Source organism: Eupeodes corollae, chromosome 1 (genome assembly GCF_945859685.1).
Source record: "Eupeodes corollae chromosome 1, idEupCoro1.1, whole genome shotgun sequence".
Lineage (NCBI taxonomy): Eukaryota > Metazoa > Arthropoda > Insecta > Diptera > Syrphidae > Eupeodes > Eupeodes corollae.
Genome location: NC_079147.1, coordinates 219,203,108 through 219,491,465, shown reverse-complemented (window position 1 = coordinate 219,491,465; position 288,358 = coordinate 219,203,108). Strand labels below are relative to the sequence as shown.

The 288,358-nt window shown below is 34.4% G+C and overlaps 2 protein-coding genes and 1 long non-coding RNA gene across 7 annotated transcripts; 2 read left to right on the top strand and 1 right to left on the bottom strand.

Moving 5' to 3' along the window:
* The first annotated feature begins 98,637 nt into the window (after positions 1-98,637).
* Positions 98,638-263,310, top strand: LOC129943401 (optomotor-blind protein-like). Of its 5 annotated transcripts, XM_056052820.1 has the most exons (8): positions 98,638-101,169; positions 173,476-173,589; positions 176,676-176,829; positions 220,476-220,541; positions 249,166-249,312; positions 249,405-249,481; positions 258,737-258,957; positions 259,215-263,310. In XM_056052820.1, exons 1-8 carry the CDS (start codon positions 100,274-100,276, stop codon positions 260,123-260,125), a joined length of 2,586 nt encoding a protein of 861 aa, XP_055908795.1. In that variant the 5' UTR covers positions 98,638-100,273; the 3' UTR covers positions 260,126-263,310. The 5 variants fall into 5 exon arrangements, with proteins under 5 accessions (XP_055908795.1, XP_055908799.1, XP_055908800.1 ...); XM_056052824.1 differs by lacking the exon at positions 220,476-220,541 and having other exon boundaries at positions 98,643-101,169; positions 258,728-258,957; XM_056052825.1 differs by lacking the exon at positions 220,476-220,541 and having other exon boundaries at positions 98,644-101,169; positions 258,731-258,957.
* Positions 263,311-274,143: 10,833 nt separating this feature from the next.
* LOC129948769 (uncharacterized) lies at positions 274,144-285,080 on the top strand. The gene is made up of 3 exons (XM_056059781.1): positions 274,144-274,203; positions 279,690-280,522; positions 280,841-285,080. The coding sequence occupies exons 1-3, from the start codon at positions 274,144-274,146 to the stop codon at positions 285,078-285,080; spliced, it is 5,133 nt and encodes a 1,710-aa protein (XP_055915756.1).
* Positions 285,081-286,219: 1,139 nt separating this feature from the next.
* On the bottom strand, positions 286,220-287,070 carry LOC129942379 (uncharacterized). The gene is made up of 3 exons (XR_008781025.1): positions 286,569-287,070; positions 286,414-286,483; positions 286,220-286,355 (listed from the first exon to the last, which is right to left on the bottom strand). It is a non-coding gene; the product is annotated as an uncharacterized LOC129942379 (long non-coding RNA).
* Between the last annotated feature and the right edge of the window lie 1,288 nt (positions 287,071-288,358).

Here is a 288,358-nt window from a genome sequence, read left to right as displayed (position 1 = left end):
AAATGATAGTTAGTGAAGCAGTTAATACGGAGTCGCCACAATATCAGCAAGGCTTTTCTTCAAAAAGCCCGGTAGATCGTATTGAAAACGAAACCTTATCTTTGACGTCTTTGCTTTGAGCATAATTCAATCTTTCCATTATTTTTCCAATCTTTATATATTTACGTCAGCTGTTTCCAAAAATTTGACAATTGTTTGCAATAAAGAAATTTTGAAGGAATTCCAACTAATTATTGAAAAACAACTTTCCATTAAAAGTCAAATGAAAAGCTTTCGAGAATAAGAAAACACAAATTCACAATCGTGAATTTTTGTGCAGCCCCGTTTTGTATGCCTATTGTTTCGATGCGTGCGCTTGCCGACAGTCGTCGTCGAACCAGGAGTTTCGCTGTGGTGGCCGTGTGAAACCTAGCACTTCAGAGGCATCTTCTCTAATGGCTGCAAACCAATGTTGCCACTGGTTTCAATGCTTAATGCAGGCAGCATTAAGAGGTTACTAGAGACTCGATCGGAAAAGGACATGGCAGTCTCTTGCCGTCTAACGCCGAAACTTCTAATAGTACTTCCTTGTTTTTGCTTAGACCGCGGGATATCCGTAGTAGTACCTTCGCTACAATGAGGCAGTGGTCCAAATCAATGTTAGCCCCTCGGAATGTTTGGACGTCCTGTATGCTGGAGAAGTGTCGTGCGTCGATCGCAATGTGGTCAATCTGGTTGATAGTTGTTTGATCAGGGGATTTCCATGTCCCCTTGTCGATATTAAGATGTGTGAACTGCGTACTAGCTACCAGAACGTCTCGCCCCGCAGCGAAATCGATCAGCCTGAATCCGTTGGCGGAGGTGGTGTCGTGCAGGCTGTATCTCCCGATTGTGCCACCAAAGATGCTTTCTCTTCCCAGCTTGGCGTTTAAATCTCCTAAGTCTCTTCAAGAGCTTGAAGAATATTCCTTTGGTGTCTGCCTCTTTCTCCACTGTTGGGGTGTGAGGTCATATTAGGCTTATGTTAGCGAATTTAGCCTTGATGCAGATTGTAGTGGTGCGCTTGTTCACACTGTTAAAACTCAAGACTTTTTGCCTGAGTCTAGTTCCAACAACAAATCCACACCCAAATAGACGGTAGCAGTCACCGTAGTATACATCGCAGTCTTTTAGTTTGCGTTTGCCCGGTCCATCCCAACGCACTTCTTAGATGGCGGTAATATCTGTCTTGCAGCAGTTTAGGGCATCCGCTAATTGTTTAGCTGCACGTGATCTGTTAAGGTACCTAACATTCAAAGTACAGATCCGAAGTTCGTTGTCTTTATTTCGTTTGCTTGGGTTGTAAACAGTAAATGCGTCCATATCCGAGGCTTGTTGGTGCTTCGCAACTAAAAAATAAAATAAATTGGGTGGCGCAACAGTCCGTTGTGAACCAGGGCCTAGTGACTTACAACTCACAACCATTCCTGTGTGCGAGTACTGTTGTCAGGAATGGAAGGGACCTAAAATTTTAAGCCGAATCCGAACGGCTAATTTGAGAAAGCACTTTTTCATGACAAGAATTACTCTTGAAGGAATTGTCAATTATCTCGCAAGATTCAGTACCCCCGTTGGCACAGGCAGGGATTGAACCCAAGACCCCTTGCATGACAGTCCAACGCACTAACCATCATGCCACGGGTAGTGCTTCGCAACTAAGGTATTTTTTACGTGGTCAGGAAGTCACCCCGACGGCACAACCCCCAACCTGGAGGGCCAGATCCTTAGTATAACTCCAAAGATGGTTAGCTGGATAAACCGCTCTTGATAGGCCTTTGCTGCGAATATGTCTTCGCACTATAAGGTGTTCACTAAGTAGTTCTAACTTACTTGAATTGTGGATGCCACCGTTGATTCCATCTCGGGAATTCCTCCGCTACCGTCCGGATAAGGATAGGTGCCATAGTGGAAACACCTCTCCCCCTCTCTCATTTGCTGCCTCCAACAACTTTCCACTGGGGTTTGAACCCAATCTCCAGGTGAGATACTAGGCACCCGATGTTCACCACGGGGAGGTGAGAGTAAGAGTTGATAGACAGAGGTGGGTTTTGAGAAAAACCTGAGGACGCTTGTGTCCTCTTGAATGCACATTTTTACCATTTGAACATCATTACATTTTAAATTAATGTAAAATTTACTGCGTTGAATAATGTACGTATGCAACTGACGGAAGGAAGCAAAAGTTAGCAGATATAGGACAACCTAACCAGTTCCAAAAACTTTAATATGAGCATTAACTACAAAATTATGGTAGTCAAATTTAGTAAAGAAATCACGTACTTATTACGGAGCAAGCAACGAACCAGAGTTGTAAGCCAAAATCAGTTCTTTACTTTTAAACAAGTTCTTCATCATCCCAATTGAACTCCTACTTACCATAAATTGTCACAATAACTTCTTAATAAAAGTGAACACATATTGACAATTTAAGTTCGGAAAGGAGCTTCTGGCATGTCTTTTGCCAAGACAAAAGAACGATCTTTCTTCTAATGTAGTATACCTAGATAATACTCCAAGGCCTTAGGCCTGCTCGTATAGAAAAGTTCCTCATAGGGTAATAAAATAACTAAGTTCTCAAGACACAGGTGACCATTAATTAGACATCCGCAACATTCGACAGACACGATAATACGTTGTGCGCGCGCTCAACACACGAACTTATAGACAATGTATACAGGGAACATAGATATAGGCTGTGGTTTTCCTATATTGGCATCCAGCAACACAAGAGAATCGTGAGATCGTGTGTGGCTTGAGCCACCTCTCTTTCGATTCATATTCGTTGTTGCATGTGTGCCATGGTGCCATCTATTGGCGCTGCAGGAAACACAAGGATAAATTGCCAAAGACATACAACTTGGCATGTTTACTAAATGTCAATTAATTTTTGAGTAGTTACCTGAGAGTTTGGTCACTATTATAGCGAACCGCCTTGCTCTGCCTGACGCTTGTCGTCCTAGGTTCTTCGTAGCTTCGTCGTCGTCGGTCGCTTCTCGCATCGTATCCAACGAACGCCATTTCATTCTCATTCTCATATATGGGATGAGGAGTGAAAGTGTATCACTCTGCAAAATAAATTGACAAGGATAGTAAGATACAAAAGGCCGGAGGGAAATATGTCATTTATTTTGATAATGACAGCTGGGATGGGAGTTAGGCAATAAGACCCCCGTTTGCTTGAAAGAAAAAAGAGGCGCACTAAAAAAGGAACTTGAAAATTATTCCTAACCAAAATGGTCAAAGAAAATCAAATGGACAGAAACAAATCATATGATTTATTTATTTCCAGGTGAGAAGATGAAACTTGTAGTTGATGAATACTTAGCGTACAGAAGTGTGTTCGTTATGTCAATTTCATATAATAGTAAAAGCTTAATTTTTTGCATTGCTTTTTACATAATAGAGAACAGAATGTTTTGAAAATAGTTTTTGCCAGCAGTTTGATTCAAAAATTATTTTCAAAGAATAAAAAGAATGATTTGATGATATAACATTAGTGACATCTGTCAATTATAACTCTTAAACTTTGTAGATTTATTTCTACTAAAATTAAATAGGTGCTTTATCTGGCCCAGAACTTTTCTTTAAGTTCATTTTTAAGGTTCATTAAATAACGTATTTTCAATGAACTGCTGATTGTTCATTTGACACTAATTCGTTCTACTAAAACGTTCCATTCTCTTTGTATTCCCACCTGTCAGTTTTACTTTCAATGATCAACTTTAACATTAAATGCTTGATTCTTAAAGAAGCGCTTGATTAAGTACGGAAATTCGTGTCCAATGACACTAAAACAAACTTTAAAAAAAAAATCCAATAATTGGTTTTAATGATGAAAACCAATGATACGAGCTTTAACTGGAACCTTACTTTCAGAGTATTGTCTGACAGTGACTCCTTTTTTCTGCCTCAAATATCATAAATGTTCATATTATGTGATCTAGACTACCCTTCCGTTTCTTCGAAAAGGAAACAGCTTTTCGAGATAACACCTGTTATATAAAACAAGTCACGCTGGATGTTAAGTTTAGCACTTCCACTTATTGTTTTTGCAGCCCTAAGATCTCCGCCTTCAAAACAGCGATTTGTTTCATTGAAAAGAACGTTTACTTTTGTATAAAATTATTATAACAAAATATATTGTTTCTCTCCCTTCCGTCTGTCACTTACTTACTTACTTAAGGTGGCGCTACAGTCCTGTGTGAACTAGGGCCTCAACCAACAAACTTCTCCATCCAGCTCGGTCCCTAGCTAGATGTCTCCAGTTTCGCGCTCCAAGTTGTGAGGTAACTGTGCGCGCCACCTGATTCGCGATCTTCCTCTACTGCATTGTGGGTGTGTATTCGAGGCCTTTCCGTGCCGGAGCATTGGTTTCCATGCGCTCTACGTGACTCAGCCATTTTAGTCGTTGGACTTTTACCCTTCTGGCTAAGTCTTCGTCGTTGTACAGCTCGTCGTTCCATCTTCTCCTCCACTCCCCTTCGATGCATACGGGACCGTAGATCACACGAAGAACTTTTCTCTCGAAGCGACCCAAGGTGCTTTCATCCGCTTTTGTCATAGTCCATGCTTCTGCACCGTATAGTAGGACGGGGATGATAAGGGTCTTATATAGCAACACTTTGGTCCCTCGATAGAGGACTTTACCACTCAATTGCTTTCTTAGTCCAAAGAAACAGCGGTTAGCAAGAGTTATTCTTCGTTTGATCTCAACGCTGGTGTTGTTTTCTGCGTTTACAGCGGAGCCTAGGTAGACGAAGTTCTTCACTACCTCAAAGTTACAGCTGTCGATTATGACGTTTTGACCAAGACGTCGGTGTTGTATGTCCTTTCTTGACGACAGCATGTACTTTGTTTTACCCTCATTAACCGTTAAACCCATAATTGCCACCACTGCCTCAATACTCACAAGAGCCCCATTGACATCACGCTGAATTCTTCCGATTATGTCAATGTCATCAGCATATGCCAGTAATTGGACAGACTTTTGAAAGAAATTGCCTCTAGTGTTGACGTGTGAGCTCTGCACTATTCTTTCAAGTACGATGTTAAAAAAATCACATGACAGCGCATCACCTTGTCTAAAACCTTTTTTGACATCGAAAGGTTCTGTTAAGTTGTTTCCAACCTTTATGGAGCAGCGTGAATTCTCCATGGTCATCCTGCACAAACGGACTAGTTTGGCAAGGATGCCAAAACTAGACATGGTTCTATACAGCTCGTCCCTAGAAGCTGTCATATGCGGTCTTGAAAGCGATGAAGAGATGGTAAGCGTCGATTTAGTGTTCTTTGGTTTTTACCAGGATCTGTCGTAATGTGAATATATGATCGACTGTGGACTTTCCTGGTCTAAAACCACACTGATAAGGATCTATCAGGTTGTAGACGATGGGCTTTAGACGTTCATATATTACGGCAGAGAAGATTTTATAGGGATGTTAAGTAGACCGATTACTCTATAGTTGGTGCAGTTTAGAGGGTCTCCTTTTTTCAGGATAGGGCAAACAATACTGAAGTTCCATTCATCGGGCATTCTTTCTTCCGACCATATCTTACAGATAAGTTGGTGCATGCTCCTAGCCAACTTATCTCCAGCTGCTTTAAAGAGCTCGGCATTCAAGCCATCCGCTCCAGCGGCTTTATTACACTTCAGCTTAGATATGGCAATCTTTACTTCGTCTAAGTCGGGAGGACGGGATTGTTGGCTTTCGTCGTCTATGTTGAATGGATCATCCTGCCTGACAGCGGAATTCAGTTCGTCGTCGCCGTTATACAGTTTTGCCTTCTGAGAAGTCGGTGTTCCTTCGCCTCTTCTGTTCATAGAGCTCATGAGCTGCTCTCGTCCTTTTATGCAGCGCCACTTTGCGTGCCTGTTGTTTGGCTGAATTTGCCTGCCGACATTCCTCATAAAACCAGGGGTTTCTTGTTGGTGGCTGTTCGAAACCCAGCACATCAGAGGCGGCTTCTCTGATTGCATCTTGGCAATGTTGCCACTGGTTTTTGAAACATTGAGTTGGCGCAGAAAACTTCGAGAAAGGTTACTTGTAACTCGTTCGGAAAAGTAATTGGCGATCTCTAGCGATTGTAGCCTCCCTGTTTTGTCTTGGGTCTGGAAATCCGAAGTGATACCTTGGCTTGGTTCGTACATCCATAATGCTGGAAGCGTGTCTGGCGTCGATCGCAATATGGTCAATCTGGTTGACGGTAGATTGATCCGCAGAAGTCCAAGTTCCTTTGTGGATGTTGAGGTGTGGAAAACGCGTACTGGCTACCATGACGTTTCGCCCGCAGCAAAATCTATGAGACTGAATCCATTGTCGGAAGTGTTGTCGTGCAGGCTGTTATTCCCGATTATTCCACCAAAGATGTCTTCCCTTACTAGCTTGGCATTAAAGTCGCCCAGGACTATTTTAATATCGTAGCTAGGGCACTGCTCATATGTTTCGTCTAGCTCGAAGAATATATTTTTGGTGTTGCCGTTATTCTCTTCTGTGGGGGCGTGCGCGCATATCAGGCTAACGTTTGCCAAATTTAGCCTTGATGCGTATGGTCATGAGGCGCTCATTGATGCACCTACCTGGAGGTCCAGATCCTAAGTATAACTCCAAAGATGGGGAGCCGGATAAAACCGCTCCCTATAGGCTTGGGCTCCGAATAAGTCGAGGAAGCCCTATGGTTGAGAGTTGTAAGTCTCTAGGCCCTAATTCTCAACGCACTATTGCACCACCCAATTTATTTACTTTTATGGGAATTGTATTTTTATTGAATATAAATTCAAAACTTGCTGAAAACTTTCTATTATAAAAAAATATGAAAAACTGTGTAAACAATATCTCAAACATATGGTTTGTGTATTTGAACGAAATAATCGAATGCACAAACCATTCTTTTGATAATCTAGTTTCCCACGTTTTTACATTTTTTTGGGACGAGTTACTTCCTACGTTATGAGCGGTCTTACGAAGAGCGATGATCCGTGCGGAATGTGTTTGTTGGTGGTGTAAACTTAACGCATCTCAGCTCTTACCTCATTCTCAACTCATACCGAAAACAAAACCTGATCCTAAGAAAAACATAACACTGGTAATCGGATCTTAATGGTTTTTATCTTTCCTATCTAATTTGGTATTGCTATTAATTTAAATGTTTTGGCAACGTAGAAAAAGATGTGGCTGATTTTATTTGGGATGTGTTAACTCAATTTAATGATTTAGGATCATTTTTAGGAATATGATAGGTACTTAGGCTTTTTAAACGACAATAAAAACTTAGACTAGCTACACAAAGTTTTTAATTTAATTAATTTTGTGCTTTGAATCAAAATTGAATCGCCTGTATTGCTTTCAAGGCAAAATAATGTTAAAAACAATTAAAGATATGTAGATTGATAGACAGACGGATTTTCTAGACCAACTACCTAATATTTTCGGCTTATCTTTCATCATAATGTCACATTTAATTAAAGTCTCGAACTCAAGTATACACACGAATAAAAATATATTGCAAGTACGCAAACCCAGAGCACAAAAGTCCTCAATCTTCTGATGTAGTGGAGCTATTTTTCAAACAATTTATTCAATCAGCTCTGTGTGTATAAAGACCTGGGTGTATAATTATGTCTATAAGTATATTTTTTTATATCTCAGCTTGTTCGCATGTGATTCCGTTTATAGTGTAGCTTCCATAAGAAAAGATGTCTACGAAGAACTACGATGTTGCTGCTGAAGCGATGATGAAGATAATAAGTAGTCTCCTTAGACCGTTTATCTGATATTTATAGGTGACCGGTAGGCGTATACAAACAAAATAGCAAATAAATAAACGTCTTTAGATCTCTAGAAGATTTCCTCATTTTTTTTTTGTTAACGTTGGCAAATATAACGTTGTTATTGCAATGTGTGAATCTCAACATGTGAATGCGTGCAATCTCAAAGGATGACGACTACGACGACGATGATGATGAGCGAAACGACCCGACGCCAGAAAGTATTGGGTGTGAGCCTTAAGAGTACTTTGGGCTTTGGGCCTTTGACGCGCGATTGGAAATTATGTCTATAAAAGTGAATGTGGGTTTTTCATTAAGTCTTAAGGAAACTGAAGAAATTATTAGATGTTTAATCAACTTTTGATTAAAATTGCCATCATATCCGTCTGATGATTATAGTGATAGCTGTGATAGGTATGGCTATAAACAAGGATGTAGGTACATAGAGATGCATTTGTATTTGGATGGATACACCTATTTATGTAAAGGGTGTTTTTTTAGAGGTAAACAATTAAAAAAAACAATTAAAATTAGTCTTTCTACGATTTGGAAGTCGTCTATGTCTATTATTGACTAAATGCCAAAACAAATTAAAAGTAAATCACTTGATAGCTGACAAAATATCCACTAATTAAAATACTATTTTCATTATACAACTTTAAGTTCTATACCAATAAAAAAAGCACCCATTTTTAGATAAGGAGGTATTTACATAATAAAGTTGTACACAAAGTAATAATTGAAACAATAACATGCTTTAAGCGTTTCATATATGTACATATCTTAGCTTCTAGAAATTACTTGATGAGTTAGCAATATCAAAGGTCCTTAATCATATTTAACATCCGGATTCCTCCAAGACTAATTTTATTGCCATGAAAAGTGTTTTCTTAAATCAGCCATTCGGATTCGACACATAATCTGTGGGACCCCTCTATGACATTACTCGCACATATAAATTCCAAGCTGTCAAATAACAATATTTCATATGCAAAATTTGTAAACAATTCTATCCCGTTGACTCAGGTTCTTACGGACTAAGAATTGAGTTAAAAAATTGAGATAAAGTATTTAGTTTGTAAGAACTTAGAGCAGATCAGTTCGAAATTAATGCAGTCGTATCCTTACTTCAAAACTGAATCCTATCGTATTGTAAATCTGAAAAAAGATTACACCGACTCGATAAGGTAGTAATGATGTGTGTTGGTTTAAGCTTGTATGAAAGGCTTAAATTTATTCCTATTGATTATTTCATCGACGCCTGTCTTCCTCATGATTCTATTTCAAATTTTAATTTAATCTTTCGATCTTAAAACATTTTAACATAAAATATTTAATTAATATTTAAAAAAACTGATGAGTTTGTTTGTTTGTTTATTTGTTTGAACGCGCTTATCTCAGGAACTGGTAGTCCAATTTGAAAAACTCTTTCAGTATTAAATAACATAAGGCCAATACGAAAAGAAAGACTGCTTATATGTCCATCACTATAACCTTTTATGCTAACAAAATTGGTTTTAAAATAAGGCACGCCGTGAGGTACAGCAAGTAAAATAAAAACGCGAATCTAAATTAAATATTAATTCAAAATTTTTAATAAACAAAAAAAAGTAATTCTATTTTAAACAAGACCTCTAAATTCATGGAATAATAATTCCTTACCTGCGTTACGAAATTGACTTTTCTAAAACAAATTTGAATACGACCCTTTTCCTAATGTTTTAAATAATTCAGCTTTCAAAAATAGTTGAAATATTACATATTGTTCTTTTTTATAATTGTTAATTTTTTTTTTAGAATTGATGGATCTTGTTCGTAATTCCTATGGCTTTATTGTTCTGTTTTTATCGTCCACATCGAAATATTATTAGTAAAAAAAGGCAGTGAAAATTGTCGGGCCTTCAGTTTCCAACTTCTAGTAGCACTAGAGATACATTGAAAAATTCGTAAAAGAAAGTCCTTTAAGGTGTGTCCAGAACAAAGAAACATTTCAGGAAACTTTATTTAAAAAGTTTCTGAAATTTTAGAAACATTTCAGAAAACTGCAGAAACATTTCAAAAATGTCTCTAATATGTTATTGAGAATTTAACGCTTTGAGAAAATTGTCCAAAATTATTTTTTTTTTCAGTTTTTTTGCGTGAAAATGGACTGTAGATGTAGCACTGATAGTGTCGTGTTTTAACATCATGAATTTTGTTTCTACCTTATCTTTTTCAAAATGTATGTTTTCAGGAATTTTAGAAAAATTGTTGGCTTTTTTGGTTACTAAAATATTTATATTTACGGCCACTCATCCACGTTCTACCTACGTATGTTAATGGTTGGGAAACAAATAAAGTTTCCCCTTTAGAGTGGAAGGAATGATACATTTCAGAAATGGTTCGTAAGCGCCCAGACAAAAAAAAAAAGAGTTTCAGAAACATTTATGAAATGTTTCTCTGTTTCTTAAATGTTTTGGAACTGTTTATTTAATGTTTAATGTTTCTTTGGTCTGGACGCACCTTTGGAAGTGTTTATCTGCTTAAAGTTCTGATCGTTAGGTAGACGAAAAACCTTAAATGTTTTTCAACAGCTGCTAACATAAAACCAAGTCAATAGGTTATAGAGGTAATTTTATTTATGCATTACTCAGTTCATAATTTGAGATCTTTTAAATTATTCTGTATTTAGCGTTTATTTATATATGTATATGTTGAATACACTGTGCGTAGTAGAATTTCGGTACTAGGTACTTCTTTGGTATCCAGAATACCTCTTCGGCACATTTTGAATTCAGATCTATAGAATACAATTGTTTTATGATTCCATTCTTTGTTCCAATCTGGTAAAGCTCGTTATCTGTTTTATTTAAAATTACAATTATAATATTTCGGGCTTTTCCACGTCCTCGGTTGACTTCTGTGACGGAAACCCTTACCGAAGTTCCAATAGACTGGACGTAGAAGAAAAGTTCTTGTCACTTTTTTTTAACATTTTTTCTGTCTTTGTTGCCGATTTTGCTAACAGAATGACATTTTTTTGCAGTACTAAATTTTTTGAACACAATAGACAGAGCAGTTTGGACCCTTGTCCTTTCGTTTTTTTGATTCTAAGATTTTTTAAGGACCTGTGGCATTGGCCATTGCTGTTGCATATATCTGCTGGAAGTTTATTATATATAAATGGATCTTTGTATAGTCACAGTAGACGCTGATGATCTCAACGAGCAATTTATGGCATTTCTTCTTACTGTATTGCGACCACCCCGCAGAAAGAACAGTCTCAATACCTTATAAACATAAAGATGCCGAAATGGTAATATATTGAGCGATTTAAGCAACGGAAATTATGGTTCCCATCTAGGTTTGTGAAGCATTATTCTAATGATCTTCTTTGGGGCTGTAATTAAAGGCTGTAGATTGCTGACAAACGCACTATCCCAGCAGGAAATACCATATTCTAAGCGAGAGTTAGCTAATGCATTAATAGATAGATGTTAGTAGGTTTAGTGGTACTATTTCTCGCAAGAGAAAGATTTTGTTCAAAACAATATACATATTTTTTTAACACCCATAATGTGTGACTTCCAGTTCAGTTTTAAGTCTAGTATTTAGATATTTAAATTCTGTTACACATTCAAGTGGAATGCAAGAAATGGTACTAATAGAATGATCACAGCTTGCATCATGAAGACAAACAATTTATTAGAAACCTCATTTCACAAGGAAAAGTACATAATCTTTGATTTGCGCCTCAGCACCTTTATTATTATTATACTCAACAATCATATACATAATTACGAAATTCAATACATATTTATCAGAGCATTAGTTACCAGGGCCTTCAGCTACTCAGCACCTTCTAATGATACTTAAACCAGTTTGCCAAAATAGATAGCTTTTTAAAGGCAGCTAAAAATTTTAATTTATATAAACAATAAAAAGTAAAGGCCTGAGCACTAACCCTTGGGAGACGCCTACACATGCACTAGTGATCGAATCACGATTCGCAGATGCTGGGACCTGTACTGAATTCATCTGTAAAGTTTATTAAAAAGAAGTTTGTGGTCTACTAAGTAAAATGCGTTCGTCAGATCAAGAAACGGAGCACCAGATTTATTTGATTTATCGAGTTCATTATTGATTCTTTCTAAAAGAGTTACTACTGCATCTTCGGTAGACTTACCCTTCATGAATCAAAATTGCGAAGAGCTGAAAATTCTATATTTACCAAGAATTACTTAAGCATTCTTTTAGTTATAAATTTTTCAAAAATGTTTGAGAAAACAGATAGGAACGAAATTGGTCTGTGTTATTAGGGTCTGTTTTGTTACCTTTTTTATGTATCGGGACAATAATTGCAGTTTTAAGTCATTCTGGGAATAGCCCACTTTTAAAGCATAAGTTGACAATATATGAAAAGGGCCTTGTTATAAAACCATGTATTTTTTTTATTACTATGGTGCTTAAGTCATCTATTCCAAAGGAAGTTTTTGATTTAAAGTTAGCAATCCCATACATAAATACTTCATTTTTGGTAACAGAACTAAAAAAAAAAGAAGACACATTTTTTCTTTGATGTTCTCTAAACCTTCTTTAGTGTCGATGTTTTTCGCGAAATCATTTGGTAGCTGTAGACCCACCTTGATTTTACATCCAAAAGGTCTTTATAAGGAGTTTGCTTGATGCCAACGTGTAAAGCACTGTTTTTCTTCTGTTGAGCTAACCTTATAACCTCGCTCGAATGTGAATTATTATTGTCTTAAATCCAAGTGGTAAGCACATTTTCGATATCCTGATTCGCCATTTCCTGATAGGTCCTTATCAGTGTGACTTCAAAAGTCCACTATCGACCAAATATTCACTCCTCGGCAGATCTTGTAAAAAACCAGGAGCTTCAAATCGATACCCACCATGTCTTTATCGATTTTAAAGCAGCGTATGACAGCATCCATAGGGAAGAGCTCTACAGAGCAATATCTAGTTTTGGCATCCCTGTCAAACTTATCCGTTTCGAGAATACACGCTGCTCTATCAAGGTCGGAAAAGATCTCACCGATGCATTTGATGTCAAAAAAGGTTGGTTTAGTAGTCAATGAGGACAAGACCAAGTATATGCTGTCATCTAAAAAGTGCATTGAATAACGACGTCTAAATGGCCAGCTATAACTTTGAGGAAGTTGAGGCTTTGTCTACCTAGGCATCGCTATAAACTCAGATAACGACATCAGCGCTGAAATCAAACGAAGAATAAACTTGCAAATCGCTGCTTCTTTAGACTTAGAGCATCTACAATCACCATTTATAAGACACTCATCATCCCGGTTCTTATTTATGGCGCTGAGGCCTAGACCCTGTCAAAGAAAGATGAGAGCGTCTTAGAATGCTTCGAGAAAAAAATTCTTCGGGTGATTTTCGGTCCCGTATGCATACATGCTGTACAGCGACACCGACCTACTTAACAGAATTAAAGTCCAACGGCTTAGATGGCTAGGTCATGTAGAGTGAATGGACATCAACGCGACTCAGGTGGCGCACGCAGTTGGGTGAACACCTCAACCAAAAGCTAGCTAGGGACCGAGCTGGCTGGAGACGCATGTTGGTTGAGGCCCAGGTCCGCCCTGGACTGCAGCGCCACCTTAAGTAAGTAAGTAAATTCACCTTTAATTCGGTTTACCATTGATAATTTGTACGGTAGTCCAATATGTTTTTAAATTTTCGATTACTTTGTTGGAAAACTCTCTGTCATTTTCGTACTGTAAAATGGCTGGAGCAACCAATAGAGTAAATATGTCTAATATTATATATACGCCACTTCTTTAGCTTGTTTAGATTTAAGTGGTCTTAGTATTACAAATTTTTTAACGTGATCTTAGTAAACTAGTATAAATTTGTACTCACCATCGGGTTTCGATTTTATTATAATTATAATCAAATCTACTTGGCATCTAGAGTTCAACTCAGATGTTATGATAGGCTTTACTACGATACCCTTTTCAATCCCTTCCTGCTTTTGTTGACATGGCTCACAAATATCAATATAGGTTGCAATATCCACGCCATGTTTTTGAAGTGACTCCAGATTTCTTTCATCTTGCGACCTCTCCCAACTGCTGCTTAGGGGATGTATAGAATTCCTAGGCAATGTGTATAGAAAAAATTAATTGACACATTTCCTGGCGATTTTTGGCATTGAATATATTTCCCAGGAATTATATATAACTTAAACTTATAAGAACTAAAACGATCCCGAATTTATTTTGTTCCCACGTCTGTATCTGTAGTATACTCTTAAATAACTTAATAAAATCAGATACCATAAGCGCTTTCACATATTTTCTTGTCCGTCTGCCTCCTACAAAAAACTAGGTATGCAGCCAATTTGCAAGATGTCAAACCTACTGCGCCACCATATATCTCACACTCAATAAAATCCAATGAGACAATTTATTCCAAACCAAACTCATGACTAATCATTACTTTTAATTACCCCCAATTAAGTGATGAGATCTAAAGATTAATTGCCATTAAAATAAAAACAAAAGAAGACCCATAACTAACATCAACCATATCAGGACTGGGAACTGGGGCTAGGGGCTGTGCACCAGCGGACAACGACAAAGTATGACGAATGTGCGCCTTGCTGAGCCCGTAAGTCCGCTTCCCGGCCAAACATTTACATTTGTACATTCGATTGGAGTGAGCGAGCAAGCGGTTCGACCACAAATACGTGCTGACAGATTAAATCGACTCCGGCGGGCGACTTATTTTATTGATTGAATTCACTTTAAATGATTTTCAAAGGAAACCCGTGAATTAGGACAAATTCGAGATAAATATTCAAAACATTGCGCCACGGGGGATATATGGTTGCTTCTTCTTGGCTAGGTCGACCGACCGACTCGTCTGGTAGACGGAAGATGACGGTACGGTACTGGCGGGCGTCGTACATATAAATAAATACATTCTGAAGAATCGAAATAAATATAGTTCGCTATATGAGAGTGTGCGTTATGTTTCCAGGAAGGAAGGAAGTTTCGATGCGAAATTTGATCACGTGCCGGATGACATCAAGCTCCAAACTTGTGTCATTCTTGGTGCACCCTCTTTCTATCTTTTGGGAATTTCTCCGATGGGAATTATTCGGTGGGTGACAATTATAAAAATGACATCAATTGTCCCGTTGGTTATGGTTTATTTAGCGGCCAGATAGAGGAGAGATAGTCATCACATATAAAACCAATAGACACAACCCCTGATTTCTCAATTGTTGTCTGATGACTCTAACCATCATCCAGACCTAGCACAGTCAGCACCCAGCACTCAGAGCATCCCTTTTGTGAAGTGACATAACAAAATTGCACTATGCTATCTCGACCAAGTATCTGTACTCAACTTATATATATTTAGACTTTGTAGATGGTTTTTGTTAGGTTTGAAAAATTGTTCAATTGAGAATTTTTAGGGGGTAAAAGTTGGCTTCGAACCAAGAACCATAACAATTTTTTCTTTCTATTCACACTATAACATTTGTGCATTCAAGTAGATGTGCCCATTTGGCGTTGTCGATTTGTTTTTATTCCAGAAGAAGGGTGCTTTTGAGTAGCCAAAGCAACAAATCACTATGAATAGTTTTGGACTGTGACTGGGACTGGGACAAGATGTGTCCGATGTGTTTTTCTGCTTTGTAGGAATAGTGTCTTGTTTCTATTCCTACCGATGGCGATGATACTATGATACTCTATCCATTAAAGTATGTGTTTTGACTTTTGCCGTATCTGATTCTGACGAGAGGCAATAAATGAGAGGCATGGAAGAGCAGGACATGTCAATGGACTATAAATTTAGAAAGTGCAATTAACTGACATCAGACACTTGGCATCCTTGAGGCGTCTTTGTCGGTGTTATATGAAAGTAAAAAAAAGTGAATTGTCTTCCTTAGAATAGCAACTCAAAAGTATTTTCTGAAAAAAAATGTTGTTTAACAGTGTTTTTTAATATCTAGTTTATTAAGAAAATCAAAACCTATGAGAGTTAATTGGAGTATAGCAGAAAAGAAAGGTTTTAAAGCAGTTTGTTTCAAAGTTCTGCTAACAGATTCTAAACTTCTTTTCATTGACAAATCTTTACTTTTAGAATGTAAGTAAGAAATATCTGCCAGCTGAAAAAAAGATCGAAAAACAGAATCAGTGAATTTAAAAATGATTCGCCAAGTAGATTTCTGAAAATTCCGACGACATGCTTCTACCGCAAAATTTCGAAAAAGCCCCCAAACAGTAAAATCTGAAGGTTGCAAAATCCTTATTCGGAAATCTTAAACAAAAAGATGTGTCCTATTTCACCAAACACTTTTCACTTTACATCTCTTCAAAAAAATAATATCCTGCAAAGAATAGTGCAAAGTGTTTCAAAAATTTAGCAAAGTCAAAAGACTTCTCAAAAGTAAAAGTTTTTTAGCAATTTTCAAAACAAATTTGCAGTTAACTCGTGTTTTGAAAAATTTTAAAGTAAATCTTAGATTTTGTTTATTAAGATCAAATATAATACATCCACAGAGAGTGACACATTTGAGTTGTGACTTCACTGAAACATTTGTCCTTTAAAATGAGAATGGAAACAACTTCAATTGTCAACGTTACAGAGTCAAGGTTACCGGAGCTGCTATTTGACTTCTTTGGTATTTTTTTGGGTGATACCGTAAACGATCGATGTTATGCCAAGGATCCGGAAACAATTCAAGCACTGTTAGTTAGTTAGAAAGAACAACTTTATTTGAAAATGAAGTGGTGTACATTTTCTCGCTCATTAAGATTTTAAAGGTCGCATAGGATCAGCAGATCTGGTAGATGCGGAATGTAATTTAAATTTAAATATAACATTTATCATACTTATGGGGAAACGGTTATGGAGGTATGTTCGTTCTTGAAGATCTAAATTTAGTTAATTGTAAATCATTCTATGTTGCGGAGATGAGCTTCCTCTTTAAAACTTCTATACACGACACTTGTTTTTTATTGTTTAAAATTGTCTTTTATACTGAAAGGCTTATACCGGGTAAAAATTCGATACTTTCACCAAAGCTAAGAGCCAACTCCTCCCACTCTTTGACTAGATTACCCCTGGATAACAAAATCTTTTTAAGTACTTGTCTCGGCAATCTTTCATTATCCATTTCCATCACCTTAATAATGTAGTTAAAATGCAGCTTTAAGGTCCTCAAGAACAATGGAGGTTCAGTTGTTTCCTAATGAAGCATATAAATTGATGTGCATATTGTAAGCCGATAAATGCGCTTTAAAAAATACCCCAAACTTGAGCGCCATAAAGCATTATAAAAGCTGCTGTCGCATGAAAAATGTTTAGCTTTGAACTGTGCTCAACACCTTTATTATCGATGCAACGTTTCCACACGAAAGAAACTGCTCTTAGATGCTATTAAAACCCCTAAGTATTTGCACTCTCGAACAATTGCAATATATTCACCTTTGTACATCCACTTTTCATTATTTACATATCTTTTTCCTCCGTCCCGAAATATTATAATTTTAGGCTTCTGTAAATTAACTGACAGATTCCAATTTTCACAGTATATCTCCAGTCTGTTCACCATACGCTGCATTCCTTCCCCCGATTCAGATAAAAAAAAAACAATATCATCCGCAAATATCAGTTCTGGTAGCCGAGTACTTCCGAACTGGATTTCTCGTCCGACCTCCTCCAAGATATCATTAATAAGCAAAACGAAAAGTAGTGTGCTCAACACACAGCCTTGTTTAACTCCCATTTCTGTTGGAAACTCTTCAGGTATATACTTTCCATCCCATACGTATTATTACTTACTTATCCGGCTCACGATCCAAGAAGTGTTTCAGCCGTCCATTCGCTCGATGTGGCCGAGCCAATGTAGTCGTCTTTTCTTTGCCTTCTGGACTACATCCACATCTTGGCACAGCTCATACAGTTCTTCTTTTGCATTCGCCACGTCGCATACGGGACCAAAAATCCGTCGAAGAATTTTTCTTTCGAAAGTGCCCAGTATCAATTCCCCTTTTTTACTTATTGGCCAAACCGAAGCAGAAGCGGTTCGCTAGGCTAATTCTTCTTCGGATCTCCACTAAGGTCTCCTTCGTGGGATTGATGTTTGTTCCAAGGTAGGTGAACTTCTTAACTACCTCGAAATTTCTGCTACCAACAGTGAAGTTTTGTCCTAGGCGGTGGACAGATGTTGCTATGTTTGTTAATAACATGTATTTTGTTTTGTCCTCATTCACTTCAAGACCAACTAGTTTCGCCTGTTCTTCAAACTCTGTGAAGGCCTCTGGCACAGCTCTCTTGGCTCGACCGATTATGTCTATGTCGTCCGCATAGCCTAGGAGCTGGGTGGATTAGTTGAAGATAGTACCCTCCGTGCTCTCACTTGCCTTGCGCACTATCTGCTCCATGACTATGTTGAAGAAGTCACATGACAACGCATCTCCTTGTCTAAACCCTGCGCAAGTTTGGAATAACTCGGATGAGCTGTTCAATATTTTCACACTGCAATGCGTATTGTTTAGCGTCATGCGGCACAGCTGGATCAGTTTGTTCGGGATCCCGAATTCAGACATCGCCATCATGAGCTCTTGGCGGTGGATGGTATCATAAGCAGCTTTAAAGTCGATGAAAAGATGGTGGATTTCGACTTGAAATTCGTTGGTCTTCGCCAGGATCTGCCTAAAGCCACACTGGTACGTGTAGATATTTGTGTTGCAGAAAGGTTTAAGACGCTCAAACAGTACGTTGGATAGGATTTTGTATGCAACATTAAGCAGGGATATGTCACGGTCGTTTTTGCATAACATCGGGTCGCTTTTTTCGTAGATGGGGCATAAGGAGCTTATAGACCAGTCAGTGGGTATGCATCCCATACGTATCTCTCTGACAAGGGTAACGACTTTACTTGATACTCCAAGCTTATAAAGCTTATAAAAAAGCGCTTCAAGGGCGATTGAATCAAACGAAGCTCGAAAATCAACAAAAGAGCCGTAAAGTTTTTGTTTCCTTCTTTTGAATTCCTTTATTCGTCCACGTGTTTCTCAGTGATACGTTTTTAAACAAAAATACAAGATTGAACACTTTTTGATGTCTTAAGTTTATAAAATTAGACCTAGCTGTTTGTAGCGTTTTAAATATTATTATTTTGAGACATTTTCGAAAACTGGCAAAGTGATAGAACTTCAACCGATTTTCCTTAAAACACATGGAAAACTTACTTGAGTCAAATAATTTTGTTCGTATTAACCCGGAGGCTACACGAGAAAGTATATTTTATAAACAGCTTATTGTCAAATTACCAATTTAAGCCTGAAATGTCTTGAAAACTTCAATAACAAATACCTACTCTATATGCAACATGGACCTTAACACAAAACCTTCTCACCGTATAATTCTATTATTTCCAATTATTACGCATGCTACCCACAAAAATACGATTCCAAAAAATAATAGGTAAAAGTAAGTTAGGTATAAATCCACCCTAGAAAGGATAAAATAAGAAAAGAGACCCAATTGAAAAGTTGCTTTGGTGACACAAAATAAGAACAGTGGAAACTTAAGCTGAGAAACCAAAATATAGGAGGGTTAACCCAGCTAGATAATTGCCCACCATTTTTCTATACCTATCGTCCTATCGTTATCTTCGTCCTTGCAGGTCCTCGCTCCTATCCCACCGACCGACCGTATACAAATATCCTTTGATAAGTCAGCGGAAAAGATATAAAACGAGAAAGAGAAATTCACTTCTTTTTTTCTTCTTAAATTCAGTTTTCCACGAGAATAAGTGCCGAGCGCGTAGGGAGGCACATTAAATCCCCAAACCCAAACCCGTGCTTGGTGGATCCTTTGATCCAAGTGAGCGCGTTGAATCTTTTAATTTTTGTTTTTCCTCGCTTATTTTACCCAAGTGGATATTTACCGGGCTATGGGGGAATTCGCTGAGCAAAGTGATGGGTGCTAAAGAAAAAATGGTGCATGTTTTATTAATTAAGACGTTTAACAAGAGGGCTCACGGTCCTCTTGTAGACATGCGCTTGTCTTTCAGGTTTTCAGCCATCATATCGTCACCAGTTGATTATAAATTCACATATCTTAGCAGTTTTCGTTTTATTTTGTTGGTTAACTCTTCTAGGTATATAAACAGGGAAATATCCTTTGTCAGGTGAATAAATGAGGTAAGCACAAAATGCCGCCACAAAAGTGAAAAGATTTGCTTTTCGTTTTGTCTTTGCAAAAATAGAAGCATACTTTAGCGGGTTATAAAGGTTTTTGAGGAATAGAAAGAATTGACTGTGAAGAGTTTGGTTTTCTTTCATCTTGATGGCAATGGCAATTTTTGCGTGTGTAACGAATCCATTGAGTGAGCTAATCAATTATTATTATTTTCAAGGAGTAAAAGCGATTTATGTATAAGACATTTTGCAGCTTAAGTTGAAGGGGATTACATTTTGGATATTCGATTTTATTTTTATAAGACAAATTTTGTAAAGGCAGCTCATTTGGAAGATTGGGTATAACTTTACCTTTTACATACTCTTGCTGTATTTTCCACGCGTCTGGATCGACCTTTTTATCCCAAGTTGTGATTAAAAATATCACTCGGTAAAACAGTAAAAAAGAGTGTAAAAAAAAAATATCAAAACTATGGAGGGTTTATTATTTTTATACAATCCTAGACAGCTAAATACACTTAATAAGAATTATATAGAAACCTGATACCATTAAACTGTCGATTTGAGACATCGGGCATACATTTTAATTGCCCTTTGTAAATTCCTATTCGATAGCAATATATGAATCTAAGATCACACAGCAAACTTTGCAAATAGATAACCCGATTGCTTTAGACAAAAGACGTTTTCATTGTTGCCACAAACAAAATTATTTACGAATCCCTTCATTTGAACAAAAAGAAATTAACCTTGGACACCACTAAATGATATTTGTTAAGTGAAGTGACTCATCGCTCACGATTAATCTTTCAAAAACCTGAAATGACTGATCTTCTAAGAAAAGCATATTGTTTTACATTCAGAATCAACCGCAGCACTGTCACAATTGATAACACAAAATTGAAACTTCAATTCGGATCAATTCAATCCGATAAAAATCTTTCAAATACACACTCTCAGAATCCGTACGGAGTAGCGTGGGACTCTTACGGTAATAAGACCGCCGTCTGTTAATCAGGACCAATCTATGAAAGATCACCAAGTGGTTTTTCTTTCCTTATTTAAAATTCACTTAAGGAGAAGTTTAAAGTAGCTTTTAAACCATCAGCTCGTGAGACTTGGTTCTTCTCAATCTTCAACCATTATTTAAGGCATCGATCTCGATTGCTATTTCTTATATACCAAAGAGCACGATATTTGTTTGATATGTCCAGAATACGTTTTCTTCGTAGTAGTTTATATGGTTGAGGCCATAAGTCCAAGTTTCATTAATTGCTTATATGGCTTTTCGACAACTACATCTTGATTTTAAACGCAGCTGCAAAATGAAAATGCGCCCAAATCCTTATAAAATCAAGCTGCCTTAAGTCTCAAGCTAGGAAAAGAGACATCGAAGTGATGGTCTTCAATTCATTTATTGGGCTTCGAAAGCTAATAATCTCAGGTTTTCGTGTGGAATTCTTCCCAGTGAAATGTTGAGCTTTTAAGATCAATGGCTAGTTGATGTTCGTGAATTGAGTATCATATTCTCGTCTGATTCGCACCGTTTGTTACACAAACAATCAAAAACTTTTCCAAAAATTCACTGTATACCTATAGCATTCACTTTGGAATTAAATTTTCAATATTAACCAAAGTTGTTTAGGTAATTGTAAAGTGTCTCAATTCATATCACAAGCCTATGATACTGATATTCTGTCAAAATTTTAAGATTGAAACATGAGCCAATTGTTAGTTTCAAAAATACTTGATTTAAAAAATAATTTGAAGACTCTAATTCAACTACTGTTTGTCACACACCTTTCCATGATTTTGCCATTAATTAAAATTTCTGTTATGAAAATTTTCCGAATTTCTTTGTAACGGCTTTCAGTATCCACATTTTACATTCAAAACTGCAGTTTTGTGCAAATCTCTATGATGCCTTCATTTTGATCAAATGCTCAATTTCAAATCTTATACACACCGCCCGCCATCTACAAAACAAAAGACCTCATTCTAAATGAAACTCTTCTAGGAAAACCCCATTACAGCTACATGTGCTGTATCAGGTTTTTTTTCCTCGCTCGAAGGCGTGCAATATTTTTTCGCAGAAATCTGTCATCGGCTGAAAGCGTCCGTGAAAAACAAAAAAAGAAAAATTCCTTGTTTTGTTTTTTTTTGAAAGATCACCGTGTTGTCTATAATACTACACAAACAAGGCAAAACAGCCAAGTTTATTATACCGAATATTTTGTCGCCACCACCGCCGCCCCTGCCGCTGAAACCGCTGCGCTGTACCACCGACGCCACTGCCATGCCATCAACAGAATCGTCATATCAAATTTGAAAATCAACGTTTGTCGGTTATCATCTAAGTAAAATTTTTACGCTGCTCAAAACCTCAAACACGAAAAAAAATAAACCCAATGAATAAAGGGAAGCGCCATCCAGCCCCATTACCCATCATAACGAGAGCAACGCAGTCACACACAGTACCGCGCAGCCGATCCCTTTTAGCGACAACGCATCATTTAGGAACTTGAAGAGTTGGAGTTGTTTCTTTTCTTCGTTTTTCTGCTGGTCATAACGATGAAGATTCTGTATTTCTGTGTGATGGAGAACTTAAGTGTGTGAGATGCGCGCAGGAATCATCTGAAAGATTTATATTCATAATTTGTGAAGCCTGGCGCTTTTCGGGCCCTGCCGCGGCCGGTTTATTTCACATGCGTTTAGTGTGCGTTTTTTATGCCACTTTTTGAAATAAAAACAAAACAATCGGTATCAAAACCCATTTCAGAAAAAAAATGTGGACCTCAAGACTAAAGGAGGAAAACACTCGAGTCGAGTCGAATCAAAATTAAGAAGTTTTATGTAGTTGGGCTGACCGAAAAGCTAAGAACGAAAACTGAAAACCTGAGATCTTTTAGATTGTTTAATGTTTATATATATGACGGGCAGATGATTGTGCGTCGTCGTTTATTGTGTTATAGGTACCTTAAGATATTATTGATCGGTTAAGTATGTTGGTGGTCTAAAAAGGGTATTCAAGTTCTTAAAACCACCTAAATTGGATCATAAATATTTTAGAGTCAAAATAAAATCACTTTTTGTCATGATGACGACTTCAGTGATGCAACAACAATATATTTTGTGTCATTGTTTTATGTATGTTTATATTTTGAACTGCTGATTATTTTACATTTTGGGAGCGGATGCAGAACTACCTATGTTGCTATTAGTGAGGGAACATCGAGAGGCGCAAGTAAACTGAGAATCCTAAATTTTAGAATGTCTAGAAGTCTTATTTCAACATTATGTTGGTCAGTGGACATTCAAAAATGGAGAACTTTGTTTATAAGGGATTTTTCATTGAAGGCGGGTCGATTTTAAAATTGAATTAAACAAGTTTTAAATTAGTTATCAAAAAGGTTTTTCCTTATTATCTTATTCTACAAATGACATTATGTGGCTCATATTCGAAACGATGGCATAGACTACGTTTTCTCTAAAGGCCGCTGTGGTTTGCGGCTTATTCACATGGACATCCGACTGAAAAAAGACCCACAAGAAAAGTCTAAAGGTTGCAGTGGCACCACGTGAATCTAGCGTGTATTGGTGTTGTCCTAAATCCGGCAATTTTGCTTATTAACGTACCCATTTTTCCAAAACTGGGCATCATCACTATACAGATGATTTTTCGGCCAAGACTGGGACCAACTTTCAACTGGTCCAAAATCCATTGCACGAGTCTACATAATGTTATCGTTAAGGTTCGGCTCCTGGGCCAGTTGGATTTCGTATGATTAAAGGCCCAAATCATGACACAAAATTTGCCATCTTGTGGTCTGCCACAGCCCAAGTTTTTTTGAGCGACACGGAATTGATTGCCTCGAATTCTGCTACAGACTTTTACGAACAGCGGCGATGTTTTCGGCAGATTGTACCGATAAACTTTGTTCAGATTGCATCGGTATGTCATTTTTGAGACGTCTTCAATAATAAAAGGCACCATCAGGTTCTTCATTTTCCAGCATCAACTGTTTTGAATTAATTGACTGAGTATAATTTCTCAAATTATCGAAAATGATACCATTGATTAAACCAGCTCTTTTCCAGAAAGAACGGCTTGTATTTTACTTCCTAAAGTTTTTTGGATCAAATAAATAGATCAATTTTTTTCAAATTCTTTTAAAATCCTTGTTTGTGTCCTGTTAATGTTTTTTTGAAAGGTTTCAGAAAACCTAAAGATTTATTCCTTGCTGGTTTACAATCGCTGTTCAACAAAGGTTCTTTGAATATCGGGTATCTTAACGACTGAGATGGTTGATGTGGCTAAAATATTCAGGCAATCATTAGGATACCCGTGTTGAAGTTCCAGTTTTATTGATTGCTTGAAACTGAATTCAATATATCGTCTAAACCTGCCTTTTTGCAATTACTTCTCTTTAAAGATTTACATCTCATTGTAAGGGGGAAGGCAAATCATTAGATCTGAAAACGGGAACAAAAATCGATGGCGTTGATTTTTTTCGTTACAATCATACCGTCACCAATCTAAAAACTTCACGGTTTTGCGTTAAGGATGGAAAGATTTTTCAATAATCATTAAAGGTTTTTGCATGCTCTTAGTGCAACAATGCTGTTTCTTAGCTTAAGAGGTGAAAATGGATTCATCACTAAACATTTTGATGCATTTCAAGAACCCAATAAGCCGAGAAGAAATCGTGTAGGTAACGTTCCAGTTGTTGTAATGGCGTAGTTTTTCCTTTTCAAGTGTCAAAACATGAAAAGCGAAGCTGTGAAGTCGATGAACATTTGAATTTATAGGCTCATTCGACTTAAAGCTTCATTTTTCCCATAGTTAGTTCTACAGATATCAATACGTATAAAATCAAAAAGGTGATGAGCTTCGCATCGCTTATACAAGATAATAAATAAGGTGCATTAATTTCACCATTAAAGAATTTATGAAAAAATATTAAATCATCATTAACACACCTTTACCTAGCGTTTTAGAAAACCAAGCCTAGAACTTGCTTTAATTACTACTTAAAGTGGCGCTACAGCCCGGGGCGGATCTGGGCCTCAACCAACATGCGTCTCCAGCCAACTCGGTACCTAGCTATAGCTGCCTCCATACGCTCCGTTGGACTTTAATTCTGTTAACTAGTTTAGTGTCGCTGTACAGCCTGTACAGTTCGTCGTTATATCTTCTCCTGCATTTACCATTTATGCATACGGGACCAAAAAAGATCCGAAGAATTTATTCTGGAACACAACCTAAGACGCTCGAAGCATCCTAAGACGTTCTCATCTTTCTTTGACAGGATCCAGGCCTCAGCGCCATAAATGAGAACCGGGATAATGAGTGTTTTACATATGGTGATTTTAGATGTTCAAGAGGAGACTTTACTGCTCAATTGCATTCTAAGTCCAAAGAAGCAGCAATTTGCATGTGTTTTTCTTCATTTAATTTAAAAGTACTCAACTACCTCAAAGTTATAGCTCTCGAAGGTGACGTTTCGCCCAAGACGTCGTTGTTCAATGTCCTTTTTGATAATAGCATATACTTGGTCTTGTCCTCATTGACTACTAAACCCATCTTCTTCGCTTTCGTCGCACTGCTCAAAAACTCCACTGACATCACGCTTTGATCTTCCTATTATGTCAATATCATCGGAGTATCCGAGTAATTGGATGGACTTTTGGAAGATTGTGCCTTTAGTGTTGACGGTTGTGTTTTGCACAATGCTTTCCAGAACGATTTTGAAGAAGTCGCATGACAGTGCATCGCCTTGTCTTAAACCTTTTTTGACATCAAATGCATCATTGAGATCTTTTGACCTTGATAGAGCAGCAGCATTCTTCATCGTAGTTCTGCACAAACGGATAAGTTTGACATGGATGCCAAAACTAGACATTGCTCCATATGGATGCTGTCATATAGGTATAGCTATGTTCACTTCTTCGAGGTCGGATAGGCGGAATTGTTGATCTTCGTCTATCTATCGTGGTTCTATCACCCTTACGGCGGAATTCGGATCGTCATCGCCGTTATATAATTTGGAGAAGTGGTCTTTCCATACCCTCAACATAGACTGTGGTTCTACTACGATGTTGCCCTGATCGTCCTTACAGGCTTCGGTTCGTGGCTTGTACCCTTGGTAGGTTTTTTTACCTTTTGGTATGCTTGTTGTTTCGCTGCAATTCGCTTGCCGGCATTCGTCGTCAAACTAGGGGTATCGCTGTAGTAGCCGTGTGAAACCTAGCACTTCTGAGGCGGCATCTCTGATGGCTGCAAGGCAATGTTGTTACTGGTTTTCTATGCTTAATGCATGCTGCATAGGACTGCATACTCTAAAGTATTTGAACTCTTTGACAATCTCTATATTTTCACCATTGTTATTCCATTTTTTATTAAGGCAGTACCTTCTCCGTTCTTGAAAATGATGATGTTGGACTTTTCCATGTTTACTATTAAGTTCCATATTTTACAGTACTCAAAAATCCAGTTATGATAGCTGTAGCGATTCTGGAGATGACGCGATAAACACAATATCATCCGCAAACAAAAGTGCTTTAATTAATACTCCCGCAGGTTTGATACCAGTAGGTAAGAAATCGACTAGGTCTTCGATAAATAGAGCGAATTGACTCATCGTACAAACTTGTCCAACGCCTGATTCAGTTCTGAGCCAATCCGACCTTTTTTGTACCTTTCCGAACTGCTGCATTAGTATCCAAATACAAGTTTTGCAGGACTCTTCCAAATTTTAACGACATTCCCATACCAAAGAGCTTATAGAAAAGAGCTTGCCTATTCAAAGTGTCAAATGCAGACTTAAAATCCACGAAAAACGCGTATAACTTCTTCCTTCTTCTTAAAAATGAATCCGCAATGCTTTTCAGAACAAAGATACCTATGATCGATTGTTCAGTAACCGGATCTAAAGGCTGCCTGAAATTCTTTTAACTGCATATTTTCTTCGATCCATTTATTGAGCCGTGTTTGCAGAACTGCTGTAAATATTTTATAACTCGAATTTAAAAAAGATAATCCTCGATAGTTGGACACATCATACCAGCTTCCTTTTTTGTGGATCGGCAAAATGATTGATTCCCTAAATTCTTGAGTAATCATACCTGTTCTCAACACCTCGTTGTGAACTGCAGTAAACTTGCTTAATAACTCAGCGGTTCCATACTTAAAAAATTCAGCTGGTATCCCATTGGAGCCTGCCGCTTTTCCATCCTTCATTTTCTTCATTGCTGCATCCACTTCTTCGTTGGTTATATCTGTGTTCAAAACTTCATGAATGTACAAAATAAAAGTTGTTTCCTTCATGAATTTGGTTTGGCAAATTTTTAAAATGGTCTGCCGAAAGCAAGGGTCTCAACTTGGGATGGTTTTACCATTCAAGTTGTTCACCAACTTCCAAAAGTCCTTGGAGTCCATACAATTGGAAAACCGTCTAGCTTCTGTCTCAAAGTATTTTATTTTTTTTTTGGAAACACAAGTTATTGTAATAGGTCTTTGCTTGAAGATATTGTCTTTTAAAGTGCTCATCGCTTGAGCGCCGATAAGTTCTTTAGCATCCAAATGATAATTTTCTGGCCTTTTTACACTCTAGATCAAGCCAGGGCGCTATAAAGCTATCTTGTGCTTTCCTAATACTGCGCAACGTTCTCGGATATGATGCTCTCATGAAACTGTGTATTTTATCAATAATATGTTGCCTCGTCAGTCCCCTTATAAATACACCCGAATTTTTAGAAGTTCGATTTAATAAATATCGGAAACAAAATATCCTTAAAAGTTACCCAACTTTTGTGTAATCACATAAGTATATAATATAATATTTTCGTATGTTAATTTTTCATCACTAAACATTTTTTAGTTAAGGATGTAAACTATGTGTATGTTTATATACATAAGTAAAAAATATCTATTTAATTTTGATTAAATGTGTAAATGTCATAATTTTAACACCATCAGAGATCAGAGTAAACACTTCACAGCCATAAACATATCTATTTATTATTTATATAAATTTAAAATTTAACTGAAAATGTCAAAATATTATCACAGTCACAATTATATTGCGCACCCCAATTTGAGGCAATTGTTGTAGAGTTATTACTCATTCCAATTTTGCAAAATTTATTGATACAATACTCTACGAACACATCACATTATATCGAGAACAAAGTTTCAAGTGGCAATCGCCACGTTATTGCGAGGGTGACTAAACAGCACTTACAAACACTCACATACCCTCCTCGCCCCTTGTATATCATGATATGTCCTTTTTGTATACATTTAGAGAATTCAGTTGCATTTGTGGCATGGCATTGTATACGAGTACGTCCCCATTCCCGTCGCGTCATCTCATTCATGCATTTTGTCCTATTTTAAGTGATTGATCAATACAACATCCTTCTGCAATAAAATTTATGGTCTAAAAATAATTTCCCTTGTATGTACTTACGTACGTATAATATACCAGCTACCACACACATTCAATACAAAAAGAAAATGCAATAAATTACTGTCCCGTTTGTATACGATAAGGATTGGATTAAACATTAATTGTTCTGGTTCGATTTTAGAGGAGGGTGCACACTGCTCTCCGCACTGCATCACATGCACAAGGCGTAGGAATTATTGAGGAACTTCAACTATGTTTATCAGACAAAATCTAGGACAGAAGTATTCTACTGACAGGAACCAGACAATTAAAAATCTTCATTTCCAATAAGTCCCTGTTAGGCTGTAAGGATATCACATGAATTTAATCCTTGTATCCATGAAGTTATCTTTTCTAGCCTGCAATGTTTGATTTGAGTTTCTCTCCAGGTGCTGTATTTTCCTGCAAAAGTATCACTATCACTTTAAGGATGTTTGTTTGTTATTCAAAGAACACTTACTCGTATATGTAGGTATAAAAATACTTCTAAGATGGCTATAATCTTTTTCTAGGGAATTGAAGGTTGCGGCGCCATATTCTACGATTGTTAACCTTAATCCGGTGTTTTGAATTGAGTTCAATATTGCAATTGGCATGTAATCGATATTCAAGTATTTTTCTTCTTATTTTTAAGAAAATAAAGGAACATTTTTCATCCGTAAGAATAAAAAGTAGGCATGAGAAAATCGGAGGAAATGATTCGTTTTTTCATTAAGGTACTTGTTTTCGTTAGAAGAAATTGTTGGTGGATTGGAACAGGTATAGAAAAAGCAACAGAATTGGGATGTCCGTCTTAAGTTTCTTTTTTTCAATATCTTTGTTTAAATTTTGAATATTTATAAAAGGGATATGATGAGGCTGGACAAGCCTGAACCTTAAAAAATGCTTACATAGGTATTATTCAAAGTATTGCACATCGGTGGCCAATACTTTTTCTTTCATTCCTACGAAACGTTCGAATACCGCATCAAAAATTATTGATCTTTGGAGATGGTCCACTTTTTGATTTCTTCATATAAGATCGGAAGTGTTGTTCAGCCAGGTCATGGGCTATTGATCGAAACAAGTGATATCCGCCGAGGGGGTGGGGGGGACTATACTGCGGTTGGTTTAGGATTCTTTGTTTTAACAGCTTATAGTACACGACGCCGAGCTAGTCCTACCAAATGCAGCCTATGAACTTGAACCCATGAATATTTGGTTTAACAGTCGAATTGAAAGCATGGCCGGTATATTCGCATGTTTTTTTGCTTTAAGGGTTATTGTAATAAACCCTTTTTTCGTCCCCTGACACAATGCGATCCAAAAATCTTTTCCTTTTTTGCCTCTGAAGCAACGGACACTTAAACTCCGTTCAATGAACTTTTCAATTCTTCTTGAGTGTGACGCAAGTCTTCAAGTAATGTCTCGAATTCTGCATCTTTTATAACTTTCTCTGCTGCTTTCCGTTTATCCACCTATCGCAAAAAGGCAGGAGCATAGTTGTTTCCCTTGCACAACACTGAGTTCTAGTGTTGAAACTTTGTAAATGTGAAGAGTTTTCCGAATGGCGAACTTCATGCCGGATGATAGATTTTTTCTTAAAGTATCTCTCGGAGAATTACTTCTTAGGGCATTTTGCTGATATTATTGAGAATCATCTTGTTGAGAATGGACTTTCTTAGGAGTTGAGACTTTTTTTAGCATAGACTTGTAATATCGCTGTATTCGTTTTATCGCTGAAAATAATTGTATCCATACTTGTCTGCAGAACAGATGAGTTAAATGGTAAGTAAATACGAGTAGGTTTCAATAAATTTTAAATATTTTCCAATGATTGTGTAACGTCTTCACTCTGAAAATGCATACTAGTTGCTATTCGTTGTGTTTAGCTTGGTTTGATTGATAATTTGGAATCTTCTATTAGTGCTGTATTGTTAAAGCTCTTCATCTCTGAAAATTTAAAAATTGTCAATAGTATTTTTTTACAATTTACAGACACTCAGGGGGTTATTAATAACTTTTAGATGTTTACGTTTAAACACACTGCGTGCGGAAGGCCCATAGGGAAGGATTTAAAATTGTGAATATCTGAATTGGAGTACCTATGAAAAAAAGTTGGATAAGGCATTTCACATTCTCGATGTGTGGTTAAAAAAAATTCGTACTTGATAGTAGGTCTGAAATTAAGCTTAAATATAAATTGATGAACATTTTTGAGGGGGGAATGCAAGTGGCAAGTTTAGCAGAAGATTGTTTGTAAAAATATCAGTTACGCTTTTACCACAGAAGACAGCATTGAATTGTTAAACCCTTAAATTAAACACTGTTAAAAAACCTCCCATTGAACAATGCGGTCGAATTCGGACTTAATGAGCTTATCATACGAACCGGGTGAAGATCTACATCCAAAGGACAAGGATGTGAACCTCGAAAGAAATATGTAAGCTGAGGGTTTTGTTATCAGCGAAATTGTTTAATAGATTAGAATTGGCAGACAAGAGGTCGTTTATGAATATAGACAAGAAAGTCGGAGACAAAACGAAGCTCTCAGGGACACCAGAATTTATTTTATGGATTTAAGCTTTGAAATTAAATTCAATTTAACTTGTATTGAACGGTTAGAAAAGTAGTTACCAATCCGACGAAGAAGAGATTGCAATTGGATGATAGTAAGAAGATTAGTAGGATTCGCCTCTTTTAGGGACAGGCTGGACTATTTCTGTTTTCCATCCGCTCGAAAAAAGACAAGTAGAATAGAAAAAATGGAAAAGTAAACGCAGTAATTTTGTCAGCTTTGAAGGATACCTCTCCAGAAAAATAAGTAGAATACTATCCCGTGCAGCAGATTTGTGTCTGCCAAGGTTTTTCAGTAAACAATTGCGAAAGAACGTTTGTCTCAAAAAATCTGTTACACTTTCAAGCACAGTAGAACTTATGACTCTCGCTGGCAGCAACGAATTAATAACGAAGTGTCATTTTGGACAAGCTTTGGAAACAAGGATGTTAAGTAAGTTTTACTACCTTTGGGACACCCTAGTAATTTTTGACGTGATTTTGTTTATGTAATGATTTGGTTCGTCGAATATGATCGTTCCAGGGCTTTGTAACTTGTTTAAACTTGTTCCTGTACAATTACATTCTTTTCCTTTAAGGATTCTTAGCAGATTTAGATTAGATTAGATTTTGTGTTTCAATGTTAAATCATCTCGGAAGTAATTCTTTTGATTAATATTGTAGTCCAGCTTGCTGCAAGACATTCTATAGATGGATTCTTTTGCTTCGGATGTGTACCTCAGTTTATATCGATCGTCTATTGCAGCAATTAATTGGTACATAAGGGGTTTCCACCTAACATAGTCTTCTGGTTTCAGATGTATAACTCCTACTTCACCTAGATCTAGCCCCTCTCTGAACCAACCTGATTTGGTCTGTATCACCTGAAGTGCTGCTAATTTCGGGAGACGCTCATCTGACATCAGGAAGCCACTCTCTGAACCAACCTGATTTGCTCTGTAATATTTATATTCTTTAACCACCTCTATTCTTCAATTATTGTAAGTCCACCGTTCATGACTGCTTACTCTTCCTCCACCTTTCGAAAAACCATTATCTTTGACTTCCCAAGACTAACCACTAATCTCCAGGTTTTACAGTGGATACCTAGTTTATTAATCATGAGTTGTAGCGGTTCTGGGGAGTACGAAAACAGCACTAAGCCATCCGCAAAAGGGCCTTGATGAGAATACCAGTATATTTTACTTCTCCTGGAAGACAATCCGTTATATCATCAATAAGGAGTTTAAATAAGCTTGGACTCAGCATACAAACTTGCCTTACCCTGAATTCGTTTCAATCCATGTCGTTTCCAAATAAAGATTCTGAAGTAACCGTCCGAACTTGTATGACATTCCTAATCCAAACTTTTTGTACATCAATGCATTGCGTCAATAGTATCGAAAGCTGCCTTAAATCGACGAAGAAAACATACAGCTTTTTGTTTCTTTCCAAATAGAAGTCAGCGATACTTTGTATTAAATAAATAAATAAATAAATAAATTGGGTGGCGCGACAGTCCGTTGAGAACCAAGGCCTAGTGACTTACAACTCTCAACCATTCCTGTGTGCGAGTAATGTTGTCAGGAATGGAGGGGACATACAGTTTATATGCCGACTCCGAACGGCTAATTTTGAGAAAGCACTTTTTCATGACAATAGTTACTCTTGGAGAATTTGTCAATTCCTCGCAAGAGGCAGTACCCGTGAAAAGACTTTAGATGGCATAGGCAGGGATCGAACCCAAGACCTCTAGCATGACAGTCCAACGCACTAACCATCATGCCACGGGTACCACCGACCATTGATACTTTGTATTACAAAGATGTTATCAATGGTCGAATATACTTGTCTGAAGTCAGCTTAAAATTCCTTCAAAAGCTTGTGCTCCACATTTTCAGTCTACTACGCAAAATTAATGTAAATATTTTGTAGGATGTATTTAAGAAAGAAATTCCTCTATAGTTTGCAGGGTACATTGTATTACCTTTTTTGTGGATTGGAAAAATAAACGCTTCTTTAAATTCTTGCGGTATAAGGCCTGTATCCATGATGTTATTGTAGATTACCATTATTTTGTTTCTCATACTCTCTGTTCCATATTTATAGAATTCTGAAGGTATTCTATCTGATCCAGCGGCCTTCCCATCCTTGAGTCCATTGAGAGCTGCATATTTTTCCTCCTTCTGTATTATACCTTCTAAGAGCTCATCACCAAAAGCTGGCTGCGCAAATTGCATAATATCCGGTAAATGATTTAGAAGTTCGGTAAAGTGTATTCTTAACGCCTCACAATGTAGATTATTCTTAAAAAGATATACATTACCATTGAAAATTTAGAATGAAACAACAACAACTTGTTGTGCTACCACCAATTTCATAGGCTAGAGTTATAGCTATTTCACGGGGACCAACCCGACCATCAGACTCCTTTAGTGTTGCTTAATCGCTTTTTATGTTCAATTTAACTTTTGAAGAACTTTTTTGCCCGAGCTGGGCTTGAACAAGCGATCTAGCGTATGAGGAGCTAGTGCACTACACACTACGCCACCGCACCCACATGAAAGTTGTAAGCCAATTACAGGTTTTTTTCCGTTCTATCGAACTATACTGAACCTTATTTTATGTATTTTTTAGTACTTTCCATTTTCTGTTTATTTGGAGTCTAGAAGACTCATTGTTGTCTCTTCTACAGCTATAAAGCCAAGTATAAGCTAATTACTTGCCGACATGTCAAGATTGTTTAAAAATACTCCTTCAATCGTAATTCTTTGGTATTGGAGCCGCTTTATTAATACAATCTTCAGTTTTTCTCTAATTACAATTTTCGTCAGTCATCTGATTTATATCTAAGCGATTCATAGTACTTAGAAAATAAAAATTCAAATCGAATTGAAACAAGCGTAATTCACAAGTTTTTGAATATCATCAATTGGAAAAGTGGCGTCAAAATAACCGCAGGCCAAAGAAAGTAAATTGATCTTGTGGCCGTAAAGTAGCTATCGGATTTTTTAATAAGAAGTTGACAACATTAATTTTAATTTGGGATCGCACATTTTTACCAATCATCGAACAGTTTTTTTTATTAGTAAATTTAAAATTTCATTGTGGCAAAAAACACGAACTAGTGTTGAATTTCGGAGTGGGTGACTTTAAGAGCGTTATCTCCCATAATAACAACAAATAATTATTGTAGTATTAAATTAAGCTTCTATTTTATTTTCATTTGTTTTTAACTTTTGGAAAACTGCATTCTTTAAACTCTTGTCATCTATTCTTTTCCAAATGATTTGAAAACGTGAAATAAATACGAATTTTATAGCTGAAATCACTGTTTCTGCCAACGCATGGATACAGAGCTTAATAAATGAACGCATCAATATTTATATTTAAAAAAAAACCTTATCTATCTACTCTATATACATCTCTATAAGTAGGTTTAAAAGTATCTAAAAGAAATTTTGAAAATAAAAGATGCGCACTCAACAAAATCAAAATTGGATTATCCTCCTTTTGCAAATCCTTTCCATTTCCAAAAAAGAAAAAAAAACATTGAGGCATATAAAATATAATTCCCACCATCCAACTCCGACCAACTGACCTAGCTAATTGGTTAAGTAGACAAGAGAAGACTTTACTAGGTATAGGTATCTATGAAGTATAGAGCAAAACACAACAACAAAATATTTCTTTTTTCGCATCAAACATTCCTCCTTTGTCGGTCGGTCGGTCTTCTATACATATATCTATATATAGCTTATAGATAAAAGATATAAATTCAGGTAAATCAGGTACCTTGCCATACAAACAATCTCAAATCTTAATTGATCCTTTTTTGTTTAGCTTGTTTAGGTTGTCTATAGTGTTCCTTGTTCCTTCTGCTGCTGCTGCTGCTGCTACTTCGTCGTCTTATTCTTCCATCTTCATCTTCCTTAAAACCACAAACATATGTTTTAAGAATGCTGAACGGTGTGGTGCTGGTGCCCCTTCTCCTCTTCTGGCTTCTGTGTTTTGTGTCATCTTGAATGCGTAATTGCCCGTATCACGCATAGATCGCTAGAAAGATGTCGATGTGACAATCGAGCGGCCGGGCACAGCATCACGCATGGATTAATGACAATTATCCTTTTGTTGTTGTGCTAGTTATAGCTCTCTCCTCAGCTCAAGAACGGATACCTACCTATTTAAGAGTGAGTTGTCGTTCGTCGTCGTCATCGTTGTCATTGCCGGCGGCAGAGGTAAATTTAATTGAATGGAAACAAGAACTGACAATAGACTTCATGAACCCTGCCTGCCTGCCTCTGCCTCTACCTCATCAGTGGAAAGGAAAGGAGTACCCTAAGTTTCTCATATCTATGAAAAAACATACATACATATACATATCTAAAGTGTGTCACAGAGAGCACAATAAAGGCAATTTAAGATACAAATCGTACATGTGTGCCAAAGAAAAGATAAACACTTTATCCTGCAATCAAAACTAAGATAATGAAACCACCCCATCCCCAACACAACCAACAAACGATGCGGAGATAGTTCGAAATCATTTTTGTATCTGAAGCTGAACTGAACGTTCTTCAACTCGGAAGGAAAAGTGTTTCTGGTTCCTTTGTTCTTGTTCCATTTTTTGTTTTCAGCTCAAAAATATCTGTCAACTTTTTATTTTGCGGGCTTGGGTTTGGGTCTGGGCCTTGGCATGGGCATGCGAATATAAGAATGATCTCATGCTGAGCGAGAGGCAGTATCATTTTCATTTTGTTTCACCGACAAACATTGCATCCATCTCGTCAGCATCATCAGGAAAAGCTTTATTTTCCCAGGCTCCAAAGAAAAGTGCAATTATTTTCTCAGTTGTATCTCTCCGGGTGTGGATAGTGATTTTTGTTGTTGTAGATTTTCTTCATAGTCCTGTCAACTCGACAAGCTTAAGATACAACCATTTCATTAAAACAAAAAGTAAAAACATCCAATCAAATTGTTTTGTATTATTTTGTTGTTCGTATCTTCGTGCCAACAACGGGTGGTTTTCTTATTAAACTTTGTGACAATGCTTCAAAATTCAGAGCACTTAAACTAGGGCAGTTACAGTTATATAGCTACTTATAGGAAAAGATAAGATAAGAATGAAAAAGTTATTTAGGCCCGCTTTAAACATGCCAAACATATAAACTTTAAAAAATTAGTTTTGAACACTAACTGACCAAAAATAATTCTAAGCGACCGACGCGACGACGAGGAGACGATTAAATTAGGGTATTAATCGATTAAACGTATGTGTTGAAAAAAACAACAACTAGAGTTCTACTCCACAATAAAACTGATCAAGTTTTCACTTTGCCTCTATCGAATTTTTAGACAATTTGCAAAACTGCAAACTAAAAATGGTTAAAATCAATAAGTGTAATTTGCAAAGTCTTCAATCTTGAGTCTTTCTTCAAAGTTTAATGAAACCAATCGTAGTTCCTCATGAAATGTGAAATACCAATTATATAAGAATGTTTGATGTCGTTTAAATCGTTATAGAAGATTTCTGACCTAAAGCACGGTATGTTCAGAGGAAGAACTTTTTCTTCTTCGTCCCATACAGCTTTTTCAAACGAAATTTGAGAAAAACTCTAGTCGCGTGACCTGACTTTCTACTAAGCATTGTTCGGTTATGAAACTGATTATTATTGAGCTTATTTGGAAGTATCCAGCGGCAAAGTTTTGTCCCGCCGAGGAGATAAATGTCCCGGAAATCCCACGAAAATACAATTAATTTTTTCTTGTTCAATACTTTTCCTTTTCATTTTAAATGCGTGCAATATGACCTTTAATTTTTCATAATAGTTTTTTAACACCAAGTCCAAAAACGGTTTTCGCGAAATTATCGGTTTTGGCCGAAAACCTATGTACATCGAAAACTCAAGTTTTCCCATTTTTTTTTGGTAAACCACAAGTTTTACATAAAATATCTTGAAAACTAGTAGCAATTCAAAGTTGAAACTAAACAAACAAATGCTTAAATTAATGTTAACAAAACAGCTGATGGATGCTGTCAAAACAAATATTTCATTTTCAAGCGGACTAGAAAAATTTCAAAGGAAGAAACCAAAGAGATAGTCATGGAGAAATTGCACCCCATCATAACAGCTTCAGTGATAGTTATGGATGAGTGTGATTTTGGTACGAATCTGGAACTAGGAATTGACCCTTTCTGCTCCGGTCATAAGGACCTACACGAAATCATTCAGAATCTTCTAAACTCCACTCTATAAGTTGCTCGGACGGCCACAATATATGGCGATTCTGAAGTGACATTTGGCCACAAGGAGCAATAGTTATAAGCTCAGTATTTTGGATTGAATTTGTTGTGAAAGAAGAAAATGTTTTAAAAAAATTAATTTGTATTATAACAGCTTTGTTTGTTGTTGATTCTAGCTGCAGCCAAGCGAGGTTGTAGTTTTTGTTGGTTCATGTCGTGAGCCCATTCCACCTATCTCCCTAGAACTTCAGTTGAAACTCTTCTTCGAGACGAGCTTGTGTTACGTTAAAATCAATTTGGTTTGGTTAGAATGCATTATATTTTATTTTCATAAATAATTTGAAAAGAACAAATCTTTTTACTCATACATTTTTTCATCAATGCAAAATTTGACAGCCATTGACCATTTTCGATTGGCACTGATGCGTCCATTGAAGGACACATTAAAACATTTCCGTTAATTGTAAAATATTTAAAAAATAATTATGATGTCTGCACCAAGTTATTAAACTTTTATAATTTGGATTCTGAAAACCAAAAGATATCGCAGAATCTCTCAAAAGAGCAATTATATCATCCAGTTTATGTGTTCAAAATATAACAGCATATTCAGCTGATAACGCAAATGTAAATATTGGTAAAATTCAACCCGTTTTCACGGAAATCAATAAAGAAAATAGTTTTATTATTCCAATGGGATGTAATTGTCATATTTTGACTAACACTTTGAAGAAAGCTCAGACCATGTTAAGATTCGATGCCGAATCTAATATTATAATGGTTTTAATTCAAGCACTAAAAACGTTTTGTAGTACCCGTGGCATGATGGTTAGTGCGTTGGACTGTCATGCAAGGGGTCTTGGGTTCAATCCCTGCCTGTGCCAGCTTAATTTAAAAAATTAATTTTCGCGGGTACTGCCTCTTGCGAGGCAACAAAACTCGCACACAGGAATAGTTGAGAGTTGTAAGTCACTAGGCCCTGGTTCACAACGGACTGTTGCGCCACCCCATTTGATTTGATTTGACTAAAAACGTTTCCGAACTCAAAGAGTTTATTGAAGGTTGCAATGAGGAATGGTCCGAGCTTTTGAGATATGTACCTACTCGTTGGTTGTCGTTAGTTCCTGCCGTCAACAGGCATCTTAAACAGTTTAATTAAATGTTATTTTCTTTCACACAAAAAAGTTCGACCATATTTAAAGAAGTTTTTAAATTCGAAATAGCTTATTTAGCTTTTATATCCCATGTCGGTGGAATTTTTAATAATGAAATTATAGTTCATGAGAGCGTTCTATTGTTAATTTGTATGCGATTATGAATGATCTAAGAAATTAACTAAAAAAAAATTGATGCATTTGTCAAAGAAATTGATGCATTTTATGAGAACGCTATCGAATATTTAGAGAATAAATTTGATTTTAGTTATAATATAAAATGTTTTTCAAGGTTAGGTTTAAAGACAAACCCGATTTTGATAATTCTTAAAAATTGTTGACTGCTTTAAACTGAAAAATATAGACGTTGATTTACTTTTTCAGGAACTCGTAAGTCTCGTAAATTTGTATGAAAAAGAATGTTATAATAATGATAATAGTATTGAAAAATCCGTCCATACTTGGGTAAACTTTTTTAGGAATAACAAGGCCAACAATTTTTAATTTTTTTTTTTATTTTTTTCTTTGCCTATTTCTAACGTAAGATCTGAAAGAATTTTCAGAATTCTTGGCGAAAAGGAAGAAATAAAATATCAATGTCTGTATTAGAAGCAGATCGTATGATAAAGTTAAATTTCAATATGTCTTGTAAGGAATTTAAAGAACTCTGTTAAAGGAAATACATCTTAAAGGAAATAATTTCTAAAATTACATCAACACATCAAACACATCAATCATGTTCAAATTGTTTACTTGTTATATTTTATAGTTTTACGTTACTGTTTTTTTTTTCTGAAGAATTCTATTTATTTTTTTAATTCCACTAAGGAAGTAAATCAATATATGTTCAAAAAAATTAATGTTTTTAAACTAAAGAATAATTTTGTTCTTCATTCACATAAATATTTTTTTGTCCCGAGCAGAAATTTTTCAAATCTGGCACTCCTACGGCCGACACTCAGCAAAAATGAATTTCAAACCGGCCATCTTCGTTATAGATGATCGACAGTTAAAGTTTGGACAAAAGTCCAAAGATCTTATAGCAGCCTGACTGTCCAAGAACTTTGAAATCTATTTTTACAAAGCGAATTTTGATAAGTTTATCAAAGGTTTTCAGAAAAAATGCATATTGTTTATATATTACTATCGAAGCTTTCAATAAATTAAGACGTAAGTTTTTGTTTGAAAATGACCGTATTCATTTCTCGGGTCTACAAAACTATATATTTTCAAGAGTGCTTTCGTTTAAATCGTATTCAGGGTGATTTCCTCTTAAATAACATTGAATCGTATGTGGAGAGTGAATCGAGTTTTACAATTCGTTGGTAACTCATATGGGAATAGTCCTTTAGAGTTAATCATAAAAAACAAAGAAAATGGAACGTATTTTTAATGATGAAAACTTAAGTTTTAACTTGCGAACTTGTGTTTTTTTTTTAATTCAAAAATTAATTTTGTAATTCGTCTTCAATGAGGTAATATTTCTCTATTAAATCGCTTAAGGATTGTCTTTCTTTTAAGAATAATTCTCTTAGCCGTTTAAAAGGGCTACGCCCGTCTATGAAAGAATGCAATCGTTTGGGAATGCATCTTTACGTTACTATTAAGATTACATTAATTGAATACACCTAAAGATTGAGACTTACATTTTTGTAATTATCAGTCATTTGACCTTAAAAATACTGCAATCGTTTTATCTCTAATCATTTGTCAGCAATCAATTGATTGCAATTATTTGAGACTTCATGCATTCTTTGCATTCACTGGATTTCTTTGCATTTTTTAAAATCTCAAATCTTAGATTTTTCGGCTTCCAGTTTCTATCGCTGCAGTTTCTTCTTCTTTGTTTCCGACTGATGGTAGCAGCACTTTAACTGCTCCTGGAGCATAGGGTGGCAACCAGTTCCTTCCACCTGTTTCTATTCCTAGCACGATATCTCAGCTGGGACCACGTCTCCAAGTTTTGGGACCTTTTTTTTTTTAATGGCAGATTATTTCCATGTTTCTCTTGGCCTTCCAGACCGCCTTCTGCCTGCTTTGCTATGTTGTCGTCTGGCTTCCTCAATGTATGGCTAATCTAGCTAATCCTGGAGTTCCACAATTTAGAAAACATTGCGAATGCACTACGGGCTTTATTTATTCTATTGGTAACATCCCAGTCCGTTCAACCATCGAGTACCAAATAGCTTCACATATATAGTTGAACTGGGTGATCTCTTCTACTGCCACTTGTCTCACAATAATCTGTTGTTGTTGGTTTCGGTTGGTGTGCATTAACTTAGTCTTACTGGCATTAATCCTTAAGCCAGCCACTTTCCCATTTTGTTGAAAAGAGTGGCACATTTTTACCAAGTCTCTCGTGTTCACCCACCGTAGCAGTCTTAACTTCATCAATAGCAAGCAATTACAGAATCGGTGACAATACATCACCCTGTCTCACTCCCTGTCGCACTTCATATGCGTCAGAAAGCTGGCCATTGTGCAAAACCTAACACCTTGCGTTGTTGTAAGACTCTTTTATTATAGCAACAATTTTATCAGGAATACCTTTAGCACCAAGCGATCTCCAGATAACATTACGACTAACGCGATCGAAGGCCTTTTCAAAATCGAGGTAAAGCGGCGTTTGGTACTCCGACGATCGCTGCAGTTTTCTAAGGATTGAATTTCGAAAACTGAAATTTCCGGTAACAAAGATCAACGGCAAGAAACTACAGGGGTATTCCTTTGCTCTATCCAAAGTTTCACTTCAATACTCTGCCACTTGGGTTTAAAGATCTTTGTCATCGATATTTCTGAAGTCGACAAATACTGAGGTCATATTCAGCTTTGGCTTTCTGTTTGAAGATTTTTAAGTTGTTCGGAAAACTTTATTAAACCAGCTCTAACTATCAGTGAGTCCAAAAGAAAGGAAACGAAAACAAAATAACCTCTAAAGATTTTCAACCTTACCTGTACCTGTAACCTATACTTTTCTTCATGCTTTTAATAAGTTAGTATTTTTTTAATTAAGGATGATTCGCTGGCATTTTTATTGAAATAATTTTGCGCGGAGTTCCAGCCATAACTTAAGTTTTAATTCGAAGTTCGTTGATTTATTATCGTAAACACGGTTTTTTGCTAGCCTTCAGAAAAGAATTAAGCGGTGTCAAATCTCATTTTTCTGGGTCCAAATTAATGTCTTAATAATGTGAAGAAAAACTGCTTACGCAATAAAGCCTTGATTGGTCGTATTGGCGTGTTGTGTTGCTAAGTATAGCTTTGTCTTGTTTAAACCACATGTTGTTCGCTCCGAATTGATTCTAACTATCTCTTATACAGGCATCTTCGAATAAAAATGGAACAATATTGTTAATGACAGCTGAATTTAACAGGTGTCAAATGACAGAACATTGACGTTATTGAACTAACAAAAAAAAACAACTTGAGAAGAACGATCAATTAATTCATTTTAAACTATTAAAAAAACAGAATTCGAAATTTTAATAATAATAGGTATGTATATGGTTATTATTAGTTTTAAATATGAACTTTTTAATAATTTTATCACCAACTATCTGCTCTTCTATTTCTGCTGAAATCTATTCGTAAAATCTTTCGTCTTACCTCATTATATAAACACCTCGATAAAAGTGTTGCAATTATTCAAACATATCGCCTGATCATGTTCCAATGCACAACTGTCAAGCAGTAGTTGCAAAAGGTGATAAGTTGTCAATTTCTTAGCTACTATCGCTGCACACAAGTTCCGGTTACTTATGTATATGCTTAGCTTATGCCTACTTTTTCCGCCACGCACAGCAGCTTCGAGAGGATCGCGTGATTATTGAATCTTGTTCGTCTCGTCCGTCACCATCACCTCAATGCTCCATCATAATCGACAATTAGTCAAATGGAATCTAAAAATCTGGCAAAAGATACAAAGTTGGGGTAGCTATAGAGGTACTCGTACACACTCAAGTCTTACCGCACTTGGTATGGCAGAGTTGCATTAATTGCATACGAGCAGAGCAAGAAGTATTATTGAAACGCGGATCGTACGAGTTCTGCATGAGCTGGTTTCTAATTACTCGTCGCTCCAAATGATGAATTTTTTGTTTGCTTCTCTGAGGGCTCGGGCTCGAGCTATCGACAGTTGTTGTATTTGTCTTGACAGAAGATCAGTGCTTTGTTTGGTTGCATCACTGTGTGTTGAATGTTTTGTCGCGCATCATTGTTTTTGTGTCGCAGACGCGCATCATCATCATCATCATCTCAAGCTTCTGCTACTGCTTCTATAGCTGCTCCGGGCAGAGGCCACACGAGATAACATCAACGCTATTAAAATCACTGAATGTGACATTTTGTACGCTAACATGCGGCGCACGGTGCTTCGCATCGCGGCCGTATCTTTTGCTTCATAATTTCCGCAACTTTATTTTGTTGTTGTTTTTGTTTTTGTTTATACATTTTCAAACTTATAAATATCACATTTTTGAAATTATTCAGTCGGGGTATAAAGAAGCTGGCTGAGGGCTGACTGCTGGCTAAGGCTGCCGTGTGTGCGATCCATGCAATCATCCTTATTGAATGTATTCATAGACATTGACGTTTTCCAAAAAAAAAAGTACAGAAAGATTCAATCACGACCTATACGAAGAGAAGACGAAGTCTACGACGACGACAATGATGATGGTCAGGCGATGGAGCCTTAATTCAGGCAAATCCCCGAGCTCATCCAAGCAAGGAGCAATGCCAATTGTTGCGCAGTGACAGGATACCTATCTACCGCTGCCTTCTTCACGAATTAAGAATAAAAATGGCTTAATATAAATCTTTCAGATTCAGATACTTTTAGCGCGATTTTTTTCTGTTACTGTTTCTGTTGCTATTGCTGATGTTTGCTGTTGCACTGTGGTACCTACCTTGGTTGATTTAGCACGAAAAACGAGGCGCATATTTTTCCAGAAATAGCTTGCCTTTCTCGCTTCGTCTTCCGTCGTCCGTCGCTACGTCCGTCCGTCGTTGACTTCGTCTTTAAGTCGATTTTGTATTTATTTTGGGCCCTTATAACCGTTTGCTTGAATCATATACAAACATATATACGCATATGATGATAAGACAGGGTAGGGTAACGTACCGTACATGCACAAAGCACCAGTAAAGAAATGTATTTTTGCAGTCCAAGCGCCGGCGCCAGACGCCACTTCTTCTTTTCAATCGATTGGTTGGCGAATTCCTTTGGTTTGCGCGCACAAATTTCTTTTCTTTTACTGATTTGCTGCTGTTGGGAGAGCGCACTTTATTATATTGCTGGCGGCATTCGCCCCAATTATGTTTTTGGGACTTGGGAGTCTTTGGGGGATTTTTCTTCAAAGAACCTAAAAAAACTTAAATATTTTGTATTCTTTTTTTCTTTCACATATTTTATGTGTACCCTACCCAATCCCCGGCGGCGGAAGTTGTTAATAGAAGGAAGGCAAGGTACCTTATTGAAATTCGAAGGAGGCCTATAGTAGGTAGTGTAAAGCTTGAAAGACTTATTAATTGAACACTATATTTTAGGTTGGTAACAGAAGCTAGTATGACTTAACTTACGTTTATAAAATCCACATACCTTTGACAAAAACTTCTGTTTTCATCATTGTTATGTCATGTTTTAAGAATTTATTTAACGAAACTGAAGACATACGTCTTGGAACAGAATATTCCCCACGATATTACTTACACACGGCAATATCGTTGTTGCAAACTTTTTTCGTAAATTACGCCTCTGACCTAGAACTTCCTCGAAATCGTTTTTAAAACATTATGGCAAAAATGCATTCTTGTTCATATCCTTGGCCTATCGTAGGAAGGTTTAAAGTTAAAGAACTACAAGTTAAAGCTTTATTCTAATTTAAAAAAAAAGTCCTTAAAAAACATCCATTTGGATTACATGTTTAGTATTGAGAGTTGCTGTTTTAAAGTGAGTTAATTGTCTTCATTGTAATACCCGTCGCATGAATGTTAATGCGTTGGACTATCGTGCCAAAGGCCTTGGGTTTGACCCCTGCCTATGCCATTTAAAGTGTTTTTCACGGGTACTGCCTCTTGCGAGGAATTGACAAATTTTCCGAGGGTAATTCTTGTCATGAAAAGTACTTTCTCAAATAAGCCGTTCGGATTCGGCTTAAAACAGTACGTCCCCTCCATTCCTGACAACAGTACTCCGGAATTGATAAAAGTTGTAAGTCACTAGGCCCTAGTTTCAACGGACTGTTGCGCCACCCAATTTATTTATTTTTAATTGTCGTCCCTATATTCCATTGCGTTAAAAATAAATTTTCTTTGAAGTTAAAGCCGGGATTTTATTCGAAGTACAGTAAAGTTCGTCGTTATATCTTCTCCTCCATTCTCCATCTATGCAGACGGGACCAAAAATCACCCAAGAATTTTTCTCTCGAAGAATCTTAAGACGCTCTCATCTTTCTTTGACAATGTCCAGGCCTCAACGCCATAAAAGAGAACCGCGATGATGAGTGTCTTGCTGATGGTGATTTTAGATGCTCGAGAGAGGACTTTACTGCTCAATTGCCTTCTAAGTCCAAAGAAGCAGCAATTTGCAAGAATTATTCTTCGTTTGATTTTAATACTGGTGTCGTTGTCTGAGTTTATAGCGGTGCCTATAGGTAGACAAAATCTTCAACTACCTCAAAGTTATAGCTGTCTATGGTGACGTTTTGTTCAAGACGTTGTTATTCAATGTTCTTTTTTGATTACAGTATATACTTGGTCTTGTCCCCATTGACCACTAAACCCATCATGACATCATGTTTTGATCTTCAAATTATGTCAATATCATCTGCGTATCCGAATAATTTAATAGACGGTTAAGTTTTGCAAAGTTCTTTACAGAACGATGTTGAAGTAGTGGCATGACAGTGGATCGGCTTGTCTAAAATCTTTTGTTGACATCGAATGCATCGGTGGGATCTTTTCCAACCTTGATAGAGCAGCATGCATTCTCCATCGTCGTTCTTCACTAACGGATAAGTTTGACAGGTATGCCAAAACTAGAAATTGCTCTGTAGAGTTCTTCCCTATAGATTCTGTCATACGCAGCTTTAAAATCGATAAAGAGATTGTGGGTTCCGATTTGAAGCTCCTGGGATTTTTCCAAGATCTGCCATAGTGTAAATATTTGGTCTCTATTGGACTAAAGCCCCACTGATAAGGACCTATCAGGTTGTTGACGAACGGCCTCAGACGCTCACATAATACGTTAGAGAGGATCTTATATGCAATGTTGCCTTTGAAGTTGGCAAAATTTAGAGGGTATCCTCTTTATGTATCGGGCAAACTATGCTGAGATTCCACCCTACCAAGTCATCGCCTGCTGCTTTAAATAGTTCGGCAGCGATGCCGTCAGCTCCAGCAGCTTTGTTTGACTTTAGACTAGACATAGCTATCTTCACTGCGTCGAGGAATTGTTGATCTGCGTTGCGTCACCTAGGTTGTTCGTCATCGCCGTTATATAATTTGGAGAAATGGTCTCTCTTTTTCCAAGCCCTCCAGGTTGGGGGTTGTGCCGTCGTCGTCGAGTTGACTTGCTAACCACTTAAAAAATACCTCAGATGCGAAGCACCAACAAGCCTTGGATACGAACGGATTTACTGTTGACAACCAACGCAAACGTAATAAGGTTTGGAAAATTTACCACATGAAAAAAAATGGTTAAGGGATGCAAGGATTTTTAAATCTGTAGCTGTGATTGTGATACTGTAACTTATTGTAGTTTTTAAGTCCATAGACATTGAAAAAATATGTAAGTGAGACTTTAAGCTAATTTGTGTGTCCTAAAAACAAAATCTTACTCGTAGAACTCTTGGTTTTTATTATCTACATGTTCTCAAGATTAATTCGACTCAAAAATCAATTTTTTTTTCAGGAGTAAATTATTATTTTTGAATAAACATTAAACTGAAATGAAAATTGGGATGATTACGAAAAATTACATTTGTATATGTAATTTTGACATGTTTGATGTCTTGACAGTTCTAAAGTTATCTAATGTAAGATTGGCATCGCATATCTAATAACAATAATTGTTAAGAAATTTGTTGACAGCTTTTTAAATATTATTTTAAAAGATAAAATAAATAAATTAGGTGGCGCAGCAGTTCATGAAGAACCAGGACCTAGTGACTTACAACTCTCAACCATTTCTGTGTGCGGGTAATGTTGTCAGAGATGGAATTAAATTTAAAAGATGATTATGAAAATTTTAAAGTTCTCTACCAATAGATTTAAGTTAAGTGATCCAAAAACAATTTCCAGCCAATTTTAATTTTGTACAAATTATAGTAACTTGTTTTAGGCGAAGCAATTTTTCTATTATTTGTTATTAAATTTACCCAACAAAATTGATAAACCATTTTTTTCTGCCATATTCATACTTAAACTTTAATGCTTTATATGGGGTTAGTTTGATACTATCGAAATACCATTCCGACATTTTCTGATTTGACCTTTTATAAACTGTTTAAGAGGGTGCTTGGGGCTTTTTAAAAGTGGATCATTTCTCAAATGTATTAATTATCAAACTTTTAAAATCTTGAAAATCCAAACAAGTGTAAAATTTTAAAAAAAGTATTTTGTTTCTTTTCTAGACACCGTATAATATTAAACGATTTCTCAATCTTACTGACATTATAACTCAAAGAGCTATTATAAGATTGATATGATGAAGCTTTAAACCCCCTTTTTATCTTCTCAACTGTTAATAATAAAAGGTTAGCCCATAAGGGCCATCGAAATTAAATGGGTTTTCATCGGAAATAACCACGTGATTTTTGCAGCTTATTTGAATTTTGAAAAGATCTAATCTCATAGTTGTTCGTCAAGTACCGGCTTTTTCTTATGTTTGATTCGTTTAAGATGGCTCAAATTTGTATAACTCTTTAAACTGTTGTTGCGTTTTCGACAGTTAATATTTGTTTTATTTTTGCTCATAATCAAAAAAAGCTTATTTACACCTTAAAATTGCTCATTTTTAAGTCTTGGTTTTTAAAATTTTTGTTTACATCCCTTTATGATTTTTTCTGTATGAATCTTTATTTTTTAAGTAACACTTAAAAGCATTCAAACTTATTGCTGCACATCCGGTTACGGCTTGGTGCCAAAGTAAGTGGATGTTAAATTTTGAAACTCTGCTAAGACTTGTATAGATCTACCTATTGGTCTTAAAATCTTAGATCTAAAATTCACTGACAGTACTAAAAGTGTTGATTAACGTTTTAAAACATGCTTAAGATCCTGTATTATCAAAATGCTGATTGGGGATTTCAAAACACTGTAAACTTGGAATGCATTTTGAAAAAACTACTGTATTTCATTATATTGTATCTCCGAATTTCTTATCACAAAGTACTGATCCCTTAAAAATTGTTCATTTGGAGTGCTGCTTTATAACTTCTTGTACCAGTACCTGAGAAAATATTTTTGTTGAAAATTAGAACGAATGTTTTATCAGAATTTGTTAAAAAGGCATATAAAGAATGAAACAACATTAAATGCATGTAACTAAGACCAAAGTAGAAGACGATGGCTTGGTAGAGAGCATGTACTAACTCCTCTGGTCGTAATAAAGCATGTCCATTCTATGCAGAGCAATGTCTAGTTTTGGCATCCCTGTCAAACTTATCCGTTTCGCAGAATTACGCTGGAGAATGCACGCTGCTATAACAAGTTCGAAAAAGATCTCAAAAATGGTTTTGTTAACAAAAAAGGTTTTAGGCAGTCGTGCGACTTCTTCAATATCGTTCTGGAAAGAATTGTGCAAAACTAAACCGTCAATACTAGAAGCACAATCTTCCAAAGGTCCATTCAACTTCTTGGTTACGCAGATGATATTGACGTAATTGGAAGATCAAAGCTTAATGTCAGTGGAGCGTTTTTGAGCATAGTGACAGAAGCGGAGAAAATGGGTTTTCTAGTCAATTAGGGGAAAGGCCAAAGGAAACTGAACGACGACGTCTTGGATAAAATGTCACTTTGAGGTAGTTAAGGACTTTATCTACCTAGGCTATAAGTTCGGACAACAACACCAGCGCTGAAATCAAACAAAGAGTTACTCTTGCAAATCAATGCTTCTTTGGATTTAGAAGGTAGAAAAGTCCTCTCTCGAGCATCCAAAATCACCATCTATAAGACACTCATAATCCCGGTTCTCATTTATGACGCTGGCGCTGAGGCCTGGACCCTTTCAAAGAAAAAAAAACGAGAGCGTTCTAGGATGCTTCGAGAGAAAATTCTTCGGGTGATTTTTGGTCCCGTCTGCATAGATAGAGAATGGAGGAGAATATATAACGCCTTAAACAGAATTTTTTTCATACAGAATTTTGTCAATATACAGATTTTTTACAATACAGAATTTGTAGTACAGTATTATGACTCCAACCCCTTAGAATTACAGATTGTTGGGTTTTCTATACCTGTGTTTTATAGAAGGTTACTGCAGAACCTTTTGTATTTTCCTCAATGGCGTCGTGTAATGTACGTACTGTTATTTCTGTCATTTCATGAAAGTTGTAGGTAGGTCTAGGTACCTATACTCATACAAAATAATTTTCAAAATTTAGCCCATCAAAAAGTATTTAACTACGGGCGTATCACTTACGAACCACCAGTTCCGGTTACCAATTCATTCATCACTTTTTTGTTCTCTATGATTGTTAGATAAGAAGAAAACCTTCCTTTTCTCTTGCGTGCACAAGGATATCAAATTACTCCTCACCGATATTCACCCGCCTACCTATATACTTATTTTTTCGCTGTGGTTTTTGCTTCATCAACAAACAACAATCATGATCTGATGATTCTTTATCTCTTTATCTTTTCAAAGTACCTACAAATATACCAACATACGCATAAAGTATACAACACAAAGAAGCATCAGCGTCAGCATCACATTCGATAAAAGTTCATTGTCGGAGATTAGTTTTACTTCAAAGTCCTTATATACATAAAATAGGTCTATCTGATGTCCTGATAATGGTAACCTGTTCTTCGCAGCAATTCAGCGTACCTAACTCTTTAAACACTATACACACTTAAATGGGCAAAAGATGCAAATTATAGATCTTTAGCCGTGATCGCGTCTGACAGCGCTTCCAAAATCAATTTGCGGGAAAAGATATCTCGCTGTCGTCGCTGTCGCTGTCGTTGTCTTATACATAGTCTTAAGTCTCTATTGAAAATTCTGATCCTCGTTCTATACAGATTCGATTGTTATCATTCCAGTCATCTTGTAGTTTCTTTTCAAGTTTATATAGTGACGACGACGACGACTATACGACATCATCACTGGCGGCGGCGGCATGAAATAAAATACCCTTGAGTCTAGTTAGCTTCTTTGAAGATTCCATTCATCAGCCGGTCGGTGCGATGATGGCTTGAAGGAACAACAAAAACGAAAATAAAAAAAACTTTATTCAAATCTCCGAGACGGACACCTGAGCAAGGACGACATTGAATTAGCTCCTCCTGATTACTCTCAGCGGCTGCTATAATTAGCTAGGAAGTGTTTGTCAAGAGAATACCCTTTTTTATACCATGTACCTAAATTTTTATAACCTCTACCGTGTTCTCTATGTCGTCAAACAAGAGGATTTTGGATCAATTTACCCTTCCGGTTGGCTGGGTTGCCGTTTTCCAAAAACAAAAAAGCTCTCAAAATCTTTGAGTGATGAGACATGAATAACATGGATTCTGAGGGCTTGACGCGTATCACAATACCTATATAATATAAAAACGGAACGAACAAGAAATAAGAGAAATTTCTTTTCTCAAGAATCTCTTTTCAAGAACTTTAATGGATTTTTGTGTCGTTCATTAGCCTTATCCATATCCATGACACATTCATCTAGGTACGGTAAGGGTATAGGTACGCTGGTTTTCGTAGCGGTGAGTGTTTCCGAGAGTTGCTAATCAGCTTCGAAGCATTTATACCTACATACCTACCTATCTATACAAGCCCTCGCTCTCGTCCTAAGTGCAAGGCTGGGTAGTTACTTCCTTCCTTCTTTTTTTTTGCTGTGGTTCTTCAGCATCATTTTTGTTTTATAGAAAATCTAGGAAAACAGCTTCCCTTCTTCGTCTCGGTCACAGTAACCATTGCTTCTTCTGCTATTGCCACTGCTACTGCTGTTGCTGGTTACCGCCGCGCCGCCATTACTCAAAGTGACTGTTGTTTTCCAGCCGTTAAAAATCTCTGTATAGTCACACCAGCCATGTTCATTTTTTCAACTTGAGTTTTTAGTAAAAAAGTAAAAAAATAAATAAAAAAAAAAAAAACCCAACACACTCATGGACTCCTCGACTCGGCGTCGTATAATCGCAATCATAAAAACCGAAAAACCTCATAAGCGGCGAAGTATATTTATGGTTAATGTAGGCAAGGCACACATCATCCCTCTCCACTGCAGAGTGTGTTAAGCTGCGACAGGACTCTTGAACTGTGATTTCCTGCACTGCAATGGTATTTGTTAGGATAATGTGTTTTTCAAGGCCCACAATTTAACAACGCGCCACAAGAAATAACAAAAAAGACTAAAACTGAAAATCATGTAGGTATACACTGGAAATGGAAACTGGAAGAGAGTGGCCCCTTCCCTTACACTGTCGGTTGTCGCCACACCGCGTTCGCGTTGCTAGTAAACCCTTTAATTAGGTTTGCAAAGCTCGTAGTCCTCCATTGTACACCATCTCCTCCTCTTCGTCCTTAGTCCTCAGTCCTCATACATATATTGGTACTGTACTGTGGGTATGATGTGCATTAAGGCGCAGTGCGTGTTTATGTGCGACCAAGCACTCGCTTGTTCAATGGTACACCTCCATTATATCAAAAAAAAAAAAACAAACTTGCCATCATCATACCTTTATGTATGTATGTACCTATGAGTGTACAGAGTAATAAGCCTAATTCTGGAACTCTCCAAGAGTATAGAGGAGTCAGGAGTGTTGTCGCAGGAAGCTCACAGCCAGCGCGACACACAGCAAATATAGGCACTCAGGCAAGCACGGTGTAGGTATTAGCAACTCTTAGCTTAGCTCAGCTCAGCTCAACTCAACTCAACTCAACTCTCGGCTCGTCGAACAACAACGAGGCAACCAAACCAACAACAACATAACAACAACAACAACAACATCAACTCTCTGTGGCAGTGGCACTGTGGCAGACTGGCAGCAGAAAACGAATCTAAAATGTTGCACACGTATTGTATTTGTGTTTTGTTTAAGTGCCTTAATTAGCTGGCGAACGATCACACACTTTTATCCTTAGAGCTTTGTTTAGTAAAAGGCAGCAAAAGAAAACAAGGACTTATATGAGTGGGTTACATTTGCATATAATGAATATAGTATATATATTATGTATTATCAAACGTATGTAAATATACATAAGTAGGTAAAAAAAACCCTCACTTTCAGGAGGAGGCAGGAGCTATATAAGCCAGGAAAATAGTTGGTGCGATGTGCTAATAATAATCAATGGAAAACTCTCAGTTCGTGTTTAAATCAGGTTTTTATGTTTTAAGAATTTTTAAATAAATTTAAAGTCGATAAATAAACAAATGCTGCTATAGCAAACCTAAAGTAAAAACGATTAAAATAAGGAAGGCGGGGCTTAAGGATTAAGGATCTTAAAACTTCATATTAATACCAATTATGGAACCCGCAAGGAATCCGCATCCGCAACTACATAATTCGATTACAGAATCCGTCGTATGAACTATAATTTTGATAACCAAAACTACCTTACCATTTCAAAAACTACCTTCCGTCATTTGTCATTTGTTGATACATTATGTCTATTCAAATGTCACTAAAGTGATTATAGGTTTATATACATTCATTTTTTAAGAAAACAAAATTAAAGTTAGATTAAATAGAATTTAAACCAACCAACCAAGTTTCTATGACGATAGTAATAATTCATCTAGTACGTGAGGCAACAAAGAATGGAAGTAAGCATCTTGCACATTGGCTATGAACTGCGAGCTGTGGATGTTCTCATATTTTGACTTTTCTTTTCTTACTATGAGCTTTATTTCTATTCGCAGACAGCGACGAATTGTCAATTTATAATTAACCTTTTCAACAAACAAAACAAAAGTGGAACAATTTATTCGTTGTAGTGTGGATGGTATGTGGAACGCGAATAGAGTTTGACAGTTGACAGTAACAACCACACTACAATTCTTTATTCCCAAATTGTTTTTACAAATTTGTCTTGTTTTAGACAACAAAATGCAAATTGTGTTATCCTAACATAAGTGTCAATTGGTTTCTTATATTTTAAATGTGTTTTTTGAAATCGACTTTTTGAAATGTGTAAAATCACGTTTGTTTGTTTATTCGGTTCGCTCCCATGTTCAAGTCCCTTTAAGCTTTAAAGTTTTAATAATCTTCGACCTGTCCGATTCTTTGTAAGTTAAATCTAAAGTTTTTTTTTTAATTTTGTTAAAATTATGTATAAAAAGGTACAAAACCACTTTGTAGTAAAAACCGTTCGACATCGACATTTTCAAACTTTTTAATTGAGTTCAGAAGGGTTTTGAAGTGTCTCTGTATAGAGCTAAAGAATGGGCTTGTACCTTTTTTGAAAGTGCTGTTGACTTGTGGTTCATTTTACAATTCGACTGTTAACAGTCAAATATTTCTTCTTTAAACTTATTTGTTACCTATAGCTACGTCTGATTGCACGTCATTTTTTTTTTTTGGTGGATTACAAAAACTTCTTTTTTAGTTCTATCAGCGACAGTTTTGATGCGGATTTGAAACGTCAAAAGTTGTATTAAGTGTCAATGCGTTGCGTACTCCGTAATCTACACGTTTCTAAACTATTTTATTGATATTTCTGCAGTTTTCTTATTGGAGGGTTTTGTAGTAGTAAAAACTACAAAATTCTTTTGGATGCGATCCACACTCCACAGTCCATTCATCGCGGATTGTGAATTTGATTTCACTAAGTGCAGTTTGGTGATTTTTGAGGAATCGTGTATCTGTTGAAACAACAAAATAATTTATTTAAGTTCGAATAAAAACTTAATTTTTCTTAGCAAAATCCATTATAAAACTTTTATACGCCATAATTTCAAAAACTGCCTGTGGCTAAATGATAAGTTGCCTTGAGACTGAAATACATGCCAAGCCCAGGGACAAGCGTTCACTCCTATTACAGAATTCAGTGAATGAGCTAAATGGCAGTTAAAATGTTTGATTCAAGCTTTTACTTTAACCAAATCCGATGCTACAGAAGAAAATTGAACGAAAGTTGACATTTTATTTAACTTATTTGGTATTACTGAAACCGCAGCCCTTTCGCACTTAATACAATTTCTATAATCTGTCATTCGCGACAAATCTCAAAACGTATCTGAAGAGAATTTTTAGTCAAACAAAAACAAAACAAGAAAAATAAAAACATTTTTTTTATAGAAAACACAAAACTAAGAGGGAAGAATTTATAGAAATGATGAGAATGGTTAAGATTCAACCCGACATTAAAAAGTCCTTCGGGGGACAACAAGAGTCTTGAAAGAGACTCCAAAATACGCTCAAGACATCGGTCCACCATTTTAGGGGATTTTGAAATGGAAAAAAGTTAACTAAAATAAAAATATATGCTTTAAATGAAACCTATTGTTTTGTGTGACGAAAAATCAAAGAAATAAAAACAGGATTTGAAGTGTAGCTACCCAACGACGGTTAATCGTAAAAAGATGGAATGAAGGCCTTATGTTGTTAAAGGTGGCATTCAAATCTTGTACATAAAAGTAGAAACGAAAAAATCACTTTTATTTTTCCAAAAGTTAATTTTTAAAATGTACAAAACTTTTGATAACGATTTACCATGGGCACTTCTCTTTGAAGGTTAAACTGATGAAAACTTGAAGAAGTCTAAATACAAAAATAAAGAAAATTTAATCAAAAGAATCTTATTAACTTCCCATAGGAAGTTAATGTAATGGGTCCGATTTGTCAAATTGAAAATTTTGACATTTCTCGACGTTTCAAGGTCCCTAGAGTCGAAATAAAAGATTTTAAGAAAGATGTCTGTGCGTGCGTGTGTACGTACGTTCGTACGTCCGTACGTCTTTACGTCCGTACGTCCGTACGTTCGCGACGTTTTTTTCGTCGTCCATAGCTCAGAAAAATCAACATAACGGTTTTTTTATAAATCAATAAAACTGAAAAAAAAATTTGTCACTACCAAAATTTTACGACTGAAATATGATTTCATCTCCAAAACAATTTTGTGCAACGAATAATAATGTTTTTGATATCTGATAAAATTTTGAGAAAAATCTAATTGACAGTTTTCTTACAAAAAATAAAAACCTAAAAAAAAAATTAATAAAAGTTGGTAAAAATTGATTTTCGACTCAAATATTTTTCCAAAAATTGTAGATATTGGCTTTTAACAACTTTTATCTTTCAACAAATATTGTTGTCAACATTCAATAAAATTTTGAAAAAAATCGAATTGACAGTTTTTGTGCAAAAAATTAAAAACAAAAAAAATTTACCAAAAGTTGGTGAAAATTGATTTTTGACTCGAATATCTTTTCAAAAATTTGAAATATTTTCTTCAAACTAATTTTATCTTATAAGAAATATTGTTTTCAATAATCCATAAAATTTAAAAAAAAATCGAATTGACAGTTTTTTTACCAAAAATAAAACTCTAAAAAAAAACAATACTAAAACTTCTTAAAAATTTATTTTCGACTCAAATAGCTTTTCAAAACTTAAAAATATTGGCTTCAAACTTATTTTATTTTACAGAAAATATGGTTTTCGATATTCAGTAATTTTTATATAAAAATCCAACAGTCCGTTTTTTCATAAAAAATAAAATCTACAAAAAATAGTACGCAAATTTGGTAAAAATTGATACGAGAACATATAGACAAACTTTTAAGCAAGACAAATCGACAGACGGGATGGGAAGTTATTAGTGTGGGTCGCATCCCAGCCTCTTTTTTACATGCATTTTATCAGGCTTGTCCTCTTTCGATTGCGTGAAATTTATCTTAATGACCACATTTGAGGCAAAGTTAAAGTCCTAGAAAACAACAGAAAACAGTAACTTGTGTTTACGACGACGGAGCATTTGGGATGTCGTAGATGCTTTTTTATATTTTATTTATCTGAATAAGGTTTTTGCAATAGTATCTGCAAAGCCGAAGATTGTCTGCAGGAGAAGATTTATCAATTGTATTAAAATGAAAGTAAGCAAAGTTTACGATTTTATATAAAGTGCAATTTAAAAGTTCCAATTAAAAACAAAATATCGATTATAATAAAATATGTATAAAATTTAAATTTGTACATTTAATGAAATATTTTTTTAGTTCCATTTTTCGTTTTTTTTTAAAGTTTTGAATCATGACAATTTCTCTTGGTAGTCCGCTGATTGTACTTGGTACGGTGTGTTGAATTCTAAGTATTCCGTAGTTTTTGTAGTTTCTTGGTATCTGTAACATTCCTTGTACACGTCTTCTGGTGTTGAATTGGTTGTCATCAAAGTATTCTATTATTGTTGTCATCTTAAAAACGTCCTCAACTTGTAGTTGCTTAAAAAGTGTGTCATACGTTTGTCGATAGTTGTTGTTAATTTGTTTTATAGCTGCATTTTGCATTTTTTTAATTTTGATAATATGGGTTTTAGCTGCATTACCCCAAGCAAGTATACCATATCGTATCCTAGATTCCATCAACGAGTAATACACTTGTTTTAAAACATCGTGGTTAGTGTGGTTTTTTAGATGAGTGCAAAACATCGCTTTCTTTAGGTCAATACTCAATTTGTCTATGTGTTTATCCCATAAAAAGTGACTGTCTATTACTACTCCCACATACTTGTAGTTTTTACTAATTCTATGCATTCTTTTTGGTTTTAGGGCCTCCATCGTTCTGAAAATTTTTCGTTTTGTCGGTTGAAACTGTGGACTTCTAATATGCATCATTTTTGTTTTTGATGCTTGTATTACTAAGCCGTTGTCGTGAAACCTTCTAACTGCCATTCTTCTTGAATTGAATTATCTTTGTTGCCGTATCAAGACAACTATGACGAACGGCAAAAGCGAAAGGAATACTCTGTTTGAAGAGTCGTAGCAATTCGTTAGTGTATAATACAACCAAAATCGGACCCAGTTTAGATCCCTGCGGAACTCCATATCTCATCACTTTTTTCTCACTCACAGCATCTTTTATTTTAACACAAAATGTCCTGTTTTGCAGCTATTCTGCAAGCCAATCACCCAAAGTTCCACAAATTCCTATTCTTCTTAGAGCTTCAATAAGATTTTAGTGATTTAATGTGTCAAACGCCTTACTGAAGTCCATGAAGATTACTATTACGTGATGTCTCTTATCTAAACTTTCGTTGACATAATTCGCAAACTCACCAAGTAACTTTCCTGTATTTTTACCCCTCTGAAAACCGTACTGGCTTCTATGAATCAATTCATGTTTGTCAACAAAACCTTGCAACCTATTGTCAATCTCTACACCTTCCAAACATTTTTCAATAACTGGAAGAATTGATATAGACTTATAGTTGTTTAGTTGTTTCTTTCTTCTGCATAGCATATCCCATTTTTACATTCATCTATTAATGTTGTTGTTATTCATGGGTTGTTTTGTCTTTGTTTAACTATCTTTCGCTGGTATGTTGATTTTTTGTATATATTATCAAATTTTTGAAATAGTCTATTTTACATACTCTCTGCATCTTCTTCATCCAAAACTTCTCTCCAATTTTCTTCTCAAATAAGCTGGTTAACTCTTGGGCTTAATCTATAGTACGTGCAGCTCCAATCTAATCTTCTTAGCAGATTTCTCAAGTTTCTTTGTTTATGTCATTCAGATTTTAGAAACTGACAGCGTCGATATGCAAGTTCTGAAATGATAAGGAAGTTTAAAACAATGTAGTTAGTCTGAGAAATTTCATTATTAAGTTTCACAACGGAAATGCAAAAGGTCAGGGTGCTGAGTTAACTCACCGGTAGAAAGTTCAGTGAATATATTTTACACACAAAATATTGAATGCTTAAAGCTGAATGGCACTTTGTGAGAAAATATGGAATATTCTGCAACATAAAGTGAAAAAGAAAGTTTCCGTCAATTCTTTGTAAAATTATTGAAACTTGACAATACAAATTTTCCTAATTCTGAATATTATGCACTCGTTAGAGAAACAATAATGAAACAAAAATCACAAACTTTGGCTAAGGTGGCGCCCAATGTGAGGCCGAAAAAATTGCTAACAATTAATCCTTTGAAACTTTAACATAATTATCCAAGTTTGATTTAACATAAAACTTTCATTTATAATCAAGTATGATACAGTGGTTCATCAGAGTCCAGTAAGGGTTTGTCCAGTATACCAAGGACCCTAGAAAGTATTTATTTATGTTGCAATTGTATGACATCTGTTTGTAATTATGGGACATAGAAAATACTCGAAGAAGTAAACTTAATTCTACTATTCTCTTACGTTCTAGAGACATACCTCTAACCAGATGGTTTGATTAAGCCAATTTTTGAATCTCCGTCAAATATATTTTGTTTGAAGAAAAGATTTTCAAAAACGGCCTGAACTCCCAACATGATTCAATTTTGATTCTTTTTGACATCACACTACCCATTTATGCCCTAAAGAGCAAATAAGACAAAATGGCTCCACATCTGCCTTATGCAGATCTAATTTCCCATAGTACACGAGTATTACAATAAATCACCTACGCTTTTTCAATCCACTTAAGAAAGGAAATCAAGACCCAAACTTCCTACTTTCTTTGCCGAAATGTGCTCTTATGTATGTGTGGTTTCTCAAAACGTGAATTTAAATTTCATCGTTGGTCGTCAGAATCACATTATAAATTATCCAATATAAAGCTCGTTGGCCACCACCATAGTCGTCGTCGTCGTCAACCACCATAATCATCAGTGGTGGGCCACTCGGACTCTCAATCTCAATCTTCAGGCTGATGGTTATGTTGTTTTTTTTTTGTTTTGTTTTTATTTTCAATTAAACCAAATAAATGAAATTTTTTTGTCGAGTTGAAATTCTTCGTAGCGCCCATCATGCCAATGAGCATTGACGTCGAGATCACTTAGAAGCTGTGCGCTGTGTCTTGTTTTACAAGCTACAAACGATATTGTTCAAAAATATAAGCACACAAACGTCTAAATCTAATTGGAGACCACCATCACGCTACTGCCGTATGCGCTCTTGGGATGTTGAGAAAGATTATGTGAAACCCCAAAAGACTCGAAAGTGGTCCGATATAGCTGATGCCCGTTCGCTGATGGTGGGCTGATGGATGTGGTCATATACACGTTCGTTGGTGATCTCTATCTCTGTCTTTCACTTGCTTATCACAGTTGGTAGTTCTACTTATATATTATGTTAGTATACCCATAGAATTCTTGAAGCTCGAGGTTTTGAGGATTGCAATAACGACGCCGCCGACAAGACAACAACGTCGCGTCACCGTGCCGCGCAGCGTTGTCTTAGTCGCCAGCGAAACCTAATATCGTGGGTGAGCTCGCTGTCTCTCTCGTTGGCTGCTTAAAAACGTCAATCACTCAATTAAAGCCAATTATTATGATGGAACGTGATTTCCCAGGCCGAAAAGCAACGCGAGCAAAAAATTATCCTCAAGAGAGGCATAATAGTGCAGTCGAACCCCTCGCATTGTCCGAGTGACCATTACACCATAATCTGTGCATATGACGACCGAGGGAGCTATAAGAGCAAAATATGCAATTAGAAAATAAAATTATAAAAAGAAAAACTAGAAAATTTCGAAAATTGAACCACAAACGAGATCACTACTTGGTGATGGACTCCGACTCCGACTCCGATTTTGACTTTGATAGTGGGTTGCATTTGCATTGTTTTCTTTGTTGGCGATGCGATGGCGATGGTGATGTGAAAGACTATATAGGGTCGTCCGTCTCGTCTATGCAATTTGATTGCACATCATTATCATCATCATCATGAACGTCATTGTCGTTTGGTTTGGCTTTCTCTAGGAAGACCCTCCTTCCATAAAGCCTGGGTTTATTGTCTCCTTTCGTGTGACATAGCTTCTCGTCCGTCCCATCGTGTGTTCGAATAGTATACTCAAACATAGTCATTTGCATGCACTCTCTTTCCGTGTGTGTCTTTATGTCTGCAATCATTTACGCTTTTTCCACGCAACAGTCACAGTCACAACATAAATATATCTACAGATATATGTATATGTTCATATGTAACAAGCAGCAATGGATAGGCGCTAGAGCCGCAGCGATCAAATCCCATCTCTTGCGATGCGTGCAAAAGACATCGATGCTCAGTTGACTTGAAAGTGATCATTAATTTAATGACATATATAGCTTGGTAGTTGGGTGATCTATCATATACCTATGCAAGGGAAAGGATTGCCTCAACAAGGGGCGTTTGATAAAGGGAAATCATGCAACGCTATGTTTGTAATAGGAAAATATAGTTTCACCACTTTCAACCATAATTTGATGGTTAAAAAAGTTCCATTCGGTTTTTTTTATTTTCTTGTATTTTTAAAAATATAAAAATATTAAGTATTAAAATAAGAAACAGCCTTAACAAAAGTATATATATATTTCCGTCATTTTAATTTCACTACTATTACAGAATTCGGGGAAGAAAGTGACAGTTTCAATGTCAGTAACATGCCCTGCACTACCGACAATATAACTTATCTGGTATTACTGAAATCGCAACCCTTTCGCACTCAATACAATTTCTATTAACTGTCATTGGCGCCAATTGCCAGACAAATCTGGAGTGATTTCGAATAAAAATGATTTGATTCCTTGAAACTTAGAAAACAACAGATCATAGGAAAATGTGCTTACAGAGCATCACAGATGTCGTATATGATTTGGGTATGCCAGAAACTGACAGCGTCGATAGCCAAGTTCAGAATTGCTAAGGTTGTCTAGGTTAGGTTAGGTTGGGTTAAAGTTGCTGTCCAAGATGGAAACGGACACCCTAATGCCAGGTTAATGGCCCATTGTGATACCACATGAATCTTGAGGCTTCCTCCTAAGCTCAATGGAACCAGTTTGAGTCCCTTACGAAACGTGAGAGGCTGATTATGCTGATATGATTTAGATCGTTAAAGAAGAAGTCTCCTAGATAATTCTTGCGGGTATGTACAGAGATGATGAAGGATTGTTTCCTCCTCTTCCTCGTCCATACAGCTTCTGCAAAAGTCATTTAAGAATACGCCGTGGCGTGCTTTCCTATTAGGCAGTGTCCTGTTATGACACCTATTATCAAGCTTATATGCGATCTGCTTAGCGATAGCAAGCACCTTGAGCGTTTTAAATCCAGTGTTGGCCAGATGTTTTTTGTGACCTGACACGTGGTGATGTTGTTCCACCTGGTGCCTGCCCTCCTCATACCGTGTTGCATTAGCAACAGTTTACAAGTAGCGATTGCTATGCCACTATGTGTCAAACGTGGTAGGATTGACTGCACTGTACCATTCCTGGCGAGTTCATCTGCCTAACAGATACCTGGAATGTCTCTATGACCCGGCACCCAGCAAAGGTGAAAATTAAACTGTTGTTCCATCTCCATTAGAGATGATCGACAGTTATGGACTGTTATACAGTTTGTAGAGACAGAGTCCAGTGATTTGATAGCAGCCTGACTATCTGAGAAAATACGGATATCAGATGTTGATATCACGTTTTCTTCAAGCCAGGACAAGACTTCTTTTATCGGCAAAAGTTCCGCCTGGAACACGCTACAATGGTTGGGAAGGCGGAATGAGAGACTTAATTTGAGTCGTTCAGAGTTCACATCTCCACCAACCCCTTCTTTTGTTTTTGAACCATCTGTATAAAAATGGATTGACCCATCTTCCAGGAATATACAGGATATCCTGTCCTCCCAGAAAGATCTAGATCGAAAGGTCGTCTAAGGAATTGACAATGTAGTTCACCCGGCGAGTTTCATACTTAATTTCTACAACACTTGCAAAAGGTATTTGAATAGAGTTGACTTGATGGGTGCGTAACAATTTAATAAATAAGAGATAACCTTAATCTGACTGAAGGTAAGACCTAACAAATTGGTCATTTTGAAAACGAGAAAATAAGTCAATTTTGAAGTTTAAAAAAATAAATCATAATTACCTTCTAAAATTCGAAGGCAAATAGCTTCTTCATTGTCCATTATGTACAGAACATCCTCAAATACAACTTTAAATAAAATGTTGTATCTTTTTGTTTACCAACAAATACAAACAGCTGAAGTCAATTTTCAAGTTTCTTGAAATTCAACGCAACCATGTGTTGAATCAGCTGTTCTGTCAGATACCTACATACCCAAGAAATTCTTGGATACCTTCAGATTCCTTTTTTGACATCTCAGCTATTTTTGATCAGCTGTTATTTTACACGCAAAACACTAACAAAAACGTATCCGGATACCCTATCTGTCCGAGATTGAACGCTGCAAACGTGTCTTGTTGAATATTTGAAGGATTGAAACATGCATTTGGAGCAATACGACCCTGTTTAAAACATGTAGAAATTTTAAATTCATCTCTGAAATATGGTTTCGTAAATAAAAGTCTTTTTTAATTTATTAATAATGTTTTATTTTAGAAGTTCAGTTCTCAAGAAGAAATAAAACGCATACAATTTAATGCTATGGCTTAGAATTATTAAAATAAGTGTTTGCCATTATATTTTAAAAACGATTTCGGGATAGTGGCTCAATTTGTAAGGCGTAAATTGTCTCGTACTTATCTGCCGTTTTAATCGCGGGATCTTGGAAGCACAGGTCGACTGAATATTAGACGAGCGAACCGAACCCTTAATTTTGTAATAATTGGCAAACCAAACTGAGCATAAATCAAGTGACAGCTGTCAAAAAGACCAACTCCAAAAGTATTGGTGGATTGAAAACCACACGTCTAAACTACTTTCGTTACTTGGATAGATGATGTGTTAAATCTGTTTGCTTTTATACAAAAATGACACCATCTTTTGCAAAAGTGTCAGAATGTTGATGATGTTTTGAATAAAGTGAAACTTTATGAAGTGTTTGCTCCGAAAGAAAAGTTTAGATGCAAAATCTTCAGCTTTCCACTAAATATATAATGTTTATATTATTTTTGGTTATAAGACATTTTGTAAATCTATAAGTTAAACAAAAGTCCGCATAAAAGGTGACGGTATTTATAGAGAAGATGGCGAAACCTTTGGCTATAAGTAATTATCTCTATAATAATATTTTTGGTCTAGTGAAGTTGTGAAAGGTTGAGACATTTTAATGACCCATCTATAATTTTGTCATGCAATACAAACCTATAGGGGAGAGTGGGGCTTAAAGTAACAGGGGTAAGAAGTAACAGCTAAAAAAAATAGGGTTAGCCTTTAAATTAAGAATCGCGTGAAGGAGAAAAATGTGCATCCTTTCCATATCTATCAGCGTCACTACTACAGTTGTCAATTGGACGTCAACGAGAAAAGTTCTGTGTGTGGTCCCAAAAAACAGCAGGTTTCTAACTTTTTTTTTTGTTTGTATTTTTGGACTTCCTGTTAACACAGAAGAGATAGCGTGGTGGTTGTTTTTTAAAACATCTATCATAGTTTTTGTTGTTTTTGTATGTATATCTTATATATGTGTGATATTCGGTTTTTTGTATATTAATTTCTTTGTGCGAAATTTCATGGTGAGGCAAGTTGTAACGTTTTTGCGGGGTAAATAGTAACATGTTAAAACTTACCCCTCGATTCTTCTTTTACTGATCTTTGTGATCGCTAAAGATGTCTGGATGCAAAATAACTCCGGAAAGCAATGAAAGTGCATGATATTCTGTCAATCGTAAGCAAAGCTCTGCCCTTAGTCCTGAATCCGACAAACATACAAAATGGATTTAAGAAGACTGGAATCGTTCCCCTGAACGAATACATTTTTCAGGATCATGATTTCTTGTCGGCGTTTGTAACTGATCGGCCAAATCTAACAGAATCTGATAACACACTTCCTTGAGTGGAACAACAAGCTGAAACAGGAGGAGCCATTTACGAGGAGCAACCTGACCAAACATTACCTGCAGTGGCACAGTCTTCAGTTACTGAACCTGTTTTATCATTGGACCCTGTTCCGATACCTACATGGTCATCGGGACCATCCGGATTAGAACTACAGATAAATAATTTCCCACCCGATCAAATAAGGCCTTTACTAAAGGCAGGGCAGCGAAAAAAAATATAACTCGTATGGTTAGAAAAACGCCAATTTTGACGGATATACCCGAGAAAGCAGCCATTTTGGAGGAAAGAAACAAAGTTTTGGCCAAAAAAAGAACCAAGAACGCAGCTAAATAGGGGCGTAGGAAAAAACAAAAATAACAGTTGAAGAAAAAGGTATTAGCCTCTCCATTAGAAGATGATGATGACCAACAAAGTTTGTATCTCGTTTATTGTGGGGCATTTTCTAAAAGCTTGCCAGGGGAAAATTGCCCCCACCAAGTGCGTAAAAAGATCTATTCGTGTATACGTATGCCTCAACTGTGACACGGATAAAGATTCTTCTTCCTAGTCCTATATTTTTTGATGAATGAATTGTGATTTTTATTTTTTTGTTTTGAACTTATTTTTTTTTTAATTAAAACTAGGGCTGCTTTTTTACAAAACATATTTAAATAATATATTTTCCTTAACATAAGTTTTATATAATTGAATTAAGAGTTTTTTTTTTTATAAGATCTTAATAAAATAATAATGTTCATTAAAAATATTTCTTAGTTTTTTATAATTCGTGTTACAACTTACCCCTACTTATGTTACAACTAGCCCCATGTGGGGGTAAGTTGAAACAACACGTTATTTTTGTTCAATGTAATATCTTGACATCTTTCGAGCATTCTTTGTTTAAATTTGTGTGTGGATCTTGTAGCTGAAACATTGTTTTTAAATTTAAAAAAGTTTTGGCAGACTTATTTTCAAAATATTAGGATCTACAGAGGTTTTCGTATAAAGTGTTACTTTAAGCCCCACTCTCCCCTACATAGTTTCTATAGATATATATTTTCAATTGGAATGGAAGAACTACTTCTATATTTTTTGTTTTTGCATTTTCTGGTTTCTTTTTATGTTCCTATACCGACCGACCCATCAAACGCAATCCATCCTGTTATTAGTTTCGTTATTGAAAAGATGCGGTGACACATTACACACGAAAATTTCTCGCTTGAGTAATATCAGCGCAACCGACTCCACTGTCACTATGTCTAAATATTGAAGGCACGCAATTATAGGTTCGTTTACATCTATAAGATATAAAAACAAAATAAACGGACACGGTCACAAAAGCCGTTTTATAACTGCGTGAACGTTTGCCGTGTCAAAATTTAAACTTAGTGTTGCATGAGGTAAAAAGTGAGTAATTTTCATAGGCGATCGTCTGGAAAGTATTTTAAAATTGAGTTGAACTTGGAAATTTTAAAATTTTGTTAACGATGTGTGTGGGTCATCAATTTTAAAGCTATTAAAATTATGTTTCGTTTGATTTGAAGAGCGGGAATTTCTGATTATATTATTAGTTCGAAATGTTGGCTTTAAAGCATTAGTTCGTGCTAAGAAACGGCCGAGACTTATGGATTTTTACAGATACATTAGTTCTTCACAAAACAACATATTTGCACACCAATTAAAAGGTCTTTCAACTCATAACAAATTAAAGACAATCACGAGGACATAAATTAAATTTAGTCTTAGATCAATCTGCTGAAATGCTGATGCCAAAGTGATAATTGGTTTTAAACTTATTCTCTGCTTCATACTTCAACAGGATTATTCTAAAATGTCATCGAAAAGTTTTTAAATCAAGAAGTTTACCTCATCTTGTCTTTGGTATTGTCAGAGTTGGGAAACAATGATTATTGTTCGTAATTAATTTTAACGTTTATTTACAAAAAATTATTATCTAATGGAACTTTTTTCCATTACAATTACATGCAATTGTAATTGAAAATATACAATTTTTAATAACTTGCATTATGCATTTCAATTACAAAAAAATTGAAATTGAAAAAAGAACTTACTAGTTCAAATTGTAAAAGGTCTGTTCAAGTTTTTAAAAGAAAGAACTTTGAAATTAAAGTTAAGGTTATCGATTGATTTAAAGCAATATTTTGTTTTTGTAATGTCACGTAAAATGTAATTGATAAAAACAGTGACACAAAATGACGATTTAATAATATCTATGTTAAAGCCATTTTTAGCAATATACTTAATTTTAAAAGATTTTCACATCTTGCTATCTCTTTAAAATTTGCTAGAGTTAAAATCACGGAATGTCACTTTGAATTTTAGAAATTTGCTAAATCCATATGACATTTGTACAATTATTCTTATAAAAGCAGTGGATGGAATGATTCAGTCAGTCTACAGTTGGGAAACCTAATTAATAGGTCCGTTTAAACGTATTTGTTTTGTTTATTTTTACGAACTGTCACTTTTTAGACATGTTTGGATGTTTGTTTTTTAATAAAAGGCAATAAGCAATTTACTAGTTAGCAAAACGAAGTGAGAGGTTTATGGATGAAACGGAAACACGCTTCAGCTTCATCTTCCTTCGTCTGCGTTACGTTGGACCTGCTTCGAGGTTGCTTTGAATGACGCTTTCAATATGACATTTCTACAATGGCACATCTGTCATTAGCAGTAGTTATTTTTTCTCAAAATTAAAAAAAAAAATGAGTTTTAAAATCGAAAAAATTACTTTTATCGCGGAAGTAGCTTTTACAGCCTATAATAATTCCAATTGAAATCCCTCCAAAAGCAAATGTATTTTGTTTGTTGACTTTTTTACAGCTGTTGAGCTGTCAGAAAAAGCAAATGTTCAGCAAATTTGAACTAGAGTTTCCGTTTGGAGTCACATTACGTAACATTACGTTCTTTTCCTTACGACTGTCAAATGAAACATGAGGTCGAAGCTCCATTTTTATAGCAATGGCTGAACTCGTAAACGTCAGGCAAAGCCGAAGCTGAAGCTGGGATAATTAAATTCTTATATCAAGAAAAGAAAAAGTTCGGACGGACTTATGTATACTTCGGGAAAAGTTATGGTATGAATTTTGGGAAGAAGTTTATTTGAATGTGATAGGATCACATTCAAAATAATAAAGCTTTTTATTTATTTAACTCAGTTTTAGATAAACACATCAAAGATTCTGCTCAATTTTTTTCTTTTAGACACACAAAAAAAATATTAAAAGTCTGGATGACACCTCATTTGTTAAAATTAATAGATAAGAAGAAAAGACTTGCCATCAAATGTAGTAAGCATCCACAAAATATATATAATATGCAAACACACTAAAAGAATGGTAGATGATGTCCGTAATTCCTACTTTCCTAACCGTTTTAATCGTTTCAAGGGTAATCGTGATGGAATGGCAAGTTGCCAATAACTTACTAAGAAAACAGCTAAAAAGCAATGAAATTAACAATGTTTTGATAAACAACAATATAGTTAATGATAACAGCGAAATAGATAATAGCTTTAAGGGTTTTTTTGTTAATATTTCGGATAGCTTAAAACCATTTTTTCCAATTAACAACAGTTGTAATTGTAATATTTTATCAAACCTAAAGAAGATGGAATGCAAGTAAATAGCTTCTGTTTCCAAGCTATCACGCCCGCAGTGGTTTTTAAAATGATAAGTCGCCTGAAAAATAGAAAAATATATATATATTTCTGGAAATTGTTTAAAAGGAATTGCATGGGAAATTGTTGATATATTTCCAAAGTTGTCAAAATGTGCTGAAGTAATTCCACTATTTAAAAAAGGTAATAGAAAAAATATTAGTGACTACAGACCAATCTCGTTACTTCCTACCTTTTCAAAGCTTTTTGAAAAACTAATAAAAGTGCGAATGCTTTCATTTTTAGAAAAAAATTGCCATTTTTCATCCGACCAGTTTGGATTTAGATCCGGTAAATAAACTAAAGATGCTATTCTAAAAGTATGCTGTAACTTATAAAATGGTGTTGAACAAAATCAATCAAATATGGCACTTTTCATTGATATGACCAAAGCGTTCGACATGGTTGACCATGATTTGCTATTAGTCAAACTTTATAATGCGGGGTTTAGGGGTTCCACTTATGAGTAGTTTCAATCTTATTTGGTAGGCAGAGAGCATGAGGTTCGTGTAAATGGAGTTTTTAGTACATCGGTTCTTATAAAAAAAATGGAGTTCCACAGGGATCTGTTCTTGGGCAATTATTACTTCTTATTTATATGAACACCCTATTTCAACAAAGTTTTAACGGTAATTAAATAGCTTTTACTGATGATATCGCTTTCACTTATGCGGAAAAAACACCTTTCGAATGTATAGTTTGGATGAATGAGGACCTTCAAATGCTCAGAATCTGGTTTGCAGCTCACAAACTAATAATGAGTGAAAAAATTAAAATGCTGTATTTTGAGACATCAGGACACACTTTTTATGACTATGAAGTTTCCTATCATTCATACGATTGTAAAAAATTTAGTTTACCGCTCCATATTTGTGGAAGAGGCAATTTCAAAGGTTAAGTTTTCTTAGAATTTTCGACTGCCTTAGTAAATTGCTAAATATTTAGCAAATTTCTAACTAGTAAATTGTTAAACCCTTAACAATAGGTTGTTTAAAATTTTGTATTTAACATTTTTGTGTAATGTAATGAAGTCTCTTCTTCGTTTATTATTTATGAAAATAAGAGAGCGGAATTAGAGTTTAAAATTAAAAAGAATTATTCAAAACCCAAAAGGAATTTCATTCTATTTTTTTTTTTTCAAAACTTTTGACAGAGTCAAATGAAGCTCCATCAGTCATTTAATGAGACATTAGTTTTAGTTTTTAGCTTTATTGACTTATAAAAATAATAATAAGTTCAAACATTCTTTTCTTATTTTAGCAAAAAGTCTATTGGTTTGGCTTAAAAGTCGTCTACCAGACTGGCATACTTTAAATTCTTATTTAAATTTTGATTATCTATTAATTAACATAGATATACATATTTTTCTTTCTTGTTTCAAAAATTTTCGTTTACAATGCAATTTCGATATTTTAATGCTTTTCTAGTGAAATTAAAAAGTACTTCCTAGCCAGATGATCCATTTAAAATTTTTAGCACTTCCTCTAATTACAATGACTGAACTCCAAAATACTGCACTCGAAATTCCTTTAAAACGGGACAGACTTCCATAAAATAAAGCACATCTTCTCTTTCATAGCGGTTGCATAAGGTACATATAATTGGTAACTCTGGTCGGTGTGGTATGAAATTAAGGTTCAATATAATTCACCCCTTAATCGAAAGATTGTAATTATTAATATCGTAGAATGGTTAGCTAAAAAGTATGTTCTTTCATTTAAGTAGTGTTCTAATTTGCTATAATACAACCTTCCATTAATTTATGGTACATTGGGTTTCCTTTTTTCTTTAGCAATTCATCAAATTTCGGTTTTAGCGATTTCACTTGTTCTTCAACTGTAAATACCAGGTTTACTCCACACATCCTCCTTCAATCGACAATAAGTGCATAAGTACTATTTTTGGTGTTCTCTGCTCATGCATTGGTAATACTCGTGTTATGTAGTTGAAATGAAGTCTCCAAATGAATCATATAATTTGGGGAACGAGCGGGTATTCTAAAAAATCTTTTTATAAAGCAACGTAGAAACTTCTCCACTGTTTCAAACGGTCGGTAACCTCATGCTTGTGCTCCATATAGAAGAATGGTTGTTGCAGTTGCACGAAATAGATGCCCCAAACAGAGCAGATAGCACGCTTTGCATCTGCTAGTTTGCCTTGAAGATGTTTTTTTCTATTGGAATTCGATGAAATCAACACTCCCAGATATTTATACTCCTTTACGATTTCTATTTCCTGTCCGTTAAACGCCCACTTCTCCAGCCGCGAATATCTTCCTCCGCCATTTCCTAAGAACATCATTTTAGATTTAACCAGGTTGAAAGATAGATTCCAACTCTTACAATGACTTCCTAATCTGTTGATCATAAGCTGCAAGCCTTCAACTGTTTCTGCGAGGAAAACGATGTCATCTGCAAATAAATAATAACCCTGGAATTTTCGTCTGACGGAGCTCAATTCCACCTTTAACAGCATCTGTGATATCATTTATGATAAGATAAACATTAGTGTGCTAAGAACGCACCCTTGCTTTACTCCTACTGTTGTTTCGAAAGCATAAAGTTTCTTATTCCTATTTTTGTATATCTCTGCTAAGCTTAACAACGAAAAATATTTGGTTAACAGTCGAATAGCCTCTCCTGAAGCCAGTGTGGAACTCATGCAAAATATGATTCTTTTCCACTTAATGAGCAACCCTTTCATAGAGAACGGATGGGAATAGTTTGGCGGTTGTGTTGAAAAACGATATACCTCTATAATTAGCTGGATCTTCGAAGTCTCCTTTTTTATGAAGCGGATATATAATTGTGTTCAGGAAGTTATCAGATACTTCAGCTTTCTCTAAGATTCTGTTAAATGTTATTACGATTAGGTTTTTGAACTCCGGTGTACAGTTTTTAAAAAACTCAAACGATATTCCGTCTTCATCTGGTGTTTTATTATTTTGGATTTGTAAATAACTTCTATCTCAAGCAGTGATATTAGCGAGTCCAACTGAACTTCCTATGTAAGAAGCCCTGCGTATAGAACGGCTGGTGAGAATTGTTCTGCGTTAAGCAGCTGCATTAAGTGAGTTTTAAGCTGTTCTGCAGAAAGACTAACTGCAATAGAATTTCTTTTTCCTACAACCACTTTAACTGCTTTCGAAAACTCTGTTGGCGATCTGGCTTCCTTAATAAAATATATGTTTTTAGATCATATGCTTTTTTCTTTGTGGAGCAAAGGTTTTTTAAATGTTTATTTGCTGCTGCATAGTTTGCTTGTATAAAGCTGTTATTCATTTTCCGAAACAGTAGTAAAAATGCATTATGAGACATTATGAGAACTAAGTGAGATACTCAAATGATTTAAATAGTAGTCTTAAGCGTTTTCAATGAGATGGAAAATAGACGAGGTTCGAATTCAGTACTACTTATTTTCTAAACTCAAATTTAAGTTCAAAATATTTGACTTGCATTTAAGGCCATTTACTGGTTACTCTTTAACATGTAAAAAGCTAATTGGTGGAATATAGAAAGAGTTCCCGTATCAAGGAATCTAAAACTACATTGAAGTAATCTAGGTATTTAAAAGAGTTGTGCTCTACAAAACAGTCGAGGAGCGTGAAAACCGTATTATGGGCTCTTACTCCATTGCATTAATTTCCTTTCACTTACTTTATAATAAATTCTTAAAACTCACCAAAGAAAACAAAATAATTTATTTGGCACAGTTCAGTGTTTTGGCATTTGGGTTTTTGTGGGTGCATTCAGCACTAAATTGTGAAGAAATGATAATTTAAAAATGAATACATACAGCTCAATTTGTTTGTAAAAATTTAATGTTTCTTTCGTACTCACTCTCCTCTACTATAACCTATTTTTCTTTAAAGTTTTGAAACCAAACACATCCCCATTATTCACATGCTTGAAGGAATTATGGTAGTATGCCTACTGCATTCTTGTTTACCTAAAGGTAAGTGGAAATCCAATTTAGCTTAAACATTCACTTTTTTTCTTAACATGCGTGCTCTATTTTCTACACCTTAATTTCTTTAAATCTTGTATAATACTTCATTTAAAGTTGCACTAACCCTTGCCCCCCCTCTAACCACCATATTGCCTTAATATCAAAATCTTATTTTACAAGCAGTTGATTTGCTATTTCCTCATAAGTCATAAACATAACCCTAGACGAAAAAAAGTGATTTATCCAAAATAGTCAGCATTTTGAAAACTGCACTCTGTTATTCATTAATTCTCATATTCTAGAACGAACCATTGCTTTCTTTTAATGTACTGCAAAAATATTTTCTCAAAATGACTGACATTTGAAAAGAAAACAAAAAAGCAGAAGATTATTCATACAGCGAATGGAGATGGGGGAGGAGGGATATCGTGTCCAAGCATATAATTCATTTAAATTTTCAAACCAATCACATTGTATTTGGGGGACCACTGTATCACCCGAAGCAAAGAAACACCTCGCCGCGGACCTGTCAAAGCCAAAGCAACAGAGAGAAACGTCAACCGCCAACAAAAACATATTCAACATATATTCGCATCGAATTGTTTTGTTGTTGTCTGTTGTGGTGGGGATACTCATAAAGAGAACCAAAAAATATCCCCACAAAACTGCCATCTGACTCCTCCTTGAAATACGATCGCACTTTGCAATCGTCCATCACGAAATTTTTCATTTTCTTTTATTTTTCTCTTTTGTTGTGTGCTTCTTGAAGTCTTATTTCATTATCAGTTGCTATTCTCCCCCTTTCTGTATTGTTCTGTTTTCTGTATTGTGCAGTGATACACGAATACAAATACAATAACTTGCAGTTGTTTTTTTTTTGACATTCTTCTTCTTTTTGATTTTCGGACTAAACAAAAATGACTGACTCCGAAAAAATTGTTTAAGGGGAAAGCGATGTGTTGTGAGGGAGTGTGGTGAGTTTGAGGTGGATTTGCGTGATGGATTTTTGTTGTTGTATTAATTGGAGAAATGAAGAAAAACGGGGCGGTACCTAGACACAATCTTTTGCAGATTTTTTTCCCCAAATGTGTTAGAATTGGTGTTAATTAACGCTTTGACCTGTCGGAGTGGGTAGGGTGTGTAGAGATACCTAACCTAATAATAATAAGAAAATGTTGCTCATTTTTTCGGCGTCAGTTATAGGTATGGGCATTCATTTTCGTGGTGAGATTTTTGAATTAAGTAGGTATCTTTTTTTAGGATTACGTATTAATCATGAACTTAAGATTAGGTATACCTTAGGTAGGTACCTGCGTACAGCAACAGTTGTTGCATCTCTTAGAATTTATATAGCAATGATTAGGTGCAAGTATTTGTTTACTTTATACCTAGGTAATAATTGTTCATTTGTTTTACATCGTTCAGGGCTTAGATGCATTATGCCTTCTTATTAAGCTTAGGTATAATAGTTTTTAGTAAATTTGGATTTTGGCAGTTCAGGGTTGTAAAAGAATGCAATTTTTTGGGAATGTAATTAATTTAAATCATTTATTGAATTCGGCTTGAAGATTGCATTCATTTATCTCACCATAGTGGGACTTCAAATTTTTGAATGACCAATCATATTTGATCTTTAAAAGTCTGTAATAATTATTTCTACAATCATTTGAGTGCAATCAAATGATTCAAATCATTTGAAAGTTCATGCATTCTTTGTATTCTTTGGAAGTCTTTGCATTAGCTTGAAGTCTTTATATTCACTTGAAGTCTATGCATTATTGAGTGAAATTTCACTACATAAAGTGGCCCATACACCTCGCACACCAATTTTCGGTGTCAGACACCAAAATATTAAAATGAACACATTAAAAGTGAATAAATAGTTAAATTTTAATTAGGAATGCAAAAGAACGCAAAGACTTCAAGGGAATGCTTGAAGACTCGTGATTGGAGAAAAAAATGCTTTAGTTTTTTTTAAAGACAATGAATGGTGAACATTTTGAAGATTAAGGTGAGTTCAATCTTTATTTTGAAGTCAGAAAAGATAGCATTCTCAGAATATTGCATTCAATTACAAAAATGTGGAATAAAGTAAGTTTAGGATTGATGATGATATCTTGGATATTCTAAGAAAAATACAGTAATTTTGTTAAACATTGTTCCTGTAAAACAAATTTTACGGACAAAAATTGCATCTGGAAATAAAGTATAAAAAACAAACTTTGTTTAGAGTTATAAATTACCATGATTTCATTATTTTACGGATCAATTATTTTCAGATATTTTATCAGTGAAAAATGGAGAATGCATACAATGTTTAGTATCATTAAAAAGAGCAAGAAAAGAAGTGCTTCCGAAAACGATGGCACTAATGGCCAAACTATAATAGGCTTAACCGAAAGTAAGCTGATGTCAAAACCAAACGAAAAGTTATCTGAAGTTATTGTCAAAACAAAAATTAACCAAATTTGACATTTGCATAAATGGCTCTTGCGTGATTGCGCGAAAGTTAGCGAAATTTAACGAAACTGAGTAGAACGTCTATTATGGTTAGTGACATATAAGGCTGCGTATTGTTTCGTTCCCTTAAGCTGGCTTAAGCTCGGTTAAGTCTATTATAGTTGGGCCTTAAATGTTATTGGAAGTTAATTAGACTTTCTTGGAGAAAGATTTATAAAACCGAACTTTCCATTATTCTGAAAAATACAAATGTTGTTTTTAAAAGAACTGACAATATTTATGTGTAGCAGGTGTGTTCAAAAAGTACCCGGAATTTTCTTTTTTTTCAAAAAAATATTAATTTATCGTTTATATCAATGTGTTCTCCTTTAAAGTAGTCCCCCCAGATATAATACACTTATTCCAGCGTTTTTTCCAATTTTCGAAGCACTCTTTATTCACTTTTTGATATGTCCTTGAGAATTCTCAGCGATTCGGCCCTTATTTCTTCAATCGAGGAAAAACGCGGTCCTTTCAATTTGGAAATAAGAAAAAAAGTCACACGGAGTCATATCTATTGAATATGGAGGTTGGGGCATGACTACGGTATTGTTTTTGGCCATCAAATTATGAACAAACAAAGAAGAGGAAGAAGGTTGTTTTTCCATAAATCTGAGGGTTTTTTCGGATTGATTCACGCAAACGACGCACAATTTCAAGGTAATGCTCCTTATTAACCATAAAGTAAAAACTCTTAATGCACTTCGCCATTATAATCGAAAAAAAACAGTAAGCAAAACCTTCACTTTTGATCGAACTTCACGTGCTTTTTTCGTTGGTGACATTGGATGCTTCTAGGTGGACGATTGTGCTTTTATGACCCTTTCAAGCAATTTTGGATCATCGATTTCCAAGCGATTGTTTTTTTAGTGAAAGATTGTTTAAACAAGCAAAAATCGCCGGGCTCCTAAAAACACGTCGAACCTTAGCAACTACCACAGACAAAGTAAACAGTGAATATAGCTGAATATAGCTCTAGGGACATTTATAACAACACAATACAAAACAAATTCTGAGCTTTGGACTCTCCAGACCCTCGAAATTTAAAAATTACGCGAACTTTTTGAACACACCTCGTATTTCAAAGTTCTTTATATAGTAATAATTAATTATGTGAATATCCCATACTCGACCAGTCAAGTAAAATTTTAAAATCCATAAAATAATTTGGTGCAAACTAACATATTCCATTTCGTGGTCCTTCTATAAAATCTTCTTAAGTCTATTTTCCGCATAAAATAAGATAAATAAGCCAAGTTTATGCAAATTACAAAATCTGTATATGTTCTATCAAAACTCTGTAAATTCTTCGATTCAAAATTATGGAAGTATAAGGAATTGAAATTCCCAAAATCTAATAATATGCATATTGACTTCGAACATTAAATGCAGATAAGGGAGTTTTAAAAAAAACGATTAGAATTAAGAAAAATAAGACACGAGGCCATTTGCAAAACTTCGTATAGTAAGATTTTGATTTTTTCAAATATAAAACTAATTTTATATAACAGGTTAATTATGTTTGAAATCTGACTTAATTTAATTAAATTTTATTTCAGATGAGTGTCGGGAACATTGCGAAACGTACTTGAAAATCGAATGTACCTAATGTCTGAAGTCAGTTCACACGTCCGATTGCTATCCTGCAATGCACCGAAAATGACAGAGGTAAGTACCAACGTTTTTATTGGTAAAAAGAAAATTTATTTTAAGAAATTTGGACCTTTCGTTAAGATATTCGGGTTTACTAATCTAAAGTTTTATGTTTCGTAACTATCTTTGGATTAAACGTTTGATCTTGGGACGATGTTTGCTTTTTTCCCTAGAAATTGAGTCTTATTTTGCACTTTCAGTCTAAATGAAATCGACTCATTTACACTGAAACTGCAAAATAAGACTCAACTTTTGGGAAAAACACAAGCATTAGTAAATAATAAAAATGTTGTTTCGTTGAAAACAGGGATTAAATTTATAAGCAACTGTGACATGATAGTCACCCACACTTTTTGTATTTAGGAGCCTTGTCATGACTTTATTAGAAGAGTGTTAAAGATTTGAGCATTTTCTCCTAAAGAATATGTAAATTAAAGTCGGTCTATTAGCATGTAAACACTTTTTTTAGAAAATAAATTACATTATTTCATAGAATGCTACGTAAAAAAATTCTATTGACATATCCCGAAAGACTTTTTCGTGATCTTTAAATTCCAAAATTATGCTTTATATCCATCTAATTTTTATACTAATGCTTATACCTACACGACACAATTTAGTCAAACTGGAATGTACAGAAGTGTCAAAAAACGACGACCTTACCTCTTCTAGTGTATCGTAGAATACCTCCGTAGAAACTTGACACCTAAAATAAATACGCCAGTTTTTTTGAGAAAAAAATTCAGTAAAATCTTCATATTTATGATTTGTCTGCCTTTCTTTTGGTATCAAATCGAAACGCGTTTCCTTGTTTTTTTTGTATGTTTTCTAGAGCGCAATATTTTTCAAATCATACTTCTACCTATAGACATTACCTATATTATCAAGTCGTAGGTTCGTGTTTTCTAAGCAAATCACATTACATCAGTGCAAAAGAAACTTTATAATCAACTTTATTTGTTTTATTTAAGATGTTTGTATTTTAACTGCCTATATCCTTTCCTAAACAAAGTATATCTACCTTTTTAACTTCTTCCATCATGCACTATGCTCCCTCATACTATCTTCCTATACTTTATGAACTCAGAGATTCAGATAACCACCATTTGCATTTCATGCAGATACCTACCTTTACCTTTGCCTTACCTCTACACCTTCATTTGTGTGTTCAGCCATTTCCGTTCTTTTCATCAACAACAACAACAACAAGCATCGTCTTCCGTCAAAACTGAGTGAGATCTCATCAAACTTCTAAACATAATGACTTTGCTAAAACTTCCTAAAGTGTAGATTACCATTTATTGGATTATGGACATTATTCCGCATTTAACCACACCTCATCGGTGATAAATATAATCAAAATCAACCCTCAAACTGACACCCGTCATCGTCGTCGTCTTCGGTCGCTGAACGCTACGCTGAGCTGATGTCGACAATTCGACATCATTCCAACTTAATTCACCACAAGCCGTTTACTGCGCATTCCCACCTTTTTAAATTTGTTTCGGAGTCAACCAACAACAAAAAAGCAAAAAGACAATTGACAGAGGGGCGAACCCTGAGGTGAAAAAATGTCGTATGAAAATCTCACCAACAAACAATGACTGCAGCATATTCACCACACATGTGTACAGACGAATCCTATAGAAATAGAAGAATTTTTGTGAAGGCGCGGCAGCGGGCATGAATGGAATTATGCTGTACGTAGAAACACACACACACACAGCCACAGAAACAGGCAAACGGAAAAACACAGCAAAGGCAATGCAAGGCAAGGCAAAGCAAACATCGTAAGCTCGCTCGCTGCTGATGAGTTGCTCCAACTCTAACTAACGCTAACGCGCGAGTGAGAATAACTTGTGGGCGCCGCCGTACGTTACGATTACGAGACGCGAACGTGCCACAGTCCCTCTGCAGAACAGCACTCACTTTACGTGTCCGTATTTTCGCGAGATACTTTTATCGCAGGGCGATGGGTGAGTTAAATCTCAAATAGGAATACCTAGAGAGTATCTACTCTACTGGTGGTGTGGTGTTGGTTGATGTTGACGTCGCTGGTTTGCCGCGTCATCGTAATCGTCATACCATTCTCTTCCTCCACTTCCACCTCCACCTTTACGCTACCACGATCCACACCATCTAGCACATCGTTTTCATTTTGTGGTGTCAGTGGTGCTGTTGCGACGAGGACGAGTCCAGATTTTCCACTGAAGGCTGAACACTGAAGACTAAACTGACAGATCATTATCCACGTCGGCTCACAGACTCAGACCGAGACCGAATCGAGTGAGAGTGCTGGTGCTTTAGAGTGTTGGGGATTTCATCTTTTATTTCGCAGTTCGCAGTTGATTTGGTCTTTTTTGTCTTCTCTTGTTGTTGTTACTGTTTTGCCTGTTTTGCGGATGAAGCAGCGCATCTCTCGCTTCTCGCATCTCGCATCGTGTCGGTGGAATCGCATCGCATTCGCAGCTCGTCGGAGTCGCCTGCCTTCATTATCAACAAACGCGCCAGTGTTTTACATAAGCGAATTTGGTTTCATGCGACAAAGTTTGTTTCCATTGACGGGTTATGTGTGATTTTTGTCTTCTTTTTGTGTTTCATATAATTCGCTCCATCTTCTAACTGTGACTGTGATGCGTGTTTTTGGCGACGGCCTTTATTGATATCCGTTTTCTTTTTGCTTGGGATACTAAAGCCTTAAGGATAATGTAATAGATTTCAATAAATAAAAATTACAATCATACAACGAGAGAGAACGACCGGTGTTTAAAAAATTAGTGTAAAAATTAAGTGAACAAATATTTATTAATTTTTTAAATCAACTGTGCGAATATTTGTGCGAATCAAATCGAACCAAAATGTGGAATATCTTTGAAACGACGACGCACGACGAGACGAGTGAGAACTCAAATCGTAACAGCTATGTGAATTTGTGTATCTATTAAAAAAAAGATAGTTTCATTCATTTACCTAAATAGATACCTAGGTATAGGTACCTATATATAACTTGATATTACCTATCTACATAAATACATACCTGCATATTATATATAGATAAACAAAAGTGTGAAAAAGGTAAATTCGCCGGAATTTTAAGCTTTTACCGACAAAATACTCACATCATTGGGATTTATTGGCGTTTAATTGGAGTTTCGTTGGAATTTGTGGATTCGTACCTAGCTCTATGCCTATCTATAAGTAATTTATCTATTTTTGTTCATCAGTGTTTTTGGTGAGCATATAGGTCTATCTATCTATAGATCTGACAGTTGGATAACCAATAGTGCCTAATATACCTACCTACACATTATATTTTAAGTTATACCTATATTAAGTTGATGTCTAGACAGTTTGTATGGTGTTGTTTAATATCTCGTAAAATCGTAAAATAGGTACGTGTTTAATCAGTCGGCGTTAATTAGGGGTTTAAAAACTGTATCAGTTCTTAATCGAAGCTTTGTTTATTGATGCAACTTGATTTCTTTTTATTAATTCTGGTACTGGTACCTACTTACCTGTTTTTGAAAGATCAATTTTCATCACAATTCGAGATACCCACCTATTTTATATTGTTTAATGTTTACTGTTGGGTTAAGAGGTATAATTATGCTTATTATGATGTTTTATTGGTTCTAATGGCTTTGAACTGAAAAAGGTAGCTAAGTTTTTGTATTTTGTTGGGATATTTTCTAAATGCTGTTTGTTTTGATCATAATTTAGTATTAAGCCTAGCACGCAGCTGAAGTGAAACGAATTTTTTCGGCGGTCTCCAAGTGCAGAGCAAAATGAAAACGAAAACGATAGCGAAAAATATTTGTGGAAAGTTCTGTCAGCTGTCAAAAATAATTGACAATTCTGACAGTCAGCTGCTGGTAAACAAAAGTGAAAACGAATTCTATTTATTAACATTTTGTTGAGCAGTTACTACATGGTTTTTTCATTTCTGCAGCTATATTACTCCAGAGGCTCGCAACGGCTGAATTATTTTTGTGAAGCCTATGTTCCAACGTTCAAATATGTAGCTTCATTGGCTTCTACCAACGAAGCGAGTTTCTTTTTTTCCTCCGAAGAGAAATCAATTTTTTGTTTCTTCGGTTTATTTTTTGGAAGTTGAAATTCACTGCTCGTCTTCACCACTTCTTGCACATCACCAATAACATCTTCAACATCCTGAGTTTCCGATTTAGAAATGTACTGTTGGAACACAAGATAAATCCATTTTATTTTCAATTTTAAATCAAATATAAATCAAAGACAAAACACCGAAAGTCACGAGTAAACAATTTTTTTTGCAATTAAATTGAGAACGAAAAGACTGGAGAATCGTACTAAGAAATCTAGTACAGATATCCACTAAAATGACACATTTCGTCGTTCAGCAGCGTACTGAAAAATGCACAGCGAAATTTTTCGTTTATGATTTCATCATGTCATTTTTGTATGGGAATTTTCGTTTCGCATCAGCAGCGTACTAGGCTTTACAAAAATTATCAATTTTGGGGTTAAATCGGTTAAGGTGATCCGAGGTAACTGATTGTTATACGGTTTCGATAGTCAAATGATTATCACTATTCTTTCCGCCTTCGTAAAGCACCAGAACTTGATTTTTTGAAATATTTCCAATAAGAATTGCCAAAATAATAGCTGCCATGCTAAAATATCAAAAATATAAGTGTTATTTTGAAAAACTCACCAGTATAGTGTTCAAATTTATATAATTTAAAAACACAACTTCCGAAATAGTATCACTGCAGAAAAGTGAATTACTGCTGCTTTGATGGCAGTTCTCGATTTGTAGATGTTGGTGTTTTGTTCGTAGAGTAGTGTCCAACACATACAAAAAATATTGACGTCGTTTTAAGATTCAAGATGAACTCTGATATTTCGACAGAATTTGCTAATTTAATTACTCTTGAGTTTTTCCAATAAGTTAACGACTCAACTTTTATTTAATCCATGTCTTCAATTTGCCTATAAACCTACAAAATTGTATTATGGCACATTTAGAAATAAAAATTAAACAATATCTTGACAAGACTTCAAAAAAAAAAAGATAAAGCTAAGAAAAAAATAAATTTCTTTCTTTCGATCTTTGAGTTCTTTTTATAATTGATAAATACAAAATTGTGTGGCACAACAGTCCGTAGAGAAACAGGCCCTAGTGACTTACAACTCTCCCTTGTGCGAGTAATTGTAGAGATGGAGGGGACCTACAGTTTATATGTCGAATCCGAACGGCAAATTTTTTAGAAAGCACTTTTTTATGGCAAGAATTACTCTTGGAGAATTTGTCGATAGTAGTAGTACCCGTGAAAAAAAAAGTTAGGTGTTACAGGCGGGGATCGACCCCAAGACCTCAGGCAGTCACACGCACCGATGATTAATTGATAACTAAATAAAAATATAGTTTTGTTTTTGTAAGCTGACTGGACTAAGCTATTTTATTATACGAAAATTGGCATAAGCTGTAATATTTCTTTTTTTAGGATCAACAAATAAGCGCCAACTGTTGCACTCGAAGATCTATACACACAGTTTGTCCATACTCTACGAACGAACCGCTTTCCTTCAATTCTTATTTCATCCAACTTCAATTTTCAAAACGGAAAACACTGGACTACTGCAATTTTTCACTTTGTACCATAAATGAAATCTCAAAAATATTCTAATATTCGCAATTTTTACTGTTTCTTCGGATAGAAGAATATTAAGTTTTTTAGAAAGGAAAAATGTTGTAGTCTTTTTTGGTAGCGTCTATTTATAATGCAACAGAATGTACATATATTTAGCTACCAATCTTCTCTACCACTTTACTCTGATATATTTATGATTGATTTTGACTTTCATTTTTAATTTTAAAAATCACACTATTCCACCCCTGGCATAATTTCTAATAAAAGGTTGGTAAGCTTAAACATTTTTTTTAAACTCTCAAATTATTTGAATTGCTGAACTTCGGTTTTTTAAGTTTTGAATCATAAAGAATGTATTTCCAATTATTTGAATTGCCGAACTTCGATTTGTTTAAGTTTTGAATCATAAAGAATGTATATCCAATTATTAAGTTCATTTCGAGACGAGAGTTAAACATTGAAAGAAGTTTTTGAAACCTTGTCTAATAAATCAAAAACATTTTAAAAGTTACTGTATAGATTATGCAATGATGTTTGAATACCATTTTCTTAATGATCACTCTCAAATTAGATAATTTTTCGCTTATAACTTAAGAATAGCTCTGTTCCTCAGGTATGTGCTCAGAAACCTACCCAACACATCTCCTCTAGGAATGTCTAAGCAAAACTATCCAAACTTTATTTAATACAAAATGTCAGATTGCGATCAATTTAAAACTTCCAAAAGGCGTTTAACTTAAATCTTGATCGAGAACATTTTGTTAAATAACTTGTTTCATATTCTATTCTCTAGTATTTAGAAAATTCACAACAAAACTCTTGATAAAATTCGGAGGAAAATTGCACCGTAGGCACCGTTCGCAAATGTAATTTTTTTTACAACAACAAAAGACAAAACAATAAATTCTTTGCTAAGAACAAATGTTTATTTTTGGAAATCTTCTATGTTCTGCTTTCCCTATTTTTCTTTTCTTAGAGCTCGTAGTATTTGCTTTAAATAGTGACACAGACCTATTCGGAAATTTCAGTCACATGAACGCTTTAGTAAAAGCCTTCATCTTTCAAAATCATATCCTCAAAAATATTCTATTCCTGATATTATATCGAGAATAAATTGGGTAAACTTACTTTCCATCGAAGATTTTACTAATTTTCAAACAATCACGTTATCTTAAGCAAAAAAGCGCTTATAAATATTTGAATTTGCAGTTTTAACTTAGCGAATCATTTTCCATTAAACATTTTAGTGTCAAATCAAACTAACCTAATCATTGTCTGATAATATATTTAAACATTTTTAAAGTGTTCTATACGTTCTTTTCGCTGGTTTGCAAACTTATTTTTCTTATAATTTACAGGCACTCAATAGGTTATTAATACCCTTTATATGTTTATATTTAAACACAGTGCGAGCATTAGGAAAATAGGGAAGGATTTTCACATTGGTTCTGAACATCAAAGGGGGAAAGCATTTCACATTCTCGATGTGCGATTTAAGAAAGAATCTCTTTACAGTACGAGCGAAATTGAGCTCAAGGGTTAGCTGATGGGCATTGCTGGAAGTGCGAGTATTACGGCTGAATCGTTTGATATCAACCTTTTAAAATAGCCGTTTTAAAGGACTACATTTCTTAAGTATGATGGTTTTTGGCTTAATAATTTTGTGCTCAGTTGACACTCATATTTTATAAAGCTTTAACCTACGAAGCTGATTTTGTATATTTTTATTCTGAATAAATATAAATAGTTGAATTTTTTGTTCAAAAACTGACTAGCAAAATTCAATGTGATCTTCCGACGGCAATATACCTAATAGCCGTTTTTATATTTTTTAGGTACTGACGTATTCTAACTTCGATCAGGTTTCTTAACAGAATTTTATTTTGTGCTTGAATATTCTTAAAAAAAGTAAAACGTTTTAAAATATGTTTTGCAATATTTGATTTCTTGTCCAACCGTGGTATGACAAATCAAAATTATAAAAGTCAATATCAGTGAGATTTTTCAACAAAACAAAATCAAATCTGCGTTCTTTAAAAGTAACAGCTAATTCTAGTTGAAACTGACAGGAAAAATTAAATTGTTCAATATTTTTGTTGCCAGTTGATCATTTTATTTAATAAAAGAAATAATGAAACTTTGACTTGTAATCACCTTTGAGTTGATACAGTTTTATTAAAAGCTCCTTTTAGAGCGCATTAGAGTACCTACCTTAAAGATTTATATTAAATAATTCGGGCAGACGAAAGAAATTTTTGTGGATTGCTTCTAACAAATCGAAATTAAACAAAAATCCTTGAATCAGCCACTAGTTTCTAATGTTTTCCATAAACTCTATAAATTCCATTAAACCGCTCAGTAGGGTTTTCGAATTGCATTGCTAATTAGTTCAGGAAGCAAAGTTTAGTAGTGAAATAGGCATGCCAAGTTTTACACTGTACACTCGATTTCTTCAGAGAAATACGAGCTGATTATTTACTTACCATTTAATAGTTCTCCACCCTCTCTAGAAGATTCCAAAAATCTATTTACTGCTGCCTAAGTAGAAGATTTAGCCATTCAATTGTAGTTGAAGAATTTTAATTATTAATTACATGTAATTGAAAAGCGTCAATCACTTGCAATTTCATTACATAAACTTTATTTAAAACAAATGTAATAAACCAAAAATTAATAATGATTACTTTTACTAGTATCTAATAATTACAAACAAATATAACAAATAAATTGGGTGGGGCAACAGTCCGTTTGAGAACTAGGGCCTAAATCATTCCTGTGTGCGAGTACTATTGTCAGGGATTTAATATCAATAAATACTATTTTCGTCAACCACAATTTACATAAAAGCTAAGCTTTATGAGTGTTGCTTTCAATAAAAAAAAATTAAAAACAAGTTAGGAAATCAATAGTAATTAAAAAGTGTTTTTCTTGAATAAACCTATTACAATTTTAAATACTTGAATACAACTATTACATTTTCGGTTAAATGTAATCAGTAAGTGTATTTTTCCATTACAATTACAAGTAATTCTATAATTTTGTAATTACAATTACGTGCAATTGTCAGGGAAAAGAGGATACTTTAATTTTTTTTTAATTCCAGCACAGACAGGCGTAATCACTAAACATCAAAATGTTTTTTTTGCAAAATATAATTGCAATATAAAAAGGTATACAAAATTTGAAAATTAAGATCTTTTGTAAGAATAACTCATACAAAAACCTACACCTTTAACTTGCTCCATACCACATTTCCATTTGACAGATTGTCAGATTAAACAAAATTATAGATTTCACTTTTACCACGATGTTGTCAGATTCGAACTTCTGTTATTTTTTCTTAACAAATTTCTTAATTAGTTTTCAGCGTTTTTTTGAGACAAGTAAACATTTTTCTAACATTCTATAAAATATACTGAAGGGTTGATTTTTTAAAAGCTATAGAAAAGTATATAGAAAAATGCATGAAATCTTTATTTGAATTGATAGTACGGTCCATATAATTCAATGTTTGAAGATTATTTCATTCAAAAGTTGACCTTGACAGCGCCTTAAATGGTCCATTAACTTAGTCCAGTTTTGGCATTACTCTTTCTCACATTTCGGTCGGTATCTCACGAATAAATGCTTCAATGTTGTCTTCTAATGCGTTAATTGTTGGTAAATACATGAGCTTTAACATAGCCCCACAAAAAATAGTCTAAAGGCGTTAAATCAATTGACCATTCGCCAATTGACCAGTCCCGTACGTGAAATAAAATTTTCAACGAACTCGCCTCTAAATAAATCCATTGTTGCGCATGTTGTGAGGCATATGGCACCGTCTGGTTGAAACCACATATCTCTTGCATTTTGGTAAAAAAAGTAGGATCTTATCTCACGGTAGCACTCACAGTTACGTTACGATTCGCATCATCTTTGAATAAGTACAGTCCAATGATGCCACCAGCCCATAAACCGCACGAAACTGTGACTTTTTCTGGATGCATTGGTAGCACTTGCAATGCTTCTGGCTGATATTCACTCCAAAATCGACAAATTTTCGGTAAAAAGTGAATCTTCGGCCAACTTTCCAAGAGCCCATTCACGTCGTTCGGCTTCAATTCTTGCACCAGCTGTATTTTGAGGGCATTACACCTAAATGCTTCCGCAAAATTTTCCACGTTGTACTTAACAAACAGAGGCCCTATTCTTCTTCAATTCGCACTCTACGTAAGCGTGTTGGTGGTTCAATGTCAAATAACGTAAATAAATGGTACGAAATTCAGACACACTAGCCCGAATAGCCGCTTCAGTAGGTCGATTAAACTGACCATAAAATGGAAGAAGCGGGCGAAGAACTTTCTTAACAGAGCAGGCATTTTGATAATAAAATTCAATAATTTGCAAGCGTTCTTCGTTTGTAACACTTTATTCTTTGTTAAATTAAAGACCAAACTGAAGATGTTTGACAGTGAAAGAAAACACGAAACGTGCTTCAACTGTTTAAACCAGTTTTGCCAAAAAGATAATAGCTGAAAAATCACCCTTTATAAATATTTCAACTAAATACCGAAGAAAGATGTTGAATTTTACAAAGTTTTATCTGAAAACCCTTACGTGATAGAGTAATTTTGAAGTCAGATCTTAATTCAGTCTATATTATAAAAGCCGATCAAAACATTTCAATTCTATTACCGGGAACAAAACATATTCAAGCGCTTAACTTTTCATTGAAAGTGTTCTTCAAGCTTAAAGCGAAAAGCATGATTAACGTATTTGCCTAAAGTTTTAAAAACTGTTTTTAAATAGGATTTACTTCGAATTTCATACATAATCAGTTCAAGCCCGACATGAAATTCCTTTTATGACACTGACGTGAAAAAATAAAAAGTTACTATCAACGCTATAATATACGCTTTTATACTTACTCATTGCAAATGACAAATAGATCCCTTATCGCTAATTAAATCCACCAATCCACCACTCTTATAAAGTCAGCCAGATATCATTCATGCATATTCATACTCATGTACATACATTCATGTATAGGTATGTATAAAGATTAACATGAACGTGTCATTTCTCGAGGTGGCAACCATCCACATAAAAGCATTCCCCAACCCGTTAAATACGGCGCAACTGATTTATTAATTGTTCTTTGCTGCCGAAGTCACATGTCGCATTGCACTTGAGCGTGAAATTCATTTTATTCCGTTAAATAAAAACGCAATCCTTTATATCCACACGATATCCTTATCACACATAGATACGTTGGTATATACCCTTATTGATAAGTTTCAATTTAAATCGAAAATTCCTTCATTATACAATCCCACCTAGTACCAACCAACTCCCCCGCCAGCCGCCCACAGCAAATGGAATCAGTTTTGGCTGCTGATGGCTGCTCGGTGTTCGCCACCTCTATTTTCGATGGTGGCGCTGGCGTCAAGAGTAAGTAATTGATTCTCGTGCGGATTCCTCAACCTCAAGTATCTTCAGAAAAAAAGATTCGGAATGGGATTAAAACACGTCCATCACCACCACCCCAAGTCCAACATCGTTTGAACACGAGAAAAGAGAGCGATAGAGAGGAGAGGGAGACACGATAACGAAAACGAAAACAAAAACAATATAAAAGATGAAGCTGCTTAATGTGTTTGGGTATAAAAATGCTGTGTGTGCGTAAGATTGCTGCGATGATAGTGGGTGGGGGTGATGTGTGAGCGGGCATTTAATAAGGACGAACACCCACTTACAGGGCCAGACTTAAGCGGAATGCTTAAAGTTAAACTCTGTAGTCGTTCCATCGTTATCTCCTTAAAACTGAAAAAGTTCCAAATGAACTTACAAAAAGGATTTAATTTGTTTTCGGGTAGCTATCGAAAAGATCTTATTTCAACTTCTGCGTGCCTTAAGGTCCAGTCGGACCTATCCAGTTGATAAAAAATATTTCGAACTTTCCTAATGAAGTCGATTAAGAACCAAAAACAAAGTGAAACATGAAGAATTCGAAAAAATCGTTACTTTTGATAGACAAAGATTTGGAAAAATAACATTATCTTCATTTTTAGAATAAAAAAATGTTTTGGACTAAATTTTTTCAGGTATCAATATCAATTTACTGACTGAATCAAATTTCCATTGATAAATAATTAAATAAATAAATTGGGTGGCGTAACAGTCCGCTAAGAACTAGGGCCTAGTGACGCACAACTCACAACCATTCCTGTGTGCGAGTACTGTTGTCAGTTTTAAACCGAATCCGAACGTCTAATTTGAGAAAGCACTTTTCATCAGAAGAATTACTCTTGGAGAATTTGTCAATTCCTCGCAAGAGGCAGTAACCGTGAAAAGAAAAACTTTAGATGGCATAGGCAGACATCGAACCCAAGACCTCTGGCATGACAGTCCAACGCACTAACATTGCATTATTTTACAAGCCTGGTGTTTGTTGATATTTCATATTCGCAATATTTTTCAAATGTAAGCTGAAATTGTATGGCAATTAAGATCGAAAAAAGTCGAGAATAACTCCAGTGCTTCTCTCATAATCAAAGACCCGTGCCTTTAAACTGTTTAAACAAAAATATAAAAGATTAATTCACCAGAAAAGGAGAGCTCTTGTTAGGCAGTTTTGAAATTTTGTTGGGTCTTTTTATCATAACAGTTTTAATTCGATGTACATACGTAACCTTCTGGAAATTTGTATAATTTTTTGCACTTTACACCAACTCCTTCAGACTTCCCGATCAAAGCAGCCTCTTCCAAGCCGGTATAAGCATTAACAAACGCTGTAAAACAGTATTCAATAATGCCACTATCACGGGCTAATATCGCCATTTTAACTGACACCCAAGCAGCAATAAAGTCGATTTTTGCCACAACTATCAAATCAGTTTGTAAATTACTTGCGAGGAAAGGTACTCCACTTGACCAATCCAATATTGACTCTACAATGAGCACAATATCATGTAAATTCAAACAGATCATTGGTAACAAAATATTACAGAAAACTAATGGAAGCTGGAAAAGCCATGAAACCATGAAAAAATTGTCTGCGATTACTTTTGAGCATAAAACCGGCTACAACAAAATGCGAAATCTTGACCACTCCATATGCAAAGGGTGCAACGATGAGGAAGAGCACGAGGATACTACTTCCTTCATATACCATTTCCCAGCATTGGGCCAGGTTAGGTTAGGTTGGGTTGAAATGGCTGTCCAGGATGGAAACGGACACACTTAGGCCCATTGTGATACCACTTGAATCTTGAGGCTTCCGCATAAACTTAATGGAAGCAGTTTGAGTCCCTTACAAAACGTGAGAGGCTGATTATGCTGATAAGATTTAGATCGTTAAAGAAGAATTCTCCAAGGTAGTACTTGCGTTTTCGAGCCAGAGCAGAGCATGTACAGAGAAGATGAAGAACTGTATCCTCCTCTTCCTCGTCCATACAGCTTTTGCAAAATTCATTTGAGAATACGCCTAGTCACGTGTCGTGCTTTCCTATTAGACAGTGTCCGGTTATGGCACGTATTATCGAGCTTATATGCGATCGGCTTAGAGATATCAAGCACCTTGAACGTTTTAAATCCAGTGTTAGCCAGATGTTGTTTGTGACCTGACATGTAGTGATGTTGTTCCACCTGTTGCCTGCCCTCCTCACAGCGTCTTGCATTAGCAACAGTTTACAAGTCGCGATTGGTATGCCAGTATGTAATGGATTGACCCATCTTCCAGGAATGTCCTATAGAGATCTCGAAATTTCTGTCGAATTGCAGTTGGAGGATGGTGTAGTCTGTGTACTTTGGATTTGATTTAAATACCTAAGAATTACGGAAGGGCATTGGGCCAGACAAGATACAAATTCTTAGGAGAATACTTCTTCAGTAGTCTTCAAGGCCAAGAAGACTTTATAGGAAAGAGTCTTAAATTTTATCAAAGCCTCTAAGTGGATGGAAACTGACAACATTTAGAATCATAGGTTATGCACTCTTTTTTTTAAGGAAGTTTTAAAACTTTTAGGGTGTCACAAGGGATTGATGCCAGTATCCCGAAAACTAAATCAAGTTCCAGCCCATTTCCCTAACTTACCTAACATTTTAGGTTCTTACCGACCGTATTCATAAAAATGTTTGCCATTTAGGTTTCTTAGTTCAACAACAGTGTAAAGTTCGCTTAAAAAATGAGTGGCGCAACAGTCCGTTGAAAACTAGGGTCTAGTAACTTATAACACTCAAATATTTCTGTGTGCGAGTACTGTTGTCAGGGATGGAAGGGACCTACAGTTTCAAGCCGAATCCGAACAGCAAATTTGAGAAAGCAATTTTCATGACAAAAATTACTCTTGGAAAAAAAAAAAACTATCATATCCCGATTGAAGCTACCAAAACTGATTCTCCTGGTACTTCACCCTATCAGTTCGGTCCCTTTCGGACACAGCCCTACTGAACCGAAGGGTCTCTGCTCCGCCTTGTGCCATGACTTCCCGATTGTAAAGGAGTCGCCTATCCACGGATCGTCGTCTGACATGGTAGATTAGCGGAACTGCCAATCTATCCTGTATCAGACATCTTTCTAAAAAGAGGAATGCCTCTGGTGGAATGAAGCCGCTCAAGCGTGCACCCTAAAAATACTCGTCCTTCGGATAGAACGCCCCGAAAATTAAACTGTTGGTCGAAGACATACCTCTTGCAATGTGACCTCGAACGAGTTTTATCACGAAATTGTCAATTCTGTTGATTCGAGCCCTGTTGTATAGGACCTCGTTGGAATAGTAGTGCAACAAGTACAAATTAAATAGTTTTCGAACTATCAAAGAAATCCTGTGTGTAAAAGGATTTTTTTTTGTTATATCAACAACTTAATTGTTCGCCTTGAAGAAATACATTAAATCCGCTCCTGTTCGATTTAAATTCATTTCCATCCAATATCACTTTTAATGTAAGTAAAAGTTGACTTTTTAAATTGATTCGCAAGCGATATACACTTCGACCGAACGAAGTCTTGAATTTAGGGCGTTATAAGGAGGAAGGAAGCACTAGTCGTTTCTCGACGCTGGCTGCTGCCTTGCTGAACGAAGAACGAAGAAAGGCGAACGCATTCGATTTTGCGTGTATATCTAAAAAGTTTTACGGCTAAATTGTGGCGGTGGTGGCTGTGGAAGTGGCTGTGGCTCTATACTCACTGTGTGCTATTTCATTTTATAGCCGGCAATTGTATAGTCAGTCGCCCCCTTCTCGCGTGCAATGTGTTACGCAATCTGTGTCTATGATGAGGCTGTGGGTGGAATTGGGTTGATGGCTATAACGGTTTTAGATCTGCCTAACCCATGAGGATAAAAAGGACTTTACTCCAAATCTCATTTCATTTATATCTTCTATCTTCTCATCCCCTGGGTCCCACAGGGTAGTTTTTTTTTTGTTTTTTCTTATTTTCGAGGATTTTTCTTCGTCACTTTAGCTGTTGTTGCTTTGTGGCCTTGTGGGTGTATTTTTTTGTATTCCTTCTCCTTCATTTCTCATTCAAAGCAATTACCAAGAGAGGACTCCTTCAGCTCCTTTGTATGGCACGGCGAGGCGTAGATACGAGAAGCTAAGAAGATATAGGTGGGTATATCGTTTTTTTTCGAATTTTTTTTCTTTTCGGCTTTGGTGTATGGTTATGAAGCCAAAAGTCACCCCAAAAGTGTCCAAACAGAGTATAGGACACAGGACACGGGACACAAATCCGCCTAACGTGACTCTTTGAGTTTGCACACAAAGCCATGCAAGCAAGGATTCTGATTCGGTTGAGTTGGGTGGAAGAAGAGGTTGAGGGGGAGGTGGTGTATGGTTGTGGGACAATGTCCTGATGTGGGTGTTCTGGACAATTTCTTTTTCTTTTCTTTTATATTAGTTTTTTTTTCTTTGCTCCCCAAATCGATTTATCTTTGCTGCCACTGCCTTTTCTTGTTTGTATGTCACACTGCTGCCCAAGATGAGATGGTTCTGTATCCTTGCAAACCTTCTGCGCCTCTCTTGTCTATCTTTTGGTCATCCCCTTCGCGCCACCATCAGCAGTGTCATTTGGGTGGAATAACAAAATTCTTTCTTTTTATAAATATGTAGGTACTAACTTATATTTTTGTTGGTATTTTATTGGAATTGGGCTACCAGGAGATTATTATATAGTTTTGCGTACTATTCCTTTTTGTTCGTTTCTGATTCCGACTTTCTTATATTTGATAGTGTTCGCCATCTTTTTGTCCGCTATCCCGTCGCGTCGTTCGGTCTGTCGCATCGTCTTCAACTATAGAAAAGAAGAAAATCGATTTTATTATTTTGTTGTTTTTGTTGTTGCTGGGAAAACGGCGGTGGCGGCGGAAGAAAGCAGGATCCAAGATGAAGAAAATAAGAAACAAAAATTGGCAATCGTTGAAAAGTTCTTTTATTTACATTTACAATACATAGACATAGGGGCTTTAGTTTTTACTATAAGAACGTTTTTGATACATAGTATTCCTGTGGGTATAAAAAGAGAGAGAGAGAGAGAGAGAGAGAAAGAGGAGAGTATGAGAAGGGAAGAAGTGCAGGGAAAATTTATTTGTTCATTACTCTTATTTTTGTCAAGCCTTTTTTGTGTCCTTACGGATACCTACATAACATATACATACACCTACCTACAAATTCAAAGATAAGAAAAATCTCAAATGTCCACTCCGATGGTTCGTTGATCAAACAAAATTTTTGTGATTGGTCTTCTGGGATTTACATCTCTAGGTATAAAAACGGATCCAGGCATATGGACAAAAAAGAAAATATCTAACAAAGTTCAATCACGTATTTTTGTATAAAGGAATACTCTAGATCTCATTATCTGTGGATTCAGAAATCAACTATGACTTGCAATTACCTGAAGTGAAAATTAGAAGTCTTCATATTCATATCAAATGGAAGAACATCTTAAAGAAAATTCGACTTCTCACCAAAGAATTCACTTAAGCGATCATAAAATTGAGTAATCTGAATTATTTAATCGTTCGAAAAATGTTAATAAACTTGCATACTTTTTAAAATTATAACAAAAAAAACAACATTTCTTTCTTCTGAAAGTCATCAGTCTGTCTTGTTGACAATCCAAGTTGATAATAGACACGTATCGTATTTCTGAACGCACCCTATTACTAGGTAATCATTGAACTGTAAATTTTCAATATTTTAAATAAATTACACGAATGAACGTCGACTGCGAATTATATAAATTCAACCGAAATTCGGAGTCTGTGACAGCAACTTTAAGAGTTTTAACTCCAATTTTCAGTCATGATTTTCGAAATTCAAGTACAATTTTATTGCAAAAAGCTGAGCGTTTTTTAAGAATTGGATATCGCTTAGGCCACATTATGAAGTATTTTTCGTGAGGGCCTTGATTTACATTCATACAAGATCAACCTGACTCTAGCCGATGAACCATTTTAAAAGAGGCAACTTCCCCGAGTAAAAAAACCCTTTATAAAGATTTTTGTTGATGTAGGTAAAAAACGGGCCCTAACGAAACTCTATATAAAAGGCATTTTCTTTTCTCTTGTAATATTTCTTTTTCTTACACATTTGTCTGGTGCTGTGAATCTGGTTTGTTATATATATTTTTGATACCAATTTATTGCGGAGATACTTAGAATTTTTAAAAGATTTGAATATTTGAGTCGCGTTCTCTGTTAAAGAGTTTTCATAATTTTGTCATAAATGCATCCATTTTCCATTATGGTAACATATAAAAAACGCTGTGATTGTAGGTTCATTGATTCTTGGTTAACTTTGACTCCCACCGAAAATTGTGATTTTATGGGTAAACTCTTGGTGTTATTTTTTGTGATATAATTGCTCATTTCTTTATAGACATAAAACCTAATTAATGTACATTATGTCTAAATAAGATTCCAGAACTTGTAGGACAGTTCGATAGTTTCCTCTTTCTTTAACTATCTGTGTCTTCTTTGATTTTATGGTTGCTATACGTGATGACGATGTCTCTTTTCTCTATTGTGCATCTCTGTTTGACTATTGATGGTTGCTTCAGGTGGAAGAGTCCATCTCCGTTCCAGCTTTTCCAGAGTGCGATTAATGGATAAAACACAAACACGATTCAGCTCCGGCTTCGTCAGCGTTACGGCCTGCTTCGATGTTGCTTTGAATGACACTTCCAATATGACATTTCTATAATTGCACTTCTGTCATTAGCAGCTGTTATTTTTTCTCAAAATTAAAAAATATATTAGTTTTGAAATCGAGAAAATTAAATTTATCGCGAAAGTAGCTTTTACAGCCTAGAATAACCAATGGGAATCCCTCCAAAAGCAAATGTATTTTGTTTGTTGAATTTTTTACAACTGTTGAGCTGTCAAACAAATCAAATGTTCAGAAAATTTGAACTAGAGCTTCCGTTTGAAGTCACATTACGTTCCTTTCCTTACGATTGTCAAATGAAACGTGAAACATGCATTGAATTTCTATGGCTGAACTGGTAAACGTCAGGCGAAGCCGAATCTGAAGCGTGTTTATGTTTCGGCCATAACTGCTTGCACACTGAATAAACCCATGACTAGAACCAACCTCAACCAGTAGCAACGATGAAATTCAGGCTACAGATTGTTTTTCAATAATTTTCAATCCTAATTGATCATTCTAACAGCTAGATGCCTATTTGTAAAAATGTAGGTACGGCTACCGAATCACAATTATCATGTATGTGTCTGCTAAGAACAAAAACTTATTAAGATAAAACAAATTTGACAGTAAAAGCAAGCTTCTTTGTGAAAATTTAAGTCTGCAGAATTACTTACGTAAGTCAATGGAAACAAATATAGATGTTGTCTTTTAGACGTGCGGATTTAAAAATGAAATAAAACATTTAATTTAATGTTGTGACCAAGAATTTAGCTTTATTAAAAGGATAAGAGTTAGCCATATAAAAGTTATCAAAATGATTTCGAGCAAGTAGCTGGCTCGAATAAATTCGAACTGAGAGGACAAGTTGTCGATCACTTTTGAAAGCTATATTGGGCCGCATATCAGCAATAACGGGCCAAAATTCTCTTCTAATGCATTAAGGCAAGATTATTCGCGTAGACAAGCAATATCACACTACCCCACAAAAAATCGCCCGATCTTCAAGGCCATCACGCCACAGGCCGTCAAATAATGTTCTTTTATGAAAAGCTTGTAGTAGATATTAATTTAAAGGTTAGAAATTTAAAGAAAAATGCTTAGCAGTAAAATAAGAATTCTCTTAATTGTGTTTTTTGAACACCTAAAAAACTAAATGCTCGTGAGAGAACATTAAGCAAACAAACCTAACAAACACATTTAATAGTTTAATATGTTTAAAATTCAAGATTTATATGGCTTAAGAAAAATATCTACTTTAAGCTAAAATTCTACTTACTATAAACCGTTAAAAATCAGCAAACAAATCTTTGAATATTTGTAACTAACCAAAAAAGCTTTAACATTTTACTTAATGTGTATTTTATGTTTTCTTTCAATTTTTCCTGACCGCTGCTCCAAGTCTTAAGGGCCTTGCACATGAGAGCGAACAATGAATAAACGAATGGACGAACAAACGTGATTTTACACATTTCAAAAAGTCAATTTCAAACAAAAACACATTTAAGTTATAAGAAACCAAGACACTAAAGTTAGGATAATTAAATTTGCATTTTGTTCTTTAAAACAGGAAAATTTTGTAAAAACAGTTTGGTAGTAACGAATTGCAGTGTGGTTGCTACGAACTGTCAAACTCTATTCACGTTCCACATATCATCCACACTACAACGAATAAATTTTTCACTATCAGCTCAACCTCAAAATTATACCACTTTTGTTTTTGTGAGAAAGATCATGGCTGAGGAAAATATGGAGAAAATGCTAGTTTAATTCGTCGTGAAAGAAAAGTCAAAATATGCGAACGTCCACAGTTCGCAGTTCGTAGCTCATCTCCAAGATGCTTTAAAAGAAAATTTGTTAGAATTTAAACAAACTGCACTTTAAAATAATATTAATCAAAACACATCAACGTTACTAATTTTATAACAGTGTCAATATTAATTGTGCGTCTTTTAAGCTTATTGGTTTCTTTTAGGAACGGTTTTCTTCTTTTTGCCTTTAATCCATATTGTATAGTTAACAAAACAATACTCTGTTCTTGGTATTTTTCTAATCAGTGGGAATTGTCAAAAATTTACCGTTTCTTATTTAGACAGGTGACCATTTGCTATAAGTTGCTTTGTTAAAAAGGTCTTAATTCTGAAATTCTAATTCATCAGTACAAAAGGAGTCACTTTTAAAGTTTTTAATAATAAACAATAGCGTGATAGTTAGTTTGTAGCTTGACTGTCATGCCAGAGGTCTTGAGTTCAAAGCCTGTCTATGCCATTTTAGTTTTTTTTTTCACCTACTGTTTCTTCCTCTTGCCAGGAATTGAAAAAGAATCCAAAGCTAATCTTGTCATGAAAAGTGGTTTCCTAATTTAACGGTTTGTATTCGGTATAAAAACTGTAGGTCCCCTCTATAGCTTACATTTTTAGTCATTAGGTTCTGGTTATAAGTATATTTATAATAAACAAAATATGACCAATTTACTTTAAGTTCAACCGGTCTTACAATTTTAAAACAGATTCTAACTTTCTTCTGTAAACTTTTATCAAAACTCAAAAATGTATTATAAATACGACACATTCAGGAAATCGAAGTTCCGATACTTTTTTTTAAGTCTTAGAGGTAGGTATCTACATATTTGTAAGGACTATTTTTCAGTCAATTATTGTCAACAAAAAATAAGTACGGTTTGTCTAGGTTCTTTCTTTCCCGAATTTCATTGGGCGTCATTGAAAAAGTTAAGTTCCTTTATTACCCGAATACCTAGATAGGTAAGTGATTGACTGAGTGACATAAGTCAGCGATCGCTTGATTTTGATTCAATCATCAAAACAACGTTTCCAAAAAATAAAATTAAATATATGTAGTCAAGATAGTTATACCAAAAGATTGAACTACCTACTATAGGTAAGGTACCTACTTACTTAGTCACCGAGTTCCTTTAAATTCTCTATCGGCATCTACACCAACACCATATAGCTTATTTTCTCGTATCCCCATACAAAACACGCCATCTACAAAAGAATTTACAAACAATTAAACACACAGACCCAAAAGAAGAAACCAAAGAAAACAACAACAAAAAAATCACAATTTCAGCTCCCACAGCCTTACAGCAATTTCAAAAAAGCTCAAAATTCCTCCTCTCACACATGTGTGAAGACAATGAGCAAATATTGAAAGAAAAAAGAACACAGGATGACCAACAAAAACAACTATAAGAAGACGAACGGACACACAGAAAAGAGTAGGAAATAACAAAAAAAAAAAAACAGAAACACAGAGGGCTCTGTAGCCAGAGCATACAGCATACAGAATACAGCAACACCATTTATTTCACCCAACACCATTCCGAAGGCACAACAAAGAAGCGAAGAAAATAAAAAAGGAACGCCAGATATTTACTCAAGTGATTGGCTGAGGGTTGCCAATCGGTCGCTTCGCTAACCGTACCCGTGCACCTTATACACAAAAACGAAGGAGTGGCTTAAAGTACACACAATTCACACCACTTCAGACCAGTCAATCGTCATCCTCGTCATCATCGTCGTCGACGTCCTCGACGTCCTCAACGTCCTCGTTGTCCTCATCGTCCTTCTTCAAATTGTCGTCCTCTTCATTGTCGGCCGTTGCCGTCTTCGTCGTCGTCGTCGTCGCCATTGCCACCATGCTCTTGGTGTCACTGTCGTCGCCTGATGTTGTTTAGAGACGACTTGGCTAGATTTTCACTTGTCCTTTTGTCAATGTGTGTAGTAGTTTAATATACCTTCTTGTTCGTATAGTCTACTAGAATAGAAAGAGAGATATATCCAAGGACCTATATGGACATGGACACAGCATTGGCATCTCGCCTTAGTTAGTTGCTATACCCACAGCCCACATAATAGAAACAGAACCATAAGAAGAACAAGAACTGGAGCCGAATCCAAATCCGGAGTCACGAATAACAAAATAAAAAAAAAAACTCTTCCACCCACCGAAAATGACAAAAACTTTATATGACACCTCTGGTGTGTGTGAGCAGCATCAGCAAACACACATCTTCTTACAAATTCTCACACGACGACAGTATAGTTGTTGTTTGAACATAGGATTGAAGACTTGGGGATAAAGATGGGATGGCAATAGGTCTAGTGGAGTAGGTATATAGCCGTATATAGCGTATAGGGTGGTAGAGCTGTAGGGATTTTGAAAATTTCAATGACCTCCCTCTTGGTCCCTAGCTCCCTCTCCGAACGACCGACGCCATTACTTATCTTTCCGTTCCGATTTCATGTGCAAAAGATGACACCGATTAAGGGAGGAATTTTTACACAAACAAAACGCTTGCCCAACACACACGTTGACGCCGCCGCTGTTACCGCTGCGGCGCTGCCGTCGCCGTCGCTACTTTGACAGATCTGCTTTTTCTTTTCCCCGAAAAGCAAAAACACCAACACTCATTTCAACACCGAAGAATGGATGAATGATAACAAATTCTATTACTCGACTTTCGAGCGACTACACTGCCACCACCACTACCACTACCACCATCATCGTCTCGTAATCAATGGGAAGAATGAACTCGACGAAATCACAGTCGAAGTGTATAAGTGCATAAACTACTCTCATCGTCGTAAAGTCGAGTCGAGTCGAACGAAACGAAACGACTTTCAACTATCACTATGATGTTGATGGTGCCATCGCCATCGCCAACGCCATGGTGGTGGTGATGGTGAACAGTTGGTGGTAGGTTTGATCTGGGAGTAGGGTTAGGGTAGTCGCTACTCGCTAAAAGAATATGGGGCGGAATAGGCGCTAGTCAAACACCAGATCAACACCGTAGGTGCGATGGTAAACACGACACTTCCAAAAGTACACCAACGAGAGAGAAAAAAAGAGCTCAATTCACTGAATACACAAAAGAGATTGTAGTGTGTATCCACTTCTATATATATCTGCTATCTACTACCTAACCTACTCAACTCACCAAAGTGGGTTGCGTTGGGTAGCTGCTGTGAGCAGAGCTGTATAAAGTAAAGAGGGGTGAATTCAGGGGTGGGTATACCTGACGTCGGTACCTACTGTGAATTCAATATAAAAAGCGACGAGATAAATAATTGAGACGAGGATGCTCAAATGAAGTGGATCTTGATGAGTTTTAATTGAATTTTCTTTGAATTCACCACGAAATATGGTGAAATTCTTAGTTGATATTGTGAATTGTATTTTTGTATACGGATGATGACATTTTTCAACATAAAAACCAAAGACAAAAAATATAACTCAAAATATGCGACATACAACATTATCCCACCCCATTACTCGCGCCGGTGACAAAGTTCCAGCCCAGCACCTCTATTTCTAGGGTCACACAGTAAAACAAACCATATACACACTTCCACACAAATACATTCAACCATTCAAATAACATACTCTGCCGAGAAAAACGTCAAAGTTAGCCATATTTGCGCCGCGCCGTGCCAAACGATGACACCAACAAAAGCAACAGCAACAGCAACAGCGACGGTGGTAACACAACAGTACCTACAAGAATACGACGGCGATAACGACAACGACATCGGCAACGACACAATCTTCATTTCTCTCCAATTCTATTGCCGTCTCGTACACTTCTTCTGGCAGCGATTTCATGTGACATCCATGGTGTAGACTAGAGTGGTGTACATGTTTGATATTCTTTGGAGAGGGAGGGGTGTAAAACTAAACCCGGTTGGTCACCATTTTTGTATCTATTCTTAGGTTTTCTCGTGTTGCTTCTCTTTTTTTCTCATATTTTCGATCTCTGACGACCGGTTGGTTGGGTTTTGCTTTAAAAATGTTTGAGCCAGTGTGTGTGTGTGAATCTGTGGTTAAACTTGTCGCCTCGCATACATAGCCACCCACCTCTATACCTCTATACAACATATACAACAAACTGGTCAGAGACAGAAGTGGTTTTTCTGGTTTGTGTCATTATCTTGCTCGGTCATACCTTTGCCGAAGAGGAGGGCAGCTAGAGTAATTCCCATAAACAAACGATGCTTGACACCATCGAGGTGAGAATGTGTTAGTGAGGATAATCCGTGGCGGCTTGGTGTCAAGTCTTATTAGAATTCTCTTGAGTGGTTTCTTGTTCGAATTCGTTGGTTCTTTTTTTTCTGCTGCTGCTTGGTTCATCGTTCATGTGACAATTGTGTGTCGCGCAATCTTTTTCACCTCGCTCCTTCGCATGGTGAAGAAGAGAGACAGCTTTATGGGTTTCGTAGCTCCATCTATCGGAGTGTAATTGCTTAAACTGCTTTTTGTTTGCCTGTGCGCGCTGCAAGTTTACGGTACACGGTACGGTGTTAGTCTGTTTAGTCTTATATTCTTATTGGGAATATTTTCTGGTTTGGGTTTATTTTTCTTGAGTGGTGGCTGAGCGCTGGGCTGGTTGAGTTTTGAGTATAGTGGGTAATGCTAATGCGAGTGTGTGCGAGCTGTCATTGTGTGGGTGATTTTTTGGTGAAAACAGGGGGGTTGCTTTGTATTGGAGATTGTATGTATTAACCAGTTCGTAAGCGACCGGCGTTAAGTTCGTATCGTGTGTGTTTACCTTTTTTCTCTATCAGCGACGGCGACGTTTGTTTTTTCCTTTCTTCACCCCTTAACCTCACCATATGCTGCTGTGCTATACACCATACATACCATACCGTAAGCGTAACCGAACCGACCCGACTCGACCGTCTACAAATGCTGTTAATCCGCGAAGGGGGCTTTTTTGTGTGTACGTTGTTGTTTATTGGGGGCAGGAAGAAAAGTTCGCATAATTGTTTTTTGAAAGCTTTTGACACCTTCGCTTGTTAGGTAAATGTGTGGTGTTCTGATGGTTCTGTTTCTGGTTCTGGTTATCGTCGAGTAAAAGGTACCTAAACGTTTTGTTGTGAGTATTTTGTCGGTTTGCTAGGTAAACACACCAAAATTAAGCAAAAATCATACATACCAAACCTTTCCCATAAATATTTATTCATACAGAAGAAGAAAAAAGTGGTGAATATAAGTAAAAGAAGAAAAATATAATTGACAAACGTCATTCTAATAAAGTGCAATCAATCCTCTCCTACAAATATCAGTTGTCATCGTGTTTTTAATCCAAAAATACCTTCCTATTTATAAAATAAGTGTGTAACTTTTGTTAAACAAATCAAAAATAATTCTAGAAATTTTTAATCAAAAGTGTGAAACAAGAAAAACAAGCAAAATAAAGTGAAATTCGAAACAAAAAAAAATAAAAAAGAGAGGTGAATTTTAAGAATTAAAAAAGAAAAGAAAAATATTGTGTTTCCGACTTTGGTGTCTTAAATTGTAATGTAATGAGATACGACGTTCAAGAATTCATTCAGCAATCTGAAGATCAAATCAGTAGGTTTGCAAATGGGATGGCATATCATCCATTCCTGCAGCTTTCCCGACCCACTGACTTCAGCGTGTCATCGCTGTTGACGGCGGGTAATCAACAGCAGCAATCAGCGACGGCCGCTGGGGCAACAATCTCACCAACATCGCCACTACTTCACCAGCAGCAGCAACAACAGCAGCAACATCAACAAACGTCTTTAACGCCTGCAATAGCCGCTGCCCAGCAGCAACTACAGTGCGGCGGACAGTCCTCACCTGTCGGTGGGCAACAGCCCCAGCTGTCACCTAGCATTGCCAGCAACAATAACAATACAACTAGTAATAATAATAATAACAACAACAACAGTAGTAATAATAGCTCTACCAATAATAATAGCAATAGTAACAATAATAACAACTCCGCAGCAACGCATCAAGCTCTGGCCGCTGCTGCGGCCGCCTCTAGCCTAGGACATCATCCGCATCACTCGCATCACTCAACTGTACCGGGCCATCCGGCGTTGGGACATTTGCCACAACAACCGTATTTTCCCGCCGCTGCTCTTGCTGCGCTCGCAGGCAGTCCGGCAGGTCCCCATCCTAGTCTTTATCCGGGCGGTTTGTTGCACAAGTTTCCTCCGCACCACCCGCACGCCCATCATCCATTGGGAACGCCGTATACGACGGCGGAAGACGTTGTGCTAGCGTCAGTGGCTGCTCATCAATTGCATCCAGGCATGAGACCGCTACGAGCGTTACAGCCGGAAGACGACGGTGTTGTCGACGATCCAAAAGTGACGTTAGAAGGCAAGGATTTGTGGGAGAAATTTCACAAGCTTGGAACGGAGATGGTGATAACAAAAAGTGGAAGGTGAGTTTTTATTTTCATTTTACTTCTAAAGTACTTTTTTTTATAAATTATAATTTGCCGTCGGCAAAATGACCTCAACTTGTTCAAGCTCGTTTTTCTTTTAAAAAAATCATCAAAACGATGGTGAATCTGTGTGTGTTCCTATAGTTAAATAATTTAGTGTTAAATCGGGAATGATACTCTTGAAAAAAGTCCGGGACGCGAGAAAACAACAAAATTAATAAATAGTTTATTTTATTGATTAACTAAATTGTTGGAATTTCATTCGATTCAAAGTAGAATCTTTATTTGTAAAAGCTAACTCCATTGCCAAATTCATTAATCTTCAGTTTTGTTATTGAAAACCAGCTTTGTACTTAAGAAAATAGGTATTTCAGACTCGAGATCTATCAAAAACCTTATGTTGACTGTGGTGATATATGAATCCGAAATTCAGAATAATGTCCTTAGCTAAATATTGACATTAACGTTTCTTTGTAATCGGAAACAACAATTAAGAACGGAACTAATAATCTAATTCGAAGCTTTTGTGGACTGTTCTAATAGGTTTTACCCGATCAAAAAAAGAACCTCACTAAATTTAATTTTCAAGCGAATGTTCTGTGTTCAATTTTAATTCTGTAAAACTTGACAAGTTAATGAGACATCAAATTAATCAAAACTAACTTCTTCGACATTTGACAAAACACTATTCTACGATTTGTTAAATGTCAAAATAATAAAAATAATATCAAACCAAAATTAAAATTGCTCCGCTCCATTTGAATATACAAATCAACTTGTGTTTAAAAATAAATTAAATCAAGTCCCATTAATCAATTAACATACACATATGTCACATTTAAATAAAAGAAATAGACAACTAACAATCGCGTGCAAAGGCTTAAAAGAAAAATAAATCCAAAAAGGGAAATATTAAATTAAATTCCCACATATCGTTAGTCGGCCATTTTAAATGAATAAAATATCAAACTATCGAATGTCAAAGTAAGAGTTTAACTTGGAAATACTCATAGTTTTTCACATATGAACCAATTTGATGGTTTTACCAATGGAAATCATTTCAAAAATGTTCTAGATGAATCAACTGTCAAAATATTTTATTTCCAATTCATAAAGGAATTTCGTTACTTCGTCATTTTTCAATTTTCTTTGAAACTTATGAGTGAAATGGTGAAAGTTTTGTCCTTATTTGACGTTTCTGCGTACAGTTTGACATTATATTTGTCAAAAATAATTTTTTTGATCGATAGTTCAATAAAATTCATATTTTGGAACAATTGATCTAACCTTACCATTGATAGTTATCCTACACTTTGTCAGCATAAATGCTTAGTCTAAACACTTTTCCTTAGATTGTTTTATGTACAGAATAAAGGTGTTCTAGCCTTAATTTAAATATTAACTATGGAATAAGTTAACATTAGATACAATTTAAAATACATTGGACGTTGTGATTTGAAGACAACAAGAAGACTTAACGAACAAAAAACAACAAGATCCAGTTGATCCTTTCATCCAAATTGAAAAATAATCTGTCAAAAATAGACTTTAGATCAATCTACCAATTTTATTTATCGTCCGATTATTTTTGTCCGGTAAATTGTTAGTGGTTACTTCAACAAAGCTCGTGTAGGAGCTCTATAAAATTTGAGTTTTTGTAAATGCAATGTCCCGTCGGCGAATTGTTATTTATATTTAAAAATATTCAAATATAAAAGAAGACTTCCGCTGCTGGAAAAAAATTGACATTTTCAACTTATTTTGTTAATAAAATTCTCAAAATCTTATTTTCTGCCCTAAGACAGTTCAAAAAGCTTTACCTGTCTTAAATTTTGAACGGCGAGTCTCTTGCAGTTAGCTAATTCACGACCCATAGAATCGTAAAATATATTAAACTGACGTTTAATGAATGTAGACGTTTTGCAAAAGATCATATTTTTATTTAAAACAACAATTATTAATTAGTCATTAAGCTTAATTCTTAACTTAATAAAATATTCTGAATATCTTGGATCTGTAAAAACACACAAAATGAAAAACAATAGTCAAAACGTCACTAAAAGTCAAATCAAAAGAGGGACATCTTTCGAAATTTCCATTGAATTCCCTTGATAATCTATCAAAGTCAATAAACTTCAAAACAAATGTAGGTCCTTAAAAGAGTTCAAAACATTTTAAAACATAAATTAAAACTTTTGTGTTCATATAAATACAATACAAAAAGTCCTATTAGCAAACGTCAAAAGCACAGAAAAAACCAAACATGTCTGTCATTCTTCAAAACTATACATAGAAATGTCAATGCAACTTCGGTACGCAGCGCCACTCAACAAAATATATTAAAAACATATTCTTCACAATTGTAAAACATTGTCGGCTTTATTTTACACCTTAATGCATCAAAATGTAGAAACTTGGCATAAAACAAATAAAAAACAAATATTAATTAAAGCCTTATCAATATTTGTAATTGAAAATCCACATACATAGAATCCATTGATTTAAAATTTAAGACATCAGCCATTTTGTAAGACCTTTTAAGTTGAACTGAACACTCACTATAGCCGCCTATTGATTTTTACCGACAACGACAAAATGAAATGATTCTTTATTACGTTTATAGATATAATGTAGTAAGTACCTATGAATATACGCGGTTTTACAATAATTACAAAATTGATCTCGATTTCATGTTTAAATTAATTTAATCGACAAATATGATGTTTTGATTAATATTCTCTTTGATGTGATTTTGCCGACAATGTTGCAGCGGCTTTTGCGTGACCGGTCGCTGCCGGTGATGTACTTAAATATTTGCACTTGTTTTAATTATTGTTTTTTTTTTTTATTTTTTGTAATAAAATTAACATTTTGAAATGAAAGAATTTCGTGAAAAGATTAATAAAATTTGGATAGAACTATCCTATCCTTTAAAGCTACAAATAATTTGTATAATTGAAATTTTATTTCTTTACTATCAACCCCTTTGTGTTGTTTTCCGCCATTTTAAATTACAAATTGATCTTTTCGTTTCCCCTTTTTCTCTTAACATTGGAGGGAATAATAAAATAATCATACCGTTTTTATAATACCATGTATCTCGTTTCTTATTTTCGTTCATCTGCCCTAAAGAACAATTTTTGATTTTGATCTTTTTTGTTCAAAAATCAATCTGAACGCTCAACAACTTCAGCGATCTTAATGTCAAAGAACCATGATGAATTTTTGTTTGTATCTCCGATCAGCCGACGGCAAATTTAGATATCAAAAACTGTCATTATTATTATTTATCTTCCCAGATAAATGTTTTATGTTGATTTTGACACATAATGTTTTCCTTAGTACGCCAGAAATATCTATGACATTGATAAAAAATAGTTCCATTGGAAACGATAGGCTTCTTGACACATTTTTAATATTTTTTGATCAATTTCATAAAAACACTTTTTTATCTTGATTTCTGTGGTTACAAAATATTGGTATATTTTAGATTCTATTTCAATTTTGTGGAAATCAAGACTTCTTCTTTGAACAATAGTATAATCGACCTTTTTTTTTTTTTGTTTTTGAAGATATCAGATTAGCAAACATCAACAACAAGCAAATCAATTCAAATTGGATTCCAAAAAAATGAATTAGTTCTGCATAAACGACCAATGAAAAGATCCAATTCTATTTTTTCGAAGCAACTGATATTTAATTAAAATCTATGAAATACAAGATCTCAGTCAGATTCTTATAAAAATGTCCTACTAATTTTTGTAGGAAAACAAATACTAGTGATGTTTTAGCTTATTGTTTATTTTATAAAAGGGATATAAGTTAGAATCATTTCTATATTTTTTTCTCAAAATCCATAGTGAGAGAGATTTACAAGAAAACCAAAAAACCTAGTACTAAATGTCAAAATCATTCTTCCGACGACAACTGTCATTAGTAATCTGTCTATTCTCCATATGTCTTGTTGACAGTTTGTCTTTTTGTCACATCCAAAACAATTTCTTAAATTTTGTAATGTTTTTTTTTTCTGGTAATCTGCGATACCATTTGTTTTGTCAAAATGTTAAAGGACTTAAATTTATTTGTTTTACACACAGTTTATAAACTTTAAAATAACGATAAATATAAGATTGATATATGTCTTTCTGTTTCAGAAGAATAATATTATAAATTGTGAACAGTCTGAAGTTTTGTATTCTAAATAATAATAATTAATAAGTTCTAATGCTTTATGCTCGATCTTCTTCCAACTATTGTAAGTTTGCTTAATTGAATAAATAGGCCCAATCTTTTGAAAAAACTGATGTTCAGAAATTTACCAAGCGAATCCTAAATTGTAAACCTTTATTTTACTTTTTCTAACTAGTAAATTGCTAATTCATAGATTTTAACTTCAAAAAATTGTAATCGCTTAAAATTGTGTTGTGTAAAACATTTTGCAGCTTAGTAAATTGATAAAAATGGCTTTAACCTTTTGCTAATTCTTTTAAAATTTTACGTAATGAGTTTTCTTTATGAAATTCTTTGTTAGATACCGATTTTCTTCGTTAAAAAGTTGGGATACATTTTTTGATTTTCTTACTTAAAAATTTAAATTAAATTGGGTGGCGCAACAGTCCTGACTGACGACTCTCAACCATTTCTGTGTGTGAGTACTGTTGTCATTGATGGAAGGGTCCTACAGTCTTAAGCCGAATCCGAACAGCAAATTTGAGAAAGCACTTTTCATGACAAGAATTACTCTTGGCAAATTTGTCAATTCTTCAATTTCTAAATACACTGTTTCTATTAATCAAATTGAACTTTTTCAATCGGTGTTGATGGCCTCAATTCTTTGACGTTAGGCAAAGTTCTTAAAATTTTTTTATTATTTGTTCTATCTTATTGTCTAAGGACTAAAACATAGCATTTGTTCTAAATTCAAATTGTTAGTATTAAACGAAAAAGAAAAACACTAAATTAAAAAGCTAAAAATTGCAATTTTTTCACTTAAGATCTTTTTACCTAAGGCCGAAGAATTCAAATCGGACTTCAAAATTGCTCTACCACGTAAGGTTTTTCAGATATTACCCTTTAAAACAAAAACAAATATACAAGACTTTAAAAAGATTTCTAAATTCATGAAGTATCTTTTTGTCGAATAAACTCGTGATAGTATTCTAAATCTTTTATCTCATTCATCGATATTCAGTGGAAATATTAATAATATTTTATAAAATGTTCAAAAAATCTTTATAAGTTGATTGTTCAAGTGCCACAAATTAATGTTAAGAAAACCGCTGAACCATTGTCTTTTTTTCAACAGGAAAGGCAACAAGGATTGCAAGTAATTCTTGTTCTTGTAACCAATCCGTCATCTAAACAATTCTAAAATACTCAAGTTTTTCAAATCCATAACAAACACTAAAGTAATGTTGAAAACGGGTATTTTTAGATTTAGATTAGATTTGTTTTTATTTTGATAACGTTAATTGCAATTTTGTACAAGGTTTACAAACAAAAAGCATTGCTTTACTGACGTCTGTCTAGTTGACAAATCATAAAAATATAACCTAGCTCAATAATATATTTTAAAACTTTCATTTATAATTCTACTTCTATAGAGAAGAGCTAGCCTGCAAAATTGATAGTATTTTTTAAGTTCCATATTGTTAAACAAGAGTATAACTTGATTTTACGTCAGTATTTCGCTACCAGAAGCTATCCTTCTTATTTCTTTAAGAACTGGACATCTACCAGCAGTAAAACTTCCTCCCTTTCCTTTAAATTGCACAATGAGCATATAATTGGTAAGTCATCTATATGAGGTTTAAAATTCAGCTGCATAACTTCACCTCTCAATTTAACCATCATTGAAATTTCAACAATGCTATTATCGTCCCTAAAATAATTCCTCTCTTCCAAGTTGTGATTTAGATGACAGTAGAGCTGCCTGTATTTAGATCCTGAGGCGTCATTCAAGCATTTCTCTCGTTTCTTTATGTCCACTGCGGAAATGAGCTGGTATAAAGAAGCTTTTAAATCATCATGGTTCCAATCAGCACACCAACTTGTTTTGTTTCGTATTGGAAGTCTATTATTGTTCATCTTCATAACTCTCAAGATGTAATCGACTTGCATTTTTAGGGTTCGTATGAACATAGGTGATAATCCTGATTCCAACATAATAACATAGTTGGGTATATTTGATGGTAGTCTAAAAATTCCCTTAACAAAGTATCGGAGAACTTTCCCAACTGTTTCGTATTGTTTCGTTCCCCAAGTTTGTGCCGAGTAAAACATGACAGACTCAGATACCGCTTCAAATATCTTGAACTTTATGCTATGTGCTATACTTCTGTTAGAAAAACATCTTTTCCAAGCTGCACTAATTGCACCTTTAGCCTTAACTAGTTTCTCTTTTAGACGAATTTCCATGCTCGAATTTTTCGATAAGTGAACTCCAAGGTATTTGAACTCGTGACGACTTAAATGATCTCTCCATTATAGAACCATTTTTCTTTCGCTGAATTGCGGCCTCCCCCTCGTTTAAAAATACAAATTTTGAACTTATTAAGATTCACCATCAAACTGCAAAGCTGACAATATTGATAAGGCGTTGTATCATTAACTAAAATGATTCAGGTGATGCTGCCAAAAAACAATGTCGTCCGCAAACAGCAATGCTTTTATTATTTGTCCGGCGAAGTCTATGCCACCTGGTAAGAGGTTTGTGAGATCTTCAATAAACGGGTATTTTTAAAACTTCAGCACAGTGTTAAAATCACAGTTCGAAATCGATATCAAAACTAAATCTATTTTTCAAACTATAAAGAAATCAAGGTTTGCTTAAAACCTCTTTATAAACAGACATTTATACCACACAAAAATATCCATATAGCCTTAGATTTATGTGTTTCGCACGTTATTTTTTAAAATAACAACAATTAATATGTACACCTCCTCCCCCCGCCTCTATTAAACAGGTAACTAACTGCCAAAATGTTTGATATAGAAATATCATGTTTCTTCCATCCATAATACCTATGGCTAATTGGCCTTACCTTATAACTTATAGCCTTTTGATGATTCAATTCTTTTCTAGCCTATATGTTGCTGCATCCAAAATATAAAGCTACGTTATGCAAAACTAAAAATCACGCAATTTGCCAACTTTTCTTTTTCTTCCATCTTTTCTCCAATTTGCATAGAATCTTGATACTAAAATTTCACGCTTCATGGTTGTTTGATGCATGATGAGGGCTGCGCTATGATTTACTCATTAAAAATGAAAACAACAACAAACAAACAACAAATATTACGAAACTATAAAAATGGCTTAGATTTTGATGAAAATTTTGTATATCATTTTGTTATCTTTGGGGAAAGATTAAATGATAAAACTTGATTAACAATAAAAGAGCATCATCTAAATTTTTCAAAATTTCTAAATAGCGCTTCATAATCTGACATATAATTCATTGTTTTATTACTTAGTAAATTGATCTAAATATCTGTCATCGTTTATAACATTTATAACAAAATGACAACAATATAAACCCATAAAACATTACATGGAAAAAATAAATTACCTAATAGATGAATTAATACTAATGGTTGTCTGTGTAATGTGTATGATAATGAAAATGCTTTTTTTGTAAATTAAAAAAATTGTAAGCTATAGCAATAACAATTTATCAATTATATGACTTATCGAAGCAACAACCAATTAATTATAGACTTGCAAATAAATTTAACAAAAAAGAAATATTCAACCTTTTTAACAACAAAATAGTATCCGAAGTGAAAACTTGTGAATTCATATTTTATTATGCATGAAAATTTTAACAAACCTTACTGAAGGTAGCTACTTACCTCTAATATAGAAAGATAATAATTATGCCGTGACATATTCTTTATGAATGAAAACTTCACTTCACTGTTGCATTTATTGTGTTTTGTTGTTATCTTCATATTAATTTATCACCATCGGCGTTGATCTTCATAAAACCGAACGAAAGGCCTTAAAACCATTCATTCAAACTATACGATGTAAAAAGGTAGATTTTACTATCCGTTGTATGTTTAAATGTAAATGCATTATCAACATCTAACCTAACTACTGCTGAAACCCTTAACGAAAAAAAAATAATAAACAGAGATAATTACCTTTGTTATTAAAATGTAAAACATGCATCTGGAAAGAGAATCTTTTTAAATTAATTTAAAGTCTGAATTGTAAAGTTGCACCTGAAGTTTTTTTTTCTTTCGATAAATAGCCAATTCAGTGATTTTAAAACAGAAAACTTCGAAGCCTTTCTGACATTATATTTATTTTAAAGAAAGCAATCGGAGTTTCTTAAAACCATTACCTCTTAGTGGTTTAGTTCTACTTTGACAGATCACACTTGCAACCGTGCGTCGCGTCGTTAAGTTTCTTGTCCCACACTTTTCTACCGTTCTAGGGCAATCCAATAGTAATAATCTCACCTCTAGGAATTCTCGCCAGTATGCCCTAAGGCCCAACTTCGTTCGTACTGCAAAGTACAGAGATTCGTTCTTAAGGCGTACTTAGCGAATGTGAAAAGCTTTACGACACTCTGTCTTACTTAAGCATTGCAATGTTCAGCAATAATGCGGCAAATATTATCAGTCTCTGGCTAATCTGCGTACACAAGCTACTTCACATAACCGAATAAAAAATAGTCCAGCGGTACTAAATTCCATGATCTTGGAAGCTTTTAGATAATGTGGTTATCAAAAGTTTTCCTTAATACATTTATTGTTTCGATGCGTCGGATTGACCGAACCTTTATTTTGGCAATGGAGGAAGTCTATTTATTATGAAATGGCCAACCATATCGAACATAAATCAAGCGATAGCTGTCAAAAATACCAACTCCGAAAAAAGTATTGCCAAATTGAAAACCATACGTTTAAATAGAACATAATTTTTGTACTTCCTCATAATGTAATAATTTTTAATCCTATACTGAAAATAATATTAATTTTTAACACATTTGTTGTTATTGTTTGTCAGAAAACGACCATTTTCGGCTTAAATATTGTACAATTGTCCGTTGTCTAAACTTTTCTAATATCAAATTAAAAATACAAAGTTAACATATTTAGGTTTTATGAATTCAATAAGAATTACCAAATAAAAGAATTATATATTTTGTTAAAAAAAAGCAAAACTTAATCTTCTGGACTGTTAGTCAAATTGCGTGTAAAAATACAATCCGCGAATGCAAGTTCTCAATCAAATTGGAGTTATTGTTTATAAGGTAAATGAAAAATACCTATAAATAAAACAAGTTTTATATCTACATATAATTTAAAAAATAAAATAACGACACGTTGAAAATACTATTTTGAAAGTAATATCTATCTCGACTTTCGCCTTAAAACCATCACATTCGAATTTAAAAATGTTAATATAAGTAAAAAAGGTGTTTTGTATACAAAACTCAAGTGAAATTTCACTTAAGAATGCAAAGACTTCAACTAAAGGAAAAGACTTCAAGTGAGTTCAAAGAATGCATTGAGTCTAAAATGATTGCTGTTTTAAGGATCAAATTGTTGGTGATTGCAAGATTTTAAGTCCCAATCTTTAATTGAAACCAACGAATTCAATCTTTAAGTTGAATCCAATAAATGATTTCGAATGATTGCATTCCCAAAAGATTACATTCTTTTATCTCTTCACGAATTTTATTGATATTGCAAAAATTAAACTCGGTAATGCTATTTTAAAGATGGATTCGATTTCCGAGGCCTTCGAAAAAATAAACTTTCATTGCTAAGAATAAAATCTTGTCCAACAGTTAAAATACGAAATTTTTAAGTTAAGATACAATTAACAAATATCGTTATAATTTAAAAAAATAAATAAAAACAATAATTCCTATAGACCAATCTTAGAACCTTATAAGCTTCTCCAAGTTTAATTTTTATTTAAATCTGGTTGAAAATGTTTTCAAATATAATGTTTTATTATGGTTTGTACCTTGCATCAACGATGTTATGTGTACGAATATGTAGAATCATAAAATTAAACGATAAAATTCAATAGATACAAGTTCTAACAATTATGACAGATGATGAATAAAATGTATATATGTATCTTTCTGTAGTTTATTCTTGTAAACACAATATTTCTATATATTTCAGTTTTATTAGGTAGCCTCATTGACGCCATAAATATTTATGTCTTGATTTATGTAATGTTTTTATTTAATTATTAGTTATATTTTTATTGTTTTTGTTTTTGAAATAGAGGCATAATACCTAGTGACAGGTTGATTGCTATTCAGTATTATCTTTAAAAAAGACGTTAAAAATATTTCTAACAGGTCAACATTTGAAAACGTTCATATTCTAGTCTTAAATTTTGTTTATTTAAAACATTTAAAAGGTCGCACTACTTTTTTAGGGAACTTGGGACTTTAGGTATGCAATACTATTCTTGGCTGGCGGCCATTTTGCTGTCAAATGATTTATTTTTAGTTTGGTTTGGAATTTCAAAGCGTGATTGACGCTGATCCCAACTGTCAAACTAACACTCTTAGGTTAGGTTGAGGTGGCTACCGACAGCTTAGACCAATATTTGGTCCGTTGTGGTACCACATGGATTTAAAGTTCGCACTAGTTTTTGGAGAACTTAGATCTTTAAGTTGGCAACACTATTCTTGACTAGCGGCCGTTTTGTCAGCTGTCAAATGATTTATTTTTAGTTTGGTTTTTAATTTCAAGAATTAAGGCCACAGGATTACCTGGCAGATCGTAGTGAATGGGCTCAAAGCGTGAATGACGTTGATAGCAATTGTCAAAAACACTCTGGTAAGGTTAAGGTAGCTACAGACAGCTTATTTGGTCCTTTGTGGTACCACATGAGCTTTGAGAAAAATGTCACAGTTTCTAAGTTAACTAGTATCATTGATTTAGAAGTCTTCTACATAAGTGGAGTTTTCGTCGTTGTGATAGGGCAGGCCATAAACATAAAAGGTGAGATCCTGTCTCATCTTTTTCTTCTTTAATGAAATTTCTGCAAACATCGTTTGCAGGAGTTTCAAGTCGAAAAGTGGCATAGTCCTCTAAAAAAATACAATCTCCCAACAGAAATGAGTTACTTTGGGCGTTAAGCATCAAACATTCACCAAATTAGTTAAGTTCACAGAAAAGACATAATATTAGTCCACTTGTGGTTCGATTTCTTCATCATCATCATGCTTTATCAATTTATCACATTTACCGATGTTCCATTTCCATTTTTTACAAGTTCGTCAGCTTTGCAATTTCCTTGAATGTTTTTTACAAGTTTGTCAGCTCTTCAGTTTCCTGAAATGTTTCTCATGACCCCACACCCAATGAAGTAAATGTTGAACTGTTCTGCCATCTCCACAAAAGATAAACGACAATTTAAAATAATTTTATGGCAGCTTCACTATCTAAGAAGATGCGTATATCACGTTTTTTAGAATCGTATGATTACTGACTTTTTGTTTGCTATGGTTTTGACAAGACGGTACGGATTGTCACAGAGCTCGTTCCACAATTGATTTATTGAAGACAATTTTTGAAAACCGCATAGTTTCACGTAACGGATATATAAATTCGGGCGATTTCTCTGGGGCTATGTGAAGTCGCTAATATAATCAAGATATGACCGAAAAGTTCGACCACTTAGTTGAAAACGGTCCCCATATTATTGTCGATGTATGGCCACTATTGTTGAAAAAAGTTATCAAAAATTGAATTGAAATTTTTGTGAAAATCAAAAGTTAAAATTAACTTTATCAAAAAAAATAATTAAAACTAATAAAATCTATAATTTTCAAGAAGAAATGGTAAGAAAAACTTTGGAAATTTAGATTTTCTAAAGAAGTTCATTTAACAATTTCTTCAAGGAGGGGGTTTGTTCGTAGATTACTACATTAACATGTGGTGTTGAAGCGAACTTGAAGCTAGTCTCAATTCTTTATATAACTGAATCGAGTTGGAATGAGCTTGATTCGCCTCGATTCCGGTTGGGGATCGGAGTCGATTCAAAATTTGCAAAGAAAAACCTGTGTGGTGGAGTTGGTCTTACAGATAATGCTTTATGGCCTGTTTATTTGCATATTTTTGTACAAAAAATATAGTTTTGTTTTATAAAAATTAAAAAAAAATTAACATGGTGTTGAGCTATTCAATTTTTCATTGTTTAACATGAATCAAACTATCTCACTTGCACTTCATAAGAAACATCGAAACACCATTTGCATTTTAGAAAGTGCTGTCAAACTTAATTATTTTTTAAATCTTCTTGTGCGGTGGAAACTCTAAAAAGATTTATTTAATCTAAACTGAGATAAAACTTTAGTGGAAACATAAAAAAGCAAAATAAGTCCAGTCCATTTCCACTAGCAAAACTAAATAATATCAACAGTAATAGATTGATTTTTACCCCAATGGAATACACACATGATTCTAAATGCACAACGAACACAGCCATCAAGATACAAATGCAATATCAATCGTACCAATCATTTAAGAACGAAATCACATAAGATCCATTCGAGACTCGTATAAATGTCAAAAACCCATCCCAATATTTAGTTTCTAAGACTTTATTGTTTGTTATAATTTTTAGTCGATGAAATAAGAACACATGAACTCTTTCTTAACCGGACACTTAGAAAACTTACGAGTTATAAGATGTATCTGATTATTAGTGGCGTTCTTAAGGCGAGATTACATTGTAGTTCCTTTTGGCAAATCATATTTGGCCGGGAAATCTAGAGTAAAGATATAAGTTATTGTTAATGTAGCACAATTAGGTACCATAAGTTGCTCTATTAAAAAAACTAATGGGGTTCTTACTTTTTACGCACATAAATTTGTATTTCTATAGACTAGCCTCAAATTTTCCTAAAAAAGCAGGGGTAACGAGAAAATTTAGCATGCCGTGCAGTTTATTGCGTTTGAGGGGTAACTCATTCCATCAACAGAGTATAATATTTTACTATACTTGTATGACAAACAATTTAATACTTATACTCACTGTACATACTAAGCTAGACGAATTTAGGCGAAATCAAATGTTGATTGAAAGCGTGTTCAAGTTCATGTTCTAGAAGAACTAACTTAGGTACATATATAAAATTTGTTAAAGGAAAATGAAAACTTCTTTTAATAGGTTGTTTGCCCTTATAAATATGGACCATAATTTATATACTATACGTAAGTTTGTACAATACATAAGCAAAGTAAAATCCTTTTGTTTGTGTTAAAGGAAAACACAAAATAGATTTTTTCTTTTTATTAATAAATAAAGTGGACACGCACTTTTTGAACAATTTATATACATTTACCAATGTTTTCCAAACTGACATTTATAATACTTTATGGAAAAATATAGACCCATATATCCGTCGTGTTAACCACGTTACATTGTGGGCAATAACTTCTCATAAGTGTTTTGCTAAATGATCTTTGACGTGACTACAAATCATTTGTATTGTTCACCTATTCTATACGCAGTAGAGTAGGTAAAGTACAAAAGTACAGATAAAATAATATAGAACACAACACCCATGTACTGTTACTGTACTTAGGCATTGTCCTCATTTATTCCACACTACATCATATGTACATAGGTGTATGATAAAAATCCTAGAACTGCGGGACCGTAAACAACACACTTTACACATGTCTAATATTGCAAAACAATTCAATTGTTTTTCCAAAAAAAGTGAAAAAAAAACCAAGACATCACGCAAACACCCTTAACTCGCCTAACATCTATTCACACCTTTTCGCGGCGCGATGAAGTACATGGATAGGTACCTATGGTCGCCCTCCCACATCCTGATGTGGATATTATTACAATCCTTATTCGGATACGGATACCACAAATATTAGTCGTATATAACCTACACGAATCCTATATCCTAGTTTAGTTTAAGAGCAAACAAATCACCTTGATATGTTGATTTTATTGCCTAGTTATTACAGGGTGTATTATTGTGTGCGCGCACTCAAAAAGTATTCAAGTAAAATCAAATGTTAACACACGTGTCGTAAATTCTCGTAAAATGCCTACACTTATATACATATGTAAGTTTCGAACTAGGAAATATTTATTTAAGCATTTTGCTTAACAGGTCTAAGAAAGAATGTGTGTAAGGAACTTCAATTCCTTGTGGAACGAAAATAAAATGCAGAATACGGATACGGACTTAAAATCTGAGAGTATATTGAAAGTTTTACATCCGTGGAACGTAAAGTCCAAATTTTCATTACAACTTTCATTTTATTTCCACACTTGTTCGATAAACAGCTCTGAGTTCGAAAATTATACACAGCACAGATTGTGGAACGTAACCATTCTTCACTTCGTCGTAGTTTCATTGTAAACTTTTCACTTGATCTGAATTCTTCTCAAGAGTCGTACTTTAGACTTCCGCCCTGTGCTGCTTGTAAATGTGATCGCCGAAGAGTATGAATTGTAGACATACAATCTGACAGTATTGAAAGTTTTTCATCTAATTAAAAATTTCAAAGTGAAATTGTGGAACGTAAAGTCCAAATTTTCACCTACCAATATTCAGTACATCTGTCATTTTATTTCCATCATTGTTCGATAAACAGCTCTGAGTTCGAAAATGATACACAGTATAGATTGTGGAACGTACACATTGTTCACTTCATCGAAGTTTCACTGTAAACTTTTCACTTGATCTGAATTGTTCTCAAGAGTCGTACTTTAGATTTCTTCGCTGTGCTGCTTGTAAGTGAGATCGCCGAAGAGAACGGATTGTAGACATACAATCTGACAGTATTGAAAGTTTTACATCTTATTAAAAATTTCAAAGTGAAATTGTGGAACGTAAAGTCCAAATTTTCACCTACCAATATTCAGTACATCTGTCATTTTATTTCCATCATTGTTCGATAAACAGCTCTGAGTTCGAAAATGATACACAATATAGATAGTGGAACGTAACGATTGTTCACTTCATCGAAGTTTTATTGTAAACTTTTCACTTGATCTGAATTATTCTCAAGACTCGTACTTTAGATTTCTTCGCTGTGCTGCTTGTAAGTAAGATCGCCGAGGTTCTAATTCTGCAAGCGTGATTAGTTTTCTCTACAATGAACGCATACAATTTACCGATTCTTCAATAGTTAAGACAAAACTTTTTGACAGGTGTATTCACGGATCTGTCAAAAAGTTTTGTCTTGTCAATTCGGGATTAACATATTGAAGCATATTTTGAGAGTGAAAAATAAGTGTAGGTACATGCAAAATTATTAACACTTTCGTAATAGATTTCGGGCACACAATCAAACAAATACATTGTGGAACGCATTCTACTTTCGATTTCAAACGTACAACACTTATGTTTAAAGGAATGTAACGCAGCAGCAAAAAGTTGTGCAGCAGATGAAATGTAATAAATCTACCCTTTTGCCTTTAAACTTACACCAAGCTAAATGTGGGGTGATGAGGTGTTTCGAAAGTTTCTGCAACAAAATCATATAAAAGTACCTACATTTTTATAGGTCCTTCTATATATAAGACTTAAATTACTATACCTCCTGTATATAGTCTTGTGTATGTAAGTTTTGCACTTAATTTCATCATCATATTGAGAACGCGCATATTTTCAACTCAATCTGAATAAGTGCACAGTCAGTGTATACAACGGTACAAAGTATGGGTGTATATGTATTGTGCATATAGTTAAAAGCAGAGAATTTTCTCCCCAATATACAATTCTCTCCTATACCATCATCAACATCATCATCATATCATAACCATCGAAGGGACTTGCACTTGTATACCTCGTACCTATACCGATTTTTTCACTGTCCATAGAGAACTGAAAATGAAAAAGGAAAAAAAAACTGTTTTAAGCAAGGTATAGTAAGCACACTTGTTGTTTCGATGGAAAATATGTCTAGGTTCAAGGGAACACTAAATGTACACTTCTGCATTGCCTGAACTTGTTCTTGTTCTTGCAATAAAAAAATTGTATTTAAGGGATAATATCACAATCAGGAACCAAACTTAATATTAATCAAGTTTACACTTAAAGGCTATTCACATCAGTGACTTGTAGTGAACTGCCATATTTTTGTAATGAACTGTCAAACTTAATTTGCGTTCCACATATGATCCACACTTCAACGAATAATATGTTCGATCGCGTCTTAAGAATTGCATTCTAGTCCTTGTCCGTCTATAATGAGTCTTGCCAAAATACTTTTTTAAGTAGTATTCACATGAGCACGACCAACGAACGACAAATGAATTACAAAATGTGAGTTTATATACGTTTGAGGACATATTTCCACACAAATTCTTAACAAAACGATAACAATTAGTTTCTATTTGATTTATGATGCATTCTTTTAATTTTCAATATCATATATTAATAAATTTCAGAAAGCAAATTTATTTGTCGCGAAAAAAATTGTAGTTGATACGAACTGTCAAACTTTATTGGCGTTCCACATTATCCACACTCGCAACGAATAAAATAATCGCGTGTACTAAACCTAAAAAAATCATTCGTTCATTCATTGGTCATTCTCATGTGAATAGTGCTTTAGTTAACATTTTTCTGAAAGGTCGTTCGACAGCTAAGAGACATTATGCTTTCTGCTTCAAAAGCGCGTTTCTGGTTTTATCGCATTTTGAGTTTTGAGTTAGGTTGGTTGTAGATAAAACATAAAATCACTAAAAGTTCTCACTATAAAAATGAGCAATGACAATGACATTTATGTATTTTCGGGACTCGAGCAAACGTCAAAATTCTATCCGCATTTGGATCCTACTTCTACTTTTATCTCTAGTAAGGAGTTAGTATTTGTAATACCTCTAAAATCATATTTTACTGTGGATGTTCTTGCCAAAAAAAACTCGCCTAGTGATTTGCTATTCATATACATTTCTATTGTACTGCGGATGCCAAAAAAACACTGGTATTGATTCTTCCAAAATTACAAAAAGGGCTTCTTATGGTTTGGTTTAATGTTTTTGACTATAATTAAGCCTTAAAATGAAAACAAGCTTTTAGGACAAAGTAAATAGTTCTGAGATAACGAACGTCAATTTTTAGTTTACGAATCAGTAACCTACCTTTATAGTCCATGGATTTAAATAATTATATAAATATAAACTCATAGCATAAGCAAAAATATAACTTCATTAAGGAACATGTACATCGTACATAAATTTACTCTCAACCTTTATGTAGATAAAAGAACATTTATTACGCCCAGTTACCGTTTCTAAAAAGAAAATTTGTTGAATTTCAATGTTTTTATACGTCTACCTTTTCCTATAGTGTCATTCAAGCGCACAGAAGTTTCAAAACAAATTTAAGTTAAGCACGATTCAACCTAAAAAAAAAGAAAAAAATATATACGCACATCACATTGTGCAGCAACACTTTTCATTTTCATTTAATGCATTTAAAATATGCAACTTGATGGGTAGGACGCGAAACAAGTGCAATTAAAGTAATGCATATGCGTTTTTACTGAATGCACACATTTGGTATCCCTGGGGAATTTGATAAAAAAAGTAATACTCTTCCTTAGATCTATTTTTATATGCATATTTTTAAAGATAATTGAGTTAGGGAAGGGGTAATTCGTATGACCTTTGATCAAAATACGCAGGTGTCAATGTGCTTCATAAGAAAATATCCTTATAAAAGCTTTACTATTTTTTTAAAATTTTGATCAGCCTGCTATTTGGTTAGCTGTCACTTTAAAAGCTGTCATCTTTTCACATTTGACAAGTAAAAATTACGCCATTATTAAAAATGGCTGACTCCCGCCTGACTAACGCATTGAAATTATGTAATTAAATATACAAAAGGTACTGAAAACTTTGTAGTGAGTCAGATTTGTCGGAAATCACCTTCTCAACTAGTAAAAGTGAAACTGCTATAAAAATTTGAGCTTTTGAGACAAATGAGTGATCTTTGGAAAAGCTCTCCATCCTTAAAGACTCCTTAATTAGACTTAAGTAATTGGAAAATGAAGGTTCAACTGTTAAGGTGAATAGATTTTGCTCTTACTTACTCTTTCTGACTTACATATATCTCGAAGAGGTGATCACAAAAATTGACAAATGAAATCTTATGATTGAATAGATTTAGACTTAAGTAAATTCTATACCAATACTTAACGATGCCTTAAGGATGGAATTCTTGAAAATATCGAATTGATCTTTACCGTAGCCCAAATTTGCCTAAAATCGTTTATGATATTGATTGTGAAACTTTTTATAGGAAAACTTTGAATATTTTTATAAGACCCTATTCTTATCAAAAATGAGAAAGATTTAGTTGGATTTGCATTGAATTCATTTTCATTATTCATGGATGAGAAAGAGAAAAAAGAAAAAAAGGAGCGATAGAAAGAGAGAAAACAAAAAAAAAGAGAGAGACAGAAAGAAAGAGAGATAAAGAGTTATATAGTGATAAAAAGAGATAGAGGGATATAGAGAGATATAGAGAGATATAGGAAGATAAAGAGAGATATAGGGAGTTATAGAGAGATGGAGGGAGATTGGGAGAGATATGAAGAGATAGGGAGATATAGGGGAAAGATAGAGAAAAATAAAGAGATATATAGAGGGAATGAGATATAAAATTCTTATGAGGAGTAGTTTTGCTATCAATGGAATAAAAGGTGTAATCATTTTTGTTTTCATAATTAAATGCATTGTGAGTAAGTGATTTCTGCGTAAGACTGAAAAACAGGACTTTAACCAATAGTTACATATGAAATCGGAAATAGCTCCCTTATTGTATCCTAATCGTTTTTCATGTATTATTCTTTTCTTTTTCAACCACTTTTCTACTCAAAGTCGTACATCCTGTTAATAAAATAGAAAATCTTCTATAACGAGTACAAAGATGTTGTGAGAGAAACATTTTTGCCTGAAATTTAGATTATTAAAGTAATTTGTTTCTGTTTCTGTATGAAGCAATGTATACATTTTCAGCAATATCCACCCACAGGCTTTAGAAATTTAATGGCAATCGCGTTTTGGGCTTAAAGAGTCTACACTTATGAACCCTAAGGTGGAAAAGATGTTATTTTATTTTTTTTTGCTATATAGAGCTAACTTCACATCACAAGCTCATCATCAGTTTTTGGTTTCCTTTTTTTTTTGATATGCACAAAACAAAAAAAGGAGATTCGGGGCCAAACACATTACATTGGAAAGGTATAGAAAAAGAAGCACGTGCTTAAGTAGCTGTCTTAGGATTACTTAAGTGAATCATTTTGTTCAGGCGTTCAACGTGTTCAGCTTCAGAGGCAGACACTTCATACGTATGATATACCTCGAGAGAGAGAGTGAGGAGAAGATTTTCATCTTGTCTATAGGTACGTACCGTATTCAGTATAGTACATTCACTGTGTATGGATATGAATATGGCTGGCGATGGTGTTTCTTGATGGTTAATATATTACCAACAACATTATAGACAAGCCTCAGGAAGAAGCCAAGGAGATCATCCTCCGATAACGACTACTATTTTCTTTTTCTGCTCGTTGTGGTGCGTGACTATAAATGAACTTAAATATTATATACTCGCATTTGTTCTTCAACGAATTTGTGTCATTATCCAAAGATAATGATTGGAAATCTTCGTGGGAAAAAATAAATTGTGTGCGTTTGTTTGTTTGTTTGCTTGTTTGGTTGCTTTTTTAGATGAGAAAGGCTGGTGCACGTTTAATGAGTTTAAAAATATTTGTTGATTTTTTGAAATTTAATTTGATATAGCCCTGGAGTGTTTTTTTCGGTTAGTTTTAGTTTGTTTCTAATTTTTCATAACACTGACTGAGCTCTTTTAATCTGAATCTGATGAATAACCTGTGTTATATGTTCCTATTTTTTATTTGTTTTCTTAGATGAAAGCTTGTTATGAGATGATGATAATGATATTAAATTTTATAGATATGTTTTGAGGGCAACCAAACGATATTACCTTCAATTAAACTATCAACTAAGTTTATTTATGAAGACTTAAATATTATAAAGCAAACTGTGATAGGAGAAGGTTTTTCGGAGATACTAATTAAAAAAAACACCGATCATTTAAAACACAAATAGTTTAAACAAAATTTGGCCATATTGAATTTTACATTCCTCGTTTCCGAAAAATTAGTCAAAAAGTAAAATTACAGAATTTCGACCCTAGTTTCGCCCTTTGGACAGGTAATCAAAGGAAGACAGTTGTTAAGTTGTGAGTATGGGTTCGAGTTTCTTTGAATCTTAGTCTAAAGGTAATCTTATAGGTGCTTTAAAGATCTCAAATACTGCTTGATAGCTGATCGAAAATTTCGAGCACACAAAATGATCACTATACCTCTTTTAAGCTAAACCGTAGCAGTGTTCTTAAAGTTTTCTAGTAACTGCAAGTCGAAGCAAATGGTTAGCTTTCAAAGTTGTATCAGCTCATCTGACGAATTTAGAGCGTGGGAAGGCGAGTAAAAGGAAGAAGATACCTTTTACTTTCTCTGCGAGCTAAAAAGACTGCACTAGTAGAACACTTGTTCAACAATCGTAAGGGAACGAAAATAAAGAACCTTCCCCAGCCTAAACTTAACTCACATGACGATAGCACTATGGAATTATAGAGATCCAAGTGAGATGCTTTTCGGACATTCCTATTGGCAGAAGTTATTGCGATCTTATGAATTATAAACATGTTTATTTTTAGGCCTGCATGAATTTTGAAAAATATGAGTACACGAAGTCAAAAGACTGAGGTAATTGGAAAATGTATAGAAGTCAAGAGAACAGTTGATGCAAAAAAGTCTCTCAAGTGTAACTGGTCCCTCAACCAACTAACACGGGCGTGAGAAACTCGACACTACCAATGATCAAGCTGTGAACTCAAACATCTTAATTTGGATTTAAAAAAAAATATATTAATAAAATACAATTTCACATAAATCATCGCCCTCAATCATCAAAACAGCACTTCTGGCAACAACGCAAATCTGATTTCAATTTTCTGCTATGCATTTTTATTATATGTCATATTGCTGCGTTCCTGAGCTGACACATTGAGTGCAAGCACTGAGACACCACTTCTCTCTAAATATGTAAACCTATAGGCATTTGATATATGTAGGCAGGCAAGGCTTTTGCTTTTGCATGTCACATGAATTCGCCACTCTCAACAGTGCTGACAGACTTTTCCGCCTGCATAGCATCATGTTAAGTCCATTTGGTGTATAGTGTAGTGTAGTGTGGTGGTTACCTCACGCTGTGATGGTAGCGCAAAATTTCGCGCCGCATAATACTGTACATGTGTTGCGAATTTCATCCCCCAACCATCACCACTACCACCCCTCGTTACTCACCGTACAAACATCACTACACCATTCAAAAAAGATGTGATGGCAATTCACAGCCAGAACGGACGTAACTCGTTAAATTCATGTCGGATTAATCAACTTAAATGGATAATCCGTTCACCTATTCAAAGCCACACAACAACTCAACTATAACCATGTCTGACAAATGAATGTTTTATTTCTTTTAGCTGTTTAAATATGGCACAAACAAAATTCGTTTGCTTTTCAATTCAAAGGAAGAGTGGAGATGGAAAAGGAGGAGGAGGAAAAAAAATGTAGAATTATAAAAGAATTTTTCACAAAATATTGTCAATTATGCATAAACAGAACTCATTTTAAAGTGGAGACATTTGTTAAGACAGATAGGTATAGGCACACCCTTTAGTGGGAAAACAACCGTCAAAGTTTGACAGATTAACAACCGGTTCTGCTTGGCCATGCCATGCAATTGTCACTCTGACAGGTTCTCAAGTTTCCTATACAACTACAACCGAAAACAACAAATACATGCATTACTTATGGACTTTTATTTAAACCAATAATTATTATTGTTTAATAAAGCAACGAGGGAGCCGGAGCTGATGTTTTGCCCTCCCTTTATGATGATGGGGGTCATGAGCACGAGGTCCCCAATTGGTATATACAATTTGTATCTGTATTTTGAGTCGTGGCTACTTCCAATGACAGACGCTCTCTTTCAGTCTGTCTATCTCGCTGTCACTGTCAGTGTGATGACAGATGTTCGTTCCCCAAGACCAGAAGCAGGAGCCCAGGGCCAGAGTTACTACATATATACACGAGTATATGTAGTTGCATGTAATAGATGTGGGAGAAAGTCCAGATTTTTTTTGTTGTATACAGCTCTCCCCCATCCAATTGTAAAGCAATTAAAGTGGGCGAAGGTGCAGATGCAGGGACAGCTAACTAATGGGTGAACTGTTATAACTGGCGGCTTATGGTGACCGCTACCGCCACACCACACCACGCCACGCCATGCCACAAAACCATGTCGTCGTCGCTCGAGAACGGAATGTGATGAAATTCATTTTAAAATTGTTATCATTAGACAAAAGCTTTAAAATAACTTGGGGTGGCAGTAAAATATGGCACATTGCAAAGACGAATTTTATAACAGAACACATCGCCATCACACATCAGAGTCCATACCACATGAGCGTCGAAGAGAGTAAAAAACTACGGTGGCCAATTGAAGCCAATGTTTCGACGCATGAATCACCGAATAAATAATGCAAATTGATGAGATATACGCATTTGGTTCTTTAAATACCGAGAGGGCGGTCTTGAGAGATTATAATAACAAATGAAGAGAACTGCGGCCGTCCGCGTCCGTCCGCTGATAATGGGGTACGGGCCATTAAGTACAGAGGCAGTGATTAGAGTAGATATAAAGTGCTGAACTGAGAAATTCCAGCGAACCAAGTGACGTTGTAAATGCATAATTCTGCATAAGAAAACAGTTCTATTCTATCATCGCATCAAGGAACAATTATTAAATAATTTAGATGGAGAGAAATTTACGTAACCTCGGTAGATCGTTCTAGGTGGGGAAAAGTTTGTCGTTTAAATTTAAAACTTGCATAACTCACTTTAAAAAGGGTTTTGTTTTTAAAATTAATTTATTGTTATTAACTTGATAGTTTTAAAAAAATGAACTTTTGGGCGTGTTCGGAAGGAATTAAGTTTTTTTTTCTAGTTTTTCTTGAGGTAAAAGGAAAGAGGTAAAAATTTGTCTAAAAGTTGAGAAATATTATTTTTACATTGGGAGGCTTAAGGTGGTTTCGATGGTTGAAAAGCTAATCACAGTGATTTATTGCCTTGAGGCACGTGTAAAAACTTACTTTAAGGGAACTGTCCCCTCAAAAGGTCTCAAAAAATTGGCTTTGCTTAATCGATTCAAGACTATTCAAGTTAAGTTTTAGCTCCAAATTTGAAGTATTTCGAGAGATACACTGATATTTAGTCATTCACGCATGAAGATGAGATTGTTGAAACTTATCAGCATTTTTTGAAACGCTTTGTTCTTTCCGAATCGCTGTTTTCAGTTTAAGAAACCTGTTCTATGTTATATGTTGGTTCGTGGGTCAAAGTGTACATGTTTTTGGAGACTGGTAGTGTCTTGATTTCAGAGCTCACTAATGAGTAATTTTTTACACTTTGTAGAAATGATAACTACAAAAGTTCTTAACCTAATTTTTTAAACAAAAGTTTTGCTTATTCAGTATGAAATGCTACTTTTTATCAACAAATAATTTTAAAAACTAATTTTGTAATCTTAATTTTTGTATTTTGAAATTTCCATAATTTCGATTTTAAATTAAAAAAAGAGGATGTGATGCGACCCACACTGATAACTTTCCATCCCGTCTGTCGATTTGTCGTGCTTAAAAGTTTGTAGGTTTTCGTGTTGAGTTAAAAAAAGTTGTCAGTTGAATTATTCTTTAAAATTTTAAAATTACCAACAATATTGTTCATATAAAGAAATAGTTTACTTCGAAAATATAGTTTTGTTAAATATTTAGTCGAAAACAAATTTTTACCAATTTAAGTAGCATTTCTTAAATTTTTACAAATTGGACAAATTAAATTAATTTGAGAGATATTATTCTTACCAAATTTGCTTACTATTTTTTGTATTTTTTTATGAAAAAAACGAACTGTTGGATTTTTATAAAAAACACTACTGAATATCGAAAACAATATTTTCTGTAAAATTAAAAAGGCTTGTAGACAATATTTTCAATTTTTCAAAAGATATTTGAGTCGAAAACCAAATTTTACCATCTTTTGTTTAATTTTTCTTTTAAAATTTTATTTTTTTTGTAAAAAAACTGCCAAGTAAACTTTTCTCAAAGTTTAGTTGACAGTAATATTGTTTAAAAGACAGAAGTAGTTTAAAGCCAATATCTCAAAGTTTTCAGAAGATATTTGAGCCGAAAATCATTTTTTACCAACTTATATTAATTTTTTTGTTAAGGTTTTAATTTCGTTAAAAAAAACTGTCAATTCGTTTTTCTCAAATATTTCCAAAATGTTGAAAACAATATTTCGTATAAGTTAAAATTAGTTTAAACCATAATCTTAAATTTTTGAAAAGATATTTGAGTCTAAAATCAATTTTTACCAACTTTTATTAATTTTTTTATTTAGTTTATCATTTTTTTGTAAAAAAAACTGGCTATTAGATTTTTCTCAAAATTTTACTGAATGTTGACAGCAATATTTTTTAAAAGATAAAAGTAGTTTAAAGCCAATATCTCAAAGTTTTGAGAAGATATTTGAGGAGAAAATCAATTTTTACTAACTTTTATTAATTTTTTTGTTTAGCTTTTTATTTATAAAAAAAACTGTCAATTCGATTTTTCTCAAAATTTTTCAGAATGTTGAAAACAATATTTCGTATGAGTTAAAATTAGTGCAAAGCCATAATCTTAAATTTTGGAAAAGATATTTAAGTCGAAAATCAATTTTTAAAAACCTTTTGTTAAATTTTCTTTTAAGTTTTAATTTTTTGTAAACAAACTGTCAAGTAGATTTTTCTCAATATTTTTTAAAAGATAAAATTAAATTAAAATTACCTCAAAGTTTTGAAAATATATTTAAGCCGAAAATCAATTTTTACCAACTTTTATTAATTTTTTTGTTTAGGTTTTTATTTTTTCTAAAAAAAATTGTAAATTCGACTTTTCTCAAAAGTGTTTCAAATGTTGAAAACAATATTTCTTACAAGTTAAAATTAGTTCGAAGCCATAATCTCAAAGTTTAAAAAAGATATTCGAGTAGAAAATCAGTTTTTACCAACTTTTATTAATGTTTTTGGTTAGGTTTTTATTTTTTGTAAGAAAACTGTCAATTAGATTTTTTTTCAAAATTTTATCAGATGTCAAAAACATTATTCTTCGTTGCACAAAATAATTTTGGAGATGAAATCATATTTAAGTCGTAAAATTTTCGAGGTGACACATTTTTTTCAGTTTTTTTGATTTATAAAAAAACGTTAATTGTATTTTTTCGAAAATATACTTGTTTGGTTTCACCTTACAATACATAATTTAAAATCTAATTCAAGTCTAGCGTCATTGGTTCATGAGATATTTAGGGTTAAACAAAATTAACACCTTTTTTTTGAACTTCTATGGTAAAAAAAACCACCAACGCAATTTTCCTGAGAGCCCTTTCTGCGTCTTTCTGCATTATTATCTGTATGACAAAATTTATTTGAAGTCGATATCTCTTCTGGTTCTTGAGATATGGACGACGAAAAAAACGTCTCGAACGTAACGGACAGACATCTTTCTAAAAATCTTTTATTTCGACTCTTGAAACGTCGAGAAATGTCAAAATTCTCAATTTGACAAATAGGACCCATTACAATAACTTTCTATGGGAAGTTAATAACGGCTGCTCTAGTTCCCGCAATTAGACCCCTCAAAACCCGGCCTCTTGTAATTCTTCAGATGTAATTTTTTGTGTCAATAAAGTCTAAATTACGAGTTTATTTTGTAAGAAAAAAAATTAGAACGCTTTTTCGTCGAGCTCTTTCGGGGGCTATTCCTTTAAACTATCAAAACTAATTCAAAAACTGCAATTTGATTCTCAAGAGCAAAACCTTATCGGCTAGTGTAATTTTTTGAGAATCCCTCATTTTAATCTTAAATAAAATTTTAAACACATCATTTAACAATAATTGTATAATTTTATTTATTCAAAACTTCGCGTTTTAAACAAACATCACGTCGCATGACCAAAAACTAACCGCCGATGGTTTTGTTTCGTTCGTGTCCAATTGACACTCATAATCCATATGTGTATTTGATCTGCCACCAAGTTCAACACGTTCCAAAGCATTTTTGGCCGTAAAGAGTCACTCCCATGCTTAAATGTCTTGTGATCAAAGTCAAAGCGCCTACCATCAGCATTAGGTTAGGTAGGTACTTATGGCTTATTATTCAAAAAAAAGAAATACTAATATTCAAATTCGTTTGTTTTTTTCTTTTTCAAAATTGTGTATGCAAATCAGTCGCCATCAAGTGGCCAAAAATTATGGCAACAACGAACTCATAAAACAAAACGTTTTTTATTTTTATCTAAACTGAAAATAAATTTGAAAACAAAAAGCAAACGAACAAAATGATAAAAGCCACATTACAAAGGTTAAGTAGCCTCATTAGAAATATTCAATTAGTAGCCATAGGTTGTCTAACAAGAGAGTGCGAACCCTTTGAGCAAAGCCAATTAATGAACTTAGCCGTGACCAGCACTCTCTGACAGCCATCAGTGCCTGTAGTAAAGGCCTATAGACACATTAAGCCGCAGTGTAAGTATCCGGAAACGCATGTAGTTCCTGCCCTAAGAATGTTTTTATTTATTTTGTATTTAAAAAAGACACAAAAACACACTGTCAAAGAGGTAAAGGTGGGGGAGGACGGAAAAATGAAGTTAATTAGAAAAATTTATACAGATACACCAACTATACGCAATGCATGGTTAACATAACAGCAGCGCGTTAGTGAATCTATTTTGGGATGCACACCGTAAAGCAATTAAAAGCGATAAATCAATGTCTAGATGGGCCTCTAATTAGGACCGCAAAACGGGTTCAGTTGGGTATTTTGCATATATGGTGGTTGGTAGCGGTAGGTATCGGTTTTTGTATAAATTTGTTCCGCTCAAGTGTAAATTAGCGATTGAGACAGATTCATGTGAAAAGGAAAACTGACGACCGACCAGTGTCCTTTGTCGATTAATTATAATCCTTTTATACAGTTGGAGGACAGAACAGCAAACTAGTGGCAGCCAGCGGGAAAGGATTAGCCGAAACTCGTGCTATACCTACGGCTAAGGCTACAGCAATCTTCTTTATGCTAAGTATTCTTGCTAACGGAAAATATATGTAAAGACAAAAAGGGACCGAAATCAATACCTTTTGAGTTTGGGGCCAATTTCTAAGCAATCGGTGAGCTGTTGCTGCGGCTTTGGATGTGAATGTGGATGTGGCGGCCAAACATTAAGATTGACATTTAACAAAGCGTCGGCAATCGATTGAATCAGTCAGTCAGTGGTTCAATTAAATTCGGTGGAAAGCATCTTCGGTCTTTGCTCTTCGCTCTTCGTCTTTGTGTTCGTCTTGGTTTTGGAATTCTATACCTATGCCTTTACCTACTTCACATCATCAGCTGACAAATGGAGGCTGCTCTCCTGATCGCTGATCAATCTAAAAATGCCAACGAGCACCACCGATCAGCATCCAGCTTCAAGCATCCAGCACACAGCACGCTAAATTCTTGTTGCTCGCTCTCTTACTTCATGATACGATGGGCATGGGGCATCTTATTCGAAGTTTGTTGGAATCGAAGCGAACGCGCCACGCAGTAAGTTGCTTTTGAGACTTTGAATCCGACTCTGACTCTGATGATGTCTGCCTGACCTGAACCTGACGTATTATCTTTGTTAAGAGTGAGAGAGCACAAGCAGCAAATGCGCGAACGGATAAAATGTAGAAGACTGCGCTTAGCGCTTCCTTTGATCTGTCGTTGGTAATCTAGGAAATGTTTGTCAAAATCGTCCGACCGTTTTCATTGTTTTTGACATTTTCTCTTGTGTTTAAATGTTGTTGCTGGTTGGTCTTGTTGTTGTTGCTGTTTTTGTTGTTGCTGTTGTTGGATCGTTTTGCTTATTTTTGGTTGTTGTTATATTTGCCTTCTTTTTCGCTTTCTGCTTCATCTTCTGGTTCGTCTTTATTTTGCATTTTGTGAATGCCATTCTTTTGCTACGTGTTACACCAAGGGTAACATTGTTGAGGAACTTCCAGTTCTTCCAACGGGTATAAGCCCCGAAGGACGACTGTTTTGTACGTAACGTACTTTGTATAGGTATAGGTTTTTATAAAGGGGCGAGATAATCGAAAAGAAAACGGTAGACAATCAACAAAAAAAAAAACTTGATATTTGTGGCGCCAAATAGGCGGGTCAAGTTGAGATTTTTGTTGTTTTGCAAAGAGGTTCTGTTCTTTTTCTTTTCTCTGTGTATTATTTTCTGTCTTAAATGGGTATTCTTTTATGATAAAGGCAAACATTGTTGATGGATAAAAAGGGATTGTAAATTAAACATTCATGTTTGCTGTCAGTTAGTATGATTTGCAATGAGTATATGAATTGAAAGGAACCTAATGAAACATTATGATCGAAGAAGCTGGCATAAGCGTCTTCCAATACATACCGGTGATGGGGAATTAAAGCTTCCCTAGATTTCAAGACAGTGCTTTAAGGTTTTGTTCTTCTAAATTGTACATTCCTTACTTCTTTAACCTATTTCCCAATAAAGTGTACTAGTACAAGTAGTTGTGCTTTTTGAAAGCAGGCAGGAATGGGGGACCCACACTTTTATGCCGAACCAACATTGGTCCGTTCTCAGTGTTTCGGTAATAATATTGAAGTTATTGCCATCAACTCCTGTTCTGCTTACATGATTAAAGATGTTCGTTTTTCGAATTGATCATTTTGAATGTGTTATTTTAAAAATGCGATCTTGATAACTTTTTCGGAAATTTTGGATCATTTGGTGGTTAATTGTCTCTCACTAGCAAGGTTGGTCACATCCCTTAAATTGTGTACACTCAATACAATGTACGAATATTTCAGTGCCAAAATATGTCTCATTGTCTGTCATTCTAGAGGAGAACCTTATCCAGCCCCTCATGAACCCGCAACCCTGACTCGTAAATGCTTACACGGGCCTCTGTCTCTGCCCAGCATTAGTCTGTTGTCTGTCCCCAACATGGGAAATCTGCAAATCTGCTCGAAGGACCACACAGTGTCTGATTATCAAATTAATAAAATAGTGTCGAGACGCCAACGTGACCGTATAAAAAAAAATAAAAAAAATATATATTGTTTCTAAAATTATGACCAGTTATCGGTGTGGTATCTTATTTGCTTTGGTTAAATAGAACAAAGACAATTGAAAAGTGTTACTTTCAACAAATTATAGTGAGGTGAATTTGGTGAATAAAAAGATAGGAAGGTTAAATGTCATTTTAGTAATGCTTTTGACGTTTGTTTGTTGGGTTGATATTGTGTGCAATAAGGCTTTCTCTTATCAAAGTGGCTCTTAAATTTGGAGGCAAGTTCAACAATGTTAGTATACCTACCTTTAAACTGTTACTTTCAACCAAATGATAATTTTAACGTTTGTGGTGAATAATTTAAAAACGAATTTATTATATTATAGTAGTGTTTCAACTGCTTAACATTTTGAGATTAATTTTTAAAAACAAAAGAAGTGATAGTTATAACTGCGTACACTTTATGTCTTCTATAGATAGACCTCTGTTTGTTAAGGTTAGGTACAAAAATTAAAATCATTTTCCACAAATAACTAATTATTTTGACGTTTGTGTTGATTAAAAAAAAGAAATGTTCCATATATTCTCTTTTTATACTTACGTTCCAGTATTCGGCTCCGTAGAGTACAACTGGTAAAATTAGACTTTAATGTAATTATCTCGAAATTACTGCTACTGAAAGTGAAATTTTGTTCTAGGCGGTAGACTGATGAGACTTTGCTTGTTGATAGCATATACTTTGTTTTGTCTTCAGCACTTCAAGAGCAACGCATCTTCGCCTCTTTATCTATAATTGTAAAGGCTTATAGAACAGATCGCTTAGATGGGCCTATTTCGGGTTAAACATACTCTTTCGTTCTATCTGCACCAGGAGTATGTTTAAGAAATCCCATGATAGTTCATCTTCTTGCCTTAACCCTGCACAGTGCAAATGTCTGAAATACCTGGGATGAGTTGTTACAGTTGTTGTTGTTTGCACGTTGCACCCCGTATTTTGCAACTTCAAGTGGCGTAACATGATCAGTGTATTCGGGATCCTGAGTTCAGACATCTTCAAATGGCGATCCCGACTTTCACTTTAAAATTCGATAGCCTTTTCCAAGATTTGACTTGATATGAATATTTGGTCCATATCGTTGATCTGCCTGGCCTGAAGTCACACCGGTACGTGCCGATTATAGTGTTGCAGAGAGGTTTTAGACACGGTCACATAGTACGCTGGATAGGATCTTGTAAGCATGTGATGGCCTTTTTTGTAGATCGCACTTATTAAGCTTTTTTACCAGTCCATGGGTTAACTTACCTCTTCAATAAAGTTTGTGGTGAATTCAACAAAGTGAATATTAAAAACAACATTCTGCCTGTCTAAATGGTTTAAAAACTTGACTTTTCCAAATTTTAATTCAAAAATTGTTAACCATCAAAAAATGGAAAAAAGAAAATATAAATCTCTCTTCTCGTTTTCATATCGTACACATAACGCAATAATATTTGTCTCCTCATAAAAGAAAAACAAAAAAAAACAAAAACATTTCCACTCGCTGCTCAACAAAATCCATTTAAACGACAATAACATGTATCTGTCACTTCAAAAGTATCACTTCGAAGTATTTAACATACACTCATCCAACATCGGGGGTGTCGCGAATAAATATCCAACAGCGGCTTAAAGAACATGATTTCCTCGTGTTGATGTTGTTGTTGCTGTTGTTGTTGTTATTGGTATGGATTAATTTTTCTTTTTCGCTTTGCTCACGCTCTCTAATAGGATTGTTGTTTTCCCGCAACACCCACTGTCACCGCCACTGCCACCGCTATATCACTCTTCGCCGGATAAAAAAAAAATTGTCAAAGAAGAAGTTTGTCATCGCAAGCCGTACCGCAACAAAAAAGGGTGTCAAACGGATACTCACCAAAGTGCGCTTAAGTATCTGCGAGAGGGTTCCCCGTGCCTGTGCCCATATCGCATACGTATCTATGCATTACCCGCACCTATCCCTTCCCTCATGCAGTCCTTCTCACCTTCTGCAATCAGTTAAAGTTGAAGCACATTTTCTTCGTTTTCTTCGTCGTCTTTTGAGCCTTATGCTATATAGAGAAACTCTTGAGAAAGGTTTTTATACTTTTTTCTCGCCATTCCATTCATATGCATATTCCTAATGTTCTGCTCATAGAAAACTTTGGTTCTTCCAATGGTCTGTGGTGGTGGTGATGGTAATGCTGTTGGTGATGGTTATGGGTTATGGTGGTAGCTATATGAAAAGGAAACTGTAAAAAAAGAACTTAATAAATAAAATAAAAATATATATGTACCTATACGATTCTTTTATACAATGTTGCCGACAACGAAGAGAAGAAGACGTTATGCGATGATGGCGATGGGTTCGATTTGCCGAAAAGGGATTTCAAGAAATTCAATACTCAAATATGTACCGCATATACTGTTTGTTTGCCTTTTGCTGTATATGTACAACAAACTTAGGTTTATGCTACATTCTATTCTCATATTCCACACATTTCACCATAACCAAACCAAAATCAGGAATATTGAGACGAGAATATGATGAAAAGCCCAGAACTAACAAAAACATTAAAGGAAGGAGGAGGACGCCCTTACAGTTAGTTTTATATTTTAGCCAATTTTGATGGCCAATTGTGCTTTGTGTAGGTTTTTTTTTTGAATGAAATGGAAGGATATGATGTACTTTTAGTTAACATACAGTCGAAATCCCGTATCGATAATCGGAATTTCCTTTTTTCAAAGAACTTTTCAAAAACTTATCACTTGTCAAGAAACTGAAATAGTAGGAAAATATTGGATTGAAATTTGACACTTATTAGAAATACAAACTCTTTACTGCAGATAAAAGTAGAAGTAGGATATAACTGCGAAAAGAATTGTGTAGTTTGATCGAGTCTCGAACAAAAATGACAGTACAATTGATGCATCGTGTGTATCTCGAAGGCATGTTCGTAGAGTATGGTAAGTAGTTTGTTGTTTAGCATATTTTCTATTTTTCAGTGAGAGCCTACGCCTTTCTTGTACTTTTTTAGATTTTATCTGCAAGCAAAATAAAAACGCGACAGAATTCAAAACACTGTCGACAGACATAATTTTAATAGGAAAAACGATGCGTTTTGTATCGTGCTGGTGCAATAGAAAGCTGTGTAATCTTTCCTAAGCCAACGCGGTTTTGAAGCACTAGCATAAGGTCTCTTAGCTGTCATGCGACTTCTTCAATATCGTTCTGGAAAGAATTGTGCAAAACTCAACCGTCAACACTAGAGGCACAATCTTCCAAAGATCCATCCAATTCCTCGGATACGGAGATGATATTGACATAATTAGAAGATTAAAGCGTGATGTCAGTGGACCGTTATTGAGCATTGCGACGGAAGCGAAGAAGATGGGTTTAGTGGTCAATGAGGGCAAGACCAAGTATGTGCTGTCATCAAAAAAGGACACTGAACGACGACGTCTTGGACAAAACGTCACCATGGAAAGCTATAATTTCAAGGTAGTTAAGGACTTTGTATACCTAGGCACCGCTAAAAACACAGACAACGACACCAGCGCTGAAATCAAACGAAGAATAACTCTTGCAAATCGCTGCTTCTTTGGTCTCAGAAGGCAATTGAGAAGTAAAGTCCTTTCTCCTTTCTCGAGCATCTTAAATCACCATCTATAAGAAACTCATCATCCCAGATCTCATTTATGGCGCTGAGGCCTGGACCCTGTCAAAGAATGTTGAGAGCGTCTTAGGATGCTGCGAAAGAAAAATTCTTCGAATGAATTTGGTACCGTATGCATAGATGGAGAATGGAAGAGAAGATATAACAGAGAACTGCATGGGCTGTACAGCGACACTGACCTAGCTAGCAGAAATAAAGTCCAACGGCTTAGATGGCTAGGTTATGTAGAGCGAATGGATATTAACGCTCCAGCCCGGAAGGTCTTCGAATCCAATTCCAAGGGACGGCGCAATAGATTAAGGCCGCGACTCAGGCGGCGCTCTCAGGTGGGTGAAGACTTCAATCAACTTGGCATGCGAAACTAGAGACAGCTAGCTAGGGACCGAGCTGGCTAGAGACGCATGTTGGTTGAAGCCCAAGTCCGCCCCAGACTGTAGGGCCACCTTAAGTAAGTAGTAAGCTGTTAAATTTAGTAATACATAATTTCATAAGTGTTCGCAAACTTGTGCTACAAAAATGCACGTTTTCAATTTGTTTATATTCCTACGAAATTTTGAAAAAGATCGGTATCAACTGTAGTACATCAAGTTTACAATTTTATTAAGTTGAACTAAGTTTTGGTCTGAATTCCCCTAAAATTCTTACAATTCTGTCTTAAATTTTAAAAACCGGTCCATTGCGGATCGTTTTACCTGCAACTTCTCATTGTACGATGAATGGAATCCAAAAAAAAAAACCACGGCTGCTGGAATTTGACACCTGTCATTGAACGTTTGAAATGATTGGAATATCAGTCGAACAAATTGTTTAATTTGATTAAAATTTACCACAAATTGGTGATTCAAACGTATCCACTATTCACGTGGAGCACGCGGAGATTATGATATGATCGTCAGACCCGACCGATAACGGAAGAAATTTCAAGACTTTAAAAGCGTTGCTTATGTCGTTAATGATCGAAAACATTGCTAATGCAATTACAAGTGTTTCTGACTATGGTAACCGTCAATTTGGAGCGATACGGTCGAATGATAACCAATTGTGGTGCAGCGATTAATGGCTGAATCACAAACACGCTTCAGTTTCGGCTTCGTCTGCGTTACGGTGGGCCTGCTTCGAGGTTGCTTTGAATGACATTTCTATTATTTCATCCCTGCAAAGAGCAAATATTTTGTTTGTTAAAAAAAGCTGTTGAGCTGTCAGACAAAGCAAATGTTCAGATAATTGAACTAGAGCTTCCGTTTGGAGTCACATTACGTTACATTACGTTGTTTTCCTTACGATTGTCACACTAAACGTGAGGTCCATTGTGATAGCATGCATTGAATTTTTAATTCAGTCATAAAGATCATGACTTGAGAAGTTGGTTGGTTTGGTTGCAAAATTTAATATTTTGCAATGTCGACTAACCACTAACAAAATGCCATAAGGCTTTCTTTGGGGTGCTATATTCTGTGGGGTTACACAAAAGACCGTGTTCAGGTTAAAAATTATAAATTTAACGAAAGGAAACTTGAACAAAAGAGCAAACATTCCAATTTCAAAATTGTTCTCCGAAATTTCTATATGTCAAGAATCATTCTCGAGATATTCACGGATTCCGGTGATACAATTTGATTTTCAATCTTATCACAGTCGAAACGTTTTTAAAGAGCTTTAAAAGACGTACCTGTGGCATGATGAAAGGACTGTCATGCTAGAGGTCTTGGGTTCAAACCTTGCCTGTGCTATCTTAATTTTTTTCACGGGTATCGCCTCTTGCGAGGAATTGACAAATCCTACAAGAGTGATTCTTGTCATGAAAATTGCTTTCTCAAATCACCCGTTCGGATTCGGCTTTAAACTGTAGGTCCCCTCCAACCCTGCCAGCATAAGTCGCACACAGAATTGGTTGAGAGTTGTAAGTCACTAGGCTTATAATTTATTTATATTAAAAGCTGTCACCTAAGTTTTGGACATGATGCAAATATGAGGTTTCGATTATTTCCAATGCTTTTTTGTTTGTTGTATAAACATGTGGGATATTTTACGAAGACGAAATCCATGCTATATAGAATTGGTTTGCTATAATGTGCCTCTCTTTAGGGCAAACATTTTTAAGCTTTAACTTTTTTCTTTTCTGAATTAACAAAACAAAAATAACTCAAGAAGCTTCACCTACTTGCTTTGTAGGATAGAAGAAAAAATGATTCTTTTGAAATGTAAATTTTTCAATTTTCTTTCAAGGAGTCGCCTTTTGACTACCTATAACCTTAACCTATGTGTGAATTTTCTCACGTTATCGTGTTTGCAAAATTGAATACTTTTTCGATTCAAAAAGGAAGCTATTTAAAAGTTCTCATGATTGGGGTAATTTTATATATGAAGAAGGTTAACTATAAAGGATCTGCTGATACTAACAATTTTGTGTATTTAAGTATTTTAGTTTGAGGGGGATAAAGCAGGTCGTATGAAAGGGAGCTTTTTGTTTTTAGTTTAGGAAAAACGTCATAGGGTCTTTTGTGTGTTTTATATTTTAATTTTTAAAGAAAAGGACACTGTGTATTCTTTCTTTTTAATCATTTTAAAATGTTGCAATTAAGGGGGAGTGTAAATGTTATAAATCATCAATATGCAAGCAATTTAAAAATCATACGTTAATTTTTGTTTGCTCTTTGCAAATTCTATATTTATGTAGATATATAAATAAAATAAGGTAAATAAAAACTTTATGTGTTATCAAAAATAAAAAAAAATAAACGCTTTTGGAATATTAATCAGAGTACAACGCCACCGCTGCTGCTGCCGCTACCGCTGCGCTTGTCGCCAACTGCCTCCGCCGCCCGGCCCATCACGCCGCCGCCGCTGGCTGTCATCGATTCAAATATGAATTGTTTCATAGTTTTTGTCACATTTATTTTTTGGGTGGAAGCAGAAAATATATACCTACATCCATCATACCACAGACCCAAGAGTTTTGTAACTTAAAAAAAAAAAAACGTGATATGCCTCATAAAAGGTGAGGACGATGTTTGATGTGATCATAGTTTAAAAATGCACTCATGAGGTGTCTCCGTCATTTTCATCGCACACACAAATGTATATATTTTTATTTGTTTTACTTTTGATGAAATAAATAAATGATTCAAAATTAAAAAAACACAAACAAAAATCAAACAAAATTTTGTATTCCGTGTGCAAACGTTATTCGAGTGGGTATTAAATGCCTGCCCTGAACATCAGAACATGGCTCGATGCATCCTTTTTGTACATATCATGGCTGATGATGGGCCGGCCGGCCGGTATTATATTTTTGGAACTCTATTCTGAGAATACTCCTTTTTATACATAAAAACAATATATGTATATTTGTGCTTATAACAAAACGTGTAGGAGGTGGTGCATATTTCTATAGAGCCAGGCCCGACCAGACAGACCCCATTGGGATTCCTAAATGTTTATTTATTTGTTTAATTTGTATTTTTGTTCATTTTAATTTGAAAGTTCGATGGAATTCAAACGAAAGTGATGGATTATATTATATGATTTATTATTGTTGTTGTTGAAAACAAATAATATTGCCATACATAATCTTTTTATTGTATATGAATGTTCTTTTTTTTTGTATTTCAAATAAATGGTGACTTTGATGTTAGTTTGATTTAAATAAAATAACATTTTAAAAATTCAATATATAAAAATGTCAATGTGAATAAAATACAATTTTGGCCTTTTGTTCGATAAATTTTGAAGTAAATTATTGATTTTATTCTTACCTATACTCATAAGTCATAACTTAAGTTGTAGATTTCGCATCTTCATATTTTCATATATTTAAAAAACAACTTTACGAAGTCCCAGACATTTTATTTTGTTATTTCGTAAAACAATTTTAATTCACAGTTCATTCAAATATTGTCCTTATTCTACCTTTAACTGTGAAATGCGGAAAATTTTAACTTTAAGGCCTTCTTTTATTTTGAAATTATTTAGGGATTAAGTCTCTTATTTTCTACAGAACTAAATGCAGCTGATCAATGCTTTTATAAATACATGTTCTTTTAAAAAAAACTACAAGATATATTATACAAGAAAGTATTAACCTCCAAATGATAGGAATGGTTTTTTTGGAAAAACCCATCCGCAGGAGAATCCCTGCAGATAAAATGCACAGTAAAATTCTGCTGTTGATTCGAATACTTTCCGGGCCGGAGCATTGGTTTCCATGCGCTCTACGTGTTCCAGCAATCTTAGTCGTTGGACTTTTACCCTTCTGGCTAAGTCTACGTCACTGTACAGCCCGTACAGCTTGTCGTTCCATTTTCTCCTCCACTCCCCTTCGATGTTAACGGGACCGTAAATCACACGAAAACTTTTCTCTCGGACCGACCCAAGGTGCTTTCATCCGCTTTTTTCATAGTCCATGCTTCTGCACCGTATAGCAGGACCGGGATGATAAGGGTCTTATAGAGCTACACTTTGGTCTTCGAGAGAGGACTTTTCCACTCAATTGCTTTCTTAGCCAAAAGAAACAGCTGTTAGCAAGAGTTATTCTTCGTTTGATATCAGCGCTGGTGTTGTTTTCTGCGTTTACATCGGAGCCTACGTAAATGATGTCTTTGACTACCTCAAAGTTCGTCTGTCGATGGTGACGTTTTGACCAAGACGTTGATGTTGTATGTCCTTTCTTGACGACAGCATGTACTTTGTTTTGCCCTCGTTAACTGTTAAACGCATTTTTGCAGCATCTGCCTCAATACTAACAAAAGCCCTAGTATATGCTAGTAATTGGACAGACTCTTGAAAGATAGTGCCTCTAGTGTTGACGTGTGAACTCTGAACTATTCTTTCAAGTGTGATGTTAAAAAAATCGCATGACAGCGCATCACCTTGTTTAAAGCCTTTTTTGACATCGAAAGGTTGTTTTAAGTTGTTTCCAAACTTTATGGTTATCCTGCACAAACGGCGGACGAGTTTGGCAGTGATGCTAAAACAAAAAAATTATTCACTGTACTATGTACGGAACCCCGAAAAACACGGCCGTTTTAAATACATATATTACTTCTTGAACATATGAATACGTTTTTATTAGTTTCCTTTTATATCAAAGATACATTACGAGCATAAGGAAAGAAAAGGAATTGCTAGTTGAAAACCTTTTTCTTAAATCTGGTTACGTTCATTTCAACCCTTAATGGCTGAATCACAAACACGGTTGAGCTTCGGCTTCTGTTGCGTTACGTTGGGCCTGCTTCGAGATTACTTTGAATGACACTTCCAATATGGTATTTCTAAAATGGCACTTGTGTCATGTGATGTTATTTTTTCTCAAAATAAAAAAAAAATGAGTTTTGAAATCGAACAAATTAAATTTATCGCGAAAGTTGGTTTTACAGCCTATAATAATTCCAAAGGGAATCCCTCCAAATGCAAATGTATTTTGTTTGTTGACTTTTGTACAAAATTCCTATGGCTAAACTCGTAAACGTCAAGCGTGTTTGTAAACTCGTAAGCGTGTTTGTGTTTCAGCCATAAAAGTCTTTGGTTCTCACCTTAATGATAAACCTACTGAGCCTAGTATTACGTCATATGTCTAAAAAATAACAACTATTATTATATTAAACGTCTTGTAATCAAAGATGACAGCCCTCAATAGTGTAAGTGATACAAAATAGATCGAAATTATATTAATCTTCATACAATCCAATAGCAGAAGCCTTTATCACTTTGGTAACGTGTCGTCGTTTGGTGGCATTATACATGTGTTTTAGTCTTATAACACGCAGAGCCGAACGATGTGTGAAAACTTCAAAACATTCGCCTGCATTATGTTTGTAGAACGCACATACATAATACCATCATAGAAAATAAAAATGTCTCAAACGAAAATTAAAATAATACACGCAACGTATAACTGCAGTGCGTACCTCACACCTGTGATGATACAAAACAAAAACTACGCACAAGGTTTAACTTTCAGTGTTATACATTTTTGCAAAGAACTTAAATGCACGAGTTGATCGCACGATTTTACTCGCCATAATAAAGAGAAGCAACCATCAAGCAACATGTTTCGTTGATCTGTATTTGAAACACACTGTATGGTTTTCATGAAGGCACATTATAAAAACGACATCGAAAGAAAAACATACTCTTTTTAGACTAACGTGGATAGAAGCTTGTTCTTATCTCAGCCAAGCTTACCGAACTTGAGATCCTTAAAAGACACATGTTGCATGAAATTGATGTGCAATGAGGTTGAAATCGTTATCGATAGCAACATGTTGTTTTTTTACTTTACCTAAAAATACAGCTTAGCATTTTGACACATTCAATAGTAAAATAAAAAGTTGACGAAAAGTTGTTAACTATATAGTTATGTGCTATAAACCAACAGTGTTTAAATGTTAAGGGTGTTTTTTCGAGTTGTAAAACTTGGATGATCATTTTTAAATTGACATACAATTTACTTTATTGGAAATGCTTTTTAAATAATATATGATTTCTGGCATATGACCGCCACGGCTGGTTCGGGTTAAGGTTCGATTGAAAACTTTGTCCAACATTTGTAGCCGTATATACATACATAAGTAATAACGCGGTGAATGTTGCCCTCCAACTGGCCAATCGTTTCAGGCTTATCGGTGTGGACTATCTACTTTACGTATTAATTGAAGGGTCCGTAACCAAATGTTTTTTTTTTCATTAAACCAAATATGGCACGAGCTGTGCAACATGTTGCGTCATATTTTAGAAACTACAGCTCCTGTGGTTGTTCAATTGACAAATGAAAAAGTCAGTAATCATAGATTTATAGCAGTAGCATTCTATTCCGTTTTTAAGTAAAAATATGACAAAAATTATGACACCAGCCCATAAAGTTCACGGTCAGTTTTTGTGGATGTAACGGTGTCTCAATATACACTTTGAGATTATCATTTCTCCAAATTTTGTTAATGACGTATATACACAAAATTGACCTATCCATTCAACCAAAAGTGAGCTTCTCGCTAGACAAAATTCGCTTGTAAAAATTGCGAATCAACGGTAATTTTGTAAAACGTCATGCTCCAGTCTATTCATGTTGAAATATAAAAACAAACGAAAAACTGACAGCTTGCAAAATGGATGCCAGATAAAAAGTGTTGCCAACTTAAAGGTCTAAACCTTTTAAAAATGACATCCGTCATTATTGATCATAGTATAAAATCACGATTGATTTGTGATTCAACTCCTCAATAATTTTCAAGACCTTAAATATCTACCGCTTAAATAGCAACCGGACGTACAGATATCTATCATATCACATTAGATTTATACCAATTACTTAGATTCTAGTCAGTTTTCCACCTGTCAACAACATTTTGACATAAAACAAAAGAATAATAATGTCAACGCCAGATAAGAACAAGTTGTTAGAATAAGCTGAGAATATGCTACCTTGTATTCTGTTCTTTATTCTATGTTTCACACCCCAAGCCCCAACCCTGCCTGCCTTATTCTTCGGACTTGATGCCATAGAAATTATTAAGATGCATTTTTTATTTTATTTTATTTTCAAATACATCGAGTGCAGCAGGCGCTCAGTGTAAATGCGTGCGAAAAAACATCATATAAATAACAGCCGAGTTTTTAATGTCCGCATTATTCACACTTTCTGTGGGCTTTTGTTTGTTTTGTGCGCCTTCACAATCCACCGCACCATAACCACTTCCACTGCCACCTTCATTGCACCAACAACAGGCTGATGGAGGCATATTGTGTGTTTAAAGAGCTATGCGTGGGGGAGGGAAAGACCCCACCATATCGCTATACCACCAACTTATACACCGACCGACCGTATCGCCCGCCCGCCATTGACAGTGAATTTCCATTGATTTTCTCGTTTTTCAATGTTTTTCGCCTGCCGTGTTATTTTATGTCTTGTTTCTTTTCATTTTTGCAACAGCAGCATTTGTTTTATTGTTGCAGGTGTTAGACGACGAGGTGTTGCTATGATTCTCATCCGTTTAATTAATTATGAATTTGCCTGGCGTTCCACATCATACACACGTGACGGATAAGAGTCGCCAAGTCGTTGTCAGGTCGTCAAGTCGACGAGAACGAGAGTCGCACCTTGTGTCTTTATAAAGAGACAACGACAACGAAAATGAAAAACGACGACTATTTCAACGTCGAAGTCGAACGTCTAACGTCGAACGCCGCGCCAACCGACGAAACGCGATGATGGTTACCTTACCAATAGGGTATGATGTGTTGTTGGTGTCATTTTGCATTGTTTTGTTCACTTTTTATAGAAAATAATAATGTCGTCGTATGTATCTCAACATTCATATCTATCTACTTAGCCCAGCTAATAACACACGTCGTAATCTTTAAATTGAGCAAATGTGTGATAATTTTCCTCGCAACACCTTCAACCATCACCATTCACCATTCAAGTTTGCTGTCGTAGCGTTTTCATATAGAAAATGTAGAAAATGACACAAAAATACAAAACAAAGGACAAAAATGAATTTTACTTTTAAAAAAAGCGGGGGTGAGAGAATACAGCTTGTCAAAAAAAAAGAAAATCATGTACACATAATATTCTTTTCATTCATGTGACATGTAGATAAAAATTGAAAACAACAACCTCTAACTCTTAAATTAGTTTGCATGCGAGTGTAAACGTAGGTATAATGTGACGCAAGAGAAAACGACCATAATGCATGCATGCATACTCGCCTTATTCACGAGAATATTATGATGTTGATGTGTTGTGTTGTGGTGGTCCTGTTTCACGGGAGGGCGGCAGGTACAGGGAAAAGGGAGTGTGCTACAGCAGATTTATTTGCTGCTGTGGTGAAGCGAAACTTGAAGCTAAAGCGACCGGTGAATAATTTTTTTAAATTTTGTTTTTAGTACCGATGACCCAAGAGTGTTGTCGTGGTGAAAAGACTTACAAATCTATTTTATTTTATTCACCTTAACTCATTTTACCGTAAAATAAGCAAATGAAAACTGATACGGCCAATTTCTTGAAAAAATTCTAATTCAATCAAGTTGAACTCGATTGGGTCCTAAAGTACTGTTCACATAAAGCATCATGCACATGAGCTACGAACTGCAAACTGTGGATGTTCGCATATTTTGACTTTTCTTTCACATGAGCTTTATTTCTATTCGCACACAGCGACGAATTGTCAATTTTTTAATTACCCTTTTCAACAAACAAAACAAGAGTGGTATATTTTTCAGGTTAAGTTAAGAGCGAACAATTTATTCGTTGTAGTGTGGATGGTATGTGGAACGCAAATAGAGTTTGACAGTTGGTAGCAACTACATTGCAATTCGCTACTACCCAATTGTTTTTACAAAATTGACTTGTTTCAGAGAACAAAATGCAAATTTTATTATCTTAACATATGTGTCAATTGGTTTCTTATAATTTGAATGCATTTTTGTTTGAAATTGACTTTTTAAAATGTGCAAAATCACGTTTGTTCGTCCATTCGTTCATTCGTTGTTCTCTCTCATGTGCAAGGCCCTTACAAATTTCATTTTGAGACGAATATTCGTTCATACTTTGGTCACTTTCTTTTTCGGTCAGTCCTTAATTTATTTCTCCAACAGTTGAATTCTGATTTAGAACTCAGTTTGAGATAGAATTTCGGTGCATTATACCCTTAAATTTGGGGGACTTAACCGCAACCTTAAAATGTCAGTTGTTGTACATTTCCAATGACGAATAAAAATATAAAATAGAAATGTCATAATGGACGAACATTCAATCTGATTGTAACGAACTATCTAACTCATTTCGCGTTCCCCATGCGATCCACAATTCAACAAACATTAGCGCCCTTAAGCCTAACAAAATTATTCTGGGACGAATATTCGTTCATTCCTTTCTTATTTGGTCAGTCCAATTCATTTCTCCACCAATTTCTTAAGCGGTAGTGTTCTTATTTAAAACTCAGTTTGAGATAGAATTTCGGTGTATTATGGCCTTAAATTTAGGGGATTAGGAAATTAGAACCTGGTTTAGAAATGTTTTTACTTTTATAAACGACTTGAGGTCTATGTAATATTTTTGTATTTAAATTGATACTACCAACATTTGTAATATATTATTAAAAAGTTAATTTCCGAACGGGGACAATTTCAGCTCGCAAAAGTTCTCAGATTAAGAATATGAATTTTGACATAGATAAAAAGACGATGAAACTTAAAACTGTACAAGAGAACATAAAAAGTTTAGACAGTATGTCGGCAAATAAGTTCAAATTTCAAACGGTCATTATGTTCACGAACTTTAAAATAAATGTCATTTAGTCATTTTCCATTGACACTCTATATTCCAAGTCTACGACGCCACCGAAGACCATATACCGTTTGTAAAACTTCAAGTTTCATCGGCATTCTACCACGATATTGTCACTTGTCAAAAATATTTAAAAACATGTTTAACGCCAACAAAACCAAACAATATTGAAAATAAATAAAAATAAAAGTTTATTCAAAATAATGACAAAGTTGTTTACTGGAAAATTCAAGCTGACAAATATCCAATATTATTCATTGATTAAATGTCAGAATTTAATGCCTAGAAATTCTAAAAGCATAATTTATGAAACAAAGATTTTGCTAATTAAAATTTAATAATAAATTTACACAGAGTTCTGTGAAGTGAAGTGAAGTGAAGAGATGCTCGAACTCTAAATATTTTAAAAACAGAGAGTTTTTGACCAAGCATTAAAAACAACTTTGTCAAAGGGTGTTGTCTGCGTTGGTTAATAGGTCGCTAATCATTGTTGTTTTCATTTCTACGAATTTTACTATAAACGTCACTCCCTTGTAAGTTTGACATTTGATTATTTAAATTAAATCTGTGATTATTTCCATAGCACGTCCACACTTAAGGGTTTATGTCAAATCTATACAGAAAAAGAATGCAAGTTAAACAATTCAAACATTTTTCGAAGATTTGACAGATTTGGTGAATTGCATTGTATCTAATTTCCTCAGTGCCCAATGAAAAACCACACGGGTAACTCTTTTTTGTTTATTTTGCGCTAAAAATATTATTGCATGACACAACAATCGAATCAACCTCAAACCATTACTAATACTGTTTACACGGTAGTGTGAACAAATCACACCCATGTTGAGGTATGCGTGAGCTTTTGTTTTTACTTTTTTTGTTTTTGTGTTAATTCTCTTCATAATCTTTAGTACTAAAGAAAAATTTACAACAATAAAAACAAAACAAAAATAAGAAAAAACAAAAACAACACAAAAATATTCATCTACTACTTAGCAAAGAGAGAAAGAGAGAGTGTGTATAAATACACATGTTTTGTATGTACTTGTATTCAAGCCTAAGAAGGTTCCCTTCCTCACATTTCCTCCCAGGCTTGGACAGAGCCGTATTTTCGAAAAGGCAAAGATTCGCAGGGGCCCAGTCAGCAATAACTAAATTCATATACAAAAAAGTGGAAATGAGCTAAATTTTAAGTCATTTTTACGCCAACAATTTTCAAGATACGAGTAACTTAATTTCTATTACATTTTTTTTACATTTATCAATAAAAACTAAATAAAGAACTTTATGAAACACAGAAAGAAGTTCAGCTTTTAGGAATCTTTAAAATACATTTTTATCTGTTCATCTACATTTAATTCTTCGGAATGGATACATTTATAACAAAGTAGCTCAGATTAGCCCATTTTTAGTTTGCCTTTAAAGTTGAATTGAAAACAGCAACTCCAACTTTTAAATAAGTTTGCAAGCGAGTGTAAACGTGTAATGTGAGGCGAGAGAAAACAACCAACATAGTCTAACAATTATATCTTCGGAATTGATACATTTACAGCAAAGTAGCTTAAATTAGCTCATTTTTTAGTTTATCCTCCAAAGTAGAATGCTTTATGAATTTCTTGACAAGAAATACATTCCACAATGCTTAACTCAAAGATGGCTGTTGTTTTTATATTATTTAGCCTAATGGGCCTCTTTATGGTTTAGCCCTAAAATGAGGACCTGACTTGCTAGCTAGGTAGCAGTATCTGTACTACATGTTATGTACCAGCTGAATTGCGGGTTTTAATGGTGTTAAATCTAAAACGTGCTTTTAATTAATTAGAAGAAGCACAGGCATAGAAAAATAATAAAAACAACATTAAGACAAAAAGGGCTCTAGCACTAGCACTCACACTGGCTTTGGCTCATGTATGTATGTTAAGACTAAACGTAGGTATGATATGACGTTCATAAGTACACACTGTTACTTGGCGTGGTAGGTACTACTAGTGTGTTGGTGAAGAAAATAAAAGCTAAGCGTTATAGAGGTGTGTATGATCTATACAAAAAGGCGAACGTCTCACATTTAACCCGGTTTGTCAGAAGGGTAGATGTGTGGATGGACAGAGCGGAGCGGACGGAAAATAGAAAGAAGCGCGGGCAGGAAACAGTGAAGTGAAGTCAAAATCTAGAACTGCGCTGCCATGCCGTTAAGAGGGTGACTTGCTGACTCTGACTATGACTCTGAATATGGATGAATGAATGAATAACAAGGAGCTAGCTGTGGCGCTATTCAACAACCCATTGCAAGATCTCTCATTCAGATTTAATTCAAGGTGCTGAGTGTCGAGTGGTTTGTGTGATGGAATTTTTGTAAAAGCCTAGGTAAAGGTGAGAGGTTTAGGTCGCGTATATGAGCCACCATGATAACATTGCCACCACCTCTTCTCTGCTTCTCTTCCACTGGGCTCCCGCTACTCTGTTAAGACGACCCTAGGTGCGAATTATTCGCTAGCGCCAGTTGAACATGGCAAAAACACGAGTAAGGAGAGTGTCGAACAAGACGACAAGAAGACGCTCGGGACGGGATGAGGAAAGGACGGAAGCAGCGGAACCCGAACCCAAACCATACGGATACAGAGATATATTGCAAAGGCAGAGCCAGAGTCAGAGGCTGCTAAAGGCTCAACTAAGTTCGCTTGCTCGCTCGCTTCGCGTTTGGTTTTGGTTTCGTTCGCTTCGGTTCCGTTCGGTTCGGTTTGACTGGGCTGCGCTGTTTACTGTATAGGGTACATATTATTTTATATTATTACCTCTGTAATATAATAATCTGTTGTTTCGTGGTTACCATACCTGGTTATGATGATGTTCACGATGCGATGTGGTGAAATGGTGAGATGGTGAGATGAGGTCGAAGTGGCGGTGGTGCTGGTACTGGTGGTGGTGGTGATGATGGTGTTGTTGAATAACGTGCTAATGACTGTTTTGTTCAGTGCGCGCTGGCACTGTCTGGCTGGTTGCACTCGGCATGTACATCTGGTTAATATGGTTGGTGTCTATAGGTAGGTATGATTCCTTATAGAGGTACAGATTTCTGGTTTGGGTTTGTGAAATGAATTGGAACAGCTTGAAGCCGAGAGATGCAAGCACATCTGTGTGAAATGCAATTAATCATGTGCATGTTCAGTGTAGCATCAGCTTACTGTGCTGAGGCTGAGGCTGAGGCTAAGGCTGACTCTGAGCGTTTGCTCTTCGTGCACTTAGAAAATGCGGGCGATGTAAGTAAATATATTACATACCTTTTTATACCTACATACATATATTAAAAAAACACTTGAAACACGCATTTGAACATGGTGATGATGATGACGTTGACGACGACGACGAGGAACGAAGACGTCGACGATAATAAAGACTTGACCAGCAAATTAATTGCTCCAACAATTAAACGTATGGGGAACACAATTTTTTTGAGTTTCCTGTCGACATTGTGATTTTGCTTGTTTTTTCTTCCTTTTCTACTACAACTACAGTGAGTCAAAAGATTTGTTCGATAGGATTTCCAAACAAAAAATTGTTTTTGCTCGTTCAGTAAAAGGCTTAGAGCTGTAGCCCATAATAAACTCTTGCTCTTGATCTCTTGAAGTAGCAACATAAGTCGTGTTAGTTATCTAATTTCAGTTACTCACGGTGAGTGGCCGTACACTTTCACAAATCCATTTTTTCAATTTTTGTATATTCGTACAAAATTATGTAAGGGGGGTGGGGAACCTAAAAGTATTTTGGCAAGTCTTTAAAAAAAGATACAAATACAATTCTTACTTCTGAATTTAGTTTTTAAAGTGAATTTAGGCGTAGCGTCGTTCTAATATTTTTTTTATAATTAATTGTAAAACTAAACAAAAGTTTTGTGTTGCGTAAAATAAGTCGATTAAGTTGTTTAATTATACGAAAATAGACTATAAGCTGTTGTATTTGTTTTCTATTGCACGGGAAAACACGTAATACAAACACGAATAAGGCCCTTACCGTCAATTCCTATTTTACTCAGCCTTATTTTAAAAAATGGAAAACGAAAAAACAAGTAAAATATATAACATTCCTCATACTTTCTTAACACATCCTATTTAAATTTCTCAGTGTACTTTATATAAGTTTCTGAAAAGATGGCGGATATTTGGCTTAACCCCGCTTTTTAAGGAAAATTAAATCCTTCTTTCTTGAATTTGTCTTAAAATTTTCAAAACTACATAATTTAGGTTTTTCCTTCTCATTTCCCACAATGTTCAGTTAGATGTCTGAAGTCGAACATCTGAATCTGTCTTTGATAATTCGTCCACCTCTTCATCAAAAAATTGTATTGTAGAAATGTTTGCAACTATCTATAAAAGTATGAATTACTACGATTTATTGCTGTTACGTAACCATTCCGTGCTTTTCTTAAACAAATCGATGTAACATGTGCAACTGGTTGTGAAGTTGTGAAACGCATAGCTTTTTCGAAAAAATTTGTATAGGAGACATCCATTCTGAAGTTTTCATATTCACTTGAACTCAAACTCTACACACAGCGATAATACAACAGTGTACCTAATTGCCTGACATTTTGGATAACTTTGGAGAAGCCGCTCTATAAGACCCGACATTGCAGCTCTTAATTAACTCTGAGTTGGTCATAGGTTTGCCTAATAGAGTATTTAAATTAAGCATTCTACCCATTGACAATAATGATTAAGATCTGAATTTGGCTTTAAAAGGATTGTTTTCTTTTTTCGCAGAGGGTAACCCTTTAATTATGAATAATGCTTATCACAGATGATACTATTTGAAACTCATACCAAAAATCATAAGAATACAATTATTATTAATCTGGTATTTCTTGGCAAACTGGATCTAATTTTATTTGAAAACAAAAACATAAGTCAAGTTAAATTAGAAATATTTAATCCAGAGGTAAGCAAACAACTTAATTTATTAATAGGTTAACTTTGGTTAGGATTCAGGTGTGTCAAAATTGACAATTTAATATTTTCACTATCACTAAACCTCAACCAGGTGTTTTCTTAAATTGATTCAACGATTTTTAGAAGTTGGTTTGGGATTAATCTGAGCTTTTTTATCTCCTTTTAAAAAAACTGGCTTTACTAAGTTAATACATAGCTTACGAGTATACGAGTATTTAAAATTGAAAAGAAGCCGATATGATTTTCGACTTGAAAAGAAAAAAAAAAACACTTTTTAACACGTTATTCATGCTGATAAAATCAGCATAACTTGTTGACTCACTGTACTCACATAACTTATATAGCAAATAAATAGAGTGTCACCTAGATCACACAATAACTCATCATGGCTCTCTTCTCATAGTTGTTCAGACGAGCGAGGCTGACTTGCCTGACGCCTCTAACTAATGATAAATCTGACATATTAATTTAATTGCATTTACGCCAAGCGCTCAACATCAGCCCAAGAGTCCGTGCTATGCGTTAGCAATTTTTCAAACTTTTAATATTCTATATAACATTAGATTTCCGTGACTGCGCTGGCGCTGCGCTGGACAGTCGCCCTGCTCCGCACAACACACTGACGCTACGACCGACCGAAGTGACGACGGCCATTCAGCCAGTCGGTCGGTCGTTTAGTTAAGCACCGCACCACTGACTGATGGACCGGTTCTGCATCTTCAATTAAAGTGTTGGAACTAATGCTTTAGCGTTTGTTTGCTTAAGTTTTCAAGTAGCGCAGTAGCCAAGAGAGTCACTATAACAACACATCATATTATAAATATACATAAGTATCTGTAGATACATTTACAAAGTGGTTTTGAAGTTCCTTCACAATATGTACATAGGTACATAAATATGAAGTTTTGTTGTTGGGACAAGTGTTTGGTTGGATCCAGTGATTAAATTGAGTCAAATATCTACCATATCTCTACACGGCAACTCAAGACTCTTGAGGTTGAGATATATCTACGGTTATTATCCAAAGTCGTTATTGGCACTATTAATTATATGATTTAAACGTACACACTCTCTTACTCAGGTCTCAGAGTGACTCACAGTCTCATATACAGACTATACTGAATCATCATCATTATATCGGTTCTTCGTCGAACATATTGAACAAGATCAACACCTTATTAGCAGGGGATATCCTCGTTAAGAGAGTGATCGATTAGTGTGTTTATTTTGCTGATGATTATATAGGAATGAACGACACGACACGACGACGCAAAGACGTAAAGATATTCAAGCTCTATAGTTGAAAGATTCTCACGAAGGTCAAAATGAAGAGGGTTTGTATATAAGAAAGACGGAAATATAATCATTTGGCTCTTGTCTTCTCAGATAGCCTGAGGCTATTTCGTATAGCATCTGCGTTTTTATTTCTTCAAAATTTTTGGCTCAACATCCAATCGATTCGATGATACACGAGTAATTGTTGGTATTTGCTTCCATTCTTTCATGCAGGCAGGCTAAAGAGGCTTAAGGTATGCTTTTATTGAGGAAAAAGGTAATGAGCATGAGAAGGATCTTGATGCGGGGATAAGTAACGATACTTAAAACATAACTTTTGTAACAGGTGTTAAATCTTGTATTAACTCAGTGGGCTTCTTGACCAAAAACGAGGCAGCTTTTAGTGATTGAAGTCATTTCTACACCAGGAACTCTGCCATACACAATTGGTCTGTAGTTTTCTTGCAACTGACTCCCTGAACTGGTCGAGGTATGTGATACTTTTTGATACTTCAACCAACATCTTCATCTTTTCAAAGTTCATACAGTTCGAAGATTTTGCAAAATACTTCGACACTGTTTTTTGTATGAATCACTTAAAAGATGTTCTTTCGTTTGCGCCTTTTAAGTTTGTTGTACAAAACAAACACAAATATTTCAAAAGGATCAAGATTTCCCGAATTCTATCACATCAGGTTTTTATAATATAAAAATTCTAAAGGCAACCATAAATTGAATTTTCAAGGATAAGTTGAAACTCAATCGTCATACAACAGATTTCTGGAAATTTTCAAAAGTCTTTATTTTTGATTCAACTTTAAGTTTTGAGCAAACCTTGAATACTTTTATAGTTTTGAAAATACTTCTTGGAGTTTATTTATAGTGTTGACCTGCTTAGATTTTTTTTTAAAAAATACGTGTTTTATTTTTATACTTTTTTATATATATTTTAAAAACTTGATATAATAGCATTGCTAAGACGAAAGATTCGTTCCAATACAAAAATGACTTTCCTTTTTCTGTTGAAAACCGTTTAAGCACAAATAAACCAGAGTTTCTTTAAGATTAATTTAAGACAAATTAATTTGAATGACTTATGAAAAACCTGTGTTATCAAAAGGTATACCAGGCTAAATGCCACTACTGCTTTACTTTGTTTCCTTGGAGAGTCTTCCCGTTTTTTCTCCAGTAGCGATGCAGTTCTCAGGTTTCTTCAAACTTTTCTCCTGCATTTCAATTCAATTTTTTGTTCAAAATGGCGTACTTTGCAGTTTTTTTTGAAAACCATTGAAAGTAAATTGAAAATTGGTCCGAAACTAAAAAAATAAAAAAAATCATAATAAATTCGGTCTCAGCAGAAGAGTTCAAAGGTTTTGGTCGTTTTAAAGAAAAAAATGTATTCAACTATACGAAATTAAATCGGAAGTCTAGAGGCCTAAAAAACTTGCCGACGTCGATCTTAATAAGACAAATAAAATATTCACAAACGACACATCCTCTCTAGAATAAAAATTAAAAAACCTTAGACTTTAGACACACAACACAGAAAAGGAGCCGAAGAACAAAATTGAATGACAAAACATTTCCTCGTCCGTCTATCCGCTTCTGCGTCCCATCGTTAGCGTCGCGTCGTCGTTGTATCGTTCATCCGCCTGTCCATTGCGATAGCCAACCAAAAACCAACATCATCATTCAATTTAAGTCCAAAAAGCATTTTAGAGGGTTCATTTCTTTTTGCCCATTTATATGCGCTGTTTATTGTTTATTTTTTTTAATTCTATAATTTTTGATCAAACGACAAACAAAACATCGTATTGTCATATCCCGTACATCGCGCATCGTCCGTTTGGTGTCGTCCTTCCACACAGTGCCTATACTACTTCCACTCTCAACAACTGTCATCGACGCGCATCATCATCATCATCACAAGCACACATCACGTCACCGCAAATCTTTGGCCGCGCAACATGACAATCATTGCCAATTGTAATTCTTATATGTGCTTCTCTTTTGTCTGAGCTTTTGTATGCCTACACTCGTATCGCTCTTGAAACTCCAGGCCAGTTCGAGTATACAAAAGCCAGACAAAGCGCTTTGCTCCTCCATCCATAGAATGGGTCAGCGATATTATTAGCCCATCAGTAAGTGTGTTGAGGAAATAATAATAAAAAAAAAACAAACTTCCATACCATCATCATCATCGGACAAGAGGCATCAAATAATTATAACCATAAGAATACATGCCCCAAAGGATTAACCAGCGATGCTGGCGCTGAACGGACAACACAAAAACAAACATACGGCTCCATTATTGACGATCATTTAAACAAACCCAAGCAAACGCGTATTTGTTGCTGTTTTGTGCGCTGTAGCTTTAGCTCTGTAGGTGTATTGTGATTCTGGAGTTCTCGAGTTCTGGTACTCCACATCATCAACATTTCAACATCATAGGTACCTTCTAAACCTACCCTACATACCTGTGTGCGGTTGGTTCTGTGGGGCTAGTTAGCATAGCCCGCCGCCGAAGGCCGAAGGGCCAAGAGGAAACCACAAAATGGAATTAAAAGCGAGTCAATAAGGAGAGGAAGCCGAAAAAAACGAACTCAACGATGAACCCCCATCCACGTCAAGAGCTTGGACGAGCAAAACAAAAACAAAAAATGGAAAAGAGAAGAAGGTTAAGGTTCTGTTGGTTATTATTTGGCCTGTTGGCTGATGATAATGGTCTGGTTTTAATGTTCTACACCTGTCGGCTGAGTATATGCTTTTTTTCAAGGCATTGGTAGTTATAGAAAGTGCGTGAAAAATTACCTCGTTTTTAAGCAAGAAGAAAAAAGTTTACACCAGTCACAGCTTTTCTATACAATCTTTTATTTGATTGATTAAACTCAATTGTAATTGTCAGGATTTTAGATGTAGATGGCGCTTTTCACTCCCTTAAATTCTTTATTTGTTCATTTAAAAATTTGCATTGCCTCAGGAGCGAATTTGTTACAATGGGTGGTTTTTTAGACATGTGACTTTTAATCTAGTAATACTATTTGTGGAGTTTTTGTTTGACAGCTGTCACTTGATTTATGCTCTGTTTGGTTTAATAATGAATAGACTTACTCCTGACCAACGTTTGCAAATCGTGCACATTTATTACCAAAACAATGGTTGGGTTCACTCGAAGAATTCATTTATTATACGGAACTTTTGTTGAAAAGTTCGTGGGGCTTTGGAGTGACCTACAAATGATTTAACACCACTGGACCATCTTTTTTGTGGTGAAGTCGGTTGTCGACCCAGAACCAGACGATTAACACCTTAAAAGAGAATATTCGGCTTGTTACTGCTGACATACAGGGTCCGGCAAAAAACCTCCCGAATTTTTAGACGTTTATATTTAAAGCTATTTATAGATAAAATGGTAGGTCTACGTGCCGTTCTTAGTAATCATATTGACGTGGCACGGTGAGCATCGTACATTTGTCGCAGAGGAATATATCCGTATTTCCGTATTTTTTCGAAGAAAATGTTCAAAAAGTTAGATTTAAGGCGGATTGCTACTGTCACATGATTCAGACCTTCCTCCAAAGAAAACTTAAATCAGTTTACTAGAAACCACAAAGAAATCTGGTTCCAACAAGATAGCCACAGTACATACTTCACGGCGTTCACTTTAAAAATATGGGAGATCTTTTTGCCGGACCCTGTATTTTGAAACTGCTGCAACAAATTGTCACAAATCGAACCTCTCATCTGGAATATATTCCAGCCCGCCACTTTCTTGAAATCGTTTTAAAACATAATGGAAACCCCTTGTCTTTATAGTAAGGCTTAGTTCTTGTACATGAGATTTATTTCTTCTTAAAAACCACAAGTTTTAGAAGACGACCTTTAAAAGATAAATATTTGATACAAGTGGATCAAAACATTTTTCGTGCATGCAAATCTGGTCTAAGTGCTGTAAATAGTTGGGCATTAAATGAGCTTCGTTCAGTTAACATTCACTTATAAAATACAGTTTATTTTATAAACAAAACTGAAATACAAAGCCACTTTTTTTTTAAATTTCGTTAATTTGTTAAATACTTAAAGAATATTGTATTTGCAAGAAATAATAATATGTTAACACAGGAAATAACTTACCTTAAAACTATTCGCCAAACATGTTTATATTTTAAAGGTTAAAAGTTGTTTCGTTAAGTGTATGTTAATTTTGGTGAAAATAACAATTTTAAGGAATAAAAACAATCTTACTTTTACAACAGTTGTTCAATCTACTTACAAATATATTATTTAACATTAGTAAGTAAGTTTCTTCGTTAAGTTGATAAAACTTGACCTATTAAAAAGATTCCACGTTTCATCAAGCAAGATAAATAACGCGGAAACTTAAGTAATAACTAATCTTAAAACTATTTGCAAATATTTTTATGTTTTATAGGTTAAAAGTTGTTTCGTTAACAGAATGTTAATTTTGGTGAAAACTATAATTTTTAGAAATAATATTAATAAGTAAATTTCTTCGTTAAGTTGATTTTAATTTGTAAACTATTTTAGTTTTCTAGGGCTTAACTAATTAAAATGATTCCACGGTCCAACGTAATTAATAAGATGTTTACAAATAAATCGCTGCTAACGAAAGTCTTACCTACTTTATCATAAAAATGCTTCGTGGAGTTTTTGTCTACGTAACTTAAGTTCACTTTTCTTTATCATGTGAAAACCTGAGCTGTATCTCAGTTCAAAGCTGAAAAATGGATGCATTTTCTTAAATTTGTCTTCTTCTTCTACAAAAAAATTCGTTTCGTTAAAGTCAAAATTTAAAAGAATCTTTATGAATCTTAAGGGATTTAATAAGCGTTTTTACAAGTTATGAATTGGCAATAATTTTTTATGATTCTTGTCATTTATCCTGAATTCTCTGTTTTAAAATGGTTTCGTTAAGTTCACGTTCTATGAATATTTTGTTATATTTAGAAGTTAAGTTAATTTTAATTTGTAAACTCTTTCATTTTTCTAAGACTTAACTTGATCTATTGAAAAGATTCCACGCTTCTTATGAACGTGGTTCATAAGAAGTTTACAAATAAATCGCTGCTATTAACTACTTTATCTTAAAAAGCTTCGTTGAGTTTTAGTCTACGTAATTATTCAAGTTCACTTTTCTTTATCGCATGTGAAAACCTGAGATGTATCTCATTTTTTAGCTGAAAAATTGATGTATTTTCTTAAATTGTTCAAATTTACTTCTACGAAAAATTTGTTTCGTTAAGGTCAAAATATGCAAGAAACTTTATAAATTTTAAGGGATTTAAAAAGCGTTTTTACAAGTCATGAATTGGCAATAAGTTTATATGATACTTAACATCTATCCTAAATTCTATGTTTTAAAATGGTTTCGTTAAGTTCAAGTTCTATGAATATTTTGTTATATTTAAAATCTAAATTATGACAATAACAAGTTCTTAGTTAGATAACTCCACAGAAGATCAACAAATTTGTCACCTCAATTATAGGTTCTCATATAAATTACTTAAATAGATACCAATTTTGCAAAGCTTTTACCCATAAATTAGGTATTCATACTTATAAGACACAAACCTTAATTCATGCTAATCGCCTATTCGTCGTTTATTGTTGTTTGTTTGGTTAATTATATATATTTTTTATTTTGTTTAATTATGGCTTCTCTTATAGAAGCCATAATTAACCAACCAACACCCCTTTAGATTGTATAAATTGATGTCATTTGTCGCCCTACAAACACCCACTTTTCACACATATAGCTAAACACCCCAACACATACATACATATACCCTCAACTCCATCAAAATACTTTAATACCTATACAGAATACATACACTCTCAAGTGTTGGTCATCTTTATTCTCATTCGATATAGAATTAGTATATTATTGTGATGGCGTGAAACTCAGCCATGCGCACCACGTACCCATAACGAAAATTTAAACTTTTCTTACATGCAAGATACAGATACTCCACTGCTAATATACTAGAGATACTCTACTCACCCTCTAAAGATACAAGATACATACCTACTTTCAGATACTTTTGTAGATACCAAAGCAATCCGGAGTAGGTAGGAGTATCTACGTACATAGACAAAATTAAAAGAAAAGGAAAATTAAATTTTGTTCAAGAATAGATACCACCCACACTCTATTTACTGGCAGAGCTGTTTGTCGATTGGAGCTCAAGGTATCCGCACTGTCTTATGACGAGGAATCCCTGGAGGGATAGTGCTCGAGTGAGATAAATAGATACAAACCGACTAACAGAGCAAAATTAAAAAAAAAAAAGAAGAACGATTGCTGTTGTTCATAACTCCAAACAAATTCTAAACATCGCAATACTTGAAACCCACACACGAGTTGTGTGTTCCAAAAAGAAAGGAGGATGGAAGGACGTTTCACCACCCAAAAGGATATACAATACCCGAACACCACACATGGAGAGCGGAGAACTCAAGCCTAGGCCACATGTTGCAAGTGCCGATGCACCAAACCACATCTCTTCTTCTCCATCTCCGCCGCGCCGCTCCAACCCTCAAGCAAAAAGACAACAACTTGCTGCAAAAGTCTAATCGATGTAAGTATCTAAAACGGCACAAGATGGACACGGAGGTGCTGCAGACACCGATGTAGACCTACGTGGAAGAAACATCACGGATACACGATGCCAGCTAAATACCTACCACAGAGCTGTTCTGCTCACAGAGCATGGAGTTGGAGCCATTGCCATGCCATGCCACATAACCAACCCAAACCGACCGACTACAAGGAGGAGTGCGTGTGCTCTGCTTGTACTAGTGTGGTGCGGCATGGCATGGCGGTCCGCAGGATTTATCGCGAACATGCGGATGCATTATGTTCGGTGTTCCTTTTTAGACTTAAGAGGATAGCATAGATGCTACGAGTATGATGTGGTATTATGTTGTTGAAATATTCATGTAATATGCGAGGGCAATTGGCGATCGAAGTCGAAGTTGTAGTCGTAGTCGATGCTGAAAATTGAACTCGTAACAAAAATTAAATGAAATGAAGAAGAAACAACACTTAATCGTAAGATGGCCGCAAGATTATGTACCTACACACGAATAAGTCGTGTTGTGAATAGATATTGGTGAAGGCGAAATATGGGATGGATGAGAGTTTCTGATTTCGATTTTAAGATATTGTTGCAGAGGAGGAAGCTGTGAGTATAGTCTGGCTATATGCATTTTGCCAAATTGTTTAGGTTAAGATTATGTACTTCAAGACCACACATATGTGTATCTAAACTTCTTGTTTTGTATAGAAAGAACACGAGGGACGAAGGAGTACCTTACCTAAAGATGGATAACACTATATTGTTATTTAGTATCAACACGAATCCTTAACTTTTGTTTGTTAAAATCCTTGCATAAAAGTCTAATTAGAATAGCCGATTAGTTGGGCAAGCTGTCACTTTTGAAGCTGTCATCTTTTGACGTTTGACTTTAAAATGGAACAATACTCGCTTAAAAAATTGTAACTACCCGTGTTTTTTTGGCATTCTATAAATAGTAAGCAGAAAATTCCCAAGAAAACCCATCGACAGTAGCCGGATTTTTGTATTTAAAAATTGGTACAACTGAAAGAACATCTGTCAGAATAATAATACAAGAAAAAATCCAAATAGAAGAAACTTTTGTGAAAATCAAAAGTTAAAATTAACTTAGCAAACAAAACTAACTAAAACTAATAAAATGAACAATTTTCAAGAAGAAATGTTAAGAAAAAATCTAGAAATTGAGATTCTATAAAAAAATTTAACTATTGCTTCAACGAAGGGGTTTGTTCGTAAACTACTACATTAACATGTATTGTTGAATCGAGCTTGAAGCTCGCCTCAATTCTTTATATACCCGAATCGAGTTGAAATGAGGCTGATTCGAAATTTGTGAAGAAAAACCTGTGTGGAGGAGTTGGTTTTACAGATAATGCATTATGGTTACATTTATGTAGAAAAAATATAGCTTTGTTTTAATCAAATTAAAAAAAAATGTTGAACTGTTCAGTTTTTCATTGTTCAACACGAATCAACCTATCTCACTTGTACTTCATAAGAAACATCGAAACACCATTGGCATTTAAAACTTAATCATTTTTAAATCTTCTTGTGCGGTGGAACACCAACAAGATTTATTTAATCTTAACTGAGATAAACCTTTGGTGGAATTATAGAAATACTTAATTACCTTTTCTATTGTTTGCTCTTGCAAAAAAAAGCCCAGTTAGTCAATTTTCATTAACAAAACTAAATAATATGAACAGTGACAGATTGATTTATATCCCCAATGGAAAACACATGATTCCAAATGCACAACTACTCAACGAACATAACCATCGAGATACAAATGCAATATCAATCGTACCAACATTTGAGAACAAAATCTCATAAGAGCCATTCGAGACTCGTATAAATGTCAAAAACCCATCCGTAGTAAGATTGTACTTTAACTTTTATCGGTAGTATTCATACTACAAAAATATGTGTAGTAAATTATGATTTTACATGCATTACAAATACAAACCCTAAACTTCAGATAACAGTAGAAATAGGACCCAACTCGAATCTCGAATAAAAATGTCAGTATAATTGAAAACTCTTGTGTATCTCGAGGGTATGTCCGTAGAGTATGATAAGTAGTTTGTTGTTTAGTATTTAGCATTTTTGGGCAAAATCTTACGCGTTTTAAAGCTTTATCTGGGATCAAAATAACACAAAACAAAACGCTGTGTCTTCTTATTGTGATAGATAGATGTCTAATTTTTGTTAAGCCAAAGCTTTTTTAAAGGTTCCAAATAAGGTTATTTAGGTGTCTTATTTGATTGTATTAAATTGAAATTAGTTCTGGTCCGCATTTCAATAATTTTTCCACAATTAATAAATCGTTTTCACATATGTTCAATAGCAATAACTTTAGAATATAAAAATCGAACTCCTGTGGATCTTGTAATATATGTATGTATATGGAATTCCGAAAAACACACCTAAGTTAAGTCATGTTTTCATCCTAAATTGATTTGACTTGAAGTTTCTGGTGTATTTTAATTGTATTGTTAACCAACAGAGAGCGCTGTCCTACTGCATCCCTATTAATGTTTCGTTCTCGTGATTCGGGGCCAAATTTTGTTTGAAAAAAAAGAACATTAGTCTGCCCCCAATTCTGTAATCAAACAATTTCATTTAACTTTTGTTTTCACCTTTTAACCTCCTTATACCAACATGATTAACAAATACCAGATTTTCTATATAATATTCTTCCTACTTATTATTGTGTAATTATAAGAGGAGGTTTCCAGTCATCGTTTGAGCATTTCTGTTAATAAATCTATTTCCCTGATATGCGGAGTCTTAATCGAATTTTAATAACTTTATTGTGGATATATTCAACCGTCATTCGTTTAACAAGGTTCATTTTATAGGAAAGCCATTAAAACCAATTTAAGCCGTGTATATTTTGAATTCCTTATTATGGTATAAATATTTCCTTTGGGATGATGATGGCCACCCTGATGCACCGATAAATATACATTTTGTTCTATAGATATGTACACACGTCATCATAAGATAAAGATCTCTAATGGCACTATACAAAAACAAACGTCGTCGCTTGTCAGACTCGAACTCGAATTCGGACGAGCCAAACGTCTGCACTAACTGCCAATGCCAACAAAGGCGTGTTCACCTATGTCTGACTGTCGATAAAATTTATTATTTATTGAAGGATATATCATTATACATTTACCTTGCAGGTAAAACGCCTTAAGTATACGTATAAAAATATCCCTAAGAGAATATCTATACACACAAATGTCACACTACTGTTTGTTTAGTTAACTTTGAGTGTATCTTCTTCTTTTTGTCTTATCTATTCGCATCATCATCATCATCTTTCTAACAAACATTCACCGGCTGCTTTAAGAAATCGATCGAACAGGATGGACGGCACAAGGCGCTACATTCCTTATCCAAATACACCTGTCGGGTTAATTAACGACGCCACACATACAAAATTATGTAAGATCAAAAAACAGAAACAACAAATAAACTATACCAACCGTTTATATATAATTTGTATAAAAATCAAATCCAATTAAAATGCCAGCCAACATCAAGTTGAAAAAAGAGATGCAAAGATGCGAAGAGATAGATTGAAATCTAAATGTATCCATCAGATACATCCACCAACCCCATTTATTATTTGTCAAATAAATTCTGTGCATTTCATTGTTGATCGGGTACATTTTGCGTTTTGCAATTTACCAACGACGAACGACGCGACGACGTTGATGAAGACAAATAAAAAACTGCACCTGTCCCTGACGATTATTTTCATATAAAACTTATGCCAATTTTACAATCAAATTCTTATCAAAAGAAAATTGTAATCGAATTTACATAACCAAAAGCAAAAACATGCTAATCAAAAATGAATCCCCCCGCCAATCAAAAAAGTGGCAACAAAATTATTGAACAAAAGAAAAAAAATGTGGAAGTTGTAAAAGACTGACGAAGCGACGCTACGACCCCTCTTCTTTCTGACGATGCATGATCGGTGCATCGTGATAAATGTGTCATTGGTTATAAGAGTGGAGTAAATTCTTGTTCTGTGTAAACAGTGACGGACAAGGTGGTCACTCTTGAGGAACTTCAAAACCCAAACGAAAAACAATCCAAGAGGGATGGCAATCTTATCAAATCGCTTTAAAAGTTGTGAAGTGCCGTGTCAAATTGGACGAAGATGAATTTTGATGCATGCAGAGGGGATATCCATCAGTTTAACTTTTTCGATCGAACAAAAAATACGAATGGCAAAAACTGTTTTTTGGATTAATTGTGTAGAATATTTTTCAGAAACAAAAAAGCTGATACGTCACTTTGGAATGAATTTTACGAATTCAGACAAACGCACTTAGCGTTGGCAATGGCAGGTGAACAAATAAAAAGGAAATGCATTTTTTGTGATGGAAATTACTCAGAATAAATGTTTGAGAATTGCAAGCAAATATTTGAATAAAATGTGTCAACTCCTTAATAAATAGGAGACCAAATTATATTGTAACAAAGTTGAAAGTTTACAGGAATAGAAAATCGGTTTAAAAACGTTATTTCACAAAAATGAACTGTACTTATTTTTTTGGCAATTGAAAAAGTATTGATTTTGCTAATAAAAAGTTGAATTCTTATTGGTATTTCTTCAAATTTTCATAAAGCCATAGTTTAAGAAAAAAAAGTTATCGTTTCGCAAAAGTTTCAGGTCTATGATATAATATCCTCTTATAACATGTTTCTCTATCCCGATCAGGAGCCGACGACGCCATTCAGTTACGAACCTCAAGGCTTTAGTTGACTCTTGTGAGTGATTCGTTTTCAGATTTATAATTCATTTATTTATTCGTCTTTCAAGTTACAATACTTTATGGAGCCTACATTAAAATTAAACATTATATTTACAAATTGACAGTGGTAAAAAATAGTGTTACAATAAATTCAATACATCTTTCTTAATGTCTAATCTATTTTTATTAAAATCAATTACAAACTCAAATTCGTTAAAAGCAAAACAAGAAGCAGTTATTGGATTATGTTTCGCATAATTTGTGCTATGAAAAGGAACATGTAGAAAATTACCATTTCTAGGACGCAAATTCCGAGATGGAACATACGTATTAAACTGAGACAATAAAAATGAACAATTTCTATTAGAGTTAAGAACATCGTAATCAAAGAGTACTGAACACAATTTTTTTCTAGATACTAAAGGTTTTAAGTCAATTAAAGCTTTCGTAAAGCAAATTTCGTAAATTTCTTCTGAACCTTTTCAATCCTTAAAATATTTGATTGTGTAAAGAAATTCCATATTATGCAATATAAAGGTCTAACAAAGGAAACAAAAAGAGTTTTCAAAGTATAAGGATCTTCGAAAGACTGAGAAGTTCTTGAAATAAATCCCAACATGGCGTTAGCTTTTGAAATAACATTATCAATTTGGAGAGAACAATTCATATTCGAGTCTAAAATCAAACCAAGATCCTTTTGATGCGTTAACCTCATTAAGAACTGATTCTCAATTTTGTAATCAAAACATATCGAATCCTTAATTTTAGAAAACGTAACAGTACTACACTTTTTAACACTAAAATGTAAACCATTTATGAAACACCACTCAATATCAATCAATATCCAATTGAATTTTACTAGCATCTGATGAAGAACTTACAGAACTAAAAATCTTGAGATCATCAGCATATAAAGAACATCTAGAGCTTTTAATACAATTCGGTAAATCATTTATAATTAAAGTGAAAAGGTGTAGACCAAGATGACTACCTTGTGGTACACCGGAAAAATTGTGTATTTCATTGGAAAGAACATCACCAATTTTAACATATTGTCTTAGTCCAACCAAATTAGCTTCTGATCCATTTTAGGAGATTCGAGTGGAAGACAAGCAATTCCAGTTTTTTTCAAAGAGAGCATTATGGTGCAGCCGATCAAACGCCTTGGAGAAATCGGTGTAGATTAGATCCACTTGAGTACGATTTTCAAACAACCAAGACAGTAATTTGTTACATTTGTTGTTGCACTCATAAAGCAATGCTGATGCAGTTAAAATGGTTTTGAACTAAACTAAATAGTTTAATTTTAACAATTGCTTCAAATAATTTGGAGAGTAGCTGAAGCTTAGCAATAGGTCTATAATTTTAGATCCAGATTTATGCAAAGGAGTTATCAGAGAATGTTTCCATGTATCTAAAAATACTTCTTGTTTCAATGACAAATTAAAAAAAAAACAAAGTGGGGTTTTAAAGTTATATTTAAAAAATTTCAAAACTGAAGCCACAAAAAAACATCAACTGTCGACAAAGAAAGGTCAACAACATTAATGTTAGAATTGAAACTAAGTGGTTCATTATAATCTAAATCCAAATCAGAAAAGTTCTATTTTAAAAATGAAGCAAAGTAATTACAAATATGTTCTAAATTTTCAGAAATAATTCCATTGTAAGAAATACTGGAAAGAATTCCAATTGATTTTCTTTTAGTATTTAGAAATGACCAAAATCACTTCGACTCAGTTTTTATTTTCAACTTAAGAGACCAAGTATATGGTTTATATGTAAATCTTCTTAAGAATTCGTACTTTTTCCTAGATCTAATAAATTGTTCACGAAAAGAATCGAAAATCTTCATCTTTAACATTTTTTAACCTTTTTTGAATTTTAGAATTTTTTAAAAGTAAAAATTAAACATAACAAAAGCCAAATTAAAATTAAATTTAATTTTAAGTGATTTATGATGGACACTATTTTCACCCAAAAGGAAATTAGCCTCATATAATTGAGCTTCTAGTTTCATATCAATATAAATTAATCAATAAGCTATCAATTACATTTTATTTAAAATCTTTAGTTACGTTATAAGGATTAATTAATGATTACATTTTGCAAAATTTAGCTCCAAGTGGTTGTATTTGCACCATTTAACATCTTCTGTAAAACTTACAGTTCAAATAATTTGGAACGTGCGAAATATAATTTATAAATAAATTGAACAAAATGGGTCCAAGGTTACTACCTTGCGGGAAACCTGAATAAACCTAAATAAAGTTTGATTAAAAAAAACGTTAAATCTAAACGTCCTGTTTCCATTTAAACAAGTAGAAGCTAAACCAATTTAAGAAATTAGCATTCGAACCCATTTTTTTTGGGCAATAGTCCGTAATAAACTCTGTCAAAAGCCTTGACGACAAAACATCCATAGATTTTAAACAAAATTAAGAAACAAGGCTCAGATTCGTCGTTATTGAAGGACCCCCAACAAACCCAACGTGTTTTGGGTTTACAAATTCCATAAGCGAATAACTTTTGCACCACACAGAGTTTTGATATTGGTCTGTAATTTTTAACTAAGTGTGTTTACTTTTATTTATTCTTAACATCTTCTTATTTTTAATTTTATTTTATTCAATTGAAACTTTGTGTCTAAAAACTTTGCAAGTTCTTTACATTTATGACTGTTAACAAAACCGATTTCGTGGTACTTTGAATGGAACAACACAATATGAGTCCTTTTTCTTTTGAGACTTCGCATTTATCAAAATACGATTAAATCAAATCTTTTTATTTTCGAACTTCGAACAGTTTTGTTGGCAAGTTTTCAAATCGCATTCTGTGAACGTGAGATATTTCGAAATGGAAAAAGCGACATGAGCAAATTTAAGCCGGAATTTCGTGGTAATTCGAATGGATCAACACAGTACGAGTCCATTTTCTTTTGAGGCTTCGCATTTATCAACATACAATTAAATCGCAACTTTTCATTTTCGAACTTCGAACTGTTTTTTTTTTTTGCAAGTGCAAAATTGGAAAAAAGCGACATGAGCAAATTTAAGCCGAAATTTAATGCCAAGACTATAAGGCACAATAAATTGCATTGCAGGCCTTATTTTTCTCTGCGAATTTGAATGTGAACTTGCCATCAAGGGTCATTCATTACTCGTTTAGAATATTTCCCTCAAAAAAGGAATATGAAACAAATAACTTAAAAGCAAAGAATCAGCGTGTAAATGTAAACATATTTCCAAGGACAATATACATATTTTATGGCTTCCAACGACCTTCCCTTGTGTGCATCATCATTATGATCATATTATTATTACATTATAGTTTTACAAAAGCCCATGCGCACTTATTCCCACCCTGCATCTCATTTAAAATTCTATGCATCACATCTTGTCACGTCTTCAAATCGCCATTATTTCATTACCAGAATATAATACTTCTTATATCTACCTAATTGTTATCGCACATTCGCACTAATATAATATAATCATTGCGATTGCGAATTATAATCACGTTTCGAATAAAGAAAACGAACTATCAAAGTCTAACCACCAGTTGTAATAGCTTCACCATACTCAACTCAACTCAACTAACTTGCTGACCGCAGGAACAGAGTTGCCAAGTTTAATTTTAGAGTTTTTTTTAAGTGGCGAAATGCTATGCTCTTACCCAAATTTTGAGTTTGGTGTTGAAATTCCTTACCTGGTTTTTCAATGCTGAATTGTGAAAGGGACCGTAAGCACAAACTTGGCCTATCGCGAGTTTAAAAGCTTTGAGGGCTCTTCCAACATTTTCCAAGCCATTTGTAGAAGCTCTTGTCAATCAGAAATATGAATTTAATTTCTTTGTTCACTGGTTCTATAGATTCAAATTTATAGAGTTGTTTTTGTTTATGTCAAATTGGCAACCCTGTTTTGGTGAAAAAAAGCCTTAACAACTTCTGTCTTATTTGAAAACCAACGCACATGAAATGATTGGTAGCTTCACAAAAATTAAAAAAGAAAAAACAAAACGCAAAATAAATGGTGAAGAGTTTGCGTGCAGTATGGTTGACATATACCCACACTCCACCCCCATCCTACATCCCCACCCGCAATAACTCTCACGCAGACTTTTACACGCGCAATTTTTCAAAATGCCAACAGTACACCTTAAACCTATCTAAACCTTTAGCTACATTATATAGATACTACCATAGGGATAATAATAATAATAATTGTTGAAATGCAATTAAATTGCCTTAGCCTCCGATGGTGGTCGAGGTGATTTGACAGTTGATGATGGGAAAAAGGTTGAAACTGGTATTGGGATTGAAATAGTTGGAACTTTAAACTCCTTGATGCACAGGGATTCTTCAATATGTATATGGTATATGAGTTGGGTATATATGTCCAAGTTTTGTGTTTGTAGTTTTCGCTTTGAGTCGCGTCTTCGTGTGGAACAGTGCGTCGGGTGGTCTATTCTTTCGCATAGCACATAAAGCTGTCAATTTCGATGTAGGAATTATATTTTTATTTTGTTTGAATTTTTAGTTCTCATTTATTTATTTTTTTTGGATTTGTGTTGTTTTTGGTTTTGAGTTTTCTTCTTCTTTTTTTTCAATATGAGTTGGGAATAAAATATCAGACTTTATGGTTGGTTATAAAATATTATATCTTTTGTTAATTTCTGTGAAGGTTGCAATTTGAATTTTGTTTCGTCTCTTGAATTGAATTGTATTGTATTTTTTTTCTGTCTCCTTTTCTAGAATGTTGAAAACTTTTAAACGAAATTTCAATCTGGGTGGTAATCGATAAAACTGCGTGAGAATACAATTTGAAAAGGTAAAGAAAAAGAGAGAGACATTTAAAAGTAAATTTAAATAATGACAATGAAAAAATGCATTGACAAATTCTTGCGTCTGCCACAAGAAGATGCTTGAATAATTATTGGACTCTTATAAACAGATTGAAGGATTTCCTTCTTTGGAGAAAAGGCAATATGAATATATAGGGTTGATTTGTTTTCATCATTGAAACCAATCATTGGATTTTTTTGACAGATTGGTTATAGCTATTATTGAAAAATATCTGTCATTGGTCACATACTTCCCAATTGGTATCGGGCATTTCCTGATAAAAATGAAGCATATCCTGAATAGAATCAAGCATTTAAGGTAAGAGTTGATCATTGAAAGTAAAACTGACAGGGAAACAGTGAATTCAAAGAAAATGAAACGCTTTCAGTGGAATGATAATGTTTCAAGGCCAAATCAACAATCAGCTGTTCATTGAAAACAATTGAATCATTTAAAAATTAAAAATTAATTAAAAGAACACTTTTGGGTCAAATAAAGTATTTTTTAGGAAACAAAACTCTATCACTCATTATTTTCATTTTAGTACCAAACATAAATTAGTTTACTTTACTAATTTCTTTGAAGCTTCGAAACCAAATTTTTAATAATGACTGGCACCTTACTACTCCTTTAAATATTACCATGGTTAGGAGTACTTGACTACAGGTTTTTCCATCAGGAAGAATTTGGAGCTGCTTAAAATGAAATGAAAAACTTAAAAGAAATCCCAACTTGCTTCTTGCTCTTTGTAGCTAATTTTAAGATGTATATCAACTTTAAGATGAAGACTAATAGGTTTTGCTTTCAAGACGAAAACTAAATCTTTTCATGAATTTTAGCGGAGATTAAGACAATTCGGGGTTCTAGCTTGAAGAAACTAATCCCCGAATCCGCACCGCACCTCCAAGTAAAGAAGAGATTGTTGCCGCAATTAAAGCACTTAAGAACAACAAATTCCCGTAGAGCTCTTAAACGGTGATTTTTTAAGAGCTTGAGAATTTAAAAAAAAAAACGCATAAAATTTGCAAAATCTCATCGATTCTTTATTTGAAACGTTAGATTGGTCCATGACATTTACTTTTTGAAGATAATTTCATTTAAATGTTGACCGCGGCTGCGTCTTAGGTGGTCCATTCGGAAAGTCCAATTTTGGGTAACTTTTTCGAGCATTTCGGCCGGAATAGCCCGAATTTCTTCGAAAATGTTGTCTTCCAAAGCTGGAATAGTTGCTGGCTTATTTGTGTTGACTTTAGACTTGACGTAGCCCCACAAAAAATAGTCTAAAGGCGTCAAATCGCATGATCTTGGTGGCCAACTTACCGGTCCATTCCTTGAGATGAATTGTTCTCCGAAGTTTTCCCTCAAAATGGCCATAGAATCGCGAGCTGTGTGGCATGTAGCGCCATCTTGTTTAAACCACATGTCAACCAAGTTCAGTTCTTCCATTTTTGACAACAAAAAGTTTGTTAAAAAGTTTGCATTGAACGATAGCGATCGCCATTCACCGTAACGTTGCGTCCAACAGCATCTTTGAAAAAATACGGTCCAATGATTCCACCAGCGTACAAACCACACCAAACAGTGCATTTTTCGGGATGCATGGGCAGTTCTTGAACGGCTTCTGGTTGCTCTTCACTCCAAATGCGGCAATTTTGCTTATTTACGTAGCCATTCAACCAGAAATGAGCCTCATCGCTGAACAAAATTTGTCGATAAAAAAGCGGATTTTCTGCCAACTTTTCTAGGGCCCATTCACTGAAAATTCGACGTTGTGGCAGATCGTTCGGCTTCAGTTCTTGCACGAGCTGTATTTTATACAGTTTTACACCAAGATCTTTGCGTAAAATCTTCCATGTGGTCGAATAACACAAAGCCAATTGCTGCGAACGGCGACGAATCGACATTTCACGGTCTTCAGCAACACTCTCAGAAACATACGCAATATGATCTGTCAAATACTAATGCATGAAAATCCTAACCTCAAAAAAATCACCCTTTACAAGCAGCGCCAACGTCATAAAGCGAACTGCTTCATCCGCTCATAAAAGAAGCCTTGACCACCAAAAGCTTCCTCCATGAGTGGAAGAAGAGAATTATCGTCAAATTCACAAAAAAAGTGCGAGAATTGGAGAGTAATTTGGGTTCTACCTACCGTTGCCAAAATAGTAGCAAAAGTCATACTGGAACGCATCAGAGAACAAATTGAGGCCAAAATCGATGCAGAACAAGCAGGATTCCGCGCTGGAACCTCCTGTATTGATCATGTTAACACCCTGCGGATCATTATTGAACAGTGCGTTGAATGGCGATCACCACTACACCTGCTGTTCATCGACTTCGAGAAGGCCTTTGATAGCGTTAACAGGGAGAGTATCTGGTTAGCTTTGTGGAGGAGAGGCATCCCAGAAAAACTAATTGCTATTATTAAAGTAACATATAGTTGACCCAAGTGTCACGTTCTGCACGATGGTAGGTTGATTTTGAAATCCGAAGCAGAGTCAGACAGGGCTGTATTCTGTCGCCCATATTGTTTTATTGGTGATAAGCGATGTACTAAGCTCAGCTTTGTCAGGTAGCGGATGGATCCAATGGACTTTGACATCCTATTTAAGGCACTTGGATTTAGCGGACGATGTTTGCTTACTCTCTCATGTTATCATGGATCTCTCGGCGTTCGGCACGCTGTCAAAAATTTGGAGGAATACTTCTTATCAGCTTAAGAACAAAGCTACGACTGTTTCCCACAAATGTCAAATCTCTGCTTCTTTATGGGTGCAGCACTTAGAAGGTTACTTCAACCATAATAAGAAAGCTGCAAACATTCGTGAATAGATGTCTCCCTAACATCCTAAGGATTTTCTGACCAAACCGTATATCAAATGAGGTCCTTCATAGAAGGATAGGTCAGGAACCTGTAGAATCTATAATACGAAGACGTAAGTGGCAATGGATTGGACGACTGCATTGCAGGCCAAGCAAAGGAAGAAGAGCTGGACGACCGAGAAGCATATGGCGCAGGACAGTCGAGGCGGGATCAGCGTCACTAAACAAGAGTTGGACGGAGCTGAAACACATCTCCGAAAACCGTACACGATGGCGCGTAGGCGTAGTAGATGCCCTTTGCCCCTTAATTGGTTCTTAATGAACTAAACAGGTCTGAGGACCTAAGTAAGCAAGTAAGTGAGGGTTTTTTAGCTGAAAACTAACATCATTCGCATTTCTAGACGAAATGTTAAGTATTACGCATATATTTGTCAACATGTTCGTTTACCTTAAAGAAAAAGTTTAAACCTACAATTGCCTAAAAACCTTTAGCTGTTTGTTTGCTTGGCTTTCTTTCCGTCGTTAGGAGACTGCTTACATTTTTTTTATTCGCTCAAATAATGTTAATGATATTTCTAAACATAATACATGCCTTCTTCTTTTTTAATGTTTCATTGCTCCTGAAATGTGTCTACCAAAGTCGCTCTTTTTGATCACAAACAAAAAACCAAAAAAAGGTCAATGGAAAAATGTCAACATTGCCAATAGATTGTTGTTATCACACTAATTATAATCTTCCTTCTTTTTCGTCATCATTCTTATGTGTATTTATTCATTATGATCTGTTTGTTTACTCAACTTGAAGACGACGACCAATTCATTAAAATTGTCACTTTGCCGTCAAGAATTAAATTATTTATTGCTTCTAATCAACCAAAATTTCATCACCGCACTCTTTGTATTTTGTCAAGATCATAAATCACAAGATCGCCATTCAATTCAGATAAGTGCCTGTCATTTCTATTTTCTCTGGGCTTGAACATATATAATGGAACTTGGGTGAATCTCTCTTAAAAAAAACATATCATACATGAAACGAAGATGACCCTTGTTTTTCTCAGTCTTCATATTTTTGACCTGGACGTCATCAAGCCGCTGCCGCCACCGCCACAGAGCACAACTAGTTTTGAATAGATTTGAGTAATTATCTGAAGATTTGTTTAGACAGATAACATCAATTGAGGTTAATAAACTTATAGAATTGTATTTGGTAGCCTTTTAAATCGATGACAGAGTGAGATATACAACTTAGAAGATTTGTATAGAAGACCTTAAACACAAAGTTTACTGAACAAAGCGAAGTTATTGGATTCAATATTTCTTTATTGCGATTGATCAAATAGTGTTTTACTAGACTTAGGATCTCGAGTAATGCAAAAATTCACTTAAAACTTGGAAGTTAGAAGTTGTTTCCTGGCAACTTTAGCGTTTTAATATATTATTCAATATTATGTAAGTAACAAACCTTCTCTTTAAGTCTTGCTGGTAAAATTTTTCAAATTCCAAATTTGAAAAGTGTCAACAGCAACTCTCATTTCCATCTATCATCTTCCAAATAAATGAAGAAACACAACATCCAAATCAAACTTTTATGACGGGCTCAAAAAGGACCTTTTCCATCATTAAAATCCCACAAAACTGCTGTCGAAAAACAGATCCGACAGAAAAAAAACAAACAGCTTTTAACTCTCCACAGGAAATATTTTCGATTTTGTTAGCAGCACAACCAATAATTAATGAATAAACGTCCGCATTATACCACATCATCGAATTATCAACTTCTACGCTCGTAAAGTTTGTGCTTTTTGGTTACTTTATTTTTTTGATATTCTTCTTGCCTGGGTAGGTACATGTTCTTGGACAATGTTGCCGTTGCCGTTGCCTTCTCCAGTTCTGGCTGTCGCCACATTGATGGCTATAGCAAGGCAAGTTGAACTACCATCAGACCAGAGACCAGACCAGACCCATCATCAGTTCTCATCATCATCATCATCATTGTCGTGATCGACAGAGATATTTTGCTGGACAATAATAAAACGAACACAAAAAAGTTATAAACACGAAAGAAATCCTCACTCTACACTCATTCCTCAATGTAAGACAAGACATTTCAAAAAATGATTATCTGCTATGTTGTGTTGTGTTGTGTCCAGCAGCAACGCAGAATCCATCAGGAGCAGCACAGCACATTCCTCTTGCGAATTGGTAACAAGCCTTAGAGTAGTCTTACTCTCAATAGGAATGAAGTTTCAAACTTTTTTTGGCCAAAAATTGTGAACGAAAATCGTCACAAACATCAAGAAGAACAAACAAACAAATGGAACAGAAAAACAAAAATTCTGGTCCTTGCCCAAGTGCATCAGTCGCGCAATATCTGGAGGCATAGAGAGTGTTAAAAAGATACCTTCATCATCAGAACTGGAAAGCAGACGATCGCGCGACGACGAGACGTGTTAAAGGTGGGTTACCCTTTGCCGATTTGCTAAACGAACAGAACTCGATTCGTAGCGAGCTGATGATGATGATGGTGTGGTGTGTGGTGTGGTGTCTGGCGTCTCTGTGGAAATGAGGCCACTGACGAAGTTGTTGTAAAACAGCAAAAAGAAGCGCGTGTGGCTGCGCCAACTATTTCGAGCAGCATCATCAACATCATGACTTCACGGGATCCTTCGCGGCTGCGCGACTCGGGGTCGAAGGCGGCGGATCGTAGAGCGAGAGTGAAAGAGAGGGATATGGTAATGGGCAGTTAGGTAGCTTCCTCTTTGAATCCCATCCATTCCCAATGGCTTCCCGTTTGCTTTCGCTTTCCCCCTTTCCCTTGGCGACCAACGACGACGCGACGACGTCAAAAAATCTCTCGCAGCTCTATAGATACTGGAGGAGTTTTAGTTTATACGTTGGACAATGAAATGGGGAGCTAACTGGCGCCAAGTCTTCAATAATATCGAAGTAAAGAATTTTTCATAATGGTAGAGTATCAACAACGAGAAGTGCCTTCTTCATCTGATCCCAAGATTTCGAACAGGTGGGTGGGGCAAGAGGTGATGGGGAGTAAGTCCACACTTTTTCCGTACTTTGCGCGCCCTGAACTCATCATGTTCTGATTTTTTCTCGTAGTTAAGACTTTTTTTTATTTTGTTCTTGTTCGATTCTTCCGTTTAGACGGACAGACAGACAGACGAATGGACGGTAGACGACGTCCGTTCGTTAAATTTGATTCATGACCTGGACATTGCCGCCACCGATCGCCGCGCTGCGCCGCCGGCCGCACTGACGCGATCATGTAGTACGCGTTGTTGGTTTAAGATTGAGTGATTGTAGGCCCAAAGATATAATTTTCATATTTGCTGGTTTTAGTTTTTGTTGTTGCTGTTGTTGCTTTTGGTGATGGAGATGAGGCAATTGGAGCGCTTTTCTCTTCACCAACAAATTGGACAAATGAAATCTGTGCGGTGGCGTTCGTTGCAGCGGTGGTGGCGGCGGCTACGCTGAGCTGGCTGCCACGACCGACGGCGCTTCGTTTCGTTTCGACGAGATATAGGGGCCAATATTATGATAATTATATGGGTGGGAAATGCCCGCAACCGCCCATGGAAAACAATCAATTGAGACAACGACAACGATGCAGCATCAGCAGTAGAGTGACGGACAACGACGACGATGAGTTGAATAATGATTAAGTTTGGGTGTATATTTGTTTTAGGTGGATGCATATCTATAATATCTGTCAGATTTGTTTTTCTGGATCATTTAAAATTTGATTTTTTTTTCTATAAATATAATTAAAAATATGTTAACGTATTGGAAATTATTAAAATTAGTTTTCTTTTCTTTTAATTACAGACAAATGTTTCCACAAATGAAATTTCGGGTTTCGGGACTGGATGCAAAGGCGAAATATATTTTACTGTTAGACATTGTTGCTGCTGATGATTATCGATATAAGTTTCATAATAGGTGAGTAATTTAAGCACATATAATTCAAAGAAGTTCACAGAAATTAACATCTTTGATAACCATTTCGGCCTTCACACAAAATTTAATCGAACTAAGTCGTTGTTAAACATACCTAAATATTTTACTGAAGTTAACAGGGTCGAAGTGTTACCTATCTTAAAGGCCATACATTCAATTTACCGATGTATTAAATTCTACTGCCTTTTGACAGTCAAAAAACGAAAAGAACGAACATTCATTGACAGTGACTTTCTTCAGCATTTCGAGGCTAGTGTTTTGTTTTTAGTTCGAAATTTGCTTTCCAAAATGGCCTAGAGAGAATATTCGCTAGATAGGATTCGCATCTGTTAAATTCGAGAGCCATTGTGTTTTCGAAATAAATTTCGGAACGTTGTTTTTCAATCACTCTTGATTCCTTGGCGAATTGTGAGATGGTAAAGGGTCTTGTTGAAATTTTGTCTACCCATGGCTTTAAAGCACCCTAATGAGCATTTTACCGATAATACTATTTCTTTTGATGGGGCTGCTGTCTAGTGGCCAACCACTCAATCAAATGTTTGTATGAACGGTTTGTTGAGTAAACTCTTTCGCTTTGGAAGTTTTATTGTGAACATTTTCTCGTCGGGAAACACGATGTTGTCGGCCAACCTTCTAACTTCTTTCTGCTTAGGTTTTAAAGCCTTTTTGGAACTTCTAAAGCTTGACTTTAAGCTTATTTTTCAATTTATGTCGAATGCTGCTATCGGAAGCTTTTAGTTCCTTAGTTATTTGACTGGTATTTCGCCTAAGACTGCTGCTGAAGGTGATGCTGCTGTTTTTCGATGCAAAGAGCATAATTTCAACAAGTTATGTGTTTGAGCTCACGAACAATCGCTGGTTGTGATATCCCAGCTAAATATAAAGCAATTAGACTATTACGTTTGATTTCTATTGTTTAGTTCACTTTTAGCTTAATACTTCACTTCTGTGGACTTGTTAAAAATACTTATAACAGCTGGATGCCATTGTGAAAGATGAGATTACGGTTTGAAACTGGTTTCACTTTGAGTAACAGACCTGTAGATTTTTTCAAAATTCTAAATATCGTGTCTTTTTTTAGATTTGTATGAAGTGCAAGTCTAAGTGCAAAGTTAACAAGAACTTATAGATATTTGGCATTCTTTCAAACTAAGTTCAACTCGCTCTTTTTTATAAGCTATAAAGTTAAAGTTTCCTTTCTATATTACAAATTTCAAATTTCATCTGAATATATTTGGTGTTTTTTTTGGTATTATTAAGATTGGCAATTTCATTTCAAGATTTAAAAGCGAGTAAAAAAAGTCAAATTTGTTATTTGTTTGTAAGGTCATGGAAACGATAATTAATTATGGGTTGAGGAACGAAAGCTTCTTAATGACAGTCAATACGGCTTTCGTAGCAATAGGTCCACTGGTGATATCATGGTTCATCTCACCGAACAGTGGAACAAATCTTTTTGGAGAAAGTAAGATTATTACACTTGATATTTTAAAGGCAAGATGCCAGACTTTAGCATCTTGCTCTTTTATCGAAAATGCGTGCTTTTGGTATTGACGAATCTCCTCTTCGTTGGATTAGAAATTATCTTTCGAACTGCTCTATACAAGTTCTTTTGTATGGATTCAAGTCTGAAATTCATAAAATAAATGGTGGTGTGCCCCAGGGCTCTGTTCTATCTCCAACACTCTTATCATTTTTATTAATGATATCCTGTCTGCTACTTTTAATCCAATACATTGTTTCGCAGACGATAGCTCTCTTAGCTTTTCAAATTCGTTTTTAGGCTCACAAGTCACAACCCTCCTCTTCGGATGTGGAACTGCAACCTCAAAATATGATTAGCTCAATAAATTCCGATCTACACAGCATTGTACAATGGGGAATAAAAAACCGTGTTTAATTTAATGCTTTGAAAAACCAATGCTGTCTTGTATCGTCAAAGCGAGATATACTCTTCTTACCACTATCTATTAGTGGCACTTGCATCAACGAAACTGAAAATAAAGACATCCTTGAAATGTGCATCAGCAACCACCTTTTGTGCAGCGATCATATTCGAAATGTCACCAAAAATGACGCAAGATTTCTAGGCTTTTTGAGGAAATGGAAGAATTTTGTCCCTACGTCTGATCTGTCTACAATCAACAAAATCTACATATATACGTCTGACACTTGAAAATACCTCTCATCTCTGGGCTAGTGCTCCAGTAACTTTTGTAAGTAGTCTCTTGGACACTATTCAAAGAAGAGCTTTTAAATTGATTGGTGACATGATTATCATCAACTCGATTACGTCACTCGAACATCGTGATTCAGTTTCTTGTCTAACGCTTTTTTACCGATATTTTAAAGGACTATGCTCTAGTGAAATAGCCCGTTCCATGCCTCCCCTTAAACAACTTATCCGTGATATCCGCTAGGCATTCCCATCAGTTTACCCTTGAGCCCAACTTCAGTCGCACTATGAAGTACAGAGACTAATTTTTTAGATGTACAACGCGAATGTGGAATGCCATGCCACGCTCTTTCTTTCCCTATTATTGCAATGTTCAGGAATTCAAAATCGATGTACACCAACACCTCCTATCCAACCCTTCCCTCTTTTCCCAATGCCCGAACTCTGAATTTGGCATATTAATGGTATACAAAACCCTTTTAGTGTTCGCTAATTATAAAACAAATGTTTGGTGTCGGAAAAAAGCTGATAAGCTGTAGATTTGTTTCTAGTAAAAATTACATTATCTAAGCCAGAAATTTTCTTTTAGTTTAATAATAAAATCGTTTTCAATAAACAGCTGAGTGTTAGTTTCACATTTCTGATCATAATCCATTCTCTTTGCATTTTTACTTACTTTCAATGCTTGATTTAATTCAGGAAATTCTTCATTCCAATCAGGAACTTTGTGTCCAATGACAGAAATATTCAATGAAACCTATAACTAACCTATCAAATATACTCCAATGATTGCTTTCAATGATAAAAACCAATGATAGCTATAACAATAATTAAAAAGAAAATTAAACTTGAATGATAATATCTTTAATTAATTTTATCCATTTCTTTCCAGTCGTTGGATGGTAGCTGGTAAAGCTGATCCAGAAATGCCAAAACGAATGTACATCCATCCGGACTCACCAACAACCGGTGAGCAATGGATGCAAAAAGTCGTCTCATTTCATAAGTTGAAACTAACAAATAATATTAGTGATAAACATGGATTTGTAAGTACTGTACGTTTTATCTGTTAATTGAAAATTTTAAAACATTTTCATTTTTGAAAAACAGAAAAAGCCAAAATTATATAAGAAATTTTCTCAATTTTGAATTTTTTCCAAATGAATTGATAATTATGTAGTTTGTTCAATCTTCTAAATTATTATTAAAGTTTTGTTTATTTTGTGAATTTTTCTTTCTTTTGCTTTGTAAAAATTACAATTTTTGTGATAAAATTCAATTTGAGAAAATTTTTTATCGGCTCAAATTTTTTTAATGTAGCATTTTAGAATTTTAAAACATAAATTTATATTTTCTTAGCTTAAGGGGGGGAAATTAGTTTATTTTTAAAATTATTTTCAATGTCAATTTTTAGTGTTTCTATTAAAAAAACATTTAAACCCCATTCCATCCGCATATCTAGATTATTTAGAACTCTCTTTTTCTCACTATAAAAAAAACGTTATCTTTTGTTTTTCAAATAACAATTGTTATTCATAATAATAATATTTTAAATCGTGTGTTGTCGCATAAACTTAATCGTCATCGAAATCGAAACAATGAATATTTGATTGATAAAATTATGTTAATTTATATTTAAACATAATTATGTCAGTGCCAATAATATCATTTTTAAGAGGTTTTAAATTCAAATTTTATTAATTAATTAAAATGATGTTGGTTGATAGAGCATACATCTACACATTCCACCTATACACGCTACACAGGAAGGTGGGTTGATATTTATTCGAATGTGTATAATTTTAGTACAAAAAAAATTACTAGGTCTTTACATCTTGATAAATAAATCATATATTATATTGTTTGAATAAAAGTGTCGGAATAAACTACATAATCTAAAAATATAAAATCATTAAAAGACAAATCTTTTGCAGCAACAATTTTATTTAATCTCAGACTTAGTGTCAACTTTGTATGTTAAATAAAAAGGAAAACGTTTGGCCCCTGCCTTGGTGGATTCGTTTGGAAATCTTCTTCGCCATTGGCAAAATATTTGCTTTGATGTATAAATTAATTGTTTTAAATAAGTCTTTTTTTTATTGAGATTAGAAGGAGTTTGACGTAGATAAATGCACTTGTTTTTAGGTCATTTTAGAGGATTAGGCCATCTATAAGAGTTCATAATGGATAGATATAACCTTTGATCGTATAATAGGTCTTTTGGAAGTATGTCCGCTTATGAATAAAGAGAACTCCTATGATTCTTTGTGTTTGAAAATCATCTTGACAGTTTAAAATTGTCATGAATAACTTAAAGTATTCTCGTTTACAGTGATCTTCAAGCCCTTCAATTATAATGAACATAAAGAACAGTTTTTTCAAAGTGGCTTAAGACTATACTTAATAATACCAATAAGAGGTTTCATTTTGATATTTTAAAAAATCGAGTTTTTTTCGGGAGAAATCGATAGGTGTTTATTTCATTGCAAAGAGAAAAGAATGCCTTTAGCAATGGAAAATGAAATCAGCCAAATAGCTTTCACGGATACGGTTGCAGCACCGTTCAAATATTTCAAAAACCTCAACTGTCAAAAATAGGAATTTGTTTAATACAACTATTGACTTCCTCCAAGAGTAGTAATTGTCATAAATCGTACTTTCTCAAATTTGCCGTTCGGATTCTTTATAAAATCGTTAGAGCCCCTTCATTCCTGAAATAATTTGCACGCAAGAATGGTTGAGAGTTGTAAGTCACTAGGCTCTAGTTCTCTACGGATTGTTGCGCAACCTATATTATTTATTTAAGGCGTTTAAAAAATTACTTGTTTTTGATTTAAAAACTTGCTGCCTTCATTGAACTAAGTCAATATGAATTATGACTTTATAAACTCCACCTCACTCAAACTTTGTTCTTTTATAGAATTTTTGAAATAAAAGTTTTTGCAAACCTACAATCTGTCAAATTATAAAAACAAAAAGAAAGAGGTTTGACATATTTTGACATGTAAAGACTTTTTAAAAGTCCTTATCGTGCGTAAATGTGCAATTTAAACTTCGAAGTCTGGAGCATATGGTTAAGTAGGTAATGAAAATTATAGGTTTATAGCCTTTTATAGTTACTTTCAACAGATTTTTCAGCTCAAACCACTGATACCTTTTTTGAATGAAGACATCCCCTTCAAGTCGAACTATTGTCGTACATGTAAACCTTTAGTCCCTGGATATAGAAAAAAAAATAATTTTAATTCAATATCCGTCAGGTGCGAGAACTCACATCAAATGCCTTTGGCAACATGACAAAATAACAACAACAACAAAAAATGTATAAATTACCCTCATTATTGATGGGCGCAGATATTTGAGTTGGGAAACCAGCGACCCTTCACCTCGTCCTATATATACATATGTATACCATCGCACAACAAAGACACATACATGACTTAAAGTATAGGTCATACTGATAACGTGCGGTCAAAGTTCTCTTTGTGTGTGTATTTATAAGGACTCATGTCAAAGCGGACTATGAAATGCCTATAATTTGTGGAAAATTCTTATGTTCGGGAGCGCTAATATAGGCGGAGTCACCAATCAATATAGACTGACACTTAAAGTGGCAGTTTTTGCCTCAATCTATTTCACAGTTATTGCATAGGTACATGTCGTCGAATGTATAAGAGTCCTCAGCCAAAGAGTTAAGCGGCTAGAACACACACGTAGCACGCCAGCGCCATCGTAAATAAATCGATAGATTATACCTCTCGAAGTGCCACGCCGAGCCGGCCGGTAGACTGGCCAGCCGAGCCGCCCGGTATATCAAACAAGTGGTTAGCTATATTTCTGCCCACTCACATGTCGTCGGCGGTTTCGACTTGGGCCGGCTTACCGGAATTCCCACAAAGTAAGTCGGCTGCTTTCAAAAGGTTCCGTTCTAGCAACAAAAATGTACATAAGCAGAGAGGGTGAACAGTGCGAATGGCACCTTCGAGCGCCGATCAACATATTTAACCGATCCACCCGCCCCCCGCTGGTAGTAGCGTGCGAGCGCGCAGATTCGAACGCGCAATCAGCAAAAGTCGTTCCAATAAAAACGCAAAAAGATACATTGGCCAACTTTAGTAGTTAGATATGAGAATATACCTATGCCTATCTACCTACCTACCTCGTTGTTGCTGCTGCTGCTGCTGTTGCTCGATTCCGATATTAGCCAATTTCAGCATCCAGCATCAGCACAGCCGGCTTGATGGCGGATAGTGCAATCGCCGCCAACCGATGATCATCAATAAATAAATTTGTAAGTAAGTACATTACTTTCATCTTACTTCATTTTTATCGTCGTGCGCGGTCCGCTTTACTCATATTTGGCGGCCTTTTAAATGCACAGCGGCGCGGCGGTGATGACGACTATAGGACTACGACGACGACGCGACGATAAACGGCTTGGAGATGGTGATGCTGCTGCACTGCCGTAAGCCGTGACTGAGTGGCAATCGGTTAAGCCGCGCAGATACTCCAACGAGAAGGCGGCTTAAGATCAAAAGCAGAATTAACTTTATGGAAATATGGGAAACACACTGGGAGTCTCTTGATGCGATGGCGATGATGATGGTTATACGAGGGTACCTATATGTACATTGCATATAATATCATACCGCTATATATGTGACTATTGGGACGCAAATTAAAACAAAGTTTTAGGAAAAAGCGTAGGTACACCTCCCTCCCTTCGCTATGCATTGCCAGCAGAAGATTATTAAGTGAATTTTAAGAACCTCATAGAATTGCGCGCTTAAGTCGCATCCGCAATAAGATTAACAACGATGATCATGCGTCAGCATCGATAGACGAAGAAATCTTTCATGTATGAAGATATTGTTGAAGTTGCAAATTGCTGGAATGCAAATAAATGACTTGAACTATGCACGTATTTTTCAAATACTGTCAAGATCATAGGAAGTTAAGATTAGGAAGCAATTGTAAGTGTTTGTTTTGAAAATTCATCAAGAGAAAAGTAACATAGTGATAAACAGTTTAAGAGGTGTACAAACGTAACCTTCAGGTTTGCCACTAAAAGAGTAAAAAAAAAACAAATGTCAAAATGTCTACAATTTGAAAGGTAAAAGTATTAATTTTTTAGTTTATTCACAAATTAACATAAATGATAGTTTAAAGCTTTTATTTAGGTTCTGAGATTATGATAAAAATAGAACAATATTATAATAATACTTAATATATTTAAACTCCATTGCAATGCTTATTGGTATATAAAATACAACGTCTATACTTTTCTCACCGAATAGTGAAACAAATCTTTACACTTGCACTTGATATTTCAAAAGCATTTCATAAAGCTTGGCATCAGGCTCTTTTATAGAAAATGTTTGCCTTTGGTTTGGACGAATCCCTCTTTTGTTGGATTAGAAATTAACTTTCTAGTTGGATTCTTATCTGAGAAAAATAAAATAAGAACTGGCGTGCCCCAGGACTCTGTTCTGTCTCCGACACTCTTTTTCGTCGTTTTTACTGATATCTGTCTGTTTCATTGACGATAATGCTCTATCTTTTTATATTCGTTTTTATATTCACAACCCTGCTCTTCGAATGTTGATCTTTAACAAAAATTTATGATAAGTTAATTAAATTCTGACCCAGGCAGCATTTTTGAATGGGGAATCAAAAGTCGAGTAAAATTCAATGCGTCGAAAACTCAATTCTGTCTACTCTCGCTAAAAAATAAATTAACCACATTTATAACCCTCCATAAGTGGCTCTTGCATCAACTAGACTTAAACCTTGAAATTCTTGGAAGGTGTATCTCCAATAACCTCTTGTAAGTCTTATTTTAAAAACATACTTAATGTCAATTACTGGCCGTTTTCTAAACAAAAACTTACACCGTTACGTTAATTCTATTTGTTATATATTACGAGGATATTTACAGAACAATTTCCAGTTAAATTGTGTTTTTTTTTTTAAATTTTAAGTATCACCCTGTTCGTGTGAAATCACACATTTATTTATGGCGCACTTTTAAGTGCGTAAAAAATATATCTATCTATCTATCTACCACCAAGAGCAACAACCATTAATAAAAACGAAAGTCAGCCATATTCTTTTTCTACTTTTCTCATCCCTTTTCCCGCGTGCATTAAAAATACAACCACACATCCATTTTGTTAAGGACTTTAAGGACATATGTATATCTAAATATTCTAAGGGATTTGTGTGTTGAAAAAAAAAAACAACATTATATTCGTGTTCTACATTTTTATATTATTCGCACCCCTTTAAAATGAAGAAAAAAAATGTTTTGTTGAAGTTGAATATTCCAAGAGAATGTAGAAAAACAACAACAAAAATAAAAACACGAAAGGCCAACCCATGTGCGTTGAACTTTCCTTCATGTTCGTATTGTACAACACCACCAAATGTCCCGTGTGCACCATTAATTTAGTTGCACCACAAAAACTGCCCTTAAAATAAAAATCTCCTGCACGCAACCGATATTAATAAAATGTGTGAAAAGAAAAATCATCTAAGCAAAGCATCTCAAAAAATTATCCTTAAGTGCATAAGGGATGATTATGTGATATGGATGATCTTCAAAAAAAACGGGCTTTTGTACATCAGATATACATAGATATAAGTATCTTTCTATTTTTCAACACACAGAAATATGCCAATAACAAAAGAAAACATACGTTTGTGGTAATAAGATCTCGTTTTGCTTCTGTTTGTTCAATTTTTTAAAATGGATTATCAAGAAAGGAATAGAAATAAACAGTTTCTGTATAAATTTTGCACCCTATATAATATATTCACAATTTCCAGAAGCTTAACTAACTCCTGAAAATGTTCATATGTTTATAGATTGCTCATCGACCAAGTTGTAAATTCCAGAAACTGGAAAAAGAAGAACTTTTATAAAAAATCATCGAGAAACATTGAAAATTTACTCCGGAATGGGAAGACATCCAGAAATTAAATTGATATTTTACCATCACATCTAAAAAAAACAATGTTTTATTGCTTAAGTAAAAAAAAACTACATTTATTAAAGCCCAAATAAGACAGTTGAAGTAATATGATTATCTTTTACCTTGCCCCAGTATGTTTTACTGATATTTTTCCGTGTTACATTACGAAAGTCTTAAGTCAAGACATGTAAGGTGCAAAATAAATTAAATGATATAGCTCAGCTTAGTAGGTTTCACGAAGAAAGTAATTGTTCAAATAAAAGTTTTAATACCAAAACTTTTGAAACAGAAAAAAAATTGTTTTTTGTTTTTAACTGGAATTTTTCGAAAGCTTTGGTATTTTTCTAATGACACTCTTATTAAACGAATTGCATTTTCCAAATCTCAGCTTAATTAATAATCCAATTTTCGATTAAGATTTGTTAACACATTAGTTGAGTCGGTTTTCTTATACAGTTGAGTTGAAATAGTTATTTAAAATATGTGGAAAAGGAAACAACAGAGTGAAATCAATAGCTTTTGAGCTCAATACAGATTTGCAAATAAGTTCAAAGTGAGCTTAAGAATTTAGTTATCTAAGTAAAAAAGTTTATACTAAAGGTCAAAAACAAAATATATGGTTACTTTGTTTTTTTGTTTTTAACTGCAATTTTTCGAAAGCTTTGGGATTTTTCTAAAGACACACTTATTAAAACTATTGCAATTTCCAAATTTCAGCTTATTCAATTATCTTATTTTCGATTAAAGTTTTTTAACACATTAGTTGAGTCGGTTTTCTTTTACAGTTGAGTTGAAATAGTTATTTAAAATATGTGGAAAAGGCAACGACAGCTCAATAGCTTTTGAGCTCAATACAAATTTGAAAATAAGTTCAAAGTGAGCTTAAGAATTAAGTTATTTAAATAAAATATATGGTTACTATGTTTTTTTGTTTTTACCTGGAATTTAGTTGAGTTGGTTTTTCTTTTAAAGTTATTTAAAATACCGGAAAATTAAACGACTCAATACAGATTTGCAAACAAGTTCAAAGTGAGCTTGAAAATGTAGTTCTTTAAGTAAAACAGTTTATACTAAAGGTCAATATTTATGGTAACTTTGTTTAACAAAAAAAAAATAAAATGTATTCGATAAACTCGACACAGTTATTTAAAGTTATTTAAACCTGAAATTCAACTTATTTACCGTAAAACAAATTAACAAACAATAAAATTCACTTAAATCTCATTCAAAATCACTCTATACCTCCAAACACTGCGCTTAACTCTTCCCCTTACCCTAAAATATGCTCGTGTAAACAAAACAAACCTTGAATGGAATTATGATATGCGTAGAGTATGCCTATGCCTACTGTTTTAAATGACAAACATCGTCGGCTTACAAAGCGTTTGTAAATATTTGAAGAATTTAAAAAAAAATACGAGCATAGAAAATCATGGTCTTATATCTTTCTCATAACGTTCATTCATATACCTATATGTTTGTATGTATTTGTAGGCATGTGTGTATTTTTTTGGACGAAAACGAAAAAAAAATCATTAAATGGGGACATTGTTCTATTCTAAAGTAGGATTATAAGTCTTATGAAAGCGGAAGTATAACATTTACCTTAGCAAACATCTCAACCTAGCTACTGCATTATCCCCAAATCGTATCAAATTCATTACCTATTTTTGTTTTGTCTTAAAGTAAATAAGACGTTGTTGTTGTTCATAAAGAAGTATTCCAATCTCAAATTCTAAGATGTCTAAAAAGTTCTAAAAATATGGTATTTACTTTAAATCTCTTCTCGCAGTCTTTTTCGGTAAGAGTAGATTTTAAAGGTGCCAACAAAACACCTTTAATTTAGCTACTGCCTTAGCATTAGCACTCCACTTCACATTCATCATCTGTATGCATATATTTATAACAACTTGACAAATAAAAAAACACTTCACCGTGATGTATTTTCCGACATATTATTTCTGTGATATTCACCGAACGGTCTTGTCAATGGTTGGTTTGAGATAAACAACAAGTAGCTAAGCTAAGAAATTAAGATAAATACCATTTAGAAAGATGTCAACACACTTTTATGAATTTTCAACGACCATTAAGACGACTAGTGATGGCAGGTTAACCATCAAGAACCGACATTCAAAAAAAAAAAAAACAAAAAGAAAGATGAAATGGAATCTTTTTTGAAAAATTGCATCGTAAATAAACAAACATAGGAAAGAATCTGGCGCCGCCGCCGCCACTCTGTGCCTTTTATTTTTAAGATTATTCTTTGACTTATAAGATTATGATGTGTGTAAGTTCCGCTTAACTGAGTTTTCTATTGATGCTTATTGCTTTCAAAATTATCTAGAAACTAGTTATTGAACTTTTTAAATTTATCAGTTTATTGTGAAGGCTTTTTTATGATGCAGTAAAAATATGAACTTCAAAATGACGATGATAAAGTTAAAACTGAAACTCCTTTCTTTCTTTTGGTGCTTTATTGACACTTCAATAAACAATGCTCTGTCAACATACCCAGTTGCAGTTACCCTTTAAACAATTCTGCCGTAATATTCGCACTTACAGGAAAGTGGTTGAGATCAATTTTGGATACTGGATACAATTCATTGACCTCAAGAATGTGAATTTCTAACTCAGTTCTGTTTTTGCATTTGTTTTATTTTTAAAACTTAAGATATCTTAAATATCATTCTAGTATTAATCTCTTTAGTGAAAATGAGAACAAAGACCGATCGAGTGTTCAAAAAAATATGTTTAGCAAGATGTTTGCTGATCAAAAATTCGAACGAAAAAAAACCATTTGAAAAATATTACCGTTCTTTTTCAAATTAATGCTCATAAATTGGCGTAAGTATCTGAAAACATAACGATAATTTGACAGACGTCACTAAAACAACATGGCTGCCATAGACTGTCAACAGCAACTGATTTCTGTTACATTGAATTTTTCTTTAAGAAGAGTCAAATACTGACACTGAAAAGGTTTAAAAAGGGTTAGTTAAATAAAGTTTTAGTTTATTGAAGAATTTTTAAACTTTTAAGTAATATTTTTTGGCATACGTGACGTGAAAAAGTAATTCTTAGTCCCGATACGAATTCGATAAAGTAACATTTGGCATTTCTTGATGGTGCTTTTTTAGTCAACTCCTTTCTTTTTTCTTACAAATTAAATTCTTAATTTATTGTGTAGAGTTCAAAATTTGGTGCAAAAAGTTGTACTTGCGTGTTTCTTTGATGTTAACATCTTCGTTCTGGTTGTTCTGTGGTAGAAACATGATGTTCTTGAAACGAAATAACAAAGTTTTAATAATTCATAGACACTGTGTAGTGTACGTATTGAGGAAGATAGGATAGTGAAAAACAAGAGAAGGAGTTGAAATAAATTACCCTAACTGCCATCTTCACTTATTCTTCTTCATGATGTCGTCCTGTCCTATCGTGGGATCGGTCCCAGAAAGCTTGCCCCATAATATAATATGTAATATATACCCACAAGAAATGGACACAACCCCAAAAAATATATACTATACGTTACCGTATCTTACCTACATTTATTAGATATATGTATGAACTTATCGCATACGTATGTATCTTAAGTCCCAAGTGCTGGAACAGGAGTAGTTCTTTGATTTTCTATTTGAATTGGTTCTCAAATGTGTAATAGACTCTTGTGTGTTCCTTTAAGGTGTACGTAAAGCATGGTGAATGTCCTTTTTTGGGACACACGTCTTCTACCTACACTTGTACATATAACATATATCGTATCGTCGTACTTGTGCAGAAACCTTTTATACCACATATGTTTAGCTCATCCAAGCGTGTTTCCATTTTAATTGTGTCATCTTGTATTCCCGTCGATGCAGATGATAGCTTTATGCTATCCGAAAGTAGGTATGTTACATATAGATCGTAGGTATAGATTGAGCTAGAGACGACCAAAATATTTCCTGACACAAGACCAGGACGTCGACGAAAGGACATGAATTAAATTTAACCAAATATAAGGACGTATATATGAAGTCCTTGACGTTGTTCTTTGCGCATGAAGAATTTCGTAAGAGAGTGATTCAAACTTACATACACACAAATATATTCGTACTTTTTAAATACATATATAAAATGTATAGAGAATCCAAACCTAGGTGGTTTCTAGTGCAAAAGGACTTACTTTGTTGAGTGGCGGACCAAAATTAACAATATAACGTACTTGGTATATCCTTCGAATTTTATGCCTCGTTGAGATCAAAAAAGATATGTAGAGTATGATGCTCAAGCTCATAATAATAATTGCCCAGAGTTTTTTCTTTTTTTTTCTAGTTAGCAATCGATATTTATTATTATAAGGATGTCCTTTTTTTGTTGTTGTTGATTGAGTGTTACACTTAAGACGCCACACGTTGACGTCTTTAAGGAGGAGTTTTGTTCTAAATTTATGCAGATTTTATTTTTGTATAAAATCATGCAACTAACTGAAACGTGAAAATATAATGAATTCTGTTTGTGTGCCTCAGTTTTTAAAGTACATAACTTTTTGTTCAGTGTTTTGTTAATTTAAATGCGAAATTAACGTTCAGTTTTCAAAATTGCTCATGGTTGTGGTCTAAAAATGATTTATACTGGATTTTCCTATGTCCTTCATTTAATTATTTCCAAAAAAGCAAAATAATAATGAACGTGTGATTCGTCTTTTTGAAAATTGAAAATATAATAATAACACCTAAGTGAAAGTTTCAAAAAACAAAGGCAAGTTCAATTTTGTAATCTCCTTTCTTAACATCAATAATAATTGATTTGGTTTTAAGCTTGAACCCGCAATTTGCTGCTTAAGTTTCGAAAAACTGTATCATCTTTTGAAGTCTTTAAATTACTTGACTGATATGAACCTTGGTATTAATAATGACAATACTGCAAACTTAATATCTAGCTTTTTATAACTTTTACATCGAATTCTGCTTTTAAAATAAATAAAGCTTCCGTAAAATAGCTTTAATCTTATTTATTCACTTTTCAATAGTTGGGAATTAAACAAGTTTAATATTATTAAATCTGGAATTCCACAAGGTAGTCATTTAGGCCCTATTCTCATTTTTCCTTTTATAAACTATTTGGCGTCTCCAAGTGCATCATTTATGCCGACGACGATGTTACAAAACTGTTTCTGCAAGTTCTTTTGATTGTGAAGAATTGGAATTGTGTCAACTGGTTTTTTGATTCGTATGTTCGTTGCTGTATGCTTTGAAACGTTAATAAGTGTCAAACTATGAGCTTTACGAGGAAGCTCTCTGTAAATGATATGTCTATCCTTCCTGTGTTATTCTATGAAAAGTTGAAAATTTCTCAACACATTAACTCAATAACTAATAGGACTAATTCTATTCTTGGTTGGATCGAAACAATTTTCTGGTCCTCTTGTTTATAACATTTGTTCAGCAAATTTCCACCATTTCAGCAAAAACTAAAACGTATTGATATGCTGAGTTTTGAGAGCAGACCTTCTTACATATTTATGTTTTGTGTTTATTGTTAAATGCATTACATTACATTACGCATTACTCAGCACATAAGTGTACAGAGTGGAAAACACAGCACCTTGAGCGACTAGACTATGTAAGGTGATAACAACACAAGACATTAATGAAAGACAGAAGGACAGATGAGAAGCACGCATTAAATTTCGAGAGTGTCCCACATCTGTCTACAAACCTCGCTCACCGATGCTTGATTTCGGTGATCGATGGAAACCGAATCTTTATCAGTGACTAGGCCGTTGCCTGTTATTGTTAAATAAATAAATGGAAATATTCAATTTCTGCACCTTTTGTCTCTCAACTGTAATATTCCCCAAAGAAACCTAAAGACTTTAACCGATTGTATACAAATTTAAATCAACTTTTTTTTTACAATCACTCGTGTACATAAATTGTGAAGTTAGTTTTTAGCTGATTTAAAAAAAAAAAATTTTCTTAGCACTTGTGCACTTTTGTAAACCTGAGGATTATTCATCAATTTTTCGTAGAGCCAAAAACTTGCGTTGCAATGATCTGTCTATGTAGTATTATCTTTCTCTTCATATTTTTTGAGCCACATTTCGGGCGAGCTGTTAAGTACAGATATTTTTCTGTTAGCCGCACTACACGAATGTGGTACAATATATCTCATTCTTTAAAATGTACAGACTCTCCTTTTTAATCCTATCTTAATTTCCTAATTGCTCCTAGTGATTTCAAACATATTGCCCAAATATGAGAACTCCAATTCTTTCACAAATGGAAACTCCAATTCTTTCACAAATGGAAACTCCAATTCTTTCAATTTGTTGGTTCTTTTTCAAAACTTTTTTTAAGGAGCTCACTACTAGCCTCCCAAGGCTCACAATTTTTATATAGAAAAGTTTCCTTGTAAAATTTTGTGGTAGCAAAATTGGGCGCTATAAATCTCAAAAAAACTTCGGAAAAAATGTATGAGTTTATTTAAAAATAAGACTCAAGAGGTTAACACCTTTTATGGAATTCAATATTTATGAAATAGCTTACCAAACTGGTTAGTGTTGTATTTTAAACAATCGTAAATGTCTTAATTTGTTTAAAACTGTCATTTGAGTATTTGTTTAAATGTTTATTATAATCTTAAAATAAAAACTGTCTGGTGAATTTTGACTAAAGATTATAATCTTAAACCAGTTTCGCCAATCTAGAATACAAAATTGATTATAATATAATATAATGATAAATTCAAAATTGTGTCCTATCTTTTAAATTAACAACAACTCTTTGAACCATCTGTCTACATATATGAATTTACAAGCACTTCCTATGATAAAAACTAAATGATTAGATGATCAGGATCACCCTTTTTTTTTAATGTTGTTAAAGGAGTATCCGACAATGCTCATATTTATAAGGTCTTTCTTAAAGATCAAAAATTTATTTTAATACCCCTATCAATGCACATTCAAGAGGCCAGACATTTACTTTGTGCCTTCTTTATCGACATTATAGGTTCTCCCTCCTCCTTATGTTTATCTCAAAACATCTTCTAATCTTGACAATAGGGACAAAGGAAAAGGCCCTTCATCACTCGACAGATGAGAAGACAAATTTATTATATATCCAATCCTCCCTCCCTCTGTGGATAGGAATGGCATTACGAGGTTTGGGTATAGATGTACATCATAGATCCTTGTTATAGTTTGCACTCATTCCGATCACATTAAGATATATACTCTTCTTCATCCAGAGATAGAAAGGGAAAGGTCCGCCAAGAGCCAGCAGTAGCACAGGTAGACGATAAAGGTACATCAATTTCCAATGTCTGTTATAATAATTGAAACAAAGGCAAACAGAAACCCTAGCGCCCTAACAAACATCCTGCTGAGTTTTTAGTTGAGAAGAGACGGTGATCCTGAACCGCATCCGCACCATTGAAATAGAGACCATCAGCATCAGCCACGACAAAGTGGCTTGCAGGCTTCAATGAGTACATAGACAACAGAGAAAAAATCAGGCTAATCGCAAAATTATCATCCTCTAAGATAAACCGCACTATAAATTGCAATCTTTTGTGTCATACTTTGGTTTGCCGAAAAGGACAACAAAAGCGACGACAAATCATAAACGAAAATTTATCCATCAGTCCAGGACACAAAAGATAAGAGAAAACTCAACTTAGGCAGGTAAAAAATATAGAACAAGAAGAATAGAAAAGAAAGGATCTCAAGAAAACAGTAGCGGGTGGTTTACGTTTACGTATGACAAAGGACAATGCGGTTAGGATATTTTCCGCCGAATAGACTTCTTGAAGACTCCTTTATATGAGAAGTTAGAAAAAATACAAGGACCAAATCGGTATCTTCAAAAGCCTGATCTATATAATCTGGGCTCTGGGCAATCATCACATTACACATCAAGAAGTCTGTAACAGGATTGTAAGGGATTTCTTTTTCGACCATTTCATACCTATTATTCAAGTTTTTCAGTGGTGTGCGATTGAAGGTGGAAACGCGACCACTCCCGTCAGTCAATTGTCGAAGGTTTGTCGTTGGTCGACACCGCGGTCGTGACAAAAATCTAATTAACATAATATATTTAATGCTATACTTACTCAAAACCTACCTACCCACTTTACCGACATATCTACCCACCAATACCTGAGACGAAGTTGGTGTGTTAAACATGAATCTAATTATCCTGGTTAAAATGTAATAAAAACCAACTATGGGCCATTAATTTCACTTGGTGATGAATTTTTGGTAGACGGGGGAAGCTTTCAAGTCAATGACGCCTGGGGGTGTTGAACAATTTTAGCACCGATATACAAAAGGTTACAAGGTATACGGCCAAAAAGAACCGAGCAAGAAAAAAAAACAAAAATTAAATAAGGGCCAACGAATTTAATTCTATTTCGTGTTCATTGGCATGTAATTTCAAGTTGAAACCCAAAGGGGAGCACTTCTGATAAGGAAATTTTCAAATTATATTAATAAGAAAAAGAAATCTATATTCTTCTACATGTGGCACGGAGAAGTGGGAAGATGTTTATGATAGTCAAAGTCGGGTTTTTGTTTACTTGGAAGTTGTTGTGAACTTCGTGGTGTTTGATTTTTTTTCTTGTTCGTCTTTTGGCAAAAAGATTCCTTTACACGAGAAGAACGTTTTATTCTATATATTTAATATTAAGAATTTTAAGAAGAATGTAATATCTGGCATTCCAGGAATAAAATTGGGGAAAATATGCCTTCTTGTTGTCTAGGAATATAAAAAGAAATCTAACTTTGGGTGAAGTTATTCTTTTTTTCATCATCTTTACATCAAATGTTTGAGTCTTTGAAAAATGTCTTTTAAATACCGCAAGCACGCTTAAAGGTGGATTTTTTTGTCTGTATTGTTTGTATTAAAAAGTGTGTGGTAGTCCTTTATGCGATGGTGCTTGTTAAATTATACTTAATTCCGACTGTTTAGCTTTGAATGGTTTCATTGAAGTCTGATAGGCGGTAACCAGTTTACATATACTAAAGGTATTTTCTGACTAACTTGAAGAAAACAAAATAGAGGAATTCATAAGTGAAAAATTACTTATACTATTATTCTATACTTATTAATATGGCCTTATGGTCCTGGTTAAAAGGGTACTTTCGTTGGCTACTTTTGTCCCCAGTTTGTGAAGTTGTTGGTAAGATACGTGCGCTTTCTAAAATCTCTCCGATAGAGAACTTGCTCCTGATTTACTGTGCAGTTTTTGCACTCCTTTTTGGAGTTTGGCTAAGCTCGCTTTTACAGAACTTTGACACTAATGGGACATTATATGCCAAGCGGCTTATTTGACATTAACAAGCGTTCTTTTTCTTGTTCATGAGCTCAATGTTGACAGTCTTATGTTGTATGTTGTAAATCTAAGACTGATTAAGGTTATAACCTATAAATAGAAGTGCTAAGTTCTAATATCTCAATACTTATTCCTCTCAGCAATTCTTTTTACATAAAAATCTAACTAATTGTGTTGGACAACAGGGCTTAAAATTCGGAAGATTTGTTCTAATGTTTTCCAATTTGTAAATTGAAGCTGAATGAAATAAGAATTTAAGGCAAGAGGTTCGTTCGTAGACTAAGGTCTTGCTATGTGTAGATCATCGCGTGGAGAGTACAACAAAACAACTTAATCGAGTCAGTTTACAAAAACAAAAATGCATTTTTTTTCAGTTTAAAAAATATTTTTTTAAAAAGATTGGATTTTAAGTAAGATTTTAATTTGTATATCATTATCTTTTTTGACAACTTACCAAGCTACTCCTAAGCTTTTATTCTGAAATATATTGTTTGTGTAGATCTTTTTTTTCAATCTTTTAAATGTATTCATTTATATATTTTCGTATTATATATCCCACTTTCATCTCAAACTCTTTTGTATCAGTCTTATTTTGTAGTTATTGGTGATTTTAACTTCCCTAATATTAATTGGAAATTCTCAGACGATGAAAAGCAAATGTTTTTTTATTATGTTGTCAAAAAATTATGAATATAATGTTATTGATAGTTTATCAGCCTTAAACAATAAACATGTATCAAATCAACAATATTTCTAATTCGGTTTGGTCGTATTTTGGATTTAATTAGTATTGATAATTGCCTTGAAACTCAATGTAATGAACCATCTTTTAAAATGTTAGAAAATAGCATTCATCACAATGCAGTTTTTAATTTTTCCATTTTAAATGAATCTAAATCGAAAAATAATTTACATTTGTATGATTTTAAAAAAGCTGTAAAGATACTAAACAAGCTTTTACTCTGTTTTCGGAACATTTTAGATTCAGCAGTTTTTTCTTACGTTACTAACAAAAATTGTATTTAAAAGTTCAAATAAACCTATTTGGTTCAACAAAAGTATATCAAGACTGAAAAATGTAATGAATAAACTTAATAAAATTAAAAACTCTTTTAAAAAACTTTTAAATGAACAGTTCAAACAATTTATAAGGGAGTATACTTTTTTTAAAAAATGTTTATACAAGCAATACATCTCGTCTCTTGAATCGAATATTAAGAAAAACCTTCAGAGTTTTTGGTCATTTATTAACACGAAAAGAAACTTAACTGTGTTGTCCAAAGTATTAATACAATTTGCAATAACTTCGAGTCGTTTTTTCAATCTAATTTTATTAATCTAAATTTAGACTATGCTAACACAATATATTCAGATCGTATGGTTGGTCGTGGCAATTTGCAGTTATCTGTAGACGATGTCTTACAAGGACTTTTATTTCTTGAAAAAAAAGTTTGTCTTTTTCACCAGACAATATTCCACCTATTCTTTTAAATACTTGTGCTAATATACTTGCTGCACCACTTTGTATAATATTTAACGTTTCTTTAAGTAATGGTGAGTTCTTAAATGAATGGAAATACTCTATAATAACTCCCCTTCATAAATCAGGTACAAAATTCGATTGAAAATTACAGACCAATTGCAAAACTGCAGTTAATTCCTAAGGGTTTTCGAAGCTGTAGTAAAAAACAGATTGTATAATCTTATTCACAATAACATTGCAGTTTGCCAACATGGTTTCTTAAAAAGTAGATACACTACTACAAATTTGTCAATATTTATGTCTATCACAGATGGAAATGCGTTGACACTATTTACACTAATTTTTTAAAGGCTTTCGACCGCGTTCAACATAGTGGTCTTTTATAAAAACTAGAGATATATGGATTTCACTCTCAGCTCCTAATGTGGATAAAGAGCTATTTAATATGTAGAAAACAGGTGGTGAAAATTGATAATAAGGAAATTATAAATTTTTCGGGTGTTCCTCAAGGTTGTCCCCTTGGACCACTTCTTTTTATCATTTCTATTAACAACTTATTCAGTTCCATAAATTCACTTAACGGTGCAAAACAAATTATAAATGATTTAAATAATTAAAATAAATGGTGTAATATCAGTGGGCTTTACTTTAACAATAAGAAATGTAGCGTTGTGACATTTTCTGAAAATCACAGTCCATTAAATTAGAATTATAAACTTGAAAACGACATTTAACAAAGACTTGATAATTTCAAATTTCTCAAATCATATAGACCATGCGATCTCAAAAGCAAACTCTTTACTAGGGTTTGTTTTTCGAAATTCAAAAGATTTCGAAGACTCCTATACAATAAAAGCTCTTTTCTAGTCTCGTCCGACCACATTTTGAATATTGTACTGTTATATCTATGTTTTTTATTTATGCCCCTTCTAGGAACTTGCGCTCTCGTGACTGCGATTTTTTAAATGTTCCTAAACACAGTTCTAGCTATGCTAAGTATAATCCTATATACATTTTTAAATTTGTTATAATGCTATAAGTCAATTATGTATTTTAGTTTCATGTTATGTATAATTATAAGTCTAAATAGGGTGTGTAACTTTTAAGACGAATAAATAAATAAGTAGATAAATAAATATATTCGTTCTACCATTGATACGGAGTTCCGAAAACCTTAGGTAAGGTATAATAAGCTATTGTGCGAAATCTCAAGTAAATTTAAGTTGCTAAAATAAGAAAACTTAAAGACTTAATGTCGCTGCTTCAAAAACGCATTGGCTTACGAGAGGTTGCACAGCTTTCTATAAAACCAACACGACAGAAATGCAGCGTAAAAACGTGAAATCTCAACAAGTGCAGCAAACACTAAAACACAAGAGACAAGACAAAGTAAGCTCTCAATAAAAAATAAAAAATGCCAAACATTAACTATGTACCTACAATACTCTACGAACATGCCTTTTAGATACCATGAGTTATCAATTGTATTGACATTTATATTCGAGACTCGAGCAAATGTCAAAATTCTATCCGCAGTGGGAACCTATGCTTCTAATAGTATCTGCAGTGAAAAGTTTGTATTTTTATACGTGTAAAATCAGACTTTCCTACGATAATTTTTTACCAAAAAGACAGACTTGTTTGGTATAAATTTTTGTTGACGTTACTGTAAATCTTGTTAAAATTTGAAAAATATTATTAGTTCCAGGTTTTAACGTTTCGATAGATACGTAAATAATTTCTTCAGCAAGAGGGTGGGCAACAAAAGTATACGACTATAAGAAAAGAAATCAAATTGTCCATATATGTAATTTCTGTCAAATTCTCAAGTTCGTCAGTTTTAGTACCGAGTTTCTCATAAATACGTTCCAACCATATGTTATTAAAAAACAAAAAAACTTATTTCTACTTCTTAATAGCATTTAATATTAGATACTTTCTAACATCTCAAAAGTTGTTCTTTTTGTTTTTCTTTAATAATAATAAACCTCAGGTAGGTATATTCAACTCGCATTAACCTTCGAAGACAGACTTTTCGATAGAAGCTACTAAAATTCTATTTAGTTTTTTTTTCTATCTCCTCTTCTTGTGAGACTCTAAACGCAGAGGGTGTTTAAATGATTAACGACCATTTAAATCATTATTTATACCAACAATAATTTTACTGCCGATAGAGATATGTATGTATACTGTAGATATTATATTCTCGTATATTTACCTCCGAACAACCCCCTTGAAATTCTGCGTGCACTTTAACAAGCCATGGATTTATTATTATTACTTTTGTTGTTTTTCAAATTACCAATGTTTGTTTTTCGTGCCTGTTTCCTTGATGGGCTGTTAAATTAGCCAGAGGGTCCTCGAGCACTAATACACACAACAGAGACAGACACTGGCGGACGATCATGATCATGCTGCACACACAGGTATATATGATGACTATATGTGCCTCAAGGGTTCTACACCATACACAAAGATGGTTTTTATGATGCAATGATTATTATAGGGTCATTCCAAAAAGGGCTATTTTGTACCTCAAAGTCATAATTATTATCCGAAAATATTAATGAATTATTTGGAAACACACAAAAGCAGCTGACGTGCGCGCCTCCACACACTGCAATAAAAAGGTACATTTCATTTTGTTGCAGGTAGATAGTTTACATTTTCACATTTTATGTGGCGCCAAGCATTTCTTCTTCTTGATGATGTTTATAGGGCTTTTTGAATAACCGAGACATCTACGCAAATTAGTATGCAATCAGTTGATTGATTCAAAAACAAAATATGTATCTATTACATATGTATATGAATTTGTATCTTTTGGTGTGTTTTGTATAGGTGTATCAAAAATATTGTCATTCGCTTTATGATCACGCACTTGACTTTTTGATAGAAACGAGGGATATCTAAAAATTTTGTAAATGAACAAATTAGATGGCGCTAACTGCGTTTGTCACGATTTGCTTCTAACTTTTAACCCACGCCACGTTTCATCAAACTTATCTATCAAGGAGTATCTGTATGAAGGTATAATGTGTTTTGTATCTTAGTGCAGAGCACGATCATAATCTCTGTTATTACCACCGAAATAATAATAAAGAATTTCTAGAGAACCCCGAACCGTTTTTGAAATGGAATATTCGTAGGTAAAGGTAGGCATATACCCTCCCTCATAGAATGTGTAGCCGCGATCAATGGGGATTGTGTGACAATAATGGTTAATAAGCCGCTGAGCATCATATCAAACCACAAAAGGCATTCTTCTTCTTTTATTTTTGGTTTTTGTCTGTTCTCGACTGTTTTTCTCATCAAAGACTTAAGCTTTGAGATCTAAAGCCCCGCTCACTGGAACTGAATAGAGATATACTCCTAATTCGAGTGTTTGTGCTAGAAAACAACTCTTGCGAATGACAGTAATCCCTCTTCGATATATGTATATGGTTAGACCAGGCCAGGCCAGGTATAGCTTAAAGTATAGATATATCGAGATGGAGCTCTCTCTTTTGAAAGAGATGATATGATGATGATCGGATAAAGATCATTTCAACACGACACAGCCGAGTAATGGGCCAATAATTTTGGATTTTCGTATACACTTTGATTTTTCAAAACGATACCGCCATCATTGAGCCACCGCGCCAACGACCGCGCCACCGCACCGCACCGACCGAAAATACGGCCAAGTGAATAAATGCTATAAGCAACGCAACGTTCGCGCCGCGTCATTGTCGTCGCTAATTCTAGCGAACAAAATCTTATGTGTGGGATTGTGTGTATGCGGCGACTGGGCTGCTGGCTGCATGGTCAGGTGGCAGGATTAGTTGATTCTTATGGTAATCGAAATTAATTAAAAACTTTGTCTTTCTCCTTTCGACAATCGATTTATTTTTTACCTATAAAGCTAAGAGTCAAGAGGTTGGTTACATGTTGGTGTGGGTATAAAAACAGGCTGGAATATTGAAACACTGATTTAACCTTAAACAAAACGAAAAATTGATTTTGTCATCATCAAAGTATAAACTATAGTTTCCTTATCTAATGCAATTTGGGTGGTAAAGGTAATCTGTTAGACGAGTTGTGACCAATTAAGCAATTATCTTCACTAAAAGATTAAGCTAAGTCAATTTGTATGCAGAATCAGATATACCTACATAGGTTCAGTTGGGTGGGCGGCCGAGGCAATGGGTAAAGTTTATAAATTGCATTTGTTCTCTATAAAGTACATATAGATACAATCGATTTTGTGACTGGAGGAAATTATTTAATTAAACTGAAATTAAATTAGTAATTTTCAAACAAAATTTTAATCTTCAACTTTACAAATATGTATATAAGTATAACTAGTCATATTTTTTAAGGCTTTTTTTAACAAATTTCTAACAATCTTAATACTCGCAAATAACTTCCCACAAGCACTCTATATGACGTTGCCAAACTTAGTGCGTTTCACCCTCCAAAAAACCTTTTTGTTAACATTGTTGTATTTAAATTGTCGAAAAACTGTTGTGTTGGATGTTATTTAGAGACGATTTCATAGAATCAACTCATAAAATAACTGTTTCTGAGCAAAGCAAGATGGCTGCTAAGGTTAAGCATCTTCATACAGAAAGTTGTAAAATACAATTTTTGTGAAGTAGGTTGTATCGAATTTTTGCTTTTGAAAGTTTAATGGAAATTTGTTGATGAAGCCAAAAGAAAATAATTCCAAAAAAAAATTGAGGTATGAATATTAATAACGAAGGAATTTCAAGACCTATCGGAAATTAAAAAAAAAAACACCCAACATTCAAATCTGTGAAATCGTTAGAAGAATTGATAGTAGTGCCGATATTATTTTATCTTTGAATTGAAGATGTTAGCCAGTACCTTAATCGAAGTTTCAGACATGAGCCCCAACAAAGCTCAACCAAAAAAAAGTAGAAGAGTTAAATCGCGATTTAGTCGGCCAATTGACCGCTCTCAAACTTTTCACCGACCTCGCTCTCAATCGGTCCATTGCTAAGCGTGCTATTTGGCGTGTATACAACAGTTTTGATCTTGAGCAGAGATGAGCTTCGTCGCTGAACTCAATTTTTCAGCTAAAAAGTAAATCATTTAGTTCTTGCACCAGCGTTATTTTAATAGGTTTGACACCTTAATCATTCCACAAAATTGCCCACGTAATGGTGTAACAGAGGCCCTATTGCTGCGGAATCGATAATTATCCACGGTCATCACTAAAACTGACCGATACAGCGGCGATATTTTTCTCAGTTCACACTCTACGTAAGGGTTTTGGTTATTTAAAGTCTAAAGATGTTAATTTGCTGAAATACGGTAACGATAGATTGAACAGCTGTCGCAATATTAAACTCACCATACAATGGAAGTACATAGTTTGCATTTTTATAATCAACTTCTATAGTTTGGAAACAATGTTAGTTTGTAAGACGATTCATAATTAAATTATAAAACAGACTGAAGAAGTTTGACAATGACAGAAAACATTAACCGGGCGCGAGCTGTTAAAAGCTGCCAAAGAGAAAAAGGCAAAGAAAAATTTGAGCTTTCTGTCTTTAATGGCTGAAACACAAACACGCTTCAGCTTCGGCTACGCCTGACGTTTTTATGAGTTCAGCCATAGCAATTCATGTTGCATGCTATCACAATGAAGCTTTGACCTCAGGTTACGTTTGACAATCGTAAGGAAAAGAATGTAATGTTACTCCAAAAGGAAGCTCTAGTTCAAATTTGCTGCACATTTGCTTTGTCTGACAACTCAACAGCTGTTAAAAAAAGGCAACAAACAATACATTTGTTTTTGAAGGGATTATAAAAACATAAATTATGTGGCGCAACAGTCCGTACAGAACCAAGGCGTAGTGACTTACAACTCTCAACCATTTCAGTTAGCGAGTAATGTTGTCAGGGATGGAGGGGACCTACAGTTCATATGCCGAACCCGAGAAAGCACTCTCCTCTTGGAGGATTCCCAGTGGTTATTATATACGCTGTGTAAGCTTTAGAAATGTTATATTGGAAATGTCATTCGAAACAACCTCGAAGCAGGCCCATCGTAATGCAGAGGAAGCCGAAGCTGAAGCATGTTTGTGTTTCAGCCATGAATTTCCATAGCTCCACGGCTATAGTTTTCTTTTGTGGTTTATTCTTAACTCTCATCAACGTTCTCATTTTTCTGCCATTATTTCGAAAATGAAAGGGTCCATGGACAAAAATAAAAAAAAACACCATACTGCTAATATTCATAGTTTTCGACAGATTAAGCTTTGAAGTTTGAGCTTATAGCATTGAATTTCCATACATTTTAGAAGTAAATTTAGAAAACATTACAAACTTCAAAGTCAAGAATCTTAAAAACTTCAAATTTTACTTTTGCGTAAGGAAATTGAAATTTCCTATAAAATTGTTTCACACATTTTTTTGTATAAAGATCAATAAATAGGCGTTAGAAACTATACTTCAATTGCTTAGTGATAACTTTGTGTATTAAAAAAAAAGTTAATACCTAATCAAGTGGCACTGAATGTTTATATATGTAATTAAAAATTCTGCCTATCCTTTCGCGTTTTCAAGTTTTTAACGATCGTCTTAATGTGACACTCTCGATTTGATGTCTTTCATAAACCATAAAACCTTACCGCCCTAAACTTCTACAACTTCTTGAAGTAAAGTAAAAGTATAAAATGTAAACTAAAGTATACCTACCCCAATCCCATTTAACCTCAAATACTTGACATTTGCTTAACTAGCAAAAAAAAAGTTCGTTGTTTAACTTTTGCTGGTTAACCACCCTGCGTTCTGCGTATAAAATGCTCTTGTCAGCTCATCATCTTGGCGAAAATACTTGACGCCATGTTTTTTTTATTTTTTTCTTCTTCTGAATCTCCTTGTGTCCTGTCATCCAACGCATGATGAAGTGTGTGATATTCAACACATATTTTCAGCTAGAATTTCATCATCGCATCGCCGCCGCCGTGCCAAATTAAAATGGTGGATAAGAGACCAAAGCCCCAACAACATCAAGCATAATAAAACCGCTTATATGCAAAATATTGTCACACGCAATGAAATCGCATTTGCAAATATAAAAATTTCACAAAAACATAAAAAGTGAAAAGAAGAACCTGCGTTGAAAAACAATGCAGCTTCGCAGCAGAAAGCCTGAGCAGTGTCAGTTGCCGGTCGGTCGTCAGGGCTTCGGTGGTGTGACAGACATCTTGGAAGAGATGCAGCAGCGATATTGTAATGCAAGGTATTTCACTGCGTGAGTGGGCACAGCTAAGTGCGACAGAAGGAGTGCATTAATGACAAGTAGGTAATGTGAATACATACATATGTACTTACCTACAATATATATATATCTATATATGGACATATGAACATATAGTATAGAAGAAGGTCTCCATTCAAGTTAGGTAAAGAAATACCGGGTAATATGCAAATGGCAACGATTTTGTGCCTGCAATTTTTGTATGGTTTTATTTTTATGTTTTCTGACAGATTCAGAAACGCTCTTTATACGCTGAGACAGGGCAACAAGGCGAGAGTTGTTTCTCAAGGGTTGTCGTTGTCGCCGTCGCTGGTGTCAAGTTACACTTGATAGTGCAACGGAGGAAGAGAGAAATAAGAGAGTAGGGATAGGTAGGTAGCTAAGTTGGCAGTGCTTTAAAGCGCCACCAGTACCACTACCACCACCACCACATTTTCGCGCCGCGCCAATACTGCCTGCCAGTGCCAGCATTTCTAAACGACCATCTTGGCTCTACTTTTAGAGGCAGGGCCGTCTTGACATCTTCTTACTCGGCGTCGTCGTCTTCGTTCTCATCGTCGTAGACGTCAACAACGTCGAATAAATCGTCATACTCGTTGTCGACGTTGTCGTTTCATTCTTCGATATTATTGTTGTTGTTGTTGTAGTCATCGTGGTCGTCATCGTCTTCGTGCATTCAAGACAAAATGGCTTCTTTCAAAAATATCCAGAAGAACAACAAAAAGCACGAACAAAAAACATACCCAAAAGGCAGAGTGCGATAATTAACACACGAATAAAAATGCAAATACCTCTGCCTAAGAAAAAAGGAATAATACAAAATAAAAAAAAATTAAAAAAAGAGGGGAGCATCGAGGGCAACAGGGACACCATCATCACCACATTCTGTATGAGTTAAGTCGTGAGTGTGCATTGTACGTATTGTGCATTGTGCAACAAGGAAAAACAAACATGGATGCTGAACCACACTAGGCCTTTTTCGCGCACTCAATAAAAACCTACCTACCTACCTATCTACCTAACCAAAACCATCAACGAAACACGTAACAAAAGGCAAGGAAAGCAGAAACCTGGTAAAAAGGAGCAAACAAGAAAACGCATACTAATTAAGTTCACTAAGCCAGCCACACCCTCTTCAAGCGTATAATCGTAATATAGACAGAGTCTGACAATGCATATTATAGCACGTTCTTTTGTTACTGCCAATATACTAACTTTAAGCTCGAATACAAAATTAAAAAAAAAATTAAATAAAATCACAGAAAATAGCCACAAGGATTAACTTCCCGCCACGAGATAGATAAATAAATAATTCAATCTCATTAGCCATCAGAGCCTGGGAAAAAATATCTACCATAATAGAACAAAACAAAAATGAAGACACTTCAAATTGACAGATACAATTGTATCTCGCCAAAAAGCAAACAATCTCATTCATTCTGCAGTTGGGGGTAAGTTAAGTGTACGAGTGGGTCTATAGGCAGGGTATATCTAACCTACCTAACAGTAGAACTACCCTCATAAAAGATTCTCACAGCTCTTTGTTGTTGTTGTTTGTTGTGTATAATATTCTAAAAGCAGTTTTGAATGACTCTAAACTGTTGGATAGACGACTATATGACGATGATGATGTTGATGATGATGATGGGGAAAAATGAACAACAAGGAATGGGAGGCGACAGTTAGCAACAATTCATAAACGTATTCAAAAACTTTATTGTTGTGATAATTGCATGCCTTTGGGGGCTTTAAACATTCTCTTTCTATTTGAATATATTTACTGTATTTTATATATATATATTCCTATGAATGGTTTGCAATTGCTGTGCCACTACCACAACCATCACCACCACCATCATCGCCACCCCTTTAGCTTTGCCATGAACGAAAAATAAAATAAAAGTTGAAGTGAATATTGTATTGAAGTAAGAGGCCAAAATACAGGCTGTGTTTCAGGTTAACTCTCACATTTTTATTTGCGACATATAGGAACTGCATTCGTGCAAAATTTCGAACTCGATGGTAGAGAAGTCGAAAAAAGTGGGTCCCGTGATTCCGTCCGGTCTGTTTTCTCTGTCTGTCCACGCTCCTAAACCATTCCGTCGATTGAGTTCAAACTTGGAAGTTAAGGTTTTGAAAAGATTCGCGTTAGGGTTTTTTTTTTCTTATATGCATACCTTCGGGACACATAGGTTTTAGTTTGAATTGTATTGTCTTCAGTAAAAGATCTTTTTAGCTGTTAAAACCCTTTTATTGTTTTTTATTTGTCTTAAAGCGAATATCTTCTACTAATCATCTTCTGAAATTGACTTTCTTCCTTACGGACCAGTTATTGCTATCATTGGTTTTCATCATTGAAACTAATCATTGAATTTTTTTTTTGGAAGTGTGGTTATGGCTTTCATTAAAAAAATCTATCATTGGATAAATATTTCCTGATTGGAATCAAGCATTAAAGATTAGAGTTGATCATTAAAAGTAAAACTGACAGTTGGTAATACAAAAAAAGGATAATTTTTCGAAATGTGAAATAAACAATCAAGAAATTAACTAAAAGAAAAGTTCTGGGTTACTTATCTAAATAATGTGTTTTTTTAAATAGAAGAATTCAAACATAACAAATTTGACTCTCTCAATCGCTGTTAAATCTCGCAACAAAATATTTAATGCGAACTGGCCTGTTCTTCAAGAATTTGTTCTTTTGGAGAGTTAAATTTGTCTTATACAATACTTCATAAAGTGTTTTTTTTTTATTTTGGAAAAGCCATCGCAGAACAGTAGAATTTATATGAATACAACATCCGCAGCAGAATCACTGATAAAAGTTTAAAGAGATTTGACTTTTATTCAAATATCGAAATCAATGTTCTAAAGTTTCTCGTTGAATGTGTTCGTAGAGTAATGTTTAATATACAAAACACTATGACGCCATTTCGAAACTCAAAATGACTTTTGATAATATTTCGACAGAATTTGTTTTGCTTAAAATTTTGTTGCTACTCCTTATTTAATGTAGTGCGACACCTTTGACTATAAAACCTAAAATTGAAGAGAAATAAAATCTTGTTTTTCATTCTGGATTTTTGAGATACTTAGCATAAAATCCAACCTTTTCAACAATTGTAAAACTAAATTACAGTTTTACTTTTGCAGGCTAAGTTAACTAAGTTGTTTAATTATACGGAAGTAGACACGAGCTGTAATGTATATTTGTTATTTTGCAAAGAGTTTTATCAACAAATAAAACGCACGCGAAGAGTTACACACAGTTAGACCATAATCTACGAACGAACCCCTTTCGTTCAGCTCATATTTTACTCAGCTTTAATTTTCAAAATGGAAACCATACAAACAAATTATGTATAAATTTCTTCTGATATTTTCTTAAGTTAAAATAAGTTCTACTCTAAACTGTTTATAATTTTGTTTTTAAATTATTTTGACAAATGTTAAATTAGCAGTGTTTTTTTGGTATTCCATAGATACTATATAGTACAGTGAGAAATTGCCAAAAAACGATCCGCAGTAGTCCGGTTTTTTTATTTGAAAGTTTCTACAAATGAACATTTGCCAGAATAATGTATCAAACTATTACACACAAAAAAATAGCGAAATTCCGACCAGGGTTGAAATCGTGTAAGCTGATTTTTTATAGTTGACTATCAAAATCAAGAAAATACGTCTGTGTAATGTGATAGTCGATTTCAAAGTTTTAACCAAACAATTTGACATAAAATAAGAACTTAAGAAGGAGTTTGTTCGTAGACTACTACATTAAAATGTGGTGTGTGTTGAAGCGAGTTTGAAGCTCTCCTAAATTCTTTATATACCTGAATCGAGTTGAAATGAGCTTTGCACTTGTGTGGAGGAGTTGGTTTTACAGATGATTCATTATGGTCTGTTAATTTGCATGTTTGTGTACAGAAAAAATAGTTTTGTTTTAATCAAATTAAAAAAAATTGCACATGGAGTAGGTAGCATATGCTTATATGGTGCTGAACTTTTCAGTTTTTCTTTGTTTAACACGAAACAAACTATCTCGCTTGCACTTCATAAGAAACATCGAAACACCATTTGCATTTTAGAAAGTGCTGTCAAACTCAATTATTTTTAAATCTTCTTGTGTGGTGGAAACACCAAAAAGATTTATTGAATCCTGACTGAGATTAACCTTTGATGGAAACTTAGCAACAATCTTTTCTATTGTTTCCATTTTCATTAACAAAATTAAATAATATCAACAGTAATAGATTGATTTTTTCCCCAATGGAAAACACATGATTCTAAATGCACAACTCCTCAACGAACTCAGCAATGGAAATACAAATGCAATATCAATCGTACCAACATTTGAGAAGGCAATCACATTCTTTAACTTTTGTCGGTCTTATTCATACTACGGATATTTTTTTTTGTTATTCTTGTAAAATCCTACTATACTACTGAAAGATTTTCCAACAAAACGCGGGTATTGTATCAACTTTCAAATATAAAATCCTGACTACTTCAAATCGTTTCTCACTGTACTAATGTTTAATATCTCCTCTTAAGTTTGGTTAAGTTTGTTAATTGATTAAATTTCTGAATATTGTTATTTCTGTGATCTTAACTATTTTGAAATAACATTCTTCGATTATTTTTCCAAAGATGTCAGATCTCCAGAACTTTCTATTTAAGGATGAAATTCAATTTGTGTGCACATAAATATTTCTTTCTTCGTGTTTCGTGTTACATGTCAACCACACTGTATTTACTACTAGGTCTTTATCACAACACCTCCATCGTATCGCCCAATAGAACCAGTGAAAAACATATGCGCCTTTCAAAACTGGTTAAAATGCTTTAAAAACAAAAACAAAAAATTATACACTCGACACGGATAGACTGCATTAAGTTTACCCTCTCATATAAGCTTATTTACAGGTAGGTACCTAACCTAACCCTTTGCGACTTATAAAATTACTTTCCTTATACTTAGTATACCAAGGCGGATGGACGTCATCGTCGTTGTCGTCGTCTGAATAATAGATTCATATTTATTCCTATATACCTATACTCTATAATGGTTTCAAGCTGCTGCTGCAGAAGAGTTTTCAATTCTTCCGGTTCTCTCATCCACCAAAGACCCACCTCATCCCTTATAGCTAGCTACTTTACGCTAACACTCCAAAAGACCCTTCTTCCTGATGGCACTGGCTGTCGACAATTGCATTTAATTGGACATTTATTTCACTTTAAATAATATTAGAAGGCTTATATTGCATATCATATTGTGATTTTCAACAACCATTTTGTGCAAAACACCTTGCAGCAACAAACTTAAAAGCAATATACGTACCTTCTTCCTTAAACTACACTGAGGCAGTTACACTTAAACCGTACCTAATTCTCATTACCTATACGTTTAGACGGTGCAGTGATAGCGATGGTGATGATGATGATGATGAGGGAAGGAATTTTATATAAACGATTAGGTCGGTCGTTTGGTCAGAAGTTTGAAAATGTTCAAAAGTTTTTGCATTTTTAATAGAAAATTCTTTAAGTGACATTTCTTGTCACCGCATTGACGTGTAAATAACACATTCCTAAGCTGAGCTGTCAACTTGGGGTTTTGTGTTTCGCTGCCAATTACATCACAATTAGATTGGGTGCAACAAGCAAATTCCGTTATAGTTTAAGTATTTTTAACGTCAGTTCTAGTTTTAGCGTTAGCGTTACCATTTTAACTACCCATACTCGTATACACGTTAAGAGAATGTGACAGATTGTTTAATGTATATTTTTATTAGGTTTTATATATTTTACAACTTGTGTGTCACAATTTTTACTGTTCTCGATAAAACACAACATTAGAGTAGTGTGTTTTACGGTATACGGCAAGACGGCCGGCGCAGCGGCTGGCGGTGGTGCTGAGCTCGTGTTGACATGATTTTAGCGTGTCAAATTGCTATTCACCGCTGGGAATTAATTGAACATGACAGCCAATGTTGTTATAGGAATATCATCTAAATCCACCAAAAACTTTACATACAACAACATATGAATAAACACACACATTCACGCTTATCCTAAGACAAAATTCTGACAGAAGAAAAACAAAAACAAAAACAACACAAACTTAATGAATGTCATTAATGTGCGTTTTTGTGGTTAAATGTAGTTTTTTGTGTCAAAGTTTAGACACAAAGGTGGTAGCCACTTAAGCTTAATCATGTGTAAATGTCTTCAATAAATATAAATAACAAAGAATTACAGAAAAATAAAACATATCAACATAAATAGGCGTGGGTGTGGTAATAGTGTGTTGAATAAATCCTACACATATGAATTCACTGTAAACCCACCTTTTTGTTTGATTTCTATTTTGTTGTTTAGTTTTCTTTTTCTTCTTTTAAGTATTTCAGAATTATTCGTTTATGGATCATTGGTTTTGTGTTTTATAACTTAAATGTAAATTTTTGAAAATAAAATTGATTTTTTTTCGTCAAAAATGATGCAGGAGAAGAAGATGAAGAAGAAGAATGTTTCGTTCATTTAAATAAATGGTATGCAGTTATAGTTTGGCGATGAATAAATGAATTTAAAATGTGTGAGATGAGTGTCATTTAGCAATAATTTAGTAGATACTTATACAAATCGAAATTAAATTTAAATTAATATATGAGAAAAGTATTTTTATTACTTTCGTTAAGATTCCAAGAGTTAAATAAAAGATAATCAAAGTTATAATTTGTTCACTGTTATGCAAATATTCATAAATGGTGGGTATCTACGAATACAAAAGGTTTTAAGTCAAGAGCTTAAGAAATTATACATGTTAAATGCAACTATACGTAGTTTAATACGGACTTAGCTTAAGTCTATCAGAGACTTTTGGCATTAAACTTTAATTCTCGAAGACAATTGTGTTATCGATACAATGCACCTTTTTAAAATGTAGGTGTAAGTCGATAACTTTTCGAGTTATAAAAAGTACCATTAAAACCTTTTATACGCAGCATCTACTATCCCACCTGAGGGTAAACAATTAAATCGTGTACGAGTTCGACCTTCTTAGTTTGATTAAACATATTGTAAAGAAACCCATTTCATTAAAACCTCCATAGAATGTGTGAGAATTATTTTTTGTTATAAATAAAGGTTTTATTTTTAGACGTGTGGCTTACATGAAGAAAAAATTCAGGGCTTGCTCGAATAAATTCCAGCCGAGTGGACCAACACTTTTTGCAGAACATAAGGGCGTATGCCAGCAATAATGCACCAAATATTCTCTTCCAAGGCGTAAATCGCTTGATGGTTAGTGCTAAGGACTATCATGCCAGAGGTCTTGGGTTCGATCCCTGCCTGTGCCATCTAATATTTTTTTCACGGGTACTACCTCTTGCGAGGAATTGACAAATCCTTCAAGAGTGATTCTTGTCATGACAAGTAGTAAAAATAAATTGGGTGGCGCGACAGTCCGTTGAGAACCAAGGCCTAGTGACTTACAACTCTCAACCATTCCTGTGTGCGAGTAATGTTGTCAGGAACTTCGAACGGCTAATTTTTTGAGAAAGCACTTTTTCATGCCAATAGTTACTCTTGGAGAATTTGTCAATTCCTCGCAAGAGGCAGTACCGTGAAAAGACTATAGATGGCATAGGCAGGGATCGAACCCAAGGCCTCTAGCATGACAGTCCAACGCACTAACCATCATGACACGGATACATGACATGTAGTGCTTTCTCAAATAATCCGTTTGGATTCGGTTAAAAACTGTAGGTCCCCTCTATTGAAAGTTGTAAATCACTAAGTCCTAGTTCTTAACAGGCTGTTGCGCCACTGTTGTACATATGTAATAAATTTACAATAATTGTTTAGAAGTTGTCTATTCATTATGAAATGGCAAAAATACCGACTCCGAAAAAAGTATTGCCAGATTGAAAAGCTCACGTCAGGAAAATTTAGAGAAGTCATTTAACATAACCATTCTTACTTAGGGACATTCATTCAGTCCAATGAGATTTTTCAAATTATTGGTTGCAATGGAGATTTTTTGACATATTGCTTACGCAAAAGCCTCAACAAACTCTTCTTCTCAGAAATATTACAGTATCTGTTTATAAGCTTTGAAAATTATAATTTTTTCCTAATTCAAAACCGACAACTTTAACACCAAAATGCTTTTTTAAAATAACGAATTCCTGAGATGTTAATCCAAGAAGTTAGCATTTAAAAATCCCTTACTATAGCCAAGTAAGACAATAGGAGAAAGACATTTGTTGTGGACTTCTCCGAGGCTGTTTTAGATTTAAACAACAAGATTGTTCACTTTGTGTGGAATTTTTTCTTTGGTAACTAAACTTTTACGAGCAATTATTTTAAGACTTTCACAGATCATTGTGATATAGAAAGTTTGGCTCAAATCTTAACCCATAGGGTGGGTGTACTTTTACGGCATTGTTAAACCAGATAGATAAGATACTTCCATCAATAAATAGGTAAAGGTACACCTTTTTAAAACTTAACGAACTATATGATTGTAATATGGTTGCCAATGAAATAAAAACTAATGCGATATTGATAGAGCGGGACTTGCTAATTAGGTATCATTAAAGCGCACATGTCATGGTTTCGTTTGTTGCCTAAACATTTGCTATATACATTATGTGTGTTGCTAAGACGACAACAGCAACTACAACAACAATCAAAGACTTCGACGAAGCGACGACGATGGACGGTAGCGATAATACAAAGCATTGGCGGCGGCGTGCGGCAGTGGCAAAGACGAATGAGCCAGTACCCAGCATTGTATTTGTCGTGGTCGTTGGTTTTTAGCCGCACCGCACTACTGCGCCGCAAAGTCGTCGACGACAACGACTCCGACAACAACGACGATGCGGACTCGGACGCGGATGCAGACGGCCGTCCCGAATTCATGTCAAAGACCATTCATGTAATTGGATTGTTGCAAATCTCGCGAAAACAAAATGAGATGTGCTCACGGATAGCAAACATGCGCGCACGCGCACCTACATACACACACACACACACGTATATACATACATACATACGTATACCACTTGCTAAACTTACATATGAGCACACAAACAAACATTAATCCTTGAACGAAGATACATGGCTTCTCTTTAAGTGGCGCCCAACGTGATTCTCTCTTTCGGCTGCGATTTTGCATTGCGCTGCTCCTGGGCGGTAGATCGGATATTAAACCAAATGGTTGCTATACTTACATCATTTACACAACATGTATTGGTATGTACCACAAATGACCCAGGAACCAGTTCGGATTCGGATCCGAAGTCTGCTATAGGAACCAGGTATGCATGCATACGAAATATATGAATTTAAAAAAAGGAAAGATTTCGCTTTGCTTCGTGTTGCCTTCGCCTTCGCCTCCGTCTCGTCGTTGTTGTTGTCTGTGCTGTCTGTGCTGTCTGTCCAAAGCATCCACACACATAAACTCAGCAGCAGCGCATCCACTGCTATATCATTCATTTCTCATAAGATTTGTTCTCCTAGAATACCTCAAAGGGAATCGGATGAAGACCGCAGGCGCCAGTGCTGGTTTGGTTTGTCCCTTTTTCTCTCGCGAGATGGGTTGGAAATTCAAATCTTAACTTTAAATCGCGGCGCGTATTTCCATCGCGCCATCGTCGTCGTCATGGGCTTTTGGTCGGTCGTTGTCGTCATCATCATCATCATCATTATTATCATCTTGGACCCTGGTCTTTGAGTTTACTTATTCAAAAATCCACGGGAAGAAATGCGAAGAAGAAATCCCTAAAACAAAGAAACGACGACGGCGAAGGCGACGCCAATGACGATGACTATGACTACGAGAACCGCGATCTTGTGAACATCTTTAGAGCTTCGTCGCCAGCTCATAAGACAATATTGCAGTGCACAGATAGTTTAGTTTGTTGGTTTTTGGATGCCTCCTTAAGACTAACAAGGCCACCCTTTGAAATTTACTTTCAGAATCGCTCTATACCTAACTTGCACATCATCATCATCAGCATCACTAGTAGCAGCATCGTGAAGGTCCCAGAAGCTAACCGAAAAGTGGAGGCCGCTGCTGGCTTGCATCATCTTCGTCATATACAAACAACAAAAATCTGGGTATACTGATGGTTTGTTTTGGTGGTTGTTTGTTAGGACTCCATAGTCTGTCTGCCACCTCCTCACACTCTTCATCGTCTCCATATCTCCGCAATCATGTCCTGGGCAGGTTTCGTAGCACTCCCTTCGCCTCTGCTTCATTTTTGAAATGATTTTTGGAATTTTTCGTTTTATTTTCTTATATTTATTGGAAGAAACAACGACGACGATGAAGAAGCAGAAGTAGAAGAAGAAGAACCCTTTTGGTTCCCCATTGGCAGGATACAAATTGGATTGCCAGATCCTTATCAATAAATAGGAATACAAAATTTTTGTGCAAAAACAAGGAAAAAAGAACTAAACAAAAAGGAAGCAAGCCCCATAAGCAACCGCATCGAATTTGAGTGTTCGAACGTGTGTAATTTTGGTATTCTTCGTTGTTTTCGTTATGTCGTCTTTGCCAGTGTGAATAATCCAGGCGCTTCCAATATTGCTTCCACTCATCCACTCAGTAAAATATTATAGTTTTGACTTTTAGATCAGAAGAAGAAGACTTGTCTATGACGGAAACGCGAAGACTTGCATACGTTTTTGCGGTCCTGGATTATTGAATTGGGGGAGAGAAAGAAGAAGGCTTGCAGCTTTTTTCTATTATTTCGTAACTGGTGGCTTCCTTTTTTATATTTTTGGTGTCGTTTTGAAAGAATTGTGCTACTCGTTTCTTTTGTATCTATTAAAATATATGTTAGGTATCTCCCTAGATGGATTTATTATATTTTGCTGTTGTCTGCATAAGCCACTATAGTTTGGTTCCATCCCTTGGACTTCATTTTTGTCTATTCTCCTTTGATGATGGTTATGCTTTAACTACCTGTCTTTTTTCTGACGGGATCTAGAGAGTGGGTTTGATTTTGTTTTTAAATTGATTAATCAATTCAATGTCTGTGGCTGATGTAAATCGAATCAGAATAGTTTTACATTTTACATATTTATGAAAAAAAAGACGACGTTGTTGACATGGCAGTAGATTTCAATTTTAATAGAATCATTTTTGAAAAACTTTATACATTTTTGAACAGTTTCAGGTGGGTTTGATTTGTAAGTAATTTATGTGTATGCAAATATCTATTACAATTACTTCTTTTTTTGAATCATTCTCTCGTTGAAATGTTTCATGCTTTCCTTTGGAATTTGACAAGTTTGATTGCTATTCAATAGTATCATTTTTTACAATATTAACTGTCATTGATTGTCTGGAAGTACTTAATGGCATATGTTGAAGGTATTTCATACTTTTAAAATTGACATATTAGTTGTCATAAAACATTAATAGAAAATGGCGGAACCAATATTTAAAAATTTATTTCAAAGTGTAAAACCATTCCTTTGTTTTACTAACTATAGTGAATTGATAACTTGTCTTGTGACAGTTCGTGAAAATAAACAACCTTAAACGGAACTATTAATTGAAATTCCCAGGACTATTCCACCCACTGCTCTTATTAGACAATTGTACATAGGTACAACCTCATGTTCAATTATTAAATTAACTTAGCATCATCAGCCTAAGGTGTTTAGGTTTTCAACCAAGAACTAAACTCTTACCTTGCCAAATCTACACATAGTCCAAAAAGTCTCCGTACAGGTGCTTTATTTTTGTTGATTCTTAGAAAAGTAGTTACTATAACAATACATTAAAAACAAGAATTTTGAAAATCACAAACACAATTTTCTAATATTTGGTAAAATCGAGAAGGTTGAAACTAAATTTTGTTCAATGTTACCACTTTGGTTTTTACATTTATTCCTAGTACTTTTTTCAAAAAGAAAAAACAGTAAATTTAGGCTACTGCACGGAGACTATTTCGACTTAGCGTTTATCTTTGATGCAATTCTTCATCATCCAGTTCTTCGAAGGGCAAAATGTAAGAAATAGTAAGATCGTAAATTCTAAAAACGGCTTTAACTTATGGTTTACAATATTGCCCCGATTATTTTAAAGCTATCACATCGCCTTTTTTGCCAGGCGATGTTTAAAGTTAAGTTTGTAATCGAATAACAAATCTTTGAAAAAAATGATCAAGCGAAGTGTTCTCATAAGTTGAAAAATCATAAACACAATATGATCTTATTTTACATAAAAGAATGTAATACAATCAATTGATACTTGAATTAAGAACAGTTTTAACATATTTTAAATCATTATTAAATTCTAAATTGTTATTTACAGAACTTAGTGATTTATTCTTTTGACAATTATCAACTAACTCATACAGTTGGTAAAGTAAGATTTCGGAAATTACCGAAATCACTCAAATTTCTTGTTTTCCCTGTCAAAAACTCTCTTCTCTGCTATCTCAATTATTCTTTAGCACCCAATTCAAAAAGAACAGAAAATAAATACAAAGCTTATTTCACTCCTGCCTATGTCAAGCCTAATGAGATCTAAGATATACACACATACATATGTATCTATACTGGCCTATTGACAGCTTTTCAATACTTAATTAGAAAATGACTGTCAATATTATAAAACTTTAAAATTTAAGAACCTACATCAAACGAATCTGGAAGTTTATCTTAGGTCCAATATTTGTAGATATGGACAAAAGCTAGCCTGTACGACAGGAATTCGAAGACGAATACAAGTTCTGCTATTTAAAACTAAAAATTTTAAGCGATACAGCTTCTTCAAAAACAAACGATGTTTTTGGCAAAAAGCAAGCTGAATGTCAAGAGTTTGTTCAAAAATTTTTGAAAATCTAAATAAAGTATTGGGCTAAACAAATAGATTATTTCAACTTACCATTTCAAGAAACAAACTAATTGGCAAGAAACAAGCTCAGTGTCAAAAGATCAAGAGCTTTTAGAAAATCAAAATAAAGTATTGAGGAACTTTTAGTTTAGTCAAAACAATTTTTTTGGACTTTTAGATTAGTTATTGAATTCCAATGAATTAAATCGAAATTAGAACAAAATTTGAGAGAATTTTCAATATAATTAAAAACATTTTTAAAGGACTTTTAGATTAGTCAAATCAACACAGACATTTATTCGGTTAACGGATTTTTATGCCTGTTATTGGTTTGAATCAAAAGCGTTCATAGATTATTCAGCCTCTGTGTTTTATCGTTTCTTTGTAGAATTAATAAAGGCGCATCCAGTTCGCACCATTCAAATAGTTCATAACCTCTTAAACTTGCAGAAAGCTTTTTTCAAAGTGAACACGCCTTATCACCGTCAACATTGGACACGCGCCTACGAAGTGGGGTCTAGAGTTTAGTCGAAATCAGTTTTCCTCTTATCTTAAATATGGATCACATGATAGAATTGTTATGTTCGCTGGTGAAATAGAGTCTGTCGTTGCGATTCAGTACGCACTTTGAATAATATTGCCTTTCCGTTGATGAGGGAGCTTTTTAAATATGCGCATACCTTTAATTCTCATCAGTGACGGATATTACTTGGTAAAGCATCTTCTTCAATTGAACCGCATTCATACTGCAATTAAGGGTCAAGCCACCGTCGCGTCCGCAGCTAACAAGTTCCAGTCTTTTACAGCGTCTTTTTTTGTTTGAATCACATTATCCATTATCTTTATTGGTAGCCTATGCTCCTCCATATTTAGTTCTCTCACAATGTAGTCAACATTCAGTTTAAGGTTTGAAATAAACATTGACTGAAGACCAGTTTCCAAATAATACATATATTTATCGGTAGAGAGAGAGCAGTCGGTGACTCCGCAAGAATGACAATGTCATCGATATCTTAATTTAAAATATATCAAAACACCAGTTTAATAGTTGTAATAAGTTTTTTAAAGAGGAGCCATTAAACTAAAACAAACAAAAAGCCGCACGACAAAATCCAAATTTTTAAACCTAACTCTAACCGTTAATAAATATGCTTAGTGAAAATTATGGAAAATTATGACTGATTTAATGGTCGCTGAAAAAGTTGATAAATTCAAAACAAAAGGGTGCGTCAGTGTGCAGCGAATATAACCTATAACGTTTTATATTTCATTTTATAAAACATTTAAACCATAAACTTTATCTTGTTATTAATAATTTACTCCAAAAGTATTTAAAAAAATTACTTTCCAAAATGAAATAAGAAAATAAACAAAGCTCTCCCATTTATATTATGCCTTAAAAATGGTCGTGTAAAAGCAAATATTTCAAATACAAAAATTTACAAAAAGCAGTTATTCATAAAAAAAAAACTTAAAAATCATGTCAAAAATAATTTTATTTTCGTATGCCTTTTTTGAGGGTGCACTAAAGTAAGTCTTGAAAACCAGAACATTTTAACCGGTACCTAATTAGTAATTAAATTATACGTTTTTCAGACTTAACTGACCTTGACACAAGACGTATACACCTCCCTTTTGAGTTAAAATATACCCATTATCAAAAATGCTACACCAATTGCAGTTATAAGTTAGGTAGAGATATCTCACTTAACTATCATATTGCGTTGTTCATAAATTTATGAAAAATAAACCAGATTTATTAATGACTGCTTAGTGCATTAATTAAGAAACTTAAAATAATAAAAAACAATAGCCTAAGAAAAGAAATGTAAAAGAATAAATTTTATAAATTTGAATCTTTTTGTTTTAGTGTCTCGAGATGTTTTTGTATCTTCATGTCGCCTTTGTGGGGAGCCCCGCACCTCCGCATTGTCTACCACTGTTTTTTTGTTTGTTTCAGAACGCCTCAGGGTGCCCTCTTCTTTTTTTTTTTGGTTGTGAAAAAGGGGAAATTTGTTTCACTCTCGAATCTCGAATTAAACCAAGAAACAAATCTAAATCCATATCCAAAGCTAAATCTACCTGAGCGAGAAGAGACCCCAACGAATTTAAGATACCTTACCTTACCTATATCTACAACATTCAATTCGATTCTCACGCTCTAAATCCGAGTGGTTTTTATGACGATTTGGATAAAATATATTTCGAATGACCGCCTTCGAAGATGATCGTGGCTGGCGAGACTCAATACAATGTTCATATAAATGAAGTTTGATGTAAAATCGCATCAAGTTATAATATCTATACCGTCCCTTGACCACACACGCCTCACGCCTCACTCGATCAAAAACAAAAAAATGCATATTATAGAGCTCTAAGTTTATATTGACGCACGTAAGTCATTCAATTAGGCATATCAGCTATTTTATAATGGCCAAAAGATTAAAGATTGATTATGAGACATTAAGTTTTTGTTTTTTTTTTTTAAATTTGGTTGGTTTCTTCTTTGACGGTATGCATCCGGTCTTTTTGGGTACGGAAATCCGTCGTACATTCCTCCTATATACCTTTCTATCTATACTTTATAAATATATACCTTCCGTCTTCATTAGGCGAATTAATTTGTCGTTTTAGTGTTTTATGTTTAATTGGAGTCCAGTTATCATCAGCGCTATCCGAAATTCACATGATTAGTATGCGTAGCCTGTGAATCATATACCTAATGTCATCGTTGTTTTTGTTTTTGTTGTTGTATTTGTTTTCAATTTAATTTTCTTGATTTTTGGGTGGCACATTGTCTGCTGATGGTAAAGTCTGTGGCAAGTCGTAAAAAACGAAAAAAAAGAAACAGATAAGCGACAATCAATATAGTGACTAATGGGCTTAAGGTACACAATTTTACTGTGACGCACCCGTAAAAGTTTAAGTATATGTAATTAAAGATATCATCGCACTCATTCTATAGATACATATATATGTCTACAAAGATTTTGTGTTCGATGTCCCTTGATGAGAGCAATCACTAGGACATAATGTCCCCAAACGTTTTGTTCTTTAGATTTTCAATATACCTACGTGTAGACCTTTTATCAGTGACTATTCGACAAAGCAAAAGTGTGTTTTAGGATGCGAAAGGTTAATTTGTGTGTCGTTAAGGGTAGGGTAGGTTAATGATGGGTGTGTTTTTGGGGAAATTGATTTTTGATTTTGATGTGATTTTGTGATTGCACTTTATGGGTTAGAACAGTTTCTGATTGTTAATGGAGGTTTTTTGATGTATTCTTTTAACTTAGCCCTGGATCATGACAATAATTTTATATCAGAGTATTATTTGCAGTTTACTGGCTAAGATTAGTGACTTATAGGAACCTCCAAAGTTCCACACCTTAGTGGAAGATATTTTTCCAGCTTTAAACTTTATCAAAAACTTGTTCTCTCTATACACTCTTCTAGCATTAAATATTGGTTAAACTTTTATCCCAACATATTCACGATTTGTTTGCTATATGTCCCCAGATTAAATTAAGGTAATATATAAGTTGTAGCCACGCTACATAATGCAAATAACTTCGTTATCTTCTTAGCCCCTAAACAGCTAAGTCATTATCATGGTCATTCATGGAAGAATTGATCATATACTATTCTTGAAAGAATTGAGCTAGGACCTAAACGATATAAAGTTTATTGTGAAGGATTATTGAAAGAAGCGTATCAGAGTTTAAACAGAATAAGTGACAGCTTTTAGGACTAATTGTGAAATTATTCAATTTTCTTTAATTTTATTACTCGAACATTTCATACAAAATTTAAAAGTTCGGCAATCAGTGTGGCTCCGTCTGTTAGTAATACATTGTGTTCATCCAGTAGAAGTAAGGATCGTTAAGTTATATTAGGTTAGTTTTCGGTTTTGATTCCAGATCATGGATCTAGAGATCTACCTTACACGTTGAACCAGTTACAGCTAGCTATGGAGAGTTCGAGACAGAATTTTTTAGATCACTAGGATCATTGTAAAGTAAAAAAGTTTGCAAGGTAGAGTCTTTGTCTTTTGTGACAAGTCAGGGCATAAACTTTAAAGGGTCTCCTCTTCTTCTTCATCCATTCAGCTTCTGCAAAAATAGTTTGCAAAAGCATCAATTCGAAAAGCATGCCTTGCCTACCAATCAAATTAAGCATTAGCAGCTAAGAGTGTTTAACATCAACCATTGGTCAAATTAATTTAGTTAGCCCATATTCTTTCAAGTTCGTCAGCTTTGCAGTTTCTTAGAATGTCTCTGTGACCCTGCACCCAGATGAGATGAATTTTTCAACTGTTCCGCCATCTTCACGAGAGATGATCAGCAGTTAGTTAGGACTGTTAGTGAGTTTATTGAGACGAAGTTAAATGATTTTATGGCAGCTTGAATATTTGAGAAGATGCGTATAATACAGGCTTGTTCTGTTATTCATGGGGGGAATTTTACTTTAATTTTCACTAATCATTATTCTGCTATTCATTGGAAGTGAATCTGCGTATGTCGGTAACGTCGGTAATACTGTGCGCTATTCTTCTATTCACGTGAAAGCATTCATTCAATACAATTAAGATCCGCATATAAAATAAAGCGGATTTTTCATTTGAGGTCTGGTTTGTTAATTGTTGTAAGCAAAATGTAAGTGAAAACTAATTTATTGCTAAATTTAGAATATTTGTTTCATAAATAAAAGAATATTAACATTTTTAGGGGAAGAAACCCACTTTAGAACATTTCTCCAAAGCCCTCTGTTTGAGGATTCTCTCATTCCTCTGCTTATAATTGTAATACAAAATCCAATACTGCGCATTTCCAAAAATTGCACAAATTTTTCTGTTTAGGTGGATTGATTAAACTTAATTTCTGTATGAATCAAAACAATTTCTCCAACATTCCCAAGATTAGTATATGAACAGTTGTTTATTTGAATGTCAAATTGGTTTGGGATAATGTAGTTCACCCGATGGATAGCAGAATGCAAAGGCAGTGTGAAAGGGAATAAAATGGGTGAATCGAATATACGATCCACGTAAATAGCAGAATAGAGCTGATAATCGTTATCATTTCTGAGAAAAAATAGAGGTCTTCTATTATGTAAGTTTGTCTGACTGAAGAAAATTTGTAGTGCAGCGGGGAGCGTTGAACATACTCACACATAATCTGGCCTTTTATTGCACTTTGCTGAGTTTGTTGCTATTTCCAGTCCACCAGTCCACCATACTGCTGCTTCATAAGTAAGGATTGGTCTAATGACCAAGATGCAAAGCCTGTGTTTCATATGGGTTTGCAGACCCAAGATTAATTTGGACGGTATACCTTTTTTTAAAAGGAGGGTCTATGTCAAGAATTAACGATCGTTGGTACAAAGGAGGAAACATATTTTAATACTTAAGTTAAACGTTTTGTTGAATTTTGTAACTTGCCATGGTAGTTTTGTCTCTAATATATTTCGTCCGTTCAAAGGTGGTCCTCATTAAGTGGGAAACAATAATGTTTAACAAAAATGTAAAATACTATCTATAAATTTGTTTGTTGTGTATTTGGGTTTGACTTTCAAATGGCGATGTATGCAAACTAGTTTCAAAAGTCTAAATTGTTCATTTGTTCATTATGATTAGACTTTAGAATTTCTTAACTTTAAATTTATCAATTGATTTTTTAAAACAATAAACATAAATCACATTTCAATCTCAATATAAATTTAAATGCTAATTACCTGCCTCTTGTCAAAACCTTATTCGTAGATCTAATCATTACTTTAAGCAATTACAACTACCTTTAGATTTAGACCCATACCTTATACCTACCTACCTAAAACTAAAGATTCAGATCCGCATCCGCGCAATCTTAGCCCTTAAGATTTATACACAGTCGCCGTCGCTCGTCGTCCTATAAAAAGTGACTCATATGGGTCTGTAACATAAAGGCATTGTATAATCATATACCTAGGTTTGATGATGGTTGTAATTATAATTGTTTTTTTTTTTCTTTTATAATTACTATTTAGTATTTCTAAATCGCAAGCGCCCACTTCAAGTGTGTGTGGAGTAGGTGGAATTTACAATAATTACACTTTGTGCGCTTAAAGACTCTGCGCTTTGTTTAACAGCGAGCCGAGCTGTGTCAGAGGGCTCGCACTTAATTGTTTTCCGTGGTGGTCTTTTGTATGTTCATATTTATGTAATGTGTGTACCTTAATTGATGGTTGATTGGCAGTAACTGGGTCCATAAGGGTTTACTTTTTTCCATTCTTTTTATTTTGTATACAATAAATAAAATTCAACCCGCACATCTCTGATGTTTTTTTGGATTTGTATAAAATTTATGAAAAGCACAACTCTGCGTTTTGATTTGATTCAATTGGTAGAGCCAGATCTTTAATGATGATGGTAGTCATACTCGGGACTTGAAAGTGGTTCCACTAAATTGGCAATTTGGCAAGTGAAGTGAAATCCTACTACTGTATGGAATTGAAACGTATGGCAGGGAATGTAGATATCGACAACATAATTAAATGTTAAGCAGGATTGTTGACAATTTGTAACCCGTTTAAGTAGTGTGGTTTAAAAAAAAAACAGTTTTGTAACGTTGTAGATTACAAAATTAACATTCAAAACTCATTTTCAATTTGTTATTCCTAAAATAAGAAGGTGTCGGTTCTGTTATAAGATTTTATGCCATCATCTGGCTTATTTTTCTTCAAACATTTGCGCCTATAAGCAATAATGTTTTTCACAATGTTTTCATCATGACTACCACAAATTTCATTTACAGAACCGACTTATGCTTGCACTTGAAAGCACTTTTTTCTCGAGGAGGTCCCCTATAGATGATGAACAGGTAAGATACACAAACAAAACGTACAATATATCATATAAGAAATTTTAATCTCTGATAGTCTTTCATGTTAAAAACAAATGTCACTGATTTCAGTAATTTGAGTTTCTTAAAATCGATAAGCGATTTATAAATATACATACCAAAGCGGTATCAACTTACTAAAAGATTTACATATTATTTTGTGGCTGGAAATTCATCAAAATATGATTCAAATTATCCGAAGTTAGAAAATAATGTTCCTAACTTACAAATCCTGAGCGTTAATCCCAGAAATTTACTAAAATGGTTTGAGGATTTTGTCTGTCCTATTTTGGGGGTGTTTTCATTGCTACACTAAAAGAAGAACCATGGACGGAAATTGCAAATTTGTTTTAATATTTTGAAATATTGTTATTTGTTTTTTTAATGTATTGCATAAAACTGTTCAACAAATCCTGTATTAAGAAATGTCCAAAAATGAATAATTGTATAATCGATTGAAATTGCTGCTTACTAAATTGAAATTGTTTAATCAGAAGAAATCGGTCAGAATATTGGATTATCTTAAGGAACATATATCTTATAGATACTAATATCAAAGTCTTTTGAGGTTTTGTTGAGCTCTGGTTGAGATATCTTAACTTATCTAAAATATCTAAGAAACATTTTTAAAGAATATTTCAAAAATTGTATGTTTGAATCATTTTTGAATTCAAATTAAAAAAAAAGTGGAAAAAAAAAACATCTTTTTTGTCATTTTCTTACATTTAAAAAACGTGATTTTTCCAATTTCTAAAAGCTTTGATCGTTTATAGCAAAGAAACGGTTTGTTCTCTTGAAACTTTACAGGGTTATTATAAATTTCTTCTACTTAAAATCGACAGTTTTCTATATGTTACCTTATTTTTCGTGTTTTTTCCCGAATGCGTGTGACAGAAACAATAATGTTTTTGTTTTGAAATTTTTGAAACAGAAACATTAAAGAAAATTCATTTCAACTGTCGGAACTGCCCTTAGATTGTCTGCATGACCAAAGATTGCTGAAACAATATCTTATTCTCAAACAATATGTAACATTTAGTTTCATTCCAATCTTATATTTCTGAAAATTATTTTTAAAATTTTCTATAGAGCATTTTAAAGTAATCCGAAACGATTGATTATCGTTAAATTTTGGCAATTATTTTTGTACACAACAATCTGTTTTTTAAAAAAAACTTGGTTTTCTTATAAACTTATAAAACTCCCGAACATGAGCCTGAAAATAAATATGGTGACAACACAATATCAATTCCAATCGCGCAGCACAAATTCATCAACTTTTAGCAATGGAGGATCTAGAGAGAGGTCATAAAGCTAAGTTGTATAAGCACATATTTATAAAAATAATTTATAATGAATTTATTATCTGTGCCTTCAGATTATTAAGTAATTTAATTCACCAAAACAGCTGTTAGTCTTTCAACAACTTAGAGAATTAAAAGAGGCTCGGATGCGACCCACCATAATAACTTCCCATCCCGTCTGTCGATTTGTCTTGCTTAAAAGTTTATAGGTTTTCGTGTTTTGTCAAAAAAGTTATCAGTAAAATTATTCTTAAACATTTAAAAACTATCAACAATATTTTGCATATGATAAAAGACTTCGATTTCAAAATCTCTTTTGGTTAACGAAATTTTTATTCGAAAACCAATTTTTACCAATTTTAGTACCATTTTCTCTATTATTCACGAGATATCCAGAACCGAACATCAATTTTTACCAATTTTGCGTACATATTAGTTTTTGTAGACATTCATTTTTTATGAACTGACTGTAAGATTTTTACGAAAAAAATTACTAATTTTGTATGTATTAATTTTGTATGTATTTATTTTTTGTTAAAAAAAACTGTCAATTCGTATTTTCTCAAAATTTTATCGATTGTCAAAAAAAATATTTCTTAAAAGATAAAATTACTTTGAAACCAATATCTCAAAGTTTTGAAAAGATATTTAAGTCAAAGATCAATATTTGCCAACTTTTGTAATTTTTTTAAGGTTTTTAATTTTTTTTTGAAAAACTGTCAATTCGATTGTTCTCAAAATGTTACCGTATATATATAAATATATAAATAAAACTGGTTTAAACGTTGCACAAAATAGTTTTGGAGATAAATAAATTGGGTGGCGCAACAGTCCGACGTGAACCAGGGCCTAGTAACTTACAACTCTCAACCATTCCTGTGTGCGAGTACTGTTGTCAGGAATGGAAGGGACCTACAATTTTAGGCCGAATCCGAACTGCTAATTTGAGAAAGCACTTTTTCATGACAGAAATCACTCTTAAAGGATTTGTCAATTCCTCGGAAGAGGCAGAACCCGCGAAAATTATTTTTTTTTTTTAAATTAAGGTGGCACAGGCAGGGATTAAACCCAAAACCGCTTGCATGATAGTCCAACGCACTAACCATCATACCACGGGTACTACGTTTTAAAACCATATTTTATTCGTAAAATTTGCGAGGCGAGTTTTTTTGATTTATAAAAAAACCGTTGATTGGATTTTTTTCCAAAAATATGCTTGTTTCGTCACGTTAAAATGTTTAATATAAAATTTAATTCAAATCTCTAGAGATATTGGTACGAGAGATATTAAGGTTTAACCAAAGTCGATATCTTTACTGGTTCTTGAGCTATGGACAGCGAAAAAAACGTCGCGGACGTACAAACGTACAAGCACGCACAAACATATTTCCAAACACCTTTTATTTCGACTCTATGGACTTTGAAACGTCGAGAAATGTCAAAATTTTCAATTCTACAAATTGGACTCATTACAATAACTTCCTAAGGGAAGTTAACAATACTATTAAAAGTACTCACAAAATTTTAAATTTTTAACAACTTTATTAATGCTTTAAATTATTTTTATAAGATCTTTTCTGAGAGAAAGAGCAAACATTCAAATTCTTAAAAAGAAACCTTAAATAAGAGATCTTCAATTTAATAATATATTATAACAAAACGCATTTCTTACTTTCTTAACACAAATTGAAGTCAAATTTCTTGTCTTCAATTCTATCTTATTTTTTTGACGCATATAAAGAGTGATAAACGTTCTTAAAGTGTTTTTTTTTTTTAATTTCTAAATTGATTATCTATTAAATACAATAGAAATATTGAGACCAACTTGCTTTGGATGCTCTAGAATTAAGATTTAAACGTGAATTTCAAGAATATAAATGTCCCAAAAACACCAAAAGTGTCACTTAAGTTCAACTAATAGTTAATTGAAAAACATAATGAACCTTTCATGTCTATTATGGCTGAAACACAAACACGCTTTAGCTTCGGAGTTTAGCCATTGGAATTCAATGCATGCTATCACAATGAAGCCATTTTAGAAATGTCATTATAAGCAACCTCAAAGCTAGCCCTTCCTAACGCAGACGAAGCCCTGTTTGTGTTTTAGCCATTAATTCAATATAAAGCTTTGAATCTACCGAGGATTAAAGTGAGAAGAGATTCTGCGACTTGTAAATTGTGAGTGCTGCACTATAGTTTCTTCCTATCTCATCTTAACCTATAGTTTTTTTTTTTAATATTTAAACAAATACAAATTTTTCTCTTTCGAATTTTTTTAGACAATTCTTAATATTAATTTTCCCAGGAAAAAAATATCAAATTTTCTTGCAAATTTCATTATTTTCTGGCTTGACTGTATGTGTATGACACATTTGAAAATATGAATCAGTGCGTAAATGGTTTTTGGATAAACATATAAATAATCAAATAAAAAATGTATTTATTGTTAATCATTAATATTCTCTGCTTAAAACTACTGTCAATATTCAAACTCAACAAAGGATTGAACCTCAAATTTGCAAACTGATCACAGAACCTTTACGCACAAAACGTCGTCATCTTCACGATATTAATGTAGATAATATTCCATTTAAATGTTTGGCCATAAATTTGTAGCATCGATAAAATCCGACACGAACAAGCACCCGCAATCAATTTGTGACCGAAATGTCCTTACCTCTGCAACTGCTGTTCGATTCGATTTTAAAGATTCTTTCTCAGCTGATATCATTTTTCATTTGTTGTTGCTGTTGTAGTTCTTTGTTTAAAAATCACTTAAGTGGCGGCTCATTCTTCCATCAGCAAAAGAAAGTGATACCTAAATGTGAGCGGTGTTAAAACACGGTAGCCATTATGCAAATTTTTATCAAACAGAATAAAAAAAGTACAGAACGACACCGCACCGCGTCGCAGATACTTTAATTATAAAATATATCCTTCTCTGCAAATCACATTAATTGAAAACCCAAAATACCAACTATGGGATATTATTTGTTTTTATTTTTATTTTAGCCATCATACAATCGATAATAAGCGGCGGCTAAAAAAATTTGCATTCAAATCATCAAACATCATCACACAATCAGCAGCGACATCTACAGCATCATTTTGTTTAATTAGCAGAGATTTAAATTTGCCTTATTATTATGTTGTGTTGATTCGATATGTTTTTTTTCTTATTTTTTTTTATAGATTTAAATTTTATTTTATTAATTTTTGGTGTGAGACAACATGCGCATTGGGCGCGGGAAGTGGCTCCCTGGCTACCTTATTTGACTTCACTGTAAGCAAAAGCAGCAGCAGTTAGTTTAGTGACTCACTATTAAGTGGTCCGAGTCAACAAAAAGGAAATAATATATTCATTATGGTTTTTTTAAGCTTTTTATTGAATCTGGAAAACTGGCTTTTGCCAAAAACTGCAATCGCGAAGTGCTGTCTTCTAACTTTTTGTGACCAAAAACAGAAACACATTTTGTCCATTTAGAGAGAAACGACAGCGACTTAAACAGCGTTTATATTTAATTTGAGTTTTTTTTATTATTATTTTTATTTATTTTGATTAGGAGCGACTTTGTGTATTTTATGTAAGGTAAATGTTTGTTTTCAATCATATTTATCAATTAGTAGATCTGAATGTCATAAGTGTTAGGAAAAATGACAATCAGATCAAAGGTGAACTTATTTGTAATTTATATAATAAATTTTATAGTTGACTGGTGATTGGTTTTGACTGTTTAGCCTTAGTGGGAATTTATAGAAGCTGCCACAGCTATTTTAGAATACTCGTATACAAATTTTCTTTTGGAAATTTGTGACCATTGCATGTAATTCGAAAACTTGAATATGCAACCTTCGATGACTTTTCGCTTGAAGAATGACTAAATTTTAAGTTCATATTTCTAGCAGTTGGTCAAAAATGTGAATTCAAAATATCAAATATTAACAATAGCTAGCGTTGATAGCAAGAAGTTTCCGCATAAAGCTAAGATAAGCAATTGCAAGAAATGAAAGAACATTAGTTTTGAATTCCGGAATATTGCAATGGCTTTGAAAGAAAATAAGTGGTAGCATTCACATTCACGAAGGAGGGCTAAAAAGCAAATCTTCGAGGAAATGCTTATTCAAAAATATCACAAATATCAATATTTTTTAGGAAGATTTGAGAAATATCAATTTCCGAAAGCCATAGCCTTTTTGACTTAAGTTTCGTTTGTTTAGTGAGCACTCCAAAATATGGTCTTCGTTAGAATACCTCCAAAAACTTGGAGAAAGTTGAAAGTTTAAACAATATTTTTAATTTTCAAGTCCAAAGTTCTAAGGAATCACTCGAGTCCTTATAGTTATTTAGGTCATAAGATCTAATAATACGTTTTGGTGTTTCATAGCGAAACATAGGAACTAAGGGTACAAGTATTATGGTTGAATTTCTTAAGGGGAAGAATGCAACTGGCTATTTCTGTAGAAAATATTCTAATTAAATATTGGTAGAAAAGTGTAATACAAGAACTATAAGCCGGCGGCGTTGAAGCGACTCAAATGATATCATCATCAATGAATTTCATTGGTATATACGGTCAGTACTGTCTAAAAGACTTAAGTAAGTTGCAAGAGCACAATTCCAGGGATGGGAGTTACACATGAGTCTTATAAATTACCACCATATCAGAAGGGGTAGAGAAACTTCTTGCATAGCTTAAGGGAACTCAAACATCTAGCAGCATTTTTGGCGATGTCGCGCATGTGTCCTTCTACTAGATGTTGTTGGAGGTACATAAACCGAGGTTTTTGAGCCTTTTCGTCTCCAAGGTGCAGGAGGGATTGTAGCAAAGTTGGTTAATTGTGTTTTATCGACAGTAACGCCAGTATGAAGCATTGATTCAACAAAAGTTGAATTCGAATACGAAACAATAAATACCTAGTTAAGAATACTTTCGAATCATTAATCTTTCTCAACTGAAAGAAAACGCTAGGACATTTCCACTCAATTATTGAACAATTACTGTTTTATGAATGAAGCACTTACAAAATACTATTAATTATTACTATGAAACTGCAAACTTTCACTAAATAATGTCTACCAAAAATCTTAAGAGTTCCTTAGACAAACAATCGTATTTCCAACTGTGAAGCGTACATTAAAATGGGTCAGAAAACTGTTGAATCCAATATGCGAAAGTGCAAGTGGGATTAGATACACAATTCGAAAAGTTGATGGCCGTATTGCAGGAACCATATTTTGAAGTGCTCACAAAACAAACGTCATTTTAGTCAAAAAAAAAACTATGGCTTTTAGAAATTGACATTTCTCAAGTCTCCCTAATGAATATTGGTATTTGTGATATTTTTGAAAGGTTATACCAACAGGAAGAGTTACGGAATATAAAGAAGTCCAACTTTTAAAAAGACTCGTTTTCTCAATGAATAAAAAAAGTATTGTTTATTCTTCTATTTTATAAATAGACAATTTTAAGAAAAATCTCACAGCACGAACTCCCTACGCTACCCTACAATTCCTTATACATAATTAAGCTTTGGAAACCTTTAGCTGATCCAATTAAAAGAAGAAAGAAAAACAGTCTGAGAATAAAATCCATTAAATCTCTTTTTAAATAATAATTAAGATATGTAAATTTCATTTGTAATTCCGGCCACCTATGACGTTCACAATTCGACACATGTCAATAGCTTTATTGCTTCCTTTCACCCGTAACATGGGAACCCACACACACATCTCACCGAACAAGAACACAAGATATAAAAATACAAATTTTAAAAAGAAGGAACAAAACATGATTACAACTTTTCAATGCGCTGCTGTAAGCTGGCCTACCGTTTTTGTCGCTATAAGCACAACCATAAATTTCTATCGTTTTGTTCTGCTGTCGTCGCATTTTGTCGCACACCGCGCTGCTCTGCGCCACTGCCGCTGATGATGGCTAGCTGGCTGGCTTGGTGGCTGCTATGCCGCAAGTCGCTCCGGTTTTATTCCGGTTTTGGCAGAAGGGCTTGGTAGTATATAGAAACTCCTCAGATACACATGATCCCACGATCTTTGGATGAACAACGTGTTTGTTCACACACAGCATCCGATTGATCTCGCTGACCGATATCATTTGTTTTAACAAAATGTGGATCTACTTGGGGGTCACACGGCCAAAACGACAACGACGGAGATGACGACGACGACAAAACAACGTCGTTGGTGACGACAGCTTGAAGACACCCGCTCTTGATGGTCTTGGCCTAAGAGCTTAGACATAGCGTTGATGGGCGACAGACGAAGAAGACGAAATTTTCTTTTCCAAACGCGTCAGAGACATTGACTGACTGGTATTTTTATTTTTGATCTTTTGTTTTCTTGTTTCGGTGGCGCTGCTGGTGCTGACTGTGACTGCTGCCGATCCGCCACCAGCATCACTGCACCGGTCGCGGCCGTGACTCCAGCTGATGATGATATGATAATGCTGCCCTGACGATAATGATGCCAATGGCGAACAATTTTATCACCATTGTCTTTGGGTCTTCACAAAATGCACTGGCAGTGCCACAGCCACAGCCACTGACTGGCGTTGGCGTCGTCGTTCCTGAAGAGGACATTTACATTTTTATCGAACGCTGCATAAGATTGAGTCAAATAAATCCCAGTCGATGTAAATGACTTTGGGAAGCTACAACAAATTCGACCTTAAAAAAAAAACAACAAAGAAAACAGAACTCAAGAAGATCAGCGCGACGATCTAAGCTATATAATTTATAGCTTTTTGTTTATATTATTTTTGTATATTTTCACATCAGGAAAGTGAGAACTAAAATCGCCCAGAATTGTTGCTGCTTAATTAAGCGAAATTAAGTGCGTTTCAGTAATGACAAATCGATAAGATCAGAGTCAGACCCAGAGGCAGACCCAGACCCAGACCCAGAGCCACAGCTAAAGTTGTAGTCAGTAATTGGAATTTGGGTTAAGTCCATGATGATGTTTAAATGAGACATCGTCATATTAATAACAATCAGTGTAGATAGGAATACATATATACGTAACGTAACGATTCCAGGAAGCTATATTAAAAATTATGGAGATTATTAAGTTGATGTGAAATTTTATTATTGGCGCCACCAGGGACTACAATGTTATATAAAGAAAAACTGACAACTTGACGTTAAAATGTCATCGTCTAAATATCTTACAGAAAGGTGCAATTACAAGTAGAATAAATTGCTAATTCTCCTATATCTGTCATATATCATTTATTTTGTTGTCTCATCATTGTATCATCCTCCTACAAGATATGTGAAAAGGAAACACCCATTTTAAAAATGAGTGGAAGCGCAGCATAATTTTGAAGTGTCCAAATGAGTCGCCCCAAGAATTAATTGTTAAGAAATACGTTAAAAAATAACTAAATTTGCATTTTTGCGATCATTAATTTAAATTACAAAATATTGCTTACATTACTTGACAAACATCAAAATCTGACAGTTTTTTGCCATTTCAAAATTGACAAGTCCACTTGATGCTGAAACATGTTCCTATCTTGTTGCTGAAAGCACCTAAATCTTGTAAACCAGAGAGACTTACAATTTTCAAACAATCCAGTGTGCCAGTAATGTCTGCGATTGAGGGGACCTTCAATTTGTATGCCGGATCCGAACGGTTATTTGGGGAAAGCAGTTTGCATGATAAATATTACTCTAACTGTTTTGGAATTATTAATAATTTTTAAATCAAATAAGTCAAAGTTTAAATTTAAAGAAATTAAAATAACAATAATTTTTTTGGCACACACTTTATTGAATTGAATTTAATTGACAAAATGAATGACTTGACAGAGAAAACTCCATAGCCAGAGGCCCATCATAAATAAAACATTAATATGCCGGTTTCACAGTTTCAAAAATTGAACGTGAATGGTGCGTTCAACACTAACTATACTTTAAAATGGAATATCCTGAAAACAAATTGTTGACATATTAGACGAGTTCAGTTTCGTTAAATGTCAAAACAAAAATGTTGGTTCTGTTTTATTTTATGCTTCTTTTTTTCGTTCTAAACATGTTCTGAGCTTGTTCAGAATGCGCTCTGGGCAGAACTAGTTAAATGCTGAACATAAGCGTTTGAATGGTTACTGTGTTGCTATAGTTAGTTTTTCCATTTTTATTTAGGTTTGAAGTTTAGTTTTCGTTTCTGTAGAAGAAAATGACAAGTAGATTGATGAACGTCAAATAGTGACAGCTAAGTGCTCAGTTGTGTTTCAAAAATAATTCATAGCGCTCAGAACTAAATCAAAATTGGATCCGAATTTCTCAGAAAGATGAAAAATACATACATGGCAATCGTCGCGTTTCTAACGTAAGTCACGTAAGAACACTCATTTTGTAATTAAATTTTTTTGCTAAATCCTATCGCCAACTTGTTAAATTCTCTGCGTAATCGCATTTTTTAACTTGCGTACTTCAAAATTTTATAATAACTCAGAATGTGACAGTTGATTTAGCAAATGATAAACATATCCAAATTTTAATGTCAAAATATTACAAATCAAATTTTGTCACATTTTACGTTTTGACAGACCTGTAAATATTTGATTAAATTGCAAAAATTAGATCTTAGAAAGTACTTGTCTGTCAAAAATTGAACCAGGTATTTTAAAATTAAAAATTTCAGGAAAAATTCCTATCAATCAAATCCATTTGAAAAATCGTTACCACATGAATTCCTCAAAAACTTCTATACACATATACTTCAAAAAGATTACCGTCTGATATCCCATAAAACCTATCCGATCTGTCAGTTTGTTTTTTGTCTAATGCTCCTCCAAATTAATATATTCAATTGTTCCTTAAACTGCTTCATTGTCACCGCTTTGCTACTGATTCCCTAAGAGTATTTATTTTACTTGTCTCCTCTTTTCTTGAGCAACTTGTTTGTCTATTTGTTATTTTGTTATAATCATTTTTCAATTCGGAAGTCGTTACACTTCTTCGAGAATTTTTCTTTAAAACCGGTCAGTCTCTGATATGCGAGGCAATGATACCTGCAACCACCTACCTATACCTATATCAGCCACTATACACACGGTACAAGGATGATACCTCAAGACTCCTCTTCACTTCACAATTATGTATTTAATTTCGTTTAGTGAATTCCGTTTCTTTATCGAAATTTGACATTTTTTTCTTGTTACCGTGCTGCCGTGTCGTTGTGTTGTGTCGTTGGACGCGGTTTCGGACGACACAACTTGAAAGCCAAGCCGCATCACTTACGGCTGCGCCATTATCATCGTTCGCAGCCCGAAGAGGGTAACTAATTCTTAGCGAGATAAGACGAAGCATAGCTTTACCTGAGTGTGTGTCGGACTCTGGAGTCTCGGGATTCGGGAATAAGGAGTCCTGCACTCTGCATTTGATTCAGAAATGGAAATACGGTCACTTCCAGAAGCTAAATGCCTTCTTTTTTAGATCGCGCGTTTTGTCTCTGACCTGGGAGATTGCGCGTACCCGTACACTCATATACAAAGCAGAAGAAGTTAGTAAAACGAATTGATTGTCTTTGCCGGAGGTTTTTGGCCGAATGCGAGGTAGGTTTCTGCTCCCTTGTCGCCAACGCCATCACTCTTATGACTTTACTAAGAGGTCTGCTCTGGTCTAAGGCGCACACATAAAATGACTTTTTTAATCGTTACACTGCCTGAGTGTCACTGCGTGGAATGAGTTTCCACTGATAAGGAGATGCATCATCACCGCCGCTGCCGCGCCATCCATCGCACTGGTAGGCTGGTCGGTTGAAAACACTCCTGCATCTCATCCACTTTTGCCACCTTGAAGTCGGTGCCACACATATACCTAGAATAAGTAAGTTACATTGATAAAGGTGTTCACATTCGATTCGATAGCACCTTTTGAGATCGAGCGACATGACCGCAACCAGTCCAAGTGGTCTTATTTCTCTGTCATCTGGACCGCCACCACTTTTAAAGTGGATAACATTAGCTGCTGTTGCTGATCTTGCTGCCGAAGCCGCTGACGATGCTGTTGCTGTTGCTGGTGCTGCATGCCGGTGCTCTGCCTTTGCCACTGTTGCTGGTGTTGCTCCTGTTTGACTGCGGTAATGATGTGTAATCGAAGGCTTCCGTCCGTTCGGTCGCTCGGTGATGTCTTCGTCCTTCACCTCAAATGCTCCGCTCTTGATGTTGATGATGATGATGATGAAGCGACAGAAAGCGCCCGGTAGCCGCTGGATTCGAACATAAATCGATAACACCTTGAGTATTTTTTCATGTTCGGAGGCGAACCATTAAGAGATTGTTTTTGTGTTGCATTTGGGTTGTTTTTTGTATTTTTATTTGTTTTTTCCCTTCCGCCTACACTTCCTCTATAAAGTCGCGCTCATCGCCGACCGCGACCACGACAACGACGACGTTCGGTGCTTAATCCCGCATACAGCTGATAATTTTGCATACCTGTTGTATCCGCAATCACAGCGCCATTATTGAATTTGCGACATCAACTCGAGCTTTAAAAACCGTTGCGCCGCTGCTGGAAGAATAATTTTAAGAATCACTTAGTTAACTGCTGTGTGGTATTATACGGGACTCTAGAATTATTCCTTGGCCATCAGACTTTAGCTTTTCGTTTTATATTTTTGGGATCAACAAATTTATTACGCTGACTGGTTAACATTTTACGTTTATTCGGGTCGATTTATTTCAAGTCAAGGACAACTCTAACGAAACTTCAAATGATCTTACAAGTTCCTCGAGAAACTTAAACAACTTTTTGTTTTTACTTTTTCAGTTGAGGGTTTTATTGTGTTTTTTTTATATTAAGTAACAATGGGCCCTTAAGAATCAGAACAGCTGAACATATTTACTGAAGAAATTTGGAGTTTTGGAGCTATACCTATTAATTTCTTCAGCAAAAGTTCTCAATTTCTGTTTAGAGTTTGGGAATATTAGGGTTCTTTATAGTAAAATGGCCGAAAAAGAAATATCGTTCTTTCTTAATTACTTACAGTTAAGTGTGAACTAGGGCCACAACCAACAAACCAAATCGGTCCTAAGCTAGATTCACTTTAGGTTGGGTAATGTTAATTTCCACTTGTTCCAACCACCTGATCCGTGGCCTTCCTCTGTCTGGCGCCGCCCTGTGGGGGTGGATTCGAAGACTTCGGGCCGGAAAAATGATTTCCATGCCTTCTACGTAACCCAGCCATTCGTTAGACTTTTATCATTTTGGCTATGTTTCGTCGTTTCGTCTTCTCCTCCACTCACCATCCATGCATACGCGACCTTAGACCAGGTGAAAAACTTTTCTGTCGAAACGGCTCAAGAATCTTTGATCCGCTTTAATCATTGTCCATGCTTTTGCACCCATAGCAATTCGTGGATAATAAGGGTATTATATAGCGACACTTTGATCACAGAAGCCCAATTGACATAACGCTGAGTTCTTCCGATTATATCAATATGATCAGCTTATGAGAATAATTGGACAGACAGACAGATAATGCCTCTATTGTCGAAGCGAGAGCTCTGCACTGTTCTTTTAGGACGATGCTAAAGAAATCACGTGACAGAGTTCCACCATGTCTAAAGGTTTATAAAGAGGACGAGTTTGGCAGAGCTGCCAAAACTTGACATCTCTCTATACAGCTCGTCCCTGTAGATGCTGTCATACGCGGCCTTGAAATCGATGGCAAGATTTTGGGTGTCGATTTAATGTTCTTGGGTTTTTTCCAGAATCTTCCGTAATGTATATATTTGGTCGACTGTAGACTTTCCTGGTTTTAAACCACTCTAGTAAAGTTGTTGACGATGGGCTTTAGACGTTGACATATTAAGGCAGAGAAGATTCTGTATAAAAGTCGTTAAGTGGACTGATTCCTCTATAAATCGTGCAGTTTAAAGGGTCACCTTTTCTCATTATCATGGTGCATGCTCCTAACCAAATTATCTTCAGCTGCTTTGAAGAGCTCGGCATTTAGGCTTATCAATCTTTACTTCGTCTAAGTCGGGAAGACGGGGTTGTTTGCTTTGGTAATCTATATTGAATGGATCATCCTTCCCGATAGCGGATTTTGTTTCGTTGTCTCCATTATACTATCTGCAGAAGTGGTACTTCCATATCCTTAGTATCGACTTATGTTCTATTATGATTTTTCCATTTTCGTCATTGTAGCCTTGTATTCAAGGCGCTTCCGAATTTCGAACGTTTAGAATTTGGAAATAAAGAATTTCAACCCGTCTCCGACCTATACTCTTCCGTTTGTCAAGAAGTTTCGAATAAATAAAACTCATCAGAACTTCCGCAACAAATGAATACACTAATTTTCATAAGTTTTGACTTTAAAGACCTCTCTGAGTAATGACATGATTGTAGTTTGTCATCTTTTAATTGATTTGGTCACAATGCAAATTGTATGTATGATACAAAAAGCAACTTGTTCTATATGTATCTTTACTCAATTATAACCAAAACTTCAAATTGGTTCATTTATCTACAAATCTTTGTTGAAAACTATAAAATGTTTTTAATCTGCCGTTCGAAGGCCCCCCTGAAAGAAAAACAAAAAACGGTCAAGAAATTTCTCACACAAAATCCTCTTAAAAACGGTATGAGTCGTACGTATAACATTTAACATCCCACAGACTAACTCTCTCTCTATTTGTTGTCATTGGTTATTTATAAATATTCAAATTCCATTGATAATAAACTTAAAATTTTTCTTCCTTACTATTTTTCGTTATATAAAAACAAAGACATTTCGTTAATTACAAAATTATGCTAAACATTCTGCGCCACCGCCGCCGCTGTCGCTGCGACGTCATTCATACCATATAAGTTTGAAGGTATTATATAGTTTGGAGATTACAGGCATTAAGAAGCTGCCGCCGCCAAGTAAACCTCATCAACACCACAGATTTGTTTTTCTTTTGTTGTTTGTCTCTTTTCTTTTGATTTTGATATGTTTTTGTGATAAATTAAAATCATTTGCCACCCAAGTGTCCCCTTTCAGTGTTAGATACTTTTTTTTTAAGTTGTGTTCTATAAAAAGAAATATATACTTTTCCAATCAATGCATAAGAATAAATTATCTTAAACCTATAACAAATTAAACAAAAGTCTTTCCAAGAGCGGATTAATACTGTCACAGATGTTAGGGCCAACCATTTGTAGGGGCTATTAATTCCGCTCATAATAAAGTTTTGAATTCAATAAATTAAAATTTTCTCAAAACTTTATAGGCTCTCATACAAAAAACGATATGTTTTGAACCAATTTAAAAGGGCCCCCTTTTTGTGAAACCACTTAAGGGCATTTGGTTTACATTAATGAGACATAAATACAAAATCTTGTTTAAAACTCAAACTTAAACTTTAACTTTCTAAATCCGCCCCTGTTTACATTTGCCCGGAAGAGCTAGGTCTACTCTTAAACCAGTCGTTTTAGGAGCTTTGGGTGATCTGTGTGTGTCTATAATTGCTAATTTGCATTGTGAGACAATTGGAAAATCAATAAATGAGCCTGGGATTAGATTGTGTACAGTAGCAGTAAAGTTTTTAATCTATTTTAATGGATCACCATCGGCATTGTTTTTTGTCTAATTTATGGTTTTCTATTGAACCTTTATTTCTACTGCTGGTGCTGTAGCTGCCTGTGTGTGTTTTTTTTTTTTTTGGTTCAAAGGAAACCTTTTCGACTTATATTCATTAGGACATATCGAAAATGTGTAAGATATATGTTTTTGAATATTTAATAGAGTATTAGATTGGTCGATGTAACTTAAATGAGGTAGGTATAAGGTAAGCCGATACTAAGATCAGACCGTTTGTTGTATTTTTATTGAGTGAGTAAGGGTCAAGTGGAACTTGTAAGATGTGAGTGGGTAGACAAATAATGACAATTAAAGCGGAAAGCGTAGATAAAATTCATGCGCTTTGAACATTCAAAACCATCGAACCACCAACAGTGATACACTTTATGAAATGCATTCTACATCATTTAATAATGTGAGTGTTGATAAAGATATTTTGAAATTTATAAAATGTAATTTATAAGATAATGAATCCTTAATTGTATTTATGTGAATGACAATGAATGTATTTAAAATAATTTATCAGGTAGTTTTGTGTTGTCTACTAAGGGTACCAACCAGGTATTCAAAGTTAGTTAAGAAATATTTCTAAGAGTTAAGAGAGTCAAATTAATGCGTAAGCCGAAATATTTATCCCATGAAAATGAGAAAGAGTTTTTATGATATCATGACTTTCTGGTCTCCTGTAAGATTCTTCATTCAAAAATGTATTAGCCTTCATTATGTTCATCAAATGGAAACAGTATTTTTCTAATTTTTGAGAAATGACAAAAAGTTAAACATAACATTAAAAAAATATGGTAATCATTTTATTGTTGATAAAAATTACTAAAAAAGTTTTCTTAAAATTTGTTCCAAGAAAGTATCTCATCTTTTCTGTAACATTCGCCAACTTTATTCATCGATAAATACATTAGTTTGGATATTAAAAGCAGCGTTTTAATTACCAATAACCCGTAAACGTTACATTCCGAAAATATAACAGTAATGAAATATAATTATGTTTCATCACTTTTCGAACATTTTCTGCCTCAAATCTTTTTTTCGCAACAATTCACACCATTTTCCAATTTTTAATCATTTTATAAGCCTATACTTAAAGTCAAACAAGGAGTCAGCTTCAATGATGGAATGTTAGATGGATTTGATTCAGTTCAATTACGAGCATTAACATCAATCCCATAAGTTAATGCTACTTGCAATTTATAAAAAAGTGATAAACAATTTGAAGAAAGGTCTAAATGTGCGGGAATTATGTCAAACAAGAAAATTCTTCATAAAAGATGTTGTTCAAGTCAGCATCCTATAAAATTACAAAATTAGTTACTATGAAAACTAAGACTTAAAAATTCATTATTCTGTCAAAAGAAGTCAATTCCCTGGAGGTCCACAGTGTCAACCCTAATATCTTAAAATCAATACCTATAAGAAAATTTGTTTCTGCTTAAAGCGTTTCCTCCAAAATCAGTGATCTCTCTCGTGTAAACAATAAACAATACATTTCGCGTTTTATTTCTCGAAATTATTTAGCTTTGAGTGAAATAGACATTTATTTCCACACAACAGCTTCCGAGAAGTATTTTATGCAGAATAAGTCTTCCTCTTAAACTATTGCCTTCTTCAGCGTTGGTAAAATACATCATAAATCCCAAGCAACAAGCAAAAGTATATGTACAACACGTCTTATGTGTTTTGTATATATAGGCAGACACAATGCGCTGCTGATGGTACCTATACTATACTTAAATGACAGCTCTGATGATGCCCAAGAAGACATAAAACCCAGCTCTGTTGTCTGACCATATGTATTGATTACACTTAACTTAAACTTATTGACCAATAAACATTAACGATCCTTGTTTGGAATCGCGTACATATTGCATTGTGAACACACAAAGGCGTTCTGCGCTGATGGGCCTCACAACAATCAACAATCTCATACCTATACAACTTGTGTACCTTCCTATGATGCCTCGACTTCGATTGCTCCGAGCTGTACCTTCATATATAATATTAAAGTTGATGATAACAACAACAACAACCGGTACCATTATCATCATTCATCAGCATGATAATATTATTATGATCCTGTCATAAAAATATCATTACCTATAGCATTTCTTGAATGACAATTAAATTCACAGTATTCGATTCGATTGTTCCAACATTCGTTCTTAAGGGAAGGTTGGTCTGAATTGTTGTCAAGATGTATCTTCTCGCTTTCAAATTATTTACCTTTGGAAGTAAACACACAATAACTACACAAGAAAAAATGAAAATAAAAACAGAAACAAACGAACACTTTTAAAACATTTGTTCAACATTCCATCAGGTGTCTCAAGAATACCGAGTTTAATTATTATACGCAGCACTGACCTGACCACATCACTTATGTGCCTATACAGACGACTCTCATTGTAAAGACCTTACACTACATTCAACACCTTGCTATATAGTGAGTACTCATACAGGGTGACCAGACTTTCTATTTTGACTTAAGGAATAGTTTTAAGTGTGAGATCTTTAAATAAGTTTGAATCTCGACTATATTTTATTCACTTCAATCCACAATAGTTCTGGCAAATTGCGCAAGACTATACTCTATATAAACTTAGTTTTTAGTGACATTTAATTTGACAGTTAACAAACAACATTTTGAACATAATTCACAATTGGTAATTTCCTATAATAGCCGGCTTACAAATAGCTTTACATTCAACTTAGGTGCGAAGCTTGAATTTGTTGGCTAGTTGCAAAAGAACAATTTGATATGCAGAGCTTAATTTTAGACTTTCGTATTTCTTTTTATTCAGCCATGTTTGAATCCATTAATCTGCTGAAAACACTGCCTTAAAAATGTAGTGGTAAACTTAATTATTTTGAACTAAGCCAACCAAACAACCATTTCAACTGTAATTGAACCTTAATTAATATAACAAGACGTTTTTCTTGATGAGGTTACAGCTTTATTATGATTATCAAATTACACGATACTTGATAGTTTTTGACAAGTATCAACAAGGTCTATTGTGAATATATCAATAGAATTATTGGTATACTTTGTATTAAGGTTGTCAAAAATGTTGATGTTTTCTATAACCAACAATTCTTGCCTAACATAGATGTCAAATATACAGACTTTATGCTTAAAACAAAACTCATAAAAGTTATTTTCTGGTTTTTATTTTAAAATACGACTGAAAAAGGAATTTCTCCGGTAGAATCGTTTTTCGAAATCAATTACGATAAGGAAGAAGGTCAAATCTAGCTTGTCCGAAATGCTTGAAACCGACTGGATTTGGACTAAAATGTGTAGCCTATGCACTTTTAACATTTTATTTTTAAAGCACTTGATGTAGTACTGGTTCCAAATTCATACAAAATTTCGTAGAAGTACTGACAAATATTGAAGATAAATTAAAACCCTTAAAAAGTTAACAATCCATCCCCAATGTACTCAAACTAGCATCAGCGTTATCAGTCGCTTTAGCATTGGTATAGCACAACAAACGATATCAATCGTTTTGAATTCGTTTCTAGAAAGGTACGTTTGTCCGAAATGAAAAGTGTTATTCAACCAATCCTTTAACTTGGTTTCTATTGCTTGCAAATCTATTTCTAAATAATCAACATATTTTAAATAAAAAAGCTTATTTTGTTTAAGAACAATTCACATTATCAAACCAAAACTATCTTCTTAAACTACAAAACGAAAACCTCGGACAGATAATAAGAAACGTCAAATAAAAACTCATTCACAATTGTATTTTGATTATTGTTCACAATGAAATTTTGATCTTTATTTACAATGGGGTTAAAACAATCGATTGTCATAATACCAAATTATCAACTAGAAGTTAGCAATTAACAAATTGAAATATATTACAGCTGTTAGAGTTTTGAATAGAGTCCGAACATATCGGACAGAGATGCAAAAATGCGCTGAACATGCTGTGTGTGTACTAAACGCTCAGAATCATTTTTGAAGCACATCTAAACAGTTTTAAATTTCACCTGTCAATTGATTATGTTCAACTCGATCTGCTAAATTATTTTATTCTGAGCTTATAGAGTGCTCTAAACAAGTTCAAAACACTTTCAGAATAAAAAAAAAACGAATATAAAGCTCTAAACGTTAAAAAAGAAACTCTGCTCTACTCTGAACTAAAAAAGAAAAACGCTTACAAAAACTATATAATAATTAAAGTGTATTAAATAGTAGTAAATAGGCAACCCTGCATCGGACTCTGCAAATTTACACGTCAGTCACTCACTCACTTACTAAAGCTACACGCATTTTACGAGCTCTGCAACCTTAATACGCAATGTGACGATGAGTAAAAATGACAACAAGAAAAATGGTAGAAAAAACTTACACTAAAAGACAAAAAGAAGACCAAGGCAATGACAGAAGGCAAAAGGTAGAAGGTAGATAAAACACAAACACTTCAGCCATTTTGCTGATCGAAATGACTTTTGTATTCGATATACCATCGCAACAAAACGCAAACAATAACAACATCAACATCGACATCAAGAACAAGAACCATTAAATGCTTGAAAGTAAATTGCACGTGAGGACGACCGTCAAGCCCTTGTTCTAAAGCTAAGCAAAGCAATGTCAATTGATACATTGCCATCGTTAAAATATTGTCACATAATTTCAACGATTCCTGAATGATGTGTGATTTTGTTTTTTCTTCCTTCGTTCGAAAATCAATTGGAAGAACTTTTCGCAACACAATAAGCGGTATACAATATCTAAGGTGTTTAAAACTCTTCAAGTGCGCGCAAATTTAGAAGTTGCAATCTTGCAATAAATGCGCTGTCCCAATGGAACGGTTCGGTGTCGGCGCGTCCGGCGGGCGGTGCAGTGTTTTCGTTCGGTGAGGTAGACACGTATTTTTTAATGTTTCATTGCTACTGACAACGGGGACGCAGGGCGACAAACGACGAATGACATGGCAACGTCAAATATCTCATTCTGGTCGATTTATTGTGTGCGTTTTGCTGTTTTGCGGTTTGAAAATCATGTCAAAGCGAGAAAAACTAATAAATTAAAAGAAGTGTGATTTGCTCCCATGATAAACCTAGAAACTATTTTGTCTTTTCGTCGTGTGGCTAAGGAACAAAAAAAATAAGTTGAAGATCATTGAGTCTATATCGATTAAGAACAATTGTGTGTGTAGTACTAAGTAAGTTGATACCAATTTGACATGCGTTTCAAATTCGCAAAAATCATGGTTTATGGGTGATCACATCGGTAAGATCGGTGAAAACTTCTGTTTATGTTGGTAGTCTTTATCGAATTCGCTTAGAATAAATTGCAATTCAGCTGACTGTCAAATTAATTGTCATTTCAAAGAGTGTTGCCAGTTTAATTTTCAAATTTTTGGTGTTTCAAAAAAATCAAAATGGCCTTTCTATTATATTATAAAGATGCAATTGACCGCCGAGGCTGGCCTGTGCCCCCTCAATTCCAATCGAGTGGTCCACTTCTGAACCACTTTTTGGAGCAGAGCAATCGTGGTTGTACTATAATATTCCCTTTCAAAGCGTAAATAGTCGGTCGTCTTTTGCTTATCTACGTAAACAACTGACTGCACATAACACCACCAAAAATATACAGTGGCATTATATCGCACAATCTTCGAAACCGCGGCATAGACCTAGGACGCGACGTGAGAAAATGCGCTCAATAAAAGTGTGCTTTAATAAATTGATTGATCGCGATGCAAATGTTTTTGTAATAAATTTGAACAATTTGCAAACGTTGTTGAGGAGCAAACCAAACTGATCATAAATCAAGTGACAGCTGTCAAAAAGACTCTAAAAAAAGCATTTCCAGATTAGAAACCAAACGTCTTATAAAACAAACGGTATAACCTTCCACCATTTTCATTTATTAACTGATCGTTCAACTGAAAATGTGAAAAAAAAACAATTCTTCTATTTCTGATGTTGTTCTGAAAACTGACATATACAGGCCGTTTAAGCTACCCTCTAAAATTGCGCTGTGCTGACCGCTTATTTCACTATTAAAAGTAGTAGATTTTCTAATAATTTTACCCGAAGTATGGTAGTAGATCATAATAATCATGGAATAATACTCGTATCAAGCCTTGAAGCTGTGTTTCCACTGAGTATAAAATCGATTTTTTTAATGTTTGTCAAATCGAACTAACCTTCCTGTCAAATGATCAGCGACTCTTCCATTTCCGTTGCTTATTGGCCAGGAGATTTATTATGAGTGTCATTAGGTTTCTGTTCGATCAAAATTGGCTCTTGACGTCGTTGTTGACTATTACATTAGAGTAAAGTCTTTTAAAACTGACATCTTTGGGGCATAATCTGTCCGACAAATCAACTACATCGATCCATGTCCGAATAAATGTATGTAGTATCAGTAAATGTGGGTTCATCTGTGATGTGCGAGGCCCGTCCATGCCTAACCATAACTGCGTTAAACCTATAGGTTAATACGTCCTTGCATTAGCGAGATAATCTTTTTCCTCATCATCATCATCATCATCATCATCGCAATTTGAACAAAAAATCATTGTATGCAATTTATAAATCTATGTAGAATGTCTTGTCGTGTAAATGTGTTGCAGATTAAATTATTTTCGATGCTGAGTCCGCTGTCGCTGAGCGTGTGGGATGACAAAACACTCATAATTTTATGCAGTGTCGACAACGCAACGCTGACGCTCTACATGGGGCGGGGTGTTGTGTTGTGTTGTGTTGCTGTGTATAGTGATGTGTGGTTTAAGATTTGCCAGTTTGCACACCACACATCTCTTCCAAGAAACAGAAACAGCCCCATGTGGGGCGAAACCAAATTAAAATGAAAGCAATTGAAGAAGATAGCATTTTGAGATATTATATGCATGTACACTGTACAGTATATTGTGCAACACTCACTGTAGCAGCCAAGCAGCTGGGCTAAAGGCCCACATACACCTGAGATCCTTCATATTTATTTTATTTTTCACGCAGTTTTTTTTTTTTGTTTTATTGTTGTTGATAAATAACGTGTGGTTGTCACAATAACATGGGTGGTGGCGAGTGTTCTCCGCTTTCGGTCTTATGTTCGCCACGTAGTATCTTTTCCATCGACACTCTTTTGCTGCGACATTCGCGGTTTTCTTGGTATGTTTGGTATATCCACCATTATACCTATGCCATCAACATTCTTACCTACATTTATGCTTGTATCTTCGTTTAATAGACGCACAATGACATCGGCCCTTATTGCAGTTTGATGGCAGATATTGCAGTTTTTACGGGATGCGTGTTGCTTCAGCCTCTTAAGTGTTATCTGTTTGACGTATGAGTTATGACAGGACAGGAGGAGAGAGGGAGATAATTCACACAACGACAGTAATACAATATAATGCATGACTATGTAGGGTTGCCAAATGTGCACAGTATTAAATTGTTTTTATAATTTGGTAACTTTGTCTTTTCTTTCAATTTTGAAAACCAACAATCTCAGAGAGTGGACAATATATCTGCAAAAATTGCTGATCTAATTCAAGAGGTTTTAGGTTCTTCCAGGCCTGTGCCACCTTAAAGTTTTTTCACGGGTAATTTCTCTTGGGAAGGATTGACAAATGCTGTAAGTCTCCTCCATTCCTGAAATGATTGAAATTAGCTCTGTTAAATGTAAAGTTTTATGAAAAAAGACAAACCCTCTCAAGGGGTGTCACGTCCGTCCTGGTAGCTCAACATCTCGGAAATAGGAGGGCCGAACTCTTTATTCTGAAGACTTTGAATCCCATTTTTCGCGACATGTGCCATAAGTTTGAGGTGCATGACCTAGCATTGAACTTCAGATCTCCGGTAAAGAAGTCCTACTACAACACATCCTCCTTAACAATTTTCATTTTATGGTGATGTTTTCCAAGCTTTGAAATAAAAAGTACTAAAGGTACTTTAGTACTCTACAATTCTACAAGCCCTTACTTTCAAGACCTATATACAAAATCAATAAATATGTCTTCTTTTTTTTCCTATTTCTTAATTTATTTGTCTTCTTTTGTTGTTGTTCTTGTTCCAACTTCATACCCATACTCATTCTTCATCACCTCGTTAGCCAAATTCCGATTGCCTGACTTTATCTCCGATTCCAGACCAATCATTAGAATCCTCCCTGCTGGCGCCAAATACCCAACCCATCACAAACAACTCAGACATTACCAAATGAGGATACAAAAAAAATTGAAGAAAATATGAAACAACCCATAAGAGCCCGAAGCAATACGCATAAGTGCCATGTGATTTATTAATTCCTTTAGTAATAATTCCCAAAGTAGAGTTTCTGATGTCTGGTGATGGTGATGGTGATGTGATGATGTAGCCGTATTGCTGCACTATGTATACTCGCATAGGTAAGCAGGCATAAGTCTAAGCAAAAGCCAGGAGCCTGAGTTATAACACTGTAACAACTTTTCTTTTTCTAAAGCTGTCTTCTACAAATTAAGACAAATCAACAAGTGATCTCTCTTATTCGAGTTTAAACCTTCCTACACAAAGATACATATATTCGCTATAATAAAATGGAAAAAAAATATATATAAAAATCCTATATTCTTCTCCTAATAATACGTCCAAAAGGAGGAGGTGTGCACACGCAGAAAACAAAGTTAATACATCATCAATCATCGGTGAGTAGCAGCAACCATGGCATTTAGATGAGTGCTGCCACGCCAACTCAACAGGTAGTATAAGGTATGGTTACGGGTATAGGTTGTTGTCCAAGCCATAAGAGTGGAAGAAAGCCAATGTGTGTCAGTCCATCAACAGCAACTTTAACGAATTGTGAAATGCCCGTTTGCCCTCCCCCTTTTCACAATAAATAATCAAGGCTGCTGTCTGTCTATTAAAACTAATTACTCGACAAAATAAATTACCAAGACGAAATAAAAGAAAAATCTCTTGGCTGAGATCTTCTAAAATCAAACAAAATTAAATCATTTTATCATCGCACGTCGTTCTTGTCGTCGTCGTCGTGGTTTTTGGTCGGTTGGTCATCCTCATCAGACAGTCTTCCAGCTTTGGTAACCCATTCGCGCCTATATGTATAAACAAAAGAAAGGAAATTTTGGTTATCGGCTAGACCAGGCACCAGACCCCATCTTTATGTATATCGAAAGAGTAATTGTAATTAGGAATAAACCACACTACCGAAAGCTGTTGTATACCTTTTGAGTGTAAAGTGCCCTTTTCTTGTCACGTTGTTGGTTACTTCTAAGCCTGTTCATAATTGGAGCCTATATTGTCTATAAATGGTCAACTAATAAAAATGCTTTATTGTTTTAATAATTCTTGTTCTTGATTCAAGATCCCTCACGCATGGACGGACTTGTAATGTAATATCGGTAAAGGCCTGTATTGTTGGGGGAAACAGTATTAATATTGATAAGTTTTTAGGCGCAAGTTATAGCTATCATTGAAATTGATCCCGAAAAAAATTTTAATCGACATTTGACGGTGTTTCCCCTTGATTAGAAATGAAAATTATATCCAAATCGATCGGAAATCACAAAAAATTGGACATTTATTTTTATATTTTTCGGACTGAAATTCATTTTCCTGAACAGCTGATACTCTTATTTTCAAAAGTGAAACGAATCGTTCCGCTGATTTGTGTCTCAATTTCACACAATTCTAATGACAGTAACATTTTTTCGGTGGCTTTCAATCAGGAAAAATTTTTCAATGACAGAAATTTTGAATGATAGCTGTAAACGACCTGTCAAAAAATTCCAATGTTTGTTTTCAATGATGAAAACCAATGATAGTTATAACTGGCACCTTAACTCCCAAAAATTAAATATAAAAATCCCAGGACGTATCCCTATGCAATATTTAAGAATTCTGCACGAAATCTTTTTGCAACTCCAATTTTGTTTTAATTAATAAAACTTTTGAGGCAATGTTCTTGAGTTTCTTAAAAACTAATTTAAAAAGTTTTACAAATTTGATTTAGATTTCAACAAAATCTTTTATTAAATAAGTTTTGTTTTTATTTTACTATCATTCAAACTATTTTATAGGAGAACTAGTTTGTTAGAAACTTAATAACATGACCGCCAAACCCTACAATGTCTGACAATTATGTAAGTTGCATGTTTACACTATTAATTGAAAATCTACCAGTTTTTTAAACAATTTGTTGTCAAAGGTTTGCTGACAATTTACTGTCATCTATGTGGCTAAATATCTACCAAAAGATTGTTTGGTTTTTGATCAATCGTGTCTCAAAAAAATTTGATGGTGTAAAAAAGGTACTTCTGGCAATTTGTTTACTGTCAGAAACGTCAGAAAACCATACAAATTGACATTTATAAAATACACGATTCCTTTTCAGGAAATTAATTATAAGACTATAGTATTGACAGCTAGCGTCATTTTTATTACAATTATTTGGCACACGATTATCTTTTAATGAACTGCCTGACAAATTTTCTGACAGTTTATTATAGGTCTACAAAGTTGTATGACATTAAGCATGTTTTTCACTGACAAAGTTGTCAAATTGTAAGATGTACCATTAGTGTGGACTAAGCTTAACTTCTACCATAGAAGCTTATATTTAAACTTTACAAATACGTCTAGAAAAACAATTCTGACCTAAATTTTAAGGAGCCCTCAAAAGGGGCAACCACAAGTTCCCAATACAGTTTACTATTTTCCTCAATTTTAAATTCAGCACTGACCAAGCGCCACACTGCCGCCACCGTTCGTTCGTCTATCATCATCGTCAAGATGGTGTTTATATTGTCGGCCCTAAAATTAGTTTTTTTTTTGTTTTTAAGGGTCACTGTATCAAGTATCTGTTTATTTTCGATCTTATTCGATAGCAAGTTAAAATTTTGTATACCGTTCGTGATTTGATTCGTTTTAACGATCTAGCAGACGGGTTAATGTCTATAAATTTTGTTTTATGCATAATTTTTGTTTTGTTTTTTGGTATAAGGTGCCTGTGAGTTTATCTGTCGGAGATGAATCGTAATAATCGTAAAATTTCTTCCTATGGTGTTTAACGTTAAACCATCTCCTTGATGACTGTGAGAATTTTTGTTTTTAGGGCGAATGTCTGATGAACCTTAAGAATATGAGAATGCTCCAGCAGTTCAATGGTTGTGACGGCGCAGCGGCGGCGGCGGGCGGCGGCGACGAATGTCTTGAATGAATATTGAATGGGTTTTTTGGTAGTGGTGTTTCTTTGCTTTTGGGTGCCCTCTGCAAAAATAAATTAGGATTGATATAATTGCCCATAACTAAGCATGAAAATAAATCATTCCCGTTAAAAAAATACTGCTGGGAAGAAGTGTTAAAAAGACTGACTCGTATACTAATAAAGAGCTTTTAAGAACTGACATTATACATTGGTAGTAGTTTTTTATCAGAACTTGAATAAATGGAAACAGTACATTTTCGTTATTCAACCGCAATTCATAACGCCAATGGAAGCAATGCTTGCCTCACTGAAGCCTTTAACTAGGACGTTCGTTGTAGATTTCGAGCCCTTTCCGCCATTTTATCGTATGCGACGTTTCCAACAAAAAAGAAAACTAAAATAGTAAAATATGCAAGTAACGCATGAAGCCTTGAACTATCATGTGTCATATCTTAGATTAAGCACAATCAAAAATGTCCAATATTGATTTAAAGTATAAGTGGTTTCATGGGCCAGCAGTAAGCTTTTGATTTGTTGCTTACGATACAATTTATTTTGTGGCTTATAATAATTTGTCGGAAAGAACTCGATATTCTCAACAAGTTCTTCATAATTTTTACAAAATTCTCCTCTGTTTTCACACAATTTATTCGCACGATGAAATATTGTATTGTCCCAGACCGCACTTCTAAAGAAACAACAAAATAAGGCCCAGAAGTTTACTTCTTCGAAGAAATAAACCACTTTGAGTCACCCATATACCTACCGCCGTTTAGCACGTCTACGCCGTCGATGGCTATGGCAGCGCCATACGAACCTCAAGTTGAATCTATTTTAATTAATCGTTTTGTGATCTTTCTAATTACGCTATTAGTTCACTGTCGTTGTCTACACCATCACGCTTTTGCAGAATTCCCTGAAGTGCAAAATTGTATACAGATACAAAACAAAAAATAATCGGATCGCGCAGCAATTTATTCCCATGACACCAAAAAACACACAAATCAGGCATCAGAGACCTCCCTAATAGCGCCATGCCATATCAGAAGCTCAGAGAACTCTCAAGCTTTGTATATGCTTGTATATACATTCTCGCACTTCCAGATTCTATCTGCGCGGTGTTGATGGGCAGCAAAATTGAAAACCGAACTCATAGTATTTTTGTTTGTTTTTAGCTAAAAGAAGCAAATTAATTTCGAACCAAGACATTAGCCTTTTTGTCCTCTATTTCTCACGTTGACATCCTTTTTCTGTAAATCTTGATCGAAGTTTATTTTGCAGGTCAAAACTCAGAATCAAATCTATAATTTTTTGTTTCATACTTTTGTTGTTTGGTCATAATCGACATCGTGAGTCGATTTGAGTAACCCTGAATCTGAAACGCTAAAAATTAATCACAACCTTTTTCCTAAACGACGACGGATACTTCTCGCTTCTTAATGAAGGTGATTAACTCATGAAGACTCATGCAGATTGTTCATTCTCAAAACTAAAATAAAAAAAAAACAAAGAAAAAGGCGTTTTAATCGAAAAGTATCGAAGACAAATAATGGCCATTCAACAGGATTTAAAGAAAAAATTGAATGTGTGAGGTCTGAAGCCCAGAGAAAAAAAAAGTTTCTAATATATTTTATACATAATTGAATTTTAAACAAAAAAAAAAACGAATTATAATTTCATCGGCCGCCTCTTCAGAGGTCTTTATCACCAATTAAAAAGATTAAACGAGATATCAGTGTTGAGGCCTGTGACTTCTTCTGTCTCGAGAGACTAGACTAAAGACTTTCACGACGACACAACGCATAAAACCTCACACACATCAGGTATTGAATCTAGATACATTTTATACATACCCCAAGGTATACAAGAAAAGACTTCCACTAATTACCGTAAAACAAGATTAACAAGGTTCTCAAGAACCACCACACCGACCGTCATCATCATCGTCATCGTCACCCAGAGGGACACTAAAAATAAAATTAAATACAAAAATCAAATGCAACCTCAAAAAAGGAACAAAATAAAACAAAAAGCGGTCCGGTCCGATTCGTTAATTATTCCCAGTGATAAAATCTCGTTCAACTACCTCCTTCTCCCTCGCTCGTTTGGTCGCTTGCATGTTCGCTATCTCGCCTTCTTATTCAACCTCTTGTCAGATCCAAAATAAAGGATAATTAAGTGATAAATAACTGGAAATGGGTGTAATTTTGAAACTTATTTATGATGTTAATCACGTTAACGTCAGCCCCTCCGCAAAGACGAACAAACAAAAGCGTATATTTTGCTATAAAATAAGAAAAAGTCGGTTAAATGTGGGTGGTCCGCGCTCTATCCCCACGGGGGGTTATTTCTTTTTTGCAAAATATTTTATTTTGTTAAATTCAAGTTTGAATTGCTTCATCATATGACATTGATAGGCAGGTTAGTTTTATAAAGAGGGGGCTTTATTATTATTGTTTTTTTTTTTCGAATAAAAATATTTTGATATTCAATTAATATTTTTTTTTATTTTACTTCCAGACTATACTCAATTCAATGCATAAATATCAGCCAAGATTTCATTTGGTAAGAGCCAATGACATCCTAAAGTTACCATATTCAACATTTAGGACGTATGTGTTCAAGGAGACAGAATTTATTGCTGTAACTGCATATCAAAATGAAAAGGTAAGCAAACTAAAAATTATATAAGTTTGTTTCGAAAAAGGTTTTTAATTTTTGTAAATAATACATATTTATTTTAATTTTTATATTTGCAGATAACTCAATTAAAAATTGATAATAATCCGTTTGCGAAAGGCTTTCGTGATACTGGTGCTGGAAAGAGAGAGAAAAAGTAAGTATCCTTAAATTTTGTTTCACATTTTATTTTGATTATTGGAATAGAAACTGCTCGATTTTCGATATAACTTTGATGTTTCATCAATTTATTTAAAAACTGATTTTTTGGGTTCAAGATCTAAAAATATGCGAAAGATCCTTTAGAAAAAAAACATAAAAGTTAAATGTTTGATTTGATTCCGTCGCTATTAGCTTCATAGAAAATGTCTAGCTTCCGATGCAAAAGCCATTATTTTTACATTTCTACTAATCTTACTGTCAGTTTGAAACTTTAAATCGCAAAAAACTGAAAAAAACGTATAGCATCAACAATCACAATTATTGTAGTAGCGTTTTATTTGAGTGACAATTGTCACACAAACTGGTTATGCGAAATGGGTTATAGTAGCGTTTTACATTTAGCGGTTAGTGGAATCCAAGTTGTTGATCGAAAAATGTCGCTCCCATCGCTATTGTAGCTGACGTTTAAGTTTCCTTTAAAACGCCACTTTCTGTCGACGGAAAATTTTCAAAAAATTAAATAAAAATTTAAGTTTTTCTAATGTTTTACTGTTTTTTAGTGTTATTAATTTTATTTTTACTAAAAGGTGAAAGTTACAAATGCAAGTGAAATGAAAAGAATTAATGGAATTAAATCCTTCATTGGCAACAAAATTTTGAACTTAAAAAAAAAACAATTGGGAATCCGCAAATGTGTGCTTCCATAATTTGGAGCATTTCTTTGAGGGTCAACGTTGGTTGTGCAATTCATCAATTTGAAGTCATTGCATACACGCTTTTGGTAGCAGGGTTAAGCAAAAAATCTCAAAGTAGCTTCAAGCTTTAAAACTAGTGGCACCGATAACATGTTTTGTCTTTTCGTTACCTTTCTTTAATTTCATTTAATATTTAAATAAAGAAATCCTTATTCAACCTACGAGTAATGTACATAACATGTCTTGAAATATTAATAAATACAATCATTTGTCCAATGAATCATCCTTGGATGGAAGGATTTCATGTCGATGTTATTCTTCTTCTATCTCTCAATAAGTTTGTTTTTTTATTCTAGTCCAATCTATCCTCCTTAAAGCTTACGTTAGAAGCGTAATTTAACACTATAAACAGTCCAATGCTATACATTTGTGCCTTTTTTATACTTCCCTAAAAAAGTTGAATTTAAATTTTAAAATTGAATTTATTCTTTCGAATATCAATCTCTCCTAATCAGCTGTTTATGTGGAATGTGTGTGGATTGTAAATAATAGCGTTTAAGCAACGCAACTCGACTCAAAAAGTGACTGTTGTCGTTCAAGGACAATAAGGGTGAATGAAAAACTTAGGTTTCGGCGCTATTTATCCTTCTCATGAAATTTTCCATAAATTCGCACTTTTTCCCTAGCCCAATCCATTCATCTTAACAGCTGCACCAGGCTTAATAGGATAGGTTCCATCATAAAACAGTCGTTAGAAAACAAGAGCTTAGTGAAAAGTCTGAATTATATTACAATCATTTTGTTACTTTCAATGAAAAACTGTGCAAGCCAATTCGTAGCCCTGGCTAAGGTTTCCTTCTCATGAAATTTTCCATCGATTCGCACTTTTTCCCGATGTATGTATGTCATCGATAACTTCGAGAATCCAATCTCAAGTGCCTTGAATCAATTTGGGAGCACTGGCATAAACCTTATTTTGTATGCCTTCGTTACCCAAAACAAGAAGGTCTTAAGTTTTTAAATCAATCTAGTTGAGCAATTATGATCACCTATTTGAGAATTATCATGGTCAGGAAACTTTTCTTAAAAAATTTCGAAATTTTTCTTGTTTGCTTGATGATGATGAAAAATAGAAAATAAATGTCGTCTTGACCTTCTTCAAGTACCCAATCAACCAGCGCAACTACGTTGCTGGTCATCGACCGACTTAAATTCTTGTATGTTGATTGTACTTTAGATGTTTTAAGGCCTCAGTCATTATACCGTAAACGCCTTATTTCAACGATCAATCGGTTCTTGTATCTTAAGCGAAGCAAACGGTTTTGATTCTTCACTTCTGTAACTTGTTCAAACAGCTCAAATTTGTCCAAAAATTTCCGAAAGGGCGCTTCCAAACTACCTAAAAATGCATTAGTTTTACGAACTGCAAAATATGTATCATTTTTGCACTGCATCGTTCCAATTTTAGTTATGGCATAGTTTTTACTTTTCAAACGTCAAAAGATGACAGCTGCCCAAATCAAATTGATGATAAACCTAAGACCTAAAGTAATGTACAGCATGACCCAAACATTAAGTGCCAAATGTCTGCAATAGTGTAATTCCTGGCAGAAATTGAAGAATTTTTAAAACTCTGTCACATTTAAAAGTTGTGAAACACTAGGTCTTGGGTCAACTAGAGTTGTTGCCCTTAACTACATACAAAAATAATGCTGCAAGTTCAACTAAATCCCAGTAGGTAAAGTACTAAAAAAAATATATTCCGTAGCCGAAGTGAGGACGTTTTTTCTATATTTTATAACTCAAAAAAAAAAACGATGGTTTCTGACTCGCTAAAGGCTATTCATTTTCTTCCAAACTCATTCAATTTTAATCTTCCCACAAAACCATACACCGTTTATCCTTTGCCCTGATGGTGTGTGGTGTATGAGCTCTGTAATTTTCTAAATTCAAAAATAAATTCTATCGTTATGTACGTAACGCCTTCTTTTCCCAATTCTTTGATCTTAAATTCATGTGTGCTAATTTTAACACTCATCAATCTATTTCGCATTCCATTCAACCTCCTCCACCAAATTAAGGGTACAAATTTTCACAAAAATAAAAAAATTCAAAAATAAAACAGAATGTTAAAAAAATTCCATTAGAAAATAATTGTCTCAAAATCAACCCTCTATAAAGTCATGGCATGGTTTGGTGTGGTGTTGTGTGTGATGGTGGTGTTGTTTTTGATCGCTATTGTGCGGTTAGCAATTTTTGTAAGCTATCATAATGCTGCCTTTAACTACGCAGAACATGTATTAAAGGGTAACCAAGCAATAAATTTTCTTGAAATCAGCTTACATGGTATTTTCATGTCATTGCACTGACAACCTAATCTTAAACATTCTAACACACATCTTCTAGTTGTTGTTCATTTTGTCACCCTAACCTTGTTATTATAAAGCTGAAGCTGATGAAGCCGACTTGTTTCGAAAACACCTAACTAAAACGCAAAAAAGTCATTGCGTCAACTGTGTAATAGAATTAGAATTGGAAGAACGACAATAATAGAGTGCGCGATGGGGAGGCTTTAATCACATACGACTGAAGCGACGCGCTCAAGAGACCTTGCCACAAAATGTACAGATTCCATCAGTGATGATGTAGTGATACTATTTACGAAGTAAAAAAGCAGGATTCCCTAAATTGATTGATTGATTTTAATTTCCTGCATTATCATGATCGGATTCTTTAAGCTGGAGCATTATCCAAATCAAACAATGTGCATAAAAGGAGAGCAAATAACGCAAGTCACCCCAAAGCTTGTCGCCTGCTACTACTGCCAGTTCAAATAAAAAAACAATTTTCCTCCAGATTACCGGAAATCCGATACACCCGGAGCGGGAGTCGGAGGACGACCTTCTCTCACTCTCATATAGAATGTAAAACTCTTGCCAGGACATTCATCTTATGCCCGTCATTGTCATCACAAATCCATTTGGACAAACAGATTGATAGAGTCTAACAACTTTTGTGGCGAATTCAAACCCAGAAATGACATATCAATTTGACTTTTTTCTTCCGGCCTGTCAGATGATGACAATGACGGTTGTGATGTCCTTGGACAAGGGGATGACTATGACTATGACGTAGACGATGACGATGAATTTGATGTTGATGATGATAGCTTCTATCATTGGGTTGTCAAGGGGGTGGAATTTGGAATCACAAAGCTGAAACCGGAAAATCACTTGACAGTGCGGCAAATAGTGTCAGTGCCATTTGGAGAGACGTCAGCTCTTGGTTGCTTTTCTATACTACGATACGAGTTCAAAAATGTACGAGTACATGCTGCTGGCTGCCAGTCCCCATGACACCTACACGCGGACGGATAGCAAAAACGATGTGCAAAAGTTGACAGTGGGAGTATACTGTGTTTTTTAACGACTCAGTGTACACAGATATTATAAAGTCTGAAATTAACTCCCACAAAATACCACTCGCTCGCATTCATTCAATACACTATATCTACAGTTCTACACCATCATCGCCATCACCGCCACACCACTGCCACTGCCACCATTCACCATTCACCATCACCAGTCACTAGTCACCAGTTACCACTGCCGCAATGGGGCTTCTTTTCCGTGAGTTTCATTGTCGAATGGAATATTCTGCTCACGACTTTGTACTTTCAGTTCGTTGATTAGAGTGTAGAAGTATTGTTTTTGACGTGCGACCCAGGAGTTAGGGATGGAATATCGAATTTTGCAACGAAAAATAGAAAATGCTGAAATAAAACTGGGAAGCTGATAGTTGTTGAGGTTTTCTTCGGTTTTGTTTTGCGGGTGATGTACGTGTGGTGATTGGGTTTTTTGTTTTTTTTTGTTTTTTTGCCTTTGGTTTATGTTTTGCATTTGACTTTTCTTTGGGAAATGAAAATGGATATATTTCTGTATTTTAATGTCGCATCAGCACCAGAAGCAAAACAATTGAATAAAATTGTACTAGATTCGAAAATATATTGTATTTAATTTATAATATTTATATAAGTTCTAGATTTGAGCTTAATTCTGAAACAAAAGAAAAGCTCCTTAATACAGGACCGATAGACGCTCGAAAAAATACAATTTTAAAGATAGATACGATAGTCAAGCGACTTAAGCTTTTAAAGTAAATCGTAAAAGCAGAGTTTAAATTTGCATTAAGAAAGTATTAAAGGTATTCCTATTCCCGTATATTAATGCAGCTTAGTTGGGTCAGTTTACAAAACCAAATCTATATTTTTTTCTTTGTTTTACAATTAATTATAAAAAAAAATTAGAACGCGACGCGCAGAGAAATCAAAGATCAATTTTATGTTAATGAACATTAAAATCAAAAATGAAAAGCAAGATTTGAATTTCCATATCTTTATTTGAAGACTTGTTAATGTAATTTTTGGTGTACGTAATTGAATATGGAGTTGCTACAAAATTTTGTAGGGCCATAAAATAATTGAAAATTGCATTTACTAAAAATATTAAATAAGCTCAATTTCGGACGCACTGTCAAGTATAGATATTCTTTCTTAAATCGCACATCGAGAATGTGAAATGCTGTCGCCAACTCTGTTTATCCCTCCCATTTTGATCTTCTTAACTTTAAGACCAATGTGCACCGGTATCTTCTCTTAAATCCTTCCCTATTTTCCTAATGCTCGCACAGTGTTTGAATATAAACATATAAAGGGAACTATAATAACCCCTTAAGTGCCTCCAAACTATAAAAAAGTTGAGTCTTCAGCTTATTGGAAAACACACAAGTAATTAAATTAGCAAACAAACAAGTTAAACAAAAATAAAAAATAAATCTGTCTTAATATCAGAGTTCATCTTGAGTTTCAAACTGGATTCTAATTATTTTGAAAGTTGGACACTACTCTACGAACACATCCATCGAGCCTAACAGATGTACATATCAATCGTACCTACAACAAAAAACTCAAAAATAGATTTCGATACTTGAATACAAGTCATATCTCTATCCGCAACAGGATTTAGCTTTTTCTTATCATACATTTCTACTTTACTACGGATGGCTTTTCTAAAAAACGCTCCTATTGTTTTAAAAGTTCAAAGCAATCGATGATTAAAAACTGTCATAAGAAGAGAATTTTGCACATAATGTTAAAGGAAGTGAAAAGGTTTTTTTTCGAAATTTTAAGAAATATGTTTTTTGATGTTTACCCATAGTGTAAGGTTTCTAAAAAGAGGTTAAATTTATTGAATACGTCAAGTAAAAACTATAACATTAAAAAATAAGGCTAAGTGAAAAATAAAAGGCAGGTAAAGACAACATACGGGACTTGAAAGTAAAAAGAAATTACCTTCCAATTAAGGCAACTTTAATAAAAAGTTTACTGGAAAGTTAGACAAGAAAAATCTCATTTACTATCAAGTGAAGTCTACTTCTATCAAGATGCCAGTTAATAATATTTTTTTTCATTCAACTGAAAGCTCAACTTTATTACTGTATGATTTATTTATTTTCTACACAGCTTTATTTAGTGCTTTCTTTAAAAGGGTCCCTTGTCAATTTGGAAAATAAATAACTAATATTTGTTTACAATACAAAATACAAATCAAATGGGGAGTGTTTTGAAAACAGTAATTTTGTTGGTACCTTTTGTACTAAGAACTTAAGGTAGGGATTTGCAAAGTAAAGTTCTGAATTTGAAAAACTAACTAGTTGCCTTGGTCAAAATTTATGTTCAAAGAATGAAGTTGACTGCAAATGAAGTCCCTTATGTTGGCTGAACCTGCTGGAACCAAGGTCTATGTTTCCCAATTGAGTCAAAATTTTGTTGTTTTATCGAGCAAATGTGAGAATCGGAAATATGTATGGAAATGATATAATGACATCGTTTTGCTATTTTAATATAGCCTTACCTCCCTGTCTACAAAGAAATTACCAACCTTTGATTTCTGTTAAAAATTATAGTTTATTTTCTTTTATCGAAAGAAAACCTCTTAATGGAAAGCTCTGTAATGTCAAAACATGGCAGCTTCAAAACTCAAAATTTATTTTTGCCCAAACAGCAAGTTATTTGAAATGAAACATCTTATTGGGAAATTCTGTATGTTTCGCTGTCACATGTTTCCATACAATAAAGTGTTTGTAAAAACCTCCGCTCTATAGCCTTTGGAATTTTGGAGCATCTGGTTGAATCGTCTATATCTGAAACAAGATGAATTTTAATAATTCATTTCTTACTCAAAAATTTTCAAACTCATGCAGCTCCAAATTCCCTACTAGTTATTTTGTTGACTAAACTCCATAAATGATTATAAAACCACTCCAGTTCTTCAGAATTATAGAAACCTGATATAGATGGTCATTTACAAGTTTCTCAATTTCCGTCCGATTATCATTGCTTTCCCCCTTTTTTGCCTTATATCAACTTAAAGCTGGATCAAAAAGTTTTAAATTTAAACTATAACTAATTTTTCAGTTTCAATTTCAATTTGCATATTAATCACAAGTCAACCGTATAAGTTTGCCACATCACCTTATGCAGTTCTGCTCCTTCAAAATTATTGTATTGTACAATATTGTTTACAGAAAAAATAAACAAAAAAAAGTATAAAAAACCTCACAATTTCATTTCAACAGTTAACTCAACCCAGCTGGCAATATTTAAACGATCAAAACATCCAGCATTCTGCCCTCTGGGCATCAAAAATCTACACCCTTATAGCATTGGGGAGAGAATCAATTGTATAAACACAGCAAAGAGTCAAGCACTTCAGTTATTTTTTCGCGTAGAGCAAAGAGTTGAAAGGCAAAGAGCAAAACAAAAACTCAGAAAGGCAAAAGTTTTGTGTTGAGAGGAACCTACGGAAGCGGTAGACGATGAAAATTGTTCCTCACAAGCAAAACACCGGAAAATCCTTTTGCCAACACTATTCTTCCACTGAGGTGCTGCTTAATTACGTAAAAAAGAACTGTTAGAATTCTTTATAAAAATATGGAGAACCTTCTTACCTATACCCATCTATAGAGTTTTATTTATAACCATTAGCATGATGATAATTGCCCAAGACTTCAACACACTTTTCCACAAAAGAAAGAAAAGTTGACAATAATAAAAAATTGTAATAATAATGCGCCTCTTGCTTCTTGCACAGAAGTGGTGTTTATTGTATATGTAAACCTTCGATCTGGAATATTATATCCTTTTCAAAAATCCCTGTGGTGTTCGAGAAGTAACTTAACATCTAATACCCTATCATTGAGCATTATAATAATCATCATAATAACATCGTCGATGAAAGGGGATGAAACCACAGGAATGTTTTTTTGTTTTGTTGTTTGCCGGATTATTCTAAGAGTCTGTCTGTATCATTGACTATTTTTGTTACACATAGACAAAAGGGGATAAAAGGGTTCTTTTGGTGTACACGCTAATAAATTAGCCCTCTTGACGTTTTGGAATAAAGGGTTTTCAAAGTGGTCCTTTGGGTGATCAAATATACATACATAGAGAAATGGATGGAAACAAATTGTGATGGCAATAAAAATGTCCGCATAACATTTGAAGTAATTAGCAGCGACTTAGTCGAAAGTATAGGTATCTGTTTTATCTTTTGGTCGGCTCAAGTGGGGGATTTGAGTTGTCCTTGACAATTAAGTACTTAGAGAAGCTTTTCTATCGGTTTAACTTTACTAACCAAAGGTCATAATGTAAAAGAACAATATCGATGTATAAATACAAGATAACCAACATTTTATTGTTGATGTTGCTTATTTTTATAAACAGCGTCAAACGTCATTGTGTGTTGATGACATTTTAAAGAACGCTTTTTTGTGAGTAATTGTTCTCGTATTAAAAACTAAATTGGGATGCGCAACAATCCATTGAGAACTAAGGCCTAGTGACTTACAACTCTCAACCATTCCTGTGTGCAAGTACTCTTGTCAGGGAAGGAAAGGAACAACAGTTTTAAGCCGAATCCGAACGGCTTATTTGAGAAAGCACTTTTCATGACAAGAATTACTCTTGAAGAATTTGACAATTCCTCGCAAGAGGCAGTACCCGTGAAAAAAATTTAGATAACATAGGCAGGAATCGAACCCAAGACCTCTGGCATGACAGTCCAACGCAAATTTCTGCAAATTATATTATATTTGACAATTAAGTGCTCATAGTAGAACTATTGGTTAAACATTATTAACCAAGGAATATGTAGGGGAACAAAATCTGTTTGGATACAAGATGAGCCAAATCTTCATAGTTGATGTCACTTTTATTCAAATATCGAAATATGTCATTGTGCGTTCATGTTTAAAGGATGAAAGAAAAAATTCTTGGCTTCATTTGCAATATCTGTCACTTCTGTTTGATTCCTGAGGAATTCGCCATGGTATAGCAGTGTTTTATGGCAACATTGCCTTCTGTCACATGTAGTCTCATCCGATCTTTGTTGGATGCATTCCTTACAAATTTATAAATTATTTCTATATAATGACTTTTATCTGAAAGAACAGAGGATATTCTAATGAACAAACTCCCATACCAATTGTTGTTACAGGCAGGCGTTGATGTCTAACCGCGGATCCGATTCAGATAAACTGAATCCAACACATGTAAGCAGTTCTAGAGCACCATTACATTTGGGGCATACCGGTCGACCTCATCCGCACGATAGCCAGGATGACGATGATAAGCTGTTGGATGTGGTAGGACCACCACAAAGTCCGTTGCTGCCTTTGAGCCATTCGCTGCAGCAGATGCATGCGCATCAACACTCAGGTATGGTTGACATTTGTATGATTACATTTTTGTTCTGTATAAGTAAAGAATTGGTCAAAGCAAAATTCTAAGTGTCAGAAATTAAAAATGGCTGCCATGTGATTGCGTTTAGATTATTAAACAATTTTCATTTGATTTTGACACATTCATATTTTTGTTTCCTTTGACCAATTTTTCTTTATAAAAGTCTTAGTTTAATTTTTCTAATAACTCATTTAAAATAAGATATTTTAACAAAATTTTTAACCAATTTAAAGCCCTTGCAGCTTGGTTCAACCACTTCGCCGGTGCTGGCGATCATTCAAATGAAGATGCAATACGACGCCGCCTCCAATCGGAAGATATCGAACGCGATGGCAGCGACTCAAGTTGTTCGGAAAGTGTGGGAGGCAGTACGGGAGGTGCATTTCGACCAACCTCATCGGGAAGTCCCAAAGAAGCACACGGTGCTGCGGGTGGTGGCTCCTATCCGGCACCGAATATATCAGTGGGTCCACCCATTCATACATCGCCTCATCTATTGCCTTATCTCTATCCACACACACTCTATCCACCACCTCATCTATCGTTGCTCCACAATCCAGCAGCTGCGGCTGCTATGAATCCCGGATTGAATCCAGGATTACTGTTCAATGCACAACTTGCATTAGCCGCTCAACATCCCGCCTTATTTGGTCACTATTCGGGGCATTCGCCAGTGTCACCTTTACAAGGTCTAAAAGGCCATCGATTTACGCCGTATAACCTGCCTGGTAGTTTGGGATCGGCATTTGATGCTGTGACGCCTGGTTCAAATAATCAACGATGCAGCGGCGGTGGCGGTGGCACAGGTGTTGGTAGTTCAGGTGATGGTACCAACATCAGCGGTGACAATGGTCCAAGAAGCCTTAGTTCAAGCCCATCAAGACATCAACGTGCCTCCTCGAATTCACCTCCCACCCGACCTATTTCCATGTCACCCACAACACCGCCATCCCTATTAAAACAACGCTCCAGTTCACCATCGGAACTCAAAAATATCGAGAAAATGGTAAACGGTCTTGAAGTGCAGCACAACGGCAGTAGTTTAATTGCAAATAGCTCCATGGAAGATAGTTCAATGCATCATCATCATCATAACCTGCACCAGGGTAGATCAGGGAAGCAATCACCATCATCTGATCAGTGACATTTGTATGCCGCGGATGATAATGACAAGTCATCCATTATAGATCTCGACGACGTGTGACACACCGAATTGTAGGCTCAGAAGGGTGCCCTTTGAAAAAATAAATAAACAAAAATCATCTTCCTCCCTCATAGACACACACACACACATACACTAAACACACACACCCCATAACTCGTAAGACTTATTTAATTCACAAGCTAAACATTTAGACTATATATTATATATAGAAAAAGAGAGGCTTAACAAGCCTCGAATTAAAACACATGTGTAAATACAAACCGCATAGCATTTTGTAGATAAAGTAAAAACAAGAAAACAACTAAAAAAATATAGAATCTTATATTTTTAGGTTAAACACAATTAACAACTAAAAATACGCATATAAATTAGAATGATATTAAATTTAAACAATTTACCTACCTAAATTCGATCAGAAAGAGTGAGTACACCTACACATACTAAAAGCAAGAGCATAGTGCCACAAGCCACGCTTTAGGTAGAGTCACTGTGTTGTTGTTATTTATTTTATTTGTTTTTATTTAAAAATTACATTTTTAAAGGTGGATAGGAATAGTTTGTACGGTTTCAAAACATCCAAGTTCCGAATTATGACTTCGAGATTATTTGCCGTGAATGTCAGGAAACAAGTCTTTCAGTCGTAACTGCAAATAGAAAAAAAACTCAGTAATGAAAATAGTTCAATCAAGATTGTTTCAGGGCTTTGTTTTCCGTTTCTTCGAATCTTGAAACAACTTAGTTGACTTTTTTTCTAAAATAGAACCACTCCTATTTGTAAAAATTCCTATTTTTTACCTTTTTGAGAATAAGGTTTTTGTTATGTTATTGATTCTTGGAAAAATGATTATAGCTTGTTAATAAATTTTTTTGAAAGGCATTTGAAAATTTTTAGATCATTTAATGCATGTTTAATCACTTTCCACCACCAAGAGTAGAGCTTTCTCAAATAAGTCGTTCGGATTTGACATAAAAACATGCCCAAAATAACTTCCACTCAAGAACAATTGAGAGTTGTAAGTCGCTATCGCACCCCAATTTTTTGTTTTAATATGAAATTAAATTTGTTAACTTTAAAAATGTATACAAAGAAACTTTTTAATATAAAGTAGTATAAGGAGTATGTTTAAATTATAATCTCCAAAAAAAACTGCCTTCTGACTGAATTTCTTCAACACGATTTATTTGATGTGCACTGTTTTAAAAGTGTTTAAAACCTTTCCTGATTTACACCCTAGTAAAAGACTCAAAATAATTTATTATTTTTTAATCGGTATCTACTAGAAACTACCGTTTACTATTTTCTCGAAGTTCTCATTCTTATTTCTCCCTTAGAATGGTTACTAATTTTGTTATTCATAAAAGAAAATCCAATTATTGTATACAATTTTGAAACAAAAGTTTCTCGATGGACTACTTTGCATTTTCATATTTAATAATTTCAAGCTACAGACTTCGAGATTACAAAGAATCGGGTTTTACAAAAAGACCTCGAGAATTTTGTTTTAAATAAAACGAAAACCATCGGAGGTATTTGAAAAACGTTGAAACTATAGGAACTCGATTTCTTTCATTTGGGCACGTTTACATCTGTAGATTGATGGGATTCAATTTTCGATGATTCGGCCACACTTTTCGAAACCGCCGCTAAAAAATGATTGGAGATCGTTCTCTTACCGAGACATTTGCTTCTCTTGAACACCGCCGCAAGGTCTCATGCCTGTCATTGTTTTATCGTTGTTGCATTCCTCCTCTTAAACAGTTTAACCGTAATACCCGTACTGCTAAGAATGCCCATAAGTGTACCCTAGAGCCCAATTTCGGACGAACTGTTAATTACAGAAACTCTTTCTTTAGCCGCACTTCAAGAATGTGGAATGCTTTACCAGGCTCAATATTTCCCACTCATTACGATGTGCAGACATTCAAAACCAATGTGCATCGGTTTCTCCTTTTTAATCCTATCCTAATTTCCTTACTGCTCACACTGTGTTTAATTATTATAAGGGTATTCATAACCCCTTTAATGCGCTCATAACGTTGTCAGCTTCTTAGAATAAAGAAATGATTTAACTTATCCCCAAAACAAATAGTCTAGAGGCCTTAAATCGCACGAAATAGACAGTCAAGTGACAGGCATATTTCTTGAGATAACGCACTCATTGAATAAATTTTGATTTTGAGGTGTTATGCATATGTAGCACTGCCCTCTTAGAACAACATGTTGTCTAAGTCCACATCTTCCAATTAAGGTCAACATTAACCGGTAATCATGGCCATTCACAGTAACTTGGCAATCGTTATAGATAAAGTCGTCCGCATAAAAACCGCATCAAACACTTTTTTGTGGATACAGTGGTTTTTCATGAGCAAATATGGATTTTCAATTCACCAATAAAGCTTATTTAGTGATTGTTCCATTTAGCCAAAAAATGAGCTTCGTCACTCAAAAAAAAAAAACGCTCTTAAAGTTGCGGTCAACCTCTCCGAATTTCGGTAGAAAATCTGCATAATTTGAAGAATGTACTCATTCTTGACTTTACTGAATAAATTGACAGTGACAGTTCTATGATTAGTAACAGGGTCCTTTCACAAATTAAATTTAAAACCCAAATTACGAACACCAAACTAAAACCTTTCGTGATCTTGTGATGTCACCATTATGTTATTATCAGTAATTTTGGGACCGATACATTTTTATTCAAAAATAAACGACCCAAATATTTGAGTAATTGCCTTCTATTTTTTTTAAATAAATTAGTGTCTGTTCGTCGTGTTTTGCAGTTTCTTCAATGTTCGGAAAAAGGTTTTAACTTTTTATTTCAAACACTGATTCAAATTAATAATTGTCTATTCTTTTCTGATCTTTAATACCGAAAACCATTCAAAAACTTGTGAATATGAATATTTGTTGACCAACCTATCATAGGAAAATGGGACTCCAAGGCAATGCTAAAGGAATCTTACTGGGTTAAGCCGTCAAATGTCAAATTATTACGATTTAATTTTCGATATTTACTAATGGCCCATTTATAATAGACTTAAATAAAAGTAAGCTAATGTGAAAACCGAACGAAAAGTTATCAGAAGTTATCGTCCAAACAAAAAGTAACCATAATGGATGCAAGTAATTTGACATTTGCTTAAGCTCGAGCCATTTAAATGGCTCTTGCGTAATTGCACGAAAGTTAGCGAAATTTAACGAAACTAAGCAGAACGTCTATAATGGTTAGTGACATATAAGGTTGCGTATTGGTTCGATCCCTTAAGCTGGCTTAAGCTCGGTTAAGTCTATTATAGTTGGACCGTCTTAATATAGATTTTGCCATTGAATTTGAAGTTCTCAACTATAATTTTAAAGCATTTCTTGCAATTAGTATTTTCAAAACCCACCTATAAATTTAAAACAACACACTTGGCTACACTAAAAGCACTTTCCGTTCATTAAAAATTCTTATATTTATATAAAAACACACCCTTAGATTTCGATTTAAAAAATAAACCCTTTTTCAATCAATGATATAACCAAAGAAAGTTTTTTAGTTTGTTTTTATTTAAGTGTATCCATAATTTTCCTATTATTCTTTAAGTTAACTTGTATTATAAACTTAAACATACATAAAATATAATTTTGCAAAATAATTGAGTCATAGTAAAAAAAAAAAGAAAAACAAAAATTAAAACTAAAATAAAGCCTTCAATATAAAACAAAAATTAAAGAAGTTAATAACAATTTTAAACACAAAATCTCAAGGCATGAAAGTGACAGTATTAAATAACAATAAAAATAAAACAAATTTGTTTTCAATAATTGTATAGCATGTATACTAGTTACTACTACTACACTACATCACTAACATATCAGTCGGGCATCGAATTTGGAAAGAAAAATAAAATCAACAATTATGATTGTCAAATGAAGCTTCGTTGAATTTTAAACTTTTGTTCATGAATATTTTCTAATTTTATTCAATTTTTAAAAAATAGTAGAATAATTGGGTAAAGAAAAAATATTTAATAACTTCTTATAAAAAGCCAAGTGAATTGTCTAAACACAAAATTAGGTTTATTTAAAATATTTTGAATATAACAACGTGTGATAACAAACAAAAAATACAAAACAACAATATTTATAAATGATTTTAATTTCAATTCCATTAAATTAAATTAAAAAACACTCCTTTCCTGACATTTATAAAGTAAAAACTGAATTTCATTCAATTAGAACACAAAAGTTAAAACAAAAGAAAAACGCATGCCTATGAAGAAAAATAACTTTGAGCAACATTAACACTTCACAAATAAAAAGAAAAAAAATTAAAAAAAAAAAAATGTTATAAATATAAAACAAAAATGAAAGCAATATTATTCATAGTTAATTAGCACTATTTGCATTGCTATTATAATTACATTTTTATCTTATTTTATTGTGAATATTAAAATAATTAGATATACATACAAAAAAAAATATTATAAGTAACAAAAAAAAATAAAAACACTTATTCATGTAAATATTATAAAACAAAAAGCAAAACAAAATAATTTTAAGTTATAATTTTAGTGTGTAATTAGATTTATTTAAGAATAAATTTTGTCTATATAAAAATATAGGTATATATATACTGAACAAGAAAATAAAATACTATACCGTATATATATATATATTAAATATTATATGAATTTATTATTATTTTATTGTGTAAAAAGTAAAACAAAAACAATTAGAATCAATTAATAAGAAAACTAAAAAAAAACAAAAATGCAAACAAAAAAATTTAAAAAATCACTTTCAAAAAATTAAACAAATAAATACAAACAAATAAGAAGGCATATATATATATATATTATATTATGGAATATACATACAAAAGAAAAAACAAACGGAGATCTGTAAATTTGTTATTTTAAATAAAAATATAAAAGCAACAAAAAAATGAAAATGAAAAACAAAACTGACACAAAAAGAAATAAAAATTATATATTAAAAAAATTAAGACTTGAGTTTTTATTTTTTCAAACTGAAATTCGGAAGGAACTTAAAATATTGGGATCGAAATTGAATATCAAATGGATGGAATATCAAAATGCTTTGCATTTATGGCATCATTCTAAAAATCTACGATCAATTCAAGTAATTTGAAATATTGACGAATTTATATAGTAACGAGTAAAGCAGTTCCCATCACTAGCACTCAAGCATAGAAGAACGTGCTTAATTCAATATAAATAAAATACGATAAGAAAATGTCTCGCTCAGAATTAAAAGAAGCGAAATAAAAATAGACAAAGAAAGACATATTAACTATTATCAGTATAAAGTGTGAGTGAACACAGTGAGCAAATTATTCGTTTGTTCCAAATTAGAATATTTCGACGCAAATTTATAAAATTGTCTCTGATGCACCAGGCGCTCAGACTGCTAAAGTAGGTATCTAGGCAGGTGATTCTTCTCCCATCTAATTCACGCTCAACCACAATTCTACCGCCAAATTGTTGAAGAGCGAGATGCAATTATTAATATTTCGAATTCATTCTATCTCCTTCTTTCTTAGAGTGTCTTTGACATTCCAAGCATTATCTTTTTCTTTAGGTATTAGTGTTTCTGGTCAGTGATGTCTACTTGTTTTGGATGATACAATTAATACTTTAGTCACTACTTTTGCAGTATTCACTACTACGAAAAAGTAAAATTAAGACTAGGTTAGGTTAGGTTGAAGTGGCTGTCCAAGATAGAAACGGACACACTTAGGCCAGTTTAATGGCCCATTGTGATAACACATGAATCTTGAGGCTTCCTCCTAAACTTAATGGAACCAGTTTGTGTCCCTTACAAAACGTGGGAGGAGAGTTTAAACATTAGATTTTTGATTGATTTTTAGGGATTTAAAACCACCTGAAATGCGGAACACTGAAAAAAAAAACCGACCTATTTTTGATCGATTTTGGACAATATAAATTCATTTTGAATTTACCGCCCATCACTTAAGCAAGAGAATTATTTATTGTTCAGTCAATTTCTCTTGGATATCATTAAAGGGGCCGAATCTAATTCGACATTGCAGAACCAGCTACATTTAAAAAAAAATCAGGAATCTCAAGCATGAAACAAAGTAAGAAATCAAGAGAGAAACCGTGACCAGTTCACACATGTATGTATAACGTGTTGTTTAAAACAATGTTGCACACATATTTGGTTTGTAAAGCGAGGGTCTTATTATTTCGATGCAAAATTTCTAAGATTTTTTTTGATGCACCAGGCGCTCAGACAAGCAAGTAATGTATTTAATCTGCTTGTTTTTTCTCCTAGCTCATTGTAAAAGCGAGATGCAATTAATATTATGTAGTTCCTATTCATTTAATTTTCTTATTGCTCTGTCTTTTGACATTTCCTGCTGATATTTGGAGAAAAAATACAAGCATCTTCTTTTGAGGGGTAGTATGCAAACAATGATGTCTACATTTCAAAATGATACACTTAATACTTTAGACGCCTGTTTTCTAGTATTCCCTAAAGTAAAATTTTGACTAGCGTTAGTCAAACTTCAAAAAGCAACTAATTTTAAAGAAGCAGGTTTAGAACTGCAATGAGAGGCATCGAAAACTGCCTTTGATGTACCAACACCTAGGGTTTTTAATTCACTCAAAATCAAATCGAAATTGAAAAATTTGATCAGTAGGGCACCAATTTAACTCGACGCTATTCTGTTGTTTAATTGAATTTTTGGGAGAAGTTTTTAAAATCAACCGAAATATGGAACTCTGAAAACAATTTATTTGTTTTTAGATTTCGATCGATTTATAGAACCTGACTTGAAGACTTCAAAAAGTAGGTACTTGTACTTTTTCGTTTCCTTTCGCCCATCACTGAACTGACACAAGAATTTTTGTTTGCAAAAGTAAGAGAGCAATAGATAACTGTGATCAATACACACATATGTATGTACACTTTAAGCAAATGTTGCACACATATTTTATTTGATTGCCTTAACAATATTTGCAAATTTATAAAAATTTCCTCTGATGCACCAGGCGCTCAGGTTGGAGAAAAAGGTATTCAGTCGGCTTGTGTAGGAGCGAGATGCAATTATTCCAATAGGTTAGGTGTCTTTGACATATACAAACTTAAGCTTATTATTTTTCTATTTTTTGGGGTAGTGGTATGCAAACAGTGATGTCTACTTTTTGGAATTATAAAATTAGTACTTTAGAGGAGAGTTGTTTTAGTATTTACTCCTACGTAAAAGTAAAATTAAGACTAGCATTGGTCAAACTTCAAGAAGCAAAACATTTTAAAAAATCTGGTAAGCGAATTGTTTATAAATCGCTATCTAAATGGACGAATTTCATCTACATATGTAAGGTGATAGTCAAATATATAGCTATAAAGCTGCAACAACAAAAGGGTGATACTGATTTTCCAACAAATATGACGTTTCCGAATAGATCTGCAAGACGGTAACACAAACTACTGGAATATTGTTTCAGTTAGCTTTTTCTATTAAAAGAAAAAAACATTCTTATGGCAGACAAAGGCTACGGCGGCGTGCGAAAAAAACAAGAAAAGCAAAAGCAGGAATTTTATTACAAGTGGTAATCAATTTGAATATCAAAAATGCGATAAGACTTATCACCTAAGCCCATTCATCCCCAGGTTGGACTTTTAGTCGAAATAAAATCGAAAAAGAACGCAACAATTTCTTTATTTTATTGAATGGAATTTGGGGAATTTTGTAAAATCAATTGGAATGCGGTATATGTTACTTCAGTTTATTTCACAAAAAATTGAAGGAATAAAAGCATGAAAAAAGTAAGAAAGCAAAAGAGACATTATTTATAATTAGTTTACACATGTACCTATTATGTGTATTTTAAAATAATGTTGCACACTTATTTGGCTTGTACAAAGTTTGTCTCAATATTACGATGTAGATTTATGGAATTTAATGAGCATCTGCCGCCCAGACTTGCAAAGTAGGCTTTGTTTCTTATTTCAACTCATTTACGATCACCTACAATTCTATTCTCAAGTTAGTTGTCTAAGAGCGAGATGCAACTATTAATGATTTAAATTCATTTCATCTCCTTATTCCTCTGTCTTTGACATTTGGTGAAAAAGCACAAGTATCTTCTTTTGGTAAAGAAAACAGTGATGTCTACTTTTTTGAATAGTATATTTAATGAATAAGGCACCACTATTCGCGCAGACGCATAATTATTATTTAGGCCAGCATTGATCAAAATTCAAAAAGCAAAAGATTTTAAAGAATCAGGCCTAGTGGTGCTATTCGAAGCATCGAACATTGTCTTTGATTTACCGATCGACTTTAAACGGCTAAGTTTTGAAATAACTCGAAATTAAAGAGTAAACAAAATTTGATTCTATTGTTGAATTGATTAGGTTCTTTTTTTTTAATCTATCGATATTCGGAACAGTGAAAACACAAATTGACCCGTGTTTTGAATCGAGTTCAGACTATTTTAATTCATCTTGAATTATTTATTGCCCATCACTGCTCCAAATCATTGAATGAGCCGAGAACAATTTGATATTGATCTGATTCTGAATTAAAACAAAATAAATAAGGAATATTACTCAAGCATGAAATATAGAAGTTTAAAACGCAACAAAAATTAACTGCGATCAATTCACACATGTGTACATTTTAAAATATTGTTGCACGCATATTTATTTAGTATATATATATATTATTTCGTAAATTTCGTCTGATGCACCAGGCGCTCAGATTGCCAAAGAAGGTAATTGTTTTGTTTTTTTTCTTGACGCAGTTCATTCACACATTGACCGCCAATTTGTAAGAGACAGAGATGCCAATATTTTACGTTTTTTTGTTTCGCTTTATCTGACATTTATCAGTCTGTATGTATTCATTTATTCCGATGTCGTGCTTTGAAAACAATGATGTCTCCTCCTGCGCAAATATATAAATCTAGACTCGAAGTTCTAGCTCAAACCCCAATTAAAAAGCTTAGTTTTGGGCTTTTCCCAGTTTCCCATTAAGAAAATGCGTGTGCATTTTCATATCATTTTTAATATCCTGCCCAACACTGCCGCAAACAACGAAAAAGGTGCCTGTTATACGAACAAAATATTATTCAAAGGTTCCACTCCAAAAAAGTAGGAGTGGGTGACACTTTTTTTGTGGGAGGTAGGAAGACTATTTGCATCATCATTTTTATTATTTATTTAATATAACAAAATTCCATTCTTCCTTCGAAATAAGCTCAGTGTAAACAATATCATTAATTGATTTTTGTTGTTATTTTTGTCCAAATATTTTTAAAGGTGATTAAATTATCGTAAATTATCTAGTTAGCGCCAAAACTGATTGATATCGTTGTTTCTCTTGGAAGACAATAAAAGGGCTGAACCTAGAAAAGAAAAATTACTCAAGTACAAAATTAAGTTAAGAATCCAAGAAGATAAGTTGTGATCATGCTACACATTTTACCAGAATCAACCGTTCGCAGGTGCCTCTTAATATTTCGGAGCAAATTTATAAAAATTCCTTCTGATATACTAGGTGTTAACGTAGGTGTTCATTTTACTTGCTTCTTCTCAAAGTTTCTTGCGTATTTGCTTGTTTTTGCTCACTTTGTTCTTTTTACTGTCAAGTTGTGTGAGAGAGAAATGCAATTATATATATTTCCAAGCTTTTCTCACATTTATGAGTAAGTATGTGTATGTACATGTAAATGGGAAGAATTAATACAAATGTACAGCTAATTTGTTTTACGAAAACAATTTGTGGTACGAAAACAGTGATGTTTACTTTTGTCAAAATGGTAAAATTAGTACTATAGTAGTATACACTACCATGCGATATCCTATTTGAAATAAGAATTTTTGTAAACCCTTTGAATCACAAATATTAAAATAAAATGAAAGCCATCAAAATAAAAGGATTTTATTTTAACGAGTTTTTGTCAATGCTCGCATTTTTCTTTTTATTTTGAATCTCCTGCCCATCACTGCGATCAACACCAACGGAAAACATTTCTTTAAATTGAAAATTATGTTGTTAGGGGTTGTTACTGGGGTACAACAATATTCCGCGTTATGTTTTTGTTGAATCGGGATAGTTTTTGTTTTTGAAAAACACTGATTCTGTCTTAGATGTGAGGTGAGAGTTTGGTTAGTGATGGGCTAAAAATCGATACACTGATTCACTTGAGTGAAAACAGTTTTTTACTATTAAAAATGTATATGTTTACTTATCAATCAGGTTCAAGTTAAAGTTGGCATTAAATCTTAAAACACTTCGAAAACCATTATATTAAAACATTTGTTTGTTCAGATCTGTAAATCAGTATAATTACTCAATATTTTTTAGTTACATAAGAATCATGTTTGAACATTATAATTCGTTAAATCTTTAATGCAACTGGGGAACAAAAACACTCTATGTGAAGATATAAATCCGTCGTCGTATGTAGCACCTTCCAAAACTCATTTGCTAATATTGTTGCATTTGTAGATCCCGTTGAAAATTGTTGGTTTGTTTTCACGCATGAATAGAATTGATTCCTGAGTTTTCTCGCGCATACTTGAATCAACTTCTAAATCAGCTGTTCGCTGTAGGCAAACCAAGACGCCTACCGAAGATTTATAACTTCATGGTTATACTCGGGAAAGATGGCAAAGAAACTTATATAATGCACTTCAAGGTGGTTAACGTTATCTTCCTCATCTTCTGCTTAACCTGGGAATGACAATTTTCCTCTTCTTAGCCATGGAATTGTGCCTCCCAAAGGACTGGCAACTGTTAGACGCCATCAGCAAGTAGGTGGTATTAAAGTTTAAGCAAAAAGTTATTGAAAGGCAGTAAATCTGAAAATATAACACAAACATTTTGTAATTACTATACGTAAGTTAAACTAGAAAAGGTAACACAAAATATGAGGCTTTATTCCATTTACAAAGTGATATTCTTTAAATAGACTACCTTTATATATAATAATAATCACGACTGTCGAGTTAGCACTACATTTTTCGAAATTTAAAAAACTGAGTATGCAGTTAATTGTAGCTTTTTTGTTGTAAATTTGTTGTTGAAAAAAAAATTGTAGCTTGACGATTTAGATTTGTTAAAATTAAGTACGAAATAAGATGCCAATTATTTGTCGTAACTTAGTTGTGGAAAGAAAAAAATTACAACAATTTTGTTTACTTTCATTTTTTTTTTAAAAAGAGGGTATGTACTGCTAATTTGACACCGTGAGTCCAGGCATAAAACAAGGCATCATCATTAATTACTTTTTAGAGTCAGAATCTTGCTGAAAAAATAGAGCTTTGTCTTAAAATTTTAAAATCATCCAAGGAGGGAAAACATTTTTCTTTCGTTTTTGTTCGCCTTTAGCTATATTTGCTTATAGTTTTGGACGAAATTTGGACACGAACTAGGGAAAATTTAACTTGGAATATTTTTGGAATTTTTGATTTCTTAAAATGGGGAGCTTAAAAAATGTTTACAAAATTAAAAGACATCGAGAATTCGAAATTATTTTTAAAAGTTAGATCATTAGCGTAAATAAATAGTTTATAAGCCAAGTTTTGGTTCCTGTACTGTACATGTACTTATTAATGTTTAATTAAAATGTAGGCTTAAAAAAAGACGTATTTTGTATTTAAAAAAAAAATATCGGGAGCAATATCTTTTAAAATATACATTTTACTACTTTTAGTTTTTGGAACAATAGTAAAAACACTTTTTAGAATCTAAAAAAAAAATATAAAAGTTAGATTTTCGAAAAAAAGGGGCTAGAGTTTTTCATTATCTTTTAAAACTTTGATCTTAGAGGTCCAAACATTTGAAACAATGTTCAGAACAACCTGTAACAATTTTCAAATAATAGACTTACGAAAAAGGGAGGGCTAGGTCATAACAGTTTTTCGGGTCTAAGACCCCCATTTTTGGGTTTATTTCAAAAAAAACTTTGGAATAATGCGGAACAAACCAGAACAACTTTCCAAAATAGGAAAATCGAAAAAACGGTACTCACTACATACCCCCTTTTTACAAAAAATGAAAGTGAACTAAATTTTTGAAATTTTTTTCTTTCCGCAACTAATTTTTAACAAAAAAGCTATAGTTAATTTAATTGCATCGCTACATTTTCGAATATCCTTGTTTTATGACTGGACTCGCGGTGTCAAGTTAGCATTACATACCCCCTATTTAAAAATATGAAAGTAAAAAAGATTTTTTTCTTTTTACAACTAATTTGCAACAAATAATTGTCAACTTATTGCGTACTTAATTTTAACAAAATCAAACTTGACATCAACCTAGCACTACATACCACTTTTTTAAAAAATCGTGGAGCTAAATTTTTTTTCCACAACTAATTTACAACAAAAAAGCTACAATTAACTGCATACTCAGTTTTTTAAATTTCGAAAAATGTAGTGCTAACTTGACAGTCGTATAATAATTACAGCATTTAAAAGGACGCATCTTTTTAAATAAGCTTATCAGAAACTATTATACTTATATTTGTCGTCAAGAGTGCGATAACTTGGTGTCAAAAACAAGCATTTTTTACTATGGTATTTTTTTTAAGGTATGGACAGTTTTAGAATAATAAAAAACAACAACACTTACAGTTAAATATTTTGAGGCCGTTCTATAATCCAAAATTTTGATACAAAAATGGAAAATTTAAGTTGCTTTGGTTCACAATCCCAAAAAGAAATAATTGTAAATATCCAAATTAAAAACACAGTTACCAAGACCAGTCTCTTACTGACTACTGTCAGTAAAGTCAAAGTAAATTAACTAAGAGTTAAAATTGGTGAAATAAGTTTAAAGTAATTTTGGATGCAGTCAATTTGAATACAGTTTCTTTGACTCTATAAAGTCTTTTCTCAAAAGTTGTTTTGATAAGAAGTTAAAAAAGAGTTTAGTACAACGCAAGCAAAATATTATTTTAACGTTTTATTTTAGTTTTAGTTCTGGTTTTTTGATTTAGGACGATTTTTTAAGTTTTTTACGGTGTTTAAGTTTTAATTCATGTTAAATATTATTCTGTTAAATATTTGTTACTTAATTTTAATACCAAACATTCTTTATAAAGTCAAAAAGACTCCAGTTTAATTGACTTCAAGTCATGATTTTTAAAAATAACGTTACTTTTATGTGAAAAGTGAAAGTTATTAACTTCCCATAGGAAGTTATTGTAATGGGTCCGATTTGTCAAGTTAAAAATTTTGAAATTTCTCGACGTTTCAAGGTCCCTAGAGTCGAAATAAAAGATTTTTAGAAAGATGTCTGTGCGAGCGTGTGTATGTTCACATCGAAAATTTTACGAATACAAAATGAATTTATCTCCAAACCAATTTTTTGCAACGAAAAATAACGATTTTAACATCTGGTAAAGTTTTGAGAAAAATCTAAATGATAGTTTTTTTTTACAAAAAATAAGATCAAATAGCTTTTCAAAAATTAAAAATATTGTCTGCAACCTTTTTTAATTTCACAGAAAATATTGTTTTCGATATTCAGTAGTTTTTCTATAAAAATCCAACAGTCCGTTTTTTCATAAAAAAACATTAAATCTACAAGAAATAGATAGTACTCAAATTTGGTAAAAATTGATGTTCGGTTCTTGATATCTTTCAAGTTAACTTCATTCATCCAATTTGTAAAAATTTAAGAAATGCTTCTTTAATTGGTAAAAATTTGTTTTCGACTATAGATTTATAAAACTAGATTTTGAAACTAAACTATTTCATTATTTGGAAAATATTGTTGGTAGTTTTAAAGAATAATTCAACTAACTACTTTTTTAACCCAACACGAAAACCTACAAACTTTTCAGGAAGACAAATCTACAGACATGACTACAGCAGTGTGGGTCGCATCCTAGCAGCTTTTTTTTAATAGTAAAACATTTGAAAATTAAGTCAAAGTCAACTCTGGTTAAAAACGACATAGCAATTACTTAAAAAGAAATAATTTTTTTCGACATGATTCTTCTGAATGAGTGTTTTCGGGCAAGTGGCTGCCGCTCGAATAAATTCCCGAAGAGAGGACCAATTTGTAAGTTTGTTCAAAAAAAAAACTGAACATAAATCAAGCTTTCAAAAAGACCAACTCCGAAAAAAGGATTGCCATTTTGATTCATTTCTGAGACTTTGGCAAAAGCAAATTTAAAAAAATTAACTATAAGAATGGATTTTTGGAGCTTAGAAAAGTTATATCGCAATAATATGGATGTGTTTCCATTATAAGCTTTTATTTGTCAACACACTATTCTAAAAAATTGTCCCTTCCGCCTAACATGGGGGATATAGACCCCCAACATTTTTTTTATAATTAGGGAACAGTAAAAGGGTTTATATATATTTTTAATATGCCAAAGACACAGTGTGACCATTAGGAAAAGAGGGAAGGGTTGGATAGGAGGTGTCGATGTACATTGATTTTGAATTCCTGAACATTGTAATTATAGGGAAAGATAGAGCGTGGCAAGGCGTTCCACATTCGCGTAGTAGCTAAAAAATGAATCTCTGTACTTCATAGTACCGTCGAAGTTGGGCTCAAGGGTAAACTGATGGGCATTCGTAGAAGCGCGAGATATTTTCAAGTTTCGGATGTATAAAAGTTTCGTAGATTATAGCCAGATCAGTCGGAGAGGAAAATTTCTTGCAACGTCTCAAAAAACCTAGACAGCTTGCGGCATTTTTGGCAACATCGCGTATGTGATGGCTCCACAAAAGGTGGTTGCTGATGAACATTCCGAGGATTTCGAGATTTTTCGTTTCGTTGATGCAAGTGCCACTCATAGATATTGGAAAAGAAGGTTCTCGCTTTGACGATACAAGACAGAATTCCGTTTTCGAAGCATTAAATTCCACACGATTTTGTATTCCCCATTATTCAAAGCTGTGTAGGTCGGAATTTAATGAGCTAATCATATTTTCCCGATGCAGTTCCATATCCGAAGAGGAGGGTTGGGAATCTGGAAACGAATATGAAAAGGTAAGATTGCTATCGTCAGCGTATTGGATTAGAAGTCGGATAGAGAACGGAGCCCTGGGCACACCAGCATTTTAATTATGAGTTTCATACTTGAATCCGTCCAAAACAACTTGTATTGAACGGTTTGAAAGAAAATTTCTAATCCAACGAAGAAGAGATTTGTTGATACCGAAAGCACGCATTTCCGATAAAAGAGCAAGATGCCAGACTTGAAATATCAATAGTTTTCTATCTAGATGGAGAATGGAGGAGAAGATATAACGACTAACTGTACGGGTTGTACAGCGACACTGACCTAGTTAGCAGAATTAAAGTCCAACGGCTTAGATGGCTAGGTCATGTAGAGCGAATGGACATCAACGCTCCAGCCCGGAAGGTCTTCGAATCCAATCCCGAGGGACGGCGCAGTAGAGGAAGACCGTGACTCAGGTGTTGCACCCAGGTGGGAGAGGATCTCAACTAACTTGGCGTGTGAAACTGGAGACAGCTGGCTAGGGACCGACCTGGCTGGAGACGCATGTTGGTTGGGGCCCAGGTCCGCCCTGGACTGGAGCGCCACCTTAAATAAGTAAGTAAGTAATCTAACTTTCTCCAAAACGATGGAAAGATTTGTTCCACTGTTCGGTGAGATGAGCCATGAGATCAACAGTGGATCTATTGCTACGAAAGCCGTATTGCCGGTCATTAAGAAGCTTCCGTTCCTCAAGATATTTCTTAAGCTGATAATTAATCAGCGTTTCCTTGACTTAGAAAGAAGGGACGTTAGTGCTATCGGTCGTTTATTTGTGGGAGAAGAAAATTCGCCCTTTTCTGGGATTGGCTGAACAAATGCAGTTTTCCAACTACTCGGAACGAGTATCCCAGCATACTTTATAACAACTGTTGTCTGAAAACCGTCTGACATTAGAATACACTTATAGGTTAAAATTGTAGTTAATTTATATATTTAATAACCCATTTATAATCTTAAAACCACCGATTACAGTTTTAGGAAATGACCCGTTCAGTTATTGAGTTGTATCTCTGGTTGTATGGAATGTTGCATTGTCTTCATGAAACTATGAATGCATAACGTTTACCTAAGGCACGAAAAATTGGGTTATTACTTCGCAATATCAAACATTATTTTCTAATTATTGCTGCCCAAATTTGAAAATTTGCATGATTAACAAAACTATCAAGATAAAAACTGGCTACATCGGCAAAAATCAGGCTTCCAATTAAAAATATTTCTCAACAATGAAAATACGTTGTTCTTTCGTATCAGCGCTCCATTATTAGATACTGCGAACTGTGAGCTGTAAATTTGTTGTATTCGACATTATTTTCAAACCAATTTTAAGCATTTCATTTGAGTGATAATACTACTTTCTTAATTCCCAAAACCCAAGAAAGACAAACATTACCAGTGTTTTTTTTGGCATTATATAAATAGTATAGGAAAAAGTTCCCAAGAAAACCCATCGACAGTAGCCGTATTTTTGTATTTAAAAATTGTACACCTGAAGAATAATAATTAAAAAAAAATAACTTCAGCAAAAAAAAACTAACCTAAACTAATAAAATGGACAATTTTCATGAAGAAATGTTAAGAAGACATCTGAAAATTAAGATTCTATAAAAAAACGTTCATTTAACAATTGCTTAAAGGGGGGGTTTGTTCGTTGAATACTACATTGACATAGTAGTGTTGAAGCGAGCTTGAAGCCCGCCTCAATTCCTTGTATACCTGAATCGAGTTGAAATGAGCTGGATTCGAATCGGTTCCGGTCGAGAATCGGAAGCGAGTCAAAATTTAAATTTGTGAAGAAAAACCTGTGTGGAGGAGTTGGTTACGTGGTGCTGAACCATTTAGTTCTTCATTGTTTAACACAAATCAAACTATCTCACTTGCACTTCATAAGAAACAATGAAACACCATTTGTATTTTAGAAAGTGCTCACAAACTTAATCATTTTTAAATCTTCCTGTGCGGTGGAAACACCAAAAAGATTTATTTAATCTAAACTGAGATACTGTCCGTTCCATCTTGGACAGCCACTATAACCTAACCTAAACTGAGATAAACCTTTGGTGAAAACAAAGCAAAACTTAATTATCTTTTCTGTTGTTTTCTCTTGCAAAATAAGCCCAGTAAGTCAATTTTTACTAACAAAACTAAATAATATCAACAATAAAATATGGAAAGACATGATTCCAAACAACCATTCAACGAACACAGCCATCGAGAAACAAATGAAATATCAATCGTACTAACATTACTCGTACAAATGTCAAAAACCCATCCGTAGTAAGAGCCTACTTTAACTTTTATCGGTAGTATTCATACTGCGGATATTGTTTTTGGTATTATCACAAAAATGTATTTCTGTCCGAATTCTATTCCTCCAAGACTATATCTAAGTTCAAAACCAAAGGATGTCAACACATTTTGGCACATCTACTTGAAAAGCAAAAGTATAAATATTAAATGTGCATCATCAAAGAGAATAAGTTTCTTGAAAGTTTTTTGTTTCTTCAAATTCACAACCTACGACTACTCGTCTTAGGCAATAGCCATTACAGTACTAGTAGCTAAAAGATTAATATCCAACTTTACACAGTTAAACAGTTAAATGTTAAACCGTTTCCGCCTCCACTTCAAGCAATTAACACCTTTCCATCTAACTAAAAGGGGGCCCTCTCGTTATTTTCCGTTGCCTTTTTACAAACTTGGGCAATATTAAATAAGCCGTGATGACTTTTAATTGCACCCAACACCAATCATTTCACTTTGTCTGTTCAAATAAATATCTGCGATGTTTTGTTTTTTGATGGATTTAAAATCTTTAATGAAATGATAATCTTTAACAATTCACACGAATGTTAGGTAAAGTAGTTGCAGGTATATTACAGACGCCACCACCATCGCTACCGCCGCCGCCGCCATTGCATTGTCGTGGGTGAGCGTTAATTTATTGTTGCTAAATAACCCATAAAGTTATGTGCGAATTAGAGAGATTCCACTGTCAGATAAAAAAATAACAATCAACTTTCATAGTGAAACTAATTAATAAATGGATTTAGCTTTTGAGTTCTAATGTTCGGTGTGTTTATTTTGTATTTTTAATGTTTTTTTTTTTTTTTGTATTGTGAAGCCCTTTATATTATTGTTTCTGGTTCACAAGTCATCATTGGTTTTCAACAACTAAAACTTACTGACTTGAACATTATGGTTGTAAAAATTGACAGCTCGCGTAGTATGAGAGGTCATGCAAAGTATTTCATCCCCAATTATTTCTTTTCGTGTAAAAGCAAACATAAGGAAATGAGGAATTATTTAGTAGACACAAATGTTTTTTAAAGCCTTAAAACATTTAAGAGATAGTGTGTTGTTGTTTCATAATGATTGCCAACGTTTCATAAAATACATTTGTGTGTACGCATTTTTTTTTTGACACTTCAATACCATTGTGTTGTTAAAGTTAATTCTTGCTCTTACCTGCAATCAAAAATTGTATCAGGTTAAACTAACCAAAAATTATATGATTATCTACTGTTGAATTTTTCAGGAAAATTTGTTTTATGTTTTTGGAAGGAAATACGAAGTCACTTGTTTTTCGGTTTCCAAAGTTGGTGACCTGTTTTGTTGAAACCAAGGCTGCGTTTTTAAATTGCAGGCTTTTTTGCCAATGTCCTGCATAAAATATGCTCAAAACATTAATGAACACAACTTCAACTTCATGTGTGCAGTCATCATACTTCGTTTAAAATAAGTAAAAAAAACCGAAAGTTGACAAATTTAGTGTTGGATGCTGCCGCCAAGACTAGCTCAGAACGCTACCCGATGTCGTCTTTCGTTGAATATTTTATGTAATTGAATTGTTTGTATATGTGTTATAAAAATTGTTAAGAATTTGAAGGTGACAAAAGGTCAAAAATAAAAGAATACTCACTTCTATTATAACGTTCAAAGAGTGTGTTTCTTTTGTATCCATTTTTCATTAATTCCATTTAATATTATAATTCAAAATTAAGCTTACCCTTTTTTTCATTTAACTCAAAACATTTTGGTCCTTCGCGAGCCTTTTTAAACAAACCGCCTGTATTAAATTGTTTGAATTAATTAAAAAGACAGTGCGACGACATTTTGTCGTTCTTTTTCAAAGTTTATTCAACGAATTTAAAATTAATAAATTAACATTTAATTCGAATAAAGACATTTTAATCATCATCATAATCATCATCAACACCATCATCATCATAATCATCAACACCATCATCACCATCATCACCATCATCTTCATCATCATCATCGTCATTGCCGTCGTCATCGCCAACGCAGCCGCCGCCGCCGTCGTCATCGCCATCGTAGTCATCATTCCAAGAGTGCAGTTGTCCAGCTACCCATTCCTGAAAGTAATCACAGTGAGTAAAATTTACTTACTTTTGTAATTTATATACATATATACATACATATATATATACATATATACTATAAAGAAATTTTAAATACATAATTTAAAATGAATGCTGTAAAAATTTTAAAAAATATATGTGCTCAGATATCAAAAGATTATGAGAATTTTAAGAAGACAGTTTCTGCAACTCGTAGGACAAAGAACTATGTCTCTACGCGGCTTGAAACGCTTGGTAACAATTGGCAAACCATTGTTCAACAGCACCAAATCGCGCTTTGCAGCGATGAAAACATAGCACCAATCGATGAGCTTTTTAATGAAGCTGGTGAGATTTATACAATTTATAAATCTGTGTTGCTAGATGAGCTAGACAAATTTGCAGCAGCAGAAGCAGCAGCTAAAGCAAAAGATTCACCTGCTCCTACTTTGGTTCAAAAGTCGACCAATGACAAGCCGCACGATGTACGTTTGCCAAAAATTCACCCACCGACATTCACGGGAGAATATCAAAATTGGCGTTCTTTCCATGACCAGTTTGTTTCACTGGTACATAACAACACTTCACTTACAAAAATCGAAAAATTACATTATTTGAAGTCAAGTTGTAAAGAAGGTGCTGGTATTTTACTAGAACACATAAGTGTAGATGATGCAAGCTATGATAAGGCTTGGGAACTCTTGACAACGAGATACGATTTCAAAAGAATTCTTGTTAACAACGAACTTAAGTTGTTTTATGAATTAAGTGTTGTTAAAGAAGAAAATGCTAAGGGCATAAGAGAATTATTAGATAATTCAACAAAAATTTTACATGCTTTAAAGAACCTGCAATTGCCTGTCCATCACTGGGATGCAATAATAATATTTTTGCTTTTGAAAAAGCTACCGGCTACGGTGCAATCAAAATGGGAAACAACTCTCGGAACTAAAAAAGAGATCCCTACATTTAAAGAGTTCTCTGACTTTTTGGAAACGAGGTTCCGAACTTTAGAGATGATGGACCAACAATATCAAACAAATACAACATCAACACAGAAAAAGCAAACAAAAAATGTTTTTCATCTCAATACTGAGGCAACAGAAAATTTTACGTGTAAGGTATGTCATAAAGGTGTACATTCATTACGAACATGTTCGAAATTTTTAAAAATGGACGTAAGTGCTAGACAACGAGTTGTTAGACAATTTGGCAATTGTTTCAATTGTTTAGCTTACAGTCACCGAACAAATTTGTGCCCAAGTAATAAGTCGTGTCATTTTTGCCATAAAAAACACAACTCACTCCTACATTTTAGCAACAATTTTAACAACACAAATCAGCAACCATACTCGCAGTCAAACAATTTTCCAAATGCATTCAATCAACAATCAAGCTCTCAAGGTAATCATAACCAATTTCAACACAACACAAATAATAATAACACATTTTCAAATAATCCTCGCGCTCAATTACAAACAAACTCATATACACCCACTCAACAGAATAATAATAGAAACACATTCGCTCACACAAATATAAACACCCAGAATCCAAATAGCTCGCAAACACATCATGTAACAACAGAATTTAATCCAAATGTACAAAATGTACACCCCTACGATATACCGCCTTCAACATCTTCAAACTGTTTTCATCTAAACGAATCTAAAATATCCCAAATTTTGTTAGCAACAGCGATTATAAAAGTCAAATCAGCCCAAGGAGACTTTGTTCAATTAAGAGCCTTGATCGATCCTGGATCTCAAGCTACTTTTATAACCGAATCGGCAGCTCAATTATTGGGTCTTAAAAAGATTCCAACTTCCTTTGACGTTTCTGTTTTAGGACAAAACAAAGGTAGCTCTTGTAAACATTTTGTTAATTTGAATCTGAGTTCTAATTATTCAGATTTTGTTACGTCGACAAGAGGTTATATATACAAGACCCTTACAGGACTTTTACCGAATGAAGAAGTCTTCGCTAACAGATGGAAGCATTTACAAGGACTGAAATTAGCAGATCCTTCATTTAATCGTCCTGGTAACATTGACATTTTATTAGGGAATGACATATATTGCGAAATTTTATTAGACGAAGTCATACGCAATGAGGAACAGGTAGCTCCAATAGCCCAAAAAACCAGGTTTGGTTGGATTGTTTTGGGGAAAGTTCCTTTGGAAAAGCCATTTTCTCTTCAAGTTTACACACAGTTGGTAGATATTGACACACAAATGCGTGCATTTTGGGAAATGGAAGAAACTCCCTATGAAAAAGCCGTAGATGAAGAAGATGTCGAGTGCGAGAAGCACTTTCTACAAAACACCAAGCGGGTGCCGGGAGGGCGCTTTGAAGTTTCACTACCCTTCAAAGAACTTCATCGACCAAGACTTATGTCAACAAAACAAAAGGCCTTAATGATGTTTTATAAACAAGAACAAAAATTATTAAACAACCCAACACTACACAAAGAATATAACGATTGCTTAAAAGAATACCTCACACTCAATCAAATGGAAGAAGTAGATATTAACATAGATAACAAACTTAACTCTCCATTTCACTATGTGGTTCCTCATCATGCCGTGATGAAAGAAACTAGTACAACGACGAAGTTACGTGTTGTTTTTAATGCTGCATATCAAACGGCAGATGGTAGTTCTTTAAACGACCATTTGATGACTGGACCTAAAACTCAAACAGATATTTTAGCCATTGTTTTAAGGTGGAGAACGCACAAAATTACTTTCGTATCAGACATAGAGAAGATGTACCGACAGATATTAGTTCATCCAGAGGACGCGTATTACCAGTTACTTTTTTGGCGTGAAAATCCATCAATGCCAATAAAGCTTTACAAAGTAAAAGTTTTAATGTTCGGTACTGCCCCAGCCCCATATTTAGCAAATCGAACGCTAAAGAAACTTGCTTCAGATGAAGAAGTAACATATCCATTAGCCGCTCAAATGATTCGGGAAGATATGTACATCGATGATTTGGTATCGGGTGCAGATTCAGTAGAAGGTGCGAAAGAAAAGTATCACCAAATCTCGAAGCTTTTATCATCTGCTGGATTTCATCTCCGCAAATGGATGAGTAATAACGAAGAGTTTCTTGCTTCGATACCAAAGGCAGATCAGGAAACAAATGTGTCATTGACATTCGGAGCTTTGGATCATACCAAAACCCTTGGAATCAGTTGGTTCCCATCTACCGATTCATTTTCATTTAAAAAAATCTCTATAGATAAAGTCGTTTCAAAAAGAACGATACTTTCAACAATTGCTCGTCTTTTTGATCCACTTGGATGGATAGCACCCTGTATCGTTCAAGCGAAAATCATTATGCAGCAATTGTGGTTGAAAGGCCTTTCGTGGGACGAAAACATTCCTGTGGAACTACTTCAAGAATGGCTCTCCTTTCAAGAAGAGTTGGATATCTTAGAAGATATCCGTATTCCGAGATGGGTAAACATAGAGAATGGCACCCAACAGGTCGAACTCCATGGATTCTGTGACGCATCTACCAAGGCATATGGAGCCGTGGTATATCTTCGAGTTTTAGATAACAAGAATTGCATTCACACCCATTTACTCATAGCCAAAACCAAAGTCGCTCCAGTCAGTACAGTCTCTTTGCCAAGATTGGAACTTTGCGGAGCAGTGATGTTGGCAAAATTACTCAACTATACTAAATCAGTTCTTCCGTTCAAGAATATATCAGTCTTTGCGTGGACTGATTCCACAATCACCCTTTGTTGGATCTCTGGACTGCCTTCAAAATGGAAAACATTTATTGCCAATCGAGTTACCGAAATTCAAAGGCTGACAAATGTTAGCATGTGGAAACACATTCCAACTAAGTTGAACCCAGCGGATCTTGCATCCCGTGGTGTTCTTCCATCCAAGCTAAGAAATAATAATCTTTGGTGGAAAGGACCACCCTTTCTTCAGGAGATGTGGAAATTCTCCATACCAGAACAACCCACCCAATGTGAAATAAATGAAGAAAAACGAGAAATAAAAACTCATTTAGCAATACAAAATACCGATGGAATTTTAGATGTGCTTTGTAAACAATCCAAACTAACAAAAGCCTTAAGAATTATAGCCAATGTTCATAGATTTATCTATAATAGCAGAAAAAAAGAAACATATCGAAGAAAATCGGTTCTGACACCCTTAGAACTCGATATTTCCATGCGAACAGCTATCAGAAGTGTTCAAAAACTTATGTTTCATGATGTCATAAATGAACTACAGAAAACCAAAAGAACCAAACTTAACAAATCTCTGAATCTTTTTATTGATGGATGTGGAATATTAAGAATTGGAGGTAGACTTCAAAATGCCACCCTAACATATGATCAAAAGCATCCAATTGTGTTGAAGCCAGATCATAATTTCTCCAGATTAATAATTGAAGATGCCCATGAGAAAACTCTACATGGTGGTATTCACCAAGTGATTGCACACATTCGAAATCGTTTTTGGATCTTCAACATGAAGAGAACGGTCAAAAAGTACATTAATAAATGTTTCACCTGTTTTAAGAATGCACCTAAGCCATTGCAACAACTGATGGGAAGCCTTCCAGCACCAAGAGTAAATGTTTCAAGACCATTTACACACACTGGTGTCGACTACGCCGGACCGATAGAAGTAAAGGCCTGGAAAGGACGAGGTGCTAAAAAATTCAAAGGCTATTTCGCCATTTTTATTTGCCTTTCAACAAAGGCAATTCATCTTGAAGCTGTCACAGATCTAACGACACAAGCCTTTATTGCCGCGTTCCGAAGATTTACATCTCGCAGAGGCATATGTGCAAACATATATAGTGACTGTGGGACCAACTTTAAAGGTGCTAATGTGGAACTCCAAAAAATGCTAAATGCTGCTAAACTTAACTATACTGATATTGCTAACTCATTGAGTGCATTGGGTACCAATTGGAATTTCATTCCTCCCGCTTCTCCTCACTTTGGAGGCTTATGGGAAGCAGGAGTGAAATCTGTTAAATACCATTTGCGTCGCGTTGCCCGAAACCAAGCTCTGACGTTCGAGGAGCTCAGTACGCTTCTAGCGCAAATAGAAGCTTGCCTTAACTCGAGACCTCTATGTCCGGTTACAGACAGCTTGGAAGATTTCAATGCTTTAACACCAGCTCATTTTTTAATTGGCACATCAGCTCATATAGTTCCCGAAGCAGACCTAGCAGTAGAAAGGATTGGATACCTGGATAGATGGAAACGTCTACAAGCCTCACTACAGACCTTCTGGAAGGAATGGAGCGGAGAATACCTCACAAGGCTTCAAAATAGACCTAAGTGGCTAAAAATCAAGGACCAACCCAAAATTGGAGATTTAGTTTTGGTACGAGATGAAAGATTTCCACCTTCGAAATGGCCCATGGCGAGAATAGTGGAAACCTACCCAGGACAAGATGATCTTATCCGTGTAGTCAAAGTGCGAACACAAAATAATGAATTTAAGAGGCCTATCACAAAGATATGTCCACTTCCATCAAACAAAACGCATCAAGAAAACGAAACAATTTAAAAACAAAAGGAATCGTATTGAAACTTATACACAAAATGAAAAGGAAAATTGAAATTAAGAAAATGAATTCTAAAGCCCCTAAGAAAATATGAAACCAATTCAAAAAAAAAAACTAAAATGAAGTCGTCAAAAAAAGAATGGAAAATCAACCCACTCAAATAAGAAAAACTAATAATCAAAAATATGAGCAAAATAAAACTAACCCTAACTTACTCAAATATAAATATGAATTAAAATCCACTCTGAATTACAATCCACTCAAATATAATAAAAACTGAATTAAAATCCATTCTTAATTACAAACGCACTCAAATATAAATAAAACTGAATGAAAATCTATTCAATAAAACGAATTTTCAAATTCTCATTCATTGAATATTTGAAATCTCACTCAGAAATCTCAAAACTAACCATTCATACAGTCCACTAGAACTTAACACATTTATACAAAAACCCAACACATTTATGCTAAAATTCAACACAGCTATACTAAAACCCAACACATTTATATACTAAAATCAATCATTTAAAACCTAAATTACCTAACATGCTAAAACCTAAACTTATTTACAAAATAAAAAATTGAATTTATCAACACAAAACATAAAAGAATTACAAATAAAAACGAAATCGAAAAAATGAAATTAATTAAGAAATTTAAAATAAAATATAAAATATAAAATTGTAAAATTAATAATTTTAAATAAAATAATTTCAATAAAAAAAAAAAAAAAAACTCACACACGCTGAAATAAAACATTCATCACATTCAAACCAATAAAATATACAAAAGGCAAATCAATAAAATTGAAATTAAAATCAAATACATAAGTAAGACTATAAAATAAAATTATGAAAAAGGAAGCATACCATATCTTACAGAAGTTTCCCAAAATTCCAAACACTAGATTATGGTCCGGCACTCAAAACCAATAAACAAAGCTAAAAGAGAAACCAAATAATTAATAAAACATATAACACAAATATTTTACCAACTCACCCATCGCATCTCACCTGAAATCACAATAACAAAACATAACAACATAATAATAACATGCAAAATAGTATAAAACTTAAGTTAATACCTCCCATGCATTCACATTTAACTAAACACAATATTAATAACACCCGCATTAATTATACTATCAATAAAAGAATAAAATTATAAATTAAATCAAAACAAAAATAAATTACAAAAAAAAACACCGAAACCAATAACGGACCTTTAGAATTTCAAACGAAAACATTTAACATATATATATAACATAAATTGGCCTGAAAAGAAAACAAACAAAATTAATGCACCAACCACTATACAAAAACAACAATTTACCAAAATAATTCACAGCCATGGCTGTCGGCAAGCTTCAGCTTCTAAGCCACCAAATTCAAGGTCAAGTCATCTAAAAATAATTTAAAGAAAAAAAGGTTATGTTATGTGTATGCTTGTAGAGTAAAAAACTGTTTTATGTAATTTACAATACTCACTCTTTAAAATAAATCCAGTTGGTTTTAGCTTTATAAATAATTAAAAATTAATACGAAACACAGTTAAAACAAATATTTAATTTATATTTACCGCGGAGAAAATACAACAATACAACAAATAAAAATAAGTGACATATAATTATTAATACGAGATGACAAATATATTTCGAGTATCGAAATGTAATAGAATAATCATGAACCACAACCTGGGCCTATATCCCATGTCATCAAACATAATTACTTCAACTATTTAATTCATTTAAAATTTGTATTAATAATATTTTGTATTACTTTCATGTACATTAAATGATAGAAGCTGTGTTCGTTTACGCTGTGCACTGGGGGGGGAGAATGTTGGATGCTGCCGCCAAGACTAGCTCAGAACGCTACCCGATGTCGTCTTTCGTTGAATATTTTATGTAATTGAATTGTTTGTATATGTGTTATAAAAATTGTTAAGAATTTGAAGGTGACAAAAGGTCAAAAATAAAAGAATACTCACTTCTATTATAACGTTCAAAGAGTGTGTTTCTTTTGTATCCATTTTTCATTAATTCCATTTAATATTATAATTCAAAATTAAGCTTACCCTTTTTTTCATTTAACTCAAAACATTAGAATTATATAAATTATTTGTTAGAAGCATTTTATTTGATTTTTAGTTATTTTCTTGTAATGCTATAGAAAAAATCAACATTTTGTGAGGACTTTAGGCAAGAATGGGTTTCTGGATTTTAAAAAAGCTTTTTAAACATTAATGTGTTTTCGTTGATTTTCAGAGGAATATAGGCCCTATATTCCACAATATTCTTTTAGTCCAATCCTCTCAATCCAGAGGTATGCTACCTTATGGCAAATTTTCAATATTTGTTATTTTAGTAATAATTTGTCAATTATCTGCAAAAAACAGTTAATTTTTGAATATCTGAAAATTAAAACATCTACAAACAAAGTTTAAGGCTCAGGGTAAAAAATACCAATAAGCCAAAAAGAGCAGTTTTTTCAGATTTGTTTAACGTCCTGCGTTTGGCGGTTGTGGTCGGAAACTTGAATTATTAATTACACCAAACTCATAAATAATTAACCAAAGCATCAAAAATACCGTATTTAATGCAAGATCTTCTTTTTATCATTAAACTTTAGTACATATAGTAAAAAATGACTTTCAACGGAAATATTTTATAACTTATTGTTCTAAGCTTTGCGGAATATAATAGCATCCAGAACCATGTTAAAGGAGGCATATTCCAAAAAATAAAAATTTCCTTAACCCTTTCGAAACGCTATTCATAGTAGTCTGTTCATAGGGGCTGTTCATGAGTATAATTTATGTGACAAAAAAATACAATTTTTATGGGCTGGGCAAGGGGGCGTTAGTACATATGTGTACCATTGGAATAGTTTCCTGTACAACTACGATTTGGCTTGTATAACACAAAATACAACGCAGTCGTAAATTTGCGAATGAACACATAAACTTTATTCTTTTTCTTGAAATGAGATAAGAAAAACAAAAATTCTGTTAATTTTAAGATATGAATAGGTTCATAAATATATTTAGAAACTATGATATGGTGCAAAATAATGTTTACATAATGGAATTTCACATTCCTTGCATATTGTTTTGGTACGCGTTTGTTTATAATAGGGGGTCTGGAAGTGCCTTCGATTAGCAAATGTCGAGAGCCTACTCCTTTCGCTGGCTGACGACCTCGATGACTCGATCTTCGTACCGCTGATTTTTCGAGTCCAAGGCCTCTGATAGATTTACCAAAAAAGTTTTGAATGGC

Coding starts and splice junctions, on each gene's coding strand:
- LOC129943401 (XM_056052820.1), top strand. CDS start 100,274: ATGAGATACGACGTTCAAGAATTCATTCAGCAATCTGAAGATCAAATC. Junction 220,542..249,165: donor CCCCTATAGATGATGAACAG/GTAAGATACACA, acceptor TTTTACTTCCAG/ACTATACTCAATTCAATGCA. Junction 249,482..258,736: donor GCTGGAAAGAGAGAGAAAAA/GTAAGTATCCTT, acceptor TTGTTGTTACAG/GCAGGCGTTGATGTCTAACC.
- LOC129948769 (XM_056059781.1), top strand. CDS start 274,144: ATGAGTGTTTTCGGGCAAGTGGCTGCCGCTCGAATAAATTCCCGAAGA. Junction 274,204..279,689: donor CCCGAAGAGAGGACCAATTT/GTAAGTTTGTTC, acceptor ATATGTGCTCAG/ATATCAAAAGATTATGAGAA. Junction 280,523..280,840: donor TCTGACTTTTTGGAAACGAG/GTTCCGAACTTT, acceptor CCTACATTTTAG/CAACAATTTTAACAACACAA.